Source organism: Phascolarctos cinereus, unplaced genomic scaffold (assembly GCF_003287225.1).
Source record: "Phascolarctos cinereus isolate Bilbo 61053 unplaced genomic scaffold, phaCin_HiC Scaffold_4;HRSCAF=312, whole genome shotgun sequence".
Taxonomy (NCBI): Eukaryota; Metazoa; Chordata; class Mammalia; order Diprotodontia; family Phascolarctidae; genus Phascolarctos; species Phascolarctos cinereus.
Window position 1 is genome coordinate 722,527,427 of NW_027555847.1, and position 215,171 is coordinate 722,742,597.

Consider the following 215,171-nt stretch of genomic DNA (forward strand, 5'->3'; position numbering starts at 1 on the left):
CTTGACACTGTTGAGTTTTTCCCTTTGAAAACTGTTTTTGTTAGACAATTGTCAGGTTATGAAGACATGCCTGAAATCCAATGAAAATTCAAGATGCTTTTAAAGAAACCAAGGAGGATCTGGCTGTTTCTTTATAAGTGATAGAAAGCAGGCTTTAGGAAACTAGAAACACCAACCCACATTTCCATAGTTCTTCAAAGTTTGCTGGCAGGCAGGCAGTAGGCACGATTCTCACTCCAGTTTTCCAGAAGGAAATGGGGCCCAGACAGGTTAGATAATTTGCCCGTAGTCACAAAATGGGTTTATCAGAACCACGATTTGAGCCCAAATTCGACTCAAGGCCAGCAGAACTTTCCCCAATGACCCCTCCCTATCTTCCTCATTTGGTTGAGTCCTTGATTTCTGCATAGGTCTGTGCCCAAGACAGCAGAGACTCTGCAGCTCTGACTATACCTGCCCCCAGCTCGACTTCATCTGGCTTAATTTCCTCTGATCTTCCTCCCTCCCCCATCATCTCTAGTTCTGCTCTATAGGGCCAAGCTGGATGAATCTGGTCTTTTTTCCCCCTATGAAAACCCTTCAGATATTAGAAAACAGTGATTTCCCCTCACCCAAGTCTTCTGTCCTTCAGGGTAAATGAATTATGGAACTGAATTACATTTCACAGCATATTGTATACATTGAATGATGTTTTATGTTGCCTGTTCTTAATTTAAAAAGCAGGTGAGTTGAATATTTCCTATTTTTTCTAAGGAAAAAATATCTAAGGTAATTTTGATATGTAGCCCTTGACTGAATTTGTTCTGGGGGTCATTGGCCCTTGATAGGGAAAAGATTCCCTGCCCTAACATGAACCACTCAATACAGATGGTTTACGTTCTGTCTGTAAATGAGTTTTGTAGGAAGAGGTCCCATCTCAAGAACTGTTTCTTGTGTTCACTCAGAGGGACCATCCCAAGGTTCTTCCAGCTGTCTAACTAAACTTTGCTTGCTGCTTCTCAGGTCCCTCTGTGGAAAGGAACAATACTGATGAATACGCTCCTAGAGGTTGGTCCTTCTTGACATGGACAGTGAGGTGAACAGAGGAGGTGGCTTTCTTGTCCTTCTACTGGTAATCATCATCATCATCAAACCAGCATTTACACAGTGCCTACTGTGTGCCAACTGCTTTACAAATATTATCTCATTTGATTCTCACCATAGCCCTGGGAGGTAGGTGCTATTACTATCTCCATTTTATAGTTGAGGAAACTGAGGCAAATGAGGTTAAGTGACTTGCCCAGAGTCACACAGTTACTGTGTCTGAGGACAGATTTGAAGTCAGGAAGACTCTAAGTCCAATACTCCATCTATTGTGCCACCTAGTGAGCACAATAGGTAGAGCCTTACACACAGTAAGTGCTTAATAATTGCTGGCTTGACTTGAATTTGTTGAGGTGGTTGAAGCTGGTCTAGCCATGCAATGTTTCTTTTTTTTATATCCTGAAAATGCACGCTCTCTCTCCTATATATACACACACATATATTTCATTAAACATTTCCCAATTACATGTACATTTTTTAAACATTTACTTTTTAAAAATTCGACTTCTCTTCTTTCCTTCCCCACCCCTTGAGAAGGCAAACAATATGATACTGATCGTACAGATGAAGTCATGCAAAACATTATTAGTCATTTGCAAAAGAAAACACAAAATAGAAAAAAAAGTCTGAAGACAGTATGCTTCAGTCTGCATCCGGAGTTCACCAGTTCTCTCTCTGGAGGTGGATGCATTTTTCATCATGGGCCCTTTGAAACTGTCTTGGATCACTGTCTGGGTCAGCGTAGCTAAGCCTTTCTCAGGCGATCATGGTTACAAGACTGCAGACACTGGGTGCAACATTCTCCTGGTTCTGCTCACTTCACTTTGCATCAGTTCATATGAATCTTATCCTGAAAACAGTCTTGCCCTAGTCCCCTACCACTTACGCACCAGTCCCATCGGGACTGGTTAATGATCTTCTTCCAACAATCCACTATTCTGTTCTCCCTTCCTCTTGGTCCCCTCATTCAATTGCACTGCCAAGAGCTATAGCAGAAAGCCTGCTGGTCTTGGGGCCTGGAGATGAACCTTTAGTAAAGGAGTCTTAGTTTCCTCTTCTATCAAATGGGGATGAGCCTTGTGCTGGCGGGAGGTATAGGAGGAAAGTCCTTTCCAAACCACTAAATACTGCGTAAGGAAAGGATCCAGGATTGGGATCAGGCCATATGACTCCAGTATCTCTGCCAAGAAAACCCCAAATGGGGCTACAGAGCATCAGATGTGCTGTTTGTTTGCTTCTGTACGTTGTTTACCTTTGATCATTCTCTTTTTTTAAACCAGTAATAAATCACTTTAATGATTACTGCTTTGTACTACAGGTTGAGATGTGGTAGATTCTTTTTTTTTTCATTATCATCTTGAGATTTTTGACCTTTTGTTCTTCCAAATGGAAGGAGAAACATCATCTTTCTTCCCCTTTTTGTTTAAAGCCCTTTTGATAAGATTCACAAGATTCCAGGCAAATATCCTTTTTAATTTCAGATCTGGACCTAGGACTTCACTGCTGCAAGGAATCCCATCTATCAAAGTAGATCTGAAACCACTGTTTAATTTTCAGATTGCCTGGAGAACTGAGTGGTTTGGTGACTTGCCCAGGGTCACATGGCCAACAGGAGTTTGACAGAGGGCAAAGGCATCCTTTCCAACTTCAATGAGGTACACTCTCTCCCTGGCCAGGAGCCTGTGGGAGCTTTCTCCAGTTTCTTCTTAGCCATTCACTCATTTCCCAATTGAGGACAAGGGCTTAGCCCCCCACTCTACTCTGGTGCCCTGTTCCCCCCTACACCTTTCCACAGTTCCAGGCACAAAGTAGGTGTTGAGCTAATACCTAGTTAATTAAATGGGGGGGTGGGGCGGGAAGAGTGCAATCACTAAACATTTATTAAGCAGCTACAATGTGCTAGGTACTGCGAGGAGCACAGAGGATACACAGAGTCCTTACCCTCAAGGAGCTTACAAGAGGGGTAGGGAAAAGCTTCCTATAGAAGGTGAGGCTTTAGGTGGGATTTAAAGGAAGCCAGGGAGGTCAGGAGGCAGAGCAGAGGAGGCAGAGCCTTCCAGGCATGGGGGACAGTCACAGAGAATGCATCCTTAGATAGGAGATGGAGGGTCTTGCTGAGGAACAACCAGGAGGCCGAGGGCATTGGATCAAAGAGGACACGTGGGGAGCTCAGGTGTAAGGAGACTGGGAAGGGAGGAGAGGGCCACGGTACAAAGGGCAGTGTGGGTGGCTTCAGGATTTACCTGCTCTCCCCTCCCGGCCAAGCCACAGGTATTGATACAGCTTCGTACACAGCAGTAAATAGCAGGAATAACTGAAGCTAATTTAGGATACCAAGGAACAAGTATGATGGGAGAGCCCTTGTCCCAGGGTGGGAGAGGGAACACATCTGTTCCCTCCTGCAAAGAATGCAGACTCAAGGAAAAGATTCCCCTGGGTGTCACATGGGGCTGGCTCGCCATAACAGCCCTCAGACTCGGCAGGAAGGCTTTGGCCTGTGCCAACTTAATGTTTTCAACCTAAGGATTTTTCAGAGGTTCTACCTAGTTGAGTATCAAGTATTCCTGAAGAATCCCCTGAAGGAATCTTTTTTTTTCTTCTGTGTGCAAACAGTGCTTTTGTGGCTGCTTGGCAAAAGTACAGGTGAGAAACACTTGACTTCTCATCATCCGTTCCCAAAGGAGTCTCCAGGGCAGAGGGAGCTAACCTCCCAAGAGCTCTGCTGGGCTTTGTTCTCGGCCTGCTTCCGAGGCTGCTCATCTCGAGGCCCCAGAGCTCAGGGGACCCAGATGGTGGCGTCTCCCCGTGTGGCTGGGCCCATACAGTCATTGCCAGGCCTCCTTCCTCGGATGCCACTGCTCACCCCAAAGCTGACTTCCTGCTGCCTGGGCGGTGCTGGCAGAGACTCCCGAGCTGGAGCTTCAGCTCCACAGCTTACAACCTTGGGCGAATCCCTCCTGCTCTCTGGCCCTTGGTTTTCTTTCCTGCTAAATGAAGGTCCTTTCCTTCCATCGATCAACATTTATTAAGTGCCCACTCTGTGCCAGGCTTTATGTTAAGCTAGGGATACAAAAAGAGGTAAAAGACAAGGCCAGCCCTCAAGGAGCGTACAATCTAATTCTAGACCCCATGATACTGAGGAAATGATCCTTAGTCATACAAAGTGAGCAAGGGGAGTTAAAAGGCAGCAGTGGACTGCCCTGGCAGCCAGTGAGTCTGCCATCATGGCAGGGATTCAAAAGGGAGGCGTGAACTGTTGGGAAGGTTGAGATTCCTGCTCGGTCTTTTCTCAGGCCAGCCCACTTTTGAGATTCAATGATTGGAATGTGGTTTATTCCCCTCTGTGGCCATTATGCTTTTTTTTTTTTTCTGCAGGATGGACGAGGATGTTTTCAGCATGGACATCACATAGCATTTTCTTCACCTCTTTTCAAGGCCAGTAAGTATGCCACATGCACAGAGCACTGGGTCTGGAGCCAGAAGACCTGAGTTCAAATCTGGCCTCAGATACTCAAGAGCTGGGTGACTCTGGACAAGTCACTTAACCTGTTTGCCTCAGTTTCCTCAACTGTAACAAGGAAAATCGCACCCACCCTCCTTGGGATGTTGCAACGATCAATGAGACATTTGTAAAGAGCACAGTGTGGTGTCCGGAACACAGTGGGCGCTTAATCAAGGTTTCCTTCCTTCCTTCCTTCCTTCGTTTCCATAAGCACTTACCCGGTGCCACTGTGTATTATAGTTATCTGTGTTTATAATGCATCCCCGTTCCCCCAGCTTGGACCAGGAGGTTCTCTGGGGTCGAATCTAAACTCATGGCTAAGCAGGGACCACAACAAGTATTCACTGAGTTAATTTCCTGCCTCGACATGGCGGGAGTATTCTGTCCTTAACAGAACCCCTTGTGTCTTCCATGGAGTCTTAGACTACATCACATCCTTGAAACAAGGCTTGCTAAATGGGCACTGCCAGGGACTCTTCATCTGTGGGAGAGCCCTAAGGTCCCTAGGTAGGGGGCTAGCTGTAGAAGTCTGAGTCCTGAGCTTGGGCACTACTGGGGAGCACCACGTTCTCCCTGCTTGTGTGTCCCCCATCCTGACAACAGCCTCATGGAGTTTGACTTAGGCGCTTCCTACAGTTTAGGCAATGGCAAAGTCATTGTTTTTAAGACACCATGATGATCCCTGTCCTCAGGAAGCTTCCAGTCTAGTTGGAGGAGGATACAAGCACCTTAGAAAGGTAAGAACTAGGTGTAGAGTTGGAAGAGCTGGGAATGGTGAAGAGAACTGATACATCTGAAATCACTGGAAGCGCCTAGGACTCCCAATCAGGAGTTCTCACACTATGCCATGATTTCATTGATGGGGCCCTCCCACACTCCTGCAGAGAGCAGCCTGATGGATGTCATGGTGACAGAACCAACTCATCTCTAGGGGGTCAATCTTCTGGAGGATGCCTCTGAGGCCTTCATGAGCTAACCCCTACAGGTGGTGCTACTCAAAGCTGTGCCAGCTCCTAGGGCTTTTAGGATGCTTCACTGGGACGGCCTGCAGACCCCAGGGCCTGCTCTGGGTTAGGATGGGGCATCAAAGGAGAGGGTGCTTTAGTGGGGAAATGAGGAAGGTTCAAAGAAGCCAAGCAGAGGTGAGAATGGTGGAAGGGAAGGCTTCTAACTGTATTCACAGCACAAGATCATCTCTATTAAAGAGAGCTGCACATCATGGGAATGTCTGCTCTTGGATTTTCCCGAGGGAGCACGGTTACCCCCTTAGAGAGGCAGCGATGAGGCTATACTGGACAATGAGTGCTCCACCATTGATCCCGGCCTTTGTGGGACAGGGGCAGCTTAGGGAGAGAGATGGTCAGGGAAGGCATTCCCGAGGTGCTGCCAAGTCACAGATTGCTTCCCCATTGCTTTTTGAAAGGAACTGTCACCCCCATCTGGCCCTGACTAGAAGTGAATAATCAAGGTTGGACCCAAAGCCTTTTCCACCAGGAGGAAAATCCATGACTTAGCACAGGACATCTGATTTTTTGTAAAATTTAATTTTTTTTCACTTAACAAAAATCTATCTCCTCTCCCTCCCACCTCCCCTGCCCTGGTAGGAAAAGCAAAATCCTCAGTCAAGCAAAACAAATTCCTGCACTGACTGTGTACCACAGGTCCATCGGCTCTCTGCAGGGAGGCGGCATCTTTCATCATGAGACCCATTTCATCAGTCCCCAAGTCTTTCCACTGCTTGACGTTACTATGTTGTTGTTATCGTACACATTGTTCTCCTGGTTCTGCTCCCTTCCCTCTGCATCGGTTCGTACAAGTCTTCCCAGGTATCTCCAGAATCGCCCCTTCATCTTTTCTTATAGAACAATCACATTCCATCACCTTCACATATGATGACTCGTTCAGCCGTGTCCCAGGTGATGAATGCCTACACTTCAATTTCCAATTCTTTGCTGCCGGAAAAAGAGCTGCTACAAATATTCGTGTACATTTGGATCCATTTCCGATCCCTCTGAAGTATAGGACCAGTAGTGGTTACCGCTGGTCAAAGAAATTCATTATTTAGTAACCTTCTGGATGTGGTTCCAAATTGCTTTCCAGAATGGGACAACCAAGTCACAGCTCCAGTAATGGGACATTAATGCATCTGTCTCCCCGCAGCCTCAACAGCATTTATCGTTATTTTTTCTTTGTCTCTGCCAATCTGATGGGTGTGACATGGAACCTCACTGTTGTTTTAATTGGCAATTCTTTAATTATTCATAACCTGGAGCATTTCTTTCATATGGCTATTGATAGCTTAGTTTCTTCATTAGGAAAGTGCCTATTCATATCCTTTGACCATTTATCTATTGGGGAATGACTCCTATTCTTAGAAATTTCAATCAGTTTCTTATGCATCTTGGAAATGAGACAGAGTTGGAAAGAGATCTTTCTCCACCAGGCCGAGTGTCTTGTGGGATCTCAGCTGGACCTAAAGTATTTTATAAAGAGAAAAGATAAGTGCGTCCAGGCCGAATTCATACAAACCACCGCCAAGCCGAGTCCAGCCCCTGTGCATCGCTGTCCCTGGAGGCCCCCGCTGAGCCGCTAAGGAAGGGCCCACGAAGGGCTCCTCTCAGGTCTGGCTATACACTGACCAGATGCTGATGCGCTGGTCCTTGGAGCCACCGGCCAGCAGCTGCTCGCCCGGCCGCCCAGGATCAGAGAAGGCCACACAGTGAACAGCTGCGCTGTGGTAGTCCAAGACTGCCAGAGGCTTCAGCTGCTTCCAGCCAAAGAGCCTAATGCGATGATCCCAGCCCGCTGTCGCCAGGATCTTCCCATCTGGCCGGATGGCGACGTCCGCTATGCCAGGATTGGTGAGCTCTTGAGTTCTGCACACCTACGAGATTAATGAAAAGAGGAAGGAATACATTGGGGTTTGCTTAAAACAGTCTCACCAGTAGGAAGAACCCACTGAGCAGGTCGGCCAGTCTCCAGAGTGCATGGGAGGAAGGGGAGGAGGAGGAGGAGGAGTCTGCAGCATGACCTTTTACCTTCCCCTTAAACCCCCCCCTCCTCACGGCCACCCCAGTTCACCACTAACGCTGGTTCACGTGCCTCACCCTGAGGTTACTGTACGAGGCCCTGTCCATCCCTCGAATCCTTCCCCTTTCATTCTGTTCCCATTGGCATCCCTGACAGAGGCCACCATTAACACTCACTGGGACTCTTCCAAGTCTCCCAACAAGTCTCCCCACCTCTGTCCACTCTTACCCTCCAACTCAATCTCCTTCCCATGTTGTCAGAACAATGTTTTGTACACACAGAGGCAGCTCGGTGGTGCAGTGCAGAGCACCGGGCCTGGAGTCAGGAAGACCTGAGTTCAAATCTGGCTTCAGACACCTCCTAGCTGGCTGGCCCCGGGCAAGCCACCGAACCTGTGATTGCCTTAATACGCTGGAGAAGAAGATGGCAACCACTCCGGTAACTCTGCCAAGAAATCCCCACAGATGGTACTGGTGTGCCACGGTCCCCCGGGCCGTGAAGAGGTGGACGTGACTGAACACGAAACTGTTCTTTTCATTCACCTGCTCAGAAAAATCTCCTCTGCTCGCTGAGTAATCAACCAACCGATAAAAGACATCCTATCAAGTGCCTGCTGCATGCCAGGCACTGTGCATGATACACAGGAAGTCACAACGGAGGGAGGGAGGGCACTGGCATGGTGGGATTGTAGCTGGGACTTGAGGAAGCCAAGAGATGAGGAGAGGGAGAAGAGCATTCCGGGCATGGGGAACAGCCAGGGAGAATGGCCAGGGCCGGGGGTGGAGGGCCTTGTTCACAGAACAAACAGCGCTCCAGCTCCCCGAAAGGTCTTATCTTTCCAGCCTCATCCCACCATACTCCCCTCTGTGCTGCCCTGGACAAATCCATTTGCTTTTTGGAGGTACCACAAGCCTGCCTGCCCTAAGCCTTTGCTCCGACTTTACCTAGAATGGGAATCTTCTCCCTCACTCCCTCCCTCCTTTTTTTGCCCCTGAGTTTCCCCAAACTTTAAAGACCACCACAGGTGCCGTCTCTTCCATCACACCTGGCCTGACCCAGCAGTCGATGACGACCCCTCTCCCCACCACAGACTTCACGGAGCACTGAAGTTCTGCACTTTCTGACGCTCAGGACGCATTCGTCACGGACTCTGGGAGCTTGCAGACGACCCTCACTTAGGGTCACGCAGAGGGCTGCTTGGCAAACCCCTGGACGTCCTCTGAGGTGCCTTCTATGTTCTGGGATGCGGTGAGTCTGTGCTGGAGGTCCACCGGGGAGCTGACTTGTATAAAAACACATCACTCCCCTAGGACACGCCTGAAGAGGCGAATGAGGCGCAGACAGCCCGAACCAGTGTGGATGTGGAGGGTCCTCAGAGGCCCCCTACTCCTACACCTTCCACTCACTGATGAGGAGATGGATGCCCAGGGAAATCAAAGACCTGCCCGAGGCCACGCCACTTGTGGTTAAGTCAGAGGAGGGACTGGAAGAGAGGTCCTACAACCGACTCCAGCACTCTTTCCAACAAAACGTTACTCTGCCTCACAAATCTAATTGGCGCACAGGTCAAGACGCTACCTCGTGATGTCATCGGTCTTCTCTGAGAACGAAGGAGGAGCCGCAGCAGCAGCAGCGTTGTCATTAAGAAACGACGACTGGGAACAACACAGAGAAACGTGGGGCAGCCCAGAAACTGAAGCAGCGCGCACAGAAGCAAGGAGCGGCCACATGCGATGACAGACATACGAAAGGAAACAACCCCTCCAAAGCTGATGGCCGCGTAATGACGGAATTACCCTCATAACGGTCAAGCTCGTCCCCAAAGAAGGGAAGGGATAACGTGCCGCCTTTCCTTCTTTACAGAGGTGGCGGACTACAGGTGCACAACGCTGCATATGCTGTCAAATCTGGCTGATGCCTTGCTTAGCTTTCCTGAACTGCTTCTTTTTTATTTTTATCTTTTTTTAGGTGAGGTGATTGAGTTAAATGACTCGCCCAAGGTCACACAGCTAGTAAGTATCAAGTGTTTGGTCAGAGGCCAGATGTGAACTCAGGTCCTCCTGACTCCCTGGCCAGGGCTCTATCCACTGCGCCACCTAGCTGCCCCCTTCCCCTTCTTCTCAATTTTTTCGTTACAAGGGATGACTCTGTGGTGAGGAAAGGATATGGAAATGAAGGTGATTAAAAACAAATCAATAAATTAAACACAAAACAGACATGTAAAAGAGTGTGTGTGTGTGTGTGTGTGCACGTGCAGGGGGGTTTGTACACAATTGTCACACGCACACGACGCCCATAAAACAGAGTGGCTCATAAGCTTTCAAAGAACAAGGACAAACCATGGTTAGGCATTTCTCTCCCCCACTTCCATACTCGATGGACGGCTGAAAACAGAGGCCTGAAAAAAAGGACCGCTCCAAGTCCTGGGTCTTCGCTGCTACTCCATCCTGAAAATCACATCCAGAAAGACGCCTTTGGAAGCGGCTTCTGACGGTGGGGGCTGGGCGTGGGCCTCGCCTGAAGGCATCACCTTCTTCATAAGAGAAGATGGCCAGCCCTAAGGGCACCGACCGCTCAGGGTTGCTGTGAGGACCGAGTGGGATGTTAGCAGAGGGCTCAGCACAGAAGGCGCTTCTTTCCCCCGTTCCCCCCAGTTCCGCTGGGACAAACACACTGACTCCACTCTCATGGCCTGTTATGATTAGGCAGGGCTTAAGGAAACCCGCTCTGTCTGCCCAGCAGGAGCAGTGTGGCCTCCCTGCCAGAGGCAGAGGCTGGGAACCAGGGACTGGCGGAGCTAATCCCAGCTTTGTCACTGACAAGCTACAAGCCTGGCATTAAGTGTCTCCACTCAGTTTCTTAATCTGCAAAAATGGGGCTAACAATGCCCACCTACTTCACAGGGATCTCGGGAGAATTAACAAATTAACACCTGCAAAACGCTTTGAAAATATGGAGCCCTGGATGGAGAGGGAGGCCAAGATGAAGCCACTGTGTTATTATACTAAGTGCTGACGCTCACGGCAGCTCGTGGCCCCACAGACTGGGAAGTGGTCGGATGAAAGAGTCAATGATCAGAAAAATGTGTAACTAACAACACTCCAAAAATTCTTAGTGTCTCTGGGGTGAGTCACGGAAGGACCTGGTGGCGCTTGGGCTCTGGTCACTCCTGCTGGCTGCACCGCTGTCTCTACTGACTGAGCCTGTGAGGGAACAGTCTGTCACTGTTGTCATCATCGAGCTTTTACTACATGCCTTACGCATACTTGGTATAATTTGGTCTTGCCCTCCAGGCGTTATCGCAGAGAGGTGGGATGAGGGGCCTCCAGACAGACCAGAAGACTCCCCAAACTTCCGTCCTGGGTGTGTTCAGTATGGCGCTCCCTCTACTGGGGGAGACGCCAACCCCTCCGTGCTTAGGCTGATGATGGCTTCTCGAGCTGCTGTGGCTGACCTTCCAGTGATGAGCCTCCCCTCCCTTATCTGCTCTCTCTCCTCATTTAGCCTGGTCACTCAGACTACAACCCCCATGGTTTATTTAGGGCCCACACTCAAAGCCTTCCCAGCTTGGTAGCACCAACCAGAAGCCGCTAATGCATTTCCAGAACCAATGGTAGTCTAGAGTTGCCACCACACCATCGCGGAGGTATTGAAACAGAAGGTCCACAGGGGTGCCATTCATTACTCACAACAAATGAATAATTTTAAGCCACACCATGGATTGGGTGAAATACACATAGCTTTGTGATGCCATCAAAGGGTTCTCTGTCTTCTTAAGAGTCGCTGGAACCCTAAGGATCACTTCACCTCTGGGCCTCAGTTTCCTCATCTTAAAGAGAAGAAATCTTAAAATAGAATCTAAGACCCCTTACAAGAGAAGATCCCTTCTCTTCCCAATGATCCTGTTCCTATCAGGGGCACTGCCATCCTCCCAGCCTAGGGTCAGTCAACAAGCATCTACTATGTTTTCTCTGTGCCAGTCACTGGGGATATAGAGAAAGGCAAAAACAAAATAACCCATTCCCACCCCGTCTCTGCGCTACAAAACCAGGCATCCTAACAGAGACGACACGTAAAAATCCAGTTACCTACAAGTTACATGTAGTGTGAGGTATCCCTCGCTGCTCCCCCCCCCATGCTCAGTCAGTGGCCAAATCTTGTCATCTCTCCCTTCCCCACATCTCTCATACACACCCCTGCCCCCACTCACACGCCATCCCACAGGGTGGCCCCTGTCATCTCATACTGCACTGCTGCAGTATTTTCAATCCTGAATTCTCTCCCTCTCATCTCCCCTTCTCTTACCCACTGAGAAAAAAACAAAATCTGTTACAAATACACACAGTCATGTAACACAAATAGAAGCCCTAACCTTTTATGTGCTAAGGTCCTGCCTAGCCCTGACATTCTAGGATTTAAAGCCCCTCCCAGCTCTGACATCTCCTGTTCTAAGGGTCCTCCCAGCTCTGATGTCCCCTGTTCTAAGGGTCCTCCCAGCTCTGATGTCCCCTGTTCTAAGGCCCCTTCCAGCTCTGACATCCCCTGTTCTAAGGCCCTTCCCAGCTCTGACATCCTCTGTTCTAAAGTCCTTTCTCAGTCTTCATACTCTGTTCTAAGGGCCCGTCCTATTTCTCAATCAATAATCAATCAATGAACACTTACTACATAGTAGCTACATACAAGAAATGTACTAGGCACAGGGGATAAGTTTAAAGAATGAATCAATTTTTGTTCATAAGGAGTTCTCATTCTAATGGGGAATGTCAACAAATCCACACATAAGCACCACTTCTTTCTTTTTTTTTGCTTTTTGGTGAGGCAATCAGGGCTAAGTGACTTGCCCAGGGTCACACAGCTAGTAAGTGTCACGTAAGCATCAAGTATCTGAGGCTGGATTTGAACTCGGGTCCTCCAGACTCCAAGGCTGGAGCTCTATCCACTACGCCACCGAGCTGCCCCTTGAACTATTTCTTAAAGAGAGCGACTCTTGGAGAGGAAGAGGACAGGAGGGAGGGCTTTCCAGGGCATGGGGCAAAGGCCCACAGGTGGGTGAGGGTGGAGCATTGTGTTGGAGAAGCAGACAGGAGGCCACTTCAACTGGTGCCCAGAGTGTGGGAAGGAAAGTCATGTCCAACAAGGCTGGAAAGGCTGGTGGCCATCCCTCATTCTGGAAGAGGATCAAAATGACATCCCTGTGCTAGACTGGAGTCACAATGTGTCCAACCGTGGCTGATCAGACCAGTACAAGCTTGGAATGCTCTACCCCAGGTCGGGCACAAACAGTCTGTGTGAACACATGGGTGGATTCTCTAAATCTGCGCAGTTCATGTTTCTCCTGAGCTACTTCCATTCTGCTCTGCTCACAGAGCTCAGCACCTTCTCTGATGTGGGCGGTGCTGTGCCAGTGTCTCCCGTGTCACACGATCAATTCAAAGTTTGTAAGAGAGGCCTGGAGAGTGTCAAGGGACTCGGTTGAAAGGACTTTAAAAGTTAAGTTTACATTGCATCCAGAGTCAATGAGAAGCCTCTGGAGTTGAGTGGGGGAGTGGGCTTCCATGGTTGGGTCTGCTCTTACAGAAAATCACTTTGGCATAAATGTGTAGGATGGACTGGAGAAAGGGGAGAACTGAGGCAGGGAGACCAAAGAGGAGGCTGTTGCAACACTCTGGGAGAGAGGCAATGAGGGTCTGACAAGAGACGGTAGAAACAGGGACAGTCTGTGCGAAAGAGGCAGCGTTTGTGCTCTTCTCTCTGTCTGCCATGCTCAGAATGTCACCGGCGCCTGGTGAGCATTTGTGACTGACGAGTCTTCCTGGTTCTACTTCAGAGCTCCAGACTCTGGGCCATGTGGCCTACTGGTTGCTTCCTCAGATTCCTTCTGTCTCCAAGGTAGGCCGACATTCCCAGAGGGTGTGCAGACAATACCATGCTGGGAGGGAGCTGACACAGTGCGAGACAGAAGCTTGGGTCACGTTGATCAAGCTGGCATTCTGTAGGGATAAAGAGAAATTTTATATTTGGGCTAAGAAAAGGCCAGTTCTAAGTCAAGAGAAGGAAAGCACACACGGGCAGCCAGCTGACAAAGGGGACAAGCCTGGGTTCTGGTACATGCCAAGTCCAGAGCTGATGTTGCGCTGAGGCTGTCCAGAGAGTTCCTGGGTCTCAGTGTGTATTATGAGGGGCCAGGAGGTCAGACAATGTCACTGTGCTGGCTTTGGTTCTGGGCATGATGTTCCAGGCAGGCACTGAGGAGCCAGAGAGCCTCTAGGCGCGGTAAAAGGTCCTGAGACTGTGCCATCGAAGTCTACTTACCCTGGAGAAGAGACCTGGGCAGACACAGATGAAGTGCCTGCAAGCACTGGGAGGGCCGACTTGTGGAAGACCTGCTCTTAGGACTCTTGGTCTGCTAGGATGTGGGAGGAAGGGGGCATTCTTCTCAGGAATGATTTGGACTCAGAGGTCCCTTTAAACTCCGCGATTCTATGAAAGCAAATTCCTGCCTCTTCAGCTTGGTGTTTCCATGGCCTCCAAGCCCATGTACAATGGAGGCTGCTCGCTTCTGGCCTCCCAGTGGCTGGGCTTGCTGGCAGCTTACCTTCTGTCTCCGTGGAGCTTGAATGTCGTATTTGTGTATTTATTTTTAAACTAGCCATCGTGGCTGCTGTTTTAAGTTAGGAAGGTACAGCATGCCATTCCTCGTTTGCATCAAGAGGTGCTGAAGTCCACAGAGGTCAGACAGGCCCTGCCTCTGGTGCCCCAGGGCCAGAGCCCGAGGCTGATGGGGTGGGGTGGGGGAAGGGTCTGATGATCACTTGAGAACCTAAAAATACAGAGAATCTAAACGTGAACATTATTTAAGGCTGGTGAGCATTGCCACAAGTACGGAAGGGGAAGGAACAGGGTCTGGTCACCACCTGTACTTGACTGTAAGCTGTTCCCCTATCTCAGCTTTCTTTTCCTTCGAAAGCAAACTGCTGTTGAAGAGCTGCTGACGAGGGGTTTGCCGTCCAACTATGGAGGCAGCTCGGGACATGATGACGCCTCAGCTTGCTCACATCCGAATAGAGGCAGCAGCTTTCAGCATGAAGATGTCTCCGCTTGGGAACTGTGAGGAGGGCTCGGAGGTGAGAGCAGAGGGGAGCTATTATCACTTCGGAGCCCCTGTCCAGGGAGGCCGACCTGGAACGGAGGGGAAGGGGTCACCAAGTGGCTTTCAGACCCAAGCATTACCTCAGGTACTCGGAATGTACAGTCATGAGAACGACCCATCTGGTTTGGATTTACAAGCGCACTCGTAGAAAAAGAAAAAAATCATCTGTGCCTTTTGCTAGTTCTCCTCCTTGGAGAGGCAGAGGCCCGTTTCTTCTTCTCATCTTACAGAGACAGTCAGGGACGAGTGGTCACCGTGAGAGACTCTCCAAGGCGGGTCAGAGCTGCTCCTCCTGAGTACTCTGGGGGCCCTAAAGAGCCCCATCCACAGTCCTGGGCGGCGAGCAAGCTCGCTCTTCCTCCACGAGCTCAGTAGAATGTCCACGTCTCCTCCTCCTTCCATCAGGGCAGATAGCAGCCCCCTCACACCTCCACACTCTGTGGGATTCATGTCCAAATCCTTTCTACAGCAGGGCCGTGAAACAAGCTAGAGACCTTCTCTTCCTTGGATTTTTTTTTTCTTTACACTATTTTATGGATACTGGTACCACAGTCAGGCTGTCCATCTGTTATCCTTCATCATTTAAAAAAATAAGTTTCAATTCCTTATGTTTTTCCATCACAGTTATTTATAGAAATAATCTCCTTTCCCTCAAAAAAGAACACTCCCTTACAAAAAGAGTAAAGTAAAAGTACATGCTACAGTGACTGTCAGCATCCTGCTGAGAGAGAGAGAATGGGTGACTATGTGCACCTCAGGGTCATTTAGGATTTTTCAGTTGCTCAGAATTCCCTTTTCTTTGAGTGATCTTTTCATTTACACTATGGCAGTCACCATATATGCTGTCCTTATGGTTCTGCGTATTTAACTCTGCATCAGTTCATACACATTTCCTGAAGGTTTTCTGTCATTCCTCATGCCTGGCTGCGTGACTGGCTGGTTTACCTCGTTTTCTGGTTGTGTGTCTTTGATGACGTCTACTTCACAGAAATCTATTTTCTCTCTTTCTTGCCCATTAGGGAAAAAAAGAAAAGCAAATTGCTTGTAATAAATATGCCTAGTGCAGCAAAGCAAATTCCCTCATTGGCCACGTTAAAAAAAAACACACGTCTCATTCTGAAGACTGAACCCATCGCCTGTTGGGATGCGGGTGGTTAAGTTTCGTGGTCAGTGCTCTGCAACAGTGGGTGGTCACTGCTGACCACGGTTCCCGCGGCCTTGAGAACGGCTTATCTTGAGTGACGTTGTTACCACGTGACTTGGTTCTGGTTCTATCTAGTTCTACTCCCTTCTTCATTAGTTCAGAAATGTCTTCAGAACGGTTCCTTTTCGTAATGTTGATGCTATAGTATAAATTGTTTTTCTGGGGCCCCTTACTTCATTCTGCACCAATCAATAAAAGTTTTCCACGTCTCCCTAAAATAACTTACTTCTTCATTTCTTACAGCATAAGAGTATTCGTCATATTCCTATCCCTCGATCTGTTTAGTCATTCCCCAACTCATAGGCAACCCCTTAAGCTTCCATTTTGGCCGCCACATAAGGCGTTGCTCTTCTGGGCAGAGGCAGACCCAGCAGGGGGATAACTGGGCCAAAAGGCCTGCACCGTTTAGTCACTATGTAAATACGGTCCCCTCCAATTTGCTTTCCAAAGTATTTGTACCTATCAGCGGCTCCACCAACAAGTCATCAACATGCCTGTTTTTCCACAGCCGCTCCAACACTTGTCACCGTCGCCAATGTGATGGGGGCCATCTCTAATCGTCCTGATTCATATCTGGCCACTGGACCCAGATGGCTCTGGAGGAGAAAGTGAGGCTGGTGACTTTGCACAGCCCTGCCTCACTTAAATCCAATTCACTTGCAAGTCATAGCATCACCTTCCTGCTGTCACGGTCCTTTTAGAGAAGGAAGGACAAACAATAACAACAGCCAATGTGATAGAACCTCAGAACTGCTTTAATTTACATTTCTCTAAGTAGTGATTTGGAAAATGTTTTCACATGGCTTTGGGTTTCTTCTCTTGAAAACTACCTATTCATATTCTTAGACTATTTATTGGTTGGGAAATCGCTCTTATTCTTATAAATTGGAAGCAGTTCCTTATATATCTTGGAAATGTGACCTTTATTAAAGAAATTTACAGCAAAGATTCTTTTCAGTTAATTATTTCTCTTTTAATGTTAATTTTCTTAGATTTGTACAGAACTCTTAACTTTTATTACTGACAATTATTATTTTATTGCTAAATAAAATTACCCAGTTTTTCTTTTGTGACCCTCTCTTTTCATCTATTCATAGCTATGGTAGGTATTTTTTTCCATGTTTCTCTAATTTGTTTATGTGGCCTTTTATGTCTAGCTCATGTATCCATTTGGACTCATTTTGGTATAAGGTATGAAGCTGTTGGTCTAAATCCAATTACTTCTACATTGCTATACAATTTGTGAAAGCCACGGGCTAGCACTATATATAACAGAGATAAACTGGAATCCCTTCCAAGGTAGCTTGGTGGTGCAGTGGATAGAATACTGGGCCTGGGGAAGACTCATCTTCCCGAGTTCAAATCTGGACTCAGATACTTGCTTTTTGATCCTGGGCAGGTCACTTAACCCTGTCTGCCTCAGTTTCCTTGTCTGAAAAATGAACTGGAAAAGGAAATGGCAAATCATTCTAGGATCAAATGAACAACAAAAATCCTGTCCAATAAAATCAGAGGTGAAACAAAGATGTTTACTATCACCACTTGTCTTTGACATAGTACCAGAAATGCCTGCTGCAGCAAGAAGACATGAAAAGGACGCTGAGGGAGCAGCACCAGCAAAGAGGAAAGAAGGCAATGCACTGATGGAATCTTGGGGAGTCAACTAAAAATCAGACACAACAAATAACTTCGGCCAACCTGCACAAATAGTCATCAGCACTTCCATGAAATGTCCATAAAACCCAGCAGGAAGAGAGGGAATGAGAAATAAGACTTTAAATAACTACAGAATAAAGAAGTCCTCGAATAGAGGAGTTAAATCCTTGGGAGGCAGCCTATTAAGATACACACAACAAGCCACTGTTTTCAGAAATACAGACAGACCTAAATAACTGGAAAAATATCAATTCTTCCTGGGTAGGTAGGATAAGTCAATATAACAACAATGATAACATGACCTGAATTAATTTACTTGTTCAGGGCCATACTGATCATGCTCCCAGAGGATTGCTGTGTAGATCTGTTGGTGACTGGGGGATTGGTTCCATATTTTTCAGCAAATCATCTGAAGAAAAATGCTACTTAAAAAGCTGGGTGTGTAACAGCTGCAAACATTTCAGTATCACTAAACTGAGTGGTTTCTCCCAGGGGATGTGGCCTGCCCTAGTCTCCTTTTTAATCTGGGGTCCATCTTCCTGGCTTGCCCAAGATACAACGGTAGAGACTGGCTCGGTGGGCTGCTCTGGTCAAGAAACAACACCAAGGCACAGCTCGCCAACAGACACTCCTTCCCCAAAGGCCTGGACCTTCCTCAAACCTTAGAACATGAAGACGCTCACTCCTTTAGAGGTGGGCTTCCAACCTGACGTTAAGACGCATGGGATCGACTTTCCTCATTTCTCTTGCTCGGGCCCCTCCTGGCCAACCCTGCGCAGCAGAGTTGGTCCCAGCGTCTGCTGACGGGGGCCCCCTGCACCGCCTTGAAAGCCGCCTTTCCCCTTTAATGTTCCCCGATGATGGGAGAGGCCCCTCGCAAGGCCCGTCCACACACATTTCTCTGACAACCTTCCCTTGGCAGACTCTGCCTCGGCCCTTCTGGTTTGACTTTTAAATTCATTAATGCATTACAACTTCAGCCCTGCGCTAGGACGGGCACTATAAATTTCAGGTTTAAGTTCGAGCAGCTGTTGGTCCCCACTTCAAGCTGGTGCAAGAGAGGAAAGCAGAGCGAGCCTAAGCAGGAGGGGCTGGCTGGCCAGAGGCTCTCTCCTGATGCTGCTGTCTGGGGACAAGGAAGAGCACAGCGGGAGGACGCTCTCTTTGAAGAAATCTCGGTCTCTAGCTCCTCTGCAGTTGCAGGGCTTAGGCTGGAAGGATCTCAGAAGGATCTCACCCTTTGAGATGAGAAGGCCGAGGGCGAGAGAGGGGCAGACACGGGTCAGCAGCGTAGAGCCAGGCTGGGATTCAAACTCGGCTCCTTGGACTCCGAGTCAAAGGCTCTCTCCACTGCCTGACGACGATGACGCCTAACACGAACACAGCACCTACTCTGTGCCAGGCCCCTTAATAACGACAACATTAATGACAGCTAAGACGTACGTAGTGCCCACTGTGGGCCAGCCGGAAGGCGTGTGACTGACTGTGCACTGGCAGGAAGCATTCGCTCGGCGTTCCTCACGCAAAGGGCACTGGGCCAGGCACCAGACGGTAAAGACAAAAGAGAAAGCTGTGCCTGCCCTGGGGAAGCTTACAGTCCCCCAGGGCTAACACGCAGACACAGATGACAATCAGAACACCCAAAGCTGGACCCCAGATCTCCTCAATGCAGGAAGCTCCTGGGGACGACGGCTGGACCGTCTTCTGCAATTTCTGGTCTCGCAGAGCTGTCTGGGTCCCGCCCTGAGAGGCTGAGATACCTCCACGCTGACCCAGGCAGTATATGTCAAAGGTGGGACTTGAACCCACATCTCTGAGGCCAGCTCCATCTCCACAGCGCCCCGCTGCCTCTCCCATTCACTTCTGTGTATGTCCAATGACTGAAGGAGGGCAAACACATGAACCACTGGGGGATCAGCCAGGGCTTCCTGGAGGAGGTGGCGTGAGCTGGGCCTTACAGGAAGCTGGGAATGGAGGAACTCTGACGTGTGACAGTGAGGATTCCAACTGTGACTGTGTGATTCTGCAAGCTTGAGGCGGGAGGCACATCCCTGGAGGCGAGAGGCGGAAGGAGGGAACCCCAAGTGTGATGAGAGGCCACGGAGGGGAGCGAGGGCTGACAGGGCCCGGTCTGGAGCCAGTTTTGGCGGAAGGTCTCTACGTCACTCCTGAGCCCACAGGGAGCCAGTGAAGACCCTCGAGCAGGGGAAGGACGCGCGGTTTTGGCAGCTGGGCTCAGAACGGCCCGGAGAGAGCAGACGCTGGGGGAGGGAGTCCGAGCAGGAGGAACTGGCACCAGCAGCGACAAGAGAAGACAACGGGCCCGAATCAGGGGGGACGGGGGAGGGAGGAGGACGTGAGACACAGACAAAGATGGGAGGGGGCAGCGCAGGAGACGCAAGGGTCAAGGGTGACGCCGAGGCTGCACGTTACCAAAGCAGGAGCGTTAGGAGGAGAGGTGGCTTTGGGAGAGAAGGTGAGTGAGTTGTCAATGCTTATGGGCATCTAGCTAAAGATAATGATGACAACAATCGGTTGTAACACCTGGCAGGTGGGTGTTATTTTTATCCTCATTTTACAGGGGAAGAGACTGAGGTGAACAGAGGTGAGGTGACTTGGCCAGGGTCACCAAGCCAGCACACGTGTGATGAGGGATCTGACTCCAAGTCCAGAGCTCTATCCACTACGCCACAATGCCTCACGAGAAATCAACGTCAGGAAAACCGAGGGAGGAGACATCTCCAGCTCGGGCGGCTATAGAGCCGAGGAGGGGTCACCAGAGTCAACAACCAGGAGCCCGATAACTGGCAGGAGTGCTCTCGGTCAGAGGCCACGAGGACTAATCAGGGAGGACATGCGGGGAGGTCTTCCTGGGGGAAAGCCCTGTACTAGGCTTCAGAGTCTAGCAAGGGCTTCCAGGTGGGGCTACCAGCACAAGCAAAGGCCAGGAGGGAGGAACACACAAGGCATAGGCAGAGGAGGTGAGACTAGCCTGGCTGGAGTAGTTTTGGGGAAAGTGCTGTCACATTGTGGACAGAGCCGGTACCCGGAGTCAGGAGGCCTGTGTTCAAATCTCAGCGCTGACAGACGGAGGCCGTGGGACATTAAGCAAGGCTCCTTCTCTTCCGGTCTCAATTTCCTCATCCCTAAGATGGGGACAGCTCTCCTCTACTTTCGCCACAGGGGATTTGTGAGGAAAGTGCTTTGCACCCTCAGAGCTTTAGCAGTATGAGTGCTCCCCATAACTATCATTGACCTCACCACCAGCACCGTTTGGGTGGAGGCGCAGTCCAGCGGGGAGCTTCCTCGTCCCCGGAGGTGTCTTAGGCAGAAGGGAAAGGTCAGTCAGAGGGCTTGGACTCGAATCTCCCTTGGCCAAGGCCCAGCCCCCTCAAGCCTCAGTTTCCTCACTGGGTCTCTTAGGCTTCCTCCCCCTCTGAATTCTAGGTTCCCATTGTTCTTCACTCAGGCCCACTGTTCTAGCTGGATTACATGAGATAGCATGTGCTTAGGAGGCCTGGTGCCCGGCACACAGTAGGTGCTTAATAAATGCTTATTCCCTTCCTTTCCCTCTCCTGAGCCCCTCTTCTCTCCTCTGAACCTCTGTTCCCTCTCTTCTTCCCCACCCTCATCTCTCCTCCGCCATCTTTCTTCTTTATTTGTCTGACTCCAGCTCAAGCCTTACCTGGTGGAGAAAGGCCTCCCTGCCCACCAGGGCTCCAACCAAGGGCCATGGCAAGCACCCTGCCCTACAGGTGACCGAGGTGGAAGACTGCTTCCTCCAATTACCAGCTGTTTAAGCCCTTCCCCGAGCCTGTTTCCTTCACAGAATGGGGAAAGTTAGCCTTGTCTATGCTACAGAAATGTAAGCATTGTAGTGGCAAGCCCCGGGATCTTGGCCAAATGAGGGCTGTACCCCGTGAGCTACCCCCATGCTCTCCCAACCTTGGCAACGGCTCCTCCTCTCCCCTCCTTTCTCGTCCCCTGCAGAGCCTCTTTGGTCCGTGGGATGGATGGAAGGATGGATGGGGCAAGGTAGAAGCTATGAGCACTCCCACTAGGCTGCCTCCTGCCCCCAAGGACCCAGGGCTCCTCTACCTCAGCACCTGGGAGGAAGGCTCAGGGAAGCCTCTGTCTGAGAAGGAAGGTGACCAACAGTCTGGGAATCTCTCTTCCATTCTGTGGGCACCCCGAGGTCCCCCATGGCCCTTTCTAAAGGAAGAAGCAGCTGGGGGCAGGGACTGGAGGGCTCCTGTGCGGTGGAAGGAAGGAGCCCCAAGAGCCCCAGTCTGGGAACAAGGGTGCAGAAGAGGGGGGCTTCTGAGACAATGAGGAAGGAGATGCTTGTAAACAGAGTGGGGAGGAGCAGGATCAGGGCTTGGCCTCACTTCTCTTTTGCCAAGGGCCACTCGGGATGATGTCACACCCATGTTGGTAACGGCTGTTCAAGGCAAGGGCAGAGGGAGGCTTTCTGCTCAAATGATTTTCTGTCTAGTGCATTTCTTATGGAATCCCTAAGTACTGTTGGGAACTTCCTTTTTCACTGCAGACCTCCAGAACAAGACAACTCTCCCTGCAGGACGTGAAGAGGGTTCTTTTTCCAGTTACGGGCAGCCTCTGAGTTCCATTCTGGCTTCTCTCTGACTTGGGTCAGGTCTGAGAGAGCTTCCAGACACACCTCTAAAAGCAGGATGGAAATCCTTCTGCCACAGGGCTGGAAGACCCTCACAGCACCCACAGGACTCAAAAGCTGGCAGGGGACTTGGGCAAACGCAACCCCTTCCTTTTAGAGAGGAGGGGCCTGAGTCTGAGACATCTGGAATGACTGGCTCGAGGTCAAGGCAGTGAGCCAGAATTCCAATCTAGGCCCTCAGACATCGAGTCCAGCCTGTAATCTTGAGGTCGCTTCTTCTTACTCTCCTAACTCCCCCCAATATGCGCTTAACATGAGCAGGGGTTGGAAAAAGGCACCATCATCCCTGTACTAAAGCCTCCATTGGCCAGCTGGAACCCCAACCAACTAGACTCTCTTCCTGACCTTCAATTTTTAGAAGAAAGGTGTCTTACAAAGAGGCTTCTTATGCCAGGGAATGAGCCCAAGAAGACATTCTGGGACCTGCACACATTCAGCTCATTCTCCTTCTGCTCCATCTCCAGGCCTCAACAGCAGCCCTGGACGAACCCTCGGAACACTCACCGATGGTCCTGGAAAATCCTCCTAGACAGATTCTGGTGGTCTGCTAGGAAAGCCTATTCATGCTGTTACTTTAGAAAGCCTTTCCACAACAAAGGCAGAAAGGCCTTGAAGGGTCTTCCCAGCAAGGACAGAAACACTCGGTACCCTGCTGCTACCCAAGTACTTCCATTAGCCGACTGTTTCCCATGCGGCCAGTGACCAACCCTTCCCACTCCATCGGCCATGACTTGACTATTCCTGCCAGATTTGTTCCAGATGACTCAGGCCAGCGCTCAGGCCTGTGAACTCAGGACATTCTGCTTGTTTTCCTCCACCAACAAGCCAGTTTGTTATTGCTGAAACAAATTCCTTCATTGTGTCTCTGAAGTGTTTTGAAAAGCACCGAACGGTTGCTCATTTACGTGCCCTTTTTTTAGACAGATGTGACATGGCCTGAGAAAAAATCCAAACCATGTGAACAGTTTAGGGGGGAAAAATACCACCCCTGCCTCCCTCCTGCTCCAGACACTGCAGACAAGTCCTTTTGTATCACCCGCACCCTGTGATTAATGAGCCAGGGGTCTGCAACAACTCCTCTCCATGGCTAAATATTTTTTCAGCCTATCAGACTGTTAGTGCAAAGCGGGATAAATGACACGGGGCCCAGGGCTCCTGACCTTTAGGCTGTGATGCTCATCTAGGCTCCAGACACAGAGCACCTTCTCCGAGGAGCCTGACACCCCCTTGGCCCTTCCTGAGTCAAAGTCAAGGCTCATGACTGGCTCCTTGTGGCAAGAAAGCCGGCTCAGCATTCTCCTCTCAGAGACGTTCCACAGGATGACCGAGCCGTCCTCGTACCCAGCCAGGAGGAGCGGACCAGAGCCGGAGGGAGGCTGTGGGGAAACGAAAGAGTCAGTCACTTCTCCCTCTTCCTGAGAACCACCCATAGGAGGCAGGTGCTGTGTGACCCACCGGGCCAGGACGGGCTCAGAGATAGCACGCCTGCCCCAGGGGAGAGCCCTGCTCACTTGGGTTGGGAGGCCCAGCTCCAGGACCGGGCCACACAGTGGCCCAGGTTCCTCCTCTAAAGACAAGGGGGTCAAAATATCCCAAAAGGCAGGAAGTGAAGTCAGGACTGGGCCAGACCTGAGACACAGCCAGGAGAGGGCCGGCCCGCAGGGCACCCAAGGGGGAGGACCCAGAGAGGACATGCCCAGCAGGCTCTCAGGAGGGGTCTCGCCCTGTGAGATCACTCAGACTGCCAATGAGCAATCTCAGCTAGGTGACTGCCATTTCAGTGCAGCTTTCTTCACACGCAACCCTGGGAAGTCCAGTCGCAGAAGGATGACGCCCTTTTACAGATGGGGAAACTGAGGCTGGATCAGCCGATCAACAAGCCCTTAGACTCAGCCTCTACGAGCACCAAACCATCCCTGCCCTGGCGGAGCCCAAGGCGAAGGTGCGGCCAGAACCAACCAGAGCAGTCCTCGGATGCTGCGTCGGGGGCTCCTGCTCGACTCCCCGCCCCCAACATTGAGACCCCTTGCGTCTGCCCAGCACTTTCACATTCCTGAGAGTCACTGTCAACTCTCAGATTCTCCTGCTGACACAAACCCCCCTAACCTGGAACCTCCACATCTGGCACAGGGCTCCGCGCCTCCACTCCTCCTAGCCACTGCGGTATTTTTCTGCCCATTTATCTCGCTGCTCTGCTTGCCTACCTGTTTAATCTCGCCGGCTGAGAAAAGTCACCAGCTTTACCCTGGTGAAAAATGAAATTTCTGGGCTTTGTCAGCCTCCTTGCTGAAATCCCCCTCCCCCTCCCAGAGAAACGGCTTCGTTCCCCAAGAGTTAACTGGTTTGGAACCCTGCTGCAGCCAATCTCAAGCGATTTTGATGAATGAGGTCACAGGTCAGAGGGCTTGGCACCCTGGGCAGACACCTCATTTATTTAAGCCTCTGAAATAACTCCATGAGAAGAACGTTACTGGATTACATGTCACCCAGAGAAAAATATTCATCATTCCCCTGGCAAAAAGAGTGACGAATCCGCCCTTGGTAACCGGTCACGGGAGCCAGCTCTGGGCGGACGCTCACTTGTGGCTATGGGCACGAGGAAAATGCAGGGGAGCCAGCCCAGGGTCTGCGGCCAGCGGACAGACCCCGGCCCAGCACACGCCTTCTGATGTAGCTCTCTTTTCCCAGGACACAGCTGCTCATACCGGGCCTGATTTTAAGAAAAGTCTGTCCAGGGTTTTACAGAAAGAGGGATCTGCCATCAGGCGGGGCTTCTTCTGAATGCCCAGCATTCACGGCATGGCTCTGGACTCTATTCTCAACTGACCCCAGCCTGGTTCTAACTTGCGGGGAGTGAAGAAGGAGAAGGGCACGATCTGGCGAGATGTTCCCAGTTCTGGGTCGGCAACGGCTCGGGGGCAGGAGGCAAAGGCATGCCAGCACCCTCCAAAGCCAGACCCTGGACTGCTGTTTTCTACCTGCCGCCGACCCAGTCAAAAAAGGACTGCTTTGCTTTATATTAGGGCTGGATGCTTGGGCACAGTGAACAGTGGAAGGGAATGATCAAAAGAAAGCAGACACGTGTCCCCACCCCCAGCCCCGCCCCATTTAAACAGCATCTTGAATCCATAATGCCTCCCTAACGTGCGCCGATCCTTCATCATCTGTAACGTGCCAAATATGAATGAATACTCAAGTCAACCCCTCAACCCTGGCTGCGCCCGTGTCCTCCCCAGCCCAATGGGGAGAAGCAGATGAGCTCTGGAGGACAGGAGGGTCACTGAAGCTGGGGTTACGATCACTGTCTGCCTAGGAAAGACTGGGAGCACCCTGAAGGCAGGGGCGGCCCCCGCACTGCCGCATGCCTCTGCTGGGCCTTAAACCAGTACTGCCAGGATGCCATCAGACCCTCCACACACAAAGCTCACAGCCCTCCAAGCTGGAGGGGAAGATGTGGGCGAGTCTCACGGCCACTCTGACGGCCACCTCTCTGGCCCGGTCCCATCCTGGCAGCTGTGCTAGCCCGGGGTTAGCTCCAGACCCCAGTGAGACAGTCAGGGAAGCCTTGGGGACATGAGTCTTTCTGCACCTATCCAGGCCAAGGGTGGGCACATCAGGCTTCCGCCTTCCCCAGGACCTGCCCGAGGCTTGTGTTCATCTGCTACGAGTCGGGAGGAGCCAGGTTCCTCAAGGCCGTCAGCAGAGGACCCGCATCAGGAGCACTCTCTGCCCGCTGAGCCGCCCCATCCGTGTCAGCAGGCTTAGACCGTAAGCGCCCTGAAGGCAGGGAACACACTTGGCGGCTGGCTTCACACCACGAGTCACCGAAGTAAGAACAGCGGGTTACATCCGCGTTGTCCCTGAGCATCACCACATGGTTCTATCTGCTGGCTCACTGGGGATTCACAACACAGTGAGGTGGGTAGTACAGGGACGATCTTCTCCATTCTGTGCTCAGAGAGATCGGGTGATGTGCGCAAGGTCCACAATTATTAAACATCGGAACCAGAGCACCAGAGAACGCGGGCTTGGTAACGAGCGCGTTACGGTCCACGAAGAAGGGCGGCTGGACCCATGACGCGTTGGCCAAGGCTTCACCGAGCTTAGCACAGTGTTAGGCACTATGGGGGGAGGTTCAATAAAGAAGACCATCCGATCTCTGCTCCTCAGGACGCGATAACAAAGCCCCCGCAGGAAACCAAGTGGCAACAAAGGCAACTGCAAGGCCTGGCACACAGCAGGCTCTTCTTAAAAGGAGAAGCGACTTTTATACAGAGTCTGAGCAAACAGAGCAGTAGCTGAACATCTCTCGGGGAATGTCACTCCTTGCCGATAGCTAAAGGTGTCAGAATGCCTTCCCCGGACACGACCTCCCCTCTTGATCCTGTGATCCTGCCATGCTGTCCTTCTCTGCTACATACGCACACACAACACCCCCCACACACACCCCCACTCACACATGTACGCACTCACGCGCACACCCACTCTCACATGTGCACATACGCACACACATCCACACACACTCACACGTGCACACCCTTGCACACACGTACTCACACACTATCTCTCTGTCCCCCAAGCCTGGGTGCTCTCCCTTCGCTGCACTTCCCAGCATCCTTCTCTTCCTCCAGATGCGGCAGAGGCACCGTCCTCACGCAGCCTTTCTTGGCCCTTTCAGTTCCCAAACCGAGCAGTGAGCCGCGGCGTTTGGGTTTATCCTCCCCACATGTCTGTGGTGTAGCTTTTACACTGGGGCTTGTTATCTTGTTTAGAATATAAGCTGTCTGCAAGCGCCTGTTGATCAATGAAGTCTGGTCCAACAGAAGAATCAGCCAGGCCCTGCGCTCGAGGAGCTCACATTCTAACGGGGGAGGCTCCAGCTGCAGGTCGGGGGAATGATCCAGTGGTTCTTAGGGGAGCGGCAATAAAGCCGAAACTGGACCTCTTCCTGCATGGAGCTTCCACTGATAAAATCGTCGCAGCTTCTGATGTCGACCCACTGGATGGGGCCAAGGACTGCAGCCATGAGAACTTTCTTCTCTGGGTTTTTGGGAGAGGCGGCTGCAGCCCTGCGGGAGCAGGTCCAGGGAGCCTCTCCACTGGGATTGTTTCCCGGGATGATGGCAGAGGTCTTGGCTGGAAGCACAGCTATTCCAAAGGTTTTTGGACTCGGGGTCCTAGGCTGCCTCCACCAGGCTTTAAGGGAAGACGACAGTCAAGGTGGTGGTAATGGTCTGACTTGGTTTGGTGGGCTTCCCCAGTCGTCCCTGGGTGACGCTTGTGGAAGACCGTAAGGCCCACAGCAATGGAAAGGACAAACGCAGATGTCCTGCGGGGGAGCTGTGGGGACAAGTCACGGCAGCATCCCGCGTGCCGTCCTCCTCCTCACAGCGATGGTGGCCGTGCTTTCTTTTACACCTAAGAACAAAGACTGGACTGGTGGCGTCTCCTCAGGCAGTCAGACAAAAAGCGAGGACTCCAGAATTACTCTGAATTCACGGATGAGAGTTATCAATGATCCATACAGTTCTCTAACATTCCTGAAGCAAAGATTCCTAAATCCTTCCTTCAGAGACTTGGACATAGTGGGCCTTTACATATATGGGTAAAAAAACAGAAAGACATTACAGCTAGTTTCTTTGAAGGAAAACTCTTCAAATCAAGGCCTCCTTTGATGGCATAATCCAGCTCTTTGCTGGCCTGCCCAGGCCGGCATCCGTGCCAAATTAGATGTGTCTCAGCACCTCATTTGTCACTTTGCAGCTGGAGTTCTCAGGTACCTGGTTTTTCTTGCATTTAGTGAACGAGCTTCTTGAAGGAGAAACTCTTCCAGCAGGTGAAGTCACTCTCTCCACAAAACAGCAAGGCGGCCTCTGAGATCCTGCCACTTCTGGCACTCGGGTCCTCTGATTTTAGGAATTGCTGCTGATTTCCTTGAACACTGAATCCTGCACAGTCTTCTCTCGGGCTTCAGTTTTTCTAAGCTATTTTTGTAGATCGTATTTTGTAACCAGGTAAGTCTTATGTCTCCACCTTTCTTTCAAAACCTGGAGGTTTAGGCCCACTGTAACTGTAAGTGAACACTACTTTGAGAAGGATTCAGTAGTTTTCTTCTCAATCACCCCAATTTTGGTAGCTGAGATGTACAGAGAAAGCAATGATCCTCATACCTTCTCTGCTGGACCATGCTGAAGAGAGCCTGGCTCTCCAGAGGGAAAAGACTTCAGGAGATCCACAGTACTACAGTCTGGGGGTCTTAGAAGCAGGCCACTTTTTCAGACAAGAGGATGCTTCTGGGCCAACTTCTCTCCTCTGGCTCAGTCCTTCTGTCAGCTAAGTCAGTTCCCCTTAACAATGAAGATCCATTTTCTACACAGTTCTGGTTGAATTTTTACCTGCTTATGCAATTTGCAACTTTCCCTGGGGGTGAATATGAATGAGAAAACTTCAAATCATGGAAATGTTGCCCTCGAGGAGGTGAGACTCCCAGCAGCCTGCATTCTGAGGCCCCCCCACCCCCGACTCGTGGAAGACAGAATTGCTTTCTCACCATCACTCAGGGCCTGGCTTTGAGACATCCAGATCAATGACACATTCTTTTCAGTCACAAGACTGCTGATGCCAGGCTTTTAATTCTCAAAGGGAAAGGGTACCCTGAAAGCCACGACCTCCATCAGCCCGGCTTCCTCCACTAGGGCTTCTTTCCGAAGTCAGTGACACCAAGAACGGCTTTATTCTCGGTGGGAGTCCTTTAGAGGGAGAAAAAGCATGGCCAAGTCCTGCCGGGTGCCATTTCTGCTCATCCACAGTGGCAGTGTTAATGTTCATGGCTCAGGGACCACAGGGATGGCAGAGGGGGAAAGACCCATGAAGAGGCACCTTTGTTCCAGAAGGCGGAATCCCTTCTGGAAAGAGGCAGAGAGTCCTGGAGCACAGTTGGCGGGTCTCCATTTTGCCAAGAGAAGGACATTCTCCAGTCACGTGCAAACCCATTCTTTTTCCTTGCTAAGCCCAAGAGGAGCTGATCTGTCTGGTTCATGATGACAGCCTCCTTCCCACCAGATCTTCATCTGGATGCCTGCCGACAAACTCCATTAACCCGGGTTAGGAGACAATGATCCCTACCACGGTGATAGAGATGCTCGAGGTGAGGAGCCTGTGGACCAGCCAGGGCACAGGTGCCCAGTTGGGGCTGAGAGCAGCACTCGAAAGCTCTGCCTGGCTGCCCCAGGCTTCTTCTGGGGTCCTCTACAGTGGAACAGTAGAAAGGAGCAGGTGAACGATCATCTGTACATTCTTAGTACTGGTGCCCTGTACAATTTGCTTTGCCACACCAGAACTGGTCAGGGGTGGAAATGAACAGAGATAACAGCATTCTTCAGTTAATTCTTTTCCAGAGGTGAAGCGATGGGAAAATGCAGGAGGATAACCCAGCCCGGCCAGCCCAGGGTACAGAGTTCTTTAGCAGAAGTGGGGTGAAAGGAGCTGGTTGCCCAGACACACCCCCTACAGGGACCAAAGACAAGGGGTCCCGGGTTTTTAACATTCTTAGCACCCCCTTCTACCCCTTAGACCCAGCTGAGGTGGTCACACTCCTCAATGGACTGTATAGAAATGCAGCCTGGGCTCTCCTGCCCATAAGCAGGGCAAAGAAAACCCTTGTTTTGGAGGGCTTCCCCATGAAGGCCTTTGTTAAATCCACCCAGGCACAGACACTGGCCCTGGTCCTGGCTCTTGGGGACCCGGTAACCCAGCTCATGTCCTAGGGTTTTACTGCAAAGGGTGAAGGGGCTGGTGGGAGAAAAGGAAGCTAGTGCAGACAGCTTTATCAAGAAGTCTGGCTGAAAAAAGGAGGAAAGATACAGGATATATTGGGACAAGGTGACGGTAGTAGGACCTAGCAAGGGTTTTTTAAGAATGGGGGAGATGTGGCCATTTTTGAAGGGAGTAGGAGGAATGAGGGAAATGCTGGAAGATGAGAAGGGGGGGGAGGAAGGAGGAGAAGGAAGAAGAGGGGGAGGGGGAGGAGGAGAAAGGGGAGGAGGAGAGAAGAAGAAGGAGAGGAGGAGGAGGAGAAGAAGAAGGAGAAGAAGAAGGAGAAGAGGAGGGGGAGGGGAGGGGGGAGGAGAAGAAGAAATGATTGAGAAGATGAGATGGGACCAAGTGGACAAGTAGAGGGGTTGGCCTTGGCAAGGAGAAGGGTGTCCTATTCACCAGAGACTGCAGGAAAGGAGGAGAGAGCGGGAGAGAATGTCAAAGGATTCTTAGGTAAAGAGGACGGGAGAAGAAAGCTGTTGTTCATTAAGGGGCCTTCGTGTTCCCAGAAAAGTCAGGGGCGAGGCCTTCAGCCGGTGGAGGGGAAGTCACGAGAGGTCTGTGGAGGGAAGACAAGGTCTGGAACGGCTTCTCTGGGGAGCCAGACAGGGAAGGACCAGGCTGTCTGCAGCGAGCCGGGCTGAGGCTGGATAAGAGGAGTCCTGCCGAGTGCCCAGGCCTCCCTAGCTCAGGAGCAGGGCCGGAGGAGGGGGAGGGGGTGGAATCGAGGGCCAGCTCCAGGCTGGCAGGCTGGTCAGAGCAGAACATTAGGTCTACACATGAGATACTTGTGGAATCCGAGGCCTTGGCCCTGCCTTGTTCCCATGAGGTGTTTCTGCCATTCTGCCCCAGGCAATCCCATGACATTTCCATAGCTGAGATGGAAAGACCTGGGCTGCATGCTGGTACAGCTCTGTGGCACCTGACGTAGCTGAACAACCATACTCCGGAGCTGAATGATGGATTCATCAACTCGGAGGGAGGTCTCTAGGGAGATACCACAGGGCTCTTTCTCTCCTTGGCCCTACTTTATACTCTATTAGTACTGAAGACTTGGCTGAAGGCAAACACGAAGGCAGCCAATTCTCCGGATCGACGGCAGAACTGTGATCCAAGCTGCGACAGGAGTGAACGATGGGATCAGACTCAGTGAGGAGGACCCTAAAGTGAGTGTGGAGACCTGGCACAAACATCTTTTGTTGATCAGGATCTCCGCAGAACTCCAGAGTGAGACATAACTGCCAGAGACCTAACCGGCCCGAGCTTTGGCTGCCCCAAGGGGAGGAGGTGACTGTCACACTGACCACGGCCACTAGCGGGACAAGCCTGGGCTCTGGGGGCCACAAGGAAGGAGACACAAGGAAAACGCAGACCAGCACCTCGTTGGCATTTGCTAAAGATGTTTCACTTTTAAAGGAAGAGACGGCATGGGGACTCATCTTGAAATACTGGGGGCGGCTGTGCAGAGGAGCTCCGAGAGGACAGAAATTCAGCTTGAAATAAAAAGGAGCTTCAGAAAGAAGGGAAACCATCCTGGATGGCACAGACTGCCCAGCATGCTAGTGAGCATCCTGTAACTGAAGGGATGTAAGGAGAAGGTGGAAGGCTACTTCCTGGTGACAGACTAAAGGGGGTGCATGCCTTCTGAGGTTCTGGGCCACCTCTAGTCCCACCTTCAAAAACGTGGATGTGAGGAGATGTGACGTGAGCTATGGTTATTAGGATAAGAGAGAGGAGCGCCTCCCTCAGCACCAAGCTTAGCAGAGCGTGTGCGGCACTGAGGCTGAAGACCATTACCTAACCAGAAGGCCCAAGTGGATCTGGAGGGAAGACCGACGTGTCAGCCCTGTGCTCCTGGACCGGAGAAAAACAACAAAAATGCACCCTCAAAAAGCCACGAGGCAGACGTTCTCAGCAACCACTCAGCACACCTCAACTGAAAAGAGGCTCTCGTCCGTGTGCAGAGGACCCTTCCTCCCAGCCCACAGTCCATCCTGACTCACAGCCTAAGGGAGGTCATTCAGGCGGCAGGAGCCCTGGGAATCCCCCCACCCCCCAGAGGCGCCCTCTGGAGCCCCAGCCCATTGACTGACAGCTTGGCTTGGGATCCTCTGTTGATGGCCAAAGCAAAGCGGGTCCCCACCCAGCCCGGGGCTACAGAACCTCCCCGGTTGTTTACGATACATCATGTGCCTTCCAATAAAGCGAAGGGAGTGATCCCGGGGATCTGACGGGGATCTGGCTGAGGCGTTGGGCGCATGTCCTCTGAAGGGGATGATGCCTCGGTGGGCTTGCTAAGGAATCAAGGCCCGAACGGAGCCTGGCTCCGCGCAGCCTCTGCCCAGGACTGACTCAGAGGCAAGGGTTTCACAATGAGAGAGTGTGGTTGTGTTTCTTACCTTCCACAGCTCCAGGCACATGGGCATGCCCGCTTTGGCACCGGCCTCTGGCTTCAAGGTACAGACTGACGTCTTGGACGGCATGTCCAAAACCTGAACCTGACAGTGAGAAAACAAGCTGATTTGGGCGGGCTCCAAGGCACAGTCTTTGCTGTACAAATAAGAGACTTTTTAAGGTGATTAGCAAATGTTGGTGCAGGCTCCTTTTTATTCACTGGAAAGGAAGCCTGGAAGTGAGTCTTTTAATGAGGCCTAACTAGGCTGTCGGGGCCTCGCAGAACTCGGGCACTGCTTTGTAAGTGACCCGTAAGTCACTGTCTTTGGCCGGGCCTAACAGCTCGGCACTGCCCCAGCCTCTGTGAGCACCCAGGCATGTCTCACTTTCTCAGCTCTGGGCCGGGCCTCTGGCTCTCCCTTCCCAGCTTCCAACAGACTGCCTTCGGGGCGCCACAACACAGATGGATGGCCTCTTCACCCAGTGATCGGCAGGAAAATGGGGAGGCAGCAAGGTCCCCATGCATCCAGCTTGTTCCTTACCAGAGGTTCTGGTAAGAAGGGGAGCTGGTTCAGTACCGTGTGCAAGGCCAGAGTCCTCGTCACTCCGCCTACGGCTAGACTGAGCTGGCACCAAATGCCTGGATTAGGACCTTCTGCTTCAAATAGTGAGGCTTCTCATAGGTAAGATTAATGGAGTCAATTCTCCTCCCCTCAGTTATGTATTTTTCAGTGAAAATAAGTTGTTGTTCTTTTAAAAAACAAACAAACCCAGTTAAGCATGTGTGTCTGTGCGTGTATGTTATACATACACCCAGTGTTTAAGTCTGACTGTATATAGCCAGTTAACTAGCTAGCCAACCTGAACCCCCGGATCTTGGGCTTGGAAGGGACCTGGAACGCCGCCTATTACAACCTGGAGCTGGGCCAGCGTCGGTCCCCTCCACACACGCCCCCAAAGTGGCCAGGCAGTCTCGGCTGGAGACGTGGGGAAGGGGAACCAGAGGCCGCCCCTCCGCACGTTCTTTGCGTCCAGCCTAGACTGGCCGCCGTCTGGCCACTGCTTCTGGTTCTGCCCTGTGGGGTCAAGCAGCCCAAGCCGCCTCCCTTTCCTATCTCTACAACAGCTGGTCAAATACTAGAGGAATGCTATCAGCCCTCCAAGTTTCTTTTTCAGGCTTCGCCAACGAATCCTCCAACAGCATCAACCTGAGGTCTTCCACCATTCTGATTACCCTGCCCTAGATGAAGACCTGAGATCAATTTGGCCTCAGAAACTTGCTGGCTGGGTGACCCTTCACTGCCGCCTGACTCAGTTTCCTCATCTGTCAAATGGAGGAGACGATAACAGTGCTTACTTTCCAGGGTGGTTGCGAAGGAAAAAACGAGTTAATATTTGTAAAGTGCTCTGCAAACCCTAAAATGCCCCACAAATGCTCACTACTTGAGGCTGCCTCTTGATAAACACCAGAAAGAACCATAGAGGCAGAATCAGAGAACTTGGTTTCAACTCCTGCCCACCCTGCTTTCACCTCTCTGGGCCTCAGTCTCTTCCTCTGTAAAATGGCAGGGCCAGACTGGCTGGTCTCTCAGTCCCCTCCAGCCCTCAGTCTGGACTCTCTAGGTCCTTCTTAAAATGTGGCTCCCAAAGAACACAGGACTCCAGACGTGGCCTCGCCTCTTGCTTTGCGTCTGTTCACATGAGCCTTCTGGGTTTATCTGAAACCATCCCTTCGGTCGTCTCCTTTGCTACAAGTCCTCCATCACATTGGTCTGCCTCCATTTGGCTGAGGGGGACCTTCCTAAGGTTACTGGTTCCTTGTCACCACAAAAACAGGTGCTACAAACCTTGTCCATATGGGTCCTTCTCCTCTTTCTGTCTCTAGGAGTGACATCACTGAGGGCGCACAGTGTAGGTACCTACTGGACATGGTTCCAAGTTGCTTTCCAGAATGGCTGGACCAGTTCACAGCTCCACCAACAAGGCATAAGTGTACCTGTTTTTCCACAGCCCCTCTAGCATTTGTCACTTTCCTTTTTTGTCAACTTTGCCAATCTAATGGGTGTGAAATTGAAACTTAAAATTGCATTAATTAGCATTTCTCTAATTATTAGTGATTTGAGGCATTTTTCCCCCAGGGGAAGCTAGGTGGCAAAGTGGTTAGAGCACTGGACCCAGAGTCAAATCTGACCTCACACACTTCCTGGCTATGTGAACAGTCACTGAACCTCTGTTTTCCTCAGTTTCCTCAACTGTAAAATGGGGATAATAATAGTACCTACCTCTCAGGGTTGTTGTAAGGATTAAATGTGATAATTGTAAAGTGCTTAACACAGTGCCTGGCTCATAGCAGGTACTACATAAATGTTAGCTGCTGCTGCTGCTGCTACTAATGCTGTCACATGGCTATAGAGAGCTTGGATTTCTTCCTCAGAAGAATAAGCCTAGTCATATTTTTGACCATTTAGCTGTTGTGAAATAGCTCTTACTCTTATAAATCTGAATCAGTTCTTTCTTAATATGTCTTAGAAATAAGATCCTTATTAGAGAAACTTGCTACAAAGATTTTGTTCCCAGTTGCCTGCTCCCTTTCCAATTTCAGCTGCACTGGTTTTATCTGCACAAAACTTTAAAAATTTTAGATAATTAAAATGGCCCATTTTATCTTGTGCAATCTTCTCTATCCGTTGTTTGGTTATGAACTGTTTCCCTATCCATAGATCTGAAAGATAATTTCCTCTCTGCTCCTCTAATTTGCTTATGATGTCACCCTTTATATTTAAGTCATGTATCCATTATTTTGGTGTGACCCATGGTTCTTAAAGCACATGCCAGAAAATACAGGCTCTGGCAGGTCCTAAGAAACTGGAAAGGCTTCAACTATTGGCTCGGAAATGGTTAGGGTACCTGTCATGAGGACCAGCCTAGTATGGAGACGTTTATCACTAGGCTGGCTACAGAAACTCCTGAAGACATGGAGGGCCTGCCCCCACTGAGGACACCTCAGCTATCTTGAAGAACTAAAGAAATATAGTAACAATGTGACCCTATTGTTTTAAACCTATGGCTTCCCCTTCCTCCTCAAACCTGGCTGGTATAAAACCTGAGTTCAGGCTGCAAAGGAAGGCTATTTTTCAGTGTACCTTTTGTGCATGTGTACACAGACATGACACATATTGGGATTACACATCTAACATCCTTTAACATGCTAGCTCTGGAGGCTGACTCGGAATATCTACAGGATCACAGAATGGGAGAGTTAAAGAAAGCCCCAGTGGCCATCCAGGCCAGCCCATGCATGAAGGTCCTGCCTCTAACACACCTGACAAGTGGTCGTCCAGCCTTTGCCTGAAGACTCCCAACGGGGAGGAATCCGCCCCCTCACCTGAGGCAGCCCCTTCCACTTTGGGATGGCTCCTCTTGTTAGGAGCCTGAATGGGCCTCTTGGCAGCTTCTTCCCACCGCTCCTGGTTCTGCCCTCTGGGGCCACGCTGAACAAGCCTGGGCTCTCCTCTCCAGGACAGCCTTGCATTCCAAACTCTGCGCTATCACTCTGCAACACGCCCCTCTCCTCTTCTGGGTTCACACTACCCAAATCTGTCACCCAATCCAGACCACTGCGGCAGCCTATGGACCCCATCTTGGAATGTTTTTAAATGCATAAAATGAAATGCAAGGAATTACAAAGGAAATAAATTCTATAGAACTGCAGTTATGAAAAAAAAATAGTTCACAGACCCTGGGGTTAAGAAGCCCTGCCCATGTATCCCTTACTGCATCCCCTCTTGTCTGCCCCCACCCTCTAGCTTCTATCAACATGATCATCTCTATGCAGACGATCTATGCACCCTGCCCAAATCTCTCCTGAGCTCCAGTCACAAACCAGCGATGGCCCACTGGACACTGAACTGCATGTTGTGTAGACACACGTCCAAAACAACCCAAGATATTTCCCCCAAAATTCTCTTCTCTTCTGAACATCCCAATTTCTGTCCAAGGTACTGCCATCTTCACAGTAAGGCAGGACTGTAACCTCTACCATCCTCAACTCCTTACCATCACCTGCCACACACCAATCAGTCATCAAATTGGTTCTTCTTCCCACAACACATCTCTTCCATTCCCCTTCTCTACACTCACACAGCCACTGCCTCAGGTCGAGGTCTCATCCCCTCTGGCTTCTCGGTTGGCCTCGCCACCTCAAGTCTCTACCCACTCCAATCCCTCCTCCACATAGCTGCCAAAATGATCTTCCCAAAGCACAGGTCTACCCCTGTCATCTCCTACTCAGTGAAGTCCAGAGTCTCCCTATCACCTCCCAGATCAAATATAAACTGCTCTCTGGCATTTAAAGCTGTTCATGGCCTGGCCCTCTATCGTCTTATTAGACACGTGACACATTACCCCCCTTCACATACTCCACGGTCCAGTCAAACTAGCCTCAGCTCTTCATCACACAGGCCACTCCATCGTTTGTCTCTCTGCCTTGGAGCTAGCTGTCAGCCACGCCTGGGATGCTGACCCTCGGCATGGCTACCTCCTGGAACCCCAGTTTCTTTCCAAACTCAGCTTAAGCATGACCTTCTGAATGACACTTTTCCTGGTAGCCCCTCATCCTTCTCTCTGCTGCGACAATGTACCAAGGCCTTTTCTCTCCAAAGTACTTTGTATCTAATTTATATTTGTGGTGGCCTATATGCAGAATGTTATGGTACATTTAAATAGGTCAGAGATTTAGGATAAGATTTGCTACTTGCTAATAAGATATACAAAACAAATAATTGGCAGGGGGAGGCGCCAGAACTGAGGGGAGTCAGCAAAGACTTCTTGTGGAAGGTGAGATTTTTCAGTGGGATGTGAAGGAAGCCTGGGAGGTCAGGAGATGAACATGAGAAGGGAGAAAATTCTAGGCGTAGGGGACAGACAAGTGAACGTGCCCACACAGAATATTTTGTATGAGGAACAGCCAAGAGGCCAGTGTCTATACGGGGGTTAGTTGTAAGAAGGTCAGAAAGGTCACAGCAAAGCTGTGAAGGGTTTGAACTCAACAAATATTGGATCCTGGAGGTGACAGAGAACCACTGGAGTTGATAGGGGAGGGGGCAGAGGTGGTGTGACACAACCGGGCCTTCGCTTTAGGATGGGGTGGAGTGAAGAGAGACTTGAGGCCGGCAGACCCCTGCCCCCAGCAGCCACGGCACTAGTGCAGACGTGGGGTGATGAGGGTCTGCACCAGAGTAAGGGCGGTGTCAGAGGACAGAAGTGGGGTATTTGAGAGACAGGCCTTGGCAACAGATGGGATATAGAGGGAAAGAGCGAGGAGGTGAGGACGGCACCTAGGCTGCAAGCCTGGGGACTGGAAAGCTGGTGGGACCCTCAACAGTAACATAAAAGCTCCAAAGGGGAGTGTCGGGGGAAAAGACAGTGAGCTCGGTTTCGGACATGCTGACATCCAGTTTGAGATCACAACAGGCAGCTGGAAATGCTGACACGGAGGTCGGGGGAGAGGTTAGGGCTGGACAAACAGATCTGAGAATTATTAGCATAGAGATGGCAGCTGAACCTATGGATCGAGCCCACCAACCGAAACGGTGTAGAGGGAGAAAAAGGCCCAGGACAGAGCCCCGAGGGACACGTACGGTAGACCTGGAGGAGGATCTGGCAAAGGAGGCAGAGAAGGAGTGGTCAGAGTGGGAGGGGGAGAGCCAGGAGAGCCGGCGGCCCAAGAACCTAGAGAGAAGGGAGCATCAAGGGGGAGAGAGTGACCGACAGGGTCAAAGGCTGTAGAGAGGTCGGGGAGAATGAAGACTGAGAAAAGGGCACTGGATTTGACAGTAAAGAGATCACTGACAGAGAAGAAAAAGAAATCAGAGCGAGTAGAATAGGCAACGAGGAAACAGAGCCATGGCGTTTTGCAGAGACTTAGAGAATCCTAGAGAATCAACTAAAAAATGGGTTGGAATAATTAACAACTTTAGCAAAGTTGCAGGATATAAAATCAACCCACACGAATCATCAGTATTTCTAAATGTTACCTACAAAGTTCAACATCAAGAAACAGAGAAAATCCATTTTTAAAAAGCTGCAGACAATATAAAATACCTGGGACTCTACCTGCCAAGACAAGCCCAAGAACTACACGAACACACTTACAAAATGCTTTTCAAACAAATAAAGTCAGATCTAAACAACTGGGAAAATATCAGTGGCTCATGGGTAGGCTGAGTCAATATAATAAAAATGACAATTCTGTCTAAATTAATTTGTATATTCAGTGCCATACAAAACTACCAAAATTATTTTATAGAGATAGAAAAAATAATAAATACATCTGGAAGGACAAAAAAATTCAGAATTTCATGGGAATTAATGAAAGAAAAATGTGAAGGAAGGTGGCCTAGCCATAACAGATTTCAAACTATATTACAAAGCTGTAATCAAAACAACCTGACACTGGCTAAGAAACAGAGTAGGAGAGCAGTGGAAGACATCAGGCACACAATAAATAGCAGTGCATGATCATAGCAATCTAGTGCTTAAGAAACCCAAAGCCCCGAGCTTTTGGGACAAGAACTCACTATCTGACAAAAACTGCTGGGAAAACTTGAAAAGACTATGGCACAAAGCGGGTAGGTACAGATCACCACCTCACACTGTATAGCAAGATGAGATCAACATGGGTACGTGATTTAGCCATAAAAGATGACACCATGAACCAATTAGGAGAGCAAGGAATAGTTTACCTTTCAGTTCTGCAGAGAAGGGAAGAACTGATGACCAAACAAGAGACAGAGAGCATTACAAGATTTAAAATGGATAATTTTGATTCCATGAAGTTAAAAAGGCTTTACACAAACAAAGCCGATGCAACCAAAATTAGAAGTGAAGCAGAAAGCTGAAAAAAAATTTTTTATATCCAGTGTCTCTGATTAGGGCCCCATTTCTCAAATATATAAAGGACTTGGTCAAATTTATAAGAATGTAAGTCATTCCCCAATTGATAAATGGTCAAAGGATATGAACTGGCAGTTTTCAGAAGAAGAAATCAAAGCTATTTGTAATCATATGAAAAAATGTTCTACATCACTACTGATTAGAGAAATAATGCAAATTAAGACAACCCTGAGGTACCACCTCATACCCATCAGATTAGCTAACATGACAGAAAAGGAACATGACAAATGTTGGAGGGAATGTGGAAAAACTGGGATACTGAAGCACTGCTGGTGGAGTTCTGCAGTGATGCAACCTTTCTGGGGAGCAAAGCGGAACTACGTCTAAAGGGCTGCAGCACTGGGCACTGCTAGGTCTGTACTCCAAAGAGATTTTTAAAACAGGAGGGGGGAGGGAAGGACCCACATGTACAGAAATATTCACAGCAGCTCTTTTTGTGGTGGCAAAGAATTGGAAATCGAGGGGATGCCCATCTACTGGGGAATGGCTGAACAAGTTGTGGTATACGATTGTGATGGAATACTATCGTGCTATAAGAAATAAAGAGCAGGCGATTTCAAAGAAACCTGGAAAGGCTTACATGAACTGATGCAAAGTGAAGTGAGCAGAACCAGGAGAACACTGTAAACAGTAACGACAATATTGTGCTACGATCAACTGTGGATAATTTAGCTATTCTCAGCAATACAATGATCCAAGGCAATTTCAAAGGAATCATGATGAAAAAAATGCTCTCTATCTTCAGAGAAAGAACTGATGGATTCTGAGTGCGGATCAAAGCAGACTATTTTTCACTTGGTTTTTTTGTGGGTTTTTTATGGAGGAGATGCTGTTTTCTTTCACAACACAAGTAATATGGAAATGCATCTTGCATGATTGCACATATATAACCTATATCAAATTGCTTATTGTCTCAGGAAGGGGGGAAAGGAGGGAGAGAATTTGGAACTCAAAATTTTAAAAAATGCATGTTCGAAATTGCTTTTACGTGTAATTGGGGGAAAAATAAGATATTTTTTAAAAAAAGAGCTCACTTGTAACTTTGGTGAGAGCAGTTTCGGTTGAACGGTGGGTTGGAAGCCAGACTATAGAGTTAGGATGAGGAGGAGAGGAGAGAAAGTAGTGGTATCAAATGCGAATGGCCTTTTCAAGAATGTTAGTCACAGAAGGAGGAGAGATGCCAGGATGGATAGACCAAGTGGAGGTTTTCTGAGACGGGGAGCCTGAGGCGCGTTTGGGTGCAGGAGGCAGGTAGCCAGCAGACACAGAATGAAGTGACAGGGCGGGGAGGATGGCACCAACTTCTGGTGAATGCCTTCGGGGTCTTCTCCATTCTGTCCAGCAGCACGCGAGCAGGTACCTATGGTGGATGGTGGGAGCGACCCAAGGCTGAGGCCGGCAAGACACAAGTGGCAGCGGGATAAGTGAGTGAGGGGCCTGAAAAAAGAGGCCAGTGTAGAGCTGGCTGTTTCACCAAGGGGTCAGGTCGGGAAGAGGCTGGAGCTCAAGGAGAGGATGAAGAACAAGGCTTGTGGTGGCAAGGGTGGGGAGGGGGGAAGGCAGGACGACAACAGATTGGGATCAGGAAGGGAAGCGAGAGGTCATGGACGTGGTGCGCTGGTGCGTGATGGCAAGGCCATGAACACGACCATCTGTGTGCTGAGGTGGTGGTGGGGGGAGGCCATGGGAAATGAGGAAGCTGAGGAGCTGGGTGGTGGGGGTGTTTGAGGCAATGTGCAAAGGCATGTTGAAGTCCTGTACTTTGAGGGTAAATGCCAGGGAGTAAAGAAAGACCGAGCCGGGCACTGACCTCATGGAGGGATGAAGGGTATGTCCTGGAGGTCTGTGGACAACAGCTACGAGAACTCTGACTGGGTGGGAGATACGGACTGAGAGAACCTGGGGGGGGGGGTGATGGAGGTCGAGAGAGGTGGCAATGGGGAGCACGGGATATTCCAACTGCCCGCCTGGACCAGCGGGTCTGGGGGGAGTGAAAGGGCAGCTGGAACCTCTCCTGACTCCAGCCTTGCATCTCTAGGTGCCTACTGGATGTCCTGTAGAAGTCCTCCACCGAACTCATCGTCTTTCCCCCATTTCCCTGTTACTGTGGAAGGTATCACCACCCTCCTCAGTTGCATTCCACGGCTCATTCTTGATGCCTCGGGAGCTCTTCTGCTGCCCATGTGTCCCATCAGGTGCCCGGTCCTGGAGAGCCTGCCTTCTCGCACGTGCCCCTTCTCTCCTCATCACCTCTATCCTCCACCCAGCCATCCAAGTAGCCTTCCTAGAGTGCAGGCGTGAGCTCCAGGGGCTCCCTCGGCCCTGCAGCACCAAATGTAAAAGCCTCTGCTGGCCCTTAGAGCCCTTCCCAGCTTGGGCCCTGGGGAGCTTCCCAGCTCTTGTCCTCTTTACACTCTGCTCCGACATCCTGTCATCCAGTGACATGGCGCCTGGCTGCTCCTCCGGAGCTGGACTCCAGGCCCCTTCGCTGGCCACTGCCCACACCTGCAACACGCTCCCTCCTCCTCACTCCACTTCCTCCACGGCCCGGCCAGTCCCCCGCCCGCTGCACAAAGCCTTGCCTCGCCGGCTCCTTCCCTCTCTCGCTGACTCTCTCTAATGCCTCCTGTGTCGGTCATGTCTGCACCCTTGTTTGCATGTTGTCTCTCCCATCGGTCTTTTCCCTTTTCTGTGTCCCCAGCAATCAGCAGGTGCTTCATAAGTGGTTGTTGACTGACTGCTGACTGAAGGGTGTTCAAGGAGGCTGCGTCATCAGGAGAGAGGCAGAGTATGGCAGTGGGAAGGGAAGCGCTTCCCTGAGCCCCACTGGGAGGACACCGCAATCCAAGTGGCCTTTGTCCGGCATTCAAGGCCCTCTGCCATCTTGTTCTACCTCTCTTTTCAGCCTTCTCTCCCACTACTCCCCTTTCTGTGTGTACACCCAGCCACACTGTGCCCGGGATCCCCTTTATCACCACTTCTTGGCAGAGGGAGGATCTGAGCTCAGTCTCAGAAGATGGGCAAGGTCACTTGGACAGAGACGGGGAAGGAGGAAGTCCTTCGAGGTGGAGGTCTGGTGGGTAGGCCACCATGTACCCAAACTCAAGGCTCCTGAAGAAGATTCATGGCAGCAAGGGCTGGAAAGGCAGAACGGAGCAGACTGGGCCTGGAGCAGGGCCTGGAAGCTGGGCGAGGGCGGCTGGACTTTGTTCTCCAGCTGATGGGAAGCTTCGGAGTTTGGAAGTGATGCTGCTCCAGTGCTACTGATGAAAATGTGAACCTAGGGCATCTCAGGAAAGGCGGCAGCGGTGGCAACAGAAAACAGGAGACAGAAATGGAGGTACCATCAAGGGAGAGGCGCAGGCCCTGGGGTCGACCGGGGCTGACGAGAACTGAACGGCCGACAGCTTTCCCGGCGGGTGACCGGTCCCACTGCAGAAACAAGTGGCACGTCACCAAGACAAGGAGGTTGGACGGTTTTTGGCAGGGAGGGGAGGGTGGTGGGCAATGGCCTAGGATGCAGTGGGCGGCCTTGGTGTCTTCAATGCCGGCCTAGGCTCTAAGCTCAGAGTGACAGACTTGGTCAGAGAGACCTGGGTTCGGGTGCTTACACACTGTGTGACCCTGGATAAGTCATTTAATTTCTAGGGAGCCTGGCTTCCTGCTCAATAGAACACAGGGTTGGACTCTAACTCAGAAGGACTCTGAGGGCAGAGAGTGGAGGGGTGAGGGGGACGGACCACACGCACAGCCAACTGAAGTTCGGGAGGCATAGAGACCCAGGCCAAGTGCTCTTCAAGGAGCAGGAGGATTCAGAAAGGAAGCAAGAGAAGCGAGTCACTCCTGAGCTTGAGAGAAGGCCTGCGCACACCTGGGAAGGGCAGGAGTGTGTACTTTGAAGGCACTTTGTCCATTTGGGCTCGACCTTGGCGCTGTGAAGGGAAGCAATCTGAAAGCGGCTGGATTCGGACTAAGGAGGGCCTTCAATGTCAGGGTAATAGGGAGCCACTCCAGTTTACTGAGGAAGAGGGCGACGTGGTCATTGCAGACTGGCCTATGAGGAAAACCGAGAGGAAAACTGAGGCAGGAAAGCCCTGAGGACATTAGCGCTGTGAGGAATGAGAAACAGGAAGACTCGAGAAACACTTGAGAAGAATGAAGAATTAAGAGAAAGACTTGACACAAACCGGTCAGAGTACAGGCTGAATAGCCAGGAAAGCAATTCGTGCTTGACTCCGAGGGGGGAAACAGAACGACCGCCGCCATAAGGAACGCTCTCGTGGACCAGACTGCTCCAGCGTGGCTCCTCGCAGAGCCAGGGCACCATGGGTGCTGCGCTGCATAGACCATCAGATACAGCCGCCGAGCTATCCCTTTGGACAACATCTATAGGGAGCTCTGGAACCTTAAATCGCTTTGTAAATGCCAGCTCTTATGATCAATATTACTCATTTTACGGAACCACTTTTCTTTCTCTTTTTAAAATCTTTGCTCTAAGGGTTGGCTGGCTGTGGTATGTATGTGTGGGGTACATGCAGAAATACATTCAGAAATGATGGTGAAGTAAAAGCAAAAGACATTTTGAAAAGAATTTGATTTTTAAAAAAGTTAATATAATAGAAAAATAAATAGAAATAAATAAAATAAACAGAAAAATTAAAGCTATGTTTGCCAAGGATGCCCTACAGCTCTGCACCCTTTCATTCTCTGGCACAGTTCTGGGAGGAGGGGGCCCATGGCGGCCCAGGAATTGTTAAGACTCAGGACAAGTCCCGCTTTGCGCCTCAGTACAAGTCAGTAAATGATAAGAGTCCGTGTAATAAGGACCTCCCAGGACTGTGAGGCAAACACTCTGGAAACCTTCAAGTGATCAGAAATGCGGGTTATCAGTATCACAGCAGAGAAGCAGCGAGCTCACGCCACCAAGCCCCGCCTGACAGAGCAGTCCTTCCTTCCAAAGTCAAACCGATGCTTCCCTTAGGAGGGGCAGGAGGCCGTGGGAGGAAGGAGGGAGCCGCGGCCACCAAGCCTCAGAACCAAGTACTGCTTCACCAAGTCTGACAACTGTAACCTAAGCCTCCACACTATGTGTTTATATTGGTTTTGCTTAATAGGAAAAAGATTTTGCTTTTGCCTGGGGTTCCCATGCTCCTGGGTGGCTGCAGCAGGTCTGGAAAGCACGCCCCTCTTCTTTTTCACATTAATAAGGTTTTTAAGATGTTTTTGGCAAATTGGCAAGAAGAATGTGTGCAGCTCGTAATTGGTGATTTAAATGCAATCACGAACAAATAAATGCCTGTTCCTATCTCATTATTTATGAACCGAACCTGCTTCAAGACAAAATTACTCTCCTTGGGAAGTAGCCAAGTGTAAACACATCTGAAGTCTTCATTTTCATCATGAGCCGCCAACGTATGCGTTCTCGCCAAACCTGCCTCTTTGGAGGTACTATGTATCAAAAAGGCTTGGGGGAATCCACGGGATCTGATGGGTACCTTTCCCGCAGAGCGGCTGCTCATCTCGGGAGCCACAAAACCCACGTCGATTTTAAATTCCACAAGCGGCAGTACGAGTGATGGACCCTGGAAAGGAGAGCCTTTCCAAACAAAGAAGGGAGTCATTTCTCGTAAATATAAAGCTTCTCCGCACCCATCAGGAATCTTGACCACTCTCTGAACTTTCTCGCCCCACACCCGCTCTTTCGCTCGCAGAAATCTGGCTTCTGGACCACCTACTTCAGCGTCACTGTTCTCTCTAAGGTCACTGGGAACCCCCAAATCACCAAACCAATGATACGCACGGGCCCCTTCCACTTAAGTGTGGATGGTGGCAGAGTGGGAGAAGAGGGGGTTCAGGGGCCATCTGGAAACTACCCCAAATGTGTCAATGATGGGGCACACTACTGAAGGGGCTTGAAAAGCCTGCTGTACATCCAAGGAAGGAGACTGGCTCACAGGTTTTCACTGGAGAGGTAAATAGGTGCTGGCAGAGTCACTTGGATTGTGCCATCATTTCATAGGCCATCCGGTCATCTTGTAGGGGGCAGCACTCCTGGTAAGTACCCATCAAAAGGCCGCCATGAAAATTATCGTAGCTAAAGTGCCACCATTCGGTCCTGAGGAGGGGAAGTTCCACACAGAACTCGGTAAGATAAATACCCATACATGTGTGTTCTCACGCTTGCTGACTTCCATGTAGAGGTGCACATAAGAAAGGATGGCACAAAACCCCAACATGCTGGAAATGTTCAAATGCCCCTCCCCCTCCCCTGGGGGATCTAGCTGGCCAACGAAGTTGAAGCTGTCAGACAAGGTGGAGAGCTTCATTTGTTTTGCATAACTCTACTTTGCAACAAGGGAGGGATTACCGGAAAGTGTCAGCAATGGAAAGAACAGCGAATAAAACGATGTTTCTAAAAGCGAGGAAGGAGAGAGGCCAAGGACTGCAGACCACAGGGAGGCCGTGATACTCAGAAAACAATCAGCAGCAGCAGACGAGCCAAGCACCAGATAACCCCCTCCCCCAGTGAGATGGACTGGACTGTAACAAAGAGGAAGTCCCTCGGCCGATGTAAATAAGCTGCCATCACAAGGGGATGGAGAAGGCCCTGGAAGCTCCTTCAGTAAGAAACGCCGGGTCCTTTGCCAATCAGAGAGGTACGCAGCCAAGAGCAACACCAGGGTGTAATAGAAACTTGTCTGTAAACCCTTCAGCAAAGGACGGGGGAGAATTATGAACCATCCGTCCTGTGAAACAGAGAAGTGGGGAAGCAAAGGGGGAAAGAGGCTCGGCAAGGCCATCTGGAAGGCACTTGGGGATGAAGCTGGAAGGAAGACGACAAAGCGAAGGAAGAGAGGGCGGACTGCCAGAGTGTCTGATTCTATGGTCAGACCCAGGCGTATTCTCAAGGACGTGGAAATGGTGGAAATGGGAAAACTGAGACGGGAACAGGCACTGGACCAGACTAGGAACAGACAGAACAGCACAACGGTGAGGACAGTGAGGAGCCATTCTCGCGTGCCCAAAAGAGAAGAACCGAAATCTCAAATCTCATCACTGCCGAAGAAGAGGCTATGCACCCATAGTTGACTTTCCCGTCCACGTACGACTTTTATAAGCACATGTCACACGCACCCACTGAGGGCAGCCTCGAAGGGGGAGCAGAAGGGACCAGGCAAGGTGTCACTGCAGGCCCCTCTCCACCATCACACAGTTGGCTGCATGATGAAGACCCTATGGGACAACACATTCGTCCGTTATAAAAACGCAAACTGCTGCCTTAAACGCTCCCCCTTCAATGATGGGTCTCCCATGCATGTGTCGGAACTACACAAGATTCCTTGAGAGATACAACAGACATAACTAGGTTTAATGACTCCGATTATTGGCCCTGTCCCCATCCTTCTCCAAGATCTTGCTCCATCAGCAGTTCTGAAAACTATCTTAACAGACGGAACAGCCTCTACTTGGGATTCTACTTCCTTACCCCACCCTCACTCCTTAGCTCCTGAAGGTGTTCACCATTGTCAGAGACTAGGCAGTGTTCAAAGGATCTGAGGGTACCAAAGGAGCACAGATTCACTAAGCACTAAGTAGAGAAGAAGAGAGGAGCGCTTCTGTCTCTAGCTGACACCTCCCGCATGCACAGGGATCGTCTGGAAAGCAGGCTTTTCTCCGCAGCAAATGGGGCCTGCCCTTGGGACTGGCTGTAAAGAACTCAAATGGTCCACCTTCCCCTCATGTCAAGGTCATAGGTCTGGAGTTCTTACCTCATCCATGCCCTTCCCAGGCACTGCCAGGAGCCAGCATCCCTGGGTCCCTTCGGTGAGGACGGATCCTTTACAGAAGCCTACGCTGTCCAGGGACAGGGAATCCACTGGGGCATTTCTGCCCTCTGCGAGGTCCCACAGACACAGCTTTAGGTCTCGTCCTTGGCTGCAAAATTAAAAAATACTTACATTATAGTATAGTTTAGTATAGTACAGTATAGCATACTTCAGCATGGAATTTGACCTTTAAGGTTCAGGAAATTTCTAAAATCTGAAAGGGCCGCATCTCGTTACAAATCTGATACACTCACAATGCTTTAAGGTTGAGAAAGTGTGTTCCTCACAAGAACTTGGTGACATATGAAGCACGTGGATTATTATTCCCATTTACAGATGAAGAAACTGAGGTTCAGAAGATAGAATTTAATTGCCCCAAGGGCACACAGCTAGCAAACGGATTCCAAGTCAGGTGAAGGAAAAGTTTTGAGATTTGCTTCACAATGGCAAAGGAAAAAGAACTCCGATCTACAGCAGCTCTCCCTGTGGTGGTAAAGAACTGAGCACTGAGGGGATGCCTGCCCACTGGGGAATGGCTGAGCAAGTTGCAGTAAATGACTGTAATGCTCTGCTGCTGTGCTGTCAGAAGTAACGAGGGAGACAGTTCCAGAAGAACCTTAGGAAGACTTACACGAACGGATGCAAAGTGCCATGAGCAGAGCCAGGAGGACACGTACACAGCGACAGCAACATCGTAACGATGGTCAACTGTGAATGACTCAGCTGCTCTGATCATTATGTTATCTAGCTGGGGCAAACTGAAGTGTGGTTTTTTTCCTTTCTTTTTCTTTTTCTCTTTTTTTTTGGGGGGGGGAGGCAGCATGGCTAATACAGACATTTGTTTTGCATAAAAAAGGTTTCTGTGCTTTAAAAAACCTCAATCTGCCCCCAAGCCCATCAGCTCCTTCTCTGGAGGCAGGCAGCACGTTCCATCGCGAGTCCTCTGCAACGGTGCCTGGCCGTTACGTTGATCTTCAAAGTTGTTTGTCTTTACAAGACTGTCACTACATAAACTGTCCTGGTTCTGCTCCCTTCCCTCTGCACCAGCTCATACAGGGATGCTACAAAGGACCCTGGCGAGGGAAATCTCTTTGCACGGTCACCAAAGGACGGGTCTTAAAAAATCCCACTTCTCTGTGAGACAAGCAACTCCTTGATTTTAAAGATGAAGAAACGGAGGCTGGAGTCTCCCTGCCTGCCATTGCCTCCCTCTGAGGGTTGCTATGAAGATGCGATGGACTGCAGGGTGAGGAGGCTTATGGGAGGGAGACCAAGTAGGAGCCCACACAAGATGGTCGGGTCTTCAACTTGCGTGGTAGCTGAGGGGAGGGACGGGATGTGACAGTGAGGAGTTGAGGATGACGCTCTATAACCTCAGGTTACCAGATGGAAAGTAGGAAAAGCAGGGAAGTCTGAAAGAGGGGCGGGTGTGGAGGGGAAAGTGTGCCTAGAGGACATCCAGTGTGAAATAGTGAATGGGCAACTGGTGTCGTCTGCCTGGAGCTCAGGAGACAGCCAGGCTCTGTATCTGTCAGGGTCATGGCGAGGGATCTCTATCTGCAAAGAGATGGCCCTTACACCCATTAGCTGGAGGTCTGGTTCTGACACTTCACTTCTCAGGCCTCAGTTTCCTCATCCATAAAATGGGGTTACTGATCCTTGTCCACAGCAGAAAAAAAATACCAGACTTGTCAAAAGAACACGTGGGCTTGCTTCCCAGCTCTGGCGTGTCCTTCCCCTCATCTATGGATGACCTTGGTAAATCACTTGCCCTTTGCTTACCTCATTCTCCTCATCCTGAAAACAGAGATAACAGACTCACAGGCTGGCAGGATAGGAAGGAATTGCAGTGATCATCTGGGCCAACTCTCTAAAATTTTTTTCATTACATTTTTTAAAATTAACAAGCATTTATTTCTCTCCCTTACACTCCCTGCCCAATGAAAAAAGAAAAAAAAACTCTTGTAACAGAGAGAGGCACAGCCAAGCAAAATAAATCTGCCCCATTGGCCTCGTCCAAAAACGTTCGTCTCATTCTGTACCTCAGATCCATCACTTCTCTGTCGGGAGAAGCCACCCCCTGGTTTGACGGATGCAGAAGCTGAGGCCCAGAGTGTCCCTGACTCCCGGAGGCTGATGGGAAGATGACGTCTAATCAGCCATGAAGCGTCCCAGAAATGGAAGAGCCTCCTCCTCAAGCCTGGGGCTCCTGAACGACCCTCCCCCTTCACCTGCCACGAGTCCTCTTTCCAGCGCGTGCTGCCTGGCCCCAAATCCCGGTTCTCGTCCCCAGCCTCCACCTCAGCCTCCGACCGCCTTCTCTGCTGAGCGGCTGGGCTCCATCCTCTGCCCTAAGGTCCATTCTGCACGGTGACCCTTGCCAGACTGACCTTCCTGAAAGGGCGAGGAGTAACGGACTCTGTCGAGCTGTCCGAGCACTGGCCACCTTTATCCGAGCCACGACCCAGCAGTGGAAGGCGGACCCTGGCTGAATTTGGTCCCAGGTCCATCCCTTGTAAGGTCTGTCTTTGCTGCTGTTCAGTCATTGCAGTCATGTCTGACCCTCGGGGACCCCAATCTTGGTAGACATCCTGGAGCGGTTTGCCATTTCCTTCTCCAGCTCATATTACAGATGAGGAAACTGAGGCAGACAGGGTAAAGTGACTCGCTCAGGCTCACACAGCTAGTGAGTGTCTGATTTGAACCCGGCTCTTCCTGACTCCAGGGCTGGTGCTCTATCCAGTGCACCACCTTTCCCATCTGCAAAGTGAGGCCAATACCTTAACGACTCCCTCAGTAACTTGGATCGCATGGCTGCAGCAGGCTGACTCCTGGTGACAACCCTGCGAGGTCGGGGGGGGACAAAGGCAACCACGCCATTTTATAGGGAAGTTGAGTCTTTGCCATTACCTGCCCTGCCCTTGGGCATTTCTGTCAGAATCTGAACTCAGTTCTCTTGACTGTGTGATATAGGAGGTGGAAGGCCGATGGTTCTAGCTTCAGATCTTGACTCTGCCACTGAAACAGTTGTGAGATGCTGGGCAGGTCATTGCCCTTTCTCTGAGCCTTGGTTTCCTCCTCTCTAAAGGCCACCATTCTTTCCCGGGCCCCTCAGAGGTGCCATGTTTCGTGGTAACCCATGAAAGGCGACCCCCGGGTTCCAGGTGCCGACGGCAAAGGCACTTTGTAAACACTGCCCTGGGACATTCTTTTTAAAACGGCCCAACTTTCAGACACTCGGATTGTTAACAAATGGGATGTGGTCGACTTGGAAGGCAACACAATCCCCAGAGACTTTTCTTAGGACAATCGGACTGCACCTGAAAATTCCAAGTGTTGCTCGGCCCCGTGTGACAAATGCCAAGAGGACTGAGTCACCCTCCAAGTGCCGAGCCTGACCGAGCAGCCCCCGATCTCGTCTCTTGCGGTTGGACGACGGGCACTTGTGGCCAAGGGCCCTCGGCACATGCTGTGTGCACATTCCACCCTGCAGAGCTAGCAGAACCGCCGCACCCACGAGGGGCGACCTCTTTCCAAATATTTGCTCCCAGAGGTTTCCTCTTGCAGAGAATTTGAGCCTCCACACTTGGCACTCCCTCCTCACTAAAGCACGAGGGCCTGCCTGCAGGTGCACATCCAGGGCAGGCAATGTGCTCCAAGAGTCATTCGGCTGCCCCGCCAACACCGGGCACAGGGACGCGCCGGGCACGTGGCACAGCCAGGTGCAGAGCACCTCCCCCAGCCCAGCAGCAACTGCAACACCAGGCGTGAGGAGATGTAGGCCTGAGCCTGGGTGGGGGCAGGGTCGGAGGAGAGAAGCAGGCGCACAGAAGCCATGCTGAGAAGGTCTAATCAACAGGCCTTGACCAGAGATTGTACACGGGACGTGAGAGAGTGGAGGGCTGAGGATAACCTGGAGGTTTCAGACCCGGGTGACTGGAGGATGGCGGTCCTCTCCCTGGTAACAGGGAAGGCCAGAAGTGGGAGGGTGTGGGGGGAGGAGCCAATACTCTGCTTTGCAGACATTGAGTCTGAGCTGCCTAGACCTTGTCTAGCTTGAATGTAAAGTAAGCAGGGTGATATGGGGCTGGGGCTCTGGGGAGACGTCAGGGCTGGACAGATAAATCCAGGCATCATCTGTGTAGGGATAGCAATCGAACTCAGGAGAACCAATGAGATCGTCCAACGAGAAGAGCACAGGGGGAGAATGAAGAGGACCTGGGACCGGGCCTTGGGGATGCCCAGAGTGAAGGCATTCGATGTGGATCAAGACTGAGGAGGAGCTAAGGTTGGCCAAGGAGGAGGACCAAGAGAGACCCATGAGGCGGCACTGATCAGTGGTGTCAAGGGCACCGGAGAGGTCCGGAGAGATTCCGAGGACCGCAGAGGGCAGGGTCAGCTGAGTGACATGGGAGTCAGGAAAGACGGCGAGGAGATGAAGCCGAGTCACAGAGATGGATGGCCTTTCCAGGGGTCTAGCTGAGAAGGGGAGAGGAGACACTGAATAACGGTAGTGGGGCGTGAGGCAGTGAAAGCTCTCAGGATGGGGGAGGTGCGTGCACGTACGAGCAGCAGAGGAGGCGTCCACGAGCACGGAGAGCTGAAGAGCAGAGGAAGGAGGGGTAACAGTGGTGTCAGTGAGCCGCTGAAGAAAGGAGGGGATGGGAGCGAGGGCACAGACAGAGGGGTTGGTCTGGGCAAGGAGAAGGTCCACTTCACTGAGAGGACACCCGCCAAGGTGATCAGCATGGCAACCCACTGACCCAAGAGTGAATCACCCCAGGCCCAAGCACAGACGCTGGGGCCCTCACCGGCGACCTCTGGGCACTCCGATGCTGCACCACCAATGATTAGTCTGGGCACGGCTCCAAATGCCCCTATCAGCACCTACTATCTCAGTCTAACCCGGCATCAATGGGCAACTGCTCCTTCCTTGGACTTGTCCCATGTCAGACTCCCCAGAGGCCTGAGCTGGAAAGCTGAGGTCTATTCCAGTCCCCTCATTTCATGGATGGGGACACAGGAGAAAAGAGGAGACCGGCTCAATGTCATGTGACATTGGGTTTCCTGATTCCCAGCCTGGGCCTTGGAGCGCCGAGGCCACTACACCCCTTCTTGGGCCTCCCTTTCTCTGGCCTCTGGGCCCCTCTGGTTCTCCTCCTCACTTCTGGTCCATCCCTTCTCTGCCCCCACGGATGGCTCCCCATTACTATGGCTCTGGGCTTTTAGCTGACCCTCCTCACCCACACTCTCTCCCTCAAACACTCTTTTCTGGGGTCTTTTGTCTACGAGTTCTTCCTCCTTGCATAAACAAAGCTTAGTCTGGTCAGGGACACACGACATACGTAAATGTGCCTAGACACACACAGGCCCGTGTCCATGTACTGAGGATGGTACAAAGCAGCACACAGTCCATCACTGAAAAAAGAAACGAGGCTGGGACAGAGCCCTGGGGGACGCCCAGAGCGAGGGGGTTTGATGTGGACAAAGATGCAGTCCCAAAGACCGAGAAGAAATGAGGGTTAGAAAGGGAGGAAGACTTTGCCCTGTTGAATGCATCCAATCATTGGCAACAAAAGTACCGATGTTCTGGACAGTACCGTAAGAGGCAGCTGCCCAGGCTTAGTCAGGCCCGGGAGCTTGTGCCCACCACGATCCACCGGTGCCCTGGGGGCAGCAAGCACAGACTCATTTGGAATGTCCAGAATCACTTCCTTTCTCTAAACCTCGTCATCCCTGGGCAGAGGTTGGAGGGAGAAGACCCTGTCCAGGCTCCACCAGCTACGTAGGGACCCCCCCTTTCATCCTGGGGGAGCTGGCAGATGCACGCCGCCTGGGCGCTCGGTACAGAATCCCTGAGCGGTTTGTAAAGCAAGGCAGGCCCTGAAACACAGTGGAAAGAACCCTGGTCTCAGCATCAGGAGAGCTCTGGGTTTGAATTCAGCTTGGTTCTCCTGAGCCAGGTGTGACAGGTGACTTCATTTACTCACCTGTGAAATGGGGGTGATACTAACAAGGCCTGCACCTTGCAGGTTTATTATGAAGAGAGCACTAGAGGAACCAGAGCTGGAGGCATCAACAGTTTGGGGCAGAAAAGAGAAAGGGGGTCCCCCATCTGCAAAATGGAGGACGAAGGTACCGCAGAGGCAGAGACGTCTGAGCCAGAGACCTCCGGTCAATGCAGAAAATACCGAGGCGGAAGCAGTGGTAAGTATCCTGACAAGGTCAATGCCATAGCCCTACTCCCAATTCTGGCCTTTTAAATGAGCTGATAAACACCAGGCCGACGAGCCCTAACAGCTATGCTGGGAGGGATGTCTGCCCGTGATCAGCAGGCCGAGACAGGCCCAGGCCCAGAGACTAGGGAGCCCCATCCTCGATCCTCCCAGAAACCAGTCTGCCCTCTCCATGCACAGTCCAAGAAGAAGCCTAGAAGGCCCGGGGCCTTCCTGTCCTCAGTCTAAAGTCTACTTGCCTGGTCTCTGATCATTATGTTTGGGGTGTCTCCCACAGGGCATGTTTTAGGCTGTGAGTGTGAGAGACACTGGAGGTAGGAAGGAGTCTACACTGGGGGCCAGCAGACCAGGCTTAAAATCCTGGCTCTCTCATGTGTTTACCATGTGGGCCACTGTTACAGAGCCCCTTTTCCTCTTGAAGCCTCAATCTCCTCATCTGTGTAATGGGGAGAATAACACACCTCGAGAGGTTGTTGTGAAAACATTGTTGTAAATTATAATGCTGGAAGCCAATGTTTCTGTTGCACTGGAAGGCCTGTGAAGCGCTTCATGGGAATGGCCTCTCACTGCCGCCTGACGAGGGTGGGAGATGTGCTCTGACCGCCATGTGAAGCACGTACAGATGGGAGCCAGGCATGGCACTGACCTCTCCATCCCTCACTATGCCCACCCCCACTGTCCTACCTCGTCCCCTCCCCCTCCTCCCTGGCTAGGGGCCCACCCTCCCCACCCCGGAGTCCCAGGCCTGACAGCCACCAAGGCATCATGGGAGCACTCCTGGACAGAACAGCGAAGAGCTTATCCTGGCTCCTCATGCAGATTCCTGGCTAGGTTTTGGCCTCCGTTTCTTCATCTAGAAATAATACCAGACTGACCTTCTTCACAAGTAAGACAGAGCTGGAGTCGGAGTCTGAAGGTCAGAGTTCAATTCCTATCCTTTCCTCTTTCGAGTTCAATAAACAAGCATTTATTAAGTGCCTACTGTGTGCCTAGGATGGTGCTAAGGGTCAGGGACACAGAGAAAGGCTCACATTTCCCCTGGGGGAGATGAGATATCCATAGTGGAATGCACACAAGATGGAAGGTGACTTCATAGGGCAGCACTAGCATTAGGGGACAGGAGGGAGAGCATTCCAAGTGCAGGGCACAGCCAGGGCAAAGGCAGGGTGTCTGGAAACGGAGTGTCCTGTGTGAAGAATGCCAAGGAAGTCAGTGCAGCTGGACTATGGTATATGTGGACTCCAGGAGTAAGGTGTAAAGAGCCTGGAAAAGTAGGAAAGGACCATGTTGTGAAGAGCTTTCAATGCCAGAGGACTTTATAGTGGATCCTGGGAGGAATAGGGAGCCATGGGAGTTTAGTGAGCAAGGGAGGGACGATCTGGACAGGCCTGTGCTTTAGGAAGATCAGTCGGACGGCTGAGCATAGAGAACAGCCTGCAATGGGGAGAGACTCGAGGGCAGGAGGCCGAGGGGAGGACTGCAATGACCCGGATGGCGGTGAGGGGGAGGGCTGACCAAGGTGGCAGTAGCCACAAGCATGGAAAGAAGGGGATGGAGGACAGAGATTATAATTGTGGTGAAAAAAAGCCCAAGATGTTCCAAGAGACCGGCTTTGTGTGTGAGTGTCTGAGGAATCCACACCTTGGCTAATCGCGAGCCAGAGGGCGGGAGGAGGGGGAGGGAGCTCGGGAGCTCGGCTTTGGACATGCCAGCAGCAAGTACGGCTCTCAATGTCCAGAAAGCAAAGATCCAGGCGTCTCCTGCGAGGACATGATAAAGTCCTCCATGAAATGATGGCATTGGACTAGATCAATTAACCAATCCATAAGCCCTCACCAAGGGCCAATGACGTCTGAGCTTTACAAGGTCCTGTCTACGAGTTATGAAAAGGGTTGGAAAGATCCCTGCGGAGCTGACTCAGGTCTTCGGAATCCCCTCGGTCGCCACGCTAACCAATGCAGCAAGTATGAAGACTGAAAGAGCCGAATACCTAATTAGGGTCCTCCACCGAGTGCTTCCATTTCTTCCACCAGAGTAGTTTAGGAAGGAGGCTTTTCCCCAGTTCAGGACTCTGAGAAAAGGCAAGGGCTGCACGGTTGTCCCAAAGGGGCTCGGGGGCTCAGACCCTCCAGGAAGGCCCTTGTGTTTCATCAATTACTGGCTGTCAGTTTGTCACGTCTCAGGTACTCTCTCTATTCCAACAGAGACACCCAGGTGTCAGCTGGGCTGTGGGCCCCCGGCCCCACTGCAATTGGCTCTCTTGTTCTCCCTCAAACAGCACTGACACTCTGAGCCCGGGAGCACTGGGGAATGGAGCCCTTGCTCACCAGGCCCCCACCTGTTACACACGGGAAGGCCAGAGCAAGAAAACTGCCAAGAGGAGGTGCCTCCGTGCCTGAGAGAGGCTCCGCTCCTGACTCTCAACTTTCTTCACCCCTGGCCTTCTCACGCTGGAAATACCCTCAGCCCTATGGCCCCTTCCTCTGATTGGTGAACTTCTCCCAGAGCTTCCAATGTAGGAGAAGCAGCCAGGACCACCATGAATTCACTCTTCTCTGGACTTCTCTGTCACCCCCTTCTACTGCCTCCCCCTCAGCATCTTTTATTCTGCTGTCTTCCCCCGTGAGAATGTAAGCTCCTCAAGGGCAGAGGCTGTCTTTCCACAATTTGCACTGGCCTACCACAGTGGATGGAGCACGGGACCCGGAGTTGGGAAGATCTGAGTCTAAATCTGACCTCCAGACACTTACTAACTGTGCAACCTTGGACAAGCCACCTCACCTTTGTCTGCCTCGCTTTCCTCTTCTGTAAAATGGAAATAATGATAGCACCTACCTCCCGGGGCTGTTACAAGGACAAAATGAGATATTTGTAAAGTACTTTCCAAACTTTAAAGTATTATACAAATGCTGGATATTAACATTATTATTAATAGTAGTAATAATAAATGCTTGTTCACTTGACTTTGATATTAATTCATTTGTTCAAAAAACAATTATTAAGAGCCTACTACATACAGAATCATATGTCAAACAATAAACCCACAGGAAAAACAGAGTGACTTTATAAACGACTGACCTGCTTTTCATAAGGAGGAGGGCAAGAAGGCTCTTTCTGGGTGGGTGAAAGACCCCATGATGTGATAATGTGCACCTGAGACCGTTTCTTTACCCAACCTAATAATAACATTGAGGCGAACGTCCTGACCAGGTCACGTAGTTAAAAGAGAAAACCTGGGATTCTGGCTTCTCGAAGCATAGCTATGGAGGCAGAAGGGACTGTGGAGGCTGGGGCAACCTGAGGAAAGGCTTGAGGTCACACAGGTACAAGCATCATGGGCAGGAGTTGAACCCAGATCTCCCGACTTCCCCCTCAGGGGTTTGTCCTCTTCACCAGTGGTGACCAACTCAAACACGGGGCCACGCTCCCGCTCCTCCAGGCCCGGCAGCATGCCAGCTGTGATGATATTTTTATTTTGTTAAATATTTCTCAATTACATTCTCATCTGGTTCAGGCCTAGGCTGCAGGCCCCATGTTGACCTCTGCTCTATATCACTCAAGCAGACACACATTCCTTCTCCACATTATTTCTTTTCTTTCTCATTTCAAATCTTCCGCCTCCAGGAAGCTTTCCAAGATGAACCCACCCCATTCCTCAGCCTCCCAGAACCAGCTTTGCCATCCCTTCCCTACAATGCCCTCCAGCAATTCTACTTTTCTGTTACCTAGACAGACCCTTCGTGACAAAATCATTTTCTTTAAAAGCATCCACGCATTGCTTTGGACTTTTATTCTCCACCCAGACCTGGCATGATCTTGTTAGTGAAAAAGTCATCTGCACCTGATGCCTCTACATACCCTCTTCTCCATCTTCCCCTAACCCTCCGAGGCCTTCCAACCTTACTCCACCACACTGCTCCCTCCAAAGTGACCAGTCATCTCCTAACTACCAGATGTGAAGGCCTTTGCTCAGGCCTCATCTTTCCTGACTTTTCTTGCAGCCTTTGACACTGCTGATCCCCCTCTTCTCTTTCCTGGGGGTTTTCATAACAGCGAATGCTCCGGGCCAATCTTCCTTCCCAGTCTCCTGTGTTGACTCGTTATTCAAGTCACCCTGACCTGACTGACCCTGGGCCCTCTTTCCTTTCTCGTTAGCCTCTCACTAGGCAACCTCGTCGGCCTCCACGTCCATGCAGACGCTTCTCACATCCGTACGTCTAGTCATCGTGTGTCCCAAGCTTCCATCCCGCATCACCACCTGGCTACTGGCCATTTCAAACTGACCAGAGTCACACTCTCCCCCCCTAGTCTTCCTCTCTCCGGATCTTCCCTGTGACTATGGCTCCCAGCAAGCTTACAGTCACTCAGGGTCGTCCCCAGCTCTCTCTCTCCTTTGCCTTCCACTGCCCAATGGCTGCCCAATCTCCTTGTGTCCATTTCCAATGGTCTTCCTTTCTCCATTCTCAAAGACACCATTCTAGGTCATCACCGCTTGCTGGACCATTACCGTAACCTCCAATCTGGCCTTCCTACAATGATGCTCTCCCCACTTCAACTCATCCATCCTCCAGACAGCTGCCAAAAATCTCTGAAGAAGAGGTCTGGTCCTATCAAAGCCCCAGCCCCAGTCAATAAACTCCAGTGATTTCCACCTGCCTCCAAAAACAAAGATACGATTTTCTGTTTAACATTAAATTTTAAAAAATTTTGAACTAGGAACTAGGTGGCACACTGGGTAAGGTGCTGGACCTGGAGACAGAAAGACCTGAGTTCAAATCTATGTCAGACACTTCCTAGCCCTGTGATCCTAGGCAAGTCACTTCACCTGTTTGCCTCCGTTTCTGTTGCCTGTGAAAAATGGGGATAATAACAGCCCCTACCTCCCTGGGCTGTCTTGTAGGGCAAATGAGATGATATTTGTAAAGTGCTTTAGAAACCTTAAAGCACTACATAAATGCTAGATATTATTTCTATTAGCTAACTGAAACACTAAGGGTATTTTGATACACAGCAGATCACAAAGAGTGAAATGATGACTCTTTATTACACGTTGCTTACTTTTAAAAAAGTACAAAAATTCTACATGTTACTTTCAAAACTATCCTATTTGAATATGCTTTACTTTGAAATTCCTTCTCTGCATTAAAAAGATTTCAATGGTCCTCATTTTTTTTAAACCTCACTATTGCTAACTGCCACCCCCAATCCATCTCCAATTAACTGAAAGAAAAAAAACACACAGCAATCACAGTCACAAAAAATAAATCCATACGGTGACCACGTTCACAAATGGATGTCTACTTCTGCACCTTGAGTCTCTCACCACCTCTCTATCAGGAGTTGGGAAGCACGCTTCCGCACAGTGCCTTTGGAGACATGGCTGGCCACTCACTGATCCGAGTAAAAAGGCTGGCACCTCGCTGGCACTTAATAAATACTCAGTCCCTTCCCTTTCAATGGCTCAAATAAATTTACCTCTCTAGGTTTTGTTTGAGTCTCGTATTTGCATCTCAAAATTCCTAAGCAGCTCTGGTCTTTTCATCAGAAATATTTAAAAGTCCTCGATTTCATTAAAAGCTCACCTTCCCCTATAGGATTACACCGAGCTTGCAAAAGCAAGCCTCTTATCTTTTGCTGTTGGGATCACTGTAGGCCAAGATCTCCTCTCACTCCAAGCAGAAGGCGTCAGAGCTTGTGTCATCCTGACTGTGGGTTTTTGGCGCCTGGACTGCTTCTTTCTGGATGCCTACAGCATTTTTTCTTTCACAGTTTTGGATTTTGGCTATGGCACTCCTGGCACTTGTTTCTTTCTGAAGATGACTGGTAGATTATATCTTCGCTTTGACTTTTGGTTCTACTAGATCTCGGGTGTTTTTATCGATAATATCTTGAAATATAATTTTCAGGGCTTTTTTTTAAACCATGGTTTTCAGAGTCCTAAGGTTCTTGAATTATCTTTCCTTGATCTGTTTTCTAGAATAGGTTTTTTTTTAAAAAATCAGATATCTCACATTTTATCCTTTTTTTTTTCCAATCTCTTGACAGTATTCTAAAATTTCTTGCTACCTCATGGAGCTACTGATTTTTCTTAGGTTTATCCTAGTTTTCGGGGAGTCCATTACTTGGGTAAAGTTTAACAGTTTCTCTTCTAAGATACTAATTCTCATTCAAAGTCTTCCCTCAAGAACCTTCATTTTGTTTTAGCTCTTGCTTCATTTCTTCTAAGTATGTGGTCCGTGTAGAAAATCCACGTTTCTCCGCTGGTCCTGCTTGTAGTTGTTATGGGATTCTTCTCTCCTTCTTTGGGGGATCTTTAGATGTGTAATAATTTCAGCTACTGGCCAATGCTTTCTTTGATATATATTCATCTCACCAGCTTTAGCTTATGAACTGAGACGGAGGTGAGAAGGGAGGGCATTCCAGGCATGGAGGATGACAAGTGCAAAGGCATGAAGATGGGAGAGATATGCTGCATGTGAGGACCAGAAGGACGGCCTGCTTGGCTGGATCACATCAGAAAGGACTCCAAAGAATGCTCAGTGAGCGAGGTTTGACAGATAATTTCAAGGCAGTTTGTTCTCCAGGGCTTAAGGAGAAGAACTCAGGATCAAGTATCCTTCCTGTTCAGCCCCTTGACTCACCTGAGGAGCAAGTGTTGACCCTCTAGGATCTTCACCCAATACACAGACTGCCCCGCGTGGCCGTCCAGGGTGGTGTCCACTCTTCGGGTCTGCAGGTTCCAGACATGTATCAGTCCGCTGAGTGACCTGTCAGACAACGCGCCAGATGTTGTTTGAGCCGGCCCTGGAAGTGGGACTGCTCCCCCTCCCCCCAACCCTACCTTTTCTTTTAAAATTCCCTGGGATCCAGAGACCACTGCTACACAGGAAGAGGCGACCTTCCGCTAATGTGGCGGATAATGGGAATGAGACCTGATGTGCTCGTGAACAAAGATGGCGTCTCAAACCCTAAAGGAGCCATCCAGCTGTATAAGACTCTCATTTCTCTCTAGTCATCCCCAGTACTGCCTCACCTCTGAGAAAGACCTGCAGCCGTGAGTCACCTGTCCCCACTGTCCTAAGAAAGCACAGAGGGCCTTCCTCACAATTACCCAATCAGCAAGGCAGGACAAGTAGTATAATCCCCACTTTTCAGATGAGGAAACAGAGGCTGGGAGAGCGGAAGGGTCTTGCCTAAGATCATGTCTGTCTTGGCAGTGGTAGAGGAAGGACTCTGAGTTCCTGGCTCCTTTCCCCGGACCATCAGGCCTCTCAAATTTACAATGAAATCCAGAGCAGAAGGGAAGTTTAATGCTACTTCAGTGAATGAGTGCTTTTCAAATATTTCAGGAACACCCAATCTCATGTGAGTGACAGGCCATTACTGAGCACTCTCACTTACTCATTAAACCAGGCTAGAAGGACCCCTGCTCACCAGCACTTGGTTAGCCTTAGTTACTCTGCATATTCGAAGATAACAAAACACAACAGAAGAGGCTGATCACCATTGGGATGGACCGCTCTCCCAGGCATCACTTACCCAGAGAACAGCAGTGGGGGGCTGTCGGCCTCGCTCCTGCAGGAGAAATGCAAGGTGTTTACCGCTGACTGGGAACCTCGAAGTACAAACCGTGGTGGAGGAGGGGGAAGAGCCATGACCAGGAGAGAAAGCCAGGAACACCTTCTGGAGAAAGAAAGAACGAAACAACATGTTTATTTCTGCCCATCTTGGCTTAAAGTTTATAAACACTGAAGGAAGAGAGGGTTTCCTTTTATTTATTTTTTTTTTTGGTCACAGAATCACAAAATGTGAGGCTGGAAAAGAACTCAACAATCCCCTAGTCCAACCTGCATGTGGAAGGAAAGCCCCAGAACATCCCTGAAAGTGGTCCTCTGGCCTCTGTCTGAAACTCCCCTCCCCAGGAAGGCCCCCTATCCCATTCTGAAGCTCCCTTCCCCAGGAAGGCCCCCCCATCCCATTCTGAATCTCCCCTCCCCCAGGAGGCCCCCCATCCCATTCTGAAGCTGCCCTCCTCCAGGAAGGTCCCCATCCCATTCTGAAGCTCCCTTCCCCCAGGAGGGCCCCCCCATTCCATTCTGGGGCAGCTCTCCTTGGGACATCTGTCCTGGCTCAAGCCCAAATTTGCCTCTATGCCACTTCCACTTGTTCCTGGGTCCAGCCCCCAGACCAAACACTACTAATCCCTGGTCCCTACAATGGCCAGGCACATGCTTAAATTAGCCTGATATCAGGTAACTTCTGTCTGCTCCTCGGCCTTTCTGTTTTCATCTGACACAGACTTAAGAACTCACCACACCAGACTAGCTGCTCTCAGGATGCTTTCTTGCTTGTGCATTTCCTTCTTAAAATGTGGTGCCCACTTCAGGGAGAGGTGGAGCCAAGGTGGTGGAGCAAAGGCAGGACTTGCCTGAACTCTCCCCCAAACCCCTCCAAGTACCCTTAAAATGGCTCTGAGCAAATTCTACAGCAGCAGAACCCACAAAAAGACAGAGTGAAACAAATTTCCAGCCCAAGACAACTTGGTAGGTTGGCAGCAAAGGCCTGTTGCACCAAGGCGCCAGTGCAGACTGGGCCCCAGCAAGCCAGGAGCAGGCCTTGGGAGAGACCGCATCAGTAGCTGCAGTGGCTGATGGCAGAGCTCTCTGCCCACGGACAGTAACAGGGTCGAACAAGTGCTCAGAAGGAGATTACTGGGGTCTCTGTACTAGCACTGAGGCAGGGCTCTGTTCCTCTGCCCATACTTGGATCCAGGTCCTGGGCGGCAGTTCCAGGGGAGGAGGAATACCAGCACTCCAGAGCGCACGGCCGCACAGGAGGGCAGAGAAGAGTGCTTGTGGTCACTCACAGCCCAGAGCCCAGGCCAGGAGAGGAGCGAGCACCTTTCCTTGGAAGGACCGAAAACCTACCAGTCCCTAGAAGTATCTCTGGAAACAGCTGCACAAAACCCCCGAGTCTTGGGACAATGCACCCTCCACCCTGGAAGCAGAGCCCTACTTTAGAGTTAAAAGTCAAGAAACAGGCTGGGAAAATGAGCAAACAACAGAAAAAGTTCTCACCATAGAAAGGAAAAGCAAAACACACACTCAGAAGACAATAATCAAGTCAAAGCTCCCACATCCAAAGCCTCCAAGAAAAATACGAATTGGTCTCAGGCCATGGAAGAGCTCAAAAAGGATTTTGAGAAGCAAGTAAAAGAGGTAGAGGGAAAATTGGGAAGAGAAATGAGAGTGAAGTGGTTTTCAAGAAAACCATGAAAAACAAGTCAAGACTTTGGCAAAGGAGACCCAAAAAATAATGAAGAAAATAACACCTTAAAAACAAACTAGGCCAAATGATAAAAGAGGCACAAAAAGCCAACGAGGAGAAGGACGCCTTAAAAAGCAGAATGGTCCAAATGGAAACGGAGGTCCCAAAGCTCACTGCAGAAAATCATTCCTTAACAATTGGAATGGAGCAAATGGAAGCTAATGACTTTCTGTGAAATCAAGAAACCACAAAACAAAACTAAAAGAATAGAAAAATGGAAGACAATGTGAAGTATCTCACTGGTAAAATGTGATGCCCAGAACTGAATTCTATGCTCCAGGGGAAGTATGATGGAGGAAGAGTATAGCAGGACCATCTATCACCCAGTTCTTCATGGGAGCCATGCATCCGTTTCCTCCTCTGAAGAAACATAGTAGACACAAGTAAACAGTAACATACAAAAAACTCTGAAGAAGAATCAGAGAAATGTATGATTGGAAAAAAAAAGAGATAGGCTGGTTACCTGGCAAGCACAAGAGTGACTGGCAGACAGCCCCTGTGCCCTCTTGGAATCTCTCAACACCCAGAGAAAGGCCCCTGGCACATTCTGTAGACTCCCGATGGCAACTTTATGGCAAGATGTGGACAGTGGCAGCAGAAGGGATAGGCTTCGTGACTCTGCTCAAGTCATGTAACCTCTGTTTGATTCCGTTTGCTCAGCTGTAAAATGGGGATGATAACGATAACACCACCTTCCCAGGACTGCTGTGAGGATCAAATGAGATAATAATTGTAAAGTGTTTATTTAGCACAGCTCCTGCAGCCACTACTACCACCACTACCACTACTACCACTACTACTACTACTACCATCACCACCACACTACTACCACTACTACTACTACTACTACTACTGCTACTACTACTACTACCATCACCACCAAACTACTACCACTACTATCACTACTACTACCACCACTATTACTACTACTACTACCATCACCACTATACTACCTCTACTACCACTACCACCACTACTATTACTACTACCACTACTATTACTACTACTACCACTACCACTACCACTACTACTACTACCACCACCACCACCACTACATCAATGACGGAGATGATGGCATAAATGGCAGGGTCATCACATTTGCAGATGACAGAAAGCCAAAAACAATAGTCAGTATACTGGATGGACAGGCTTAGAATCCAAAAAATTATCTAGAATACTGAGCCCAATTTATTAAGATGAAATTTATGTAGAAAAATGTAAAGTCTCACATCTGGATTAAAAAAGATTAATTTTACAAGTAGATAGAGGAAGTGTAACTAGAGAGCAATTAATCTGAAAATGGGGGGCGTGGGGGAGGAGTGGTCTTAATGGACTCCAAGCTCAGGGATGAGTCAAACTGACATAGCAGGCAGTGTCACGCTGCTTCAAGGGAGGCATAATTTAAATTAAAACAACTCTGAGGTACCACCTCATACCTATCAGGCTAATATGAAAATGAAGGAAAATTGTAAATGCTAAAGAAGATGTGGGAAAATTGGAACACTAATGCATTGTTGGTGGAGTTGTGAATTTATCTAATTATTCTTGAGAGCAATTTGGAACTATGCCCAAAGGGCAATCAAACTGAACCTTTGACCCTGAAATACCACTACTAGGTCTATATCCCAAAGAGATTTTAAAAGGGTGGGGGGAACTATATGTATAAAAATATTTACAGCAGTTCTTTTTGTGATGGCAAAGAACTGGAAATTCTCATCAATTGTTCATCAAATGGGGAATGGCTGAACAAGCTGTGATATATGATTCTAATGGGGTACTACTATTGTGCTATAAGAAACGATGAGCTGTCAGATTTCAGAAAAACCTAGAAAAATTTACATGAACAGATACAGAGTGGAATGAGCAGAACCAGGAGAACATTATACACAATAACAGTGACATTGTACAATGATCAACTGTGAATGACTTAGCTCTTCTCAGCAATACAATGATCTAAGACAATTCCAAAGGACTCATGGTGAAAAATGCTCTCCACCTCCAGAGAAAGAAGTGGTGGAGTCTGAACGCAGATCGAAACATACTATTTTAAACTTCATTTTTCTTGGGTTGTTTTTTTTTTTTGGTCTGTGTCTTCTTTCACAACATGACTAATATGGAAATATGTTTTGCAAGACTGCACATGTGTGACTTGTTATCAAACTGCTTATTCTTTCAGGAAAGGGGGAGGGGAAGGAGGGAGGGAGAGAATTTGGAACTCAAAATTTAAAAAAAACCCAAATGTTAAAATTTCTTATTTACATGTAATTGAGAAAAAAAATTAAATGTCCTCCCCACCCCACCCCCCAAAAAAGGAGGCACAATTTCCAGGAATAAAGAAATGACAGTCTTGCTAAATTCTGTCCTGGTCAGACCACATCTGGACTGTTGTGTCCAATTGCAGCAGTCACATTTTAGGAAGGATAATAAGCTGGACATTGTCCAGAGGAAGGTAATGAGAACAGAGAAAGGTGTAAAGCTCATTCTATATGAGGGTCAATTAAAGGAACTGGGGATATTTTAGCTCAGAGGAGGAAAGCTTTAGGGAAGATACAAGAGTCAAAGGGAAGGAGAAGAGAGGAGAGGAGAGGAGAATGGGAGGGGATGGGAGGAGAGAGGAGAGAAGGGGAGAGGGGGAGAGGAGAGAAGGGAAAGGAGGACAGGAGGGGAGGGGGAGGGGAAAGGAGGGGAGGGGAGGGGAGAAGAGAAGGGGAGGGGAGAGGAGAGAAGGGAAAGGAGGAGAGGAGGGAAGAGGAGAGGAGGAGAGAGGAGAGAAGGGGAGAGGAAGAGAGGAGGGGAGGGGAGGGGAGGGGAAGGGAGAGGAGAGGAGACAAGAGACAGAGATCAGGCTTAGCAGCCTTCCCCAGTCCCTCGGTGAGTGACAGCAGTCAGAGAGCTAGATTTACCAATACAAAGCTCGAGTGACACATGATCTTTCCCCATAAGAGGGTGGATTTTCTAGTCCCTGATGAGCAGGCAGAGATGCCAAACATACCTGGCTGGTCCCTGGTCCACAACAGCCTGGAAGCAGCTCCCAGGACCCTTCGCCAGACCTTCTGCCCACCAAGCTCCTCCTTTGCTATCCCTCTTGGCACTGGCCTTCTCTTCCCAATCTGACATGTTTGTTGGGTACCTCCTTGCCTCACAGATCTCCAACAGCCAAATAATTTCTAGAAAAATTCCAAAAGCCCCTAGCAAGAAGATGACACCTTTTCTGAACTTTCACAGCTGGCTATGCACTTTCCTGGAGAGGTCAAACACTGAACTGGGAGTCGGACATTCTGGGCTTGGATTTTGATGAGTCACATCTCTTCACGGGTCAGTCTCTGTTTCCTCATCTACTGAGATGGGGGGGGGGGTTAGATGAGACAACCTCTAAGGTTCCGGACCAATTTACAGCCTACAATACCGAGGTGGTTTAACCAACATGTGTCAGTTCAATCTTTTTACAAACAATTCTCCTTTTGTTCCAGAGACTCTGGACTAGCCACCCGTCTGGAGACGGTCTCCCCAGAACAAGCCGGTGCTCACTCTTCTCGCTGGGCCGAGCCCTGCAGACGGCCCCAGCCACCTGCTAGAGCACAGGCCCCCCACTCTGCGCATCTGTCCATCTGGTGCTCTTCACAAGCAGGACGTTGGCTTCAACAGGCTTTTTAAGGTACAGGCTGTCTCTTGCACAGCCTGCACTCTACCGATTTTCCTGTGAAATCAGCTGTTGTGCCCCTCCTGTCCCCTCCACTTCTCTCCTTCCCCAGCATTTTCTCTGCCCTGCACCACACTGTGGAGTCAGAAGGCCTTTTGGTGAAGAGAGGCGTCACTCAACAGGTCTCAATCAACCAGCCGTTTCCTGATGTCTCAGCAGACAAAACTCTGCTAAAGTGCTTGAGGGACGTCCTCGGCAGGAGAAGGTAGCAAAAGCTGCTCAGCTCCGTCATTCCCTGGGAACAGGCGAGGGGCCTCACATCATCATCTTCCCATCTCCCAAACCGGGTAAGTGTTTACAAGCACATCATTCAGCACAGCTTTGCAAATAGGTAGCAACATTTTTTTTTCAAATGGGGAAAACAGAAATCTACTAGCCCACAAAAAAGGAGCCTGAAATAAACTTTTAGGGCTCCTGGGTGACCTTGGGTGAGTCTGCAAGGCTAGCATGCATCTGCAATGCTGTTGTGGCAACCAACTTCCTTCGTAATAACCCAGTCTTTGCCCCAAGAAGAGAAACACCAGGCTTGAAAGGCAAAATGGACACCCAAAGACGTTGCCCAAACCCTTGGAGCACAAGGAGAGTGGAAGCATCCCACATCAAGGACAGACTCACTCCCAGCTGCTCACCGATAGCTCTGACAGCAGACGGAGCAGCAAGGTGTTGTGAAGACCCCTTAGTCTTGTTTATAGATGGAGAAACTGAGACCCAGAGAGGGCAGGTGACTTGCTCAAGGCCACACAGTGAGCATACATCAAAGTGGGGATCGAAGCCTTGGACCATTGTGATAACACCCCTCCACTCAGCTATCAAACTGATCTTCCTTAAACATAGGATCTTCCTTAAACATAGATGGTTCAGTGGTCCCCTATGCCCTCCAGGGTCAAAAATAAAATGCTGTTTGGCATTCAAAGCCCCTTCCTACACCTCATTCTCTCTCATGAACTTGCATGATACCTCATCTCCCGATTCCAGGCATTTTCCCTTGCGGTGCCCCCTCCCTGGTGCTCTCTCCCTCCTCATCTCATCCTCCTGGCTTCCTTCAAGTCTCAGGTAAAGTTCCACCTCTGGCAAGAAATCTTACCAGGTTCTCCTTAAGCTTAATGCCTTCACCCTGAGACTGCCTCTAATGCATCCTGCACTCAGTGTATCTGTACAGAGCTATACATTCTGCACACAGCTTGCTTACACATTGTCTCCTCCATCAGACTGGCAGTGCCAATGGCAGGACCTGTTTGCTTTTTGCCTTTCTTTGTAGCCCCAAAGCTTAGCACCGTGCCTAATCAATGCTGGCTGACTGACTCACTGACTGGAAGACCAGACCATGTAAAGCTCAAGTCTTCAAGACTCATCGCAGACAAAGCCATCTGTTAGCAAAGCTCTCTGCCATCTTAGCCACCTCCCCAGACGCTTCTGACGCGACAAACACTCTCAGTCTAACCTTCGCCATGCCTGACTGCCTATGGCCCATGGCCCACCCAACCCAGGGACTACAGGAGGAATCTGGGCAAAAGGAGGCGTCAGCCCAGAGGTGATCGAGGATTAACCAGGCAGGCTTTAATGGCATTCTTCTAATTAAAGACACAGGTTTCACCAACACACGGAAAGTCTGTACATAAGGAGAGTGAAGGGTTTAAAACACCGGGAACGGTACATGTCCTTACAGGGACCATGGTGCATGTGGGCCCAAAGAAGAGCTTAAGACCCACAGACAGATATACCGTGCCTAATGCAGGTACAAGAAACAAAGCTGATGAGTTAATGCATTTCTTTTTTGAGGAAGTTTGATGGACAAATAGAGAAAGTCAGTCACAGGAATAGCTGATCCGCCCCACACCCCTCAAGGAGTACAGAGGAACCGAAGCCCCCAGCTGCCCTGCCCGGTTACTTTCAAGACTGCTCAACTCTACCAAGCAGGGCTTCCATGTGCCTCATGGCAAGGGAAGGCTGGCACTGCAGGATGCCACTCGCCTAATCTCCCTCTGGTTCATTCCTTCCTTCATTTCACCTGTGGCCTCCTCAAATCTGCAAAGGGCCTTAGGATAAAACACACTGAGAGGGACCCTGAAGTCCTGCCCCCTGTCTCATCCCCCCAGAAAGAAGCCAGAAGGTCCGTGCAGGACCAAAAGAACACACCCATGACATGGTGGATCCTACAATCCCAGAGCAGAAGAGGACAGGGCCAGGAGACCACCCTTCACATTCCACACCTTCCTGCTCCCCCACCCCCTGACTCAAGGAATCAGGCTTTGCTAAGCTCAGTGTCAGGGTCAAGTGATGAGCTCAGTTGTCCTTAGGCCGGGGAATGAGTGAAAAGCACTGCCCTGAGAAGGACACAGAGGGACACCGGCTTGTGCTGCAGCCCTGTTCAGTTATGGCTCTTACAAGGACAGGAACAGAATTTTGTGTCATTTTTAATCCTTCTGTGCTGCTGTCCCCAAGGCAACGTGACTCAGGCCGCTACAGAAAAGGTGGAACCTCTCCCTGAGTGGAGGATAACTGAGGCATTTAGCGGCGGGGTTGCCCTCCCTCCTGGGCACTCTCTCTGGTCTGGGTTTCCATGACACTACTCTCTCCTGGTTCTCTCCCCACCAGTCCGTCTGCTCCTCAGTCATCCACCTCAGAAGGGTCAAGCTGGCCACCACTCCTGAAGGGCCTGACCAGATGAAGAGGGAATTGGGAAATGCTTAGCAAGGTAAATAAAAACCCAACATAAGGGACAAAAGAATTAATTTGTGGTTTTCTAAGTCAAATGTGGGTTCCCCAAGGCCCTGCCCTGACTGCTCTCTCATCGGCTCCCCCAGGTTCCATGGTCCCTGCTATGCAGATGACTCTCACACCTCTAGGTCTACCGGATGTCTTCCAGAGGGTCTCAAACTCAACGCGTCCAAAACCAAACCGCACGTTTCCTCCGAACCCTCTCTGCTTCCAAACAGTCCACCTTCTGTTGAGGGCGCCATCACGCTTCCAGAGCCCTGGTTTTTGGGCTCGGAGTCACCCTCGCTTTCTCACTCTTGCTCACCCCACAAATCCAACCAGTCTCCAAGTCTTGCCAACTTTACGGCCACGACCTTTCCTGTAAACAGTCCCCTTATAAATCAGCCACCTCAGTTCACACCCTCCACTTCTCATCTGGACCACCACAAGAATCATCTACCTGGCTTCCCTGCTCAAGCCTCTCCCTACTCTAACAATCTGCCACAAAGCACAGGGTTGACCACTCACTCCACTCCTCAAGACACAAATGATTCCTATGACCTCTAGGACCAAATATCCTAGCTAGCACTCAATGGCCTTGACAACAGCTCTGACCTACCCCTTGGCCTTGATGTTTTCTTCCCCTTTCATTCTCCAGGGTGCGGCCAAACCAGTCCCTCTTACCTAAGGCTGTGCAGGGCGCTGCCCAGGCTCCTCCCGGTCCCTCTGGCTCCCAACCCAGGGGTCATCTTGGCTCCTCACTACTTCTCACAAGGCCTGTCAATTCTTCCTTTGTAACATCTCTTGAACACTCCCCCTCCTCTCCTCTGACAAGGCCCCGCCCTGGTGCAGACCCTCATTACCTCACACCTGGACTGCTGGGGGAGGGGAGGAGCTGGCCTGCCTCCAGTCTCTCCCTACCCCAGTCCATCGTCCATTCAGCCACCAAAGGGACGTTCCTAAAGCACAGCTCTGATCGTGTCACCCTACTGGGTAAATTCCAGTGGCTCCCTATGGCCTCCAGGAGCAAATACAAAATTCTCTGGTTGGCCTTCAAAGCCCTTCATAACCTGGCCCCTCGTCCCTTCCCAGTCTTTTCACACCTCATTCCCCAACGCAGACTCTTTGGTCCAGTGACTCCGGCCCGGTGGCTGTTCCACAGACAAGACCCTCCATCTCTCGGCTCTGGGCACTTTCTCTGGCTGTCCCCCAGGCCTGGAACGCTCTCCCTCCTCTGCTTCCACTACTGAGCTCTTCAGCTTCCTTCAGCTTCCAGCTAAAATCCCAGCTTCTACCGGAAGCCTGCCCAACCCCTCTGACTTCCACCGCCTTCCCTCTCTTAACGAGGTCCTATTTATTCTGTACAGAGCTCCTGCTGTATATTTTTGTTCACATGTTGTCTCCCCATTAGACTGTAAGCCCCTGCAGGGCCAGGACTGTCTTCTGCCTCTTCTTGTATCTCTAGCACGGAGCTCGGCACCTGGCACACAGTAGGCCCTTAATAAATGATTACTTATCAATAGATTGCTGCTGCCCCTCAGATATTTCATGGTACACACGGCACACACACGTGCCACTTCCACGCCTGGAACACTCTCCCCCCCACCCCTCAGACACTTTGTGGTACACTCGGCGCACACACACGTGCTGCTTCCACGCCTGGAACACTCCCCCCCCGGACACTTCGTGGTACACTCAGCCCACACACACGTGCCGCTTCCACGCCTGGAACGCTCTCCCCACTCGCCTCTTTCATGTCTCAAGTTAGAACCATCTTCTACAGAGAGCTCCTCCTGACCCCCAGAGGCCAGTGCCTCTCTCCCTCCCAAAGTAACTGCTGTTGTCTCAGTGGTGTCCAACCCTTCGTGACCCCATTTGGGGTTTTCTTGGCAGAGGTCCTGGAGTGGTTTGCCACTTCCTTCTCCACCTCATTTTACAGAGGAGGAAACTGAGGCAGGGGTTAAGTGACTTGCCCAGGGTCACTCAGCTAGGAAGTGTCTGAGGCTGGATTTGAACTCAAGGAGATGAGTCGTCCTGACTCCAGGCCCAGCATTCCTTCTAGTGCACCACTCAGCTGCCCCAAAACAGCTTTCCCTGACCGGAAATCTAATAAATGCTTGACTGAGTGAAAAAAGGGGAGATGTTATTCTCATACACAGACCCATGCAGGAAATCTCATGCAAATGCTCACACAGGGTCATATGTCTGTGATCACATACAGCACCCCCTCCATGTCCCACATGCCAGTCTCTTATATAGACATTCTATTATACATCTATCCAGGGGCTGGAAGCACAAGGCACGATTTTCAGCAAACATGGGAATCACTCCCCTTAAAAATAGCCATCAATATCCATTAGGAGGCTCTGCTTGGTGGTGACTACAGCACAGAGCAGAAGATATTTTCTGAAGTCATTTTAATTTTGTTCAGCAAGATGGCAGAACCATCCCTGCAGTGTAGATTTCAATTAATAACTGTCACTTGAAGAATGTAAATGTCAGAAAGATTACCTTCCAACAATCTCTCTGAAGCCTCAAAATGTTAACAGATTCCCACAGGAAAAATTCCAGCCACTCTCCTATTCCCACTCCCGTCATCTGCATTTCCATCACACTCTGAACCCCAAACAAATTGTTATTAAAACATCGCCCCATCCCCCTCCTCTTTCTGTCTTGCTGAATCTTTGACGCAAAGGGATCTCGGGGGTGTTTTTTTAAGAGTCATCTCGCCTTTTTGTGTGTGTTTACTCTCAGAGTCACTGAGAGTAGGAAAGAGATTTCCAGGTACATCAGAAATAAATCTCCCTGGGCATGTCTGGCTGACTTCAGCGAGCAGGTGCGCAGACATAATTATTACTGCACAGCATTCAGCACAACCAGGTGTGCTCCTGACCAAGTATGCGAAGTCCCTGTTATTCTTTGGAAATTCCTGGCCTACCAGATGCCATTCCCCCAAAGTAAAGCAAGATTAAAGAATTACTCAGTAAAAATGTCAGCAGCCCTCTGGGTTTGCCCCTCGCTGTATTCCTCTGTTCCACACCAAGTCCCTCCTTGGGCCTCCCTTTTAATTGGAGGGCTAAGACAACAGACGTCACTGGCTACGCAGGACCAAGGCAGGCTTGGTTTGCCAAAGCCTGGGTGCCAGGTCACCCTCGTGCCGACAACATCTCATGGCAGAGCCTCGTGTTTGGGATGCTTGTTATCTGACATGAACAGGAAACAGGTGTCGACTGCAAGTGCCTCAGGACTGTTACTGAGCACCAAGGCCCTCTACCTTTCAGCTCACCCCAGGGTGTCTGCTGACAGATTTACTACAGTATGTAATATGTAAATGATATAGTAATTAATACAGTAACAGATAAGTGATATAATAACAGTAACACATAATAATAAGTATAAATAGATGATAACAGGCATCCCAGCCCCTACAGGCTTCTCTTCTTCCTCACTAGCCTGTGAACACCCAAAGGAGCCCCAGTGAGCCCCCAAATGGTCAGATGAGGGCTTAGGGAAAGGCGGGTCTTGAGTCAGGCCTTGCAGGCTGGGTAGGATTTAGATGGGTAGGAAAAATGGCTGGGGAAGGGGAAGCGGCTCTCAGACCAGAGGCAGGAATGAAGGGAGAAAGCTTGGAGGAGACCAGCTACTCTTGAGATACAGTGGAAGCATGAAGTCACATCAGGGGATAGCCAGCCACAGACTGCAGGGACTGCACCGTTTGAAAGCCACACTGGCCACTGTCAGTCCTCTCTTCCTAATGTCCATCCTGGCTGGATTATGCTATACTTTAGCCCAGGGCCTTAAGGCCACAGGCTCCCCACCCCTGCCTGGTGTGTCCTCAGTAGGGATGAAGAGCCCAGTTTATAGTTTTTGAATAATGGACTTCATATACAATCACACTTTGATTAATTAAAGTCTTCACCACTGGAAAGTTCTGAGTAATGCGCTGTCTAGTTAAGAGTTAATTAACCTTGACCCAGTCAGTCAATTTATTAAGCGTCTAGTAAGTACAAGGGCACTGGAGATAAACCTGGAGATATAGAAAAAGGCAAAAACAATTCCTGTCCTCAAACAGTGTACGTTCTAACAGGAGAGACATCTAAATAACTGAGAACACACAAGGTGGATGGAAGGAACCTTCACGTGGAAGGAATTAAAAGGTGGGGGAGCAGAAGGGGCCTCCTGGAGAAGGTGAGATTTGAGCTGAGTTTTGAAAAGAGCCAGGGAGGAATCAAGGAAGCAGAGCTTTCCAGAAATGGGGGATCCCAAGGGCAAAGGCTCAGAGATGGGAGATTGAAGAGTAGGAAGTAGTCCAATGTACATGTCAGGGAGTAAAGCGTAAGAAGCCTTCAGACATAGGAAGAGCTTTATCTTTTTCTCTTTGGTCATGGAGGTAATAAGTTGCTAGAATTTACTGACCTCCTCCTCCTCCCTTGCTTCAACCCTAATGCTGGAATATCTTTAGACACGTTATTTGTACAACTCCCTGCCTTAGTAAGCAGACAGTTATTCCTGTGTTTCTTCTCAGTCAGCCTCACTCCCAGAAATTCAGCTCTACACGGCATAGATATGGGGACTCTGGGATCACAGATCAAAGGCTACAAAGTGAACTTTACAGGCCACTTGATGAAATCTCCTCATTTCCCAGAGGAGGAAACTGAGTCAGGGAAGGTAGCAAGGGGCAGGCCCTTGTGACTCCAAGTCCTGCCAGGGCAAATCAGTATGGCTCCCAGCTCAGTCTCTTTAAGTGTTTTCTTTTTTAAAAAAATAAATCCCTGCAATTGCTCATTTTATTATTTGTCTTTGTCTCATGAAGACAGAAAGCAAAAAAAAAAATTCCAGTCAATTGTCTTTCTTTTAGCTACGTTCAGCTCATCAGGGTTTCGTTACATCTGAGAATTCTTCCTAGGACATCATTCAGTCTGCTCTGGGTTCACTAACATTAGTTCCTAACATCTTTCTCATTTTCCATTTCAAATGTTCCCATTATCATAATTAGAGTGAGACCCACTGACCAAAATCAGTGAACAGATACTAACTCAATCAACATGTCCTTCAATAATCATGACAATCCTGTGAGGTCCACAGTATCAGTCAACTCTATCATCACACCCATTTTACAGATGAAGGAATGGAGGCTGGCATGATCACAGGAGTATATTAGGAATGTAACTTTGATAGCCAGGTAGGAAGCTATCACCATAGTCTAGGAGGGAGGAGATGAAGCCCTGAACAAGGGGGTTGGCAGCAAAAGTTGAAAGAAGAAGGCAGGCAGAAGGCTAGCTAACAGAAAGATAACTGACTGGATTTTTTTTTTAAACTTTCTGCTTTCATGAGACTCAGGCAAATAATAAAATAAATCAATGGCAGGAATTTATTCTTTTTTAAACGAAAACACTTAAGGAGAATGAGCCAGAAGCCATATACTGCAGAAGCATTATGTGCTCATCTCCATGCTAGGCACCATGTCTGGCTGGTGTTAATAGCTTAAAACTGTACCAAGACTTTTGGGACACCTTGTATATGACACGGTCCCAGTCCACAAGGAGAAGAAAACAAGACATATACTTAAGTAATCATTAGTGAATAATAAAGCATAACACACACACACACACACACACACACACACATATATATATAAATAAAAAATAGTACTCTAGTTCTTCAAAAGATCAGCGATTTCATCGTTGTGGATACATACTTCCTCCTGCTGCTTGCCACCTGGTATGGCCTTGCCCAAATCACTCGGCCACCCTTTTATGGTCTGTTGGGGGTATGTGCCTGGTAATGGCATTGCTGGGTCAAAGGGTATGTAGAGCTCAGTAATTTTTAGGGTCAGTTCCAAACGGCTTTGCAGAATGGTTGGATCGCTGGTCCACCAACAATGCATTAGTACTCCTGTCCTGCCACAACCTCTCCAACAATTGTCACTTTCCTCTTTTGTCATCCTTGCTAATCTGATAGTGAGATTGGCAGTCTCGGAACTGTTTCAATTTGTATTTCTCTTTGTGTTAGTGGTTTGGAGTGTTTCTTCCACATGGCTGGTGGCAGCCTGCCTTTCTGTTTTTTGAGAACTGCTTGTTCATATTCTTGGGCCATTAAGAATAACTCTTATTTTTATGTTTTTACCAATTCCCTAGGTGTCTTAGACTTTGCTAGAAGAGCTTGCTGCAAAGATTCTTTTCCCAGTTAATTGTCTGCCTTCTAATTTTAACTGTACTGATTTTTTTTGTGCAAAAGCATTTCAGTTTTATGTAATCCAAACCATCCATTTTACTATTGATCCTTTCTATTCCTTTTTTTTGGTCAAAAACTCTTCCCTTGCTCCTCTGCTGTGCTTATGACATGACCTTTTACCTCTAGGTCATGTATCTATTTGGCGCTGATTGTGATAAATGGTGTGAGATGCTCATCTAAATGGTTGCATCCTTTGAGAATTTATTTATTGGGGAATGGCTCTTGTTTGCATATGCTTTTTCAGAAATTTGCTGCAAAGATTTTTTTTAAAAACCAGTTCACTATTTCCATTCTAATTCTAATTGCACTGATTTTGTGTAATCAACGCTCTTCATTTTATTACTTATGATCACCTCTGTTCCTTGTTTGGCCAAGAACTCTCCTCCATCCATAGTTGTGAAAGCAATCTCATTCCACAGATAAAGAAACTGGGGCCTAGAGAAGCTAAGTTGTCACCCAAAATTTCACAGGTAGGAAGTAGAAGTGGAAGGATTTGAACCCTCTGTCTCCTCTGTCTCCAAACCCAATTCTCTTTCCACTGCCCCACAACTAAATGGTCTCTAAGATTCTTTTACCTCTGGGCCGTCTAATTGGATGATCTCTTTTGGTCATAGCTACAAATAACCACTTGGGCTTTTTCCCCCTTTTACTTATGTTCTGGTTTTCCTCTTCCGGTAGATCATCCAGTTGTCCCTCCTGAGCTTTCCTAACTTGTCACAGTAGAATTCTATTTCTGTCTTCCAAAGTTCTAGTCACTCATCCCAAGATGATGTCACCTACAAATTTAGTAAGTGTGCTTTCCATTCTAGCCCCTCAGAAAAAGCAAGCTAAATGACTGTTCTTAAGCCATGAGCCACAAATTGAGGACGATTCTTTTTTTTTTAAGGACGATTCTTAACACAGAAAATTCCCATTCACTAACTGAAGAAACAACCCACACATCAAGCAAAATTTAAAACTCTGTATACTCAGGGCACGTAAAAAAGACAACTGTGTGTATGTGTGTGTGTGTATGTGGGGGGGGTTATAAAACTAGGAGGAACAAAAAAGCAGAGAATGAAAACATTTTTTGATTCATCAACTAAAGGTATTTTTTTTTCTTTAATGAGGAGGATGAGTATAAAATCTGGCTTCAGAGAACATGAACTTGACAGCACAGAGACTCACAGAATCCCAGAGGTGGAAGGGACCTCGGAGGCCCTTTATTTCCATTTCTACCTGGACAGAACATCCTTTAGATACACCTGAGAGGTGCTTATCTAGCTTCTGCTCAAAGACACCAGTGAAGGGCAAACTGTGACCTCCTAAGTCAGTCCATCCACTTTGGGACAGCCTGAATTACTAGGAAGCTAAACTTTTCTCACAACCACCTTCTGAGGGACTGTATAACTATCTCCATTTTACAGATTAGTAAGCTGGGGCCCTACAAGGAGAAATGGGTTCCCTAGGATCACACAAGCAGTGTCTGAGGTAAGACTGATATCGCCTGACTATATCCAAGAATGCCACGCTGCCTCATGTATCCTGGGCATGTGATGCGCTTCCATCAGTTCTGCCACGGAGATAAACTGGGGGGATGTGCACTGATTGGATGCTTTCCTTACTGTCAAGCCAACAAACCAAAATGTTTAAGAGAACGGTGTGGGGAAGCAAGACGGCAGAGTACAAGCAGCAACCCAGTGAAACTCTCCCAACAGTCTCCTCCAAACAACTTTTAAATGCCTCATATCGAATTTCTGAGTGGCAGAGCCAACAAAAGGTTGAGGTGAGACATTCTTCCAGCCTAAGACAACTTAGGAGGTCAGCAGGATAAGCTAGTGACACTGGGGTGGGGGCTAGCCCACAGTGCACGGGAGGCAGCTGTGACAAGGGCAGCAGCAGCTTCAGGAGCTCTCAACCCAGAGACTGTAAAGGGAATGGATAACAGGTCAGAAACAGATTACAGGGGACCCTGAGATGACACCGAGTACAGGACCTGCAGTTGTAACGCTGTTGTTGCCCATACACGGTTCTGGGTCACAGTTCCAGAGCCCAGAGGAGGGGTATTACTAGTGCGTATGGCTGCAGAGGAGCAGGGGCCCTTCTTGGGTAAAGAACAGGGCAGTGACCACACCCTCTCCCAAGATCACACCACTTTGGAAGAGCTGAAAGTCTGCAGACCCCCAGAACTAGCTCTGAAAACAGCAGCATGGAAAACCCTGAAGCTTGGACAGTGCCTCCCCACTCTCAGGTGGGCAGAGCCCAACTTTAACATAAAATTCAAAGTCAAGGAATGGGCTGGAAAAATGAACAAACAATAACAACAACCCCCTCCCCCCCAAAAAAAACCTAACTTGACAAGCTACTCTGGTGACAGGGAAAGATCAAGAGACAAACTCAGAAGGAGACAACAGTGTGAAAATAGCTACAAGCAAAGCTTCAAAGAAAAAATACAAATTGGACACAAACCCAACAAGAATTCTTGGAAGAGTTTAAGAAAGAGATAGAAATGGTAGAGGAAAAATTGGGAAAAGAAAGGAGAATGATGCAAAAACATTATTAAAAGAAAATCAACAGCTTGGTAAAAGAGGCACAAAAATACTGAAGAAAATAACACCTTAAAAACAAGAACTGGCCAAATGGTAAAAAGAGGCACAAAAATTCACTGAAAAAAAGAACTCCTTAAAAAGCAGAACTGACAAAATGGAAGTTCAGTCATTTTCAGTCATCAATTCAGTCATGCCTGACTCTTCATGACCTCATTTGGGGTTTTCTTGACAGAGATACTGGAGTGGTTTGCCATTTCCTTCTCCAGCTCATTTTACAGGTGAGAAACTGAAGCAAAACTGAGTTAAGTGACTTGTCCAGGGCCACACAGCTAGGAAGTGGCTGAGACCAGATTTGAATTCATGAAGATGAGTCTCCCTGAATCCAATCCTGGCACTCTATTCACTGTGCCACTTAGCTGCCCCAGCCAAATGGAAAAAGAGGTATAAAAGATCACTAAAGAAAATAATTCCTTAAAAATTAGAATTGAGTAAGTGAAAGCTAATGACTCCATGAGACATTAAGAAACAACAGAATAAAGTCAGAAGAATAAAAAAAAGAAAGAAAATGCAAAATATCCCATTGGAAAAACAACTGACCTGGAAAATAGATAGAGGAGAGATCATTTAAGAATTATTAGTTGATCTCAAAGCCATGATCAAAAAAAGAGCCTAGACATCATATTTCAAGAAATTATTAAGGAAAACTGCCCTGATACCTCAGATCCAGAGGTTAAAATATAATCTACCAATCACCACCTAAAAGAGATTCCAAAATGAAAACTCCCAGGAATATTATAGCCAAATCCCACAGATCCCAGGTTAAGGAGAAAATATTACAAGCATCCAGAAAGAAGCAATTCAAATACAATGGAGCCATAGTCAGGATCACACAAGATTTAGCCGCTTCCATGTTAAAGAAACAGAGTTTGGAATAAGAATTCTGGAAGGCAAAGGAGCTAGGATTACAATCAAGAATAACCTACCTACTAAAACAGAGTGTAATTCTTCAGGAGAAAAAAATGTAAATTTAAAGAAATAGAGGAATTTCAAGCATACCCGACGAAAAGACCAGATCTGAACAGAAAATGTGACACTCTAATACAAGACTCCAGAGAAGCATAAAAAGGTAATATGAGAAATGAGGGACTCTATAAAATTAAAATGTTTACATCCCTGTATGAGAAGAGGATACATGTAACTCTTCACAACTTTTAAGGAGTCTACATACACAGAGAGGGCGACTGTGTTGGAATGAACTCCCAAAAAAAGTGAAGGGGTAAGAGAGAGGGATACACTGGGAGAAGAGGGAGGGGAAAGGAAGAATGGGGGAAATTATCTCATATAAAAGAAGCACACAAGAAAGAGCTTTTACATTGAAGGGGAAAATGGGAAGGTGGCAGGCCACACCTGAACCTCACTCTCATCAGAATTGGTTCAAAGAGAGAAGAATTCTCTCTCTCTCTCTCTCTCTCTCTCTCTCTCTCTCTCTCTCTCTCTCTCCCCTCTCCTCTCTCTCTCTCTCTCTCTCTCTCTCTCTCTCTCTCTCTCTCTCTCTCAAAATTGAGTACAGAAATCTATCTTACCCAACAGAATTAGAAAAGGAAGAAAATACGAGAAAGGGGAGGTGATAAAAGAGAGGGAAGATTAAGGGAGGCAGTGATCAGAAGCAAAACAGACTTGTGAGAATGGACAGAGCAAAAAGAGAGAGAGAAGGACAAATAGAGGAAAATAAAATGGAGAGACATACACAGTTAGTAATCATAGAATCCCATAGAAGAATGGGATGAGCTCAGCCATAAAACAGAAGTAGATAGCAGAATGGATTAGAAACTAGAATCCAACAGTATGTTATTTACAAGAGACACACTTGAAACAGAAACACACACATAGAGTTAAAATAAGGGGCTGGAGCAGAATCTATTACACTTCAGCTGAGGTTGAAAAAAAAAGGCAGAGGGGCAGCAATCATGATCTCAGACAAAACAAAAGCAAAAACAGACCTAATTAAAAGAGACACTCACAGAATCTACATCGTGCTAAAAAGTAACACAGGCAATGGAATACTATCAAAAATCTTTACAGCACATTTCTTTGATAGAGGCCTAATTTCTTAAATATATATGGAACTGAGTTAAATTCATAAAAATAAGAGCTATTTTCCAATCAATAAATGGTCAAAGGATATGAACAGGCAGTTTTCAGATGAAGAAATCAAAGATTTCTATAGTCATAAAAATGCTCTAAATCACTATTGATCAGAGAAATGCAAATTAAAACAACTCTGAGTTTCCACCTCATGTTTATCACACTGGCTAACAAAAAAGCAAAGGAAAATAACAAATGACGTAAGGGATGTGGAAAAACGGGGACACCAACACAGTGTTGGTGGAGTTGTGAACTGGTCCAACCATTGTGGAGAACAACTTAGACTCTGCCCAAAGGAACACAGAACTGTGCCCACTCTCTGACCCACTACTAGGTCTATATTCCAAAGAGATCAAAGGAAAAAGAAAAGGACCGATACGTACAACAACATCTTCAGCGGCTCTTTTGGTGGTGGCAAAGAATCGGACATCGAGGGGATGCTCCTCCATTGGGGAATGGCTGAACAGGCTGTGGTGTGTGGTTGTGATGAAGCACTACTGTGCTCTAAGAAGTGGTGAGGGGGACGGTTTCAGAAAAACCTGGCAAGACTGGTATGAGCTAATGCAGAATGAAGTGAGCAGAACCAGATCACTGTATACTCACTGCGTTTTGCTGTACGTGTCTGTGATACGGCTAACAGGGAAATAAGTGTTGCACGATTTCACATGTATAATTGATATCCTATTGCCTGCCTTCTCAATGGCTGGAGGAGATGCTGGAGGGAGAGAATTTGGAACTCAAATTAAAAAAAAAAGTTAAGTAAATAAATATTTCAAAAGAAAAAAAGAGAGAAGGGTGTGGAAGGAGCCATGAAGCAGTGACCATAATGACGGTAGGCTCCTGCTGTACAGAGAAAGATGCCATACGCCTGATCGCATGGGGAGTACTGGGTTCAGTCTGAGGAGCACTTTCTAGGAAGGACATTGGCGAGCTGGTGTCTACACAGAGGAGGAGGAAAATGCTGTAGACCAAGCCATATGAGTTCAATTGAAGAAAGTGAGGATGCAAGATTTGGGAGGGGACCCAAGCATTCTCTTCAAAGACATGAAGAGCCATTATCTGGATTTAGCCTTGTTCTGGCCCTCTGAGGGAAGACATAGGAATAGTGGGTCAAAGTTACAAAGAAGTAGATTATGGTTCCAAATAAGGAAGATCTTCCTAGCAATCAGAGCTAGTCACAACTAGAATTGGCTGGCCACAGTGGTAAGGAGGTTCCTGTCGCTGGGGCTCTTCAGCAGGCTGGCTGGGTACTTATCTGGGATTCTGCCAAGGAGGCTCCTGTCCAGGTGTGGGTTGGATCCCAGCTCTGCTGTCTATTCTTTGTGTGGCCTTGGACAAGTCACAGCTCTCAGCTGGACCAGCCTAGGTGACATCCAAACTCCCTTCAGACTCGGAAGCCATGAAGTCAGACAGCGTCCAATGTAGTGCTCACCAAAGATGAGCTCAGATTCTTCTTAAAAACCAATGAGACAAGGCCAGTGGGGTAGAGGAGGGGGTGGTGTGGAAGATCCAGGAAGCTTCCTTGTCCAATGGCTTCCACCACCCACCCAGGAGGGGGAGGAGGAGGTCTTTTTTAACCCTCAGAGTCAAAGGCACAAGCATCGCCTTCAACTTCAACATATGAAATCCCTCTTATCAGCCAAATACAACAAAAGCACCAAGCAGTCCACAGTATGTGTTTTCTTAAGCACTGTTTGATAGCTCTCCTTATATGTAATATTTAACCATATCACAGCTCAATGACAACTCAAAGGGTCACCTGGGAAAACACAGCTGGGATCTGGAGAATGGAATGATCTGACTAACAAAGTCTCCCCAAAGAGAAGTACTTACTTTAGCCACACTCTGGGAATCAAGGGCCTTCCCTTAACACTGGGCGGTTTATTTGTATGTGTGCTATTTACCCAACATCTTCCTCAGAGAGTGAATGTTGAGAGAGGAGGCGAAGGACTGATTTAAAACTGAGAATCTGTTTGGGGAAAAAATTAACCGACGACTGACAGAACATCCCAGGGTAAAGTAAAGAGATCACCTATTGCTTATAGGCTACATATACCTCCTTGTCGAGGCCAGGGGGACTTTCATTTTGTCTTTGACCCTCCAGGGCCTGGCAAACAGTAGGCACTTAACAAACATCTGCTGACTGGTTCACTGTTTGGAGGGGCTGTTGTGCTTATGTCTTTGTGCCCCTCTCCCCATATCTGACACAGAACAAGAAATTAATCCACACTTGTTGAACTGAATTGACTTTAGAAACAGAACTATTGAATCACGTGGTTTGGGAAGCTTTTCCAGTAGTTACAACTAGCATGTTGGCAGCTCCAGACAGCACAATGAGTAACCAATACCCCAGCCTGTTGCCACAAATCCTACCCACCATCTCCTCACCGTCTCTTCTTAATAAGGTGGAAAATCCCACATACTGTCTGATCCTGCACTCTTAACTGGCTACCACCCAGTCATTAATTATCAGCAGTGATTGTCTGCTCACAAGAATGCTTCAAAACAAAATCCAAGACAAACAACTGATTCTCTAGACCCTTCTGTGGGGAAAGGTTGGCTGGGAGGTGTGTTTTCTTTGTTTTGCAATATGCCAGCCAATTAATAAAGCCACAGTGATTCTGCAGGTTGGTGTAAAAAACATAATCAGAATCCCTGCAGATGGCTTCCAAGAGACTACGGGACAAAGCAGACAGAGCACGGGAACCCAGAGTCTCCCAACTCACCCCGATGGACAAAACAGACCCTTGGAAATGCAATCAATCAACATGACTTTCTTTGCTGCTAGCTACATACCCAGTCCTCTGCTAGGCAATGGGGGAGACAGAGAAGGATAATTCTCTAGACTTAAACAGGACCCAAGAAAAACACAAAAGGATCCCAGATTTGGGGCTGGAATGGCCATTAGCGATCCATCAACTCCAATCCCTCATTTTACAGATGAGGAAACTGAGGCCCAGAGAGATTAAATGACTTGTCTAAGGTCACACGGAAAAGTGGAAGGGATGGGATTCAAACCCAGGTTGTCTACACTCCAAATCCAAGGCTCTTCCCACCATCCCGTGGGCTTTCGTTTACTGGAATAAGTTTTGTTTTTCTTTAAAAGAAAATTAAATTGAAATCGGTGCTTGTGCCTTTGACTGGGAGGGTTACAAAAGCCCCCACCTTCACAGACTGGGTGGATGGTGAGAGCCAGACCGGGAAGCCTGGATCAACCACACTGCTCCTCCCACCCCCATTCGAAAACAACATGCTTCTAAATGCTGGTGGACAGCTTGGTCCTTGTCAGCTCCTGACTTCTAACCAGTCCCTTTCCTTCTGCCTAATGCAAATTTCATCATGTGAAAAATGAGAAGGTATCTGTTAAATGCCTTTTTACAAAGTTTGGGTGACATCTAACTCCTGCCCAGTGGGTAAAACACAAAAACTTGGATCACTGTCATTCTCACTATGACCAAGTCCACTAGTGAGGCCAAAGACAGAAAGTGGGGGGAGGGCGTCAGGGATGAGGCAAGTAGAGAGGGCTTCCTGGAGGCAGCCTCTGAGCTGACTTTAAAGCATGGTGGGAATTCAACAGGCAAAGAAGAGGAAGGAAGACATCCCAGAACAGCCTGAAAAAAGGCAAAGGGGAGGGAAAGGACAAGGGGAGAACCGGTGACAAAGAGTGGTCCTATTTGGCTTAAGCACGAAGTGTGTTGTCTGGAAAGGTTAAGGGGTGCATTGGACTACTGAGGGATTAGAATGCCAGGTAATGGAGCATGAACTCTAAGTAGAAGAATGAAAAGAGTAGATCTATGCCTAAGAACAATTATTTTGGCAATGGTATGAAGGATGGATGGTATTGGTGGAGAGATGGAAGAAAGAACAGCCTACTGGTGGAGACCAGCAAAGATAATGGAGAAAAAAGTAAGAAATACATCGCAACTCTCTCTCACAGAGACTTCAAGAAAGATCAAGGAAGAGGATCAGCCCAAGTGGTGAGAGGAAACAGAAGCAGAAACCAGAGCAGACCCTTCTTCTAGCCCAGGGCAGCATCAGGAATCAGACAGAGGCCTGAAGGCTCTGGGAAAATAGTCCAACATGCAAGGCCAGGCTGGGGCCTATGGCTGCTGATGGAGCAGGCCAGGGAAGAGCCTGAAGTCATGTGTCACTGACCAGGGCTGCTGATCGGGAATCCAGATCCATCTCACAACCCTCAGAGTGGGGTGGGGGCCTGTGGCTGAAGAGCAAGAGTGAGTCAACAACTCAATCTCTCTGAGTCTGAAGAACCTTCCAAGCAGGTGGCAGGTGCTGGGGCCGGCAGCTGTCTACCACAGTTCTGACCAGGGACAAGACTGTAGCTATGTCCCTCAGACCTTGAACCGGGATTAGGAACCAGCAAATCTCAGACCAGAAGGGCAGAGATCAGACCAGTCAGGCTGATGAAAGTGGGCACCTCACCAGCCTGAGTGGCTACAGAGGTCCTGGAAGAACCCAGGAGTTAGTACCCAGGGAAAGGAACAGCAGGAACCCAGACAGATAGATCAGGGCCAAACAAGATCTCAACATTCCCTCCAGAAGTGTGCAGAGTCTAGCCCTGAAAGAAAGTCCCCAAACAGGAAGTGAGATGGGAAAAATTAGTAAACAAGGCAAAGACGACAATGATAAAGAAATACTATTCATCCAGAGACACCCAGGCACGAAACCAAGATGAACAAAGTCATTCCACAACAATGCCATGGAAAACGCCAAACAAAAACACATCTGGGCCACAAGGACAATGAGAACTCCTAGAAGAAATGTAGCAGGTGTTTAAAAATTGTACTATAAATGAAATGAGAGTTTTAGATAAAGAACTGGAAAAAAAAGAGAGCTCCAGAGAAGACTCAGAACCTTAATGCCATCAAGGGTCACAGAGGGAATTAAATAAGACAGAATGCCTAGAAGTCAGGTTTTCATGATCTTAAAAGAAGAAAGAAAAGAGAGGGGGAAAGAATACCCCAGGGAAGAGAGGAGAAGCTCTCCATTCACCCCACTTTCCATCTGCTGCTCTGCTTGGTATCAATTCCACAGAACAATATGCACCTATGCCCGGTACCCACTGCTTTCTTCACCCACCTACCCTTACTTTCCTGCCTCCTTTTGTATGCTGTCTGTCTCCCCCATTAGACGGTAAACTCCTTGAAGGCAGAGTCTATCTTTTTATTATGTGTATCCCCATAGCTTAGTACCATACCCGGCACATAGTAGGTGCTTAATAAATGTTTATTGGATTGCACTGGAGGATAAGGGAAGTGGGTATTGTTGGATTCTGCTTTCAGTTTCAATGTGCTACCCTCTTCTGTTTTTTCAAAGTTCATTCTATTTACATTTATGATCACTGTGTATTTCTCTCCATCCACTTCCCTTATTTTTTCCTCTCTACGTCTCCCACTCTCCTTTTTACAGAGAAGAAGATTATGGTGATAGGGGTGTGCTCAGTACTCGTGATCTCTGCTTGATTCAGTCTTCTTTTACTCCCCCACACCTCTTTTCTTCTTCTCCCCCAGACCACGGTCTCTGGTTCATGCCCTTTCTTTCCTCTTAACCTGTCCCCCACCCCCTACCACAGTCTACCTTCCAAGGTTGGAGTTTGCTTTGCTTGTGACTAATTTCTTCCTTAATCTACCCACCTTTTTATCCCCCCATCTTCCTTCTTCCCATATCCTCCTGTTTGCCTGTTGACTTGCACTATTTCTAGAATATACTGTGTGTGTGTGTGTGTGTGTGTGTGTGTGTGTGTGTGTGTATGTGTTATCTTCCTTTGGCCAATTTAGGTGAAACTGAGGTTTAAATGATGCCCAGTCCCTCCACCCTTCCTCCATATTTATGTTCATATTTTTTGCATATCCTGATTATATGCGATAGTAAGTTCCCCCTTCCTCCCAATCCAGTGCAATCCAAAGCAGGAATAGCAATCATCAACTCAGAAAAGACAAAAGCAAAACCAAAAAACCCCCCAAAAAACTACATACTAAAACACAAATTCTGAAAATAAAAGATTAACAAAACTGAAAGATGATGATTGAACTAATAAATAAAACTAGTAGCAAGCTTTTTTTAAAAAAAGAAAATAGATAAGCCATTAGCTAGTTTGATAAAGAGAGAAATATCAAATTACCCGTATCAAAAATGAAAAAAGAATTCACAACAAAGAAAAAAAATTATTACAATTTTGCCCAATTTTACATAAATAAAACTGATGACTCAAATGAAATGAATAGCCATAAAAACATAAAATGCTCATTTTATCAGAAGGAAAACAAGTTACTTAGAAAACCCAATCCTAAAATAAGAAACTAAATAAGCCATAAAATGATCTCCCCAAAGGGAAAAAATACTGAGACCAGATGGATTTACAAGTAAGTTCTACCAAACATTCAAGGAACAATTAGGTAAAGGGATCCTATGAAACTCCATTTATGATAGCCTTGCTATCATGACAAAAGTGAGAAAACTATTGACCAATATCCCTAATGAATAGCAATGCAAAAAAATTAAATAAAATATTAACAAAGCAACTACAGCAACATATAAGTAAGATTATATGTTATGATAAGGTTGGTTTACACCAGAAATGCATTTTTTCCATATCAGGAAAGTTATAAACATAACAGACTTCATTAATAACAAGGTTAATAAGAATCACGATTATATCAATATATGCAGAAAGACTGGACAACAAAAACCAGTGGAAGAGAGAGAGAAATTCCATTCTAAATAACTACAGAATATACAAAATACTTGGGAATTTGTCTACCAAGGCATGCACAGGAACTGTAGTAATACAATTACAAAACACTCTTTATAGAAATAAAGACAAACTTGAATTATTGGAGAACTACTAATTGCTTATGAGTAGGCTAGTTCAATATAATAAAAATAATAATACTATCTAAATTAATTTACTTACTCAGTGCCATACTGAATCAAACTACCACGGGATTATATTATAGAGCCATAAAAATAATAAAAGTTGTCTGCAGAAGCAAAAGGTCAAGAACTTCCAAGGTAATAATGAAAGGAAGGGAGGCTTCCTCAACTTACACCACAAATCAGTAATTATCAAAAGCATTTGGTAATGATTACCAAAGAGGTTGATCAATGGAACAGATTAAGCAGAAACCATAAAGAAATAAATGAACAGAGTGCAAGTATATTAGATAAACCCAAGGACCCTAATTTCTGGGGCAAGGACTCATTATTTAACAACAACTGCTAGGAAAACTAGAAAGCAATGTGGCAGAAATTAGGTTTAGACCAAAATCTCACACCATCTTCCAAGCTAAGTTCTAAGTTACATCACAAACAAATTAGATGAGCAAGGAAGGAAAGAGCTGTTTCAACTGTGGATGGAGCAAGTCCATAACCAAACAAAGGATAGAGAGGATCACAGAAGGTAAAATAGACAACTCCGATTTCTTAAAATTGAAATGGTTTTGCATGTGCAAAACCAAAGCAGTTAAATTAGAAAGCAAACAGTGAAGTGGGAGGGGAAAACAAATTTTGCTACAAATTTCTCTGAGGAAAGTCTGACATATAAGGTATATAAAGAAATAATTAAAATATGTGAGAACAAGTGCCATTCCTCAATAGAGAAATCGACAAAGATATGAACAGGCAGTGAGTGTTTTCAAAGGAAGAAACACAAGCTATTAAGAGCCAGATGAGAAAAAAAAAAGCTCCAAATGATTGTAATTAGAAAAATAAAAATAACTCATATACATGAAATTGGCAAAGATGCCAAAAAGAAGGCAAATCACAGATGTTGGAAGGGTTTCAAGAAAACAGGCACATTTATACCCTGTTGGTAGAGCTGTGAATTGGTTCAGCCATTCTGAAAAGTAATTTCGAACTCTACTCAGAAAGTAACTAAATTATACTCACCCTTTAACCCAACCATACCACTACTAGGTCCATATGCCCAAAAGATCAAAGACAAAGGAAAAAGATCCATATGCACAAAGATATTGATAGCTGTTTTTTCTGACTGAACACACTATAAATCTAGCTGTGCTATAAGAGATGACAAAAGGGACAGCTTGGGACAAACCTAGGAAGCCTTGCATGAACCGATGATGAGTGAAGTAAGTAGGTTTGAAACACTTCACTTGGATCAATTCAGTGACCAACCACGATGCCAAAAGGATGGGTGATTAAACGTGATACCCATCTTGACAGTACTCGTGAACTCAAGGTGCAGAATGAGCCCAAGTTCTCAGATACAGCCAATATGGGGACTTGTTTTGACCATCTACATCTGAAATAAAGGGGCTAATTTTTATTTCTTTTATGAGAATTTGGGGGGGGGATAAGAAGATACATGGAAATACTCATTTTATTTGGTTTTTAAGTTCAGGTTAATAAAAATTAAAACAGAAATAGAAAAAACAAGAACTCCTGCTAAGGAGGCTATTCTAATAGTCCAGGCAATTAGAAATGAGGACCTATTCCAGGATAGGGGCAGTGGGATTGGAGACGAGAGGATGGATGTGAGTGAGAGCCATTACTCAGGTAGAATGATTATTATTACTACTAGGTATTACTCGGCAGCATTTATATAGCACTCTAAGATATTTAAAGTGCTTTACATATACTATCCCATTTGATCCTCACAACTCTATGAGGTAGGTTCTACTGTCACCCCATTTTACACATCAGAAAACTGAGGCAAACAGAGGTGAAGTGAACTGCCCAGGGTCACACAGCCAGGAAGCTGCAGGGTTCAAATTCAGGTCTTCCTGACTCCAGGTCTAACACTCTGGCTACCACACCATCTAGCCACCTCACTCCATGTGAGAGGTAAAGGAATGAATGGGAAGAGTCGAATCTAATATCTAGGTTTCACATCTGGCAGTCAGAATGAGTGGTGCTATCAGTCAGCAGAGGAGCCGGGGGATGGGTCACACGGTCAGAGACAGCTTCCTAGGGCAGATCGAAGGGAACGAGAAGAGCAGAGGTGGGAAAAGAGAAACCTGGACCTTGGCTACCTTTGTTTCCACCACTACCCAACGCCCACGATCGATGATCTCCAATGGAGACAGCACCGTTGGTGACGGACCACAGCGTGCAACTGAAAAACCAGCAGCTCAGGGAAAATGTCCAATCTGCCCAAGTGCTGAGAAGCATTCCAAACTGTGCCCTTTTGAAAGCTCTCACAGACACGGCTTTCCCTGTGAAAGTCCAAAATCGAAAAGGAAAGCACGCTAAGAGCTGCCCAGATCTCACTTGGGACACAGGCAGTCAAGCATGTGGATTTCATTGCCACTTCCATGTTTTCAGTTGCTGAAACCAAAGCTATTAATCAATATGTAAAACCCATAAATGAACGTAAACATTAATCATTCTAATACTTCCCGAGTGTCAGACGGATAATCTTTTTGGAGTTTCCCGCCTGACACACTTGCCTTTAGCTACCAGCTGGCTGACCTTTCCAGAGCAGTTAAAACACTGGCCTGCGGGGGCTACCTCGTAAACACTTTGGAGAGGGCCAAAGGGGCCGCTGTGCTAAAGCCCCTGCTGAGGGGCCCCAAGCACGGGCAAGTCCCTCTCTTGCTTGGGATCGTGTGTCCCAGCACTTGCTTTCCATATATCAGGCTAAGGCTGCATGGAAATGTGGTTTCAGCTGATAAAACTGCAGCACTGTATAAACAGGCTGATTTTGTAGATTAAGTTCTAAGAGAGCCAGCTGTCTAGCCTTATGAAGCCATTAATTGCCTGGTGAAACATGCTGATAACATTATGGCTAAGGCTGCTCCTGGTACAAGGAAAAAGATACACACTTGGGCAGTGGGCAGCGTGGCCCTTCCAACCAAGATGGTACCGGAATCCCTCTGGCCAAAGCAGAATGATACAAACCCGATGAGGCCAAAGCTTCTGGAAAACCAGAGATGGCCCAAATGGACAGACAAGAGAGCTTCACACACCGCCTCTGTTAACCCACACCGTGTGGGATTAGGGCCGAATTCAAGTGTACACCCTTGATAAATCATTGCAATCTAGCAGAAAATCGAACAGCCCAGGATCATGAGAAGACTGCTTTGAGTTGCCCTGCTAGTCAGTGGCATCTGTCTGGCCAGCCTTCCTCATCAGGGGCCCAGTCTCCTGAAGCATCGTGTGGAGCTCTCTTCGTCCCCCAAGCCAGACTGGCCGGCTGACTGTGCCCTCCCTCACCCAGCTCCCTGCTCACTTTTCCAGCATGGATTTCAAGAATTCATCCTGGCTTGCTTATACCAAACCATCTCCAACAGAATACTGCTGTTACTAGGAATAAGGTAATTTCAAAGTGATGAAATCAAATTCTCCTCCACTGTTATCCCCAAACTCCAGAGAACACACTTCTCAAGTTGCTACAACAACTGTAATGCTCTGGCCAAGATGATGCATTAGCAATTCAGGACTCCATCATTCCAAGCAATTAAAATAAACACTTTATTTGAAAACTAATTAATTCTAGCTACATATTTTTCCCATGACAATATCCTATGATTACTTGACTTACGATGTCTAATTATTCTTTATTAATCTAATTGAGCATAATCTTATTATGCTATCTCATTGGGCACTGGGCCAGCTGAGATGCTTTCGGATTGCCCATTTCTTGCGCAATGGCTAATTCTGGAATATCAGTTACAACACCAGCTTTATTTATTTGTCTCTTCTATCCCTTGTCTTGTCTTCCCACAGGGCAAAGGAACATGCAACTTAATCCACACAGAAGAACTTCTTTATTTTTGTTCTTCAAAATGTCAACGTGAAGCTCATTTCTTTACATTAAAAAAAACACGGTGCCCTGACAGGAAGCAGAGTTTGAAATCTTTAAAAGCTGTGTCTCACAGGGTGAGAAAGGGGGCAGATCCCATGAGAGAACCTCAGGATTTGTGTCCATATTCTGCAAATGTTCTAGAGTAGAGATGAGGCTTCAGAGCCAGGCCTCCTGGGCTCCCAGAGTCTAGAGAGAGCTTCCCTCTCCATTCCTGGACCTGGATGCGATCCCATTTCTAGAACACTTCACTTCTAGAACGCTTTACATACATCATCTTGTCTGGGTGATATCAGCCCCAAGCCATAGCAAGGCAATATATTATTTGGGTAATCTCCATAAGGCAGCTAGAAGTTTGTTACATTCCTAAAAATTTAGAATAAAAATCTATTATTTTGGATAGACAGCACAGTATACTTCATCATACTTGGTGATTTCTTGGAAAGCAAAGTGACCTTAGAGTCAGGAGATGTGGAAGTTCAAAGTCCTGGCTCCATCACATCTCAGTTATGGCATTAGATAAATAATTTAGCCTCAGTGGATCTCAGTTTCCTTACATGTCACAGGGTCATTGTGAAGAAAGTACTTTGTGAATAAGAAAGCACCACACAAATGTGAACTCTCAATGTAGGGAAAGTATCTCACTTCTAATAATCCAGATGACAAACTTTCACTTGCCCGTGAGAGCAAAGAACACCAACAAAATTCACTGCCTCTCTAGACAGTCTTCATACCTAGAGGTCAACCTCCTGGTGACAAGCTTTCCAAGACTTCTAGAGATGGAGCCTCTGAAGAAAGATCCCAGTGTGGCAGAATCCACCACTCAGGACTTGACCTCCACTGAGCACCCTGAGTCACTTCCAAGACACAAGTGGGCATCCCACAGCAGGGCTTGAGGACTTGAGTGGAAGGAATGAGACAGTCCACTCCTGAAAACTTCTTCAAAACTGACTAAGGACAGCCCTACAACACTTATCCAGAAGTCCCTTATGCAATACCCATTAAGAACCAACAAAGATAGATTCCATTAAATATAAAATTACTTATAAATAACATTTTTATAGTTACATTGATTGCAGAGAATGGCTCAACTAACTGTGGTTTATAAATACTGTCGTGCTATGTAAAATAACAAAGAATTCAGAAAAAGTTAGGAAGACTTATATGAACTGATTGAGAATGAAGAGAACAGAACCAAGAAAAAAAGTTACTTTTTTCACACCCAGTGATATAAAGGAAAACAACAGTGAAAAACTCTGGAATGCTAGGCAGAAATGTGGTCAAGTCAAACTTGCCCTCCTCTGTGCCAAGTGCTGGGGATATAAAGAAAGGTAAAAACAGTCCCTGCCCTCAAGGAGCTCACAGTCTAATGACAGAGACAAACACACAATTAAGTTGCTACAAGATACATACAGAGGAGACAGGCAGGAGGCAATTTCAGATGGGAAGGCTCTGGTAGTTGTAGGCACCAGCTATGGTTTCTGGCTGAAGATGGGCTCTGAGCTGAGTCTTGCATGGACTGATAGAAGCCAAGGAAACTTGGAAGTAAGGATAAGGAGAGAGAGCATTCCTGGCAGGGGGGACAGCCAGTGCAAAGGCACTGAGAGGGGAGATGGAGGGTCACATGTAAGGAATAATGAACAGGCTGGCATCACAAGACCCCAGTTTGGGGAAAGAATCTGACTGTAAGAAGACTGGAATGGGGCAGCTAGGTGGTGCAGTGGATAGAGCACTGTCCCTGAAGTCAGGAGGACCTGAGTTCATATCTGGCCTCAGACCAAACATTTAACATTTACTAGCCGTGTGACCCTGGGCAAGTCACTTAACTCCAACTGCCTAAAAATTAAAAAAAATTTTTAATTAAAAAGAAAAAAGAAGAAGAGGATTGGAAGGGTAGGAAGCGGCCAAGTTGTGAAAAGCTTTAAACACTAGTGGGCTTCATATGTGGTGCTGGAGATGAGGGACCCTGAGGCGTGCTAATCCTAACTTCAGAGGATGGGAGGCAGAGAAGCAGGCCTTCTTCCTCGTGGAAGATGTGAGGACTGGGGGACTTTCCTTCATAGGAAAGGGGGTATGTAGGATTTGAGGCAAGTGAATCTCTCCAGGCCTTATTCACTAAATGAGATATTTGGATGAGAAGGTCTTTTCCCACGGTTGGATGCCACAATTCTAAGATGATTTTGAATTGTCAAAAAAAACCCAACACATATTTATGTTCTGCACACTGCTTATAAGGAAGGGAAAAAATCTTTAGATTTCTAGAAATATTTAAAGAGAGATTTTAGAAGAACTGCTTAAAAAGGTTTAAATGCATATGTTTTGATTAACTGGAAAATTAGTTTATATGAAACCCTTCATTCCCCAGCCATAAGCCACATGACTGTGTAGGTATTTCCACACTCGTGTGGCCATCTCAAGCCAGTATTCTTTACAGAGTAAGTGTTTGATAAATATTCATTGAATGAATGACACTCCCAAACATGGCCATGCAAACAGAGAGAGCCTCCTGTAGACATACCCTACCTGCACAGGGGGCCTTTTCCCAGAAACCTTCAAACTTCATTCAATTCAGCAACTATTCATTAAGCTCCTACTAAGTGCTAGGATACAAAGAGGAAATCAAGCAAAGTCCCTGTGTGCCCTAAAGGAGGTTACAATCTAGTAAGAAAAATGAGGCAGATAAATTACTGGGATACAAATTTGAATACTCCATGGGGAAAGACGGATCCAAAGAAAACTTAAACATTTTCCCTGTTGAACTACATTCCTGCTTCAACTATTAGATTAAAATTGTTGTTTACAAAAACAAAGTTTTCAAGGAAAAGGCGTTTTAAGACTTGCAGAAATGTCTTTGAGAAAAAAGCAAAGGCAGCTTAGAATTCCTGGCCTCTCCAAGTGCACTGGACCCCAGGACAGACACAAGAAACCCTGTCAGAATATCCCTAACCCTGGACATTCTCAGGAGGGCCGCAGCTAGGTTTCTCTGCCAAACCTTGCTTTTCCTTCTCTCATCAGCAGCAGGCAGGGAAGGAATGCATGTTATAAAGAGCCAGAAAGGGAGAGGTAAGCCTGGACATTTCCCTCGTGTTCTGAGGAAGCCTCCAATTCCCCCACAATACCAGCATAATGAGGACCTGCTGGAGGGAAGAGCTCCCTAACAGGGAAGTAGGGGTGGGGACCCTGTGGCCCCTAGGCCACCCTCTAGGTCCTCAAGGGGAGACTGAAGGTTCAAAGGGCTGCACTCGATGACCTGGAGGGCCACCGCAGGAAGGGAGACCAAAGCCAGAGAGAAGAGGAGCTCAGTCACAGACAGGGCAGCAATGGGCTGTTTTCCTGGAAGGCAAGCCCACCTCCCAGAGCCCCCATCCCCCTCCCAGGAGTTCACTTCCCCTCAAAGTCCTGGCCCAAACTCTTTGGCGACAACAGAGGAGGTCACTGGGGACACCAGAGGAAATGCAGGCTCTGGTCTCTGGAAGCACGTAGTGCCAGCCCAGCGGCCGGCCATAGAGTGGCACAGACATGTCTTCCATCCCACTTCTTCTCAAAGGTTTTCCAGCTGGCCGGTGAGGCTCTCCTCAAAGTGGGTTCTCCCCTTCGGCAAGCAAGGGCTTTGTAAAGGATGGAGCCCTGGCCTCCCTCCCCTGCCCCCACTCCCACCCTCAAAGCTGCTCCCAGCCCTGCCCCCCCATTCCCTCCTCTCCCCTCTTCTCTGCACTTGTCGTTAAGGAGGGGGAACAGGTTGGCCCAAAATGAGTGGGGGGCATGCGGTAGCTCTGCCAGGAGCCACGCTAGTGTTCCCCATGTGTTCCCACGGCTCTCGGTCAAGAGAGAAGAGCCGGACCTGGAATATGAAGAATTCTGAACTCTGGCAAGCAGGGTCTGCTCTTCACCACCCAGAAGGGGCTCAACAAGGGAGAGGCAAGGGGGGCTTGAAAACGCTTTGAAAAATATGACAGAGTCGACATAGATAAGGCATTCAAGGCTTCACTCTGCTATAGTTTTTATCTCAAGACTGTCGACAATATTTCACAACACCCAGGGTTACATGGAGCCCAAAGGCCTCCAGAGCCGCCCTCTGACAATGCACTCCTGGGCTGCACCTCTTCTCCCACAGCATCCCAGCCCAGGGCTCTGGCATACAGCAAGTGCTTAATTGGTGTCTGCCTGCTGGGGAGGAGAAGGGAAGCTTGAAAGAGTGTCGGGAAATGGAAGAGAACCCTTGCTGAAACAAACTCAAGTGGCTGGGAGGAGGAGAGAGAGCCTTGTCTCAGCCTCTCTGGGGTCCAGGGCCTTGAGTCAAGTCCTGGCTCTCCCATCCACTTGCTGGGGGGCCTTGTGCTTAACACAAACTCTTCAGACTGCAGTTTCCTCATCTGTAAAACAGGTGCAACGATACTTGTATTATCTAGCTCACAGAGCTGGTGAGAATCAGATGAGACGAGGTCTGTGAAGCTCTTTGTAAACAGCAGAGCAGTGAGCAGATGTGATTGATGACCCCACATAACCACAGCGCGCCTTCAGAGGCCACTCCAAAGTTGGCCAAGTGCTTTACCAATGTCGTCCCATTTGATCCTTACCACAATCCTGGTAGGTAGGTGTTATTATGATCCCCATTTTACAGATAAGGAAACTGAGGCACAGGAAAGCTAAGTGACCTTCCCAGGGTCAGCCAGGGACATATCTGAGGAAGGATTTGAACTCAGGGCATCCTGACTCCAGGCCCTGTGCTCCATTCACCAGACCACCCAGCTACTTCTAACTATAACAATAAAACACAAAATCAGGTATTTCTGGCTTATGTTTTATTCTTTTCTCTGTGTACTCAGTGATATTTAACTCAACGTCTAAATACGAAAAAAGCCTTCCTGTCTATTTTCCCTCCAGCATCATTTACTGCTTTACATCAAGTGCTGTCCTTTAGTTACGATTACGTTTCAATTGAGCATGATACTTTACACACTGTGCTTCAGCTGACAGAGCTCTTCCTCAAAATAGAAGGAAACGGCTATTTGGATAAGTCAGGTTATCAGATGGCAAATCCGTTCTAAACGTCTAACTCTGCTACAGAGACGTGTGAGGGGAGCCCCGGTGCTTGGGGGCCTGTCAAACACATCGGGATTGATGCTGGGTCTGTCTTGGTTTCTTGTAACTCCAGAGACTCAAGAAGATCTGCTCTCCAGAGTTGTTCATTCTCAAAACTCTCAATGCGGGCACGTGAAGGTGGAAGGAAGTCTCCCACGGAAAGGCCTGAGAATATTCTAAGAGAGAGCAGAAGTAGCAGGACAAGAGGCGAGAGCTGGTCAAAGGAAGGTGCGTCATTCCTCTACCGTCCCGTCCCCAAAGGCTCTGTCGGCATCTCATCTGGCACAGCCTGATGCCATGGCTCTTCAGGGCTGGAGAGACATGATCTCAAGGGGCCGACGGCTGGGGCATCACTCATGCCTGTCTCCCTCCTTCCTGGGGCACAGGGCCATAAGTGATATTGAAGGCCAACTGAAATCCAACACCACCTGGCCACTGACATTCTGAAGCAGGAACTGCGCATCCTCCGCACCACCTGAACTTGAACTCCCTGCCTCGGAATGTACTGGGAACAGCCACACATTGTCCTGCCTTTGGCGCTGGCAGGAACTGGAGAGTCAATCTTTCGGCAGCTCTTCCAGAGATGTCATTTTCTGACCAAATTCATTAGGAAGATGTTTCCCGGCACCATTATCTCAAACCAGAAAATCCAGATCAAAGCACAACAATCGTACAGCACAGTAAAACTGGTATAAATATTTAAACATTAATTAAACCATCCCCTTTGTGAAGAAGAATAAATAACTTAAAACAAGCTCACGCTCATAAAAAATGGGTGACACACAGCAAGAAGGAACACTTATGCAGGGCTGCCTGCATGCAAAACTTTGATAAGACGCAGTCCCGATGCTCGCTTGCCGAGGGCACCGTGTAAATGAACACCGCCTTTGGCTTTTCCAACAGAAATAATGATCGCAACGACATCCACAGCAGATTACATTCCTACTTTGCTCTAAGATATGCACAACGCTTTTTTCACAACTGGTCCCATGAGGCAAGTGACCCAAGGATTACTACTGACCCTTAGAGCGGGGAAATGACTTGTCCACGGTCACTCGGGCTCTTGGATTCCCAAGCCAATCAATGCTCTTTCTACTCCATCATGCAGAACAACCAGGGTCAGATGTGGGGGAACTCAACACCCCTAAATACAGGCCCATCAGAAGGCCAGTCCAGTATTCTCTAAGTTAGGTTCACAACAATCTTTCCTAAAATATTCTCTCCATTAAAAGGCTATTAAACCCTTGGATGTCTTTAACCAGCTCCTTCCCATGAGCTAACCAGGGAAATGGTGTCAGCGTCCAAGCAGCTGACTTGAAGTCCCCAGATGAAGGAATGGAAATCACTGATGAGCCATCACAATGGCCAAAGAGCAGAAGTCCCTCCTGGAAGAGCGAAGCCGCCATCACTGCTCAAGATTTATATGGTACCTTTCCAGAAGGAGCTCAAGCACACTTGCTTACGTTTGAGAAAAAGTTAAATTCCAGATTAAGAAAACAAATTAAATAGTACAAGCCTGCTGAGATATTAAAGATTCCTATCTCATTACCTGCAGCTCATGATCATAAAAGACTGGATAAATGCTAGTCAGTGCCAATAAAAATACACTGCGCTTTCCTGTTGAGGCACCAGTGTTGAATTGGGTCGGTCTCACACAAATCCTCACTTGGCATAGATGCAGCCAGGAAAAGTCAGAGCTTCGAGCACTGAGAATGTCCTGGGCACCTTCCTGCCCCATCGCTGATGCCTCTCATGCCACGTCTGGGGAAGGAGCAGGCCCAGCTCCGTTCTCTTAAGTGACCAAGGGGGTACAAGAAGCCAAAAACCCCACAAACGCTAGCGAGAAAACAACACCACAAACCTGCCTGTCACAGCTGATCAATGCATCTGAGAGTTCAAAGCAGATTCACCATCCATAATTCAAACTTTAGAAAGAAAATAATTTATGGAGGATTAATTTCGCTATTTTGAATCAAAGATGTATTTCATAGCTCCTTTCCAAATCCCGTATATTGTTAGGATCCTTTTCCCCTTTGAAGACTTAGTGAATGATTGAAGCTTCTACTTTCTGAGAAACAGATAACACAAGGCTGGTAATCTGACTCTAAGCCACTGGATAAAGGCAGTTTGTTTCCTCTTAGCCCATCTGTCAACACCTCTTCAGTAATTAGTCCTAATTATTACAAAGGGCTAGCCTCCCATTCGCATTATTAAATCAGAAATAGTATCATAGCCAGGTATCTTTCAACACCTCCCAGGCTGGCGACCTTCGATTTCATTGACTCTTCCATCAGTATCCGCCTTTGGAAGAGCCGAGGCAGTAATTTTAGCATCAGCTTCAAAGATGCAGATCCCACAGAGGAATTCCAGGGATGCATTGAGAAACACACCCACATCATGAGATAGGAGCCAGGCAGGACTGACCTCTGCATTGTCCTGTGAACCACTGGGATACAAATCCACACATCTGGGCTTCTTAAAATACCATGTTTACAAGAAGAAGAAGAAGAATTCATTCCTTGACCATCCTGATGGAGGTGAATGCTAATTAGAAGTAGAAGGAGCAACAGGAAGAACTGAAACTACTCTGAGAGAGGGCGTTTCCACTCTCGCCAGTTTTTTACAATTTCGTTGACCTTCCTTAACATACACATGGCACTCCATGTCATTCACTAGGTCTCTTCTGACCAAGAAAGGAAGAACAGTCATTAAGAAAGCAACCAATCAACAAGGATTTATTAAGGGCCCCCTGTGCGTCAGGCACACAGTTCAAAGGATAAAACAATCCCTACTTACAAGACGTTTACATTCTAACAAGGGAAACAATAAGCATGCATATAACTATATATATGTGTATGACAATGTATCATGACTGTAACCTGACTAAATACAAATACACGTACAAAGCCATGAGCTCTAAGGCAGTCTGGGAGGAAGGCACTGGTATTTGGAGCAGGGAGTGTCAGGACAGGCTTTGCGCAGAGGACGATGCTAGAGCTGGCCCTTAAAGGAAGAGGCGGCAATGAGGTGGAGGTGGGAAAGGCGGACCTTCTAGGAATGGGGCGCAGCTAGCACAAGGGCACAGAGACGGAAAACAGAATATTCTAGGTGGCAAACAGAGAGAAGGCCAGCTGGCTGGACCACACTGTGTCCACAAAAGCCAGAGAGCATGCAGGGTCCGGGCTGTTCTGGGCTTTAACAGCTAAACAAAGGGGTTTAAACTGGATCCTCAAGGCAACAGGAAACCACTGGGAGCGACAGGGTCGGCAATGTCTAGGATGGCAGGAGTGGAGAGAGGGTCGGGGCCAGGAGGTCCATCTGGTTGGTTCCAAAGCTGGTGCAACAATCTGGGCGAGCGGCAATGAGGGCCACTGACTAAAGTTGTGACCGTGTGGGTAGGGAGAAGAGGTCAGACGAGGCGAGGGATGGAGGCAGAAATGCTAAGATCTAGCAGCAAACTGGAAGGTGCGATAAAAGGGGGTGAGGAGTCAAGGACAATGCAGGGAGACCAGAAGAATGGTGGTACCTTCAACTGAAATAGGGACATTAGAAAGAAAGCAAAGGTTTCAGAGACAAGATGAATCCTGTTTTGGACACGTTGAGTTTAACATGTCTCCTGGAACATCCAGCTTGAAATATCGAACAGGCAAGTGGAGGTATGGAACTGAAGCTCGGAGGGGAGGTTCGGATTGGATAGTGGAGCGGGAGGTTGTCTGAATAGAGATGAAGGCCAAACTGATGGAAGATGGGGAGATAGCTGAAAGGGTCTAAAGCAAGAAAAGAGTAAGCCCTAAGACAAAACCTTGGTAAGGTTTAGGGGCATGATATGGATATGGAGTCAGCAGTGGGGACTGAGAAGGAGTGGTTCCACAGGTAGGAGAGAGGAATGTCATGAAAACCCAGAGAGGTGAGAGTATGCAGAGGAGAGAGTGGCCAGCGCTCTATCCACTGTGCCACCTAGCTGCCCCCCGTATGTGGCCCTTTAAATCCTCAAGTGTGGCCTTTGCCTGAATCCAAATTTACAGAACAAATTGTTCTTAAGGCTTCAGGTTGCCCACCCCTGTCCTAGGAGTCTATGAAGGTAGATGGACTTGAGCTATAAAACTGTTTTTGGCAGATACTAATGCATCCAAAAAGCGTTCATATGCAATAGCCGCTGCTGCCCATTTGAATGACCAACCTGAAGAGGCTACTGAATCCCCAGGCCCACGGCAGGGGGGGAAGAGCAGATGCAGAAGGTGCAGAGCAATCAGCAGGACCTAAGGAAAAATCATCCCGACAGCAGAAACCAGAGGTCACGGGGGAATCGCACCACAGTTTGCCAGAATCCCAAACTCAAGACTCAGTGGGAGATGGAAGGGAGGCGGGGTTCACTAACAGCAGTAGTCCCCAAACTAGGGAGTCAGCATGGAGAATGTCAGTGCAGACAGACTCTGAAGAGAAGCAGAAGGCCTTGGTGGGATGACATCTCGTCTCATGATTTGGGGCCCAAGACAGTATCCTTTTATGGCTGCCTCCCTCTGCCACCCCCTGCTGCATTTGTGGCTCTGTGGGTGCCAAGGCTTCACACTAGTGCCAAGGCACAAACCAGCAGCCACCTGTCGTTTCAGTCAGGTCTGAAGGCTGAGACATAACACTCATTAAGACGTGCGCACCCCGAGAACACAGATACCAATGGGTTTTACAAACATCACTGTTAATTGAAATGCGTATACTCACTGGGGAAAGGCCTTGTGCCAGACCAATCAATTAAGCAGTGTTTTAAAAAATTAAAATGTGATCCCTGTGCAGCAGGTACCGACCATCTCTAAGGGAAAGGTCCACCCAAAGCCTCAATATAAGGTCGTCCTTGGCAACTAAGCCACAGGAATTATTTATAGGACTGTGACTCTGGCCTTATTACTAGACGACGAAGAGGTGTATTGGAATGAGGACATTATCTTGAGAATACTAAGAAATAGATGGAATTGGCAGCTAGATCACAAAAGATATGAAATGTTTATCATCCAATTAGCTAGCAACCAGTGACATCCTCCAACAGGAACCTGGTGGGAGGTGAAACTGAGGCTGCCAGTCTGAGGCAGGCAAGGGAATTCCTTGTGCTCAGGATACTGTGGGAACTAGGCTCGGCTCGCCCCAAATCCAGGAGCCCAGGGCTCCCGGATCTCCCACACAAAACAGCAAGGCAAGGTGGGGGTGGGGTGGGAGTGGAGGGGCATTCCAAGGCAACCTGTAGCAGAAAAAATACCAACCTTGGGCATTAAGAGGCCTAGAGTTGAACCCCCAATATCTCACTTCTCTTTTTACATGGGTGACTGGAGCTCTCTGTCTCTTTTGAGGACTAGATGAGTCCCCAAAGGCGCTCCCGACTCCAGCCTACTCCATCTGTTTGGCCTGTGGAGCCCCTCGTCCTGAGCCCAGGGCCCTCTGCACGTGGCCAGAGAGTAACAAGTGTTTGCTCAATGGAACAGGACTCTGGGATTCTATTACCAGTAATAAGTTACCAAGTTTTGTCCTATGGGTAAAAAACAGTTAACGACCACAGCTAGCGAACTTGTTTCTGAGAAACCACCCAGGAGAGGGGCTATGGGAGTGTAACTGTGAATGGGCTGAACCGTTCTGGAAGAGAGAAAGCCGCCACCCAGGGGTGGGCAAGCTGAGGCCTCGAGGCCACAAGGCCCAGCCCCTAAACTGTCGGTCCCCTCTGGCCCAGCCAACCCTCTCCTGGCCAGTCGGGCGCTCCACAGACAAAAAGAAAGGTCCGATCAATAGCCATAAAATTCTCATAGCAATACCTTTTGTAGCAGGTGCCTATGGATGACGGGAAGATGGCTGAGCAAGGCATGGTAGAGGAACACGATAGAAGATTAGTGTGCTGTAAGAAGAAAGGACTATGAACTTCTATTTTGTCGGGGAAGACAATGTGTACACACAGAACCAGATACAACCACACAGAACAATAATCAGGGTGAGGACGCTAGCAGCTGGACAGGATGGAGAAAGATGTCCTGCAGAAGGCGGCCTCGAGCCACGTCTGGAAGCAAACAAGGGACTGCGGGGGCCAAGGCGAGGAGGGAGTGGACTCCGGGCATGGGAGGCAGCCAGGGCCAAGGCGAGGAGAAGGGCGATGCGTGTTATTTGTAAGGACGGATCTGGATGCGCTGGGGAGCGGAGGAAGCAGAGTGATGCACAAGATGGCTGGAAAGGTCAGTTAAGGACAAGTCAGGAAGGGCGGAAACAGGGAAAGGCCTATATGAAACAATGTCAAGAAAAAGGAGCAGAACCAAAGCGCAACAGACGGTGACACAGCTAAGAGTAGCCCAAGAAAACAAGTGAACTCAGAAAAAAGGGGACAGATGGCACACGGCGCTGAGGCCAGACGACGGCGCGTGCCAGACGTGGGAGAAAAGGAAGGCAGAGTCGCCGTCCTGGTTGGTTCTGATCGACTGTTAATGGGGAGGAAGATGGTGAGGTACTAAAGAAAGACACAGGCCAAGAGTGAGGGATGTAAGAAGCCTGCGGAGCCCAGAGACAGAGATTTCGAAAGGGGAAAGCAGGTAATTCCCAGGGCAGTGCAGACCACTGCTTACGTGTAATGCAGGCCTTAAAGCACAGGAATGACAGACTACTGGCCAGGGATGACGTGCACCTATCAAGGCCTGTCTGGAGTCTTGTGAGTCCAACCAAATGCTCATAAACCAAAAACCAAGTTGGCAAGCGTTGGCTGAGCACCTACTAGGTGCGAGGCACTATAATCATCTCTGGCCACACAACAAAAGGCAAAAACAGTCCCTGATCTCAAGAAGCTCACACTTCAATGGGGATTAACCTTGACAAACCTCTAATCCTCCAGGAATTCTACCAGCAAGGGAAGCCGGGGAGGGGACTAAGGTGCTATCCACAAGGACAGGTACACAAAACAGTATTTATAGCTACACTGCAGAGAAAAGAATAACGACAGGAGAACAACTCCAACAGAAGAGACAGCACGAGGCCTTGAGGCTCAGCTATGTCGACGTTGGAATGCCCCCTCACCGCACATCTGGACTACTGCACCAGCTGCTGGCGGGTCTTCTGGCCTCTCTGGCCCATCCTCCACGAAAGCGCCAGCCGGACCACGTCCCTGTCCCCACCACCCCGTGAACAGCATCTCCGGAATCAAATGTGAAATCCTCGGCGTGGCTGTTAGAGCCCTTCACTACCTGCCACCCCCCAACCTTCCCAGTCTTCTTCTACCTTCCCGCTCTCCCCACCCTGGCATCCTCGAGGTTCCCTAAACAAGACACGCCGTCTCCCAATGTGCAGCATCTTCACTGGCTGTGCCCCATGCCTAGCACTCTATCCCTTCTTCCGGCCATCTTCCGGCTTCCTCCAATCTCAGCGAAAGGCTCGCTTTCTGCGAGAAGCTCTCTGCAGTCCTCCCCATGACGAGTGCCTCTCCTCTCTTGATCACCTCCAGTTTGCCTGTCGATGTCTTGCTGGCACATCCCTGTTAGACTGGGAGCTCTCTGAAGGTAAAGGCTGTTTTTTACCTTTCTTTGTAATCCCAGTGCTTGGCACAGTGCCTGACACATAGTAGGTGCTCAGTCGATACTTGCTTGACTTGATCTAATGAAAGAAGTAAAAGGTGGCTTCACAGGCACCACTAAAACCAGAGGGGTGAGACTCATCGTTCAGAATGGTAAACTCATGCAAAGAAACAGGACAGGCAAACTGGTGGATGTGGGGCAAATGAGCCTCTGTATTCAAAGATATACTATCTAAAGAAACCCCGAAAAGGAGAGGAGGTAAGCATGGGAGACAGCACTCAGGTGAGTCAATCAATAACCATTTATCATGTGCCTACTATATGCCAGGCACTGTGCTGTTTGGGAGATAACAAGATGGAACTTCTCCTCCCCCTTAAAGCCCTCCTCTCCCAAGTTACCCAACCACGTGACTCTCTTATTCAGTCAACTCCAGTGGCTCAATGTAGTCTCAAGGCTACAATCTGGACTCCTCCAGGAGGGCTCTGGAGGCACTCCCCCAGCCCAAAACAGACCTTCACAACAGCGGGCATCACTCACTCCCCGGCTGGCCAGCAGACGCTCCCCATCGCACTCCATCTCCCTTCTCGGAGTCTCAGCTCCAGCTGTCCTTCGTGCTTGGAACATGCTCCTTCCTCACCTCCACCTCTGAGAATCCCTGGTTTCCATTAAGACAGCTCAAGCACCATCTTCTTGAAGCTTTTACTGACTCCTTTTCTCTACTGCCAGTGCCCTCACCCCTCCTAAACTACCCCGTCCTGACTGTGTGTCTAATCTATAGAATGTCCTACCCCCTGCACCCCAATAAAATTGGGGGTCCTGGAGGGTGGGCACCGGCTCACATTTTCTTTGTATCTTCAGCACCTGGCATGGCCAGTGTGGATGGATTATTCTTGTGAACATTTAGTGGAACTGGGAATCTGAGTTACTGACATTTCCTCGCTTGCCCTCTGGGGAGTAATAAGGCATAAATGCTTCTATGACTCCTTCCCTCCTTCCTGCGCCTTCAAGCTTGCTCCCTCAATCCCTTCAAAACCTTGGGGCCTCCAGCATGGACCAAGCTCATGTGTGGGGACTTGCCCCAGTTGGCCTGCTCTTCCTTCCGGTCTTCAGTGCAGGACCTAAGTCCGTGAAGCCAGAGTCCAAACATAGCGGCTTGACTGTCCCTGCTGGTAAGAAAAGTTTATCATGAAAAAAATCTACCCTGGTCTTTTTTTTTTTTCGTCCAGTTCTCATTCACATGTTGTCTCCTTCTGGTTTCATCCTTAAATGTCCTTGAGGATTCTTTGCTTAGGTCTCCTGCCAAGCTTTCTTTGAACCGCTTCTCCCTCCACTGCTTCTGCTGTTCTATGAGTCACCGCCACCCTAATCTTCCACCATTTCTCCATCCAGAACATTTTACAAATGAGTTTATATTCGAAAGTGGTGTTGCTCTTGGCTGTCATCTCTGCTGGCAGGGAGATCAAGGCTTTTGCTGACTGAGGTGGTTTCCAAATTCTTTCAGTCTCTTCATCATGGTGACTATTTTACACTGGTTAAGCTTCACTAGGAGATGGCTCGAAGGTTTTGCAGTCTGTTCATCCAGTTCCTTCCCATTTTTCAGAATCAACACTTGGTTTTCACATGATACATTTTAATAATTTTTAGGATTTCTCTTAGTTTTACACTAACCTTCCCATTTATTCCAGTCAGTGGCAGGTCTATAAACAGTCAAGCTGATTTGGGAATGGCTCCTATGTCTACAACGAGTTGTTTCCTAGCTGTTAAAATATCATTGAAACCATTGTTTAAGTTGTGCTACTTGGTACTGCCTCGTCCAGTACCTCTTCACCCTTTCCTTGAAGAAAGTATTCTTGATCTCTAGAGGGGCGATGCTTCGGTTTAGGCCCCAAAGCCTCTGGCCTCACCATCCTTACTCCTGAATTATGACTCTGTCATCCTCCCCTCTGCATCAAAGTCAACAGGAATCTGAGAATGTGTCGATTTAATTTGATTGTTTCATCAAGCTCGTCACAGAATTTCTCTGCTTCTCCATCCTCCGCCATGCTTTCTTCTACTTGCTGCAATTACTTCCAGTGATGTTTTTGCATGCGCTTATCATGACTGTATCGAGGCGAGGTGACCAAGGGGCCTCTTGAATGATGCTTCTTGTTCGGGCTGAACTCATGATGATGCCGCCTCTTTTATCTGAATTTCCAGCAATGCCTATAAGTGGGCCTTCCATTTAGGGGTCGCTTCCTTCTGCCTTCACTCTGTTCCATTTACAGGGAGATTGGCAAACTTAATAGAATTCAGTTCCTCCAGGAGTATGGCACAGCACACGATTGCAGAGCTAAGATAATGCCCACAGATGCTGCTCTTAGGACCTTCTGCCTCTCTGCCCCATCTCTGCGGTCATACAAGCCTGAGGCCAAATCTAGTAAGATGAAAGTGAATAGGGATAAATGTCATCTTCCAATTCTGCTAAAAAAAAAAAACAGCTCCATGAGAGCAAGATGGAGATGTGGCTGCACAGAGTCCGCTTGAATGCTATCTGGCGATTTTCGCAGACTGCAAGCTCCAATGGGAGTCTATAAGTCTCCACTCCTGCTCCCAGGCTGTTGGCCACAGCTGTGGGAGTCTCACAGCCACGATGACTGGGGACACTAAAAACCCATGCTATCCAACTTCAACTGGGCCTTCACTGCAGGAAGGTCGTCCTTTTATTCCTCCCTATTGGACTACGTTTCACTCCCCATAGAAGCCATTTAAATCTCCCCTTCCCTCTCACAACTTCCCCTCCCCCAATCCTTTTAGATAAGAGCCTTGTCTCTTATCTTACTGAGAAAATAGAGGTGTTTAATGTGAGGTACTCTTCTCTCGTTCTCTTCATCTCAAAGCCTTTTGACACCATCTCCCAAAAAGACAACAGGCATTTCAGTGCCTACTATGTGCCAGGCATTCTCCTAAGTGTTGTGGATACCTTTAAACCAGTCTCTAACAAGGAGCTGGCCCTTAGCCTTGCCAAAGCCAACCCCTCTACAGTGGGATCCTGTGCCCACCCATCTTCTTTAGTAGATTGTACTCTCAATTATCCCTTCTCTTGAATCCTACTAGCTACTTTTCTGATACCTTAAAATATGCCCCATCCTTAAAAAACCATCATCAAACCCTCCAATCTCCCCAAACTGTACCTCTCCTTGCTTCTCAGCCTTCCACAAACCTCACCTCCATTTCCTCTGCTTTGACAACTCTTCTCCTCAGTCTTTAGCAATGTCTTCTGACCTCAACTTTCAAATGAAAGTTATTCCAAAGTTTTCAATGATCTCTCTCTCTCCTCTGTGTCTCTGTCTCTGTGTGTCTCTTTCTCTTTCTCCTCTCTTCTCTCTGTCTCTCTCTCCTCTCTCTCTTTCTCTCTCCTCTGTCTCTGTCTGTGTGTCTCTTTCTTTCTCCTCTCTTCTCTCTGTCTCTCCTCTCTCTCCTCTGTGTCTGTCTCTGTGTGTCTCTTTCTCCTCTCTTCTCTCTCTGTCTGTCTCTCTCCTCTCTCTCTCTTTCCTCTGTGTCTCTGTCTGTGTGTGTCTCTTTCTCTTTCTCTCTGTCTGTCTCTCTCTCTCCTCTCTCTCTCTTTCTCTCTCCTCTGTGTCTCTGTCTGTGTGCCTCTTTCTCTTTCTCCTCTCTTCTCTCTGTCTCTCTCTCTCTCTCCTCTCTCTCTCTCTTTCTCTCTCCTCTGTGTCTCTGTCTCTGTGTGTCTCTTTCTCTTTCTCCTCTCTTCTCTCTCTCTGTCTGTCTCTCTCTCCTCTCTCTCTCTCTTTCTCTGTCCTCTGTGTCTCTGTCTGTGTGCCTCTTTCTCTTTCTCCTCTCTTCTCTCTCTGTCTGTCTCTCTCTCCTCTCTCTTTCCTCTGTGTCTCTGTGTGTGTCTCTTTCTCTTTCTCTCTGTCTGTCTCTGTTTCTCCTCTCTCTCTCTCTCTCTTTTTCTCTCTCCTCTGTGTCTCTGTCTCTGTGTGTCTCTTTCTCTTTCTCCTCTCTTCTCTCTCTCTCTGTCTCTCTCTCTCTCCTCTCTCTCTTTCTCTGTCCTCTGTGTCTCTGTCTGTGTCTCTCTTTCTTCTCTCCTCTCTCTCTCTCTGTCTGTCTCTCTCTCTCCTTCCTCTGTGTCTCTGTCTGTGTGTGTCTCTTTCTCTCTGTCTCTCCTCTCTCTCTTTCTCTCTCCTCTGTGTCTCTGTCTCTGTGTGTCTCTTTCTCTTTCTCCTCTCTTCTCTCTGTCTGTCTCTGTCTGTCTCTCTCTCTCTCTCTTAATCATGGAGTTGAATTTGGGGCTGGTTCACTGAATGTTTTATTAATCAAACACCATAAATGATCTCTTCAAAGGCAAGCATAACAGTCTTTACCAGGCCTCATCCTTCTTGTCGGCTACATCTGATGCAGTTGATCGCTCTCCTCTCCCGCACATTCTTAGCTCTGGCTCTTCACGACACTCTTCTCTCCTGCTTCTCCTCCCACTGTGTGACCCTTGCTTCTCAGCCACCTTTGCTGCCTCGTCGTCCAGGTCAGCTCCCTTAATTGTGAGTATTCTCCAAGGTTCTGTCTTATGCCTTCCTCTCTTCTTCCTCTACCGTCTCTCAGAAATCTCACTAGCTCCTGTCAGTTTAACTATCATCTTTATTCAGATATCTAGTCCCAACGTCTCCCTTGCATTTCCATCCTGCATCACCACCCTCCTACTGAACATTTCAAATTGGATGCATCTCAAACTCAACATGGTCAAAACAGAAATCATTATCTTCCCCCCCCCAAAAAAAACCTATTCTGTTCCAAATTTCCCTATTTTTAGTGAAGGTATCACAACTCTTCCAATATCCTGGGTGCATAACTGGATTCCTCACCCTTCCTTATCCTTCATATCTAATTAATTGACAAATCTTTTTAACCTACACAAAATCTCTTGGGTCCAACTTTTTCTCCCTACTCATACAACTACAACCTTAGTTCAGCCCCTCATCATTTCTTACCTTGATCATTCCATTAGTCTCCTAATTGGCCTCAGACTCTTGGTCAAGTCCAGCTGCTTCCTAGTACCTCTAGGATCAATTATAAACTCTTTTGTTTAGCTTTTAAAGCCCTAAGTAACCCAACCCTGATCTATCTTTCTTGGCCTCATTAGACATTATCACTTCAAACAATCTGGGATTATGCCCAAAGGCCTATAAAACTGCAAACCCTTTGAGTCGGCAATACAGTGGTATTGCTACTAGGTCTGTACGCCAAAGAGATCAAAGAAAAAGGAAAAAGGCCTATATGTATAAAAATATCTACAGCAGCTCCTTCTGTGGCGGCAAATAACTGGGAAATGAGGGGGGTGCCCATCAGCTGGGGAATGGCTGAACAGGCTGTAGTAGATGACTGTGACTGAATACTATTGTGCTATAAGAAAAATCTAGGAAATCTCTACGTGGAACTGGGAAAAAATAAAATATTATTTAAAAAAAAAAAAGAAAGACAGACAAACCTGGGAGGACTTAGATGAACTGATGCAAAGGGAAGTGAGAAGAACGAGGGGAACGTTGTACACAGTAACAGCAGCACGGTGACTATGATCAACTGGGACTCAGCTACTCTGATCAATACAATCACCCATGAGACAAGTCCAAAGGACTTGAGATGAAAAATGCTCTCCACCTCCAAAAAGAGAGCCGATGGCCCCTGAGCGCAGACTGAAGCAGGTTTTTTCCTTTATTTATTTCTCTTGCTTTTATCTGCAACGGTGGCTAACGTGGAAGTGTTGTGGGTGACTTCATACACGTGATGGGTTATCGTATTTCTTGCCTTCTCCATGGCTGGGGGAAGAGGTGGAGGGAGAGAAAGAATTTGGAGCTGAAAAATTTTTAAAAAAAGACATAATTGCTCCAAGACTTACGACATGTGATCCAGTCAATCTGGGCCTGCTTTCTGTTCCTCACACACAACACTCCACCTCTCCTCTCTGGGCCTTTGGGGGCTATGTCCTCCACGTGTGGAGTGCCCTCCCTCTTCTATCTCCAGCTTAAGAGAAAATCCCTCAATCTTCCCTCAAGATGCAGTTCAAATACCATCTTCTACTCGAAGCCTTGCTTGCCACCTTCTCCACTACCAGCCCCTCTGCCCTTTCCTAACTACCCTGCATTTATTCTCCATATTTATACACATCCTGGTTGTCTTCCCCCACGAGAATGTAAGCTCTTTTCCAGTAGGGATTGTTTCATCTTTGTACTGTGTCCTCGGTCCTGGCACACAGTAGGTGCCTAAAAATGCCCACTAGTTGGCTGATTCAATGCTATCATGTGGCTGTCCAAAAAAGGTCCTGTGATCTTAGGGCGCGTAAAGAGAGGCACTGAGGCCAGACCTCGGGAGGGGGTGATCCTGCTCTGCTCCCCCAGTCAGACCACATGGGGGATACTGGCTGCCACAAATTGCTGGGCTGCAGACCATCCGAAGGAAGGCAGCCAGGAGGGCTGAGCTCAGGTCATCTGAGAATCAGCTGACCTAACTGCAGCTCCTCAGCCTGCGGAAGAGACGCCTCCGGGGAGAACCATGGTGGTCTTTCAGGACGTAAAGGAAGCTAAAGGCTCGTGGGAGAAGGACTAGAGGGTTCTGTTGTAACTGCAGAGAGGCGGATTGGGCATGATGTAAGAGAAGAACTTCCCAGAGGAGAGCCACACCCCAAAAGGAGAGAGGCTCCCCAGAAGTCTTCCAAGGGAAAACTAAAGGACCGCTTGTCCATCACCCTGTAGAGGGAAAGCTTGTCCAGGTACAAGCAGGCTTCCGTGGGCCCCGACAAACTATGGGAGTCCGTGAGGCGCCGTGAAGAGGGCTCCATGAAAGCTGGACAGAGAAGGCCCAGAAGTCACAGGAGCTTTGAGTGGGGTAAAGGGATGGCCTGCAGTCCCAAGGGGGCATCTTTGGAAATCCAGCAGAAGAGCAGGACAGTCCATGAGTCAGGAGGTTCCATGGGTGGCCAGACAACCAGCAGGCTGGATGAGCACAGAGCATTTCAGAATCTCAGGGCTCTCTCCTCTAACCTGTGTCTGAACAAGAATTCTTTTTAGAATATCTCTGAAGAGTGCTCTTCCAGGCAGACCTGAAAACTTCCCCTCACAACGAAATCTGCTTTGTCTAGAAAACAAAGGGCCTGATCCCGAGGTGGTCTCTGAGATCCCCGTCAGCCCAGGGCCCACGCCCCTAGGACCACGTATCCAGCCCAGAGAGAACGGTGCTGGCTAACTCTGGGGACCTTAGAAGGGACCCCCCCAAGTCCTCCAGCTCAAACCCAAATCCCAGAACAGGGACTTCTCTACAAGTGGTCATCCAGCCTGGCGACGGGGACCTCACCACCCCGAGAGGCTGGCCACTCCACTTTTCAGCGGCTCCAACTGTTAGGGAGGTCGGCTTTATGTCAACCAGAAATCTGCGGCTGTGTAACCGCCACCCATTAGGACTCGTTCTGACCTGTGAGGCTAAGCAAAACAAGTCTAATCCCATGACAGCCCTTCAAATCCAAGAAGACAGCATTCATGGCCCCCATTAACCTAAGTCTTCCCTTCTCCAGACTAAAAGGCCTGTTTTTTTCAGCTGATCCTTATATGGCATGGATTCTAATCCACTCCCTCCCCAAGCTGCTCTCCTCTGAGCACAATCCTTCCTAAAACACAGCGCCTAGAATGCCACACAAGACTCCAGGTGTGGTCTGATGAGGCCAAGTCTGAAAGAAAGGGTTCTGCAGGGCAGGAGCTAAGGCAGGGGTGGGGAACCTGCGGCCTTGAGGCTACCTGTGACACTCTAGGTCCTCGAGTGCAGCCCTTTGATGCTTGGGCTGCACTTAAGGATCTAGAGGGCCACAGGTTTCCCACCCCTAAGCTAAGGGAACCAAGAAAGAGCCTAATAAGCCCACAGGCTTGGGGAGCTTTACTGGTGAGGGCACTAAGACACAGGCAGAAAGGGCGAGTGACTGGCCCACAGTCCTGCCGCTGTTCGGGCTGCGCTGCCTCTGTGCAGCTCGACCTAGCTCCTGTGCGTCAGCTTGGAGCTTCGCTGTTACAGCAGGCACAATACCTCCCTCGGTCATTTCAATTCCTCTACAGGCCTCCCTCTAGTGACCAGCACTGTTGTTCAGTCATGTCCAACCCATTGGGGGTGGTTAGTAACAAAGCCCCTTAAGCCCCTAAAGTGAGGAGGAGGGGTGCTCTGTGTGCTGACTTTGGGATCATGGCAGGGTCCTCAGATATCAAAGCAGGGGGCTGGACCTTAGCTCTAAGGCCCCCAGTAGCTCAGACCCCTATAATCCTATTATCCAATGGCTCTTTCCCACAGACAAAAGGGCGGGGGGGGGGGGTAGAAGAACCTGGTTAGGACAAAGGGAGCCAGAAAGGAAGGGCCAGCCAGAGGAAGGAGAGTGGGCCACTCGAAGGGGCAGTATGGGTGTGATGTCATATGCCATTACAAATTAAAGTTATGATTTTACAAGGAACAGACTGGATTCTTGTGTGCTTTGTAAATCTCTCCTAAAGACAGTCTGCAAAGGAAAGTTCCAAAAAAATGTTTTGGGCTGTGGATGTAGAGTTGGAATAAGTGTGACCACCTCCAAGGTGACTACTTTGGAAGGAATGAAGTTCCTCTGAGATGTCCAAGTTTAAGTTCTATTGGTTAAACAGCCAGTCCCACGCCTTCATGGTCACACTGTGTACAACCAAGAGGTCCTTCCAGCATTTCTGGGGCTTAAACCCTGCTGGCAGCCCTGGTGGGGGTCCCGGCACAGTGTACCACCAGGGCAGAAGGCCACGGAGGGAGAGGTTTTCTTCCTTTTTTGTGGCTAGAAACTTTAATGGCAGAGGTTGACATGCCACTCCACAAGGAAGGAAGGTTTCCTAGAGTCAACAAGATTTGCAAAGGGCCACAGAGGGTAATGGGGCAGCTAGGTGGTGCAGTGGATACAGCATCAGGCCTGGAGTCAGGAAGACTTATTTTCCTGAGTTCAAATCAGGCCTCAAGACACTTATTAGCTGGGCATGTCACTTCACTTTGTCCATATTTGTTCATCTGACATGAAGGAACTTTCAGAGATCAGCTCATTGAAACCCCTCGTTTTCACTGACAAGAAAACAATAACCTTGAGAGGAGGAGCAAGTGACTTGCCCAAGACCAGACTCAAGGCCCTTTCCATGGTATAACAATGCTTCTATATTAATGCAGGGAGAGACAGAGACAGAGAGAGATAGAGACACAAAGAGAAGGAAAGTCAAGTGAATTAGATCTGAGCCAAAAGGCAGTAGAAAGAAAGCAAATGGTTCTCTAAGGCCACACAGGAAAGGGGACACAAGCTAAAGGCAAAAATTAATTAAACAAGAAATGAAAACAAAGTGAGCTAATGCCAAAAATCAACAAGGAGCCATTCAGAAAACAAATTCACCAAAGTTGCTGAACCGTCCTGAACTCGTCAGCAGGTACCGCGGCTGCTCCCTGGAGGCCGCTCCCTCCTAATTCTGGCCTCCACATTCACCAACTGACCCTTCCCACCCCTGTTCAGAACGGGGAGGACTCCCAAGAACCTGGTGACAGGATCTGCTCCCTGGAGGGATATGTACCCAGATTCTGAGTTCACAGAAGGTCCCACGAGGAGAAAGCATAAACAATTGTGGGGTGAGAAAATACTTCTTAGGACAGGTGGGGCCTAAACTGAGCTCTGAAGAGAGCCAGGAATTCTGGGAGGTAGTAGTGAGAGGCAGAGAACATATTCCAGGCACAGTCAGTCAATAAACATTTACTAAGCACCTACTATGTGCTGGAGATATAACAAGAGGCAAAAGACAGTCCCCACCTTCAAGGAGCTTATGTTCTAATGGGAGAGATATGCTCAAACAAGCTTCAGGCAGGATAAATAGGAAACACTTAGAGAGGGAAGGCCTGGAATTAAGAAGGGTTGGAGAGGCTTCGTAAAGGACCGCATTTTAGCTGGGACTTAAGCCAGGGAACCCAGGAAGCAGAGATATGGAGGGAGAGCATTCCAGGCACAGGGCACAGCCAGAGAAAACGCGTGGGGAGTGAGAAGCCAAGATAACACTTGGCTTGTGAGCCTGAGTGACTGAAGGATTGTGCCCCCCTCACACAACCAGGAAGCTGCCAGAAGGGAGGATTAGGGATAAGGGTGTGCAGGGGAAGGTGGCAAGTCCCATTTTGGATGGGACACAGAGGTCGAACTGGCCAGCAACTACACAGTAACACGGCACTGGCGGTCAGCACCAGGGCTGGATAAATGGAGCTGGGCGTCATCTTCCAAAATGATGATGGAATCCAAGGGGGCTGGTGAGATCACTGAGAAAGACTCTAAAGAAAGGAGACCCAGGACAGAGCCTTTAGGGGGCATGATGATGATGACTCAGCTACAGACATGGAGAGAGAGCAGTCAGAGACACAGAAGAACAAGAGAGGCCAAGGCTGCCCAGCCTTGTGAGATGGCAGAGCGAGAGGCAGCACATGGCCCAGCTCTCTGACACAACTACTCCCACAAAGACATCAGGCTGACTAGTGACTGGACAACCCAAGGAAAAACTGCAGTGGGTGCCTTTTTCCAGCCCAGGTAGGCACAGGGACACTGGGGGGGGGGGGCCCAGTCATGAAGGCCCATACATAGGGACAGGTGCTGGGGTCTGCATCTGGGTATTCAGGACGAGAAGCCTGGATCAGGGACAAGCCTGCGGCTGGGCCACTCTGACCTCCCAGCACGTTTATAGGGCTGAAGCCTATAGCTGTGCACCCGATGTGGGAACGCAGACCAGGTGCGAGTCTACAGTTCACTCGCTGAACTCTGGCAGGGGCTGGGACCAGCAATAGCAGACTACAGCTCAAACTAGGGGCAAGGCTATAGCTGTAACACCCAGACCCTGAGCCAGGGTCAAGAGGTTCCAAGCACAAACTGAGACCCAGGGTCAGTCAGGGCACCGAAGTTTTACAGCTTGTTGGGCCCTTCAGGTCCTTGAAGAACACAGCGTTCAGTACCTAGAGGAAACAGCGGCAGGACCTCACGTAACACATAAGCAGAACCAAAGAATAACGCTGCTTTCAGAAGTGAAGAGCCTGGCTCTGACTCAAGGTCCAAATTCAAGAAACGAGTCTAAAAAAGCAGTAAGCAAAAGAGAACACTGAGGATAAAGAAATATGACAGATTCAGGTTTGTTTAAGACACAATCTCAGAAAAAAGGAATAACCTCACAGGCAAATACACAAGTAAAACCTGAAATGAAGGCTAGGTAACAACCTCAACTAGAATGTGTATAAGAAATGAAGCAAGAGCATACGTAACCTATATCAAATTGCTGACTGTTTTAGGGGGAAGGGACGGAAGGAGAAAAATTTGGAACTCAAAAAATTTTTTAAATGAATGTTAAAATTGTCTTTACATGGAGGTGAAAAAAAATGAAATACCATTAAAAAAAGAAATGAAGCAAGGGTTAAATAATATATAAAATATACATATACACACATACACATATAAAACAAATGAAATGAAATAAGGACTCTGGAAGAAATTACTGGAATAGGAGAGCTCTGGAACAAAGACTTGGAAAGAGAATGATGAATGCCTTAGCAGAAGAGACACAAAACCTTACCCAAGCAAGGCAGCCTGTCCCATAACTGGAGGGCTCTACTCAGTCAGGAAGCTTCGACTCCCACCTGCAGTACCTGGTCCCGCCCTCCAATAACAAGCCTAATCTCTCTATCACATGACACCCTTCAAATTCTTGAAAACATAAAGGAAACACAATAATAGGGTATGATGGAGGGGAAACCACACCTAACAATCATGACCAGGAATGTGAATGGGATGAACTCACCCACAGAACAGAGGAGCATGGCAAAATGGATTACAAAACAGAATCCAACAATATGTTATTTAGGTGAAAGATAAAGATTTACACAGAGTTAAAATAAGGGGCTAGAACAGAATTCCTCAGGTAAATCTCCAAAAGCAGGAGTGGCAGTTAATCTCAACAAGTCTAGAGGGGAGAGGGAGAGGAAGAAGGAATACTAAAAGAGAAAAACAGGGAGACTATATTATGTTTAAAGGCATCATAGATAATGAATAATATCAATAAAACATACATGTACATACACACTAATTGGTACAGCATCTAAATACTTAAATGAAAAATTAATTGCACGATAGGAAGAAAGTGACACCAAAACAATAACTGTTGGGGACTTTAATACACCCCTTTCAGACTTGGACAAATATAACAAAAAGTTAAATCAAAAAGAAATTTAACATCTGGATAGAATTTATGAACGTGAAATGATAGCTCTCTGGTGACAAATGAATGGGAATTATAAAAAGTATATTTGTTTCTTAGATTTACATGGCACCTTTACAAAAATTAAACATGTATTGGGCCATAAAAAATGCATAAACAAATACAGAAAAGCAAAGAGATTTAACATTCTTTCCTAACCACAACATAACAAAAATATTTACTCACACTTTTAAAATAAAATCCTGTTAAACAGACAGACTAGTTATTTATAACTTGTATAGATTAAATTTACACAATTCTCCTTTTTAAAAATTTTTTTTATTAATTTATTTTGATTTATCAACAATCACTTCCATAAGCTTTTGAGTTTTAAATTTTTCTCCCCCTCCCAAGATGGCGCACAATCTGATACAGGCTCTACATATACATTCCTATTAAACATATTTTCACATTAGTCATGTTGTAAGGAAGAATTAGAACCAATAGAAGGAACCACAAGAAAGAGAAAACAAAACAAAACAGAAGAAAAAAATAGCAGATAGTATGCTTCGATCTGCATTCAAACTCCATGGTTTTTTCTTTGGATGTGGATAGCATTTGCCATCACGAGGCCTTTGCAGATGTCTTAGATCATTGCATTGCTGAGAAGAGCCAAGTCTATCAAAATTAGTCATTGCACAACATGGCTGTTACTGTGCACAATGTTCTCTTGGTTCTGCTCACTTCACTCAGCATCAGTCCATACAAGTCTTTCCAGGTTTTTCTGAAGTCAGCCTGTTCATCATTTCTTATTGCACAACACTATTCCATTACATTCATATACCACAACTTGCTCAGCCATTCCCCAATTGATGGGCATCCCCTCAATTTCCAAATCTTTGCCGCCCCCACAGAAAGAGCTGCTATGAATATTTTTGTAATTACCTCTTTCTCTTGTTTGGTAAAGGATACATTTCCTACCCATAACTATGACAGGCATGTGATCTGCTTTCCTTCTAATTTTTTTTTTTTGTAGTTTAGTATGATCTTTAATATTAAGGTCACATATTCAGCTAGAATGTGTTATGGAGTGTGGTATAAGGTCTTGGTCTAAGCCTAATTTCTGCCAGACAGCTTTCTAGTTTTCCCAGCAGTTTAAATCGAAAAGGTAGTTTTTCCCTAGGTAATTTATGTTTTCTACTTTATCAAACATGGAGTTACTGAGTTCCATTGTTTCTGAGTCTCCCTTTAGTCTGTTCCATTGATCTCTATATTTTTTAACCAATACCAGATGGTTTTTGATCACTGTTGTTTTAATATAGCTGGTGTTCTTGAAGGGCTCTTTCCTGTTCATCCCTACTTCCTTTCACCATTTTTTTCCACATTCTAGAACTTCTATTTTTCCAAGTAAATTACTGTATTTCATCAAATTCTATAAAGTATCCCCTCGGGAATTCAAACTTCAGTAACACTGTCCTTTTCTGATCAGCCACAGTCAGACACACTGTACTTGACCCCAACACAGTGAGGTCGTTTCGGTCCTCTCTGAGAAGGGAGGACATCAACCAAGCAGTAAAGGATGTGAGAGGTGCAGCACTGAGAGTGCGGATTAACTTCACGGTTTTGTCCTTCTGACTGTGCCAGCCCAGCCCAGTCACGAGAACCGAACAGTCTTCCCGCTACTTGAGTTGTTCTTTATTTTTTTTTAAAGGAGAACTGTGACCCACATCTACAAAAATATGTACAGCAGCTCTTTTTGTGGTGGCAAAGAATTGGACATGGAGGGGATGCCCATCCACTGGGGAATGGCTGAGAAAGCTGTGGTACATGAATGTAATGGAATACTATTACGCTATAAGAAATGATGAACAGGCTGACTTCAGAAAAACCTGGAAAGACTTGTATGGTCTGATGCTGAGTGAAGTGAGCAGAACCAAGAGAACGTTGTACACTGTAACAGCCACGCTGTGCGATGACTAATGTTGATAGACTCAACCCTTCTTAGCAATTCAAGGATCTAAGACATCTCTAAAAGTTTCATGATGAAAAATGCTATCCACATCCAGAGAAAGAACTATGGAGTCTGGATGCAGATCGAAGCAGACTATTTGCTATTTATTGTCTTCTGTTTTGTTTTGTTTCCTCTTTCTTGTGGTTCCTTCTATTGGTTCTAATTCTTCCTTACAACATGACTAATGTGAAAATATGTTTAATAGGAATGTATATGTAGAGCCTGTATCAGATTGTGTGCCATCTTGGGAGGGGGAGAAAAATTTAAAACTCAAAAGCTTATGGAAGTGATTGTTGATAAATCAAAATAAATTAATAAAAAAAATTTTTAAAAAGGAGAATTGTGTAAATTTAATCTATACAAGTTATAAATAACTATAGTCTGTTTGACAGGATTTTATTTTAAAAGTGTGAGTAAATATTCACTAATGATATTGGCCCATAGCTCTCCTTCTCTGTTTTCTCTTTCCTAGCTTAGGTATCAGGACTCTATTTTGTGTACTTTGGTAGGCTGATGCTCAGATATTTTATGCGTTTTGTATTCATTCATAATGAGATTTCCCTTCTTGGGATTAGTTGTTTTTCCACTTTGCATCTGCAGCTCAACCTAGTTTCACTCCACAGAACAAGATTCTCCTGAGCCACGGACTGGTGTCTCTTCACCTTCCCCCTTTCCAAAGTCCCTGGGCGTGCTGTCTTCCTTTAGACTCTAAGCTCCTTGAGGGCAGGAACTGTCTCTTTTTCTTATTTGTACCCCCAGCACTCAGCACAGCACCTGGCACAGAGTAAGTGCTTAAGAAATGTTTGCTGATTTGAACTGAACATGTTGTGAATTTTTGAGAGTTTGTTTTGCAGCCTGCAACTTTGCTGAAGCTATTAACTGCCTCCACTAGTAGCTCTGCTGGTTCCCTAAGATTTTCCAAGTATGCTGTTATATCATCAGCAAACAGAGATCATTTTATTTCCTCTTCACCTATCCTGCCGCTAGTGCACAGCCTCTCCCAGCACCAGAAGCTCTGCATGCTCCTGGACACTCTCCGTCCTGCATCTACAGGCTTTTCTACCTACCTCCCTATGCTGACCTGGGCTGTGACTTTTTTCTTCCATTTCTTGACCAGGATACGAGCTGGCGCATTTTCTAGATCTGGGTGGAGGAGCTGTTGTTTTTTGTTTTGTGTCATTCTGTTTGGGGGGAGGCGCTTCACTGTACTCCTTCCTGCCACTTCCCCATCTTGCCCATTAATCTCTAGTGCCCTGTTCTCCATCCTCATGCTTCTTGACCTCTCTGCAGCCTTTGACACCGTTGACCCCTCTCTTCTCCTTCATACTCTTTTCTTTCTAGGTTTCCATGGCACTGCTCAATCCATCTGACATTTCAAACTGAATGCCCATAGATATCGAAACTCATTCCTTCCCCCTTGCCCAAGCCTGCCCTCCTCAGAACTTCTCTGGAAGCCCAGATGCCACCCCTGAGTCCTCATTCTCGCCCCAGAGATTCAATGAGTGGTCAAGTCCTGCCGCTTCCGCCTTCGAAAACTCTCTCCTCTGCACCCCCTTCTCTCCTCTAACACGGCCACCACCTGCCACAGGCCCCGACACCTCTCACATAAACACCTGGAACAGGCTGTTGGCTCATTCCTGGCCAAGTCTCTTTCCCCATCCACCATTCACTCTGTTGTCAAACTGAGCTTCCTAAAAGACAGGCATCACTATAGCACCCCCCACTCAATACACTCCAGGGGCTGCTTTTCACCTGCAAGACCCTCTGCTAGCCCTTCCAAGCCTTTCACAAGCTGGCCCCCTCCCACTGTCCAACCTTCTCACTCCACTTTGCAAGCCAGTGACACTGACCTCCCTGCCGCTCTTCCACCTCCCAACCGGGCACATTTCGCTACCCCATGTTCAGCAGTCTCCCTCTCTTCACCTCCACTGCCTGGCTTCTTTCAAGTCCCACCTAAAATCTCACCTACAAGAAGCCTTTCTGGGCACCCTCAGCCTCCGATGCTTTACTAACTGACTGATAACAAGCATTGGTTACTTCAAAAGACTGACATCGAAGAACACTGTCCACTTCTGAGCAGACAGATGCACTAGAGGCACAGAACGAGACATCCATTTCCAGATGTGGCCAGCGTGTGGGACACTCATCCGTTACAAAGAAGGACTTCTACTTTGGGGCTCGGGGGTGAGTAACGGCTAGCATGTGAGACACGAAAGAAGCACATCAATGAAACATTTTTAAAGTGCACAGAATAACACAAAAAAGTTCATAAGGGGACACCAACAGGGCAATTCTGTTACTATTATGCTCATTTAATTGACTCCAAACTCTAAGTAACAGAGGTGCAGTTCCACACATGATCTTCTTTTCTATTGTTCTTGGTTAAGCTGAAATGTTTGTGTTTGGCGACAACGGTTAATACTAAGCAGAAAATTCTTTTGAAATGGTTTCAAAAGTATTTATTTTATGGCTATTTTTTTTTAAAATGTCAATTATATTTCTTAACATTTAATTAAACTGAATGCAGGATGTTTAGTCTAGAGAAGAGAAAACTCGGGGGCAATGGGAGAGCTGTCTTCCATTCTTTGAAGGGCAGTCATGGGTGAGAGGGCTTCACCTCATTCTGCTGGCCCTCAGAAGGCCCAACTAAGGAGAAAGGGCGACGCTGCCCAGAGACTGTGGCTTGCCAGCACCAAGAGAGCTCTCCATGAGTGGGAGGGGCTGACTCTGAAGGAAGGAGTGGGTTCCCCCTAATCTGGGCTCTTCACTTGAAGGGGAGATGTTGGAAATGTTAGAGAGGGGCATCTCACTCACGTGCTGCTTGAACTCAATGGCCTTGTGGGTCCCACTCTACTCAGAGACTCTGTAATTCTGTGAGCTATACTTTATTAAACCTTTGGATTCCTGAAGGTATCAAATTTGCATGAATTTCTGTACTGCCTGTCAGGGAAACGCTATGAGCCTTCCAAGCTCACACTGGTCTGATCGGTCACAGTCAGATACACTGCACCTTGACCCTGACAGAGTGATGCCATTTTGGTCCTCTGAAAGCAAGAAAAACAACCACCACCATGTGGCAAATATCTGCTGTTAACAATAAATTCGGGGCAGCCTGGTGGCGCAGTGGGTAGCACACCGGCCCTGGAGTCAGGAGGACCTGAGCTCAAATCAAGCCTCATATACTTGACACTTACTAGATGTGTGACCCTGGACAAGTCACTTAACCCCAATTGCCTGGCCAAAAAAAAAGAAACCCGATAAATTCTCCAAAGATCAGGCTGGAGGGTTTTTAGATAAATAGCCTTCATTTATGTTTCAGGAATATGTCTTAAAGACTCCCATGGAGGTCAATAATTTGTTGTACTCACCGATGTAACGAGGGCATAGAGTTAACCTAGAAACATGTTCCCCAGTATGCAGGATTACTGACAACAGACAAAATCGCTATTCAGAACCAACCCGAATTAGGAGTTATAACGTCACGCTGGTTCATATCAGTCAAGGATGAGGCCTTGTTTGATTCAACACAGCACACCTCCGGCTCTCTCCTGAAACGAATAAACACTATTAGTAAATGATTCTGGATAACCATGCCCCCCAAAAGTTACTGAACTGCATGTGCTCTGACCCAGTGATACCACAACTAGACCTGTACATCCACAATGACCAAAGAGGAAAGGGCCCTCTGGGGGGAGGGGCAGGGCACGGGGAGGGAATATGCATTGATTAAGCACCTAGTAGGGGCCAGGCACTGTGCCGAACACTTTTTATAAATATTATATCATTTGATCCTCACAACAACCCTGCTGGTTGGCAGATGCTGTTATTATCCCCATTTTACAGCTGAGGAAATTGAGGCAAAGAGCATTTCAGTGTACAAAACTATTTATAGTTGCTCTTTTTTATGGCTGCATACAATTGGAGACTGCGGGCAGGGAGCCCACAGCTGGGAAATGGCTAACAAATTATGGTATGTGAGTGTGCTGTAAGACATGAAGGAGGGGAGGGTTTCTTTGAAATCTTCTTCGGAGGTCTTTAGGGAAGACTCAGATGAACCGAGGCAGAGTGAGGCAAGCAGAACCAAGAGGCCAATTTATACTAGAACACCGTAAAAAGGAACAACCTGGTAAGACTCCAGAACGCTGATCAATGAAATGGCCAGCCTTGACTGTGGAGAGCCAGAGATGAAGACTCACCTCTTGAAAGATACACAGACTAAACTATCAGAATGAGAATTCTTCATTTGTGGTCAATAAGGGAATATTTTGTTTGAATGTTCAGATTCGTTCAAAGCATTTTCTTTTTCCACTGGGGAGAGGGGAAGGGGATGAGGTGGGAGGGAGAGAAAATAAATCCTTGTCAATTAATACAAATAAACAAAAGTCTCTGGACAATCTTTTGCCATTGGGGCACTAGGATTAGACACTTCCCATGACAAGAATGTTCTCGCTGAGAATATGGACAGGCAGTTCCATCTACATCCATATCTGGGATCACCATCACAAGAATGTGAGCACGGACAATAGCGACTCTCTTCTTTGGCCAAAGACGACTTTACACTCTTTAAAATTACTGCGGCACCCCCCCCCCCCGAGAGCTCGTATGTGCCTCATGTCTATCAATTTATCATATCAGAAATGAAAATATGTTAGTATTATGATGAAATAGTTTTGACCTCACAGACCCCCAGCAAAGAGCTCAGGGACCCCCTGGGGTTCACTGATGTCCAAGATATGGAAAGGCAGCCTTCTACTGAAGTTTTATTCTGGCACCTCAATGTGACAGGGAGGACCTCCCATGCTGGAAAATCCCTGAGGACAGGACTGGCTGCTGTGTGTGTCTGTGTCTATGTTTACGTGGATGTGGATATGTCTGTGTGTGGAGGGGGGTATGTCTGCATGTGTGTATGTGTCTGTGTGTGCCCACATATCTGTATGTGTGTATGTGTGTGTGTGTATGTGTGTGTGTGTGCCCACATATCTGTATGTGTGTGTGTGTGTCTGTGTATGTGTGTCTGTGTATGTGTCTGTGTGTGCCCACATATGTGTGTGTGTCTGTGTGTGCCCACATATCTGTATGTGTGTGTGTGTGTCTGTGTGTGCCCACATATCTGTGTGTGTGTGTCTGTGTGTATGTGTCTGTATGTGCCCACATATCTGTATGTGTGTGTGTGTGTCTGTCTGGCCTCTGACAGGTACCCCACACTGCCTTGCTGTCATTCACAATTCTTTAGGGATGTAAGATTTAGAAAGACCTTTCCTGACAACAACTCCGCGAGACAGTGATTATGAACCCCCACTTCACAGATGAGCAAAGAGATCAATGACTTTTACTTCTCCAAACCACAATGAAAGACGGAGAAGGGTTCCGGTGTGAGCCCCGCCTCTGCCAATGCCCATCACAGCTTTTCCAGACGTCTCCCTAAGCTGTGAGGCCAAAACCCAATCACTGTGTGATAGTCCCGCTTCAGGTACAAGCCCACCTGTACCCATAATCCCTGGCCAGGCCCCTAAACGAGGCTTCTGCAGGTCAGAAGTCCTCCCAGAGTGCACCTTTCCCTGGCAGAGCCTCTGATAACTCCGAATCACTGCCATGGCACACTGGGGCATCAGAAGGACCCGCGGTTCCACAGAGCATCGGGGCCAGACCCCAACTTCCCAGCCTTGTCTATGACACGCCATCAACATTCATGCAGCCTTCACACTTGACCACTGGGACTCCTTGTTTTCCCGCCAACTGCCCTTCATCAAAAGGTCCCCCACATGGGCTCAGCCTCTGAAATTCCATATCTGGGAGAACTAATGAAGAAAAGGATAGAGAACAGAGATCAGAGAGAACGCTGAAAAGCATTAAACCCCAATAAATTATCAGGAAATGTTGGCAACCATGAATAAGTTGAAAGAAATACAACATTTAATATACTTTAGCACCAGCCCTGAATGGTAAAGCACAGTTCACTGTGAGCGGCTTGAACCTTTACCAGGATGGAAGTTATTTGTTAAGCACCTCTGTTTACACTGCCCAGCACACAGTGGGGATAAAACAGATTAAAGGCTCCCCGGGGTCTGCTGGCCCTCAAGGATCACCCCATTCCCTTCCTCCTCCCCTTTCCTGACACACTTTTACAACGCTGAGTACATGCCGGCTGCCTCCTGGCACCCTGTACCTGCCTGTTCTCCTTGGCCCCTCACCGGCTGCCTTCCCACACTCCCGCTACAAAGTGCTTTCTCCACTCATAAGCTCACCTCAGATAAGGGGCCTCCGCACTTCTCCTCTCCCAGTGCTCTGTGGCACGGTCAGACTCTGCCCACCAGCCCCTCCTTCCTGAGGCTCTTTCCCCCCTTGGCACACTTATGGTTCTCCTCCAACCTCCAAGATCCTCCTTAAAGGTGAGTGTCCATTCATTAACACCCTAGATTTTGCCTTCGTTTGAGTTCTTAGAATTCAACAATCAATTCTATGTGGATGACTCTCCAATCCATTTCCTGACCTCCTCCCCACAATCCGTCCTCACATTTCCAAATGCCTGCTAGAGTTTCACGGAGATGTCCCACCTGCACCTCACACTCCAAATTCACCTCACCATCCATTCTCCCTTCCCCTCCCAAGAAACCTGTCCCCTTTCCTAACTCCTTTACTTCAAATTATCACACTGTGATTCTCCCAATCGGCCGGAAGCCTCTGACATGTCTAGTCTTTCCTCAAACATCTCTCCTTATTCCTACTCCCTTTGCCACCACATTAATTGGAGCCCGTGTCACCCCTTATCTGGACAACTCTGAAGAGTCCCCTTGAGTGGCCGGGCTGCCTCTGGCCTCTCCCTTCTCCAGTCATCCCTAAGGCACTGCTCTGAAAACAGAACCCTTTCCCCAGAGAAACAAGACATATCCTCCACGTCCATGGCCAAAACTTTCAGAAGCTCCCATTACCTTTTTAGCCTGGACTGCTGCCTCCCAACGGCGTTATCGATCAATCTTATCGATTACTTCATTTCTTCATTAAGCATTTACTATGTGCTAAGCCCCATGCTTACTACATTTGCCTCTTTGTCCCTGTAGGCTGGAGGGAAGGAAAAGCAAGCGGAGTTATCTGCAGCAGAAGGGACTCCCCTGGGAGGGAGCGAGCTCCATCTCGGGAGAACTCAATGGTTACTGATTACTATGGTTCCGATTTCTCAGAATGCCTTGACTCATCTTCCCTTCTAGTTCTGTTTCTGGCTTGGCAACACTAACAGAAGAAGTACAGACAGAGACAGCAATTGAGAATCCTCTAGAAGCTGCTCAGAAAGGCATACAAACCAAGTCCAGACCAAAGCAGACTCAGACTCTTCAGTGGTAAGGGAAAATGCACACTAGAAAACCATTTCCCTAGTAATGAACGGCTTGGCATACTAAGAAGAAATGTCTGTGATAGATTGGATCCCCTAACACAACATGGGGGATGTCAGGAGCCTACCTAGAGTCTGGGTTCAAACCCCGGCTCTGCCACTTACTATTTCTGTGATCTTGGGCAATGACATCAACATTGTTGGCTGCATGTGGCCCTTCCAGGATAGCCTGAACCAGATTCATCATCATAATTAGGAAATGTTTAACAAAATAAATAAAAATACAATATGACATAGATAATGTCCATTTGTTGTTTTCTAAGCCAATGTGCATATGCTCAGTCTCTATTTGAGTTTGGCCACCAATCTTGGGTAATTTAACCTCTGAGGACCTCAGTCTCCCCCCTCAAAAATGTAGGGTTGAACATCCCTTTTTGATCTCAGTCTAGGACGCCATATTCCCCAAAGTCACATTCTACTTGGAGACATACACAGTTAGGTCAATATAAAGTAGACACAAAGTCATTTTAAGAGGGCAAGTCCACTGACAATCAGGGGGCTTGGGGATAGCTTGGTGTAGGAAGCAGTGCCAGAGCTGGGCTTGCAAGGACTCTAGACACCTCCCAGGCAGGGGTGAGGTGGCACCACATGCCACACATAGGGGTCTGCTTGTGCAGAGTACAAGGGGTAGGAGGCCAGGCAGAGGGCACAGCTCCAAGACCAGTCTGACTGGAACAGAGTGCAAGAAGGGAAGAACGCGAAGTGAGGCCAGGAAAGATGGGGAAGAGCTAGTTTGCAGAGGCCCTCAGATACCAGACTGCCGAGTTTCTATTTTATCGGAGAAGCAGAAGGTCTCCCCTGAAAATTTCTGAAGGGGAAGGATGGTAACATGGTCAGATCTGCATCTGAGGACTATCACCTCAGCAGCTATGCGAAGGCTGGGTTGGACAGCAGAGGACCCAGGGACATAGAGAAAGGGAATCCAATCAGAAGACTACCTCAATAGTCCAGGTGAGCCTGAACTAGAGTGGAGGCTCTGAAGATGAAAGGAAGGGACAGAAGGAAGGGATGGCAGTAAGAGCACAAGATGTGGCACTGACTGGCTATGGGGGCTGAAGAAGAGAGGGAAGAAGGGAGGGAAGAAAGCAGGGAAGGAGGGAGGAAAGAAAGAGGGAAGAAGAGAAGGAAGGAGGGAGGGAAGGAGAGAGGGAAGAAAATGAGTCTAAGGCCTTGAACTTGGGAGCCTCAGAGAATAACGGTGCCCACAAAACAGAAGTAGGTCGGTGTGGAGAAGGACCAGTTCGGGGGAAGTGGATCCGCTCTGGACATACTGAGCTTAAGACATGTGTAGGTTATCTGGATGGAGATGACCAGCAGGAAGGCGGTAATGAGGGTCTAGGATTTAGAAAGGCGATTAGGACTGGATGTGTAGATCTGGAAGAAGAGAGAAGTGAGCCCACAGGAACTGATGATGTCACCAACAGCCAAGTGTAGAAGAGAAAGTAACAGAAGACTCATGACAAAGCCTTGGGGGATACCCACACTTAGTGGGGAAGAGAAGGATCCGATAAAGGGGACTGCAAAGGGATAATCAGAAAGTTAAAAGGATGAATGAACCAATAAAGGACTTAGGGACCGAGAGAGAAACCGGAACAGTCAAGGGAAGAGAGGAGGTCCACAAGGAAGGGGTGGCCAACGACGTCAAAGGGGGGCTGAGCTTAGCAGCTAAGAGATCTGCTGGCAACCTGAAGAGGGACGTTTCCTTCCAGTGAAGGGCTGATCTCCGGGGTCCTTCCCGCTCACTCCACGACTAGTCCCATCTCCTTTTCTGATATAGGTCTTTTATACCAGGCCAGCATTGGTAATACCATGCATCTTTCCACCGCCCTTTCAGATCACCAGTCATTACAGCTCTATATCATCACTAGGAAATTCCTGGTGCTAAGAAAAATGGCAGAGAAGTTAAGTAAGTGTGAATTTTAAATACAAATGAAATATGGAAATATTTAAGAATCAAAACTGTAGGCATACGGTCTACAGTTATACAAAAAGAGAGGAATAAAGTAAAAAGAAGGCCAGAGGCAAAGGCCCTTCAGGAGGCCGGAAAGTCCCAGCATTCTCTTGCTAATTTGTCCTTTGTGAATGTTTGGTTCTGCCTGGCTAAGAACTAAGGCGCCCCTTAGGTGGTCAAGCACCAGAAGCACCAGGGGGAGGTGGTTGCTTTTTGTTGACAGTTGTTAAATTTGTGGGTTTTGAGATAGGTTTTCCTTACCATTGAAAGCATTCCACAAGCTCAGAAATGCAAGTCCCATTCACCTTTTTCTTTTCTTCAATTCTGGGCCCAAATCACTATGCATATGAAGGTGACAGGTTTCCCTCCCAAGAGATCTTTCAGCAAAGTCTGGATCCCTCCCTGTTCTGCAGGATGTAGAAAGGATTCTTATTCAGGTAGGCCTTGGACCAGCTAGCTCTGAAGTACCTTCCAACAGGCTCTTGGTACAATTCTCTATCATAATAAGCACTCTTCATCCACTTGGTGTTTCCCATGTGGATGATTATGCTGATCTCTTTTGGGTGGTCACGGATCTCACTGAGGAGACCTCACAGAGGGTTTGATGAACTTGACCCTACAACGCCCACATACAGGAGCCCCTCCCCACCTAAAGTGAATCCTTCTTCCGTTCAGACTTCACGGCAGTGGCAAACATCCCTAGAAAGCATCTACCTTGATTCTGATAAAGACAGCTGGACAAAATCTTTTCTGTTGCTGCATCTATGAAGGGCACACACATCGAAGGCACTTAATAAAAGCTTACTGAATGAAAAGCTAGATTCTTGTTTATTCAAACTATTCCCAATCCTGAGCATTCTGTTTTCATCGTTTATACAGCTGGCTGGGTCACAGCAAGAGTTTAATGGCTGTTTGTTGAAATAAACAAGCCAAAATTTTAATAAGGATTCATAAGATACATAAAAATAAAGCACTGAATTTGTTTTGCTATTGTTTTAATTAGAACACAGGAGAATCTTTCTAGCGCAGGCACTTATTTTATGGTCTCATTTCTACCACCAACTCAAGCAAAGAAAACGGCTGTCAGCCTTCCCACATCCCCAAATGTGTTCACTTTTCTTGGGCAGCCCCTGGGTAGGTTAGTAAATCCTAGTCTTTGCAAACTGTGCTTGCTTTTTCAGCCATAAAATATCCATCTGACAAAATGTCCTAGGGAATGGAGCTCTGAGATGATTGAAAATGTAGGAACATCCCCCAGGCAGGGAGAAATCTGCCATCTGACTCTGAGACCTGAGACCACCACAAGCGTTAAAGACAGAAAGAGCCCGACAGAATCATTCTTAAAGACGCCAACCACCTAATTTTACTCATTAGAGAAGTGACTTGCCCCAAGTCCCAAAGGCCAGGAAAGAACCAGTCAGTACTGGAAGCCGGCTCCTCTGAAGCCAAATCTCAACTTAGTTCACCCATCCATGTCGCTTCCCAAAACTCCAAATCCAAGCCTTAAGGGGTCAGGTCAAATTCTCCAATATCACACTGGAAAACAGAGCCAGGATCCAAAAAGTTCTCACAGGCAGGCAAGAATACTGGCTCAAATACAGTAAGAGGGGTTTGGGACTGGCCCTAGATCTGTGGCTTCCTCGATAAAGGGAACTCCCAGGGGAGGAAACTCTCCCTACCAATGCAGGTGGCTCCTTCTCTACAATTTCCCCTCTTGAGGATTTGCCTAGAGCACTGACAAGTAAATGACTCACCCAGGGCCACCCAGCCCAGGCAGGTCAGAAGCAGGCCACGAAGATGAAACTTAACAGGGATAAGAAGACATTTCTGCCCAGGTTCAAACAATTATGTGGTTCACTGGTTGTTTAATTTCAATTTCTTGTTACTCTGAGCTTGGCAAATACTCACAAATATAAACATTTCCATAGACAAAGAAAAGAAAAAGAGCACGGTCTACAAAACCATGAATATCCTCCTCACATCCAGATTGTTTTTTAGAAGTATACATTCGATCCGACTTGTCAGACCCAAAGCTATCTCCTGGGTCAGAACCTCCTTCTGATCTCTCCTGTGCTTTTTCTTTTTCCTTTTTTTTTTTTCCCCGGCATCACAATTTCTAGCTTCCCTTTCCACTATAACGCGTCACCTCCTCCCTTGAAAGAAGTAAGTGAGAGCACAGCCACACAAAAGAAGTCCACCCCTGGCCAAGTACAGCAAAATACAGACCTGGATCTGCACCTCTAGTCCATCACCAAGGGGGCAGAAGGCTTCACCTTGGCCCCTCTGGCCTCAGTCGGTCCCTGCTCTGATCAGAGCTCTAAGGGATTTTTTCCCTTCACAATACTGTTGTCACTGTTGACATCAGCTTCCTGGTTCCACTCACCTTGCTCTACCTCAGTTCATACAAATCTCCCCAGTTTCTATGAATCTGACCTTTCTATCATTTCTCACAGCACAAAATGTTCTGCTGCAATCCCATATTGTGATTTGGCCGGTGATTTTCCAATTGATGGGAACCTCCTCGGTGTCCAGTCCTCTGCTACACCAAAAAGGATCATCATGAACGTTTTTTAATAGAGCGCACTCTCCTCGTGCCTCTGATCTCTTTGAGGATACGGCTAGGAACAGCGTTTCTGGGTCGTGGGGTTTCCACAGCTTGGTCACCTTTTAGGCACAGCTCTGAACTGCTTTTCAGGATGGCTAGAGCAATTCAGAGCTCTACCAACAGTGGACTGGTATGCCTGTCTTCCCATTTCCCTACCGCCAACTGTCCTCTTTTTTTTTTTTGTCATCTCTGCCAATCTGATGAGTGGGGTAGAACCTCAAAGTGGTTTAACGTGCATTTCTCTTCGTGATTTGGTAAATTTTCTAATACGACTGTTAATAGCTTGCTTTTCTTTTTTGAAGAATTTCCTAATTACAGAGCTCATGGAGGTGTAGCTGGGCAGCACTTTACAACATCAGGGAGGTCCCATGGCAAGTGAAAGCAGCGTATCGCCTATCAATACTGTGCCAGGCCAGAGTCCATCATTTCTGACTTGAAGGAGACTTTGGGAGGCAGCTGGTTCAGCCCATACCTGAAGAGAAATTCCTTCTACAACATAAACTCTAAGCCTGTGATAAGTGCCATATGAGTGAGCAGGAGAACCCGAGTGCTGGAAGAGATCAGAGAAGGGAAAAATCACTTCCAGCTGGGGAGATCACAGAGGAGGTGGCGTCCGCACTGGGCCTTGGGAAAAGGTAGGATGTGGCCAAGACAAGATTCAATCTAATTCCATGCATGTTGATTGAGCGCTTCCCATCTACAAGGTGTTAGGGATGGACGGTTCTCCACAATCTGGTTCCAGCCTTCCTTCTCCACCTTATTTCCAGCCCCTGTAACTCTTGCTAAGCTCAATACCTTTTCTTCAAAGGGTGCGTACAACCTGGTCCCCATCCTAGAGCTTCTAACTCCTCCTCCCACAATCCTCTCAGGGCTCCACTCAAGGGCCACCCCCTCTGGAGAAATACGATTTCCCTGATTCCTCCAAGCGTCAACTCTGAGGGGTATTTACTTACACATCTATGTGCATACTCAGTGTGTACATGTACCTACAGGTATAGATAGACACATACACATATATGCAATCTATCTCTCCACAGTAGAGGGCAAGCTCCAACCTCTGTATCACTAGCACCTTGCACATGATAGGTCTTTAACACCATGTTTACTGAATTGAGCCGGGGATACAAATCCTATCCCCAGGAGCATGGGGGGTGGGGGGAGAAAGGCCCACAAAAATAAGTTAAATACAAAGTAGATCAGAATAAAGAAGAAACATAGTCAAGGTGCTTTTGGGAAGCAGAGTGAGGAGAGAAAGGAGAAGACTGAACTGGGGAGGAGGATTCATGCAAGAGCCAGCCCTGAAGGGACAGAAGGATCTCATCAGCCAGAGATGAGGTGAGAACGCATTCCAGTCCTGCGGAATGGCCGTGCTCCTGCAGGGGAGCAGGGGAGGGCAGCACAAGGTCAAGGAACAGCTGATAGCCCAGTCTGGCTGGACCATCAAATATATCAAGAAAAGTAAGTTGGGGCAGCTAGGTGGTGCAGTGGATAGAGCACTGGCCCTAGAGTCAGGAGGACCTGAGTTCAAATCCAGCTTCAGACACATATCACTCACTAGCTGCGTGACCCTGGGCAAGTCACTTAACCTTGACTTCCTTGGGGGGAAAAAAGTAAGTTGGCACCAAACTATAGGGGATGGGCAAGAGAGCCTTGAATGTCACACTAATGCATTTGTATTTTATCTGACTTGCAGGTAAAATCGTGTGTGTGCACACGTGCGTGTGTGCACGCGTGTGTGTGTGTGTGTGTGTGTGTGTGCGCACACGTGCGCGCTGTGTAAGCTCCTTTAGAGCGAGGTGAGCCTGTCTTGATTTCCTATTTGTATTCCCATTTTTTGGGGTATGTAATAAGTGCTTAACAAATGCTTTTCATTCATGCGTTCATCATATACAAAACAGGAAACTGCTAAAGGTTTCTGAGCAAAGAGTGTCCCCGTCACAATCACCCACCAGGGAGGCAGACTGTTTGCCCTCCTTCTCTTTTGCTGTCTTGCTCTGTTTCTTCTTTCTCGTGGCTCCTCCCACTGGCTCTAATTCTTCTTTACATCATGACTAATGGGAAAATAGGCTTAATATGGATGCAAGAAGAGCCTACATCAGACTGTACACCATCCTGAGGAAGGGGAAGGAGAGGGCAGGGGAGAAAATCTGAAACTCAAAAGCTTATGGAAGTGAATGCCGAAAACTAAAAATTAACCAATAAATCATTTAATTAAAACAAAGAAGAATTACGCATCAGGAAAAGAGCGCTCCAGCAACAAGAACTACACAAGCAAAGGTGCAGGGGGGCAAACCCCAAAGCATGCCCGGAGCGTGTCCCCGCCCTTTTTCCGAGAGGAAGATGACATCACGGGGGCCATCTTGACTTGTGGGTGAATCGGAGGTAAGTGAGGCGGGGTTGTGTAAAGTCACCACCTCCCCCTCCCTCCCTGAATCATCCACATCCAGGGGCAGGACACAAGTCGGGACCACTGGCGGTGTCCCAGACACGGTGCGCGATCTTGGAGTCTTCGAGGTCTAACCAAGCTCTAAGCGCTCCACAGCACATGCTTCGGCCGCCTTTGCGGTCACTTGAAAGGGGCCATTCTCATCTGGCGGGAGGTCTTCACATGCTGGGGGTAGCCACCCCCTAACTCCCATCAGTTACTCTCAAACTGGGTCAGCCCATCTGCCAAGATGGCTTAGCAGGGCGTGCCCACTGTGCACGCCACAACTTCTGGAGCCATGAGAGCTGAGTGCCAAGTGGACACCAAGGGTAAATGAGCAGCCCCGGAAAGGGCTTGATGAGCCCTCCCACCCACCAGAGGTGCTGGTCCTCCCTGAACACCCGTCCACCCCAAGTCAGTCAATAAGCAGCTACTAAACACCTGCTATGTTCCAGTCACCATACTGAGGACTGTCAGAAGACAGACCCAGCTCTCAAGGATCTCACAGTGCCATGGAGGAGACACACACAGACAAGTCTATACAAACAGGATAAATGCAGAGAACCAGGGAAGACTCAACAGTGGGAAGGCCCCAGCATCACAAAGGAGAGAGGCAGCTAGAAGGCAGGGAGGGGGTAAAACAAAGAAACGATTACAGAAAGTCCCTCGATTATGCCCCGCAGACAAAGGAGGAAGGCATTACTTCACCACAGCCCGGCCACATTCGAGGCTCTCCACAAAGCCTTAACACATTAGTACTCCTGGCAAAAGCAATAAAGCCTCCAGAAGGTAGTCATTTCCCCAGCTAGGCCAACGTTGAGCTAAAAGAAATTCTGGATGTCTAATCCATCTGAGTATCATTAGGTTAATATCCGAGGCTCCCATGCCGTATATCAAGCGGCCGTCCCTTTCTGGATAAAAAAGATAACACAAAGGGGGTTCCTCCACCCTTGCTCATGTGAACCATAAAACAGATTTATTACCTAAGTTATACTCTTTGTTTTCTCTTGCTGAGGAAAAAAGAAAGACAACCTTCTCTCCTGACCAGAATTCCCTCCATCACAGCGCCAATTGGTGCACCCTGTTCGGATCGTATGGCTCCCTTCCTTAATGCCCTGGTCACACTTTGTACCTTCTTAAATCTTACAGTAACGTAGAGCTCTTTCTTTCACTTCAAGACGGGGGAGCAACAGCTGTTCCAGATGTCTGACCAGGGAGAGTCGCCCACTGGCTTTCTTCTTGGCTCATTTTTCTCAGAGGAATTCTCCCAATATCAAACTACATAGAGTCCTATTGTATACACTGAACCCGCTCGGCGAGCGGTTGTCCTGGGTATTTTATATTTGGTTACACGCGGCCAGAGAACAGAAATCACTGTGCCCCTCCGGGCAGCCTATCCCTCTCTCCCATGCAGTAAAGCCCCAGTGACCTATGCCACTCTGCGCATGATTCTTGAAGAAAAAGAGAGAGTAGCATTCTAAAGAAAGAATTCCTAGATCCATCTAAAACACAAGCCCACATTCACGCTGGGTTATCTTTTTCTACACCCTTGTTCCACCCTCCCCGCCCCCCCATTAGAATGCAAACTCTCCCCTAAGAGGGAATATTTACCCTTCGCATTTTAATCGCCAGCGCCCAGCGTTTGTAGACACTTAATAAGTAATTGTTGGGAGGTGGGGGGAGGGGGCAGCATATAACGTCAAATTATTTCTTGACTGCTTTCCTTGAATACGTTGTTTTAAAAAAATTATTTGTTATAACGGATGGCTCTGTGGGGCGGGACCCGGGGAGGGATACAGAGAAAATCTAAACAGAGTAAAAAGAAAAGATATCGATAAAAATCTATTTAAATAAATAACAGACTCCTGCTTTACTGAATTCATTCACATCATTTTTTTTTTTAAGGCTGGATTTCAAATCCAAGGCACTGGCACCCCCAGGGCTCCAGGCTCTCCTTAGGAATCATGACTCTTCCCAACCCAGGCTGGGCAGGAGGTGAGGAGCTTCCCCCTCTGTTCCCAAACAGCCCTCTCTTTCTGAATCCTTCGCACCTCCATGGTCCTTCAACACCATCTCATTAGCGTTTCCCTTTTCTAGGCCTTTACTTCCTCAATTCCTAGGTCTCCAGTAGAGACACCAAACAGAAAAACCCAAGGGCACGTTTGTAACCAGGATTTCACCTCATAACAATAAGAATTAACCACTCCCACCCACACGGGGCTTGAAAGTTTACAAAGCACTTTCTTCACCACAAGCCAGCAGTAGAGGGGATGCAAGTTTATGAGGAAAGAAATCTTGGCTCTCAAGAGAAGTGACCTGCCCAGGGTCACACAGCTAGTAAGAGACTAAGGCAAGATTAAAACCCAGGTCTCCAGATTCCAGCCCACACCCACAGCCTGGATTCACACACTCAAAGTTGCCATATTTAGGAGCTATTTGTTCAGAATAACTGTCTTTATTTGTACTCATTCAATGAAAGCTTACTGAGGATCACAGTCACTAGTACTTTACTAGGTGTTAGAAAGGAAAGGGGTTTTCTGCCCTCTCTCCACTCCATCTTGCTGCCCCTAAGGACAATCCATTTTAAGTGAAGATTCCCAGATCCCTAAAGTGGGACCGTTTCTACCAACAATACACAGTGTCAAGAAGTCAAGTCTTAGAAATGCAAAGATCATAAAGTCCAACCTTTCCCATAGGGCACAAGAGGAAAAGAGGGGTGCCCAGGGTCAACCACTCCATCTGAGCCCACACAGCTAATCAAGGTGGTAAGAAACAGAGCCTCTGCCTGACCACGAGCAGAGAGACCTGGTCTTTGGGCCTTCTTCTTGAACCCTACAGGGGCGTCACCTGTGCTGTCATAAGGAGCAATGAGCTGGAACATGTGTAGGGACTTAAGTCCTGGGACTTAAAAAGGGTGGAGAGCCACTGGTATAAATGGATGGAAGAAAGCAGAAAAAACACCAATCTAGGATTCATGGTGGAACAAAGATATTTTCATCACATGTGATGAGGAGATCCCTGTTCTCGAATGACTGGACTAACCTGCATCCCCAATGCCAGGCCCTGAGCTCACCGGTCTTCCCACGGTCCCCTCACCACGGCCTTTCATCATCTCTGCCAAGCTGACAGCCATGAGGGCACTAAACAGGAGAGAGACCTCGGAAAACGTGGCCAACAACAAATAGAAGAAAAATGGTGTGCAGTGGAGAGAGTCTTGGCCTTGGATTCAAGAAAACCTTGCCTCTTCCTGGCTGTGTGACCATGGCAAGTCTCTCCACCCATCTGAGGCCGAGGCCTCTTCAAGCCGCCATCTAACCCCTTCTCTCCACTCCCAAAGCCACCACCCTTATCACCTGCCGCCTGAACCATCCAGGTCCCAGCTGGTCTCCAGGCTGTCCCCACTCGAACCCCGTCTCCTCACATCACGGCCAAAGTCACTTTCCTACTTTAGATCTGATTGAGTCATTCCCCTGCTCGTTACAATCCAGTGGCTCCCTAGTACATCTAGGATCGAAAGGAGATGCCTCTGAGGCAAGCTGGCCTCAACTCCCCTTTCCAGGCTTATTTGTATACATGACGCCCCTTTGAGACTCAACTATGGTTTTGCTGTGTCTACTAAGGCCTCCTTTCTCTTCCTCCCCCCACACTCCATCTCCCACCTCCAGGCCCTTTCGACTGGCTGTCCTCCATGACCAGCAAGCGCTCCTTCATCGCTGACGCTCCCCAGAATCAGCTCCAGCATCACCTTCTGCATGAAGCCTTTCCTGATCCCCACAACTGTTTGGTGCTTCACCCCGAAAAGAAAACTGCCTAGTATTCGTGTTGAGCCTCAGTATCCAATATCTGTAGATGCCTTCTCCCATGACAGAATGTAAGCTCCCCGAGGGGAGGGCCTCTTTCAGTTCTGTCTTTGTGCCCCCAGCACCCAGCAGAGTGCCTGGCAAAAAGTAATGGATTATTAAATAGAAAATGGGACTCTGAGCTCCTGAATCCCATTGCAGAGCAACATGGTGGTAGCTCAACATGTCTGCTCTGTTCATGGGAATTCTTTACTTGCTAGGAAATGGGTGTCAATCAGGAAACCAAGGGCCAAAGAAGGAAGTTACTTGCCCGAGGTCCCATGACTTTATGGTGGGGTCAGAAGAAGAACCCAGATCTCCTGACCCCGTCCAGTATCTTTCTTATTCTATGCTGCCCACAGAATGAAGGAGTCAGCAGGGAACTCAGTGACCCACCCTGGAAAGGAATCCCCTCCAGAACATCCCAGACACGGTTCCTCCAGCCTCTACTGGAAGATATTCAAGGCCAGGAAGCCCACCTCCCCGAGGCAGCCCATTCTCCTTTGGGACAGTTCACCCTGCCATCAAACCAGCCCCCAGGAAAAGTCTCTTCTCCAGGCTGACTAAGTCATCTCCTTCAAACAGCCCTCATACAATACAGAGTCAAGGCCTTCCCCCATGTGGGTTGCCCTCTTCAAAACTCTCCAGTCCAGTACTCTAGATGAAGTCTTACCAGAGTAGAGGACAATGGGACAATCAACTGTCTATCAGACAGATACAAATAACGCATTTATTAAGCACCTCCTATGTGCCATTCCCATACGAAGCTTCCCCAACTCCTCTTAATCCTTTGTCTTCTCTGTTAATCATTCCCAATTTATTTAACATCCTATACAGACTGAATTGACTTAGCATGTCTCCAGGGGAAGGCAGTTAAACTCATTACCAATAGGGATAATTTCCTTCCTCGCATCCCTGGCACCTAGGCCAGCACCTGGCACCCAGTAAGCGCTTAATAAATGCTTGTTGATCTACTGTCTTGAATGTTTTTAGGTGCCACTTCTCACTATCACCTGTCCATCATCCTTCTCTGTATGACTGGGCAAATTAGTTTATATCCCACAGTGGCGCAGCCCATGGATGCCACATCTTTCCTCTCGGCAAGTAAGTCAAGTCTTTGCTAAGGCACTTTTTAGATTCTTCTGGCCTCTTTTTCAGGCTGACTGATTGATATCAGCTAGACAGCTATATGAAAATATTTGTGTGTGTCTAGGTCTTTTCTTCCACCAAATGCCACTTTCACCATCAATCGTTTGTCTGATGTAATATAAAAGTAAAAGGCATCGATAAAAATATTTTTTAAAGACTTGTTTGGACATATCAGGTTTGAGTTATCTTAATTGTACAATGCGTCTTTTCTTCATCTCTTTCTTCTTTTCAAATGAACAGAAATCGATTTTCTCTCTTATCTACCCATCCCTCCTTGAAAAAAAAAAGGGGAAAAATAAACCCCTTGTAACATACATGCAAACACGTTCCCCTGATGGTTGTGTCCAAAAAACACCTTCATTTGTAGCTCAAGTCTATCACCAGACTTTTACTACCTGTCCCTGTAAAAGCTGTTCTCCTGTTTCTGCCTCCCATCATTCTGCTTCATCCGTTCCTCTTTCCCAGGTCTCTCTTTATCATTTCTTACAGCAGAATAAGATTCCATCACATTCAAAGGCCATAAAGCGGTCAGTCATGCCCCAATCAATGGGCACCCCATCAGTTTCCACTTGCTGCTATGACAAAAAGAGTTGCTATAAATACGTTTGCCCTGACAGGGTTCCTATAAAGCCAGTCTAACCTCTGGTTCCCATCCTCTGGTCCCTGGCCTTGCTTCGCTCTTCTGAATTGGTTGCTAAGTTTCCTGTGCACCAACATCAGTCACTTCTTACAAATCTCATTTTTCCTCCCCACTGGAATTGTTTCCCTATGTGTCTCAGAATTTCACTGCTGCACAGCATGCTGCTGGCAGAGAAGCAACATGGTGTCCAGATAGGGTACTGCATTTGGAGTCAGGAAGACCTGGGTTCACATCCCACCTGAGACACTTGGCGGCTGTGTAGAAGGTCACTGAACTGAAACTGTGCCTCAGTTATCTCATCCTTAAAATGAGGGATTCAACTCAATGTCCTCTAAGGTCCCTAAATCTTCGATCTAACGAACACGTGATCTCATTGCTCCCAGGCTGCCCTCCCCCATAGCATGTGAATCCACATGACCCTATCTCTTTTTCCCCTAAACCTTCTGAAATCTGTTTCATCAAACCTTGGTGGGGGGGGGTGTTTGGAGAGGCATGGCAGGCTCCACCAGGATTTCCTCCCTGTCACTATCACAAGTTCTAGAGTGGTGCTTCCCCTCATTTCTACCCCAGCAACCAGTTCCTCTATTAGTGAGAATCAGCTCCTGAAAAGAATTTCCCCTTGCTCATTCTCCCATTTGAAGGATGAAATTATCACTAAGTCAAGAAGTTACAGCTGCTCTGCTTGAGAAAGAGCATGAGCGCTTTAGCAGATGTCAGTTTATGCCCCTCATAAACTGTTGAGAGGAATTCATGGATGGCAGATTTATAATGGATTATTAGGAAAACCAAATGTTGGGGGGTTATACCTGTCTCTAACCTCTAAGGCTCAGGTTGAGGGGACAACAGCTACCTTTCGTAACCCATCCCTCCTGTCCCGGTCAGGGACAGAATCCAGAGCTGGATGGGCCATGGAGCTAAGGAAAGGGTGGTTCTCACTGAAGGGTGCATTCATTTATTCAATCAACAAAGCAACTACGTAGCACGACTCTGTGCCAGGCACAGCGTTAGGTGCTAGGAATACAAGACAAAAACCAGTCCCTTCCCTCAGGGAGCTTACATTCTCTTATAAAAATAAGGCAAGTATGATTTGGAGGGAGGGCACCAATACCCGGAAGATTCCAGAAAGACTACATGGAGCAGGTTGGTCATTGAGGGGGTCTGGAAGGAGCTCGGGAGACAGAGAGGTAAAGACAAGGAAGAAGTTCACTCCAGGCCTGGGGGAGAGCCAACACAAAGACTCAGAGGAAGGAGGGAATGTCATGTTTGGGGAGCAGCAAGTGGCCAGCTTAGCTAGCTAGAACACAGAGTATATCAGGGATGATGTGACATCTGTCTAGGAAGGTTGGTCTGAACCAGCCTGGGAAGGGTCTTAAATGCTAACCAGAAGAGCATGTGTATTCTCCTACAGGATCCCGGAAGCCAGCAGCTTCTGGAGAAAGGAATGCCATTGTGCTTTGGGAATGGGAATCTGGCAGCTGGGTGGGACAGGACCACAGACTCAGAGCTGGCCAGAACCTTGGACACTATGAAGGCCAGGCCCCTCATTTTACAGGTGAAGAAACAGAGGACTTGTCCAGGGCCTCTCAGTCACATAAGTATCTGGGGCAATATCTGAATCCAGGTCTTCTCAGCCCCAAGTTCAGTGTGTCCTCTCTACTGCAGGCGAGTGCAGAGAGGTGATGAGGCCCTGGCCTAGGAGAGTGGCACTGTGGGCAGAGAAAGGTGCCTGCACTGACTGAATACAGATATTTGAGAGAAGGACCTAGAGGACTAGATGGAAGGTGATGCCTTTGACAGAAACCCACCTAGAAGGGGCAAAGCTGGCGAGGGGCTGGGCAGATGGGGGCCAGAGAATGAGCTGTGTCGGGGTCATGTTGAGTGTGAAGCACCCACCAGAACCCCAGCTGGAGATGCCCACTGGAAAGCTGAGGATGCAGGAGAGAGACAAGGGCTGGACACACATGTCTGGGAGTCATCCACTTACCGAGGAGCATGAAGAAGGGTGGGGATTCGGGGGAGGCATGGGATGGGAGCAGTACACACCTCCACGCTGCACGTCTGCACGCTGGCAGTGGGAGTGTCCTTGGCTCCCAGGGGGCTCTAAGCCACGTCAGCAGCCACATCGGCAGCCACATCAACCCCCTCCACCCTGATCTGGTAAATTCCTCCAGGATCAAACAGAGAATCCCTCACGTGGCTTTTCAGTTCCTCACAGCCTACAAGCTGCTGCTTGCCGCTCTTCTCACACCCAGAACCCCACTATGTGCTCCAGCTCCAGCCTTGGTGCCTCTTCCCGGGCTGTCCCCTCCTCCTCTCTGCCTCCCGCTGGCTCTGACTTCAGTTCTCAGCTGAAGTGCCACCTTCTCCAAGAAGCCTTGCCCAGGTCCTCCTTAATCTTAGTACCTTCAGTCTGAGACGACCCTCGTTTCTCCAGCCCGTATCCAGTCTGTCCACAGTCATTGGCCTGTTGTCTCTCCCGTTAGCCTGTGAGCTCCCTGGAAGCAGGGGCTGTTTTTCCCACCTTTGGCCCCCCAGTGCTTAGCACAGTGCCTAGACATTCAATGTTGTCTGAGTGCCTGACTCATATAGGCTGTCTACTAAGGCAGGGAAAGGCTTCTGGAGGCGAGGACTGACATGGATGAAATCAAGTCAACTTTTGCTTTACTTAATTAGAAAATAAGGAAACATGTCGAGGCATGTGAGGGTGCTGTTATTAAACAATTATTAATGGGGTGAAAACTTGGTCACAGTTGAAATCAAATGATATGTCATCCCTCGAGAGGACTCAGCTCACTTATTCCATAATTGCATGCAGCAGACAGAAACGATTCTCTCCTAAGTCTTACTATTCAGATTCCTAGTGCTTCCTCATTAAGTTCTGCCTGAAAGTATGGAGAGGGACTTGTCTGCTCAGGGGTGGACGCGCTTCTGTGTCTCAGGGCCCCACATTGGGCTTGGATGGCGTTTCCTGGGAGGCAGCTGGCTCTTTTCAGGGAAGGCTCCTGAACAAGTCTCATTTCATACTCTACTGAAAACAATGTGTTTTTTTTTAAAAGAAAAGGCTAGACTGGAGGCAGGGCAGGGGTAAGAAGTAAGTACCACAACTGTGGAGACCGAAGATTTTAAAGATTTTAAAGGTTGAGAAAAGCTATCTAATAACATACAAAATCTGATATATAACATACGATAACATCTCTAATATCTAGTAACAAATCGGTACAGGGCTTCCCAGTTAGGTGAGCACGCTCCCCACTGGGACACTGAGGGCACAGGAAAAGTAAAATCGCCATTTTGCGGCCAAGGAAATAGCAGTTCAAAGGCAGGGGATTGGCCAGGTTGTGCTCCTCACCTCAAGGATACCGTCTTGCTACTTAATGACAATTAGGATAGAAACACTTTCCTTCCAAGGTCTTTCTATAAGACTCTGACCCTGGAAAAAGAAGGCAGGAAAGAGGCCCACTTACAAATGTTTCCAGGGTTTCTCCGAATGGCCAAAGTCACCTGGCTCATAAAGGAAGGGGGTTTCACGGACAAATAGATAAAGATGGTTTTGAAACACAGCATGTCTTTAGAATTCTTCAAGTGATTCCACTTTCTGCATTTGAAAAAAAGAAGAAAAAACGAGGCAACCTAAAGGCCCAAGAGAATCCAATGCAGAGGTGTCTGGGAAATCCTTGCCAATGAGGAAGCAGACTGGGAAAGACTGAGTCGGTGGCCACAGAAGACCGAGCCGGCATCTCCCAGGCTCCTGCACCACCTTCACACCAAAGTGCTCTGGAGCCTTTCTCAGGTGTCTTGCTGAAAAAGCCTTTCAGTGTAAAGGTTTGCCCTGTTTCCTTGGATTCCTGTGCAAATTATCAATTTAATATGGCAAATGTCGCAGGCGGCCTGGCTGTGGACGGAAGCCCGAGGGCGCTTAGTATACTTAGCAGCAGCACCCTACGGTTTCTTTTCCGTCCTTGGTAAGAACAGATTGGGATTTCCACCCCAAATGTTCCCATTAGCTATTTGTGCCCGACCTGTGGTAGAGCGTTCTGAGCTCCTGCTGGTCTGATCAGCCACAGCTGGACACACCGGACCCTGACTCCAACATGGTGATGTCATTGCGGTCATCTTCAAGAACAAAGGACGACTTCCAACCAGCCAAGAAGAGACAGCCATCCTCACTCCTTAACGATGCAGCAGCAGCTTTTCTGGGTCCCTAGAAACTCATAGGAGCAGAATGGAAACTCCTTGAGGGTAGCAGCTGTTCAGCTTTGTGTGTGCCCAGCACCAACATGAAGCCTTGCACGACAGATGCCTGCTGAATTAAGTTCTGGGCAAGAGCCAAGATCTTGGTCTGGTAATGAGCCCTGGACCGCATCGGCCTCGCATCCCACCACTGGTCTCACCTGGGTCCAATAGGATGTGTTTCCCAATGCCCGTGCCCAAGCCACCTGCCCACATTCTCTCACCAAGATGGGCTGTGAGGAGCAACATGCTGTCTTGGCAGCATGCTGCCTGCTTTGCTGTGCCCAGACAGTCTGCCATACCAACAATACTGCCGTGTCCCTGGCTGCCTCCTCCACCTCGTCTGGCAGAGGGCCCGTTCACTATTCAGGATAAGCCTGAAGAAAACCGAGGGCACAGACCAGCCTGTGCCCAGCCTATGCATCCAAAGATACAGATCAGTAACACGGGCCTGAAAAGACACACTGAACAACACACCATCCTGCAAGGCCCTAATGGATCAGCAAGCGAAAAAAATCCAATCAACACAGGGAGAATGGTCCCTCAGGAGCATGACCAACAGAAGCGCCATCAACGGGACATCCAAGTCCAGACCAAACAAGGGCCTGCACAGCTTTCACTCCTGCTTCTCTGAGCAGACCTGCCCGTGAAACGGTAAGAGAGGATCCACAGGAAGGTCCTGGAACAGGCCGCCCATCGGCCTGAACGTTCTTCCAGGAAGAGTGAGACAGACAAGGCCTCTTCACGCGCTAAGATTCTGAGATTCAGGGAACCAAACACTTCGGCTCTAGACCCAGGTGAAGAACAACGGCGGGGAGTTAACAAGTTCAGCTTGAGCAAAGAAGGTGACAGAAACCCCTGAGGATGCCATGCCACATTAATGCCCAGGAGCATGCCCGTCCTGTGGACTGCCGGGAAACAGCAACAGCATACGTCTCAGGTCTGGACATCAGAAATGGGCTTTCTCTGTGAGAGCAAAAGGTTCCAGGCTGACTGTGAATCTAGGAGGCAGAGTCAGAGAACCTAAGAGGTCCTGAAAAGAGCAGCTGCTGCCCCCAATCAAACGATTATTTCATGTGTGCATGGGATAAAGAGGTCTAGGTACACAACCCAGCCAGCCAGCCACCTGTACAGTCACCCCCAACAGGAACGCTCTCTTCTCCTAGGAAAGTCAAGAATAAATGATACATCTGGAGTAATGGCCAGTTTTAAGGTCAGCCTCGGCCAAATTTATTGGTTGACATCCACCACGTTGACTTGCTTGGAAAGCACATAGCCCACAATGGATACATTAGCAATTCAACCAATAACAAGGACAGGCTATTTCCTCCCTGTGCTATTTTCATTCTTATTCAGCCATAATGGTTAGTGTTGAGATTATCCTTTTAAATGGCAACACTAGCAAGTTTCAGCTCCAACAGTAATACTTGGAAAAGCCTATATAGACATGCACTGGGAAACACCAGCGTCACCTTGCCATAACTTCATCCCTCTGTTAGAATGTCGCTTGGTGTGACAGACACAAACCGGACGGCTCTCTGTGACCCTCCCCGCCATCACACCTGACCCAGCAGTCAGCTGACCACCACCAATCTGCTTAGCACATGAGCAGAAACGTGTTTTCACAGAACCAAATATGACAACAGCCAAGGGCCTTCACGGCCAACTCTGTCATAGAAGCAAACTTTGTAGGCGTAAGCCAAGTGTTTAGTCCATTGGGCATTTACCAGTCTCACAAAACCCGACCATGGTCACCTCTTGTATATTTATTTCATTTTAATTATGATCCCGCCTGCCAGTCGCTGGCCACCAATCACTGTCAGCCAGTTCGCTGGTCACCCAGGGCTCCAAAGGTCTGCTTTTTTTGGCACTAGGCCTTTCTATCTCCGAATACAATTAAGCAGCTCAGACACTAAAAGTGCTGTGTGGCAGGCATATTTACCAAAGAAAGATCCTGCCATTCTGCAGAGAGCTTACTAAGCCTACAAGATCTTACTTTTCACCTCAGAGTTGACGAGAATTAAGTAATAACATGAGAATTCAAGGGAGCAGCTTCTTCAGGGTCAAATTCTAATGTGTTACTGCAACTTCACTTGCAGCAAAATACCCAGAAAAGGACTAGGAGGTGGTTTTCACTGGACTAAGAAAGCAGAAGTTTAAATGGCCTCATTCAGGAGTTTATTTACCAAGGAATAGGCAGCAGTTTTGCAGTTGATTCATTCATGAAGAAGCCCCCCAAAGGCACTGACTAATGAATATTGTATGTTCCCAGTACAGACGATTCATTCACTAGAAAGTCAAGCCCATTCAAACTCCCTGGCCATTTGCATTCGAGCCTTACCAAAACAATCATTTCTTGACTAAGTCTTCTCTTCTCTTCTCTTCTCTTCTCTTCTCTTCTCTAGGATATCAGTTCACTTTGGTTTTAGGTGTTCTTGGTGTCATGAATATGACCGGATCATAAAATCATTCAATTAGAGTCACAAGGGATCTGAGTGATCAGAGTACAAACCCCTCATTTTACAGATGGAAAGACAAGGGCCCAGAAAGGAGAAGCCACTTCCCCAAGGTCACCCAGAAGCAAGTTACCAGAGCCAGAATTCAAATCCAGGGCTCTTTCCCCTAAACCAGTGGTGTCAAACTCCTATTGAAATGGAGGCCACTAGTTGTGAACAGATCCAGCCATTCTGGAGAGCAATTTGGAACTCTGCCCAAAGGGCTATAAAACTGCATACCCTTCGACCCAGCAATAGCACTTCTAGGGCTATATCCCAAAGACCGTAAAAACGGGAAAAGGACCCACATGTCCAAAGATATTCATAGCAGCTCTTTCTGTGGTGGCAAAAATTGGAAATTGAGGTTATTCCCATCAATTGGGGAATGGCTGAACAAGCTGTGGTATATGATTGTGATGGAATACTATCGTGCTATAAGAAATGACAGGCAGGATGGTTTCAGAAAAACCTGGGAAGATTTATATGAACTGAGGCTGAGTGAAGTGAGCAGAACCAAGAGAATAGTGCACACAGTAACAGCAACATTGTACAATGATCATCTGTAAATTACTTAGCTATTCTCTGCAATACAGTGATCCAAGACAATTCTAAAGGACTCATGATAGAAAATGCTATGACCTCTGGAGAAGGAACTGATGGAGCCTGAATGCAGACCAAAGCAGACTTTTTTTCACTTTTTAAATTTTTTTGTGGGTTTTTTTTTTGGTCTGTTTTCTTTCACAGCATGACTAGTATGGAAATATGTTCCACAAGACTGCACACGCATAACCTATATCAAATTGCTTACCATCCCATGGAGAGGGGAAAGGAAGGAGGGAGAGAATTTGGAACTCAAAATTTTAAAAAAATGAACATTAAAATTTGCTTTTACACATAATTGGGGAGAATAAAATATAATTAAAAAAATAAAAACTGGTTTAAAATTATTTTTACATGTAACTGGGGAAAAACAAAATACTAAATAAAAGCGTAAAATTTAAAAAACAACCTTTGGTTTAGGGTCATCCTAGGTAGCTACTATATCTAGGAATAATGGAATTAAACATTAAAAGAAAACTTTTAAAATGTTTTGGGTAAAAAAATTGTCTTTAGAAAGAAGGGAAGGAAGAGGCAGTAAGAGTAAAGGGGAAGAAAAGGGAAAGGGATAATAAAAGGGGGGAGGGACTGAAGGAGGCGGTGGTCAAAAGCAAAACACTAGTGAATGGGGGAAAGGAAAAAGGAGAAAGAAAAGCATAAATGGGGGAAAAGGGGGAAAGGATGGAGAAAAAGACACAAATAGTAATCATACCTGTGAATGTGAATGGGATGAACTCTCCCATAAAGCAGAAACGGATTGCAGAGTGGATTAAAAACCATAATCCTACAATATGTTGTTTACAGGAAACACATCTGAAAAAGAGTGACACATACAGGGTAAAGGTAAAAGGCTGGAGCAGAATATATTATGTGTCAGCTGAAGTAAAAAAAGCAGGGGTAGCAATCCTGATCTCAGACAAAGCAAAAGCAAAAATAGATCTAATCAAAAGAGATAAGGAAGGAAACTACATCCTGCTAAAAGGCACCATAGACAATGAAGTAATATCATTACTAAACATATATGCACCAAATGGTATAGCATCCAAATTCTTACAGGAGAAGTTCAGGGAGTTACAGGAAGAAATAGACAGCAAAAATATACTAGTGGGGACCTGAACCTCCCCCTCTCGCACTAGATAAGTCTAACCACAAAATAAACAAGAAAGAAGTTAAGGAGGTGAATAGAACATTAGAAAAGTTAGGTATGATAGACCTCTGGAGAAAACTGAATGGGGATAGAAAGGAATATACTTTTTTCTCGGCAGTACATGGCACATACACAAAAATTGACCATGTACTAGGGCATAAAAACCTCACAATCCAATGCAGAAAGGCAGAAATATTAAATGCATCCTTTTCAGATCATGATGCAATAAAAATTATATGTAATAAAGGGCCATGGAAAGATAGACTAAAAAATAATTGGAAACTAAATAATCTAATCCTAAAAAATGATTGGGTCAAACAACAAATCATAGAAACAATAATTTCATTCAAGAGAATGACAATAATGAGACAACATACCAAAACCTATGGGATGCAGCGAAAGCAGTTCTTAGGGGAAGTTTTATATCTCTAAATGCTTACATAAATAAAATAGAAAAAGAGGAGATTAATGAATTGGGCATACAACTAAAAAAACTAGAAAAAGAACAAATTAAAAATCCTCAACTAAACACCAAATTAGAAATATTGAAAACCAAAGGAAAAATTAATAAAATTGAAATTAAGAAAACTATTGAACTAATAAATAAAACTAAGAGCTGGTTTTATGAAAAAACCAATAAAATAGATAAACCTTTGGTTAATTTAATTAAAAAAAGAAAGAAGAAAACCAAATTACTAGTATCAAGAATGAAAAGGGTGAAGCTACCACCAAGGAAGAGGAAATTAAAACAATAATTAGGAATTATTTTGCCCAACTATATGCCAACAAATTTGACAATCTTAGTGAAATGGATACATATTTACAAAAATATAAATTGCCCAGATTAACGAAGAGGAAGTAAAATACTTAAATAACCCCATCTCAGAAAAAGAAATTGAACAAGCCATTGATGAACTCCCTAGGAAAAAATCTCCAGGGCCAGATGGATTTACATGCGAATTCTATCAAACATTTAAAGAACAATTAATTCCAATACTATATAGACTATTTGGGAAAATAGGTGAAGAAGGAGTCTTACCAAATTCTTTTTATGATACAAATATGGTGTTGATACCTAAACCAGGAAGAGTCAAAATAGAGAAAGAAAATTATAGACCAATTTCTCTAATGAATATAGATGCAAAAATTTTAAACAAAATACTAGCAAATAGATTGCAGCAACTTATCACAAGAATAATACACTATGACCAGGTAGGATTTATACCAGGAATGCAGGGTTGGTTCAATATTAGGAAAACTATCAGCATCATTGAGCATATCAACACAAAACCAACAGAAACCACATGATCATCTCAATAGATGCAGAAAAAGCTTTTGATAAAATACAACACCCATTCCTATTAAAAACACTAGAAAGCATAGGTATAAATGGAGTCTTCCTTAAAATAATAAATAGCATCTATCTAAAACCTTCAGCAAGCATTATATGTAATGGGGACAGGCTAGAAGCATTTCCAATAAGATCGGGGGTGAAACAAGGATGTCCATTATCACCACTGTTATTCAATATTGTACTGGAAACCTTAGCTTTAGCAATAAGAGAAGAAAAAGAAATTGAAGGCATTAGAATAGGCAAAGAAGAAACAAAGCTATCACTCTTTGCAGATGACATGATGATATACTTAGAGAATCCTAGAGAATCAAGTAAAAAACTACTTGAAATAATAAACAACTTTAGCAAAGTTGCAGGCTATAAAATAAACCCACATAAATCATCAGCATTTCTATATATTACCAACAAAGCCCAACAGCAAGAGATAGAAAGAGAAATCCCATTTAAACTTACTGTAGACATTATAAAATATTTAGGAGTCTACCTCCCAAACAAACCCAGGAACTCTATGAACACAATTACAAAACACTTTTCACACAAATAAAATCAGATCTAAATAATTGGAAAAACATCAGTTGCTCATGGGTAGGCCGAGCTAATATAATAAAAATGACAATCCTACCTAAGCTAATTTACTTATTCAGTGCCATACCAATCAAACTACCAAAATTATTTTATAGAGTTAGAAAAAATAATAACAAGATTCATTTGGAAAAACAAAAGGTCCAGAATATCAAAGGAACTAATGAAAAGAAATGCAGGGGAAGGTGGCCTAGCAATTCCAGATCTTAAATTGTATTATAAAGCAGCAATCATCAAAACTGCTTGGTACTGGCTAAGAAATAGGGAGGTGGATCAGTGGAATAGGTTAAATATGCAAGACACAGTAGTCAATGACTATAGTAATCTATTATTTGATAAACCCAAAGACCCCAGCTTCTGGGATAAGAACCCACTCTTTGAAAAAAACTGCTGGGAAAACTGGAAAAGAGTATGGCAGAAACTAGGCATAGACCCAAATCTCACACCATATACCAAAATAAAGTCAAAATGGGTTCATGACTTAGATATAAAGGCTGATACCATAAGTAAACTGGGAGAACAAGGAATAGTTTACCTATCAGATCTATGGAGAACAGAAGAATTCATGACCAAACAGGAGATAGAGAACATTATGAAAAGCAAAATGGATAATTTTGATTACATTAAATTGAAAAGTTTTTGCACAAACAAAGCCAATGCAACTAAGATTAGAAGGAAGGTAGAAAATTGGGAAAGAATTTTTACAACCAGTCTCTCTGATAAAGGCCTCATTTCTAAAATATATAGAGAATTAAGACAAATTTATAAGAACACAAGCCATTCCCCAATTGATAAATGGTCAAAGGATATGAACAGACAGTTCTCAGATGAAGAAATTAAAGCCATCTATAGTCATATGAAAAAATGCTCTAAATCGTATTGATTAGAGAAATGCAAATCAAAACAACTCTGAGGTACCACATCACACCTATCAGATTGGCCAACATGACAAAACAGGAAAATGATAAATGTTGGAGAAGATGTGGGAAAATTGGAACACTAATACATTGTTGGTGGAGTTGTGAAATGATCCAACCATTTTGGAGAACAATTTGGAACTATGCCCAAAGGGCTACAAAAATGTGCATACCCTTTGATCCAGCAATAGCACTTCTAGGGCTATATCCCAAAGAGATCAAACAAATGGGAAAAGGACCCACATGTACAAAAATATTTATAGCAGCTCTTTTTGTGGTGGCAAAGAATTGGAAATTGAGAGGATGCCCATCAATTGGGGAATGGCTGAGCAAGTTGTGGTATATGAATATAAGGGAATACTATTGTTCTATAAGAAATGATGAACAGGCTGACTTCAGAAAAACCTGGAAAGACTTATATGGTCTGATGCTGAGTGAAGTGAGCAGAACCAAGAGGACTTTGTACACAATAACAGCCATGTTATGCGATGACTAATATTGTTAAACTGAACCCTTCTCAGCATTACAAGGATCTAAGACATCTCCAGAGGCCTCAGGATGGAAAATGCTGTCCACATCCAAAGAACGAACTATGGAAGTTGAATCACTATCACTTATTTTTACTTTCTGTTGAGTTTCGTTTCATCTTTCTGATGGTTCCTCCTATTGGTTTTAATTTTTACTTACAATTTCACTAATGTGAAAATATGTTTAATGGGTGTATAAATGTAAAGCCTTTATCAGATTGTGCGCCGTCTTGGGGAGGGTGGGGGGAGGAAGGAGGAAAAAAAGTTTCAACTCAAAAGCATATGGAAGTGATTATTGATAAATCAAAATAAATTAATAAATATTTTTAAATGGCTTTACATATAACTGGGGGAAAATATTATTTAAAAACCAATAAAAAAAAGGGGAAAAAAGAAAGAAACAGGGGCCATTAAATCATACAGAAGGATCCCTCTGGGCATATATTCACTTAGAAAACCACATACTAACATTATCTGTTTTTGTATGTTTTGTATCTATGTAATTGTATTTTTATTTATTTTGTTAAAATATTTCCCAATTCCATTTTAATCTGGTACAGATCTAAACTCAGGAGTGTTTCAGGCCATGTGAATGATAACTCTGCAGTGAGTAATTTCACTTCACTGCTAGAATAGCATATATTATACTGCCGGAAAGCTCTTCATAAATGCTGTATCATAGGCCAGGAGTTCATTATTGTCTCCAAGACCCTTTCACACACAACACAACCAGCCCTAGTATCACAGGAAGCAATATTTTAAACAAATAAAAATGGCGGACACAGTAATGGGGAAGAGAAATCACTGGGCAGGTCATCAGGAGAGCTGGGTTCTGGTCTTAGCCCGGACGGTAACTAGTTATGCAACCTTCAGAAAGTCTCTTCTAAGAACGTATGTGCCTCTTCTGTAAAATGAGGGGGCTGAATTAAACTGACTGGCGTGAGAAAGGAAACCAGGAGCCAAGCTCACCTGTGGTCAGGACTCAGGAAAGTCAGGGTAGACTGCGCCTGAGCCTCCTTCTCTGTCTGCTAGATTCCGGCTCATGGCCGGATTCCACTCTGCCCTGGTATATGGTGGGTATATGCGAGGTGAGGGGTGGCAGCAAACAGGCACACACTGCCAGAGACCACACTAACAAAACAGGATCCAGACAGAAGAAGCCCATTCGGCAGGCGGCCCCACCCTCAGGGTCGAGCCTCCCACTAACCCTGCTCAACTCTTCTCTCAAGTCAAACACACGCACCTGGAGAAGCCACAGTTCACTGACACCACCGGCCCACCTTCTACGCTCCAACATTCACAGAGGGACCTCCGCCAAGGGCCAACCAGCCCCTGACATGGACATCACCACTCTGCCCTATGTCCTGGCTCTCCTCAATGCTGCTCCTTCCTGGAGAACCCCAGTCACATGCCCCTCGCCAGCCTCCCCTGAAACGGCCAAAGATAATCTTCCTGCAGCCTACGCCGAGGGTCCCATTTCCTCACACAGATGAGATCGAGCTCTCTCTCTCTCTCTCTCTCTCTTGCTGTCTCTGTGTGTGTCTCTCTTTCCTCTCTCACTCTCTTCTCTCTCTCCCCTTCCTCTTCTATCTTTCTGACACTCTTTTCTCTCTCTTTCTCACTCTCTCTGCTGCTCTGTGTGTGTGTGTATGTCTCTCTCTCTCTCTCTCTCTCTCTCCATCTCTCCCAAATGTTATATTCTGTGTTATCTATGTTGAAATGTCAGCCCTGATTAAGTCTAATCTGCATGCCGGTTTTCGAATCTAGATCCTTATCTGTATTTACACACCAGGGTAGAGAGAGTCAAAACCACATTACTGGAAGGAGGACTAGTTTCTTCCAGCACACTCCTATGAAGAGCAAGTCTAGCCACACCTTCGCCAAACACCTCCTCCTCCCTCTCCCCTTCTCTCCATCACCTATCTGCCTGTGACTAATGCTGGATCATCCAGTAACCAGCTAACTGGAACCAAGAATGAACAGGGAAATAACAGCCATTCTGAGCACACACAGATTAGCCAACTACATGTCGACTCTCTCCTGTACTTTAGGTTTCTCCTCGAATCCTACTTTAGAAGAGCGAGAAGCCTCGAAGGCATCAGTATGTGAGCCATAGCCCGGCAGTCAGCGGAGAAGGCAGACAATGCCCGCGATCAGTCTGAGGCAGCGCCCTCCAAGTGGAATCAGAAGGCCTGGTTTCTGTCCAGCTGGGTCCCTTGGAGCCTCCCCGGACAAAGGACCCGACAGGGTCCTGAGCAGAGGCTGGGGCGATGCAGCAATTCTGAGGGGGTCCTTCAGACCTCATCAGGGGCCCAGAAAGTCAAAACTGTTATCACAATAATACAAAAACATTTCCATCTCTAACACAGTACATATGGACAGCTATAACCTACACGAGCAAAAGCACTTTGAGGGTCCTGGACAATTTTTAAGACTAGAAAGCGGCCCTGAGAACAAGCTTGAGAACTGCTGATGTACAGCTGGACTTGACGGCAAAAAGACTTGGATTCCAGTCCTACCCTGGACACAGACTGGCTGCGTGTCCCTGGTCAAGTCACTTAGCCAGCTTGCTCCTAGAAGACTTTTTAAGAGGAAGGTGCTAACCTGAATTGGTGTAGCGCATTTCCTCACCTGGGACTTCCCCATCCCAATGAAATCATGATTCCAGAGTCTATCCCAATGGGAGCTTAGAGATCATCTCTATGACTTCCCCTCATTTTATGGACAGGGATGTGGCTAAAGGAGGTTAGGTGAGCTCCCTAAAGTCACACACACACACACACACACACACACACACACACACACACACACACAGAGCCAGGAATGTCATCACCCCCTTCCCCAGTCTTCTGACCCAAAATCCAATTATGCTTGGGCTGTTGTACTAGGAGGTGTCACCTTCAAGTTACTCAAACCTCTCTGAGGCTCAGTTTCCTCATCTGTAAAACAGCAATGTAATATACACTGTTATTATTTTAGATACAGTATTTTATGAACATAGAAAGGAATATGTAAATCCGTAGTGGCGGCGGCTTGGCATCAGTGCCCGATGGCCTGGGCGCAGCCACTGAGGGCAAGACTCTTTAATCACATGGCCCTGTATCTCCCTTTTCTCGTTCCCCTCCTCACCTGCTGTCCCACTTCCCTTTCCTTTTCTTGCTTTCTTTTCTCTCTCTCCATTTTGGCCTGGGCACGGACTGGCACCATATGCTCTGTTCAGCCCTGCTAAGTGATTCCTGATCTTTGCAGACAGAGGGCATTTCGTGCATCCACACCAGAATGAGCTAGTAACTGGGGCAGCAAGCTTGTCCGTAAAGGAACCACGAGATGAGCATCTCCTTCTGGCTCACCGGTCATCACGCACGTCTGGCAGCATCCTCAAGCGCACCTCCCGTTCGGCAGATCAACAGGGGTGTGAGTGGGCCCAGGACCGGCCACAGACAGATACGAGAGCCAATCAGCGAGAAACATTTACAAAGCACCGCTGCGTCCCAGGCACTGCGTGCAGGGCTTGTGATAAAAAGACACAAGGGCCAGGAGCTCACAGTCTACTGGCAGACAGAACAGTGACTCGACAGAAAGAGTGCTAGCTCTAGAACCAAGCTTCCAACCCCCCCTTTCACACTTACTATGTGTGTGCGAGACTCTGGGCGAGTCACTTCATCTACAAGGGCCTCAGATTCCTCATCTGCACAATGAAAGTGCTGGATAAGAAGGCCTCTGACGTCCTTTGCAGCCTTAAACCCAGACTCCTAGGAAGAACTCATAAAAAGCCAACAGGTCTTGGTCAAGTACGGATATAACTCTACCAAGCTGGGTGGATCACAGACATAAAAAGAGCTGAAACAGAGTCAGTCAAGCCGCCCATCAGAGCACTGACGTATTTCAGACACAGAAAGAGGCACACGCCGGACGAAGTGTCAGTGTGGATTTGCTTTGCTTGAACAGGACTACTGGACATTAAAAAGTTTTGTTTTTTAAATTCAGAGAGGAAAAAGGGTTAGGGGAGAAGGGAGAGGTAAAGCAGGTGTCGTCAAGTACAGAATAATGAACAATACAAACACATTTAAAAGAAAAAGAAGGGAGGGCAGCAAGGTGGTACAGTGGATAGCACACTGGCCCTGGAAGCAAGTCACTTAACCTTAATTTCCTCCAAAAAATAAAGAATTAAATAAAATGATACTTTAAAGAAAAAAAAAAGAAGAGCATGTTCCAGCTCAGAGTGGGAGGGGCTCTTTAAGGCTGTCTGCTCACTATCTCCGAATCTCCCCAAATCCTCCTCTGGCCACCACTCCCCCTACTAGATTGTAAGCCCCCTGGAGGCAGGGACTCTCTTGCTTCTGTATACGCCTCTCCATTGGTTAGCACAGCGCCAGGCACACAGGAAGCACTCAACAAATGCTTTTCACTTCTTCATTCATGAACAAATGGCTTTCAAGAGAAACTCTCCAAGCACCACCCACCTCGAGTTAGAAGAGACCTCAGAGGCATCCAGCCCAGCTCCCACCTTTCCCAGAGGGGGAAGCCAGGCCTTGAGGACACTGACTTGTCCAAGGTCACACAGACCACAAGCCACAGAAATGGGAAGGGAACCCAGGTTCTCTGACTCCAGCCCAAATGAAGGGAGGCCATCTGCTCCCTCATTTAACAGAAGAGGAAACTGAGGCCCAGGGAGGGTCAGTAGTCAGCTCACAGGTCAGAAGTGGCAGGCCTGGAGTCTGATGGCAGTGAGAAGGGGCGGGGCCAGTAAATCTAATGGCAGTGAGAAGGGGCGGGGCCGGGAAGTCTAACGGCAGTGGGAAGGGGCGGGGCCGGGAAGTCTAATGGCAGTGAGAAGGGGCGGGGCCGGGAAGTCTAATGGCAGTGGGAAGGGGCGGGGCCGGGAAGTCTAATGGCAGTGGGAAATGGCAGGGCAGGAAGTCTAGTGACCCTCCAATCTCCAACCCTCCCCCAAACTCCAGACCCCAACAGATTTTTAGTGGAGGCACTGCCCATCTGCCCCTCAACCAGCTCTCACTCCCAGCAGACGCCAACAGTCCTCCACACCCCCCGGCACCCAGGCGGGGCACAGACAAGGGCTCCTGGGCTCTTCTCTTCTGGATTTCCCCAAATCCCACTGATCCTTCCTTCTTCGTCTCTCTGGATCCATTCCTTCCTCTCCATTCCTAAAGCTGCCTCCCCAGTCCAGTCTGTGAACTGGTCTCTCTGCCTCCAAATTCTTCCCATTCCTGCCCATCCTTCACGCTGCCAAATTAATCTTTCCAAAATACTGTTTTCATCATGTCACTCCTTGGCTTAAGAAAACAAGACGGTCCCTTACTGCCTACTGGTTCCAATCCAGACTGAGCTTGGCGTCCAAGACAGTCCATCCACTGGCCCCACCTTAATTTCATGGGGTTTAGGGCTAGAAGGCATCGGAGAAGTCATCAAGGGACCACCTTTTCCTTTTACAGATAAGTGTGTGGCAAAGACAGGATTCGAACCCGGTTTCTCATTACAAATTCAGTCTCCTTTCCACTTTATCTCGCTGCTTCACTGTTCCTGCTGAACCTAACCTCTGTGCTCTGGTCAGCATAGCCTCTCAGCTGGCCCCTGCATAGGCCATGCTTCCTTCCCTCTGTATTGTCCCCCCACCTGAGATACACCGTCCCCCACCCCCATCACCTCAATATAAGTGCCACCTATCCTCAAAGGCCAGGCTCAGATTTCACTTCTTTCACAAAGCCTCCCCTGACTAGCCCAGACCACCACAACCCTTCCTCTTGTGAATTCAACAGAACCTAGGCTTTAACACAATACAGCACATACATAGTATGATAAAACGTAATATAACATAATATAACGTCACACACACAGAATACTCAATTTGATGAACTTACACTAAATGCCTACCATGCGCAAAAGCACTACAGTGCTGCGTGGGCTGACCTCCTCAACAAGGCCTCGGCCAAGCTGGTGCTGAGATCTTTCAACATTCCTTAAGAGATTAAGCCAAGGAGGCAACTGGGCCCAAAGATCATGAGGATCACTATCTGATGAGCCCTAAGGCAGGGACATTCACACTCCCCAAAGCCATGCAACAGTGCCATGGAGGACAACGCCCAGAGACATTTTGTCTATAAATTCCACTGGAGGATGATATCAATACTCACTGCCCAATGACCAGAGTAGCAGAATCGTGCTGGACTCTGGCACCCTCAATGTGTCGGGAAGCTCACTGGCTCAGACCTGACCATCTCCCATATCAGTATCTCTAGACTGGCCTCTCAGTCCCCTGTAACACCACATTTCTTCAGGATGTCGGCTTGACACGTCGGAGGCCAAGCCTGCCCGTTTGCTAAACTTGCTCACTTCACAATTCCCCTCTATGTACCCCAAGCACCCCCCTCCTCCATGATGACAGATCTACAAATCGTCTTCACTGATCCCCTGCTTTCCCACTAACATCCAATCTCCCACAAAGTCCTGGAGAACCTTAATACACAGAATGCCATTGCCATAGCGGACCCCCTTCCTGGGCTGGAATCAAGGTCTGAAAGGCCTGATTTAAACTTTGTCTCAAACCGCCCAAACACCCTGCTCTTTAACCCCACTCAGAAATCAGGCTGCAGTGTTCCATATCCAGCACACACTCAAACAGTTCTGACTAGTGTGTAAATACTGAAATGACCAATTCCTAGACTTTATCATTTTCAAATCAATGTGGAAAATTATATCACGTCTTTTAAAGACGGACAAATCTGTTCCAAAAAGTGATGGCAAAGTGTCTTAGAACAGAAGTATAAAATGTGACTGGGAAACGTTTAACAAAATACATAAAAGCACAATTCAACATCAATAATGTTAATTTGTGGTCTTCTAAATCAATAAGCTGCCCAGGTCCTTTCTCTTTGAGTCTGACCCCACTCTCTTAAGAGTAGTTAAAAGGGATCATAGTAAAAAAAAAATGTGCATAATAATAATAGCTAACATTTATACAGCTCCTTACTTGCCAGGCACCACTAAGCCCTTTAAAATCATTATCTCTTTGATCCTCACAATGCTGGAAGATAGGTGTTATTATTATCCCCATTTTACAGAGAAGAAAACAAAGGCAAACAGAGGTTAAGTGACCCCACCAGGGTCACACAGCTACTAGGCTCTGCATTCACATTTGGACTCAGATCTCCCTAACTCCAAGCCCTTTTAACTCCAGAGCCTTCCCTCTTAATTATTTCCTATTTATCCTGTGTACACCTTGCTTTGTATGTATTTGTTTTCATGTGGTGCATCCCCCCCCATTAGACTGCAAGCTCCTTGAGGGCAAGGGCTGTCTTTTGCCTCTTTTTGTATCCCCAGAGCTCAGCCCAGTGTCAGGCACACAGAAGGTGCTTCCTAAATGTTTACTGAACTGAACTTTAAAACTGCTGTAGAAATGTGAGTTACTGTGGGAACGGTGACTAGACACGTCAGAGAGGAGGCACAGAGGGGGCTCGTTGGGAGGGAAAGGCCACACGCATCACGGCGCCATCCAAAGCGGGAATTCTTAAGGTCAGGCTGGACAGCCACCTGGCTGGCGTCCTCTCAGGGCTTTTCTTGGAGCAGGTGACCGCCAGCCCCACCCAATTCTGGGATTCCATGAAGTCACTGGACCTGCAGTTTTCTCATCTGCGAAATGCAGAGGCTAATTCATGCTGCTCCGCTGGCTTTGGCCTTGCTCCCAGGGATGCTGTTGTTAAGGATTTAGTCGGATAATGCATGTAAACGGCTTTGAAAACCTTAAAACTTGAGCAATCGCCATTAAACTCTGAAGACCCCCAGCCCTCTCTCCACTTACTTTGTATTCACTGGGTAGATTTTGTATTGACTTATAGGTTGTTCATGCTGTTTCCTCTGATAGACTGGAAGCTCCCTGAGGACAGGGCTGTGTCCCTTTGGTTTTTGTGTTCCCAGGCACAGTTCCTGACACAGGTGGTGCTTAATAAACGCTTGGATGCATGACTGGCTGAAGGACTGGTAAATATCGCATCAATATGGGGGGGGGAGTACAGTCACGTGGCTCTGACACGCCTCTTCCACTTCCAAACCTTCCTAGGGTGCACGTGGGAGACGAGGAGGAAGGAACTCACCGGAGCGCCGCCGGGCGCAGGGACGGCCAGTGGGGTGGACCCCGGGCACTCACGCCCAGGTCGGCCTTCCCTGGCCTGGGCAAAGAGACAGAGATGACGGCGGGGACAGCAGCGTGCCGATGACGTCACCCGCCCCGCCCCCGGATGTGCCCGGCGCGGGGCCGCCGGAAGTGCCCTCCAAGAGCGCGGGAAGCCTTCCGTCCTCCGGCGCTCCAGGGGAGCGCAGGGCCCGGGCCGCTCGAACATACCCCACTCCGCCCGCCCGTACCGCGCGCGTTCTCCCTGCCGCTCAGACCCAGAAGGACCAACCTGTGGCCGCGCCCCCGACTGACAGGTCAAGGTCCGGCCTCCATGCGGGCTGCTGCGCATGCGCACCGGCTGAAGCCCGCAGATGCTCCGGGACGGCGGAGGGGCGGGTCTAGTGTGCACATGCGCGCTGACTGTCGAAGCTTTACGGAGGGGGCGGGGCCCACATGTGGCTCCCAGGGGCCGGAAGCTCCAGCCCGGAAGGGGCGCAGGCTGCCCCTCATTGGACGGCGGGACCGAGGCCGTCCAGGAGGGGCGGAGACTTCATGGAATCCCAGAATTGGGTGGGGCTGGCGGTCACCTGCTCCAAGAAAAGCCCTGAGAGGACGCCAGCCAGGTGGCTGTCCAGCCTGACCTTAAGAATTCCCGCTTTGGATGGCGCCGTGATGCGTGTGGCCTTTCCCTCCCAACGAGCCCCCTCTGTGCCTCCTCTCTGACGTGTCTAGTCACTGTTCCCACAGTAACTCACATTTCTACAGCAGTTTTAAAGTTCAGTTCAGTAAACATTTAGGAAGCACCTTCTGTGTGCCTGACACTGGGCTGAGCTCTGGGGATACAAAAAGAGGCAAAAGACAGCCCTTGCCCTCAAGGAGCTTGCAGTCTAATGGGGGGGATGCACCACATGAAAACAAATACATACAAAGCAAGGTGTACACAGGATAAATAGGAAATAATTAAGAGGGAAGGCTCTGGAGTTAAAAGGGCTTGGAGTTAGGGAGATCTGAGTCCAAATGTGAATGCAGAGCCTAGTAGCTGTGTGACCCTGGTGGGGTCACTTAACCTCTGTTTGCCTTTGTTTTCCCTGCCTTTGCGAGGTATAGTCTTGACCTCTTGTCCGGTCCCTGGGGTGTCACCTCCATCGCCTGGCCCAGCCTGTCTGCAAATGGGCCTTGTTCCTGAGCAATCGTAGGAATGTGCCTTTTCCCACCTCCAGGCCTTTGCCCAGGCTGGGCCTCCTGCTTCCACCGGGGGAACCCCTTCCTTCAAGGGTCAACCTGAGGCCCTTCCTGGTTCTCTGCCCTGCCCAAGAAAGTTATTTTTCACTAATCCCCTGAGCCCCATGAATTTATTTTGTCTACATGTTGTCTTCCATGATGGAATATAAAGCAGGGACTGTATTTTGGGGGTTTAAAAACAAACAAAAAAACTTCCAGGGCAGCCAAGTGGCACAGTGAATACAGCTCTGGCCTTGAGTCAGGAGGACCTGAGTTCAAATGTGACCTCAGACACCTGACACTTAGTAGTGTGTGACCTGGGCAAGTCACTTAACCTCGATTGCCTCACCCCCCCAAAAAAGCAAAAAAAACCCCTTTTTATCTCCAGCACTTAGCACAGTACCTGGCACATAGTAGATGTTTTTAAAATATTTCTTGATTTATTGTCAAAGATGGATAAGTATCAGTGCCACAGATAGCTATAATAAATCACTGTTTATATAATAGTGTATGCTTTATATATTATAATTATAATACAGGTTATAATTATTATAATATAGTAATAATAACTCACATTTATATGGAACTTTAAGGTTTACGAATTGCTTTATATACGTTATTTGAGTTGAGCCTCAGGGCAACCACATAGGGTAAGTATTTAAGGTATTATTACCCCCCCTCCCATTTTCCAGGTGTGGAAACTGAGGCTCAGAAAAGTGAAATGATTTGCTGAAGGTCACACAACTAGTAAGCAAGAGGTAACATTTGAACCTGTCTTCCAGATTTCAAGCCCAGCACTCTATCTACCATAGCAGAGTTGAAAATAGACGATATTGCTCTTGAACATTTAATATTTAACTCAGCAAGCATTTATGAAGTTCCTTCTATGTGACAGTCACTGTACTAAGCTCTGGAGAGAAAAGGATAAGATCCTCTAGAGGGTCCCCAATTCATTTGTTGGTTGGCTCCCTCAGAAGTCGGCTACTCAGCCATTGATGAAAGTTACTCTGTGGGACTCTCTTCCTAAGATGAGAGGTCACAGGTCCCTACCATTGATCTTACACTTAATAGTCAGCCAGTAGATACAGTAAGTTCAAAGCAAAGGCATTTACTAAGATGATCTGGTAATAAACAAAAAAAAGTAGCTATAAAATATCACACCCCCATAAAGCTGAGGTTCCCTCTGCGGCAGAGTGGGCGTGGATGCCAGTTACACTGGTGGGGCACATGTGACCACCTCCAGCCCCGACGACCTTTCTCATCTCATGGAGTCCTCACACAGCTCCCCTTGGGCACGTCATCTGGGCTGCTCAATCCAAATCCCTGCGTCTGCTCCATGTAGCCCTTCTCTCTTGAATCCATAGCCTGCTGGCAGGGGTCTTCATCCTCGAAGCGTCTTGATGTGTGGAATGCTGTTGCTTTCTATGTCTGTGCCTCCAAAGAGAGAGAAAGTGTGTGTCTTTCCTCCCTGGATGTGTCTTGACTGTACCTTGACCTCTCTTGGACTGACAAGCTCTCAGTCTATTCACCTGTGCCCAGGGCTTGGCAGACCCCAGCTTTTCAAAGGCCTTCAGGAGTGTGGTCAGTTATTCCTCAGCCAATGGGCACCTGGGCAGCAGCTGCATGTGGGGTTAAGTGACAGCTAGTGAGTGTTATGTGTCTGAGGCTGGATTTGAACTCAGGTCCTCCTGACTCCAAAGCCTGTGCTCTATCCACTGTGCCACCTCACTGCCCCTGAAGTTCACATTTCTTAAAGAGTGACAAGGCATAGATACTGGACATTGTGAATACATTAATACAAGGTTACCTCTGTTATCTGCCCCTTGCTTTTTTTGGTTACATCAGTAGGGGAGAGGGAAACTGAAAACTTCCCCCCAGTATATAAAACGAAAGTGGAATACCTCCTGCCCTCAGGGAGCTTATGTTCTAATGTAACATAAAAGTATATGTAAATGTAACCGTATGTTTGTGAGAAATATTTAAGAATTACAGATTTAGAGCTAGAAGGGCCATCAGAGGCCCTCTAATCCAATTCCCCCATTTTATAGATAAGGAAACTGAGGCCTAGAGCAGGGGTGGCCTCAAGGCCATGTGCACCTCTAGATCCTTAAATGTGGCCCTTTGACTGAATCCAAACTTCACAGAACAGATCCCCTTAATAAAAGGATTGTTTTGTAAAACTTGGACTCAGCCAAAGGGCTGCACTTGAGGACCTAGAAGGCCACATGCAGCCTCTAGGCCACAGGTTTCCCTCCCCTGGCCTAGAGCATTTAAGTGAAGGCCACATAGCTGGTAAGTGTCAGAGGTGGGATTAGAACCCAGATGCTCTGTCTCCAGAGCTTTTCTTACTCTGCTCTACTGTAGTGGGAAGATTGACCTGTTGGATTGCTACAGGAAGGGAAGGGTTCTTCCTCCCTTCCACTCCACCCCTACAGAGGGATGTCCCAGAGCAAGAAAACAAAGGGGAACCTTGCTGGGTAACAACACAACGCCCAAGCCCAGCCCCCATGAGACAACCAAACTTCTTTCCACTGTCTCTTTGTGGAAAGGGGAACCCTGGATCCATGCGTTCTATAACCTGGCACATAGTAAGTGCTTAATAAATGTTTTTATTCATTCAATAAGTCTCTCTCATATAGGTCCTGAGCCCCCAGCCAGATGCCAGAAAAAAAGCACCTTCAGAGACGTTCTGTGCTCTTTGACCCCTTCTCTCTCTACATAATGTGTCAGCTCTGTGCCTCCCTCTCTTACAGCTCTATTCATGAAGAATGAAGCAAGCAAGCCAGAGTTGTTAGGTTTGATCAGGTCTTTACATTGGTATTGGTATTCATCAAACAAATTATAAACAAATTTTAAGAGCAGGAAAACCTTGGATTTGACAAAGGCTCTTTTGTACACTGAGGCAGGCATTTCATCTTAAACCTAGTCTACCAAATGGCAAGTCAGATAACCAATAGCCTTCTTTTCCTTTTCCTCCAACTGTCCCATGTGGCCACTGAAGACAGGGGTGATGGGAGTCCAAGGAGCTCTGGAATTGACCGTGTCAGAGAAGGTGCTGTGCTCCATGAGTGAAGCAGAATTGAAGGAGCTCAAGAGAAACACAAGATGCCCAGATCTGACGACATCTCCACTCCAAATGTTCACGCGGCCTACTTGTGCCTGACCTGTGGTGGAGCATTCCCAACTCACATTGGTCTGATCAGCCACAGGGGGACACTGTACCTTGACCCTAACACAGTAATGTCACCTTGGTCCTCTTTGAGCACGAAGGGCAACGGCCAATCCTTAAACACCTTTTAGGTGCCAGGCACTGTGCTAAGCTCTGGGGTTACCAAAAGAGGAAGAAGACAGTCCGAGCCCTTAAGGAGATTAGTCTAATGGGGCTTGGGGGGACAGGGAACAGCAGGCAAAGAAATGTATACAAAACAAGCTGTACACAGGATAAATAGGAAACAATTAGCATTAAAAGGGGAGGGGGAAGACTTCCTACAGGAGGTCAATAGAGTGGAGGGGGGGAAAGTGCTCCAGACATGGCAGACAGTCAGAAAAAATGCCCAGAGCTGAGAGGTGGAGAGTCTTGCTCATGGACCAGCCAGGATGCCGGTGTTCCTGGGTTGAGTAGATGGTTAGGAGTATGGTGTAAGGAGATCGGAAAGGGAGGGGGAGTCGAGTTTGTGAAGGACTTTGATGCCAAACAGAGGTTTTGTATTTGCTCCTGGAGGCAACAGGGAGCCACTGCAGTTTACTGGGCAGGGGGCTTAACGTGGTCTGACCTGTGCTTTAGGAAAAACTACTTTAGTGGCTGAACGGAGGATGAACTGGAGTGGGGACAGACCTGAGGGAGGCAGAGCCTTAGGCAGGAACAGCAATAGTCCAGGCCTTGCATATAGGGGTGGGAGGGAGGGGAAGGGAGAGATAGGAGTTCCTGAGGAACCAGGAGGAGGGTGGTATTCTTGTAATAGGGAAGGTGGGATGGGGGTGGGGGGGATGTTAGGGGGAAAGATGGTGAGTTCAGCTTTAGATGTGTTGAATTGAAGATGTCTCCTCGACATCCAGTTGGAGATGTCTGCAAGGCTATTGGAGGTCAGCAGAGAGGGTGGGGCAGGATTGGTAGATTTGAGAATCATCATCAGCACAGACTGATGAGATCACCCCGTGAAATAGTGCAGAGGGAGAAGGGAAGAGGGTTCAGGACAGAGCTCTGAGGGACACCTCCGTCAGAGGGCATGATCTGGAGGAGGAGCCAGCAAAGGAGACAGAGAAGGAGGAGGAGAACCAGGAGAGAGGAAAGGGAAGGGGGGCGTCCTGAGACTCCAGAGAGGAGAAGATCAAGGAGGAAAGGGTGATCAGCAGTGTCAAAGGCTGCAGAGAGGTCCAGAATGTGACCCCAGAAAGCTCTGGTTCCTCATCCCACACCAGAATGGGTGAGCCTTATAATAATAAGGTTGGAAGGGTAGGTCGGTCATTGAATAAACACATGTTTAACGCCCGCTGTGTGCCAGGTCCTGTGCTGAGGGCTGGGGACACAAAGAAAGGTGCCAGATAACCCCTATTCTCAAGGAGCCCTGGACTAATGGGAGACACATGGAGCGACACGATGGAGCCATATATATGATCTAGTGACGTTTCCAGCGCAACACCCTCCATCTCTCAGCCCTGGCCATCCCCTCTGCCTGGAACCTCTCCCTCCTGCAGTCTAACTAGACCTCCTGGCTTCCCTTAAGTCCCGACTAAAATCCCCCCTCCTCCAGGAAGACTTCCCCAAACCCTCTTGACCGCAGTGCTTTCCTTCTGTTATTTCCTATTTATCCTGGATCCAACTTGCTCTGTATGTATTTGTGTGCATGTTGCCTCCCCATTAGATGGTAAGCTCCTTGAGGCTAGCAGCTATTCTGCTTTTGTCTTTATGTAGGGGGGGGGGCAGGCTTCCCTTTCCCTCTCTCCTAATGATGTCATCACAGAAAGTGAAGGGTAGATAACAGAGCTAAACAAGTATTCATGTGCTAACAGTATCTTTTGCCTCTTTTTGTATTCTTAATAAATGATTATTGGTTTTTGATTGATTGATTAACTTAACCCTGAACTGGCTAGGCAAGGAAAGGGTCTGAGCTTTGGGAGGCAGGGGATCTTATCACTTAACCTCCATGTAACTTCCCTGGGCTGTAAAATGAAGAGGTCAGCCTCAATGTCCCACTCGGCCTGGGAGGACACAAAGGGATGAAGGGACGGGAGGTCACAATGATGACAAAGAGCAGGGTTAGGAAGAGCGAGGCGTAGGGAGGCTCCAATGGAGTAATAGGAGGTTGTGGTTGGACGAAGGAATTCCAGAGTTCTAGGTCTCAGAAGTGGACCAGTGAGTGATGCTGAGATGAAGGGTGTGAACTGGTCCTGGGTGTGGCTGAGGCAGGGAGGAGGAGACGAGGTGCTCTATTTGAAATAGACTTAAAGGTTAACTTCTTGGGTAATTAATATCTGACATGTCAATGTTCATGGGTAATAGTTCTTGTTAATTTATTATTGCTGTCTGTTATTACGAGTATTTATTTTCAATGTTAATTATTAATCTTAATTACATTTATAATAATACGAGCTAGCATTTTAAATAATACTTTAAAGGTTACAAAGCACTTTAAGTATGCCTTCTCATTTGCCCCTCACAACACCCTATGAAGTAGGTGATACTACTGTCCCCATTTTATAGATGAGGTTAATAGTAGCCCCTAATGAGAAAGGTTAAGTAACTGAAAATAAGCCTGAGAGGGGTTAGGTGACTTGTCCAGGGTCACTCAGCCTCATCCAGGTGGCCTTAGGGCCACAGGTTCCCCACCCCTGACCCTAGTCAACATCTGAGGTGGGCTTTGAAAGTCTTCTGACTCCGATCCCGGAGCGCTATCCCTTGCTCCGTCTAACCTGTCCCAATGATCACTTCATTTCCCCTCCTCGCAGTGGGGGTGGGGGAAGGGGTGCATCTCAAAGGCCACCTACTCCAACCTGTACCCAAGGAAGAATTTCAACATAACATGGCATACTGGATGGAACCAGGGAGACAAGGATCAAATCCTACCCCAGACACTTACTAGCCACGTGACCCTGGCCGAGTCCCCTTTCTGTGCCTCAGCGTACCCATCTGTAAAATGAAGACGTTGTACTCAGTGGTGCTAAGGTCCCTTGCAGCTAGGAGCCTATGATTCCTGACAAGTGAAAACCATCTTCCATCTTAAGACAACCTAGGTCCACTCTGGTGCTGGGGAGGTCACTGAGCTGGAAAGTGGCCTACTCCTCCTCTGGATGGACCTCAATGGGAGGAGGCATTTCTTTAAATTGAGCCAAAATGGAGCAGAAATCTCCCTTCTACGACTGCCTGATGCTGTTGCCTCCAGAGTCTTCCCCTACCTACAAGCCTCTCAGATGCTCGGAGGCAGAATCCTTGGCTTTTCTCAAGGCTCCCCCTCCTACAGGAAGCCTTTCCTGAGTCCCCTGATCCTTTGTGGGTTTTCCCCTCTCCAGATTACACTTATATATCTCTGCAGGCTCTGAGCTCATTCTCCCCACCCAGGCCCCAAGAGCTCATGAATTTAGGGGTAACGCCGAGGGGTTGGGGTGGCTTTTATACTATTGCTCATGGAACAGGGGCCTGGCCACCGAGCCCAGTCCTTATGAACATGTGCAGAGAACCCCAAGATGCTCCCCGGCTTGGATGAAACGGAGAATCCTGTTTCTGGGAGAGCTGCAATCATGCATAATAGAAATACCTTGGAGAGACTTCAGAGCATGTGTAGACATTCTAACGTGTGGGGTCTGTTAACCACATGGTGAAGAGGAGCCTCATTGATTGGCTAGAAAACAGGGCTTTCTCTTGGTGTGCCATCTTCTAGCTGATGATGAGAGGGAGATGACACCCACCCCCATCCCCAACCAAGGCCATTGTGGCCCCAGGAACATAGGCTATAACCTTGTGAGTTTCAAAAGGTCAGAAGATCAAGCCAGGAGGAAGTCCTTGCAGCCCCCATTATGGACCCCATTTACTCTTGGACTTCCTCCCGGCTTAGTCTTCTGACCTTTAAAAACTCATAATCGCCTTCTCTCTTGTTTCCCCACCCTGCCTCCCTCTAAGTGACAGAAACCTTTCTGTGAGTTATAACTCTCCCAGACAATGCGTCCCCTGAGACAACAAACAGGAGCTTATGTTCGGCTGGGTGCTGGGCACACAGTAAGGTGCTTAATAAATGTGGTTTCATTCATTCTCATGGAATCTCGAACAATGCCCTGCCCCTAATAGGAGCTCAACCAGTTCTTGCTGGGGAGGATAACACATCATACCATTAAATTCCATGGGAAAAGACACAACCCAGCAATCCCCAGAGTGGGGGGTGGGGTGGGGAGTGAGCAGGAGGCTGGACAAAGACCGTGGGGAAGGCGCTGTCAGAGGAGGCCATCCATAGCACAGTGAGAGGCTGCAGGGGGTCCACATCATGTCACAAAATGTTTTATTGGTATTTTTCTTTTCAATTCAAGTTGCTTACCAAAGACTCCCCTGCCTCTGTCCTCTCCCTCCAAACAATCTCTTTCTTGTAACCAAGGATTTCGGTTAAGAAAAGTCAAGATATTGGCCTGGTCTGCCGACGTATTTCTCATTCTCAGTCTGTCTTCCACCACTTCTTTTCCAAGAGGCGAGAGACATCCTTCGCTGTCAGTCCTATGAAGATGTGATGGTCCCTGCATTAATCAGCGTTCTTCATTTTCAAAATCCTTTTTAACCATCTCCTAATAGAGACCCTGCCAGCTTGCGTCCTCCTGATGTGTGTCTCCAGACTCAGCAGAAGCCCTGCAATGGGGGACAGCCCGCACATGCAGCCACGCAGAGCTTCCTGATCTCCCCTCCCCTCCCCAGTGTCCAGCTTGTTCCAGGGTGTCCCAGTGGGACTGCCCCCACCAGGCGCGTGGCGCCTCCTGCCTTTGATACTATCTGTGTGACCTGGACCAGGCCTCTTCATCTCCCTCGGCCTCAGTTTCCTGCTCTGTAAATGAGGGGCTGGGCCAGCTAGCCTCTCGATGCCTTTCCAAAAGCTGCACTCCTCAGGGCGCATCCTTCCAGCTCTCCAAGCCTCGGGTGGGCTTTCGAGGGGTCCCACAGGAAGCTCCGTGGCCTTTACCATTCGTGGGGCTGCGTCCCTCAGCCCCTGGAGATGGTCGGCTGTCCCACCCCTCCCCCAGCTCTGGAAACACGAGGCCCCGGGAGCTCCCAGGCAGGCTGGCCCGCCCTCCAACACCGATTCTCACCTGGCAGTCACGTTTGTAGGTTTTCTAGGTGTGCGCTTGGGAAACAAGCCGCCTCTTTTGTGTCTCTTGCCCCTCTAAGCTTCATAAGTTCACAGCAGAATCTCAACTGCTGTCAGCTCACAGTTGGAAAACAATGAGATTATTTTAGCCCTCGGTGAGTAAACAAAGGGCTGTGTAAGTCTGTTTGCTCTTCCCTCTCCTGGCTCACAGCTGCCAGCCCTGCCCTACCTCTAGTGTGGGGGCCTCCCGATCCCCCTAATCCCAGAGCCCTCCATCACGGTGGGCAGCCTGGCAGCTCCCACCTTCAGGTTCACATCCCCTTGTCAGCCCCAAACCAGGACGGGGCTTAGTAATGACATCCCTGCCCCAGGTTGCTGAGAACACACAAGAGGTCCCCCTCCTAAAGACTCCCCAGAAACCTGCAGCCAGTGGTGTAAGTAGAAGTCCTGGGTGGGGGTGGGAGCTTCCAAACAACCTTTATTCGAGGCTCCCTCCCTGGGGCCTCAGCTTCGCAGCCCCTCACCTCTTCCCCCTCCCCCTCCTCTGCTACCCTCAGGGTCTCCCTCTCCTAGTAGCCCCCTGGGTAATAGCTTGAGAATCAGACACTTAAGAGCTGAAAGGCGCGCGCGCGCGCACACACACACACACACACACACACACACACACACACACACACACACACACGCCTCTCCACAACCCCCCCAACCCCCAGCTAGGCCAACTTGTACCTGCAAAGGTGTTCCCTGCCCAACCCTGCCCCAGTGAACAGCAAACCTCTGCTCAAAGAACCCAAGGGAGAGCAGCCGACCTGTCCCCCAGGCAGCCCATCCCACTTGAGGACAGCTCCCCTGGCTCCTCATTTTTCCTTACTCCTAGTCTAAATCTGCCCTTTTTGCAAGCTTCACCCATTCCTTGTTCCCAACTCTACCCTCTGGGGCCACGCAGAGCAAACCCAATTTCTCCTTCCTTGAGACAACCTTCAGACACTTGGAGACACTCCCAGAAATCTCAGTCCTTCTGCTGATCTCTTTTCTTCACCATCCTCTTCAGGATAGATTCTTTTTTTTTTTTTGGTTAGGCAGTTGGGGTTAAGTGACTTGCCCAAGGTCACACAGCTAGTAAGTGTCAAGTGTTTGGTCTGAGGCTGGATTTGAACTCAGGTCCTCCTGACTTCAGGGCTGGTGCTCTATCCACTGCGCCACCTAGCTGCCCCAGATCCTTTTTTTTTTTTAATGGTGGCATCTAGAGATGAACATAATACTACAATTACCTGACTAGGACAGAGGCAGCAGGGCCCCTTGTGGGAGAAGCTGGGGGGCTTACTTCCAGAAAACCATCATGACATGTAATGGACAGGCTTTCCGTACCTGGTTCTGGTGTGATGAAGAATCTGGCTGTGGCTGTGTGGCATCCAGTCAGCTAAGGCCAGATTCTTGGTTCAGCTCCTTTCTTCTCATCTACATTATAGTGAGAAAGACAGTCAGGAAGCATTTATGATGTACCTACTCTGTGCCAGGCATTGTGGTAAGCCCTGAGGCAAAAGACAGGCCCTGCTTTCAAGGGGCTCAAGTCTGACGGAGGGACAACAGGCGACAGACTGTGTACAAACAAGCCATCTATAGGATCAATAGGACATGATGGACAGAGGGAAGGTACTCGAGTGAAGAGGGCTTGGGGGAGGCTTCCCTCTGGCAGAAGATGGGATGTTAGCTGGGATCTGAAGGAAGTGAGGGAAGCCAGGAGGTGAGGGTGAGGAGGGAGAGAGTGCCGAGGAGGGAGAGAGTGCCGAGGAGGGAGACAGGCAGAGAAAATGCCTCCAGAGACAGAGAGTCTCATTCAGAGAAGGGCAAAGAGGTCGGTTGTCACTGGATGGCGTGGCGGGACATAACGGGTAGGAAGATGGAAAAGGCGTAGGAAGGAGGCAGGGGATGAGGGCCTTTGAACATCAGACAGAGGACTTCATATTTAATCCTGGAGGTGATGTGGAACCAGTAGAGTTTATTGAATAAGAAGCTGAGGTGGTCAGACCCAAGCTTTAGGAAAATCCCTTTGGTGGCCAAGGACGGATTGGAGGCAGGCAGACCGCCCCCCCCCCAACCCGCAGGCTATTACAGTTACTACCGAATAGTATTATAATTACTATTGTAAGAGCCTTGGGAGGGGGGAGGTCCGCCCACCTCCTCTCTAGGTGTGAACAGATGAAGATCTGCACCAGAGCGGGAGGTGTCAGAGAAGAGAAGGGGACATCCTTGAGAGACATTGCAAAAGTGAAACCAGCAGGCCTTGACAACAGATTGGACATGGTGAGCCCAGGATGGCTGACTCAGGGGGCCAGGAGGATGGTGCTGCCTTCCATGGTCATAGGGAAGGTAGGAGGTGGGGAGGATTGGGGGGAAGATAATGAATTCAGCCTTGGACATGTTGAGTTCAAGACATCTACAGGGCATCGAGTCTGAGATGTCTAACAGACAACTACACCAGAGGTCAGCAGAAAGGTTGAGACGATAAGTAGATGTGTGAAACATCAGCGTAGCAATGAGAATTGAATCCACGGGAGCTGATGACGTCACCCAGTGAAACGGTACAGAGGGAGAAGAGAAGAGGGCCCAGGACAGAGACCTGGAGGCACCTACGGGTAGAGGGTGTGATTTGGGACAGGATCCACCAAAGGAGACAGAGAGGGAGCCGTCAGAGAGGTAGGAGGAGAACCAGGAGAGCTGGTGTCTGAAGACAGTGCCAAGGAGGACAGAGTGATGGACAGCGTCAAAGGCTGCTGAGAGTCAAGGAGAGTGAGCATTGAGAAAAGGCCACTGCATTTGGCAACTAGTAACTACAGCGGTTGTTCTGGAGCACGCGGTTTCCACTGAATGGGCGAAGACTGAATAGGTCAGAAGCCAGCCGCTAGAGAGTTAACAGGAGAGCAAGAGGAGAGGGTGTGAGGGGATGCGGAAAGGCCCCCACAGGAAGGGCTCCATGTGAAGGTTTCTGGCGGATGGAGATGCGGAGGAACATTGCAGCCATGACAGTCACCCTGCTGTGCACACATCAAGGCTTGTGAGTGAAGGAATGAGGAAGCCTGATGTCCCTCAGAGAGCTGTGGCTTTAAGACGGACTCCTGAGTCCCCAAGGTATGACTGAAAGGCCCCACCCGGAGCTTCTTGAGAAAATCCTAGGAAACTCCCTGCGTGCCGGCACGTCCTTCTAAGAAGGTGCAGAGTGAGTTTTACAGACGGGGCTTAACCATCCTGAGCGGCTGAGTTTCCCCGGGCTTTCCTCTTTGCCCTAAAACCTTTTGTGGTGAGCGCGTAGCCCCATCCCAATCGTCTGCACCTATTTACAGAGCGCCTCTTAATTGCAGAGCGCTGTGCTAAGTGCGGTAGTCAGCCAATCGATCAGCCAGGATCTAGTAAATGCCTACTGTGCGCCAAACGCTGTGCGAGCACATAGTGTACACGCAAACGCCGCTGCGCTTCTCCGCGGCGTCTGCAAAGCGTTCTGCCAGCTTTGAAGCGCTCTGTGAAGGTCAGGCGTGATGAAGTAGGTTGTTATGGGACTCAGATACGTCAGCAACACTGAGCCCTGGAGGCGGGAAGACGTCTGGGATGGAATTCTGAGATGCAGAAAGAACTCATCCCGATGAGGAGGACGGGGCAGAACCGACGAAAGAGGCTGGTGTGGACGCTAAAGGAGCTCAGCCACCCGCCTCAAGTTTTAAAAGACATTTAGAGAAGGAGGAAGGGAGGAAGGAAAAAGAGAGGAAGGGGTGAAGGAAGCAAGGAAGAAGGGAAGGAGGGGGAGAGGAAGGGAGGGAGGAGGAAGGGAGGGAGGGAGGGAGGGAGGAAGGAAAGAAGGAAGGGAGGGAGGGAGGGAGGGAGGAAGGGAGGAAGGGAGGAGGGAGGAAGGAAGGAGGAAGGAAGGAAGGGAGGGAGGAGGGAGGAAGGAAGAAAAGAAGGAAGGGAGGGAGGGAGGGAGGAAGGAAAGAAGGAAGGGAGGGAGGGAGGGAGGAAGGGAGGAAGGAGGGAGGAGGAAGGAAGGAGGGAAGGAAGGAAGGGAGGGAGGGAGGAAGGGAGGAAGGGAGGGAGGGAGGAAGGGAGGGAGGAAGGAAAGAAGGAAGGGAGGGAGGGAGGGAGGGAGGAAGGGAGGAAGGGAGGGAGGGAGGAAGGGAGGGAGGAAGGGAGGGAGGGAGGAAGGGAGGAAGGAAGGGAGGAGGGAGGGAGGAAGGAAGGAGAGGGAAGGAAGGAAGGGAGGGGGAAGGAAGGGAGGGAGGAGGAAGGGAGGGAGGGAGGAGGAGGGAGGGAGGGAGGGAGGAAGGGAGGAAAGAAGGAAGGGAGGGAGGGAGGAAGGAAGGAAGGAAGGAGGGAAGGAAGGAAGGGAGGGAGGGAGGGAGGAAGGGAGGGAGGGAGGAAGGAAGGAAAGAAGGAAGGGAGGGAGGAGGAAAGAAGGAAGGGAGGGAGGGAGGAAGGAAGGAAAGAGGGAAGGAGGGAGGAAGGAAGGAAGGAAAGAGGGAAGGAGAGAAGGAAGGAAGAAGGAAGGGAAGGAGGAAGGAAGGAAAGAAGGAAGGGAGGGAGGAAGGAAGGAAGGAAAGAGGGAAGGAGAGAAGGAAGGAAGAAGGAAGGGAGGGAGGGAGGGAGGAAGGGAGGAAGGCGGGCTGGGTGTCACAGGATAAGGATTTGATCTGTGATTTTAGTGAGAGCTCTGAGCCCCCTCTATGAGCCCAGGGCAGCCCCTTCTCTTAAACATACTGTTTTTAAGAGCTGCCCAGAGACAAGAGACTTGCCAAAATCACCCAGTTAGGATATGTCAGAGGCAAGACTTGAACTCAGGTCTCCTCAAGGTCAGCTTTCTATCCTTTATGCTAGGTTGAATATTGTCTAACACATCATGAAAACACAGGGGCAGAAAAGGATTCTGTATTTAGAGCTGGAGGGGACCTCAGGTGCCATGTGATCAACACCCTCATTTTACAGGGGAGGAAACTGAAGCCAGAGAGGAGGAGTTCTACTTAATCCAATAAACATTTATCAAGTGCCTAATATGTGTCAGGCACTGTGCTAAGCCCTGGTGATACAAACAGATACTAGGGGCAGCTAGGTGGTGTAGTGGATAGAGCACCGGCCCTGGATTCAGGAGGACCTGAGTTCAAATCTGACCTCAGACACATAACACTTACTAGCTGTGTGACCCTGCGCAAGTCACTTAACCCCATTGCCTAGCAAAAAACAAACAAACAAAAAACTACAAACAGATACTTGTTCAAAGTCACGTTGGTAATAAGAAGAAGAGCTGTGATTTGGACTGAGGCCCTCTGATTTCCACTAAAAAGAATAACATCAGGAGCTCTAAAGCCTGAATGAGCAGAGGGAGTGTGTGTGTGTGTGTGTGTGTGTGTGTGTGTGTGTGTGAGAGAGAGAGAGAGAGAGAGAGAGAAAATGAGAGACAGAGACAGAGACACAGAGAAAGACACAGAGAATGAGAGAGACACAGAAAGACAGAGAGAGAGGAGACAGAGAGAGAGAAAATGAGAGAGACAGAGACATAGAGAAAGAGAGAGAAAGAGAATGAGAGAGAGAGACAGAGACACACACACACAGAGACAGAGACAGAGAGAGAGAATGAGAGAGAGAGACAGAGAGATGCAGAGAAAGACAGAGAGAAAGAGAATGAGAGGGAGACAGAGGCACAGAGAGAGAGAGAGAGAGAGAGAGAGAGAGAGAGAGAGAGAGAGAGAGAAAACAGAATCAAAGAAAGGCTACTTTGTTTGGATAGGACAATGACAACTGACCATGGAGAAAAGGCAAAGCTGCTCAGTTCTCATTTACTTTCTGCTTTCTCTGCCAAGGAGAATAGTCTTTGCACCAGAAAAGACAGAACTGAAAAATGGCAGACCAGGAGCTGAGGCCCTGGAAGAGGATGGAGGTGTGAAAGCACTCCTGGCTGTCTCTGGTGAGTTCTAGTTACTGTGATGAGGTAAAACATACACCCAGGGACTGAAAGAACCAGCGGATGAGACACATCGTCCACCATCTTGGTCATGTTTATAGAGGAGGGGAGGGATCTCAGTTTTTGAGAAGAGCAAAGGTCCTGATTTTTTTTAAAGGAAGACAATTAAGTCTTCAAACTATAGGCCAGTGAGCTTGACTTGAGTTACCTGGAGCACATATGTATTTTTAAAAATTTTATTAGTGGATAGAGTATTGGCCCTGGAGTCAGGAGGACCTGAGTTCAAATCTGCTCTCAGACACTTGACACTTACCAGCTGTGTGCCCCTGGGTGAGTCACTTAGCCCCAATTGCCTTGCCAAAAAAAAAAAAGTTTTATTGATGCCTGAAGCCTTATCACTTTAGACGGCTTTTTCTAGGGTTCTTTTTTTTTATACTATCCTCATTTTTTTAGACACTTAGTAACCAAGAAAAAATAGTTATGTCAAAGCTACAAACAAAATGGCTGCTTCTCACGGTATGTACAGAATTCTGTACCCACAGTAGGCCACTTCTTTACAAGAGGAGGGAGGTACGCTTCATCCTTTGTCCTCTGGAACAAAAACTGGCTGTTGCAATTCATCTGCGTTGTGCTGCCTTGTGGTGACTGTGCGTGTTGTTCCGCTGGTCCCACTTGTCTCTGCTCTGCATCAGTTCATATAACTTTTCTCATGTTTCTCTGAATTCTACATGTTCATTTTTCCTTATGGCACAATTACATGTCACTGTATTAATATGATACAGTTTATCCAACCGTTCTCCACTTGATGGGTAGCCACTTTCTCTCTCAAGTCTCTGCTACTACTACAAAAAAACCCCAACTTATTATTTTGGAACATTTGGGGCCTTTCTTTTTGTCTTTGGCCTTCTTGGGATGTAACGCCTCAGGGAAGTGCCAGATCATACTGAAAGAACAGGTTCCTCCTGGATTCAGTGGAGGCCTGGTCCCTGCCCCCAAAGAACGCACAGTATAAATGGGGATAGAGCCCACCCTAGATGCAAGCCTTTGGGCAGCCTAGGTAGCCAGCACCCGCACGCCTGCTCTTGTAGGCCCAGAGTCACTAGCACATCCCCCTGCTTTGTGCAACATGAAACCAACCACGTGTCCTCGCTCCAGTTCCCCAAGACTTTGCTGCCTCGGGATGGGCTGTGGCCCAAGATGCACCCGCACTCTCCCCCTTCACTCCCACCATCCTCCTCAGACTCCATGGTGTGCCTTACTCCATTCACCTTGAGCTCAAGGCCCACAGCTCTAGCTGCCTGCCAGCTCAATGTCTCAGAGGCATTTCACACTCAACAGCATCTTTCCCCCGCCCCCCACATCCTGCCCTCCTCCCAACCACACCACCCTCCGGTGGCCCGGGCTCACAACCTTGGAGTCACCCTTCACTCTTCACTCTCCCTCTCCCCCCAGATCTCATCAGTCACCAGGTCTTGACATTTCTGCCCACACAAAATCCCTAGTATCCATCCTCTTCTCTCCACTCATGCAGCCACCACCCTTCTTTAGGCCCTCATTACCCCAGCAAGAGGCTCCTAATTGGTTTCCCTGTGTACAGCCTCTCCCCTCTCCAATCCATCCTCCACCCAGCCACTGAGTTGGTATTCTGAATGTGTCAGTCATTCATGGTTATGGAGACCCAGAAACAAGCTGTATTTGGAGATTTACTAGATCAAGCTTGGGTGGGGGCCTAATGAGCTAAGGGGAGAATGGTGTCCTTGGGGCAGTCTCTGGGAAGGTACCTGGCTGCCAGGAGCCCAAAGCCATAGCTTCGTAACTGTAGGGCCATAAGGGACCTCTGGCGCCATCTTGTCCCACTCATATTTTACAGGGAGGGGGATGGAACTGAGGCCTAAGAATGTTAAGTGCCAAGCCCAAGCTCACACACAAACTGGCAGAGCCAAGATTTAGACCCATGTCACCCAGCATCAAATGCTGTCCTCTTTGCACTATACCTCACAGCTGGGAAATGGGTCACCCAGAGGAAGAGTGAAGGGAATGATGTGAGCCCCCAAAAAGTGCCATCTCATATGTGTCTTATATCAGTGGGGAGGAAGAAGTGGAGCCGGCAATGCACACGAGAGTTCCCAGGGATAGCAAATAAAGCAAAAACAGAAGGGGGTGCCAAGAACTTTACAAAGAGCTGTCCATTCACCGATGCAGGTAGCAGCAACCTTCATTCCTTAATTGAAGGTCTTCAAGCACAAATCTCTAACTTTGCCAGGCCTGTCCCTGGAGGACAGACACAGTCATAAGATGATTTAGATCTGGAAAAGATCTCAGGGGTCATTGAACATGAACTCTGCTCCCATTTTACAGATGAGGAAACTGAGGGTCAGATGGATGAAGTGACTTTTCCAAAGTGACAGAACCAAGAATTGAATCCAGGTCATTTGACTATCTGGCCCTCTCTCTGTGGGACCACACTGCCCCAGGGAGTCTATCCCTGGCCTCTCTCGGTGGGGGAATCTGCTGGACCCTTGTGCTCTCCTGGAACGGCCTTTCAGGGTTCAGGGTTAGCTCAGTGGATTCCCCCTTTTCTTCCCTCCCCCTTCCGTGGATCCCACATTTGCATGGGACAAAAACAGCCTGATGTGACCCCCCCCCCATTTCCACAAAGGAGGGGGAGCGGGACATGTTCTCTCCAGGCTGGCTGCCTGATTTTCTTAGGCCTCCTGTGTGTCTCTAGGCCCCAAGCACAAGTCTCTGCTTGTCCTGGCAGCCAAGAATACCATCCCACCCCTCCTTCAAAATCTCATTGAAAAGGAGTATTCCAAGAAGCCTTCCTGAGTTAAGGAATGGCAGATTCAAGACCCCTCAAGAGGCAGCACTGAGAGGTGGGCAGAGCGCCGGACTTGGCAGCAAAGACCTGAGCTTCAACAGCACCTCCTCACTTATTTACTATTACTACAGCCTCTTCTCTGTGCCTCGGTTTCCTCCTCTAGAAAATGAGTTTGACAGCTAAGTCCAAGTAGACTTGGAATCAGGAATACCCGAGTTCAAATCCTGCCACTTCCTAGCTGTAAGACCCTGAGCAAGTCACCTTAACCTCTCTGGGCCTCAATTTCCCTACCTGAAAAATAAAGATAATCATAGCAATCATACCTCACAGGGCCATTATAAGGATGAAATGAAATACCATGTAAAAAGCACTTTGCATGATTTAAAGTGTTGTAGAAGTGACAGCTAGTATTTCTATTCTATTTTATATTATTTATGCATTTATGGTATTTACACTTATACATTTATATTATTATTATAAAGAATGACAAAGAGTGGAGAGTCCGAGGGATTGGGGAGTAAACCGCTTGGGGGAGGGTTTTCTGCCAGAGCCCAGTGACTTTGATTTCTGCAATCTGCCTCCCTTTCTAGAAGAGAAGGTGAAGAAAGGACTCGGGGAGGTTTCTCTGCTCTCCAGGTCATTATGGAGAATGAAAAGGATGGGTTGGAAGAAGGGAAGAAAGATTTCAGTGGGAAAAGGAAGAGGGATATGAAGAAACCAAAGGGAATCTGGAGGCCACATGGTGAAAGAAAAAGAGAAGAAAGGGGAGAAGAAGGACCCTTGTGGCCCCTGGAGACAGGTCTGAAGTTGTTTCCAAAGAGGAAGAAATAAACAATAGTCCTCCAAGGATCCCACAGTCGAATGAAGTAACATATGTAAAATCCTTTGTTATTGGGACATTTCAGTCATGTCCAAATCTTTGTGACCCCCTTTGGGGTTTTCTTGGCAAAGCTGTCAGAGTGGTTCACAATGCCTTCTCCAGCTCATTTTACAGATGAGGAAACTGAGGCAAACAGGATTAGAGATCACACAGCTACTAAGTGTCAGAGGCTGGATTTGAACTCAGGCCTTCATAACTCCAGGCCTGGCACTTTATCCACTGTGCCACCTCGCTGCCCAGAAAGTCCTTTACAAATATCAACATGCTCTATAACTCTTGTTGTCAGCACCTTAAATGGTACAGTGGATAGAGTGCTGGAGTTGGAATCAGGAAGACCTGAGTTTGAATCTGTCCTCAGATCCTTACTAGCTGTGTGACCTTGGGCAAGTCACTTCACCTCCTTTGCCTCAATTTCCTCAACTGGGAAGTGGAGATGATCCCTGGCCCCCCAGGATTGTTGTGAGGATAAAATAAATATTTATAAAGCTCTCTACAAACCTTAAAGCCGATATTAGCTATTGTTATCGTAGAGCGTTCAGAACAAAAAAGGAGCTCTTAGGCCCCCTGTGCCATCCCCTCCTTTTTCAGAGGCCCTCAGAAGGGAAAAGACTTGTCCAGGGTCCCATAGTTAGTAATCAGGAGAGCCAGGATTCAAGCCTAGGTCTTCCACCAGCATAGGCAGAGCTCCTTCCACCGTCTACTCCGGGTGAATCTCTGTCCAGGGGTGCTGAAGCAGCTATTTCTTCCCCTGATAATGCTAAGAGAGGTCTGCTACCTTCCAGGCCTGGGCCCACTGTGTGCCAGAGAACCTCCCAAGACTGGTCCAACCAGATACCTGCTCCCGCTTCGATGATCCCCCAGGCACAGAGGAGGTGCCAGGAGGCACCTAGAAAGTGTTGCTACATGTGATTAAGTCTTGGCCAAGGAGACCTCAGGGCCGTAGGTGGCGTTTTTGACACTGTTTCCCAGAGAAGGTGAGGACTCCAGAAGAGAAAGGTAGATTCAGGAAGCAAGCAGCCAGCTAAGAAGATGGCGGGTGAGAGGAGGATTGAGATTTCTGTAGCTTGTTAAAAGGTAGGAATGATGTGCTCCTGGTAAGACAGGAAATGTTCTAACAAGGGCCAGAAAGAATGCAGGGCCCCAAAGTCTTGCAAATCAATCAACTGACCCGCGTTTAGGCAGTACCTATGTATGCCTGGCATTTAAACTTGGAGAGAAAATGGATTGGAAAAGCCTCAGTTAAACCCTTACTATGAGCCAAGCCCAGTGTTAAGCTGGAAAACCTGAAGTCACTGAAAATCTATACTTAACACAAACCCCAAAATTGCCACCTAATAAGGAAATGGATGGAAAAAATAAAGCCAAGGTCTTGAGTGATTTTGGGAGGAGATCAGAGGCCTAATGTGACAGGGGCATTAGCGAATGGGAGTGTTATCCTTGGAGCACAGGCCGTGTTCTGCCTGCTGGGTGCCCACACGGAGGTTCTGTGGCCTGCTTTTGGAAGTGGCTAATGACGGGGAAAGGAGGGGCTTCAGAGCAGGTGCAAGCATTCTCTCTCTATTTCCTGCTGGATTTCGGTGGGGTGAAGAAAAAGTCTTTTTTGTCAACTGCTAGGCCGATTTTTTGGTTGTTTTTATTTCATTTGTATCTAACTCTTCATGACCCCATTTTGGGGTTTTCTTGGCAGATATACTGGAGTGGTTTGCCATTTTCTTCTCTGGCTCATTTGACAGATGAAGAAACTGAGGCAAATAGGGTTAAGTGATTTGCCCAGGGTCACTCAGCTAGTAAGTGTCTGAGGCCGGATTTGAACTCAGGAAGATGAGTCTTCCTGACTCTAGGCCTGGTACTTTATCCACTGTGGCACCACCTAGCTGCCTGCTAGGACAATAACTAGCTTAATAGTTACAATCCAAGTATTACCCAAAACGGTAATTCAGAAAAGCTGGTATTTTCTATAACAACTTGAATACTAATAACAGCTGCCATTTTGTAGCCCCAAACCATCATACACACCATCTCACTTGATCCTGACAACGGCCCTGTGAGGAGGGGGCTGTTATTAGGAAATGAAGGCTGAGAGTGATTAAGTTATGTGCACCCAGCTAGTAAGTGTACAAGGCAGGATTGGAACTCAGGTCTTCATGGCTCCAATTCCAGCACCTTAGCCATTATACCAAGATGCCCCTCAAAGGGAAGAAAAGCTGCAATTCAAAAAATTATTTCTATTTGACCTTGGAATGTATATGAAAAAAAAGGTAGAGGCAGACTGAGCGTAATTGAGACAGAGAGCTGGCCGTGGAGGTAGCGGGAGCTGGGTTCAGGTTCTGCTTCTGATCGAGCCCTTTCTCCCACAGTCTTGGACAGCAACTGTAAGAACATTCCCAGATGTGCACGCAACAGTATATACTACAGCCATTGCCAGGGTTGGGACTGAATGTAAGAGGAAAGGTGGAGCTATCTAGGGTTATAAGTGTGGCTCTTCTCCTAAGAGAGGCATTCAATACCACCATGGCGGAAGTGACTTAAGAAAAATGCCAAAGAGCCTCGGAGAGGTGTGGAGGTTCACACGGATATCTCCTTGGCACACACAGTAGCAAATGTGAATATCATCTCCCCCAAGTAAAGACCACAAAGAGCAAAGGTGCAGAATGGAAAGGGAGATGCAATAGTGTATTAGAAATCCTTGATCTCCTTATTTAACCATTGAAAGTGAAAGCCCAAAGGGGGAGGATTCAGAATAGCACCAAGACCGAAATAAACAATTCTACTCCCATTAAAAACTCTGCTATGGCAGCTGCCAAAGCGATTTTCTTAAAGCCAGAAGACCCCTCCCCTCCTCAGGACTCTTCAGTGGCTCCCAACCATCTCCAGGATCAAACATGAAATCCTCCACTTGGCATCGAAGGCCCTTCACAGCGGGCCCCTTCCTTCCGGGATGCGCTTGACTCTGGCCCCAGGAGCTCTGGGCTAGGCCCGTCGGTGCCGTCAGGACACCTGGGCGCCCTGAGGTGTCTGCGAGTGCCTCTTTCCTTTGCCTTTGACTTGAGCTGGCTGTGCTCCCCCTAGTTTGAGGGGCCAGCAGCCAGCTTGCCAGTTCCATTTAACCAGCTAATGCCCATTGGCTTTTCTTCATTTCACAGATAGCACACATGTGGTTTTCTCTCTCAACACACTGGGGGCATAGTCTCCCCTCTGCCACCATCTTGGTCTCTGTGGCGGGATTAGGTTCAAGATTTAACTCGGTTCATACATAGCATTAGTCCCACCAAATTCATGTCCAAAGATGGCATTGCTGCCATCTTCTGTGGGCTGTAGTCTTGAAGGTCACTGCAGAGCCTTACCAGCTGTATGACCCTAGGCAAGTCACTTAACTGGTGTTTCTGCTCAGGTCCTCAACTCAAAAACGGGGATGACAGTAGCACCTCACTCTCAGGGTTGTTGCGAGGAGCAGACGAGATATTTGTAAAGTGCTGAGCACAGTGCTTGGCCCACTGGAGGCCCTTAATAAATGCTGGTCCCCTTCCTTTCCCTTCCTGATGCCAGGCTGGCTGTAACAACCTCTCCTAGTCCCCTGGACTCCCGAGTTTTGGTGGCTTTACAACTCCCCAGGTCAGGCGCTCTACTCCTTGTTCCTAGAATGAAAAAGAATGAACAAAAAAGCCACGGGGGCCCCATTTCCCAGGGGAAGTCTATCTGGCCCTGGGGGAGAAGAAAGAAGAAGGCCTCAAGGCCCTTCCCCTCATGACATGGTTCTCTCACCAGAAGCCTTGAGTGAAGGCATCACCTCACTCACTCACTTAGATGTGAATGCTGGTGCAAATCCAGGCCCTTTCTCTGGCCTCTCCAAAGTCCAGCTCTTCACCAATGGGACAAGGTCTTCCCACCCCCCAGTTCCAGATGTTCCCCATGGGCTCCAGTCCTCCCGACTCTCCCAGAAGCAGCTCCCTGATGTCCTCCACACGGATGACACCATTATAGCATATACCCTGTGCAGACCCCCTCGGTTTGCTTTTCAGCCCATTCTACAATTCAGAGACACCTATCCACCAAGACCCACAGGGGGACATAGTGGTAAAGTCTGGACAGTTAGATGCAGATCTGGGGCCCATCTTCACAATGGAGGTTCCAGGAAGAACCCACCAATGAGAAGAACATGGGATTTGGGCTGAGCCCTGGAGGAAGCCAGGACAAATAAGAAGAGGTGAAGAGGAAGAGCGTTCCAGGCACGGCGGGAAGAGGAGGAGGAGGAAGACCGGGAGAAGGAAGGAGAGGAGGATGGAGAGGGACCCTCACGGCATCTCAGAAACCGATGGGGGGATGGACAATATTCCAGCCTCTAATGTCCAGGACAGGAAATTAGGCTCACACAAGAAGCACTGTAGAGCTCAGGAAACATCCAACCTGACCTTCTCTATAACCGTACAGATGAGCAAATGGAGTCCCAGAGAAAGGAAGTGGTTTGCCCAAGGTCATGCAGATGACTTCAGCAGGGCTGAGATTCAACTGCAGGTCCAAATCCAGGCACCATGCTTCGTCGAAGAGGTTAGCCTGGTGCTGGGTCCTGAAGGACGGGGACCATTCAAACCCAGGCCTGATGATTCCATTGTTAATGCTCTTTCCTTTGGAAAAAAAAATTAAATTTTACTTCTTCAATTATCAAGCATTTTTCTCCCCCCCACTCTTGCACTGTTTCCTCTTTCTAAAATGGTTTTGTGATGCTTTTTTTTTTAAAATTACTTTTGTTTGAGTTGAAATCCGGCCTCAGACACTTGACGCTTCGTGGCTGTGTGATCCTGGGCAAGTCACTTAACCCCTGATTCCTAGCTGTGTGACCCTGGGCAAGTCACTTGACCCCATTGCCTCACCAAAAAAAAGGCCAAAACAAAACAAAAAAAACCCCAATACATTGCTGTCACTGGCCAATAACCTTTCATGTTGGCACTAGATTGTAACAAAGGCAGTTTTAAACAATGAACTGATACCACCTGACCCCGCGGGCTTTATTGCCTACCTGTCAGCCATCCCTCCTGTCTTCCAAAATAGGGAGATGCACTTCGCCGTCTGTCCTCTGGGGTGCAGGCTCCAGACTGGCCCGATCCAAGTCCCTGGCTCTCCTCCGCTTGCGCTCATTGTGTGCATTGCTGTTCTCTGGTCCTGCACACTTTGCTCTGCGTCCAGTCATCCAAGTCTCCCCATTAGACTGGGAGCCCCTCAAAGAGAGGGGCTTCTATTTGCCTTCCACATATCCCTAGCATTAAGCACAGTGCTTGGCACGTAGCAAGTGTGTTGACTGGCTTTCTTTTGGAAAGTCTTTGAGTTCCCCATGTTTTTCATTTCTCATAAACCAATACTATAGATGGTGCCATAGTGGATAGAGCGCCGGGCCTGGAATCAGGAAAACCTGAGTTCAAATCTGACCTCAGATGCTTACTAGCTGCGTGACCATGGGCAAGTCACTTGACCCTCATCTGTAAAATGAGCTGGAGAAGGAGATGGCAAACCTCTCCAGTATCTTTGCCAAGAAAAACCCAAATGGGGTCATGAAGAGTCAGCCATGACTGAAAAACGACTGGCCGGCAACGCTTTTCTATACCACAATGTATTCAGCCATTCCCCGATTGAAGGGAGCTGGTTTTGTTTCCAGTTTTCTTTATTCCACAAAAGTGTTGCTATGACTTCCACAGTGCATCTGGCCCTAAATCTCTGATCCTCTGATGCCTTCCAGCCCTAAACCCCATGAAATTAAGGTGGGGCCAGTGGATGGACTGTCTTGGACGCCAAGCTCAGTCTGGATTGGAACCAGTAGGCAGTAAGGGACCGTCTTATTTTCTTAAGCCAAGGAGTGACATGATGAAAACAGTATTTTGGAAAGATTAATTTGGCAGCGTGAAGGATGGGCAGGAATGGGAAGAATTTGGAGGCAGAGAGACCAGTTCACAGACTGGACTGGGGAGGCAGCTTTAGGAATGGAGAGGAAGGAATGGATCCAGAGAGACGAAGAAGGAAGGATCAATGGGATTTGGGGAGATTCAGGCCTGGTGAGCAGAGCCACAAAGGAGTGAAGTGATGCCCTTCCCATGACTGGGATGAAAGCATGGATGGTATCCCCATCAAAGATCCAGAGGACCCAACAGTGGGAAGCAGAGCTAGCACATGGATGGGCTGACAGTCAGAACCCCCCAAGACCTTGACAAGCCAGAACGTTGGATCTAATCTAATGACAAAGTGTGATGGGCATACACAAAATCTTATACTTGGGTTCAAAACCTCCCAAGTCCAAGAGGGGGAGTGAGTGGGGTAGGTGGGTAGTAATGTCTGAATAGACAAACAAGCTGGTTTTAGGGCCCGGAAGCTCCGTGTAAGTCAGCAACATGATGGAGTATCCAAGGAAAAGGCAAATATCATCTGAGCTGCCCTTACAGGGGCATAGGACCCAGGACTAGGGAGGCAAGAGTCCCATTACACTCTGCCGGGCTCAGCCCACATCTGGGGGGCTGGGCCCAGCTTAGCATGGCATGGATTGCTATGTATCCTAAGCTTAGCATGTTAGGTTTGAACACACATCATGGCATGGTAGAGATAGAGCTGGCCTCCGAGTCAGGCAGGGGTGGGTTCAAACTGATCTTCTGGCACACCCAGGAGGTGGGACCTGGGCAAGTCACTTAACTGCTTAATGCCCCAGGGCAGCCAGGTGGCCCTATAGAGCACTGGGCCTGGCGTCAGGAAGACCTGAGTTTAAAATCAGCCTTCGATACTTACTAGCTGTATGACCCTGGGCAAGTCACTTCACTCTGTTTGCCTGAGTTTGCTCATCTGTAAAATGAACTGGAGAAGGAAATGGCAAACCACTCCAGTATCTTTGCCAAGGAAACCCCAAATGGGGTCATGAAGACTCGGACACAACTGAAAAGCCTTAGGTAACTTTTAAAGACTACAGACTGTAGGGGGGCAGCTAGGTGGCGCAGTGGAGAGAGCACCGGCCCTGAAGTCAGGAGGACCTGAGTTCAAATCTGGCTTCAGACCCAACACTTGACACTTACTAGCTGTGTGACCCTGGGCAAGTCACTTAACCCCAATTGCCTAAAAAAAACAAAAAAGACTATAGATTGTAGAGAAGGGACCAAATGGCATTGGTAAAGGGAGTTTCTTACCTGTAGCTCCTTTTAAGTTTGAGATACAAAGCAAAAATGTTGATAAGCCAGAGAGAATACAGACAGCTCAATCAGGATGGCAAAGGGTAAAGGGCCTTGAGACCAAGTCTCATCCATCTATCAACCAATAACGAACAAGCATTGATCAGGTGTCTGCCATGGGCCAGGCTCTGTGCTGGGTGCTGGAGATGGACACCCAAAGACAGCCTCAGACCAGCCCCGGCCCCAAGGAGCTTATTATATTCTCTTGGGGGAAGCAATGCGCGCTTTGTAATAGATAGGTTGATGCAGAATGTGTATATCTTGTATATATCTGGAAGCAGTGGGTCAGTAGAAAGTGTGCTGGGTTTGGAGTCAGAGGACCTGGGTTCGAATCTTAGCAGTGTGGCACCTGTGTGACCTCGGGCAGGTCATTTCCTTTCCCTGGGCCTCAGTAACCTTCTCTTCGGACTCAATGTTCTCAGTGGTCTCTGGGGTCCCTTCCGTCTCTAGAACAAGGATTCTAGGAGGTAAGGGTAACTTTGGCAGGAGTAAGGCCCTTGTAGCTGGGGGGATCAAGAAAGGCCTCCCATAGGACAAGACCCTTGAGATGATAGGGAAGCCAGGTGACGGAATTTGGAACAGTCATCCGGGGAAGAGAAGACTTAGGCAGGCTGAGCTACGTCTTCAAATAATGGATCAGAGGACGGAGCCTGGAGTGGTGGGGGAAGGCGCAAAGAGGCTCCTACCAATAAGTGGAGTGACTCAGGTAATGGTGGACTTCCTGTCCCTGGAGGGCTTCCTGAAAACACTGGACTGTGTAGGGAACTGATGAGGACCTAGTAAAATCATACCCAAGAAAGAGCCAAAGTCCAGAGTAATTAGCAATGACGATGTTTTGTCCCATCCACGCATCCCGTGTATGGCTGCAGACCACTGCGCCTTGTGTTAGAGGGTCTTTATGGGCTGCTGTGGCTGAAACAAGTCACCCTCCAGAGGCTGAGGATGAGCCCACCTGGACTGAGCTGGCCAGCTCCCAGAGCACTTCGGGCCCATGCTGGAAGGGAGCTTGCCCCCATTGGGAGAGCAAGCCAGTGGGTGCTTGTGTTCTGCTGGCAAAGCCTTTGAGCCGGCAGGTCACTTGGCCACCTCAATGAGGCATTGCATGGGCTTTTGATGGAAGATTACTAATAATGATTAAATATTACTTACACCAATTAAATAGTAATACTAATACCACCACACCCCCTGCCTCCAGTTCTGGCCCAGACTGGTCTCCAAGCTCCTGCAATGCACCAGGGGATGCTGGATGGCCAAGCAGCCCAAGAGGGGAGGGAATGGGGAGTGGGGAGCAGTCCCCACCTCCTGCTTAGAGCCCTGGGCTAAGCCAGCCCATCTGGCTCTAATCGAGGTCATGCAATTTGTCCTTTGAGGCTCCATCACATTCCCAAACATTTCATGTTATTCGATCGTCACTCATAAGCCGAAGAGATCCTGCCTTGATTAAAAAAAAAAAAAGCCCTTAATTTCATAAAACTTGGAGACTCCATTCTCTTTCCATGTAACCCTATAGGGAGGGGCTGAGGGCTTACAGGGCCTGGCTGGGGACAATGGAGACACTCACCCTACTCGCCTTTTTTTTTCATCAGTAGCTTTGAATTTCCTGCCTTCTGGGATTTGACTAAAACAGGATTATCCTGGAGCAGCTAAGCGGCCTGGGATATTTGCTGCACTCTGAATACTGTGAATGTCAGCATCTTATTCAGGTCCAAGGTTTCTTAACCTCTTCTGAGGCCATAGCTCACACAAGGGATTTTCCTCCATTCGTTCATTCATTCATTCATATAACATGCCTTTTATGAAACTTTTCCTCGATACCATTTGTATTTATATCCCCTATGTTTCCCGTTCCCCTCCCTCTTCTGCCCCTTCCAGAGAGTGTAACAAAGAACATAACAAAAACATTTTTTAAAATAGTTCAGCAAAGTTAAAATATCAGCCAAGCCCCTCCTCCTGTGCAGTGTGCCATCCCCACAGTCCCCGACCTGTGCAAGGAAAGACTGGACTTTTCTATTCTCGGGGGCCAAGCTTGGTGATTATATCTTCATAGCCTGCCATTTTTATGTTTCTGTCACCTTGTCATTGCTCTTTCCATTTGCATTGTTCTGATCACTGTGTCTATCGTTTTCCTGATTCTTTTTACATCATTAGGTTTTACATCAGTTCATACAGGTCTTTCCACGTTTCTCAGTAATTCATCAAATTCAACATTTCTTACACACTGTGATTTGGTTAGCCACTCTCCAATCAAAATGCATATATGTGCTTTGTAATTTTTTTTATTATGAAAAGGTGCTGCCATACATATTGAGTGAATATGAGAGCTTTCTTTTTTATCATTGACCTCCTTAAAGCATGTGCCAGGCTCCTCTGGATCACAGCACATGGATATTTTAGTTATTTTCTTTATATAAGTCCAAATTGCTTTCTAGAATCGTTGGACCAGTTTACGGCTCCACCAACAATGTACCAGCATCTTTCTGTAACTCCTCCAATATCGATTATTCTTATGATTCAATAATTATTTATTAGGTGTCCTCTGGGTGTTGGGCATTGTGCTACATGACAAAACAAAGACAAAAAGAAAACGGTTCCTGCTCACAGGAGGCTTCCATTCTAATGGGGAAGAATGACCCAAAGATTATATACAAGAAATACAAAGATGGCTTTGGGAGAGCGGAAGGGCAATGATTTGGAATTTGGAACAGTCAGCCAGGGAAGAGAAGACTTAGGGAGGCTGAGCTATGTCTTCAAACACTGGATCAGAGGACAGAACCTGGAGGGTTGGGGAAGACTAGGGGTGGGGGAGGGTAATAGGAAAGGATTCTGATAGAAGGTGGCATTTGATCTGTGCTTTGAAGGAACTCACGGACTCTAAGCGATGGAGGTGAAGAGGGGGGTTATAGTAGGCCTGGGGGATAGCCAGCGCCGAGGCAGAGTTGGAAGGACTTTGGAGAATTCCAGTTGCTGAACAAACAAGCCGTGATGCAGCCTGTGAAAGGGGAAGACTCACCCATCCTGGAGCTGACAAGGACCTCACCAGCTACCGAGTCCGAGCATTCCCTGAGCAGGAATCTCCTTTGTACTGAGGGTGTTGCCACCTTTTCTCAAACTTAGGCCCCAAATCCCCAAGCCATTCAGTGTCCTTTTAATAACCAAGGCCAGGAAGGCTTCTGTTTGCCCATCTTGCTGGGGTGCGGAAGGGTTTTCAGGGATTCTGGCTTGGGTTTCGGGATTAGGTGAAACCAGAGTGCCTTAAACCTCTTTAGAGGTTTGGGATTAGCCTGTGATCAGCCATCATGCAGCTTTACTGTCCAAATCCAAATTAAACAGCAGGGCTGAATGAGGCCCTGACTCACAGGTGCTTGGCAGGGAACCAGGAAACAGAAAGGGGGTCCTAGAAACCCCAGGATGGAGAAGGCCCTGAAACATGAGTGGCCGGTCCCTAAGGAAGGTGTGGATCACTTGTGACTGGGGACTCTGGCAGAACAGCTTTCTCAGGGATTTGGGGGGCTCATGTCTTTTCTGTGCATGCCTCCCCAATCCAAAGGGCTTCTGTGCAAATGCTCGGGACTCGGAGAGTGGGGGAGATTGCATTTAGGGGCTTCTGAGAGTGTAGCTGAATGCTGATCATGGAAGGGGCCGGCCCCAGCCTTTGCCAGGGCTGTGCCCATCAGTGGTGTGACTTCCAGGGAAGGGGTGAATGTGGGGACTTGGGCTTTAGGTTTAGGTAAGAACTTGGGGATAATCAGCATCAAGGCCATCACTGATCAATGCCTACCGCTCTAAGCTTTGCAAAATGCTTCAGATATATTTTCACTTCACCCTCACAATGATCCTGTGAAGTAGGTGCTATTATTATCCCACTTTACTGATGAAGAAACTGAGACTGAGAGTGACTGACCCAAGGTCACACTGCTGGACAGTTATGCCTTCCACATCTCGACTTTCCCCATCTCGGTCTCAATATATCCCAGGTCAGCAGAAGAAATTAAGTGGGAACTTAAGGGAATTTTGTGGAAGCCGCAGATGAAACAGAAAAAATATAGAAACTTAGAAATGCATACAATATGTGTATAGGATTGTATAATATCAACCTAAATTTTACAGTAAGGTACTGTAAACACTCCATAAAAGAAAAAGGAAAAATTCTGACTTCCCAGGTACTGAGGGAGACCAAAACATTTTACACAGATTTTCAAGATCGTGGGAGCACCACTTCCCTAACCCCATGATGTGGCAGGAACAACTGAGTATGCGCTATTATTATCCCCACTCTACAGATGAGGAAACTGAGGCAGACAGAGCTGAAGTGACTTACTCAGAGTCACACAGCTGCTGAACATCTGAGGTAGGATTTGAACTCAGGGCTTCCTTACTCCAAATCCAACACTTTTCACCAGGCTACCTATCTGCCTACCACCCACTCATTCTACTTTCCCTAAGTCAGTGACAGGGGAGAAATGTAGAGTGAAATCCTGCAGGAGGTGTGCTGAGTGTGACCAGGTGGGCACCCCAAGCAATCCCAGAACATTGGAGCTAGAGGGAGCCGGGACCCCCACACCACCCCTCTCAGTGACCATCTGGCCTCTACTTGAAGACCTCCGATGGCGGGAAGCCTTCTACCTGCCGGTGTCCGCCATGTCTCTGGGGCAGCTGTCACCTCCAGGAATCGCCTCCTTGACCTCCTCTACTCCTCAGCTCCCTGCTCTGCCCTCCCCAGGCAAGAGGTTCTTCCCTTGGGATCTTGCAGTGAAATCCCAGGTCGGTTCTCATCTCAACCCTCATGGTCACTGGTCCTCTTCAAACAAAGGACCAAGTCCAACAAGATACAACAATTCAATGAGGAATGGCTTCTGCCTTCCAGGAGTTTGTTCTGCAGGTGGGATGAGGACAAGGTAAAGTGGCAAACAGGTCGGTCTGTGAGGGGGAGCTTAAGGAGGAGGTGGGGATCTGGAGGGCTTCTCATAGGAGGTGGTCCCTGGGCTGAGCCTCTAAGTGGAGATGAGAAAACCAACCAGGCCTCGGGAATCATGGTCCACTCTGACAAGTTGTTTCTTGATGAGTGTGTTTATTTATGGCCAGCCTCAGTAGGGCTCAAGTGGACCCCATACTGGAGATTCTGACTCCATCGGGTGTGGGGGAGGGAAGGTCTCATCCGGGGGGGGAGGGGAAAGGAGCATTCTGGGGGCTAGAGGCAAAGCCTGGGCAGAAAGAGCTGCTCAAACAGCAGACCCCGAAGGGAGCCGGGCCTGGGGTATCAGGAAATGATCCAGGCAGGGAGTCTCTATCAATCTATCGATAGTCAGTCTATCAATTAATTCAATTTCGTAGTCATTCATCAAGCAGTTGGGGGGAATGACAAGGTTTAAGCCAGACCTTAAGGGTGAAGAAGAGAGGGGAGAGAGTGGGGACCCGTGTTGTGGGTGCCTTTTCCAGGAGTTTAGCCTAAAGAGCAGAAGAGAAACAGCATGATAGCGAGGATGGAAGGATCAAAATTGGGGGTTTTGAGGATGGGGGAGACAGGGGCAGGTTTGTAGGCAGCAGGTAAATAACCAACAGACGGGGGGGGGATGGAAAATGAATGAGAGGGAGGGGCAGTGTGTTGGTGGAGAGGGGACGGACTGGGGTCCCTTGAGCCTGGGGAAGGAGGAAGGCCAGTGAGGAAGAGGGGAGAAGAGGAGCTCATGGTGGATAGCCTCCATGTTTTACTGTAAACTATGAGGCCAGGTTCTCAGAGGAAGGCTCCGGGCAGGGCTCTAAGCTGAGTGGAGACCGAAGGGAGGCAGATCCAGGGTCCATGCAGGACCTCTGGAGCTAGAAGCAGACCCGAGGGTTGGCCGCCTCCTTTGAATTCCTCCCCTCAGTGTCCTCCTTTGTGGAGGGCAGGGGCTGGGGGAGGGGAGGGGGGCTCCCACAGGCCCGATGACAGTCACCTGTGGAACTTGTAATCGCTGATGGTGGAGACTGCTTTCGCCTTTCATCCATTCAATGAAACCGTCCGGTACTTCCGGTGTGCGAGGCATTGTGTGTGTGTGTGTGTGTGCGTGTTCTGTGACCCCCGAGCTGACCAGTGGGGAGCTTAGATAGTGCTTTCTTAAGCCTGAGAGGGACCTAATGACCCTGAAGGTCCCCAGGGTTCTCTTCCCTTCAGCCTTAGGGATTTGATTTTAGGCAAACAGTCCTGAGTTTTGTCACAATGGCTCTGGGCCTCAGCGAAGGAATTTCAGCCCTACCCTTAGACCAGGCACAGGGAAGAAAGGCTCACTCGGAAGTCTGCTGGTTGGTACATGAGCTTTCTTTTTTTAAGAACTGGAAATGACCTCACAGTGCAACCAGTTCAACCTCTTCATTTGACAAAAGGGGAAACTGACGCCCAGAGCGAACAATCATCTAAGGTAATGTGGCCAAGGCTAGGGTTTCCGGGATCTGCTCAGGGTAACATGGGTTATAGGGAAACAGTCTGTGCCCCTTTCTCAGGGGTCTGAGGACCTGCTTCCAGTACTTCCTCCTCACTCCTCTTTTTCTATGCTGGACCTCTGAGCCTGTGAGGGCAGGACTGGGCCCAAGAGCCAGGCATCCCAACCAGCTGGCTCAGCACTCTCTGCAATGTTTAAACCCTCGAGTGAAGGTGAGCGGAGAAGGGACAGAGCCAGCCCAACCTTGGGGGCTTTTTATTTTTTCCTGAAGCAGGGAGACAGAGCAAAAGCTCTGGGAGTCTGAGGCTCAGCTGGCAGACATGTGCACTGTGTTGCCGCTGAAAGCTTCAGAGTAATATGTTAGATGAATTCTCAGGAGGACAAAAGGAATGAAAATACGGGAGCCCCCGCTTTTGCTCTTTCCCCCCATCCCCTCCGTCTTCCTCCCACCCTCCCAGGCTTTGGCCTCTTGCTGCTTTGACTGCATTCTCTCTCTATGAAGCACTTCCCTTTACCTCTGTGTTAACATTATTATCTCAGCGTCTTTACGTCATCGGGCAGCCCGAGTTTCAGTAAAAGTTTTGATTTAAGAAAAAAACAGTAGGCAGGAGGGAGAAAAGGCTGAGTGTGCTGAGGAAATCCCTGGCTCCCGTCATCATGGAGGCCTGGTGGAAATCGGTCCGTTTCACTACTGTGGAGTCCCACTTTGCTTGTATAAAGCAAGCACAAAGTGTGGTTGTTTTACCCCCTCCCCACTCATCCCACCTCATCCCACCAGGATTTCCCCTTCTTTCCCAACATTGCCTCCAAAGGACCACTGGGTCTTTCCAGCCCCCCTGCTGCTAACCCCTCCTAGATGTGTTCTCCCATCAGAATGTGACCTCTTTGAGAGCAGGACTCTCTCTCTCTCTCTCTCTCTCTCTCTCTCTCTCTTAGGCAATTGGGGTTAAGTGACCTGCCCAGGGTCACACAGCTAGTAAGTCAAGTGTTTGGCCTGAGGCCAGATTTGAACTCAGGTCCTCCTGACTTCAGGGCCGGTGCTCTAACCACTTGGCCACCTCGCTGTCCCGAGAGCAGGACTCTCTTTGATTTTCTACTTGTGCCCCTGGCCCTTCACACGATGCCTGGCATCCAGAAAGCAGTCAATGTTTTTTCATTCTGTTCCACTTTCCAATAGAATGTGAGCTCCTTGAGGGCAGGGGCATTTCTGACTGTGTATGGCCAGCAACTAGCACAGTGCCTGGCACGTGGTAGGTGCTTACTCCCTTAATGCCAACCCCCTGGCTCGGCACTCTCTGCAGTGTTTAAACCATCAACCGAAGGTGACCAGAGAAGAAAGGACAGAGCCGCGTTACCTTAGATGATCCATCCACTCTAGGCCTTGGTCTCCCCTTCTGTAAAAGGAAGAGATTGAACTGGTTGGATTGTGAGGTCATTTCCAGCTTTTGAAAAAAAGAAAGCTCGCGCACCAACCCCTAAGCTTCCGAGAGAGACTTTCTCCCCTGTTCCTAGTCTAAGGGCAGGTTGAAATTCCTACACTGGGGCCCAGAGCTATTGTGACAAAACTCAGGACTGTCTGTCTAGTATGTTGGTCTAATATGTTGACTGCTTGACCGTCATTGAAAAGCAGGATGTCGTGCCTACTCTTCCCAGCTCTAATGTCTCCTAGGTCTTTGACATCCTGGGTAGGTCAAGTTGCTTCCCTAAGCTTCAGTTTGCTCATCTGTCAAATGGAAATAATAATTCTGGCAGGCCCTCCCTCACTGGACCATTGAGAGAAAAGTGCTTTGGAAACCTCAGGTGCTGTAAGAAACACGTGGGAGTGATAGGGACTCCCCAGAGCAGGACTTTGGCAGTCTGTGCACCCCTTCGTCTTTTTTCGGGGGAGGCAATTGGGGTTAAGTGATTTGCCCAGGGTCACACAGCTAGTAAGCACCAAGCGTCTGAAGCCTGGATTTGAACTCAAGTCCTCCTGATCCTTTGCACCACTTAGCTGCACCCCCTTCTCTTTTTAAATGCATAGAATGCATAGAATTACAAAGGAAGCTAACGATACCGAAATGCAGTTGTCAACATATTAGAGAAATAAATTCACAGACTCCCTGAAATTTATTCATGGACCCCAGGGTAAGAAGCCCTCCCTATCTTATTGATTAAAGTTCCTGTGAGAGGAGAGAGATAGATGTCCGACAGGTAACCCGATCCAGCCGCCTGGCCCTGCAGAAGTCAGTGGGGACACGTGGGGAGAAGCAGGTTTTGATCCTTCCCGGCCCTGCCGGCCCCAAAGCACGGGGGTGGGGGCCCTTCCGTGACATCTCCAGCCTGAAAGCAGACAAATCAGGAGTTAATTGTTTATGCTGCAAAAAGCATCCTGGTCTTACCCAGGAAGATCCTTTTAAAATTCCCTCATTTCCTCTGCAAGGAGCAAGCTGCCCAAGGGTGTAAGTGTTTGCTGACAGACCTCTGGGCTGACATTCTGCAGGCAGAGTCCGCCCAGGAGGGGTGGGAGATGGTCCAGGAGGGAATGCTGTAGGCACCGGGAAGAACAATGGGGAAGAAGGGGGGGGGTTGGGGAGGCGGTGGGGCAGGGATCTCCTCAACCAATGGAGATTCCAAGAAAGACCAGCGGAGGAGATGAAAGCAGGAGGGTGTGGAATACCAGACGTGATGAGGGTCCCCCAAGGACAATGTCCCGGGCCTCACCTCTCGGAGGCCGGCCAGCAAATCAAAGGACAAATTAAGGGAGATTCTTGAAAAGCTCTTTGGATAGAAAGGAAGGCTGAGGTCAATGGAGTGATCTAAACTGACGATAGAGAGAAGACAGATCAACTTCTTTTTAAAAAATTCATCCTATTTTTGCTGATAAAGTTCACTTTTACAACAAAGTTGTTCCCCCATATCTCTCTCCACTCGCTCCCCTACCAGGAGCCATTTCTTGTAGTAGATATATATTTCTTAAAATTTTAAGTGTTTGATGTCTCTTTGTTTTTTAAAAAATTAATTTATTTTTAGTTTTCAACAATCACTTCCATGAGCTTTTGAGTTTAAAATTTCCCCCCCTCCCCCCACCCCTGCCCAAGAAAGCACACAATCTGATATAGGCTCTACATATACATTCCTATTAAACATATTTTCATATTAGTGATATTGTAAAGAAGAATTAGAACTGATAGGAGGAACCACAGGAAAGAGGAAACAAAACAAAACAGAAGAAAATAAATAGCAAATAGTCTGCTTCGATCTGCATTCAGACTCCATAGTTCTTACTTCTTTGTGGACAGCATTCTCCATCATGAGGCATTTGGAGATGTCTCAGATCCTTGTATTGCTGAGAAAGGTTAAGTCTATCAATATTAGTCATCGCACAACGTGGCTGTTACTGCGTGCAACGTTCTCCTGGTTCTGCTCACTTCACTCAGCATCAGACCATACAAGTCTTTCCAAGTTTTTCTGAAGTCAGCCTGTTCATCATTTCTTACAGCACAATAGTATTCCATTACATTCATATATCACAACTTGCTCAGCCATTCCCCAACTGATGGGCATCCTCTCAATTTCCAATTCTTTGCCACCACAAAAAGAGCTGCTGTACATATTTTTGTACCTGTGAGTCCTTTTCCCATTTGTATGGTCTCTTTGGGATACAGCCCTAGAACTGCTATTGCTGGGTCAAAGGGTTTGTTTCTTTGTTTTTAAAACACATGCATTTCCAAGTCCATTTCTTATAACAAAAGTTTAAAAATCAAGAGAAAACCAGGAGTTCAGCAAAACTGACCAACACAGCTACTATTTGTCATGTCTGATTGTTGTGTCTGATTCTCTGCGACCCCATGTGTGGGATTTTCTTGGCAGAGATACTGGAGGAGTTTGCCATTTCCTTCTCTAACTCATTTTACAGATGAGGAAACTGAGGCAAATGAGGTGGAGTGATTTGCTCAGAGTTCCAAGGCTGGTAAGTGTTTGAGGCTGGATTTTAACTCGCATGGTGCTCTGTCCACTGCATCACCTACTTGCCCTACCACTACCATGCCCGATAGCATATGTAACAGTACATACTCATGGTCCTCCACCTTTGAAATGAAGGGAGAGAGATGCATTTCCTCATCTTTTCTCTGAGGCCAGTCTTGTGATGATTCCACAGATGACAGGTTTTTTTCTTTCCATTTTTACTGTCACAGTGATTGTGTATATGATTTTGCTAATTCAGCTTACTCAGCTGCATCAATTCATTATCTCCCCATGTTTCTCTACAGTCTCCATTTACATTGTTCTTACAGCACAGGAATATTCCCCTCCATTCATGCACCACAGTCTGTTTAGCTGATTCCCAATTAAGGAGCGCCTGCTTTGTTCACAGTTCTTTGCTACTACAAAAAATACTGCAATTAATAAAGGATCTTCTTGTCTTGGTCTTTCTCGGAGCATATGCCTAGCATGGAGATGCCTGAATCAATTTATATCAAAATTTTATCAATTTTTAAGCATAACTTCACATTTCTTTCCAGAATAGTTGGATAGCATGCCTGTCTTACAAAAACTCTTCCCACGCTGGCTATTTCTATATTTCATCTTCCTCACCAATTTCCTGGGTTGTGAATGTGATTTGCATTTCTCCTAATTTCAGTGATTTTGAGGAATCTTTAACATGATGGTTAACATTTTGCTCTCCTTCTGAGAACTGTATCCTTTGACTACTTACCATCAAGGAATGACTGTTGGTCATACATTTATATTATTTCCCTGTGTAACTTGGAGATCAGAGATATTTCATACAAATATTTACTCCAAATTAACAGCTTTCCCTTCTTTTTTTTAATAGTATTTTTTATTTTTCCAATTACCCATAAAGACAATTTTAGCATTCATATTTTTATGAAATTTTGAGTTCCAAATTTTCTCCCTCCTCCCTAAGACAGTAAGCAATCTGATGTAGGTTATATATGTGCAATGATGTAAAACATATTTCCATATTAGTCATGTTGTGAAAGAAGGAACAGTTTGCAAAGGAAAATTAATCTGAAAAAGGAAAAAAACATTAAAAAATAAAGAAAATGAAAAAAGTGCTATAATCTGCATTCAGACTCCATGGTTCTTTCTCTGGTTGCGGATAACATTTTCCATCATGAGTCTTTTGGAGATGTCTTAGATCTTTGCATTGGTGAGAAGAGCTAAGTCTATCACAGTTGGTCATTGCACCATGTAGCTGTTACTGTACACCATGTTCTCCTGGCTCTGCTCACCTCAATCAGCATCAGACCATACAAGTCTTTCCAGGTTTTTCTGAAGTCCGCCTGCTCATCATTTCTTCTAGCACAACAGTATTCCATCATAATCATATACCACAACTTGCTCAGCCATTCCCCAGTTGATGGGCATCCCCTCAATTTCCAGTTCTTTGCCACCACAAAAAGAGATGCTACAAAATTTGGAACTCAAAATCTTGTAAAAATGAATGCTAAAAATGTTCTTGATGTATAACTGGGTAAAAAATAAAATACTATTTTAAAAACTGCTACACCTATTTTTGTACATGTAGGTCCTTTCCCCCCCCCCTTTTTTTTTTTTGGAGGGGAACTAGGCAATGGGGTTAAGTGACTTGGCCAAGGTCAAGTATCTGAGGCTGGATTTGAACTCAGGTCCTCCTGACTCCAGGGCCAGTGCTCTATCCACTGCACCACCTAGCTGCCCCATCCTTTTCTCTTTTTTATGATCTCTTAGGATACAGACCTAGTAGTGGTATTGAGCAGCTTTCCCTTCTTGGCCAAGTTGCATTGATTTTGTTGGTGTAAAAGCTTTTCAACCTCATGTAATCAAAACAGTTTTGTCTTTTGCGGTTTTCTCCATCCCTTGTGTAATAGGATCTCTCAAGTTGGGATACTTAGAATTGCTCAATTATTATTTTGCATCTGTTTTTGCTGCCAAGGAGACTGCTCTTTGAATTGGGAAGGACAGATAAAATAGATAAGAAAGAGTGGGATTGATACCCAAGTTAAATGAAGGGCTTGTGAGAGAGAAAACCCAGCGGCCCTTGTTAGCAGAATCCATCAGAACCCGATAATCTACACCCATGGGCTCTGAAAGAACTGGCTGATGTGATTATGGGAGCCACTATCAGCAATCTCTGAAAGGTAATAGAGAGTGAAAAGTTCCTCCAGGACCAGAGAAGGGTAAATGTCTCAATTTTTTTTAAAGGAAGAATGGAGACTAAAAACTATAAGCTTGATGTCTATTCCTGGCCAAGAAAAAAATTAGAATGTATTTAAGGGATGGTTCGTGAACATTTAGAAAGGGAAGCAGTGATCATGAGAAGCAAGCTTGACTTCACGCGGAATAGATCACACTAGATACATCTCACTTCCTATTTTGATCACGTTACTAGACTCATAAGAGAGGCAGGCTGGGATAGTGGATAGAGAGAAAGCCTGCCTCTGAGCCAAGGTGGCCTGGGTTCAAGTCCTGTCTCTGACACGTACTCCCTGTGTGAACCTGAGCAGGATGCTTCAGCTCTCATGGCTGGGGTCAACTCTCTGGTAAGTCGTAGAGAGAGTGGTCACCTGCACTGATGGACGGAGTTTCCTTATCTGGAAATTCCATGATAGCTGTGAAATCACAAGTTCAGTCCCTATTCTCACTAGACTGATATATAGGGGGAATGAGGCAGCCATAATTTACCTCGATTTTAGCCAAGCATTGACAAAGTTTTTCAAGTTTTTTCTAGTCAAAATGATGAAGAGATGTGGGCTAAACAACAACAAGGAGAAGATGGACTTGTCATGGCTTGATGTGAACTTGGTGGGAGTCCTCGGCCAGAGACCGTCTTTGGGACCTGGGCTGGGCTTGGTGTGACTGGACACTTTTCTCAATGACTTGGGCAAAGTCTTAGCTGACGTAGAGCTGGGCAGGACCGTTGATGTCTAGGTCAGGGCTCCTGTTGAATTACAGAAACCAGAAAGATCTTGGTGGCTAGGGCACGTTCCATAGGCATAAACGTAAAGTCTTAGGCTTGGGGGCAAGCCTAAAAATTGATTTTACAAGTAAAAGATGGTGGAGGAGAGGGGTAAGGGGACAGCTGAGACAGTTCTAAGTTGGAAAAATACCTCAGCTTTTAGTGGGGGGCAACATGAGTCCAGATCACGAGCAGACCAAAATGCAAAGGAGATTTTAAGAGAGAAACAGTGGGGCAAATTGTATGTAGTAGAGACTCGTGTTTTTGTAGAAAGGAAGAATAGAGCCTGCAAATTATAAACCAGGCACTCAAGTCCAATTTCTGTACTCCTTTGTAGAATGAAATAATGCTCGCTCTCTCTCTCTCTCTCTCTCTCTCTCTCTCTCCCTCTCTCTCTCTCTCTCTCTCTCTCTCTCTCTTCTCTCTCTGTCTTTCTCTGTCTCTCTCTCTCTTCCCCTCTCTCTCCCTCCTTCTCTGTTTCTGTCTCTCTCCCCTTCTTTCTCTCCATCTCTATCTCTGTCTCCTCCCATTGCATATTAAATTCAGAATAAAATAAAAAGGAAGACAGAAGTCACATGGAATCCTGTTGTGAAGGTTCAGAACTTCCTGAGGGCTGCCATTATCATGAAGGTGAGGATGGAGGTGGGAGGGAAGGTCTAGCTGTAAATGGCGAATGAATGGTGCAGAGAAGGAACAAGAGAGCTCATCGGAGGGAGAGATACGCATAAAAGGGGATGTGTGGGAGAAAGAGAACTGGCTTTGCAGTCAGAGGACCTTGGCTCTGACACTCAATCCCTGTGTGACCTCAGGAAGGTCATTTCTCCTCTCTGTGCCTCAGTTTCCTCATCTTGGGGAGAATGTCGGGCTAGATGGACTCTGATAATGAGCCATGCCTTTGCCCTGGCTGTGCCACCTACCTGGAATGCTTTTCCTCTTCATTGTGCTTTCCTGGCTTCCCTGGCTTTCTTTAAGACCCTGCTCAAATTCAGCTTCCTTCAGGAAGCCTTTGCTGACTATCCCTCCAAGTGCCTTCCCTCTGAGATCACCTCTGATCTACTGCAGGCTACCTTCCCATTAGACTGGAAGCTCCTTGAGGGCAGGGAGTGTTTCTGCTTTTCTTTGTCTCCCTAGTGTTTGGCACAGTGCTGAGCATCCCACAAATGCTTAATAAATCCCAGGATGCCAAGAGAAAGTGAGGAAGGCCCCTGGCTCAAGCTCTGGGAGGGCAGGGAAAGATATCTAATTTGACCTTTCGAGCTCCCTTAATGCCCTTCAAAGGTTTTCACACACAACAGTCACTTTGTGTTCATACAATGACCATGGTACAGTAGAAGGACCACTGGCTTTGACATGGGAGAACACTTAAGTAGCTACTGACCCTCTCTGGGCCTCAGTTTCCCCACCTGTAAAATGAGGATAATGTCTTCTGTAGAACCTGCCTCCTAGGGTTGTCCTGAGGCTCCAGTGACATAGAAGAGGGGAGTTCTGTAGCCCTTTACCATTTATTTCCATACCCATTATCGAATTTGACCTTCACAATAACCTTGGAAGGGAGACAGGGATGAGGGTCTCATGTTAAGGGTGAAGAAGAGGGGTTGGGTGGCTTATTCAAGGGCACACAGCATTTTAGTGCCAGAGGCAGGATTACTGCCAGGTCTGCTGATTCCTAGTAGTATATATATATATTTTTTCCATCTTCTTGCCTGATTTCACCTTGTCCCATCAGCCTTCTGAAATATTATTCTGTTTCCACAGTAACAGGATCCTCCCTCCTCCCACACCATTTCAACCTCAGTGATTATAAAGTAGAGCCAGCCCCCAAACTGCTGAGGGGGCCCCTGTCAGGTTCCCTCTGTCCTTCCTCCCTCTCTGTGGGCAGGATGACAGGGGTTGGACCCCCTGACCCATGACCTCCCTGGAAAGTCCCTCAGCTGGGTGGGGGATTTCCTTCTCCTCTCCCTTTCCCCTTCCCCTCTCTTTTCCTGTGTTTCTCTCACTCTCATGCTTTCTTCATGTTACTGGCTTGATCCACTAGCTTCCCGCTGTCTCTCTCCGCTTCGTTTCTCTCTTCACCTCCCTCCCTGCATCCATCATCCCTCCCTCCTCTCCCAGGCCAACCCTCTCACATGTGTGCTTGATCTTCGGACGATACTGCCCCACCCCCATCCTCAATCTCTCCCTTTTTACTGGTTCCTTCCAATCTATAAACATACACAAGTCTCCTCCAACCTCACAAAAGAAAACAAAGAAAGAACAAACAACCCTTCCCTAGACCCTCCCATCCCCTCCAACTATCATCCAACGCTCTCATTCTCAGCCCAACTCTTGGAAGAAAGATGTCCGCCTCCTCCCCCCTGCTCACTCCACCTCCGTTCATCTGGCTTCTGACCTCATTCAGCCGAAGCTGCTCTCTCCAAGTGACCGAGGGTCTCCTAATTGTCTTTTCTCAGTCCTCATCTGTCTTGACTTCTCCGCTGAGGGCCCTTCCTGCTGCACGTTCTCTCCCGTCCCACGCTTTCATATCATTGTCCCCTCCTAGCTCTTCACCTCCCTGACTGACCACTCATTCCTTCTCCTTCTCCTTGCCAGCCCACCACCCATAGCATGCCCTCCAACTGCGGGGATTCCTGGACCCTCTTCTGTTCTCCCCTTTGGTAACCTCATCTACTCTCGTGGACTTAGTATGATTATTTCTATTCTAATGACTCCGCCATCGGTATGTCCGGCCTATCTCTTTCTGGAGCTTCAGGACCATGTCATTAATGGTCAATGGATGGTTCATATGTATCTCAAACACCACCCGTCTAAAACTGAACTCATCATCTTTCCCTTCCAGTCTTCCTCCTCTTCCTAACTTTCCTATTTCTGTTAATATTGTAGATGCTTTAAGGACTAGTCTCTCATTGGCCATTGCGCCATGATGCCGTCAAAGGCATCACCAGCCTTCTACAGTCTTGACGCCCTACTCTCCCTCGTCCCGTGTGTCTGATCAGGCGTCAGATTTTACCATCTCAACCTTCATGATACCTCAGGAATCAGACCCCTCATCTCTGCTCATTCAGCTGCCATCTTAGTTCAGGCCCTTATCATCTTCCATATAGATCACTTCGATAGCCTCCTAAGTGGTCTAGGCCATCCGCACACTGATGCCAAAGTGGATTTCCTTAAGTGAAGAGCTGACCGTGTCGTTCTCCCAGGCAACCCACTGCAGTGGTTCTCCATTGCCTCTAGGATGAAATATAAAGTTCTCTGTTAAGTTTCTAAAGCCTTTCACAATATGACCCCAACCAACCCTGAGTGCCTTGTTGGGTTCCCCTGTTATCTCACCAAACTTACCTTTTTTCTGTTCCTCACACATGACGCTCCCATCTCCCATCTCCAGGCCTTTATACGCGTCATTCCCTCTCCTGCAATGCTTTCCCTCATCCCCTCCAAGCCCTCAGAGTCCCTCTACCCTCAAGAAGATTACAAGGGAACTTATAGGGGGAAGCAACATGAACCCAGATAAGTAAATACAGAGTTATCTTTTGGGGAGGGCACTAGCATCTAGGAAGATGAGGGCAGGTCACTGTGTAGGAGGGGAAATGAAGTATGACAAATCTAGGCCTTCTTCCAGGTGGAGGTGACACAGAGCACCTTCCAGGCATGGGGGGGGGGCAGCCTGTACGCACATAGTGAGACAAGAGATGGAATGATATGGATGGGAGTAGCCAAGGAGACTGGTTTGACTGGGAAATGGAGTGTGTGTCTGCACCCCAAGGGAATCAAGGCAAGAGGAGAAGGACTCATGTGTACCGGAAACTTCAGAGCAGCTCTTTTCACAGCAGCTAAGAACTGTAAGTGATGGAGAATAACGTTCTTGCAAGAAATAGCGAAAGAGATGTTTTCAGAGGATCCTGGGAAAATCTGTATGGAGGGAGCAGAACCAGGACAACACTTTATACAGTAATGACAGTGTCGAAAAGCCATGAGAACTCTGACCAACGCAGTGGCCGGCCAGGACTTGACAGCGCCCGTGAGGAAGCCTCTACCTCCTGACAGAGGGGAGATGGGCTCAGGGGACACAGGGAGGTAGGCACGGGGGCCATGGCCAGCCAGGGATCTCTGCTTCACTCTGGACATTTGTTACAATGATCTTATTTTTCTTTTTGTTCCACTGGGATGAAGGAATGGGAGGGACAGAAAATAACTGCTTGTGGAAAATGAATGAATTTTAAATAAAGGAATTGCAGAACATGAGGGAAAGAAAGATGCATTAAGGCTGGAAGGGTGGGACAGATATAGGTTGCCATGGGCTTTCAGTGCCAGACAGGGTAGTTTATAGTTGACCCTGGTGGCACGGAGGGCCCCTGGGAGCTTTAGTCAAGCACCCCTACGCTTTAGGCACGTCCCTTGGGAAGCTGTGCGGAGGCTGGATTGGAAAGGGGACAAAGTGGAGGCAGGCCTCTGTTGGACTAGATGACCCTGAGGTCCCTCCACAACTGATACTCCCACAGAGCCCAGCCCAGAGCCTCGCATGCATCAGCTACTACTAAGCTGAGGGATGCTGAAGCTTGGCCCGCCGAGTGTGATTGGCAGGCCCATTAAAGCACACTTGGACTTTGAACACATCTCCTCCTGTGGAGCTCTGGGCCATGAAAAAGAAGCTCAAACCCATTGAGATTCTTGGCCCAAACCCCACGTAGCGAAGCCACACGTGGCCCTTGTGACAGACAGCATCATTAAGGGAGAGGCTGTCAGGTCAACGGCTCCGGTCCTTTCTGGCAGCCAGGGTCCCGGTGAGCCCAGGCAGAGAATCCCCGTGAAATCCAGAGCATTTGGGAGAGGTGGGGGGAGACAATTAAAACCAGACTCCGGGCTCCTAAATCCGCGTGAACGTGCCAACATCAGACAGGACCCTTCGAGGTCTGGCCCAAGCCTCCACTGCTAGGAGAAGCCGCTGTGGAGGAGACGTGTGTGGACGGATGCCAGAGCCCTCGATTCCATCCGTTCTCTCCACAGGGCTAGAGCCAGGAGTCGGTCCTGCCTAAGCCTGGAAAAGAAGACCTCTTGCCCACAGCTGTCAGGGGTGGCCTCGAGCCTGTGTTTGCCCCAAGTCTCTGGGGGGTTGATGCCCTCTGGATCTTCTAGGCGCTGACCAGGGCTGTGGAGCCCCACAGAACAAGGACCCAGTTTGACTAGAGAGAGGGATGTTGGTGGTAAATATCAGTCTTGTCACACTCATGTGGGTACAAGAGAAACCAGGACGAGCTCATGAAACAGTAAAAACAAGAGCAAATAATTGTGCCCATTTGTCCAGCACTTAAGGTGGGCAAAGTATATCACACATGGGATTTCATTTGACTCTCATAGCTGCTGTCTGGGCATTTATGGTTCCCATTACACAGATAAGAAAACTGAGGCTTGGAAAGAGGAGATGATTTGCCCGAGTCACACAACAGGGAAGTGTCAGAAGGTAATGATAACATGGCACAAACATGCCAACCTATGCATTCTATTTCCTCCATAAAGACATGGGGCATGGGGTGGGGGAGCTAGCAGAGGAACTTGAATCTGGGGCTTCTGTCTCAAAATCTAGAACTATTTCCCTCTTCCTCTGCGGCTTCCAGTGTGGTGGTGATATGCGTTATGGTTCAGGGGAGACCAGAGGAGGCAGCTCAGAGCTTTCTGGTCCTAAAAATACCCTCCCAGGTAACCTATGGCTTTGGCTCTGCCTGCCCAAGGTCTCCTCCATTAGATTGGGAGCTCCTTGAGGGCAGGGACTGTCTCTTTTCTTTCTTTCTATCTCCAGCACTTAGCCCAGTGCCTGGTAGACAGTAAGTGCTTAATTAATGCTTGTTGACTTGGCTTGAAGCTCTCCAGTGTGGAGGAGGGCCTCAGTGCACTTTGGGATTGACCTGATTGGTTTAGGAAGTCTTCCTTGGCCTCTCTTCCAAATGCATCGCTGCCCCTTCCTGGCTTCTGGTTCTGTCTCTGCGCACATGTCTAAGCTTGAATTACTCTGCCACATGGCAGACAGTGAAGACAACTGTCATGTCCCCCCCAAGATGTCTTCCCTCCAGGCTAGTCCATCGCCAGCCCCTTTGACAATCTTCAGGTGGCATCCCCTTGGGGCTTCCTCTACCTCTGGGCACCTCCTCTAATGCTCTGGCTTATCAATGTCCTTCCTGAAATCTGGTAGCCAGAACTGAAGACAAGATTCCAGATGGGGTCTGACCAGGGCAGAGGACAGTGGGATGGTGGCCCTCCCAGCTGTGGACACTGCACTTCTTGGAATGCTCCCTAAATTCCAGTCAGCTGTTTGGTAGCCATAGCACTCTGTTGACTCATATGGAGCTGGGAGTCCACTAAGATCCCCAGATCTTTTTCGGATGAGCTTCTGCCTTGCCACTCCTCACCCATCTTGTGCTTGAAAAGTTGATCTTTTTTTCTAAAGCTAAGGTTAAGACTTTGCATTTAATCCTATTGAACGTCATCTTATTAGATTCTCCCCAATGTTCAGTCCTGTCAATATTGTTTTGGGCCCTGATTGCAATCCATTCTATTCTCCGCAACTCAAGTCATTGATTAAAATGTCCTGAGTTCGGGGCCAAGTACAGATCCCTGGGGCACCTCACTGGAGACCTCCAACTTGACATTTAACTGTTGATAGACACTCTTTTGTGAGTCTTCATTTGACCCATTCTGAGTCTGCTTAACCGCCCCGTCCTCTACATGGCTCCATCTTGTCCATAAAATGGCAGGAGGGCCTTTGGCCCATGCCTCGCTCAGACCTAGATGGCTCTGTCTACACTGTGTACCCTGCAGTCTTCCCCTGAGCTGTCCAGACCCTGGGGCACCTGTGGGATGTATGCCGCTGTCCTACCTATGGGAAGGCTGATGGTCTGGGGTGAAGGAATTGCCACACTCCAAATTTTACAGAGAATGGACTTCACCACCCCCGGCCTCAGGAACCCCACCTTAGTTCCTGTATGGTCTCAAAGGACATCAGGCTTTCTCCAGGTCCCCTGACTCCCTGTCCAGTACTCCATTCACTATGTCACATTGTCTCTCAGATTTCCAGTGATGGGAAGCTCCCCACCTCCCAGGACAGCCCTCACAAGGCTTCCTCACACCTCTCTCACTCCAAGGTCAGTTGAGGCCATGACTGGGACCGCACTGAGTGACAGAGGGCAGGAGAGGTGATGCTCAAATGGGCAGGGTAGGGATGGGGGGGATACAGCAGGATCTTGGGTAATCCTGCAGCTGCTTTCTCAGCAATCTGAGATGCCAGAGCATGCCAACTCTCTCCTGACCAAAGCACATGTCCTGAGAGAGGACTTTACCTCTCCGGGCCTTTGTCCCTCAGAGTGCATGGGGCAGCCCCCTGGCCTCTGCCTAGACCTGGGCTCAGGGATGGGAGAAGGGAGCCCAGGTGAGCATTGGGCCCCTGGGGAGTCAGACGGGGACAGGGGGTCAGCTACCAGGGAGGGAGCTGAGGGCAGAGAGTTCAACCTTTGGGCTGAGCCCTTGTTTGACCAGCTCAGAGGGTGGCCTGGAGGAGAGAACCCCCGAACTTTGGGAACTCGCCTAACTCTCTGGAGTCATGCTGGAACCGAGGAATAGGACATCTGCCTTTCCACTGTTCCTTCTTCTCATCACCTTTCTCTCCTTTCCCCATTTGCCTTTCTTTTTTTTTTTTGGCTAGGCAGTGGGGTTAAGTGACTTGCCCAGGGTCACACATATGAGGCCGGATTTGAACTCAGGTCCTCTTGGCTCCAGGGCTGGTGCTCTATCCACTGCGCCACCTAGCTGTCCCCCCCATGTGCTCTTTCTTCCAACCTGAGGAATGGACTCTGGGACCCAAGAGTTCCAGATCATAGACTGTAAACTCCTTGAAGGCTTTTTTTTGTATCCCCAGTGCTTAGCACAGTGCCTGGCACACAGTAGGTGTTTAATAAATGATTATTGACTGGCTGGTAGGGTCACTTCGGTCCGTCTGTCAGTGACTGGGGAGAACATATGAGAGGTAGCAGGCTCCCTTTGGCCTGTCCGAGGATCCTAGGGCTGGAGCTGGCAGGGACCAAGGGCCCAGCATCTCTAACCCCTTCATTTTACAGAGGAGGAAGCGGAAGCTCTAGGAGGCCTCATAGACATAGAAGTGGAAGGGACCTTAGAAGCACTCCCCATCCCCCTCATTTTACAGAGGAGTAACTGAGGCCCAGAGGTGGTGGGACTTAGCCAAGGTCACCCAGGTAGAAAGCTTCAGAAGTGGGACATGAATCCAGGCCTACAGCTCCAGGCTGGCATTAGTTCTCTCCCTATCCTCCTGCCACCTTGCAGCAAGCACAGGATAGGAAAGGAGATGGGGCCCCACATTTCCTGGGTTTATCTTGCTGGTGGTGTCTGGGTGGGAAATATCTCAAAAGGAAACAGTGCCTCAGTATTGCTCCTATCTCAGACAATTCTGGGATAAGTCAATAAGAATAATAACCCTAATCCTTTGAAGTTGGCAAAGCACTTTCCTCACAACAGCCGTGTGGGGCAGTGCAAACACCATTATCTCCATTTTACAGATATGAAAACTGAGGCCCAGAGAGGGGAAGTAATCAGGAAGCCAAGAGGAGGCTCAGTATTGGTGAAAAAATATTTTCCAGCTTCCTAATAAGGGCAGAAAGATGACAGAGAGAAGAGGGGAGGGAAAGAAAAGGGAGAGGGTGGGAGGGGAGGGGAGAAGACCAGTGTGGACTAGCTAAAAATCTTTACATGGGACTTCCCTATCTACAGGAAAAAAAAACAAAACCTCCAAATGTGCGTTGTCTGAGATACACATGAAACACAAAATAGAAAAGCATTCATTCATGGCGAAATTACTCAGCTTCAGACTGCAACTTTTTACAAACTGCAACCCAAACTTGAAAGAGCTTTCAAATGAAAGCCTGTTTTCAGCTTTTCTTTAGAATGTTAAATTTTTCTAATTTTGACACAAGAGCGTGTCTATGTGAGTACAAAAAAGAGTTGAGTGTTTTTGTGTTTTTTGTAAGGCAGTTAGGTGGCTCAGTGGATAGAGCTCCAGGCCTGGACTTGGGAAGACTCATCTTCTTGAGTTCCAGTGTGGCCTCAAACACTTCCTAGCTGTGTGACCCTGGGCAAGTCACTTCACCCTGTTGGCCTCAGTTTCCTCATCTGTAAAATGAGCTGGAGAAGGAAATGGCAAAGCAGTATCATTGCCAAGAAAACCCCAAATGGGGTCAAGAAGAGCCAGACACGGCTGAAAAGCAATTCAACAATTTTTTGTAAAACATGAAAGCCATTCGACCTTTCACAATTAAAGGATAACTAAAAATATTAATATGTGTACTCAATTGTAATAAATATAAAATTGTACCCAGATTCCCAAATTATGATTTTATTCCTTAAAAGCTACATTTTTAAAAGAGCCAATTTAGAAAGTAGCAATTGTCCATGGAAGAGGTGAGATGGCATTGCCATGCTGTCTAAAGGAGAGAAACAAATGTTGTATATTGTGGGAAATCCTGGGAAATGCTCCAGTTCACAGGCAGAGTTTGTGAGTCTTTATTCAGCCCCGTGTCTTCTTGGAACACTCTGTCTCTTGTCCCTGTCTCTCTGCCCCTACGTATGCGTATATTTTGTTAAGAATCCCATTGAAGAGGCAGCTGGGTGGTGTAGTGGATGGAGTGGCAGCCTCTGGAGTCAGGAGGTCCTAAGTTCAAATCCGGCCTCAGACACATAACACTTACTAGCTGTGTGACCCTGAGCGAGTCACTTAACCCCAATTGCTTCACCAAAAAAAAAAAAAAAAGAATTCCATTTAAATATAATTGTAGTCTGTTCTTATTACAGAATTAGTTCTTCAGCTGATTAGAGTGTATGTTGGCCAATAACTGACAAGATTTTGCACATCCTTATTATTTTGTCTGAAATTCATCAACTTGACAATAGATGCCTGAGCCGCTTGTATCAGCTAGTAGATTATACGCTTCTTGAGGGCAGGGACTGACTCTGTGTTGCTTTGTGTCCCCAGTGACTAGTGCCTGGAAACCACTGTATAGGTACTTATGCAGATGTTGTCCTTAAAAAGCTTACAGTCTAGAACAGGGGTGTGGAACCTGGGGCATTAAGGCTACATTTGGCGTTTTCCATCATGAGTCTTTTGGAATTGTCTAAGATCCCTGCGTTGTTGAGAAGAGCTAAGTCCGTTACTGTGTACAACATTCTCCTGGTTCTGCTCACTTCACCCAGCATCCGTTCATGTGAGTCTTTCCAAGTTTTTCTGAAGTCTGCCTGTTCACCATTCCTTATAACACACACACACACACACACACACACACACACACACACACACACACACACACACACAACTTGTCCAGCCATTCCCCAATGGATGGGCATCCCTCAATTTCCAATTCTTGACCACCACAGAAAGAGCTGCTATAAGTATTTTTGTATACATCGGTCCTTTTCCCATTTATATGATCTCTCTGGGATAGAGCCCTGGAAGTGCTACTGCTGGGTCAAAGGCCCTTTGGGCACAGTTCCCAATCGCTCTCCAGAATGGTTGAATCCAGAATGTTTTAATTTTCCCACATCCCCATCAACATTTGTCATTTTCCTTTTCTGTCTTATTAGCCAATCGGATAGGGGTGAGGTGGTATCTCAGAGCTGTTTTAATTTACACTTCTCTAATCAATAGTGATTTAGAGCATTTCTTCATATGACTGTAGATAACTTTGGTTTCTTCTTCTGAAAATTGCCTGTTCATATCCTTTGACCATTTATCAACTGATGAATGACTTGTATTCCTCTAGATTTGACTCAGTTCTCTCTATATTTGGGAAATGAGGCCTTTATCAGAGACACTGGCTGTAAAAATTGTTTCCCAGTTTTCTGCTTTCCTTCTCATCTTGGTTCCATTGGCTTTGTTTGGGCAGAACCTTTTTAGTTTAATGTAATCAAAACCAGCCATTTTGCATTTACGATGTTCTCTGTCTCTTGTTTGGTCACAAGTTCTTCCCTTCTCCACAGATCTGACAGGTAAACTATTCTTTGCCCTCCTGATTTGCCTATTTAGACCCTTCCTGTCTAAATCATGTACCCATTTCAACCTTATCTTGGTAGAAGATGTGGGTCTGAGATGGTTCCTGCCATACTCTTTTCCAGTTTTCCCAGCAGTTTCTGTCAAATAGTGAGCCCTTATCCCAAGAGCGGGGGTCTTTGGGTTTATCAAGCAGTAGATCACTATTGTCATTGACCACTGTGCCTTGCAGCAGCTCTCCCTCCTTAGGGCCTGAGGGCTTGCCACCTCCCTAATCCTCCGTTTTTCCTTCTGTAAAATGGGGTCACTTATTCATCCTTCAGGCCTGGAGCCTCTTGAGGGTGAGGTGGTGGCCAGCACTCCAGCTGCCCCAGGACAACCTCTGGGCTTTTCCAAATGCACTGCCCACTGCGGGACTGGGAGCCTCCGACATGATGCCTTGACCTTGGGTGGTTTTCGGTGTGCTGCTATGGACACAAGGATGAATTGTCTTTACCACTCACGTGACACACGTGTGGTCATGCCAGCACGCAGCACACACGCCCTCCGGTTTACTCGCTGTCCAAGAATGGGTGGTACTTACCTTATCCTGCCTACACTATAAACACACTCCTGGTACGCACACTGCTTACACCACAAACACACACGTGGGCATCTACTCCTGTGCACGTTTGCATAAACAAGAGATGTAGACAAACACCACGTGTGTATACACAACAGGGCATAGACCCCCCCCCCCCGGGTTCTTCAGACTGGCTTCATCCCCATCACTTACAAATGGCATCGCCTTGCTTTGACCTGCTGCCCCACCAGCCTTTGTTGGACCAAGGAAAGCCACTCCCCTCCCCTCCCCCAGCCTGTGACTGATGGCTGCTGGGGGGTAGGGAGAAGGTGGCTGGATGGCCCCTCCCAGCCCTGACATCACCTGTTCTAAGGCCCCTCCCAGCCCTGACATCCCCTGTTCTCAGGCCCCTCCCAGCCCTGACATCCCCTGTTCTCAGGCCCCTCCCAGCCCTGACATCCCCTGTTCTCAGGCCCCTCCCAGCCCTGACATCCCCTGTTCTCAGGCCCCTCCCAGCTCTGACATTCCCTGTTCTAAGGCCCTTCCCCGCCCTGACATCCCCTGTTCTAAGGTCCCACTGTGGAAAAGGGGCCCACCTTCCTCACTACCATTGCCACCAACTGCTGACTGCCTGGAGTCTCTCCCCCACACCCCAGACCTGTTTCCAGCCTGGCCCCCAGAAGCCACCATCCCAGAAAACAAGCCTTGGGGTGCCAGGGCCTCTGCAGGTGCTGCAGCCCTTCCATCCTAGAGTGAAGACCAGGGAAGAAAAGTTGCTACCCTCAAAGTTAAAAGGCTCAACATTAGAACCTTAGGGCTTTTGATCATTGGAAAGGGCATTGGAGGAGGCCTGACTGTCTGCTCTGCTGCTGCCCCCTAAGGACCAGGGGACCTTCCCTCTCACCAGTAACTGAAACCTTCTCCTCCCTTGGAACATGAGCCCCTGGAGGGCAGGGGTGGGCTGACGGGTGTATCTGTCTCCTCTGTGCTTTGCACACAGCAAGCACTTAATAAATGCATTTTCATTTATTCAAAAGCTTTAAAATGACAAAGCAACAAATGTGTCATGGAGGGGATTTCAGGCACTCTGGCAGGTGGCGGAAAAACGATTTTGAGGCAAGTCCTGCTCACATCCCCACAGGACTGAATTGCTGGCCAGTGGCCTGGCCTTCCCCTAAAGGTGAGTGGCATCTTGGAGAAGGACGTCCCAAGAAAACCTTGAGCCGCTGGGTGAGGTAAATGCCAGGAGCAGGAGCTCTCCCCTCAGGCAGTCAGCTTGTGGGTGACTTGGTAGGAGACGAGCGGCTCGGACCTCCGACCCTGGTCCCCAGGGAGCTCTCCGGCGAGTGTCCCCAAGCTTGCCGGGTTGGCGTGGCAGCCGAGTGCCCGGGCCACTCTTTCTGGAGTGGGCTCCTTGGGTCTAGGATACGCAGACCTTTGGACACAGGGCACTCCACGGAAGAAGCCAGTCAGTCAACAAGTCAACAGCTTCCCCTGTGTGTAGGTGCTGCGCTAAGCGCTGGGAACTCTAAGGCAGGACAAGACAATTTCTGCTCTCAGGGAGCTCCCAGTCTAATGGAGAAGACAGGACGGAAACGATTCTACGAACCAGAAATATGCCAGACACAGGGAGGGCGATAGAATTAAGGAGGACTGGGAAAGGATGCCCAGAGAAGACTGGCTGTGAGCTGGGACTCGAGGGAAGCCAGGAGGCAGAGAAAGGGAGGCAACCTCAGGCACTGGGGACGGCAGGGAAGCGTCCGGAGGCTGGAGATGGAGGAGCAGCCCCGAGGTCAGTGTCACTGGGTCACAGAATATACAGAGTAGAGGGAGGCGTGAGAAGCCTCGAAAGGGAGGAGGGGGCATGTCAGGAAGGGCTTGGAATGCCAAGCAGAGGACTCTGTACATGATCCTGGAGTTTACTGAATAGGGAGCGACATGATTGGACACGCACTGTAGGAAAATCACTTTGGTGGCTGAATGAAGGGCGGCCTGGAGTGGGGAGAGGGGCAGGCAGGCCCCCCCAGCAACTGTTGCCATAGTCCGGGTGGGAGATGATGGGGGTCTGCCCCAGGGTGGGGGCAGATCTGAGAGATGCTGCGGAGGTGCAATCCACAGGCCTTGGCGCCATGTTGGATCTGGGGGGTGCGAGATGGTGAGGAGTCCAGGATGACTCAGGTTGGGAGCCTGAGGGGCTGGCAGGAGGGTGGTGCCCTCTCTAGTAATAAGGAAGGGAGGAAGAAGGGAGGGTTTGGGGGAGAGAGAATGAGCTCTGCTTTGAGTGTATTGAGTTGAAGATGTCTACTAGACATTGGCCCTCTTACTCCAATTCTACCTTTGCCACACATCCCCGCTGCTCCTGTCTGTTGGCCCAGAGAGGCAGTGGTGACGTTGTCTCTGGGACACATCTGAGCTGAGACCAGGTGGAGAATGGTGGGAGCCCAGGGCCAGAGCAGCTTCTGTGGCAGGCATTTGCCTCTTCAGTCAGCTCGATGGTCCCACAGAGGGCCTGAAGGCCGCCACTTGGAAGGGGAAGAAGAGAAATTTGCTGGGTAGCTTTGGGGGGCCCCTACCCCACTAATGCACTTCTCTCCTCCACCACCAACAGCCTTTGACTTGGGAATTTCTGGCCAAGAATGGAAAACTCAACTAGACTATCCCCCATTTGGGAGATCCTTGCCGTGGGCCTGACCATCTGGGCTGGAGCTAGGGGAAGGAAGTAAGAGGGAAGGCCAACTCTGGGAGAGCTTTCCCCTACCCTGGAGGACGAGAGAGAGAGAGAGAGAGAGAGAGAGAGAGAGAGAGAGAGAGAGAGAGAGAGAGAGAGAGAGAGAGAGAGAGAGAGGGAGGAGGGTGAGAAACATTGAAGCCTCGTGTGCACAGAGAAGAGATAAGGTTGATGGGTGGCAATTGGGAGCTGTCAAGAAGACGGAGGGGAGGGTCAGGGCTTCAAAGCCTCTGTGGGGGTCACTAGTCTCTCCCAAGGCCAGGGAGGCTCTCCTTGCCCAGCTGTGTGTCTGTCCTTGGCCATGCTTCACTGAGGCGTGCGAGGAGGAGGAGGAGGAGGAGGAGGAGGAGGAGGGAGCTGGGATGGGGGCCCAAAACTCCTTGGTCAGTGTGACTCACTGTGTCCTCGAGAGGCCAGCTGGGGGGGGGGTCACCCCTCCCTGCCCAGCTCCTTCCAGGAAGTCAGAATCCTCTGCTGGTCAGCCAGCCCTGTGCCTGTCCCAGCTGCTCCCAAGGGAGGGCAGCGGCCTGTGGCAGGCTTGACGATGAGGAAGAGGATGGGGGCTGTCAGATAAGTAGCAGGAGCAGCGGGGGCTCAGAGTCCCAGGCCCTCAGTCCCAATCCTGATATTGCCTCTGATTCCCAGCATGACCTTGGACACATGGCTTGTCTGTTCTGTGCCTCAGTTTCCTCATCTGTCATACAAGGGGACTAGACTAGATGTCCTCAGAGACTTCTTCCAGCTGGGGTCTCTTGGGGGAGACCTCAGGATGGAAGGAGGACCACCACAACCAAGCAGGTAGGGAGCAGGCAGCCACCTCGAGGCCAGAGGGGCTGGGCACACGGGGCAAGCCTGGCCGGCCATAGCCCCCCGGTCCTGGAGACGCAGAAGAGTCAGCACGGCTGAGGCAGAATCAGAGGGCCTGGGGCTGGGGCTAGTGCGCTGAGGGGCGCTGGGCAAGGTGCTGGCATTCTCTGGGCCTCAGGCACCTCATCTGAAAATGAGGGGACGGGCCCTGAGGGCTCCTGCCCTTCCCATGCCAAGCTCGCCTGTGGTCGTTCAGAATCCTGCAGGATGTGAGGATGCTCCAGGATCACCCGGGCTGGCTGCCCCTTGCCCGTTTTATAAACAGGGAAGCTGAGACCCAAAGCAAGGCCAGCATCTCTCTGTCCTTCTGTCAGCATCCACACTGGGGCTCACACTTGTCTCCTGACTCCTCGGCTGGGGCTCTTTCCGTGTCATCAGGGCACCTCTGCCCCACGCCTTCTCCCCAGCCCCAAGGCAATTCCACAAGGCCCCACCCTAATGAGAACTGCCCCTTGGGGGGTGGGTGGCTGTGAGCTCTGAGATGGCTGAAGGACCAGCGGTCACTCAGGCCGGACGAGAACTCATCCACACTTGCGGAGATCTTCAAAAGGACATCGGAGAGAGCACTACTAGACTTGACCTCCAGAAGACCTGGGTTCGAATCCCACCTCGTGCACTTAGTTGTAACCCTGGGCCAGTCCTTTTCCTTTCTCTAGGCCTCAGTTTCCCCATCTGTAAAATAAGGGAGAAGGCATGGACTTGATCATCTCTAAGGTCCTTCTTTCTCCTCTGGGTCTGTGACTCCCATGGGCTAGCCTGGGAACCCCACCACAGCAGATAGCCTCAGTCCATTCTACCACGGTGCCTGGTACAGAGAAGGCAGTCTAAGGTGTTTGTTTGCTGAAGGCCTGTGTGTTCTATGGGGAAAATGTGTTCTGAGCTCCAGAAAACCGACTTAGAAACTCCGGGAACACAACGGGGCTGCTCCGTGATCTGTAGTGGGCGCTCCCTCCAGGGCAAAGATGGGGACAGAAGGGTCAAGGCAACAGAGTTTCCCCAGAGCCGGGACAGAACAAAGGATCTCAGAGGACTGAAATTCATTTTATGGAGGGGGAATCCTGAGGCCCAGAGCAGGAAAATGATGTGCCCTGGGTCACACAGCTAGTAAGTGGCCCAGTGGACATTCAAACTCAGGTCCTCTGACTCCTGACTCAGTTGGGGAGGGGAAATAGAGAGAGACAAACACACACACACACACACACACACACACACACACACATATGGAGAGACAGAGAGACACAGAGATGGAAAGATGGGGTGGGGGAGAGAGTCAGACTGAGAGAGACAGAGACAGAGACAGAGACAGATACAGAAAGAGGGGTGGAGAGAGAGGATATATATATATATATACACACATACATATATATATACACATACATACATACATATATATATAGATAGATATATACATAGATATATACATACATATATATATATATATATATATATATATATATATAGAGAGAGAGAGAGAGAGAGAGAGAGAGAGAGAGAGAAGACAGAGATAGAGAGACAGGCAGAGACAGACAAAGAGACAGAGGAGAGAAGGAGACAGACAAAGACAGGGAGAAGCAGCCTGGAAAGGAAAGAGACCTGGCTGGCTCGAGAGCCCCCTTAAGCAGAAGGTCTTAGAGGAGCCAGAGAGAGTGGCCTGGGGGGCGGTGCCCACTGTCACAAAGCTACTGCGTGTCTATGGCGGGATTCGAGCCCAGGTCTTCCTGCTTCCAAGGACAATGCTTTCTCCCCTCCCCCGTCCCCATGCCCATAGACAGAATGGGAGGACGGCAGGAGAAGAAAGCATCAAATGTGACCCCAAGGTCTGGGACCTTGAGGTCAGCAGATGGAGGACCAAGGAGATGCCATGGGATGGACTGGTGTGGGATAATGGAGGGGAGGTGGACGGAGCAAAAGAATGTGGGAAGTGTCAGGGAGAAGGCGGCCCAGAGCCAGGCAGGTTGGAGGTCACGGATATGGCCCTTGTACCATGCATACCCCAGATCCCTTCCAGAAGAAGCAATTGCTGCTGCCCCCATTTTAGACATGGGAACACTGAGGCCCAGAAGAAAACAGTGCCAGGTCTCAGAGACACACGCTGAGTTCTGCCGTTCTCCCTCTCAACATCATTGCACAATCTCTGAAAAATGCAATTATACCAGATTATGGAGTGATTGGGGGAGGTTAATTGTAGGTTACCAGGAACATTCTCAAGAGCTGGTGTGCGGGGGAATTTTTCCATTCCAACTGACAGACATGCAGGGACAAATGAAGGGTTGATTGGATGGAGACAGAGACTAGGAAACACCCAGGACAATACAAATAGTTTATAGGGAAAGCCTGGAAAATGGCCCCGAGGCCCGTGCCCCCCGTGCCCGGCCCGTGCGTGCCCAATGACGTCTGAGGGCAGAGCTGGGAAGGCCATGGCCGTTCGGGATCTAATTACAGCCCTGGCTGGGATTTCTCCTTCCCCTCCGGGGCTGACGGTCTTTAATAACTTCCTGCC

At 48.1% G+C, this 215,171-nt stretch overlaps 1 protein-coding gene and 1 long non-coding RNA gene across 20 annotated transcripts; one reads left to right on the forward strand and one right to left on the reverse strand.

The window, feature by feature from the left end:
* Positions 1-6,110: 6,110 nt before the first annotated feature.
* GNB1L (G protein subunit beta 1 like) lies at positions 6,111-158,183 on the reverse strand. Of its 19 annotated transcripts, none has more exons than XM_078154458.1 (9): positions 157,468-157,557; positions 145,837-145,937; positions 61,083-61,226; positions 60,185-60,310; positions 47,251-47,416; positions 32,533-32,631; positions 23,479-23,694; positions 7,225-7,469; positions 6,111-7,058 (listed from the first exon to the last, which is right to left on the reverse strand). In XM_078154458.1, the coding sequence occupies exons 2-9, from the start codon at positions 145,902-145,904 to the stop codon at positions 7,049-7,051; spliced, it is 1,074 nt and encodes a 357-aa protein (XP_078010584.1). In that variant the 5' UTR covers positions 145,905-145,937; positions 157,468-157,557; the 3' UTR covers positions 6,111-7,048. The 19 variants fall into 19 exon arrangements, with proteins under 19 accessions (XP_078010584.1, XP_078010588.1, XP_078010587.1 ...); XM_078154462.1 differs by lacking the exon at positions 157,468-157,557 and adding exons at positions 63,111-63,230; positions 63,334-63,575 and having other exon boundaries at positions 6,111-7,469; positions 61,083-61,223; positions 145,837-145,926; XM_078154461.1 differs by lacking the exon at positions 157,468-157,557 and adding exons at positions 63,111-63,230; positions 63,334-63,575 and having other exon boundaries at positions 6,111-7,469; positions 145,837-145,926.
* A 12,073-nt stretch (positions 158,184-170,256) lies between these two features.
* On the forward strand, positions 170,257-181,577 carry LOC144457151 (uncharacterized). Its single transcript, XR_013486511.1, has 3 exons — positions 170,257-170,408; positions 173,120-173,223; positions 176,632-181,577. It is a non-coding gene; the product is annotated as an uncharacterized LOC144457151 (long non-coding RNA).
* The last annotated feature ends 33,594 nt before the right edge of the window (positions 181,578-215,171 follow it).

Bases quoted from the DNA above. Each gene is read 5' to 3' on its own strand.
- GNB1L (XM_078154456.1), bottom strand. From the start codon at position 145,904: ATGGTTTTTAATCCACTCTGCAATCCGTTTCTGCTTTATGGGAGAGTT. The intron at 47,417-60,184 runs GTGAGTCAAGGG...TTAATTTTGCAG, and splicing joins GGTCAACACTTGCTCCTCAG to CCAAGGACGAGACCTAAAGC. The intron at 23,695-32,532 runs GTAAGAAACACA...GTTTCCCCACAG, and splicing joins TGTGCCTGGAGCTGTGGAAG to CCTCCCTCCGGCTCTGGTCC.